This window comes from Pongo pygmaeus, chromosome 23 (genome assembly GCF_028885625.2).
Source record: "Pongo pygmaeus isolate AG05252 chromosome 23, NHGRI_mPonPyg2-v2.0_pri, whole genome shotgun sequence".
NCBI lineage: Eukaryota > Metazoa > Chordata > Mammalia > Primates > Hominidae > Pongo > Pongo pygmaeus.
In genome coordinates, this window is record NC_085931.1 from 31,463,091 (window position 1) to 31,743,520 (window position 280,430).

The following is a 280,430-nucleotide window of genomic DNA, read 5'->3' on the forward strand; positions in this document are numbered from 1 at the left end:
CTCGGCCTCCCAAAGTGCTTGAATTACAGGAGTGAGCCACCGTATCCAGCCCTTATTTCTTTTTAAGACACTGTCATGATTCATTGCCCAGGCTGGAGTGCAGTGGTACGATCACGGCTCATTTCAGTCTCACACTCCTGGGCTCAAGCAATCTTCCTGCCTCAACCTCTTGAGTAGCTGGGACTATAGGAATGCCCCACCACACCTGGCTAATTAAAATTTTTTTTTGGTAGAGGTCTCACTATATTGCCTAGGCTGGTCTTGAACTCTTGGGTTCAAGCAATCCTCCCACCTCAGACTCCCAAAGTGTTGGGATTACAGTTATGTGCAACCATGCCCAACCAGATTTTATTTTTATTTTTATTTTTGAGACAGAGTCTCTATCACCCAGGCTAGAGTACAGTGGTATGATCACGGCTCACTGCAGCCTTGACTTCCTGGGCTGAGTAATCCTCCCACTTTAGCCTCCCTAGTAGCTGGGACTACAGGCACACACCACCATGCCCAGCTTTTTTTTTTATTTTTTATTTTTTGTAGAGATGAAGTTTCCCCATGTTGCTCAGGCTGGTCTGAAACTCCTGGGCTCAAGCGATCTGCCTGCCTCAACCTTCCAAAGTGTGGGGATTTCAGGGGTGAGTCACCACACCTGGCCCAGATTTTATTATTTAAGTTAATATTTTGTTAGTGTTGCTTAAATCCACCTGGTCCTTTTCATCAGCTAGTTTCTTACAGCCAGGCACAGTGGTTCACACCTGTAATCCCAGCACTTTGGGAGGCTGAGACAGGTGAATTGCTTGAGCCCTGGAGTCTGAGACCAGCCTAGGCAACACAGTGAAACCATGTCTCTACTAAAGTTTTGGTCTCGATCTACTGAGCCTGTGATCCTCCCGCCTTGGCCTTCCAAAGTGCTGGGATTACAGGCGTGAGCCACCGTGCTGGCCTAAATATATTTTTTAAATTAGCTGGGTGTGATTGAGGCTGGGCACTGTGGCTCACGCCTGTAATCCTAGCACTTTGGGAGGCAGGTGGATTGCCTGAGCTCAGGAGTTCAAGACCAGCCTGGGCAACATGGTGAAACCTCGTCTCTACTAAAAATAAAAAAAAAATAAAATAAATAAAAAATTGGCCAGGTGCAGTGGCTCACGCCTGTAATCCCAGCACTTTGGGAGGCCAAGGCGGGTGGATTACCTGAGGTCAGGAGTTCAGGACCAGCCTGGCCAACATGGTGAAACCCTATCTCTACTAAAAAATACAAAAATTAGCTGGGTGGTGGCGGGTGCCTGTATTACTGGGTGCTCGGGAGGCTGAGACAGGAGAATTGCTTGAACCCAGGAGGTAGAGGTTGCAGTGAGCCGAGATCACACCATTGCACTCCAGCCTGGGCAACAAGAGCAAAACTCCGTCTCAAAAAAATTAGCTGGGCATGGTGGCATGTGCCTGTAATCCCAGCTGCTTTGGGGGCTGAGGCACGAGAATTGCTTGAACCGGAAGGTGGAGGTTGCAGTGAGCCAAGATCGTGCCACTGCACTCCAGCCTGGGCAACAGAGTAAGATTATCCAAAAAGAAAAAAAAAATGAGCTGGGTGTGGCTACACCTGTAGTCCCAGCTATATGGGAGGCTGAAGTAGGAGGATTGCTTGAGTCCAGGTGGTGGAGGCTGCAGTGAGCTATGATTGTGTGACTGCACTCCAGCCTGGGTGACAGAGCCAGACCCTGTCTCAAAAAGAAAAGGGTCATGATGCCTCCCCAACAGGATATGGTGGGGACGCTCCAAGTCCACGGGAGAAGAGGGTACAAGCCGGAGCCATGGAAGAAACGAACACGTAAGACTCCAGAGGCAAACTGCCCGTCTAGACAGCTCCGGCCTGCAGAGTACACCACTCCCAGGCCAGCGCCATGAGGTCCTGCTGAGCCACCCACCTCACTGTGATCATCCCCAGGTAAACCCTCCGACGTGGGCCCGGTGCCCTCACTGCTGAGGCTGAAGCCACGTGGCCATGACAACCTGAGCACCACAAGCCGCCCTGTGCGTTTGTGGTGTGATCAGGGCCTTCTACCACAAGCCATGTGCCCAGGCTGATCCTCTCTGTAATGTGGAGAGGCGGCTGCGCTGGAAAGGCCTCAATAACAGCAGCTGGGCCCTTGCAGACAGACATCAGGGTGTGACCCTCGGGACTGGCTCCCTGCGGCCACTGCAGCACAGGTGTTCACATCTCACAGTGGAGGCAGTGGAAACCATGTTCGCCTGCAGGCTCTCGGTGAGGCTCCGAGGCTGGCCCCTTGCGTAGCCCCTGGTGACTCCTTGGCTTCTGGAGCGGAACTCCATCCTTCACACGGTGCTCTCCTCGAGGGCCTGTGTGCGTGTCTGTGGCCAAGTTCCCACTTCATAAGGACATCAGTCATATTGGATGGGGTCCCACCCTTCCCCAGTGAGACCCCATCTTTTTTTTTTTTTTTTGAGACGGAGTCTTGCTCTGTCGCCCAGGCTGGAGTGCAGTGGCGCAATCTCGGCTCACTGCAAGCTCCGCCTCCTGGGTTCACACCATTCGCCTGCCTCGACCTCACGAGTAGCTGGGACTGCAGGCGCCCGCCACCGCACCCAGCTAATTTGTTGTATTGTTAGTGGAGACGGAGTTTCACCATGTTAGCCAGGATGGTCTTGATCTCCTGACCTCTTGATCCGCCCGCCTCGGCCTCCCAAAGTGCTGGAATTACAGGCATGAGCCACCGTGCCTGGCCGAGACCCCATCTTAATCACACCTGCAGTGACCCTGTTTCCAAGTAAGGCCACATTCTGAGGGATTGAAAATTAGGACTCCAATATGAATTCAGGGGGACCCAATTTAACCTGTAATATGTATATATACCAAATGCAATTTTCTCCTTTTTTCTTTGAGACAGTCACTCTGTCACCCAGGCTGGAGTGCAGCTCTTGGCTCACTGCCTCTGCTTCCCGGGCTCCCACAGTCCTCCACCTCAGCCTCCTGAGTAGCTGGGACCACAGGCGCACACCACCACACCCAGCTAATTTTTGTATTTTTGATAGAGATGAGGTTTTGCCATGTTCCCCAGACTGGTCTTGAACTCCTGAGCTCAAGAGATGCACTTGCCTCAGCCTCCCAAAGTGCTGGGATTACAGGTGTGAGCCAGCATGCCCGGCCTCCAAATGAAATTTTCAAAAAGGCCTTTTCATAATAGTAACAGGAAACAAGTGACATAGGCATAGCCTTGATAAATGTGCCAAAAGCCCATTTGGAAATAGCACATTTGTAGGAGGCCTGAGGCAAGACTTGTGGGATTGGACAGGAATGCTCTGTTCCTGGGACCAATACCTGATGATGGAGAGTGTCCATTCTTCCCGTTTAAATTTTATTTTAATATTTTATTTTTGAAGATGGGGTCTTGCTGTGTTTGCCCTGGCTGGTCTGGAACTCCTGGGATCAAGTGGTCCTCCCACCTTGGCCTCCCAAAGTGCTGGGATTACAGGTGTGAACCACCGTGCCCAGCCCATTCTTCCCTTTTAATATATACGCTTCACATACAGGCTTTGTTTTTGCAACTCCTATCAAATCCCAACAATGTATTTGGGAGAATTTGACAAGACAGTTCTAAAGTTTATCTGAAAGAGAAGCAGCAGATCCTAAATGGCTTTCCCCAGGCCCAGCACTGGCAGATAGCACCTTTCTAACCTTCGGGTGTGAATCCAAGGGTGGTGATGGAGCTTCAGGACACATGCACCCTCGTGTCCCTCCTCTGTGTAAATGGAAGGCTTCAGTGCCAGCTCCTTTAGGTTGTAAGGACTGAACACGCTCACAGAAGTCATGTGCACAGTGAAGTGGGGGCTGAAATGCAGCAGCTCCTCTCCCCATGTTCTGTCCCCGCCCCACCTCTCCCCCACCTCAACTTTGACCACTAGGGGACCAATTATAACATGAGATGTGAAGAATAGCTCATGTAAAGCCACCCCACCCCAGTCACCTGGTTGCTGCGTAGTGTCACATTCATAGGAGTACAATTTAGTCACTAGTAATCCTTTGCGAGTAATACGAACGTCCAGTAATTCTTTGCTGCGTAACAGGCCTTGTGCTCAAAAGGTTCTGCAGACCTTGCCTGGGTGCTCTGGCCAAGCTGCAGTCATCCCAGGGCTGGCTGGGGGCTGGGGGTTTGCCGGCATGCCTGCTGGTTGGTGCTGCTGCTAGTCCCAGCTACTTGGGAGGCGGAGGTAGGGTGATGGCTTGGTCCCAGGAGGTTAAGGCTGCAGTGAGTCATGATCATGCTACTGCACTCTGGCCTGGGCAGCCAAGCAAGACTCTGTCTCAGAAAAAAAAATAAGTGGGTGAGAGGGGCTATAAAGGCTCTGAGGTCCACGCTCTGGAGGCCCACAAAGTCTTTTCTGCATCATCTTGTTTGTCAGGGCAAGACCCAAGGGTGAACCTAGATTCCTGAGCTGGGGAAACAGGCTCCACCTACTGGTGGTAACTGTAGACAATCTGTGGTCGTTTTGAGTCCACTATAAGTAACCAAAATACCTTCAGTCTTGCTTGCATTTCTCAACATTAGTGAAAGGGGACCCAGTGTTTGGCTGTAGCAGGCATCCTAAACTCTCCTTCTGACCTGCAGAGTTTTCATCTGCAGAACGTCCCCTCCTGGTGCACAGCATTCATGTCCCTTGTCCTCATCCCTGGTGGGTGCTCTCGCCGCCTCCTTTCTGATCCCATCCTCCTCCTTGTCCTACCAACCCCCTGTACTCACCCTGTGTATTTAGTTTATATAAATGTTAATGCCTGGCCAGCCGTGGTGGCTCACGCCTGTAATCCCAGCACTCTGGGAGGCTGAGGCGGGCGGATCACCTGAGGTTAGGAGTTCAAGACCAGCCTGGCCAACATGGTGAAACCCCGTTTCTACTAAAAATACAAAAAATTAGCTGGGCATGGTGGCAAGCGCCTGTAATCCCAACTACTCGGGAGACTGAGGCAGGAGAATTGCTTGAACCCTGGAGGCAGAGGTTGCGGTGAGCTGAGATCATACCATTGCACTCCAGCTTGGGCAACAAGAGTGAAACTCTGTCTCAAAAAAAATAAATAATAAATGTTAACACCTGTAGTCCCAGTGCTTTGGGAGGTCAAGGCAGGAGGATCACTTGAGCACAGGAGGTCGAGGCTGCAGTGAGCTGGGATGGCGCCACTGCTCCCCAGCCTGGGCAACAGAGTGATACTCAATCTCAAAAAAAAAAAAAAAAAAAAAAAAAAGACCAGGTTGGCTGGTTCATGCCTGTAATACCAACTCTTTCAGAGGCCAAAGCAGGTGGATCACCTGAGGTCGGGAGATTGAGACCAGCCTGGCCAACATGGTAAAACCCCGTCTCTGCTAAAATTACAAAATTAGCGGGGTGTGGTGGCGGGCGCTTGTAGTCCCAGGTACTTGGGAGGCTGAGGCAGGAAAATAGCTTGAACCCAGGAGGTGGAGGTTTGCAGTGAGCCAAGATCACGCCATTGCACTCCAGCCTGGGCGACAGAGCGAGACTCCATCTAAAAAAAAAAATTGTTATCATGGAGTAAACCTCATTTTCTATTTCTCACTGTCAACATTATTTTCAGGGCTCGCTGTTGATTTTAGGAGATCCCAGCTGATTTTAAGTGCTCTACGGGACTCCTTTGTTTTCATCTGTCCCATTTCAATTTTTTTTTCACATTTCATTTCTCAGTTCCCCAGGAATGAGTGGAGTGTTTAGGCTTTACTCACGGAGCGTCAACAATCCACTTGGAATGAAAAGAAACCATGGTCAAGTTTAACAAATGGGTGACAGAATGAGAAAAGATCTAGCAATCTTTAGAATTAAATGATTATTAATTAGAATACACAGGTACCAGGTGCGGTGGCACATGCCTGTAATCCCAGCATTTTGGGAGGCCAAGATGGGTGGATCACTTGAGCCCAGGAGTTTGAGACCAGCCTGGTCAACATAGTGAGACTTCATTTCTACAAAAAAATAATCAGCCATGCTGTAGTCCCAGGGGGTGCTGAGGTGGGAGGATTCCTTGAGCCCAGGATTTCAAGACCACAGTGAGCTAAGATCAAGCCACCGAAGTTCAGCCTGGGTGACAGAGCAAGATCCTTTCTCTCTAACAAAAAATTAAAATTAAAAAATATTGGCCAGGTGTGGTGGCTCACGCCTGTAATCCCAGTACTTTGGGAGGCTGAGGCAGGTGGATCATTTGAGGTCAGGAGTTTGAGACCAGCCTGACCAACATAATGAAACCCTATCTCTACTGAAAATACAAGGATTAGCCAGACGTGGTGGTGGGCGTCTGTAGTCCAGCTACTTGAGAGGCTGAGGCAGGAGAATCACTTGAACCACCACGCCCATCCTAATATTTTTTGTTGTTGTTGTTAGTAGAGACAGGGTTTCTCCATGTTGGCCAGGCTGATCTTGAACTCCTGACCTCAAGTGATCCCCCCGCCTCAGCCTCCCAAAGTGCTGGGATTACAGGCGTGAGCCACCGTGCCTGATCTGAAGACATTTTTGATTGGTTGATTGATTGAGTTGGGGTCTCACTGTTGCCCAGGCTGGAGTGTAGTGGCATGGTTATAGCTCACTGCAGCCTTAAACTCCTGAGCCCAAGAGATCCTCCCAGCTCAGCCTTCTGAGTATCCGGGACTACAGGTGCACACCAGCACACCCAACTCATTTTAAATTTTTTCTCTTTTTTTGATATGGATCTTGCTCTGTCACCCAGGCTGGAGTGCAGTGGCGCAAGCTCCGCTCACTGCAAGCTCCACCTCCCGGGTTCATGCCATTATCCAGCCTCAGCCTCCTGAGTAGCTGGGACTACAGGTACCTGCCATCACGCCCGGCTAATTTTTTGTATTTTTAGTAGAGATGGGGTTTCACTGTGTTAGCCAGGATGGCCTCAATCAGGAGATCATCCGCCTTGGCCTTCCAAAGTGCCGGGATTGCAGGCGTGAGCCACCGCGCCCGGCCCGGTAAAGTTTCTTACATGTTCACAAAGAGACAAACTTACAAGAGCAAAGCATTAACAACTTTAAGAGGCCAATGCAGGAGGATCACTTGTAGCTAGAATTTTGAGACCATCCAGGGCAACAAAGTGAGACTCTATCCCTACAAAAAAATAATTTTTTTTTTTTTTTTGAGATGGACTCTCGCTCTGCCACCCAGGCTGGCGTGCAGTGGCGCAATCTCGGCTCACTGCAAGCTCCGCCTCCCGGGTTCACGCCATTCTCCTGCCTCAGCCTCCCAAGTAGCTGGGACTACAGGCGCCCGCCACCACGTCTGGCTAATTTTTTGTGTTTTTAGTAGAGACAGGGTTTCACTGTGTTAGCCAGGATGGTCTCGATCTCCTGACCTCATGATCTGCTCGCCTCTGCCTCCCAAAGTGCTGGGATTACAGGCATGAGCCACCGCGCCCGGCCAATTTAAAAAAAATTTATTATTTTAGAAATGGGGTCTCACTATGTTTCCCAGGCTGGATTTGAACTCTGGACCTCAAGAGATCCTTCTGCTTTAACCTCCTGAGTCGCTAGGACTTCAGGCACGCACCACTGCACTCGGCAACATCTAGTTTTATTTCTCTTACCACGAACCAGTTTTTTCAGCACAAGTTGTCATGTGGTCATGGGGGTGCCTACCTCAAATTCTCCTTGCCCCATAGTTTAGTCTTGGTTCTATTCCCATGTGCCGTTGGCTGCCTTAGGAACAAGCATATGTCCTAGTTCTTGCCCATTAAAGGTGGGGGCTCCCAGCTCCCTAAAGAGACACAGAAGATATAGCAAATTGACTTGCTCTTTTAGGTCCCTCATGGTTACAAGGTGGCTAGAGCAGTTCCAGCCATCACCTACAAGCCCAGTAGGCAACAAAGACAATGTTGCTCCCATGTCTCCTTTTGCAGAAACGCAAACCTCCCAGAAGCCCACAGCCAACTTTCCCTAGTGTTTCAGAGGCAGAATTCTACAAGGGAAGTAAGACATCCATGGTTGGTTTAGACCAGTCCTGCTTTACACCCGGGGAGAGGATGGGCCTGGCTCCCCAGAAGAACAAATTTAGGGGCTTGTATCAGCAAGAAGGAAGAGAGAGAGACAGCAGTTTTAAGAGGTTGCTAGGCGGCCAGGTGCGGTGGCTCACGCCTATAATGGGAGGCCGAGGCGAGTGGATCACCTGAGGTCAGGAGTTCGAGACCAGCCTGATCAAGGTGAAACCCCGTCTCTACTAAAAATACAAAAGTAGGCTGGGCACGGTGGCTCACGCCTGTAATCCCAGCAATTTGGGAGGCCGAGGCAGGTGGATCACGAAGTCAGGAGATCGAGACCATCCTGGCTAACACGGTGAAACCCCGTCTCTACTAAAAATACCAAAAATAAATAAATAAATACAAAAGTTAGCTGGGCATGGTAGCCGGCGCCTGTAGTCCCAGCTACTCGGGAGGCTGAGACAGGAGAATCACTTGAACCTGGGAGGCGGAGGTTGCAGTGAGTCAAGATTGCGCCACTGCACTCCAGTCTGGGCGACAGAGCAAGACTCCATTTAAAAAAATAATAAGGTTGGTAGGCAACCAACTGTGTGTACAGATTCTTCAAGCTTTCCTACTACTATTTTTTTGAGATGGAGTTTCGCTCTGTCACCCAGGCTGGAGTGCAATGGCGCGATCTTGGCTCACTGCAACCTCCACCTCCCAGGTTCAAGTGATTCTCCTGCCTCAGCCTCCCGGGTAGCTGGGATTACAGGCATGTGCCACCATGCCCAGCTAATTTTGTATTTTTAGTAGAGATGGGGTTTCACCATGTTAGCCAGGATGGTCTTGATCTCCTGACCTCATGATCCGCCCTCCTCGGGCTCCCAAAGTGCTGGGATTACAGGCATGAGCCACCGTGGCCAGCCTCTTACTACTTTTTTTTTTTTTTTTTTTTTTTTTTTAAGATGGAGGCTCACACTGTCGCCCAGGCTGGAGTGCAGTGGCACGATCTCGGCTCACTGCAACCTCCGCCTCCTGGTTTTATGCGATTCTCCTGCCTCGGCCTCCTGAGTAGCTGGGATTATAGGCCACCATGCCCAGCTAATTTTTTGTATTTTTAGTAGAGATGGGGTTTCGCCATGTTGGCCAGGCTGGTCTGGAACTCCAGACCTCAGGTGATCCACCCACCTTGGCCTCCCAAAGTGCTGGGATTACAGGTGTGAACCACCGCGCTCGGCCTCTACTAATACTTTTTTTTTTTTTTTTTTTTTTTGAGATGGAGCCTCCCTCTGTCACCAGGCTGGAGTGCAGTGGTGCAATCTTGGCCCACTGCAACCTCTGCCTCCCGGGTTCGATTCCCCTGCCTCAGCCTCCCAAATAGCTGGGACTACAGGCAAGCACAACCATACCCGGCTAACTTTTTTTTTGTATTTTTAGTAGAGACAGGATTTCACCATCTTGGCCAAGCTGGTCTTGAACTCCTGAACTCGTGATCCACCCGCCTTGGCCTCCCAAAGTGCTGGGATTACAGGCGTGAGCCACCGTGCCCGGCCGTCTCCTACTTCTTAAAGGGTGAGAGGCAGGAGGATCGCTTGAGCCCTGAAGTTTGCGGCTGCAGTTAGCTTTGATCGTACCACTGCACTCCAGCCAGGGTGACAGCAGGACCCTGACTCTAAAAAAAAAAAAAGCAAAAAGCATACTCTATTAATACTTCCTCCTTACTATAATGTTTACTGTGGTCTTTATCAGACTAGAGAGTGCTTTTATCTCTCCCTTTTGTAAGAGCTTTTAGAATTATCAATAGATGGTCAGGTGAGGTGGCTCAGGCCTGTAATCCCAGCACTTTGGGAGGCCAAGGTGGGTGGATCACGAGGTCAGGAGTTCAAGACCAGCTTGGCCAAGATGGTGAAACCCTGTCTCTACTAAAAATACAAAAAAATTAGCCGGGTGTGGTGGCAAGTGCCTGTAGTCCCAGCTACTCCGGAGGCTGGGGCAGAGAATTGCTTGAACCCGGTAGGCGGAGGTTGCAGTGAGCCAAGATTGTGCCACTGCACTCCAGCCTGGGCAACAGAGTGAGACTCTGTCTCAGAAAAAAAAAAAGAAAAAAATTATTAATAGATGGTGACCCTCATCTTCATGTTTTCTGCATCTATTGAAGTGCACCATTGAGATCGTGGAGTTCTTCCCTGTTTGTCCATATGGTGAACAACACTGATTTTCTGATGTTGAACAATCCCTGGAATAAACTCTGCTTGGTTTCCATGGATTTGTTTCCCTTTAGATTTTGTTAGTAATTTATTTTGGATTTTTGCATCCAAGTTCATAATTGTAACTGGACAAATAAAGGCAGATTTTAAAAGGACAATTCGGGAGGCTAAGGCGGAAGGATCACTAGAGCCTGGGAGATTGAGGCTGCAGCCAGCCTTGATTGCTCCACTGTACTCCAGCCTGGTGACAGCAGGACCCTGCCTCTAAAATAATAATACATAAAAGCACGAGTTTACCTACAGTCTCACCAAGCAATGAAAGAGCTTATCTTCCTCTTTCCTTTACGGATCTTGCTCATGTATTTTATCTTAGTTACTTTAGCATAAATGCTAAATCAAATTCTTTTTCACTAGACATCATCATAGCTCTAGGCGTATACCACATAATACCCAAGCACATTTTAATCATTAAAATTGTTTCCTTTTTTTGTGGCTACTGTAACCACTTCAGCGAACCATTTAATGCATAGTGGGTTTAAATTATTTTTTCTCCTTCCTGGGATAAATTTCCCAGGAGAGGGATAATTGGGTCAAAAGCTACGAACATATTTATGGGTTCTTTTCCACAAGAGATCGATCAGTTTGCAAGTGCCATCTGCAGTGTGGGGGAACCAATCTTCAACTTGCCTGCATTTGGTATTAGTATTTTATTAACCTTTCATTGATCCAATTATGGCTCTTTGACACAATTTTCATCACTGATGGACTAAGTGTGATCTGGCCTGACCCGCCTCCGGCCGGCGTGAGAAGGGGCATGTGTCGGGCTACGCTCGGGCTTCCCCTGCCGCCCATTGTGATCCAGCCCGCTAGGCGCTCCCTGCCGCCCATTGTGACGCCTGCCAGCCGCAGGCTGGGTCCCCGAGGCAGGCGGCATTTAGGCTCGGTCTCCACAGCCATGGCCGCGACGCAGGAGCTGCTGCTGCAGTTGCAGAAGGATAACCGAGATGGTCGCCAGCGGAAGCAGGAGCTAGAGAAGCTGATGCGCGGGCTTGAGGCCGAGAGCGAGAGTCTCAACCGGCGCCTGCAGGACCTGAGCGAGCGGGAGCGAAGGTGCGCGGGGAACGTCGCTCTACCTGGCGGGCGCGCGAGGGTCGGTCCCGCAGGCAGCGCCGCGAGGTGCTTCGCAGAGTAACAGGCTGATCCGCCCGGGCCCGCATCTCTGCTCTAGGCCCTTGGGAACGGGTGATCCACCCAGCGGACCCAGGTGGCGGACTCGGCCAGGACTTCCCAGTCCTCAATCATGAGCCTGCGGCTGGTCCTTCCTGGCGACTGCGGGATCCTGAGCGACCCAGTCCACCTTGTAGCGCCAATCTCAGTTTCTCTCTGCAGCCTGCTGCGGAGGCAAAGCCAGGCAGCGCAGCCTCTGCAAGAGGAGGCGCGCGAGGCGGCGCGGGAGCGCGCGGAGCGGGTGCGCAGAAGGCTGGAGGAGGCTGAGCACCACAAGGAAGACTTGGTGAGGAAGAGTCCTGGAATGGGGCTGGATCCAGGGTGGGGTGGGGCAGGGAGGGCGGAAGGGGGCGGGATCCGGGGGTGGGGTGAGGTAGGACCGGCGGAGAGGCCGGCACCGCCCCAGGACCCTGTCCGCAGGAGCAGCACAGCAGGCAGCTGCAGGAGCAGTGGGAGGAGCTGTCGAGTCAGGTACGTGCAGGAGACGGGAGGGCCTGTCTCTTGGTTCCCCTCGGAAGTCCTGCCCTTGTCCTTGCCCTTGTTGCTTCCCCGTCCCTGTCTCCCCTGACACCCGTTCCTCCAGAAGGCCGGTAAACCCCGCCCTCACAAGCCCCGCCCCTAGCTCTTCTACTACGGAGGGGAGCCGCAGAGCCAGAAGAGCACGGAGCAGCAACTCGCAGCCCAATTGGTGACGCTGCAGGTGCTTGAGCGGGACCCTGAGGTCTTTAGTAGGGGCGGAGCAGCAGCATGAGCGGGGCCGTGACCCCCCTGGGGGTGTGGCTTAAGGCAGGCCGTGAAGGCGTGGGCGGGGTAGGGATGTGGGCGGAGCATAATCGCCCGGGGGCGGGGCGCGGAGGGGGCGGGGCCATGACCAGCAGGGGCGTTGCTTACGTCTGGTCCTGAGTACGTGGGCGGGGTCATGATCGCCTGGGGGCGGGCACTGAGGGCCGGGGCGGGGCCCGGAGGCGCAGCGGGTTGCTGGCCTGCGGACCTCCTGACATTCTCTGGGTCCTTCTCAAGAATGAACTGGAGCTGGCGGAGACCAAATGCGCCTTGCAGGAGGAGAAGCTGCAGCAGGTGAGGGCAGAACCGGGTTCTATTGGAGGAGGGTAGGCTTTCGAGTGTGGATGGGGAAGGGCCTGTCGCCCCGCCCCCGCCGAGTCTAACCCGGGTGTCCACACCCAGGGCGCGCTGCAGACAGCGGAGGCCTGGGCCATATTCCAGGAGCAGACCGTAGTCCTGCAGGTGCGGCCCCACTCAGACGCCAAGGTGCCTCTCGCCTCTCCTTCCCCAGACCTGGGGCGGTAAGTCTCCCAACCCACCGCCAGGACGCCTCCCCGAGGCCTCAGTCCGCACTCTCACCCGCTCCAGGAGGTGCAGGTGAAGGTGATGGAGGCGGCGGAGGAGCTGGACGCCTGGCAGAGTGGCCGGGAACTGTAAGGGAGTTGGGCCTGCGGGCGCGGCGGGGCACTGTGGGGCCGGGCCGGGCTCCCACCTGCATGCCTGTCCCCGCAGGTGTGACGGGCAGCTTCGCGGAGTGCAGTACAGCACCCAGTCGCTCATGGAGGAGATGGCCAGGGCGGACCGAGTGAGCGCCTGCGCGGGTCCGGGCGGGGTGGGCTGGAGCGGGACACGTCTCCCCATCCCCCCCGCGGTACCGCCTCTCCCTCCTCCTGGAAACCGGGCCGGCGCCGCGGGTGCGGAGGTAGCTGGATGCAGCCCTCTCTCCCCGCAGGAGATGCGGCTGTTCGGCGGCCCTGGCGCGCTGGCCATCAGGTAAGCCAAGCGGTGGGCGCGGCTGCGGTCCCCCAGGTGCCCGCCCGAGCCGCTGCCCACCTGCCCGCCTTTCGCCCAGCAGGCGGTGCGTGCTGGGCTCGCTGCAGGTGCTGCTGACGCTGCCGCTCCTCTTCCTGGGGCTGTCGCTACTCTGGACGGTGCTGTTGGACCCCGGCGCCGTCTCCGCGTGGCTCTGGAGCCTCACCTCGGAGACGACGCTGCGCCGCCTGCGCTACACGCTGTCCCCGCTGCTGGAGCTGCGCGCTAACGGGCTGCTGCCAACTTAAGTGCAGCGCCCCGTGCCTGGCTCCAGGTGGACCGCAGGGCACCTGGCTTTATTTCTGGTGCACTCCTGAGAGTGTAGACCAAGGTCGCCTAATAAACTCCTCAAGGGATGAAGCTCGTGCGTTCGTCGTCTGTCTCCCATGTTATGTAGGAGCTTGACTGGTTTTTCAGCCTCCAAAGATTCCTTCCTTTCCTACAGCTCATGGATTTAGATCCACTCCCCAGTACTGTAAACAGCATTTTTAGTTTTTCAGGATACATAATTTGTCATATTGCCAGAAACTCGTACATAGCATTTGACACTTTTTTCTTTGCCAATTTGACAAGCTGCCTTTTTCAAGTATTGTGATTTGAAATTATTTCTACCATATTTGAATTTATTTCTACCATTTGTAACATGTTGATCCTGATTTTTCAATGCTCCCCTTTCCTTCTGTTTGATTATTTGGGAAGTCACACTCTGTATTCTGGTATTCTTACTACTTGAGCTCAGCTCATCGCTGTCATCTTCCCCTAAACCGCCTTAAAGCATCTTAGGTCTTTTTCCTCTGATCACATGCGCTACTTTTTTTTTTTCTTTTGAGACGGAGTCTTGCTCTGCGCCCAGGCTACAGTGCAGTGGCATGATCTCGGCTCACTGCAAGCTCTTCCTCCCGGGTTCCAGTGATTCTCCTGCCTCAGCCTCCCAAGTAGCTGGGACTTCAGGCGCCCGCCATCACGTCCGTTTAATTTTTTGTATTTTTAGTAGAGACAGAGTTTCACTGTGTTAGCCAGGATGGTCTCGATCTCCTGACCTCGTGATCCTACCCACCTTGGCCTCCCCAAAGTGCTGGGATTACAAGCATGAGCCACCGTGCCTGGCCAACATTTTCTCCAGATATCTTACTGTTATTGAGTCCTAATTTCCACTGTGGCCAGATAATACACTCTGCGTGATTTTAATTCTCATTTACTGAGACTTGTTTTGTGGCCCAGCACAAAGCTTGTAATGAACATTGAGAAGAAAGTGTATTGTTGCTGTTGACAGAGTGATTTTTTTTTTGAGATGATGGAGTCTCGCTCTGTCGCCAGGCTGGAGTACAGTGGTGTGCAATCTTGGCTCACTCCAACCTCCACCTCCTGGGTTCAAGTGATTGTCCTGCCTCAGCCTTGCAAGTAGCTGGGACTACAGATGCACGCCACCATGCCCAGCTAATTTTTGTATTTTTAGCAGAGACGGGGTTTCACCATGTTGGCCAGGATGGTCTTGATCGCTTGACATTGTGATCCGCCTGGCTTGGCCTCCCAAAGTGCTGGGATTACAGGTGTGAGCCACCATGCCAGGACGAGAGTGTTTTCTAAATACCCAGCACATCCAGGTGGATGACAGGCTTGTTGAGGGCTCCTGTGTTTACTTTGTTGTTGGTAGCGCCGTCAATTGCTTATTGTGAAATGCCCCTTCATAAACACCCATACACATTTTGATTGTGGATGGCCAGTCTTTACCATCTGTTATTTTCATCTTAGATCTGTCTTCATATGTAAAGTGCTTTGGTTATAATCAGCACATAACTGGGTCTCACTTCCTCAATTCATGTTTATAATCCCTTACTTTTAAATTGGGCTGGTAAGTCTATTATGTTTCTCCTTTTCTGCCTTCTTTTGGATTAGTATCTTTTAAAACTCCTTTTAACTTTTATATGCTGACTCATTTTTTATTGAGACAGTCTCACTCTGTCATCCAGTGTGGAGTGCAATGGTGTGATCTTGGCTCACTGCAACCTCCACCTCCCGGGCTCAAGCTATCTACCTCAGCTTCCTGAGTAGGTGGGGACTATGGGCTTGTGCCACCATGCCCGGATAATTTTTGTATTTTTTGTAGAGATGGGGTCTTGCCATGTTGCTCAGGCTGTTTTCAAACTGCTAGACTCCAGCAATCCACCCACCTCAGCCTCAGAAAGTGCTGGGATTACACATGTGAGCCACTGTGCGGAGCCTATATTTTTATTTGTACTGCTCAGGACTCAACTGTGCTTCCTAAAGCTGAATATTTGTGTTTTTCAACTCTGGAAATCCCATTAGAAGTTGATTGGGGCCGGGCATGGTGGCTTCCAATCCCAGCACTTTGGGAGGCCGAGGCGGGCAGATCACCTGAAGCCAGAAGTTCAAGATCAGCCTGGCCAACATGATGAAACCCCTTCTCTACTGAAAGTACAAAAATTAGCTGGGTGTGGTGGCGTGCAGCTGAAATCCCAGCTACTTAGGAGGCTGAGGTAGGAGAATTGCTTGAATCTGGGAGACAGGTTGCAGTGAGCAGAGATCGCGCCACTGCACTCCAGCCTGGGCGACAGTGAGACTCCGTCTAAAAAAAAAAAAAAAGAAAAAGTTGACCGGAGCTTTTCATCCAACTCTTCTTTTTTTTTTTTTTGACCCTGTTACCCAGGCTGGAGTGCAGTGGTACCATCACAGCTCACTGGAGTCTTGCTCTTCGGCTCAAGTGATCCTCCTATCTTACCCTCCTGAGTAGCTGGGACTACAGGCATGCACCACCACATGGCTAATATTAAATTTTTTTGTAGACACAGGGTCTTCCCATGTTGCTTATGCTGGTCTTGAACTCCTGGGCTCAAGCAATCCTCTCGCTTTGGCCTGCTGAAGTGCTGGGATTAGGAGCCATCCCGCTTGGCTTTCCTTTCCTTCACACTGCATGTTTGGTCATCTCACTGTTCTGATCACTGATTTTCTCTTCTTACCTGCTGCTGTTTAGCTGATCTTTTGGAGTTTCTCATTTGTTTCAGGTCTTTATTCCTATCTGCTTCAGATGCAGGGCCTCGGTGGGTGGGAGTAGATGCCTGCTGGGTCTAGTCACACAAAGATTTTGGAGTTCTAGAGCACAGCACTTGAAAACGAGCAAGAGGGAAAGACTAGAGCAGTGGGAAGATGCTGTGGAGAGCCACACACAGGCCCCCACGGCAGCCCTGAGGGAGACAGCTTTGGAGCGGGCAGACAGCAGTCAGGACAAACACAATGTGTGTTTTGGTGCACCTATGCCGTGGTGAGATTGTGGGAATTTCATGCTTGTTAAGCCACAACCTGTGCTCCTGGGCCCCAGCCTGTGAGTGCAGGCAACACTGGGCCCCCCTCTCTAGGGGCAAATCCAGGAACTGCCCTTTGGCTGAAGGTGGACTTAGGACTTGACACAAAACCTCACAGATTCCAACACAGCACTATTTTGGGTTTTTATTTTGTTGATGTTGGTTAAATCTTATATCTTTTTTTATACACAAGAAAATACTTCATGTACCTATGAAATAAGACAGGTAGGGAATATGTCCAGTGCAAACAGAGGACTCACACCCGTGCATAGACAGCACCATCCAATGATTGTCGCTGCAGTCCATGGCGTTACCAAGGCTGCGCCACCCACGTGCTGCCCCAGGAGGCGCTACCAGGCTCTTCTGGCCACAGGCCTCTCCATGGCATGTGGCGGCAGGATGGGGAGGTCACAGGGCTCCATGATTGTGGGGCAGCTTCGAGGGCACATGGGGCGGAGGGCCTCGGAGGTCCCCTCCTCAGTAGGGGATGTCATTCTGATAGTACTGGATCATGTCGTAGGTCCGGCTCCTGAAAGGCCAAGGAAGAGTGAAGGGAGATACGAGGGGCCAGTGAGGTCTGGAGTCCCTCCCCTGCAGGGAGCCCTCCCTGTCCAATCAGCCCCTTATGGCTGCCCAGCACCTGAAGGTACAAATGTCCCGGGCGTGCCCTCCCCCACCCAGTGACCACATCTCCTGCTCCAACCCGGGGGCCTCCGAGGCCACCTCATGCTCCTCAGCCAAACCGCTTCCATCCGTGGGAGCCACTGCTCTGCCACGTGGGCCTCGGGCCCCTTGGCTCGTCCTGGCCAGATGCCTCCAAGGGGTCTGTATGCTCTCCTTGCACCTCTGGAGAGCCCCTTCTCGCCCTGCCCCAGCCCCTCTTGAGGTCCTGGCTGCCTGGTTTCTCTGCTTCCTATCAGCAAGAGCTCCTTCTGTGCCCAGCCTCCACAGTGCCCTTGTTAGGGTGCCGGACCCGGGCGCCACCTGGGGGCAGGTCTCAGCTTCCTCTCACGCTCCTCCGGCAGTTCGTCATGCAGATGGCCATGCCTGGGCCCCTCCTCGTAGTCTGGATGTGGTCTGTCCCATGGCACAGCCTTGGGCCCCCACAGGCCCCTCAGGGCCTTACCAACCCCACATGTTTAAGTGCTGCCCCCTTCGGGGATGGCTCACTTGCTGGGATCGCCATCCTCCCTTTGTTCAAGCCAGACCCCTCAAAGCAACCTCTGACTCCCACAGCAGGGAGCCTGTCAGCCCGGTGCTCCGCCTTCGGACCCTGAGCCAGCCCTCCCCAGGGCCCCCTGCACCCATCTCCTCCCACCACAGTAGTGACCAGCAGCCCAGCCTGCACCTCCAGTCACTGCCCACGAAGCAGCCCGAGGCAGGCACAGGGAAGGAGTGGGGTCTGACTCCTCAGCCCTCCTGGGAGGAGGGAGGCCTGACACCAAACTCAGTTCTAATACTCCTGGCCTTGTGCCCCTACTGCTCCTTCGGCCTCACGGGCCCTGCCCAGGTAGGCCCGGCCTCTGCCAAGTGTTCCCCTCAGCACACCACAGCCCCCTAAACCAGCACCCCACTGCTCCTCAAGAGTTCCTGTCAAGGCTTGGGTCTTCACGAGAGGGGCAGCTTGGGGACAGCAGAATCCTCATCGCCTGGTGCAGGCAAGGCCCCGCAGGTGCCCAGTGGCTGCCGAGGCAGTGGGTGAAGGCAGGGGGGCGGGGCACTCACCTGTTGCTGAGGAAGCAGCTCTGGATGACCTTCATGATGAAATTTGCAGCCTCGCGCTCAGTCATGTTGGGGCTAAACCTGTGCCTGGGGGAGAGGCTGTGTCAGGGCTGCCATGGGCAGGGCCGTGCTGGCTCCCTGGCCCAGTGGGAGGAGGGTCTTCCATGGGGACGGACTTCAGCTGAGAGCCACGCCCTGGAAATGTACCTTTGGGGTCCACATGTTGGAAGATGGGGTGCTGTGAAGGCCACGCCTGGCCTATTATGGGCCCTGTCCCCTTCCCAGCATCACCTGAGTGGCCCCATGGCATTAGAGGGACTAAGCACTGGGGAGCTAAGCTACTGCAGCCCCGGACCTTAGGGTCGAGGTGGGGTGGACATAGCATCCTTGACATAAATAGAGGCCCCTGGGTGGGTCTTTGGTGTGGCCAGCACAAGCAGGGGCCCCTCACAGGCATGGTACAGGGGCAGAGCCTCACCAAGGAGGTTCCAAGGAGATGATAACCACAGTGACAATTACACAAAAGGTACCTATCTTGGATGGAGCCTCAGCTAATGGACAACTGTCCCCCAGATGGCCTGCGTGTCCACCAAGGAACCTACTTCAAGAGCTTGATTGTCTGGCCACGAAAACAGGGCAGGCCCGTGTCCAACATGAGAGTGACCAGGGAGACGACCGCGTCCATGTAGGGCCTGGGGAGAGAGAGGAGGGAGCAGTGGGCTGAGGCCAACCTAGGTGGTGGCCCTGCCTGTAGTCCTGTGGCCTGGCTGATGCCAACAGCCTCAGGTGTGGGCTCCTGCCACCCACCTCGCCTGCCACATCTTGCACATCCCCGAGGCAACTTTCGATCTGCTGTACTCGGTAACCTGAACCGCTCAGGTAAGGGCTGCTCACACGCACTCTGGACAGGCTGAGTGTCCTGCCCTATCCCCCACGTAAGGCTGCCAGCCATGGCTTCTGCACCTGGGTGGGATGCAGACACGCTGATCTGCCTTTCTCTGCAGGGCAGTGGGGATGAACCCAGGTTGGACTGTGGCCTTGGCCAAGTGACCTGTATATGAAACTGGGACAAAGCCCATCTTTGGCACGTAGCCTGTGGGGTGGCAGGTGCTCAGGCTTTGGTGACAGGGTGGATGGGATCCCCAGAAAGGGAGAGCCCATGGCTGAAGGCGTGGGCAAGATACTGGGGAAGGTGGTTGGAATTAGATGCCCAGAGCAAGAATTTACTGGCACAGGTGGGCAGACAGAGGTGACCAAAGGATAGGTGTAGGTCAGCAGGCAGCTGCTAGCACCTACCTCACTCTCTGGAACTGGATTCCCTTCATCCTAAAGGGGACCTCAGAACGTTCCACACACCCCCTCCGCCTCCACCCTGGCCCTCACCCAGGCTCACCGCACAGCCAGGTAGCCTCGGACACACATCTCCATGAACCACTTGAAGGGCGTCGCCTCCATCTTGCCCCCCATGATCATCACCATCTCATCCGTCAGCTTGATGTCGGGTTCCCAGCCGAGATTGCCGCCCGGCGAGCTTTCAAACATGAAGCCAAAGTCTGCAAAACCCCAAAGAGCTGCCTGTGACTGGGTAGGAGCCAGGGCGCGCAGGCACAAGTGGTCTGTTTTGAGGAGTGGCAAAGGACTCTGCAACAGGAGCATCCCCTCCACCCCCAACAGGCAGGTTGTGTTTTCTTGGGGACAGTGATGGGGTGGGTGGTGGGGCAGCAGGCAGAGAAAGAGAAGGGAGGAAGTGGAGGAAGGAGCCAAGCTGGGACATTGAACCTGGACGAGCCCCACTCCGCCCAGCTCCAGCTTCTGACTCAGAGCAATGGCGGCTCTCGCCCCAGCTCCCTGGGGCCGGGGCCAGGCACCCTCTACAGCAGAACAGCTTGGTGGCTGACAGTTCAGACCTCAGAGCTGGACCCTGACACTCCTGGCAGGGTGGTCCTGGGCATGCTCCTCTCTGTGGGGTGGGGATCCCTATCCACCCCTGGGTGCCAGGGGTGAAGGGAGAGGAGGGTGGTGCTGTGGCTGGCTGACCGATGTGGATGATATGGCCCTTCTTGTCCAGCATAATGTTGCCATTGTGTCTATCCTTGATCTGCAGCAGGAACAGCAGGAGGCTGTAGGCGGCCATGCTTCGGATGAAGTTGTAGCGGGCCTGTGTAGAGAGCGCCCTGGGCTCACAAAGGCCCTGGGGCCTGTGGGCATTCTCCCTGGTCCCACACCCAGGATCCCTGGGCCTGTGAGCACTCTCCCTGGCTCTGTGCCCCCACTGTGGAGGCAGAGCCCGAATCAGCAAGCCAGTCTTCGGCAGCAGGAGTGACAGGGGCTGTCTGTGGATGTAGGGGTGCAGGCACTTCCTCCCACACCCAGAACTTAACTTTCTTCTAAGGAGTCCAGCCCAGCTCTACATTCTTTTGACTCCCAAAGTGGCTTACAGATGCCCTGGTGTTTTTTTTTAAATGGAGTCTCGCTGTGTCACCAGGCTGGAGTGCAGTGGCACGATCTTGGCTCACTGCAACCTCTGCCTCCTGGGTTCAAGAGATTCTCCTGCCTCAGCCTCCCGAGTAGCTGGGACTACAGGTGCCCACCACCATGCCCAGTTAATTTTTTTATTTTTAGTAGAGATGGGGTTTCACCATGTTGGTCAGGATGTTCTCGATCTCTTGACTTCATGATCTGCCTGCCTTGGCCTCCCCAAGTGCTGGCATTACAGGCGTGAGCACTGCGCCCAGCCAGGTGCCCTGGTTTTTTTTTTTTTTTTTGAGATGGAGTCTCACTCTGCTGCCCAGGCTGGAGTGCAGTGGCGCAATCTCGGCTCACAGCAACCTCTGCCTCCTGGGTTCAAGCGATTCTCCTGCCTCAGCCTCCTGAGTAGCTGGGACTGCAGGCGCGTGCCACTACGCCCAGCTAATTTTTGTATTTTTAGTAGAGACAGGGTTCACCATTTTGGCCAGGATGGTTTCGATCTCTTGACCTCGTGATCCACCCGCCTCGGCCTCCCAAAGTGCTAGGATTACAGGCGTGAGCCATCGTGCCCAGCCCAGGTGCCCTGGTTTTAACCCTTAACAAAGGATGACTGAGGAGAGCAGGGTGTGGGTGGAGGCTGGGTATGGGTGGCTGGGGTGGGGTGGAGTGCACACAACCTTCCCCGGCCTGTGGCCACCTTGGCTACCTGCTGGAAGGCCAGGGTGGACTCATCCCCGTACTGGCGTGTGAAGTAGTCGTACATGCCGAAGTCTGTCTGGCGGCCCAGCTGGTCCCGGGAGGTGCAGTCGGGGATGCACTCGATCACCCCGCACTAGGAGGAAAGGCCAGTTCTGAGGCCCACCGGGTGCGAGGTGCCCAGGGCTGCCCTACTGGCTCCACTCAGGGAACTTACCCCAGGGGCAGTGGCCACCACGCGGTAGGGAAAAACAAAGAGGTCCAGGCCGACCAGCTGGAAGATGTTCTTGAAGAGGTCGATGATCTGCAGGGCCAGCATGTCCTGGGAAGCCGGGAGGCGCAGGATGGGGTCAGCTGGCCTCCTTGCACCCCAGCAGCTCTTCTGGCTCATGCAGGACAAAAGCCAAGCACCCAGAGATGGAGTGAGGTGGGGAGACCACAGTCGAGCAAGAGTCTGGAAGGCCTTGCTTTCTGACCACCGGGGGCTGGACTCAGGCTGCTGGGACCACCAGGCCCTGGGCTGAGCATGAGGCTGAGCTGTCTGGTGGGGTGTGTGAGATAAGGCACCCAACCCCTGGGCAGTTCCCTCAGGTGGGCACTGGCATGGCGGGGACAGTGGGAAAGGGGCTGGAAGGGGAGGCCTCTGGGTTTTGCAGAAGCCCTAATTTACCCCGTGGCACCTGAACCATATAAGAGAAGGAACAGATTCACATTTCTGCATATGAGATTGGACTCTGGCAGGCCTGGAGCCTTGGGGAGCAGCAAGCTCAGTCCCCAGGCCTACCCGAGGCCTGACCCTGCTTACCTGCCGGCAGTCATCTCCCACTTTGAAGATGGCTGCCTGCCAGGAGATCTTCTGGCCGTCAGCCTCCTGCGTGCTGCACTCATCCTCGGAGTCTGAGCAGCACCGCAGACCTGCCCGCAGGGAGAGAGGCCGCTGTTAGCCTGTAGGCAATGAGAAGCCCTCTGAGGGGGCCAGGGATGAGTCCTCTCACATGCCTGAAAGGAACCCCAGCAATCTTGGGGATCACTTCTTCGAAGCTCCAAGGAGGCCAAGAAGGAGCCCAGCAGGGCCCAAGGAAAGCCTTGGAACAGCAGGTGGAATCCAGGGTCGGAGTCTAAGAACATTTAGGCTTACATGGAACTAAAAACAGAGCCCCATTTCATCTGCAGTGAAGACCCAGGTGTGCCTGGGTCAGTGTTGGGTGCTGTGAGCTGGGGGGCAGGAGGAATGTGTCTGTACACTGGGGTCCTGGGAGGGCTCGGGGCCAGTGTGCGGACAGGGCCATGGGAGGCAGGTCCCTGCAAGGGGTGGCAGCTCCCTCTCCACAGCTGGCCACACCGTCTGTACTGGGTTGAAGAGTGTCTCCCTAAAATTCATGTTCACCCCAAACCTTAGAATGTGTCCTTATTTGGAAACAGGGTCTTTGCAGATGTAATTAGGTTAAGACAAGGTCACAGTGGATTAGGACAGTCCCTAATCCAATGACTGATGTCCTTCAAGGGAGATCATCATGGGAAGAGGGAGGCGGAGATGGGAGTGGAGCATCTGCAGGCCAAGGTGTGCCCAGGACTGCTGGCAACACCACCAGAAGCTGAGGAGGCAAGGTGTGACCTGCCCAGAGCCTTCAGAGGGGGCACGGCCCTGATGATGGACTCCAGCCTCCAGAACTGAGATCGTCTGTACAGTAGCCCTGGGAAACTAACACCCCACAACGGCCCCAGGCCCCTCAGCCTCAGGAAGGAGCCTGCTGGAGTATGCCAGCTGACTCACGGCAGACAGACCTCTGGGGTGGCACATCTGTCACTGCACTTGAGCTCCATGTCATCCCCCAATGAGGGGTCTGACTGAGTGAGGGCAGACAGATGGACAGACATCATCTTTTATGGAGAGCTGTACTAAATTAAACACATGCCAAAAGAAACTGGCATTAGCAAGGAAAAGCACTGAGCTCCCAAACAAAATCAGGGTTCTTTACTGACCTTCTTTTTCAAGTTCACTAACTCCACATCGCTTCACCTTGAACTTGGCCAGATATGGGGCTTTTGCAGCACTGAAAACAACAAAAAGAATGTGGCACCCATGATGCAGCCGAGAAAAACTTCATACGCGGACGCTGTCGAAGCGGGGGATGGGCAGGGTGAGGCGCCAACCTCTGCATCGGGGTCCCAGACTTGTAGTCGATGTCCAGCACGATGGCCTCGGGGTTGCTGGGCAGGTAGCAGCCTGTGCAGGAACAGAGGCAGTCACAGGGAGTGCATGTGTCACCATAGGTGAGGCCAAAGTCAGTTTCCAACATGGATGTTACGTGCATGTCCACCCTGCAGGCACACCCCACCCCTGTGGAGGGGCCTCTGGTCCTTGTCCAGGGCACCACTAACTTATTATTCTGTGGCCGCTAAGGGTCCGTCCTCCTTGACTCTTCGACTCTTCCAGCCATCGACCAAATGAGTCTGCACCTTCTGGGAAACGCTCTTCCTGGAGGAACACTGAGCCCCATCCTCACGGATACAGCCCTACTGCCTCTGGGGGTGCGTGTGAGGCCTGTCCTGCCTCCACCTGCCTGAGCAACCCTTTGAACAGCCCTCCATTCTTGGAGTCCCTTTTTTTTTTTTTTTTTTTTTTTTTGGATAGAGTCTCACTCTGTCACCTAGGCTGGAGTGCAGTGGTGTGATCTTGGCTCACTGCAACTTCCGCCTCCCAGGTTCAAGCAATTCTTCTGCCTCAGCCTCCTGAGTAGCTGGGATTATAGGTGCCTGCCACCACGCCTGGCTAATTTTTGTATTTTTGGTAGAGATGGGGTTTCACCATGTTGGCCAGGCTGGTCTCAAACTCCTGACCTCAAGTGATCCACCCGTCTTGGCCTCCCAAGTGCTGGGATTACAGGTGTGAGCCACCGCGCCTGGCTTTCCTTACCCATTTGAATACTACTCTCTCAAAAGCCTTACTTAAATGTCACTATGTCCATGAACTGTCCTTGGTTCTCCCAGCCTTCAGGACTTTCGTCTAACACGTTTCTTTTTTTCTTTTTGAGACGGAGTCTTGCTCTGTTGCCCAGGCTGGAGTGCAGTGGCTCGGTCTCAGCTCACTGCAACCTACGCCTCCCGGGTTCAAGCGATTCTCCTGCCTCAGCCTCCTGAGTAGCTGGGATTACAGGCGCCCACCACCACGCCTGGCTAATTTGTGTACTTTTAGTTGAGACGGGGTTTCACCATGTTGGCCAGGCTGGTCTGGAACTCCTTACCTCAGATGATCCACCTGCCTTGGCCTCCCAAAGTGCTGGGATTAAGGCATGAGCCACTGCGCCCGGCCAACGTTGTTTCTTTATACTTATTTTATATCTCTGTGAGTTCAAGCTTCTTCAGCTCAGGGACCATGTCTTACTCATCTTTTTAACAGCCACAATACCTAATGTCATGCCTTTTCTTTTCTTGTTTTTGCTTTTTTGAGACAGAGTCTCACTCTGTCACCCAGGCTGGAGTGCAGTGGTGCAATCTTGGCTCACTGCAACCTCTGCCTCCTGGGTTCAAGTGATTCTTGTGCCTCAGCCTCCCAAGTAGTTGGGATTACAGGCACGCGCCACCATGCCTGGTTAATTTTTTTTTTTTTTTTTTTTTTGAGACCGAGTCTTGCACTGTCATCCAGGCTGGAGTGCAGTGGCGCAATCTTGGCTCACTGCAAGCTCCGCCTCCCGGGTTCACGCCATTCTCCTGCCTCAGCCTCCCGAGTAGCTGGGACTACAGGCGCCCGCCACCACGCCCGGCTAATTTTTTGTATTTTTGGTAGAGACGGGGTTTCACCGTGTTAGCCAGGATGGTCTTGATCTCCTGACCTCAGGTGATCCACCTGCCTTGGCCTCCCAAAGTGCTGGGATTATAGGCATGAGCCACCACGCCCGGCCCAGGCTCCCCTTTCTCAGTGAGTGCTCAGTAAATGTGTGAAATAAGAGGACAAGGGAAAGCCTGTTTCTGGCCAAGGAACTACCAGTCCCCAAGGGGGATGTGTGCTCCTTGAGCCCTGAGAGGTGGGCTTTGAGGGGAGCCAGCCAAGCTTGGCTTTGCTGTGGGGTACCGGGAGAGCGGGGTATGCCATCTCCTCCTCTTCCTCACCTGCCCTTCTGCCTGCTCCAGGCTGTGGCTCACACTCAGGCCCCTCTGTGCTCTCCTGCTAGAGCCCTGCTGGCTTCCCTGACCTCTGGGGCAAGACTCAGCCAACACAATCTAGAGCCAGGGGCTGGGGACTTCTGTGCATGCCCCTTGCAGTACAATGCTTCCAGCTCTTTTTGCCCCTCCCCAGCAGTTGTGGCCTTCCCGATGCGGGAACAGAGGCCCTGCATACATGTCCTGCCCTCTCTGGGAAGCTGAGCTGTTGTGTGAGCTCAACGCAATGTGTTGGGAAGAAATGGTTAAACCGGGGTCCTGCAGGGCACTCCACAGCTGAGACCAGCCGCTGTGAACATCTGCACAGGACAGACAGAGTTTGGAAGACAAGTTTGTGCCAATAGTTAGAAATGCAGAGAGGCCAGGCGTGGTGGCTCATGCCTATAATCCCAGCACTTTGGGAGGCCGAGGCGGGCGGATCACAAGGTCAGGAGATTGAGGCCATCCTGGCTAACACGGTGAAACCCTGTCTCTACTAAAAATACAAAAAAATTAGCCGGGTGTGGTGGCAGGCGCCTGTAGTCCCAGCTACTCAGGAGGCTGAGGCGACAGAGCAAGACTCCATCTCAAAAAAAAAAAAAAAAAGTGGAGAGAGAGCTGCCCAGTGAAGTCTGGATTTCCATCTTCTCTTGAAAAGCTCAGCTTGAATTCCCATGTGGCCACGGCCACAGGCACCCAGGAGCGACTTCCCATGGAGGCGGTGGGGGGGGCGGTGCTGATGAGTCCCAGCACACCTGAGCCGTCCCACACTGGGCCCACCATCCCCTCATCTGTGTGACCTGCTCCTGTAATGCTGGAGCCCAGGAACCCTCTTCTAGAGTAACAGCTACTGAGGTCAGTGTCAGCCTCCAGAAAAACAGCAGGCAGCAATGAAGATGAAGGGCACCCACTGATGAGCAGCTCCCGCTCACTAGCAGCAGATTCTGGGGAGGGGCTGGGGTCCTGGGGCACCAGGCACCATGGGCCCAAGCAGGTGTGGGGCTGGCCAAGCCACTGTGTCCACACCCTGCAGTGCCTGGAGAGGGCAGCAGCCTTCACGCCCCGCCGCCTGCCTGCAGGAAGAGGTTGGTCTGAGCCTCCAGAAGCCACCTGCTCACCCGGCTGCACCTTCACTTCAGACAGGGCTGACAGACAAGCCTTCTTTCTCTCGTCGCCTTTAGGGTAGGGCCTGAGAAACAGGAAAAGAAATTCTTGCTTTGTCTCCTGGAGGAACTGGCTGCTGGGGGACAGCCCAGGGCCCCTACTGCCTGGATTGCCCTCTCTGTCCCTCTCTTCCCGGCTCTAGCTGCTCCTAGCACAGCCAGGCACCACTGGCAGCGATTCTTGCCCTGCATTCCTCATGAAGAATCCCCGACAGCCCCCGAAGGGCTGTTTTCTGGCAGGCTCTGCCCCTGCTGTGTGTGGGGGGGTGTGGCTGGGGGTGGTGGGGGTAATGCCTGCCACCTGCTGCCACCCAGGAAACGCTAGCTCCCGTCCTTCATCTCATGGGTTAGAAGCTGCCAGCACTGCTATTCTCAGCACCTAGCCCAGAAAAGGGCCTCAAAGTGACCAAGGTCAGAGCAGTGTAAGCACTGGAGACAGCCCAGCCAGCGTGCCCAGCATTGATGACTCCAGGGTTTCATCCCTTATGAATGCACGAAGCCATCAACATCCAAGGATGGTGTCAGGTCCACATGAACGGAAAGTCTAGGAAAACGATGACAGGAGCTGCAAAGGCAGTCTGGTTTTCTTGACACCATGAGGATCGATCCTTCAGAGTGTGGAGAGGGCAGGGTGACCTCAAATTGTGAAGCCATGTGCTAAATTCCACAAACCTCAGGAATGAAACTAAGCTGTGTTTCCTGAAACTGGCGTGGCCGTGCATTCTGCCATACCTTCAAGAGCCTGGACTCACCCCAAGCAGTGCTTCCCCACCCACCCTGGCTGTCCATCAGAACCACCAGCGGCCCCACTGTTAGAGACTCTCATTCATCTGGTTGGGGCCAGGCATGGGTATTTTTAAAGCTTCCCAGGCAATTCTGTTAAGCTGCAGGGACTGGAACGAGATCCCAGAAGGTGGTTTCCGAAGCACTGCACTTACTTGATGATAGCCGACACGTTGGTGATCTTGTTAAAGAAATCAAACTCCCGCTGGTAAAAGTCCTTCGCTGGGCCCGACAAGGAGCCTGTGATCTCCTCTACTAACTGCTCCAGGAGGTCGCCGATGTCAGCTGCCAAGGAAACAAAGAGGCTGAGTCTCTGTGGCTGTGGCAGAGGCCCCTCAGGAATACCAGTGCTGTTTCCCAGGCCCCAGAATGGCGGTGCCCAGAGTGTGCTCTGCAGGCTTGGTGAGACCATAACAGCTGCTGTGTGCCCCTTTTGTTGTGTTGACACAGCCGACACTGCTGGGAAAAGCTGCTGGTGCCTAAGCGGAGCTCAGGCCAGAGCCAAGCGCACAAGTGGATGTGGAATCCTCACTGCTGCACATGCTACACATGCAGGAAGAAAAAAGCCCGTGTCATTTATCAATGTCACAGGGCGTGGAATCCTCACTGCTGCATACGCAGGGAGAAAAAAGCCCGTGTCATTTATGAATGTCACAGGTGAAGCAATGAAAATTAATTCTTATTAAATACTACTCTGAATACATGTCTTTTTTTTTTTTTAATAGAGGCACACAGTGGGCGGGGCTCTATTAAATAGTGCCTCTCACTATTCAAATCCCAGGCTGAATTTAAATTCCTGGGCTCAAGAGATCCTTCTGTCTCAGTCACCTGAGTTGCTGGGACTACAGCTAGTAGGTGGGACTACAGGTGCGCATCATCACATCTGGCTTTTAAAGTATCCTTTGTGATGAAACGGGATTGCATGAAGCACTCTTGCCGCATCTAAGGCAGGCGCTGTCCTGAGAAGCACCTGGAGCTTGTCTGATTTTGGAGCCTGGACTAACCTTTTTCAGACTTTTGTTTTTACTTGAAAAAATGACTGACAGACAAAATATAGTTATTCAGACTTAGGGATGTGGCAGATGTTTTCCTGAAAATGAACAAAAAATAAATCTTCCACTCAAAGGAACTGAAACATTTTTTTTGAAAACTTGGATCTGCTGCTGTGAGCTCAACAGTTTCCCTTAAAAACCCTTTCTGGGCCGGGCGCGGTGGCTGATGCCTGTAATCTCAGCACTTTGGGAGGCCAAGGTGGGTGGATCACAAGGTCAGGAAATCGAGACCATCCTGGCTAACATGGTGAAACCCTGTCTCTACTAAAAATACAAAAAAATTAGCCAGGCGTGGTGGCGGGCGCCTGTAGTCCCAGCTACTCGGGAGGCTGAGGCAGGAGAATGGTGTGAACCCGGGAGGCGGAGCTTGCAGTGAGCCGAGATCGCGCCACCGCACTCCAGCCTGGGTGACTAATCAAGACTCTGTCTCAAAAAAAAAAAAAAAACCCTTTCTGATAAGACTGGCAGCATGTGAACAAATATGATTTTTCCACACTGTACAAAGAAATGCATCAACCTTTGAAAGATGTGCATAACTCACTGGCCTATATTTTATAAATGCCCACCGTTTGATGTTATAAAAGCTTTTGTGGGTCCAGGTGCGATATAGACAGACTTGAACAAAACACAGCATGAGAAGTTTACTGCCAAGTTTAAGATGCCACACTGCAATTAACCTTTTTTTGGTGATCCTCCTGCCTTGGCCTCCCAAAGTGTTGGGATTACAAGCGTGAGCCACGATGCCCGGCCTGCAAGTAATCATTAAGAAGCTAGGCTGAGCTACAAAAAGTTAAAAATTAGCCGGTCATGGTGGCGTGCACCTATAGTCTCAGCTACTTGGGAGGATGAGGCAGGAGGATCGCTTAAGCCCAGGTGGTCAAGGCTGCAGTGAGCCGTGATTGTGCCACTGCACTCCTGCCTGGGAGAGGGACCCTCCCTCTAAAAAAAGAAAACAAAAACTACCACTTCTCAAGTGTGGTGCAGTATCAAAAAGGATCTCCACAATGACCTGAGAGACTACTAACATACAACTTCCTTTTTCAACTACATTCACTTCAACTGAAACACTGCAACAGACCAACTGCAGAAGTGGAACAAGAATGAGAATCCAGCCATCTTCTACAAGGAAATGCCACTCTTTTGGCTCATTTTGTAGTTTTTTGGGGAAAGTTATTTTCCCAAAAAGATGTTATTTATATTAACATGTAATGAATAGGCTTACATTTTCTGAAATTCTGTCTTACTCTCTAATCCTCGTTAACACTGACAGCTAATGCTCACATTAAACAGCGCTCTTTGAGGACCTCAATAAACATTTCTGACAGTGCAGGAGCCCCGAGGGTGTGCTATTTGGGAACCGCTGCCCTGGCTGACGGCCCCTTCCTCACACGCAGTCACAGGTGTGTTGACCGTGGAGAATCTGGAGGAGCAGCCGCTGGGGCAGAAGGGTCTCACTCGCACTTGGGAGTGCACGGTGGCATTGGACAGCAGGTTAGCAAAGGCGTCATGAAGGAGGGGTCCTGCTCCCCTGTGTGCTGAAAGGTGAGAAGTGCCCCAGCAAAGGGTGGGAGTGGAGGGGTCAGTGAGCTGGGGCAGTGCAGGCTCGGGAGAGCCCTGGGGGCTGTAGAAGGTGCTTGGCAGTGCACTGAAGATAGGAAGTGAGGCCTGTGGGAGGACAAAATACTCACGGTCTTTCTGGTGGCCCTCTTCATCTAGATAAATGTTAGTCTTCATGTTCCAGATGAACTGGTGCGCCAGAAGCTGGGATTTAGACGCTGCCCACAGAATATACTCCCGCACATAGCCCATCTGCAGGAGAGCAAGGTCCCTGTCAGCCAGGCTCGGCCCTCTCCACAAGGAGGGCCTTGTCAGCAGCTGCTGACTCCCGGCATTTGGTAGGCCAGGCAAGGGTGAGGCCCAGTGGTTCTAGTGGTGTGGACAAGCTCTCCAGGATTGGTGGTGAGTCCAGCTGGTGGCCAGGCCAAGTTCCAGCTGGCTGGTGGCTGGGACCTGGGGGGCAGGGTTGCAAAGCGGGCTACAGTCAGCCTTTGTCTCCTCTGTGTCTTCCCGTGGATTTAAGAAGCACAACTCTCAAACCAATTTCTGGGGTTGTCAAGTACGAGAAAAAGCAGGCTGGGTACTAAAAACTCACTTGTGAGCTGGTTGTTTAGAACAATGTTCCAAAGTGACAGACAAGTTCCAGAAACATGCAGAGATACCTCCTTCACAAATTGACACACTGATATGATTAGGTTCTGTGTCCCTTCCCAAATCTCATCTTGAATTCTAATCCTCAGGCGTTGAGGAAGAGACCTGGTGGGAGGTGACTAGATCATGGGGACGGTTCCCCCATGTTGATCTCATGACAGCGAATGAGTTCTCAGGAGATCCGAGGGTTTTATAAATGTTTGACAGTTCCTCCTACACACACACTTGCTCTCTTTCGCTTGCTGCCAGGTAAGACGGACCTACTTCCCCTTCCACCATGATTCTGTTTCCTGAGGCCTCCCCAGCCATGTGGAACTGTGAGTCAATTAAGCCTCCTTTATAAATTACCCAGTCTCGGGAAGTTTTTTTGTTTGTTTGTTTGTTTTTGAGACAGAGTCTCGCTCTGTCACCCAGACTGTAGTGCAGTGGTACAATCTCAGCTCACTGCAACCTCCACCTCCCAGGTTCAAGCGATTCTCCTGCCTCAGCCTCCCGAGTAGCAGGGATTACAGGCGCACGCCACCACATCTGGCTAATTTTTGTATTTTTAGTAGAGACAGAGTTTTGCCATGTTGGTCAGGCTGATCTTGAACTCCTCACCTCCGGTAATCCACCCACCTCAACCTCCCAAAGTGCTGGAATTACAGGCATGAGCCACCGCACCTGGCCAGAAAGTTCTTTATAGCAGTGTGAAAATGGACTAATATACACAACTATGGTCACCATCCTAAGGACCTCTCCTCCTCTTCCTTCTTGGTCATTTTCCGCCACTCATAGTTGTAACTCCAGTTTTTCTTTTTAATTAAAAAAAATTTTTTTTGTTCCTAGAGCCGTAAGTTTTGAAACTCCAGTTTTAATTCCATGCCCTAGGTTTAAAAAGGTGAGCTGGCCTTTCTGGGCAGCCTCCTGGAATCTATGGCCACTGATCTGGTGAAGTGTCCCTTGGATGGACATTTTTGACCTGGGTGAGTCGGGGGTGGTCTTACCACACAGGCAGAAGTCCTCGCTTTGGGTTTCCCAATTCTAACCCAGCAAATGGATCTAAAGACAAACTATGAATGTTCAATGTGTAGTGTTTTTAAATATAAGTTTGCTTTTTAATTATGTAAACACTGACAGAGTTCCAAAGTCAAAATTATTAAATATGGTACATATCTGTCACTTCCATCCTGATCTCTCCCTCTTTGGCCACTTTTATTAACTTTTGATTTACTGTTTCTTTTTTTTTTTTTGAGACAGAGTCTCGCTCTGTCACCCAGGCTGGAGTGCAGTGGCGCAATCTCAGCTCACTGCAAGCTCCGCCTCCCGGGGTTCACGCCATTCTCCTGCCTCAGCCTCCCGAGTAGCTGGGACTACAGGTGCCCGCCACCATGCCCAGCTAATCTTTTTTTGTATTTTTAGTAGAGATGGGGTTTCACCGTGTTAGCCAGGATGGTCTCGATCTCCTGACCTCGTGATCCACCCGCCTCAGCTTCCCAAAGTGCTGGGATTACAAGCGTGAGCCACCACGCCCAGCCTACTGTTCCTGTTTTTATAAAAGTATAAACAAATATGTATATACATTTGTATTGCCACAAGTGATATAAATTTTTTTAAACTTAAAAAATATTCCAGGCTGGGCGTGGTGGCGCACGCCTGTAATCCCAGCACTTTGGGAGGCCGAGGCAGGTGGATCACCTGAGGTCAGGAGTTCGAGACCAGTCTGACCAACATGGTGAAACCTCATCTCTATTAAACACAAAAAGTAGGCCGGGTGTGGTGGCTCACGCCCGTAATCCCAGCACTTTGGGAGGTCGAGGCAGGTGGATCACCTGAGGTTAGGAATTCAAGACCAGCCTGGCAAACATGGTGAAACCCTGTCTCTACTAAAAACACAAAAATTAGCCGGGTGTGGTGGTACACGCTTGTAATCCTAGCTACTCGGGAGGCTGGGGCAGGAAAATCACTTGAACCTGGGAGGCGGAGGTTGCAGTGAGCTGTGATTGTGCCACTGCACTCCAGCCTGGGCAACAAAGACTCTGTCTCAATAAATAAATAAATAAATAAATAAATAAATAAATATTTATTTATTATTTTTTTTGAGACGGAGTCTCACTGTGTAGCCCAGGCTGGAGAGCAGTGGCGTGATCTCGGCTCACTGCAAGCTCCGCCTCCCGGGTTCATGCCATTCTCCTGCCTCAGCCTCCCAGGTAGCTGGGACTACGGGCTCCCGCCATCACGCCCGGCTAATTTTTTGTATTTTTAGTAGAGACAGGGTTTCACCCTGTTAGCCAGTATGGTCTTGATCTCCTGACCTCGTGATCCACCCACCTCAGCCTCCCAAAGTGCTGGGCTTACAGGCGTGAGCCACTGTGCCTAGCCATTAATTAATTAATTAAAAAAATTAACCAGGTGTGGTGGCACATGCCTGTAATCCCAGCTGCTTGGGAGGCTGAGGCAGGAGAAGTGCTTGAACCTGGGAGGCGGAGGTTGTAGTGAGCTATGATCACGCCATCGCACTCCAGCCTGGGCAACAAAAGCGAAACTCTGTCTAAAAAAAAAAAAATAAAAATAAAAATAAAAAAATTTTGGCTGAGCGTGGTGGCGCATGCCTGTAATCCTAGCACTATGGGAGGCCAAGGCAGGTGAATAACCTGAGGTCAGGAGTTTGAGACCAGCCTGGCCAACATGGTGAAACCCCGTCTCTACTAAAAATACAAAAAATAAGCCAGGCATGGTGGCATGCACCTTCATTCCCAGCTACTTGGGAGGCTGAGGCAGGAGAACTGCTTGAATCTGGGAGGCAGAGGCTGCAAGGAGCCAAGAATGCCACTGCACTCCAGCCTGGGCAACAGAGCGAGACTCTGTCTAAAACAAAACAAAACAAACAAACAAAAATTCCCTAAAAATGGAAAGCAAGAAAGAAACCAGTGAAACTCACTGAGTCCTGATTTGGTACAACCACACACAGAAGAATCATTTCAGGCGGCCTTTCTCTGGTAGCCACCACCAAGAGTTCACACGGAGGCCCTGGGTACTGGCTCCCCTCCCCACTGCCTCTGGATCTAACCCTTATGCTAGGCCTGTATGCAAGCAGAGAGCCAAGTAGTCAAGGGAAAATAATGTGGGAGGGGAGCCAGGGGGAAGGAAACAGGTCCCTGAAGAGAAGGTGCCTCATGACAATCCTGTAAGTTGCCACCAGTGTGAAGGCTCCAGCTTGGTGAGCGTGGCTCCACACATATCACCACTCAGAGGTGCAGAGAGCGTGGCACTACCTAGTGAGGGCAGTGAGTGACTCCACAGGACTCAGTCTTTCAGCAAAGGCTGGCTGCTGTTTTAGAAGCACTTTGGTCTATAGACTCCAAGGCTAGCCCCTGGGACACCCAGCCATGGCACTCAGCCAGCCCACAGGTGAGCCAGAGTGGTGAGGACTCAGCCAGGACACATGGAGTCTGCTGCCCAATTCAGCCAGGGAAACGAGGTCAGCCCTGGGGTTGGGGAATAGGGCAGACAAGCTGCACTCAGACACAGGGTGCAGGGGGCAGGCTGGCACGAGGGCACAGGAGGCTCGGGCTCCTGGCTGTGGTCATTCCCATGGATATTTTCTGTGCCATGACCTGTGCTGAGCACTTTATGTCCACGGATACTATTATGGGCTGAACTGTGTCCCTTCAAATTCATATGTTACAGGACCTCAGAATGGTACAGTATTTGGAGATAGGGTCTTTATAGAGGTGATTAAGGTAAAATGAGGTCAATAGGGTGGGTCCTAATCTAGTATGACAGGTGTTCTTATAAGGGGAGATTAGGACACAGACACACACAAAAGGATGACCCTGTAAGGACTCAGGGAGAAGATGGCTATCAATAAGCCAGGGAGATGGGCACAGTGGCTCAGGCCTATAATCCCAGCACTTTTGGAGGCGGAAGTGGGCAGATTGCCTGAGCTCAGGAGTTTTGAGACCAGCCTGGGACAACATAGTGAAACCCCATCTCTACAAAAAATACAAAAATTAGCTGGGCGTGGTGGCACACGCCTGTCATCCCAGTTACTTGGGAGGGGTAGCGGGGGAGGGGCCGAGGTGGGAGGATCGCTTGAGCCCGGGAGATTGAGGCTGCACTGAGCTGAGATCATGCCACTGCACTCTAGCCTGAGTGACAAAGCGAGACCCTGTCTCTTAAAAAAAAAAAAAAAAAAAGCCAGGGAGACAGGCCTCAGAAGGAAACAACCCTGTTCAAACACTGACCTTGGACTTCTGGCCTCCAGAATTCATGTTTTTTGTTTGTTTGTTTATTTTGTTTTTTGGCCTCCACAATTCTGAGAATAGACATTTCTGTTGTTTAAGCTGCCCAGTCTGTGGTGCTTCGCTATGCAGCCCTGGCAGACTAATGCATACGTCACCTCGTTAATCTTCCTCACCACTTCCGGCTGAAGAGGGCAGGATTCAGGGATTTGAGGTGACCCCACCGATGAGTGGGAAGCCTGGCCAGGCCGCCTAACCAGGCTGGCAACAGCCCCAGAACTGGCTCGCTCCACAGAGCATGCTTGGGCCTCAGGGTGAGGCAGTGGGTGAACATGGCTTCCCCTGGCACGGCACTGGGTATCAAGGGACAATCACAGGGGCTGGGGTAGGGGGAGCAAGGGGACTGCTGGGCAGCCCTGCCCCTGAGGAGGCTCTGAGGAGCCTGTGAGGGCTGGGGACAGACCGGGCACAGGCTGGGTGTGTAACACACTCTGTGAGTGAAGAGGACGGCCATGCAGGTGCGGGCTTACCTTGTCGTACCTGAGGGCCTGCACAATCTGGGGGATGTAGAAGAGGATGGCGTCCTGTGGAGGAGGAGCAGAGTTGGCCATGACTTCTGAGAGCAGAGCCACCCAACCCTACAGCCCAGGCTCTGCCTCTGCTTCTGCTCTGCCCACAGCAGGGCTGAGAACTGGGGAAAGCCCAGAGGATGGCAGGCAAAATGACTGACGGCTCAGAACACAGGAATGGAGGAAACAGGTAAAAGGAGCAAGTCTCCTGCTCTTCAGTGGGCGGGAAGGCCTCGCGCTCCTCACTGGGGAGCCTGCCTCAGGGAAATGGTCTGCTGTGGGTCAGACTCTAGAATATTCCAGAGGCCCTTCTCCACCATCATCATGGCTGTCTCGTGGGCTCCCTGGGCTCCCACAAGGAGTGAGGGACCCTCCACGGGCGAGGTCACTGTGGGGTTCCAAGGCACGGCTGCACTGCTGTGCGGGGTGTGCACAGCTGCCGTGCCACCTCGTAATCAAACTCAAGTTAACTTTGTCTTTAACTCAAACACCTCACTAGGTTAAAAAACAAATGTAACTAGAGAACACATTTGAATTAGAATTAAATCCATCTTCTACAACTACTTGAGCAAAAAATAGGGAAAGGACCAGTATGTAACGGAGCGACCTCATGGCCAATGGTGGGGCCTGTGCCTCTCACCAGGTAAGACCCCTCCCAACAGTCCTATCAGAGGCCAGCTCAGCAGGGCCCTGGGCTCACCGGAGGGAACGACCGCAGGACTTTCACCCCGTACTGCGCCGTGAGAGGGTGCGGTGGATACATGCTGGAGAAGTAGGAGAGGCCCGTGGGTGGGTCCGTGGGCGCCCAGCACAGCACATGGCTGAGCTCTGGAGCATCGGCGTCGATGGTGTGCCAGGTGACCAGGAACTGCAGAGAAGGCGGGGAGATGCTGTGGCTTGGGCAGTCCCGGGACCTCTGGAGATACCTGGTCCACGGGCCACACAAGGACGGCCATGAGAAGTGATGTTTCTAAGCATCAGTAACCATGTGGAAGATGCTTCCGTTGTGTTATGGAAAACAACGTAACTGCAATTAGGGTGAAGTGCATTACATTTTTTTCTACTATAAACAAAATAAATGCTACAGACAAGGAATAGAAAACACAGGAAATCAGAAAAATCATGAATAGCACTGAAGTTGTCAAGTGGTGGTTGTTGTCTCATTTCTAGTTTCAGGCATTTCTGGGTGCAGTGTGCTATTTTGTGCAGTTTGAACTCAGGCCCTGGTACGTGGGCTACACTACCTTGATCGCTTCAGGCACATCACTAACGGCTCCCGGGTCCAACCGAACAAGACGGGTCACTTCGTTCCCGATGGCTTCTGTGTTCTTAAACCTACAGTGCACAGAGGGTATGGGTGGTGCTGCCTCGCCAGGGAACCTGCACTCTGCCACCACACTGGAGTGAGGGGAGCCAGGGGGAAACGCTGAACTGGAGGGATTCACATCAATACCAAGTGACGGCTTGGGTACAAACAAATAGAAAGAATGAAGACCTGCTATTTGATAGCACAACAGGGGGACTACAGCCAATAATAACGTAATTGTATGTTGAAAAATAACTTTAAAGAGTATAACTGGATTGTTTGTAACTCCAAGGACAAATGCTTGAGGGGATGGATACCCCATTCTCCAAGATGTGCTTATTTCACATTGCATGCCTGTATCAAAACATCTCATGCACCTCATAAATACAGACATCTACTACATATGCACAGAAATTTAAAAAAAAAAGTTTAAATAAAAAAATGTTTAGCCAGGTGACGGCTAAATGTTCTATTATGCCACTAACTAGTGGGTCTGAACATTAGTGTTTTTTAAAAAGAGCATTATAATCCACTGTGATGAAATGCTGGCACTTTCTTAAAGAAAAACGAATTTTTCTACACTTAACTGTTCAAAGGGCTTCCTTTCACCACCCTTGTCTTAAAACCCCTGCCTCTTATTCTTTTTCCTACCATATCCTCTCCTGACTCTCCATAGCTGCTCATCCAGTGAGTCAGTGTCTCAGTCAACAGTCCAGGGGCCACAAGGCACCTGGCCCATGAAGGGGCAGCTACTAGTTTCCAGGTGTTCCCACCTCAGGCTAACGCAAGGCAGACGTCCCATGAACACTGTGCTTTGAGATAATGCAGAGCTGCTCTGCGATCCTATTCCAGAGGATCAAAGTAGGGCTGGAGAGAGGATGCAGTACATTGGCAGGTCTGGGCTCACAATGGAGAATCAACCACCCTGGACACATTCACAAGAGGCTGTGGACCATCTGGTGGGATTCTAAACAGGGACTCTGTAGTCCCTCTCAGCCACCATCGGTCTGAAGTTCTGTCCCCATAAGAGCTGCCACAGAGAGATCACAGGAATGTCGCTGCTGTCTGCAGCGTGTGCCTCCTCCAAATACTCTGCCACTGAAAGGTGACATCCAGGAACAAACTCAAACCCTCCCCAAGGCGGTTCCGGCAGCCGCCTGCCAGGAGTGACAGCCTCCACATGCCTCCTATCCGGCATGAATCAGATCTTGGCTCTGAATTCACCCTGCTGCTATCTCCCTAGGCTCCAGCTGCTGCAGCATCCCACGCAGGCATCTGAAAAGATCACGAGGGTTGCTGGGTTATCTCTGCACAGAAGGGCTGGGGGAGTGTCCTGGGGCTCGAGGACTAGACTACTTCCTGACCATCCTTGAGAGGGGTTGCAGGGCACTCCTGAGCACTCATGACCCAGCTGGCAAGCACCCTGCGCTGGACCTCTGGTGAGGCCTGTGTCAGGCTGTGGTGCCCGGGGGCCCACCTGGCAGGCAGCTGCACGGCCAGGTAGGGAGAGATGCTCCAGGCGAGGTTCACATTGTCCTTCCACTGCTTCTCACTCAGGCTGATGTACTTAGATCTCCAGTTGGCCACGCTGTTCTCTCCGGCCTGGTCTAGCTCCAGTTCCGGGGCTGACAGCGGGTTGTACCATGTGATGAGACGCTCAATCTCGGTGGCCTGGCAAGATAAGATATAAGGCCTGATATGCACACCTTCCGTGAGTGCCCACATGCTGCCCCGGCCACCAGGTGTTGTACAGGCAGGTGGTGGGCAGCAGGCACAGCTGCACCTGTGGGCCTTACCAGCAGGGACAGCAGCAGCGTCCTGCGCTTCATGTAGTATTTGTGCAGCTGGGAGCCCCGGTTGGTTTTCTTAGACATGCCTAGGAGGAAAGACAAAGCACAGTTGTAGTCCTCAGATGCCACCTGTCTGCCCTGAGTTTCTACACCTAGAGGAAGCTTGCAGTGCTCTGTTCTGCTGTCTGAGCAAGTGTCCATCAAGCAGCTTGCAACCAGAATGATAACTTGCATGTGATGGCCCCAGCAGCACACCTCCCACCGACCTGACTTCTTGGAGATGGTGGACATGCCGCTGGACAGGGGGTATGTGTTGATCCAGCCTTGGGTGGCTTGTTGCCGAGAGCCAACAGTTATGTCCAGGTTGCTGCGGGTGTCCTGATTATCTGAGGGCAAACACATTGTTGATTCTAGAGTGAGGTGGCTCAAGAAAAGGTACCACAAAAAATAAACTACTATTCACCAGAGATAAGGCAATTAGTGGTAGAGTGGGCACTTTCTGGAGCCCTGGAATCGACTGCAGGAACAAACCTGTCTGGATGGTGAGTTTTCCAAAAGCGTGAGAAGTTAAGTATTCTAGATGGAATGTTTAAACATTTTTATTATATTTCTTTTAACCTTTTCAAAATTGTTTTATTTATTTACTTATTTATTTTTCAGATGGAGTTTCGCTCCTGTCGCCCAGGGTGGAGTGCAATGACATGATCTCAGCTCACTGCAACCTCCACCTCCTGGGTTCAAGTGATTCTCCTGCCTCAGCCTCCCAAGTAGCTGGGATTACAGGTGCCCGACACCACGCCCAGCTAATTTTTGTATTTTTAGTAGAGACGGGGTTTCGCCATGTTGGCCAGGCTGGTCTCAAACTCCTGACCTCAGGTGATCCACCCACCTCGGCCTCCCAATGTGCTAGGATTACAGGCGTGAGCCACTGTGCCCAGCCTATTTTTTATTTTTGAGAAGGAGTCTTGCTGTGTTGCCCAGGCTGGAGTGCAATGGTGCGATCTCAGCTCACTGCAACCGCCGCCTCCCGGGTTTAAGCGATTCTCCTGTCTCAGCCTCCTGAATAGCGGGACTACAGGCACCCACCACCATGCCTGGCTAATTTTTATATTTTTAGTAGAGATGGGGTTTCACCATATTGGCCAGGCTGGTCTCGAACTCCTTACCTCAAATGATCCACCTGCCTTGGCCTCCCAAAGTGCTGGGATTACAGGCGTGAGTCACCGCACCTGGCCTTCTTCTATTTAAAATAGAATAGGCTGAGCACAGTGGCTCATGCCTGTAATCCCAGCACTTCGGGAGGCTAAGGCAGGTGGACTGCTAGACACCAGGAGTTTGAGGCCAGCCTGGACAACAAGGCAAGATGCCCTGTCTCAACAAGAACAATAAAAATTAGCCAGGGGAGCTGGCATTGTGTCTGTAGTCTTAGCTGCTTGTGAGGCTAGGGTGGGAGAATTGCTTGCACCCAGGAGTTTGAGGCTGCAGTGAGCTATGATTACACTATTGCACTCTAGCCTGGGCGACAGAATGAGACTGCATTTCTAAGAAAAGTAGAAAATAAAATAGAATAAAACAAATATCATAATTTTCTTGATAAAAGATGGCAGTTATCTGATCACCGGCAATGTACAGTCCTTTAGTACGGTGACAACTTGAGGGCCTGTGGGGGCAGACTGTAAGGACTGTTTGCCCTCTTCTAAGTGGAGCCAGAAAGCTGCCTTAGAAAATCACTACATCTGCTTTTTTCTTTCCTTTTCCTGCTAGTTAGGTTGTCAGCTGTGGGTCTGCTAAAGAAAACCCTCTCAGCCAGGCAATGTGGCTCACACCTGTAATCCCAGCACTTTAGGAGGCTGAGGCGGGCGGATCACAAGGTCAGGAGTTTGAGACCAGCCTGGCCAATATGGTGAAACCCCGTCTCTACTAAAAAATAAAAAAATTGGCCGGGCACGGTGGCTCATGCCTGTAATCCCAGCACTTTGGGAGGCCGAGGTGGGCGGATCACGAGGTCAGGAGATCGAGACCATCCTGGCTAACACGGTGAAACCCCGTCTCTACTAAAAATACAAAAAGTAGCCGGGCGTGGTAGCGGGCGCCTGTAGTCCCAGCTACTCAGGAGGCTGAAGTAGGAGAATGGCGTGAACCCGGGAGGCGGAGCTTGCAGTGAGCCGAGACTGCGCCACTGCATTCCAGCCTGGGCGACAGAGTGAGACTCCGTCTCAAAACAAAAAACAAAAAAAGGCCGGGCGCGGTGGCTCACGCCTGTAATCCCAGCACTTTGGGAGGCCGAGGTGGGCGGATCACGAGGTCAGGAGATCGAGACCATCCTGGCTAACACGGTGAAACCCCATCTCTACTAAAAAAATACAAAAAATTAGCAGGGCGTGGTGGCGGGCGCCTGTAGTACCAGCTACTCAGGAGGCTGAGGCAGGAGAATGGCATGTACCTGGGAGGCAGAGCTTGCAGTGAGCCGAGATCGTGCCACTGCACTCCAGCCTGGGCGACAGATCAAGACTCTGTCTCAAAAAAAAAAAATAAATAAAATAAAACAAAATAATTAAAATAAATAAATAAAATAAAAAAATTAGCCAGGCATGGTGGCGAGCACCTGTAGTTTCAGATACTCAGGAGGCTGAAGCAGGAGAATCGCTTGAACCCAAGAGGGAGAGGTTGCAGTGAGCCAACATCGTGCTACTGCACTCCAGCCTGGGGCGACAGAGTGAGACTCTGTCTCTCAGAAAAAAAAAAAAAAAAAAAAAGAAAACCCTCTCTTGTCTCTCAGTCTGTGCTTAGCAATCAGCTAGGTGCTGGGAGAACAGGGCATAGCCTCCTTGCAGAGGTTTGCTGCTTGTTTGCATGGCATGTTTTCATTTGGCATTCCCTTCCCTGGAATGCTTTGCCCTGTCCACCCCACATGCTGGTGCAGCCTTTCAGACTCAGCTCAACTGTCTCTCTTCCGGAAAACCATCTCTGACTCCCCAACTCTGGATGGGCCAAGTGTCTGTCCCCGAGGAGTGCTCCCACAGTTCCCTCATATTGAAATCATCTGTCCATTTGACTGCCTCCTATAAGACAACAACAGACCATACCCCAGTCATGTGGGTGTGCACCAGCCTCAGCCCAATCCTGGGCCGTCAGCTGCTCAGAGGGGAGTGTGAACGCAGCCAGCTGCTCAGAGGGGTGTGTGAACGCAGCTGGTGCCAGCGCAGGGAAAGCGCGGTGAGTGGAGTCTGCTCAGCTGCCTCGGGTGCGTGTTTATGCTTCTCAGCTCAGGCCAGAGGAGAAGCAGAGCCAGACAGGCATGTACTGGCCTCCAATGACCGTGCAACACAGCCAAGGCCAGGGCTCAGAGGGGTCTACCGGCTTTTCCATCTCTACCTCTGGCACCCTCAGGGCTGCCCACGTTGCACCCCTGTCCTGCCTGCCTCCACCATGAGCGGCTGCACTGTTGAGGGTTACCTGGGGGAACAAGCTGGCTGGCGGTCAGGTACTTCTTATCTGAGAACATGGCAGTCCAAAATTTAATCATGATGCTTATGTCTTCACGCAGTCGCTTCTCTCCTTGAGTAGGGAACTTTGGGGGACAGCTTCAAACAACCATAAGAGAACAAGGGCTGAGTGTCTGGAGTCAGGGACTAGAGGCCAGTCACACAAAGCAGTGAGAAGGTGATGTAGACAGTTTCTTAATGACAAAAGGTCAGCCCAAAGCCAGTCATTAGCAAGGATGATCTGGCCCATTCCCATGGGAAGGTGTGGTGGCTCGGGAGCCCTCTTATGCCCTCCTCCCTCACTGCCCACAGCAGCCCCTACAGCTTTCCACTGAAGCTGCACTTGTGGCAGATCAGGGCAAGGAAGCTGCACTCATACAACAGCACAGCCTATGGGTGCAGAGCCCCAGGCAGTGGGTGTTTGCAATTCTTAGTGCAATAAGCCTTCACATTAATAGGGAAATTAAATGGATGCACTTAATCTCCTAAATCAGTTGAACTGAGGGAAAATTTGCCTACATCTCGCTGGGAGGCTAGCTCTAAGTACACGGGACACATGCACAGGGCCGAAGGGTATTTAAATCCAGGGGGCCAGGGATACTGAAGGAGGATGTTGGTAAGCACAACTGGGCAACTGTGTATTCCTGAGTGACCTCCTGGGGGTCTGGGGCGATGGAGCACTTGGTGGGGCTGGGCCGTCCCTGGACGCTGCACAGCACATCTTGGGGGAGTACCTGAAGTAGTCAAAGGCAGTGGAGTAGATCTTCTCGCGAAGCACATTGCGGATGGTTGCATTTGGAACCACGTCGGCATGCAGGAGGGACAGCCCCAGGGTCAGCAGCCTGTGAGGGAGCCCGGGACCTGGTCAGAGCAGGAGCCTGGCCTGGGGCCAAGTTCACCTTCTGGACTCTCTTCCCTGCCCTTCCAGGAGCAGCTCACTGAAATGTGTTCCCCGTCTACAGAAGTACCGTGATACACAGACACCCCATGACATACTGTACACACCAGGGGCCCTGTGCTCCCCAGGAAGAGGGCCCTCACTTGAAGCGGGGCCCGATGGCCGCCACGTGCCGGTTCATGCTTCCCTTGGCCCCGCCGATATTCAGGGACATGGAGCGCTGCAGCAGGCTGGAGAAGATCTCCACTTGGTCAGAGCTGCAGTACTTGGCGATCTCAAACCGCTGCACCAGGAACTGAGCGAAAAGAGGAGGACGCTGTGGTGGTGGGGCTGAGCCGGGCTAACCCTGGGGCCGGCAGAGACAGCTGAGGAGGGGTTCTGGGCTGACTGGCCAGGCTTGCTGGAGAACTTGGGCTCGGCTACCCCCACCCCAGCAACAGTCCTGGCCCCCCAGGTGGAGCACCCCAGAGCCTTGGTGGGGGAACAGGCACGTACGTCGATCCAGATGTAGTGGGGGGTCACTTCAGGGGGACAGGGTTTGGGTTGACTTGCTTCCGAGGCAGCCAGGGGGTCTGCTTCCTTTATCTCAGCAGAAAACAGGCCAAATTTCTGCTCCACCGTCATGTGCCAGGCCCCTGCCATCTCCCGCATGAACTACAGATACAGAAGGAATGTTAGTTCCTCTGTGAAACACAAAAAGGGGCTACTGTCATGTTTTCTCTAATTAAAAAAAAGGAACATGTGCTCACTGAATAAGATTTAGAAACCAAGAAAAGTATGAAGAAAAAAATGAAGATCGCCTATAGTCCCACATCCCAGGGTCATCCGTGTCAGTGCTTGGTGTATTTTCTCCAGCCTCTCAAGGCTGCATTCTGTTCAACCCGGTTCACAGTGTGGACATTGCAGGGTGTGAGGTGGCACCCTGGGATGTGCCTGATGACCTGACAGGCACTGGGTAGGTGACTCTTCTCTGTAACCCTGAGAATCCTCTGTGGCTGTGAGCGGGAAGACCCCTGTGTGGGCTGCTGAGCTGGCAAGGGCAGAAGAGGGTTCTGGATCCAGAGCCTGGCTCCTCCTCTCCACCCCACACAGACCCTACTCGATGCCTTCATCCAGCTAATCAGATCAGGAAAGGCCCATGGAGCCGAGGTGAGCCTGCAGCCACCATGGCCAGGCCTGGGAGCCCAGGGTCAGGCTGCTCCCACAGCCCAGTCATGCACAGCCAGGTCCCCATTCCGTAGGGGCGCATGAGGGGTGCCCAGAGGGAGCAGCATGGTACCCGGGAGACACCTGGGTGCTGGAGAGAGTAAGAGGTGCAGCTCACACGTGGAAAGCCCCCACAATTTCTGGGTATTTTTACAAAGAGACCAAGAAACAGCATTTGGCGTCTGGCCATAGAGGATTCTATCCCTCTGTTGTCCCAGCAGCACCAGCTTCTACAAGGGCTCCAAGTGCCTGTGCAGAGGTGGCAATGAGGCCTAGTGAGTAGAACACACACCGCGGCTCCCTCCCCGTTACCCATCCCCTCCCTTCTTCCTGATGAGGTGGATCAGGGTGGCCACGTGGCCAGTCACAGGGCTCTCAGCCAGGGTCCCTGCTGGCTGAGGCGGCCACTGTTCTCCCCGGCCACTCTAATGAGCCAGGGAGAGTGAACTGGGCAAGGCCCTGGGAACACATGCCAGGGTGAGCTTCATAAGGTCAAGGCAGCTGGCCTCTGCCTTTTGCACTCTGTCCTTGTCTTCCTTCCTGCTGGGAGGCACAGAAGCCATCTGGAGGCTGTGAGGGTGGAGACAAAGGCCACATAAGCCCAGGATGGTCAGGAGCCGAAGGAAGCCTGGGGCGGGGCTCTGTCTGCTGCTTCCCTCTAAGCTGCCATGGGGTGAGGACTCCTGGGGGACGAGGCACTAGAGCCTGCTTTCTGTTTCCTGCAGAACCAATTAGTCTTATGGAAGCAGACAAGGGAGCAAAAAAATGGGGGGGGGACCCCAGAACTGCCACGGACAAGAAGCCATGGCAGAGACACACTCCCACCTATTTGTTAAACAACCACATCCTGGTGGCTGCCTCTGTGCCAGGGCCTTGTGGACTCTGGGCATGGTGCTGTGAATGAAGACAAACATGACCACACAGTCTATGGTGGGGACCACAGACAACAAGAAATAAGCTACACACACTGAGAAACACTAAGAAACAGCAGTGTGAGTGAGCGTGTGACAGACCAGGTGGCCAGGGAGAGCCCTAGAAAGGAGGGGACATCTGAGATGAGCCCTGGAGAAGACACAGGAGTGAGGCGCAAGGCACGGCCGTCTGAGAAGAGGGAATGCATGATGCGGCCTATGGTGGGAGCAGCCCAGGAGGGCAGCTTCAAAAGTGAAACTGATGGGATGTGCTGAGAATCATCTGTGGGAAGTGCAAGCAGGACCCCAGCATGGCCACAGCACAGCAAGCGAGGGGAAGAGGGAGGATGGAAGTCAGGTGGGAAGGGGGCTTGCAGGTCACAGAAACAAGCCCACCTTCGAGTGTGTAGGGGGGCTCTGATTCCCCCCTGGCTTGTGCCAACTGCATGTGGACAAGGGAAAGATGCCTGGGGGTGGGGAGCAGGAGGCCAGGCCAGAGGGCAGCAGCTGGGATGCTGGGACTTGTCAGATCCTGGATAAACCTCAAAGGTGAAGGTGATGGGATGTGCTGAGAGTCATCTGTGGGATGTGCATAAGAGGGAGTCAAAGATGTCTGAGCAGAGAGAAGGACCTCGCTGGCATCTACAGTGAAGGGAAGGGCCATGCTGGCATCTACACTGAAGGGAGGGACCTTGCTGGCATCTACAGTGAAGGGAGGGACCTCGCTGGCATCTACAGTGAATGGAGGGACTTCACTGGCATCTACAGTGAAGGGAAGGGCCACGCTGGCATCTACAGTGAAGGGAGGGACCTCACTGGCATCTACAGTGAAGGGAGGGACCTTGCTGACATCTACAGTGAAGGGAGGGGCCACACTGGCATCTACAGTAAAGGGAGGGGCCCCACTGGCATCTACAGTGAAGGGAAGAACCACCCTGGCATCAACAGTGATGGCAGATGGGCGACCAGTGTAGCGGTGTCTGGAGCTGAGGTTGGACCCATTAGTTGGGGCTGCTAATCAGTTCACCATGTGGGCTGTGGGCCAAGCCACTGAAGGGATGCACCTGGATTAGGAGTGACTGGGCTGGGTAAGCAGTAGAGCTGGCCAGAGTGCCCAGGCAGGGAGGAGGAGCCCTGGGGCATGCCAGTACTGAGAAGGCCCTGAGCTCAAGAAGGTCCCTTTATTCTGGAGGATGAAAGGGCTACAAAAATTACGAAGGCCTTAAGTCCCTGGGAAAAGCAGTTAGGCTCCCACAACAGCTGCTTTCAAGACCCAGAGCTCTGAAGGAGGCTGTGAGCAGCTTTCCCTGAGCTGATCTGTCCTCCTACTATCTGGGACCTGCTAGTGATATCTGTACTCCATCTGCCCTGCCCCCAGAGGTCAACCAATCCACTCCTATCTGAGGACCCACTCCTATCTGAGGACCAGACAGGGAGGCCAGAGGTTCAAGGGCACCTGGACTAAGGAAGTGGAAAGGAGAGAGACGGATCTGGGCTCCAGAGCCCCAGGTACAATGTGAGGGCTGACACGTGGTCAGGAGCACCCCCAGTGCCCTGTGAAATGGGAACGGCTACAGCCCCTACTTTTTCTTTTTTTTTTTTTTGAGATGGAGTTTCGCTCTTGTTGCCCAGGCTGGAGTGCAATGGTGCGATCTTGGCTCACTGCAACCTCTGCCTCCTGTGTTCAAGCGATTCTCCTGCCTCAGCCTCCTAAGTAGCTGGGATTACAGGCACATGCCACCACACCCGGCTAATTTTGTATATTTAGTAGAGACAGGGTTTCTCTGTATTGGTCAGGCTGGTCTCAATCTCCCGACCTCAGGTGATCCACCTGCCTCGGCCTCCCAAAGTGCTGGGATTACAGGCGTGAGCCACTGCGCCTGGCTGAGCAGCCCCTACTCTTAAGGCCCACCGAGGTCTGAGGCTGAAGCAGCATATGGAAAGGAATCCTGACCATAGCAGCACTGTGTCCTGACAGTCACAATCTGTGGTGAAACCAGGGCTTCCAGAAGACTCTGAGAGGAGGGCACACTTGTCCTCTTCTGGGAAGTGGAGAGTCCCACCAAGAGATAGTGTGTAGGCAGGTGTGTGCAGGCAGGTGGGCACCTGGGCCCACACAGGAGTGAGTGTGGCTAAGACTTCCCAGGATCGGGTCCCTCCTGAGCCCAGAGGAGGACAGCCTCAGGGTGTGGGGGAAACTGCAACCATCAGCCTAGACCCCAAGGCCTGGGTTCGATGGACAGGAGAGTAGTATACATATAATGCCCTGCTCAAGTTGGGCACACAGCAGGACCAGAGCAAGTTGTCAGTTACTAGTGCAGCCCACATGCATTTATTTTGGGTCATGAATTTTAAGTACCATACAAGGATCATGAATCTTTCCCCTCTCAGTGAAATGAAGGTCCCAGACCCCTGTAAGGAGGTCAGGCTCCCCACTGTCCCCACGCTGAGATGCGAACAGCAAGTGTGACATCTCTTCATCTCCTGGGCACTATGGGACCTGGACAGGTCAGGTCCTTGTGGAAGCAGAGACAGGGAGTGAGGACCTGAATGACCACGTGCTGCTGGGGCCAGTGCCAGGTGTGAGTGTGAGTGGGTGGAGAAGCCTGACACAGGCCAAGGGACCTGAGGCCAGCTGAGCCACTGGAGATGGCAGGAGCAGGAAGTGAAAGCTGGACTCCAAAAGACCCCAAATGAAACAGTAATTTGGTTTGTATAAAAATCCCTTTAAGACACCTTTCCCAATTTTGCTTAAAATAAAAAAAAAAGGAAGTGGGGTAAAAAGCAGGAAGAACCCATACTTCCTGCCAAGACCAGCTATTGAGTAGGAGGAGGAGCCACCAGACATAAGAAAGACATCTTGGACAGGCGTGGTGGCTCACACCTGTAATCCCAGCACTTTGGGAGGCCGAGGCAGGCAGATCACAAGGTCAGGAGTTCAAGACCAGCCTGGCCAACATGGTGAAACCCCATCTCTACTAAAAATACAAAAATTAGCTGGGTGTGGTGGCGCATGCTTGTAATCCCAGCTATTTGGGAGGCTGAGGCAGAAGAATTGCTTGAACCCAGGAGGTGGAGGTTGCAGTGAGCCGAGATTGCACCATTGCACTCCAGCCTGGCAACAGAGTGAGACTCAGTCACAAAAAAAAAAAAAAAAAAAAAAAAAAAAAAAAAAAAAAGCAATTGGCCGGGCGCAGTGGCTCACGCCTATAATCCCAGCACTTTGGGAGGCCGAGGTGAGCCGAGATCGGGCCACTGCACTCCAGCCTGGGCGACAGAGTGAGACTCCGTCTCAAAAAAAAAAAAAAAAAGGCAACCAAAAAAAAAAGTCCCAGCTACTGGGTCAGGAGACCAAGGCAGGAGGATCACTTGAGCTCAGGAATTTGACGTCAGCCTGGGCAACATAGCAAGACTGTCTTCAGAAAAAAAAAAAATAATAAAGAAAAAAAATAAAGACCTCCTTCTCTCTGGGAAAATATACAGCAGTCCCCCTCAACTGTCAGTTTTATTTAAATGTACAATGTCCAGTATAGAAGCAAAAACTTTCAGTGAAGAAAAAATATAAAAAGAAACTGACCCAAGATGACTCAAATACAAGAACAGACCAGATAAGGAAATAAAAATAATTACAATAAATATGCTCAAAGATTTATAAGAAATAATGGAAAGAATGCATGAAGGTAAGAGAATCTCAGCAGCAGAAAATGCAAACTATAATAAAGAATTAAATGGCTGGGCGTGGTGGCTCATGCCTGTAATCCCAGCACTTTGGGAGGCTGAGGCAGGCACATCACCTGCGGTCAGGAGTCCAAGACCAGCCTGGCCAACATGGTGAAACCCTGTCTGTACAAAAATACAAAAATTAGCCGGGCATGATGGCCGGTGCCTGTGATCCCACTTACTTGGGAGGCTGAGGTGGGAGAATCACTTGAAGCCAGGAGGCGGAGGTTGCAGTGAGCCAAGATTGTGCCACTGCACTCCTGCCTGGGCAACAGAGTGAGACCCCATCTCAAAAAAAAAAAAAAAGAATTAACTAGAAATCCTAGATCTGGAATTGTTTCTTTTTCTTATTTTTAAATTAAATATTTATTTATTTTTTGTTTTGTTTTCTAGATCTGAGAATTGTATCTGAAATAAAAAATATACAAGATGGTTTTACAGCAGAATGAATAAAGCAGAAGAAAAGAACAGTGAACTGGTATACAGGTTAAAAAAAAATTAACCAAATGAAAGAGTGAGAAAAACCCTGAAAAACTGAAAAAGACTACAGAGAATGTCGATGATCTATGGGACAACACCAAGTCACTAATATGTGTACCTGGAATCCCAAAAGGAGAAGAGAGAGAGAATGAAGTAAAAAAAATTTTTAAAAATATTGACCTTGAGAGCCTAGGAAGTAAAAAAAGAAAAAGAAATGACAAAGAAATATTGACCTCAAGATTTCCAAGTTTGATGAAAATCCTAAATCCCTAAAATTAAGAAGCTCAATGAATTCCAACAGGATAAATACAATGAAAATCACACACAGTCAAACAACTAAAAATGAAAAATAAACATCCAACAAGTAGTCAAAAGAAAAACAATAACATATACAGTCATCCTTGGTATCCTCAAGGGAACTGGTTCCAGGATGTGGGCCATGGATAAGGAGGGCCGGCTGTACTGAGAAACAAAAAGACTGTTGACTTCTCTCCAGAAACAATGCAAGCTAATAGACAATAGAAGATAATATCTGAAATGCTAAAAACAATAAAACAAAAAACTATCAACCTAGAATCACAGGCCTAGAAAAAATAATCCATATGCATCAAAGATGAAGGTGAACTAAGATGAGAGAATTTATTTCCAGCAGACCTGCATTACTGGAACTGTTAAAGAAAATTACTTGGCAGAGGAGATCACAGGAAGACTGTAAAAGTGTGAGTGATGAAAAACATTTGGATAAATTATAATGCTGTAACAAAGCCTCGTCTTAATTTCTTTGAGAGACTTTTGACTTTTTTGAACAGAAACAACATTATAAGGTCTAATGCATATAGTAGTAAAATATGATAACAGGACACAAGGAATTAGAGGGAGAAATTGGGTGTCATAATGGCAGTGGGTATCCACAATGGCAATAGTATACAGCTGTCTCTGCAGAATCGTCTCCCTGGCAAGAACTATAACTGCTGTGGCCACTCCAGTTGTCATTTACGGACAGCTCACTAGGATGCAGGTGCTCTTGTTATGATGCTCACCATGCAGGTGAGGAGCCCTGCCCAGGAATCAGAGCCCTGCAGGCTGAAGCGTGACTTCCACAGGCCCTTCTGCATATCTTTGATGGGAGCAGGCTGGTCAGGCTGAGAACCCAGCACTCCCCTGACTTCACAGGTTCACAGGTGTCCCCCTGACTAGATAACCTCCCCCAGGCGCCCACTGGACCAAAATGTTTCCTAAGAGCACTGAATGGTGTGATTGATACAAACCCCACGAGGTTATAAAATATCAAGCAAATGTGAGATATTATCATCACTGCCACCACCACCAGCCTGGAACATTTTAATTCCATTTTTGGAAATATTCCCATTTTCCTGAAGGAACAAGAAAATCAAAATCCCCCTTTCTGACCACTCATTTAAACTGATCCTAAGAAACACAGAAAGAAAACATGTCAAATTCCCTGCTACCCTGACAGTTAACAGGATCTCTGAAAAATAAAATTGTTCTTAAGTGTTTATCTAATCAGCTGAAAGGTGAGTATAAACTTCCTTGTGGGCCCCCCGCAGTAGCAACTCCAGAAATACGGATGCAGGGAAAGGGGGCTGATCCCAAGATTAGGTCAAGAAAAACGTTCCCGTAGACAAACACAACTGCTCCCAATCAGATTCAAAGTTAACAGGTGTTCAAAAAGCTGGATTTCCAATATCAGTAGGGAAATGGCTCCCCCTACCGAGGTTTTGGGAGATAACAGCTTCTAGGCACCAGTGGGATGCTGTTAACATATATTCTATTTTCTGTGACTGTCAGGTATAATCATAGAATCTATAAGGAGACTGAGGCTTGAGAAGGTGAGGGGCTTGCCCAGTGTCTCCATGCTTGGTGGTGGCAGCACCAGGGAAGGCTCCTCCCGTCTCTTATCCCATCCCATCCTCAGTGCCAACCCGAGGTCAGGGTCCTACCGGCACTTCCACTCCATCCTTGCCGGCCAGCAGCCACTCCCAGCAGGCCAGGGCCGTCTCCATGCCATGCTCATTGAACATCCGGAGGGGACCCCAGCACAGATGATGAAGGAGCTGCGGGTCACAATCTGGAACCGAACACGTCAGTCAGAAGCCTCCAACAACGGCTGAACCCCAAAACAGCTTCCCTAGGCCAACAAGAGTTGACCAGCTGGGGCCAGTGATGGCCTTTTATTGACTTTCCACTCATGAGAGATACTCCTCTACTAGGGGAGCTCCTGCTCTTTCTCCGGCCAGTACTCCAGCTGGCTATGGGTCATCAAGGCCAGCAATCATTTAGAAACGAGCCCAGAATTCCACAGTGCTTCAGTGAGTTACCTTTGCTGCTAATGAGCATTGCAGTCAGCTTGAACATGGCCTGCGTGTAGTGCTGAGGATGACTGCGGTCTAAAGCTGAATGTAGATCCTGGACCATCATTTTGTTCAGGTCAGACATCTGGCCTGTGGTGCCTGAGAACCGAATCATTCCATATACCTGCAAAAACATTCTCATCAGCAACTAAGCATATAATCCAGGCAATGTGGGTGAGGTTCTGGAAGCCACCAGACCACACTTGTGGTGGCACTGGTGGGTGCCTCGCTGCCCCGAAGTGGAGCTCATGCATGCAGAGAGACAGGCTCATTTCAATGATGCTACTACTGATCACAGCTTTTTTTTTAAAAAGAACAGCTCCTCTAGAAATGCATGTTGGCAGTGCCACCACTGCAGATGTTCCCCAAGGGTGGGAACCTTGTCCCTCATCATTGTACCCAGCAGTGAGCCTGGGGTCTGACCCACGGTGGGACTGCATGAATGTGAGCTGGATAAATACATTTCCTCAAACTCAATTAATGACTCAAACATAATATCAGCCTCATTATTTTTTTGAGAGAGGGAGTCTCGCTCTGATGCTCAGGTTGGAGTGCAGTAGCATGATCTCAACTCAGTGCAACCTCCACCTCCTGGGTTCAAGTGATCCTCCCACCTCAGCCTCCCAAGTAGCTGGATTACAGGCATGCGCCATCACGCCCAGCTAATTTTTGTATTTTAGTAGAGACAGGGCTTCACCATGTTGGCCAGGCTGGTCTCGAACTCCTGACCTCAAATAATCTGCCCGCCTTGGCCTCCCAAAGTGCTGGGATTACAGGCGTGAGCGGCCACACCCAGCCCTCCTTACTATTATGAATAATTTTTTCTTTGAGACAGAGTCTTGCTCTGTTGCCCAGGCTGGAATGCAGTGGTGTGATCATAGTTCACTGCATCCTCGAACTCCTGGGCTCAGGTGATCCTCCTGTCTCGGCCTCCCAAAGTGCTGGGATTACTGGTGTGAGCCACTGTGCTTGGCCAACCTATCTATTTTTAAAGACAAATATAACTTTTTTTTCCAGAGAAAAGAACATACAAGTGACAGAGTGCTAAGAAGGAGTGAACTCCCACTCAGACCAGGCCACTGATAGACTTTCAGAGTCGCCAGGGAGCTTAGAAATGGCATAGACTAGGCCGGGCGCGGTGGCTCACACCTGTAATCCCAGCAGTTTGGGAGGCCGAGGCGGGTAGATCATGAGGTCAGGAGATCAAGACCATCCTGGCTAACACAGTGAAACCCCGTCTCCACTAAAAATGCAAAAAATTAGCTGGGCGTGGTGGTGGGTGCCTGTAGTCCCAGCTACTTGGGAGGCTGAGGCAGGAGAATGGCGTGAACCCAGGAGGCAGAGCTTGCAGTGAGCCAAGATTGTGCCACTGCACTCCAGCCTGGGCGACAGAGTGAGACTCCATCTCAAAAACAAAAACAAAAACAAACAAACAAAAAGAAATGGTGTAGATTAGCTTCTGAGTTTATGGAGCAGGAAATGGAGGCCCAGAGATGTGATGGCACTGGTCAGGCTGGAATAAACTGTGGTGTGGTGGGTGAAAGCCCATGATGTGGAGTTGGAAGATGTGGTTCCAGACCCCACTCCACTTGTGTGACTTTGGCAAGTTACTTAATCTTGGGAACCTCCGTTTATCTATAAAACTGGAATAATAATACATACATCTTACCAAGTGCCCAAGAGCCTATGGCATGTAAATGTTTGTTACTACTTTAAAAAAAAGCCAAAAAAATTAAAAACCTTCATTCAGTGTAGCCAGAGTGTACACAGAGTTACCCTCTTGTGGAAAAAACAAGTAACTGTCATAAACACTCTGGAATGTGCCAAGAATCCTCCTAAAATATGCCCTTTAAATCCTCCTAAAATATGTTAATTCCATATCACCTGGACCCTTTGTTCATTTTCCACTAGGAAGCAGCCAACAGGCCTCAAAACAAGAGGACACTTTAAAGGACCTAGGGTGCCAGGACAAGAGAAGTACCTCGCCTGCGTAGCGGTTGCGCAAATTCAGGGATGCCATGAAGTTGGAGTAGTCTTTCTTCACACAGGCCGGACGCTCGGTCAGCTGAGTTGCCTACAGACAAATAACCATTATTTTAGACTATGGCAGCACTATCCTTTTCTCGTGTTTACCATGGCTAAGCCTAAACCCAATTAAGAAGTCACACTCGGATCTGGGGGTTACTATTAATAAAAATCTTCACTGCTGGCAAGTTAATAAAGCAAAATATTTTAGAATACCCAGCTGTTTGATATGTTCCATAAGAAACTAAAAAAAAAAGTCTCTGGAAGGCAGTTTCTGCTACTGGTAAATAGGTCTTTGCAAGAGAAAGAATCACTAGATTGTGAGAGTAATTGTCACCTGCGATGGAAACGCCATCACATGGAAAGCATTCACAGCCATCTCCTTGAGAGTTGTGTGTGCAGCTTATAAATGTCACTTACAGACCGTAAATGGGCTGAAGGGGAGAGCCAAGGCCAGCAGGCTCTTAAACATCTGCTGGCTGCTCTTCAGTCTAATGGGAAGAGACAGAAAAGGGTACACCTTGAATACAAAGGCAACCCACAGAATGGGAGAAAAATATTTGAAAACTACCGCCCACCCACTCCACCCCTCCAGCCACTCTCTCTGCTTCAGCCTCAGCCTCCCAGCCCCAGGGCCTCAGTGACCTGGCTTCCTAACCCAGGCTGGCTGCCACACCTTTCAGTTCCTGTTCATCCACGGTCACTGCAGAGTACATGCATTGAAAACGACCTCCTTTCGCATTTCCCTTTAGCATCAGTACTAATGGGGAAAGTGAGCTTCTCAACTGTTTTGAGTTTAGAGGGATTTTTTTTGAGGGGACATGGTGTGGAGAAAGAGGACCAGGAGAAAAAAATACAGATGTTGGGGAATATTAAAATACAAACGAGAACAAAAATACATGATTTTTCTCATGAAATTATTAAACTGGTTTATTTAAAAAAATAGATCATGTAAAACTGCTTTACATTTTCTGGAAACAATGTGGTCTTTGGCACCAAGCAGGACTGAGTTAGAGCTTGGCTCTGATACTAATCAGTTGTGAGACCCTGGGAAGTCAATGTCTCTGAGCCTCAATGTGCTCATCTGTAAAGTGGGCATAGGAGTGGCCCTCTCACAATGTTGTTACACGTTCAACATAATGACACACACAATGTCCTGGCATGGCAAACAGCACCTGGTGGGCAGTGCAGGCCAGCTCCCTCCCTTCCACCATCACTCCTGACTGCCCAATGCGATCTCGGCTCACTGTAGCCTCCGCCTCCCTGGTTCAAGTGATTCTCCTGCCTCAGCCTCCCGAGTAGCTGGGATTACAGGTGCACGTCACCATGCCCGGCTAATTTTTGTATTTTTACTAGAGATGGGGTTTCATCAAAAAAAAAAAAAAAAAGAATTTTTTTTTTTTTTGAGATGGAGTCTCGCTCTGTTGCCCAGGCCGGAGTCAGTGGTGTGATCTCGGCTCACTGCAAGCTCCGCCTCCCGGGTTCACACCATTCTCCTGCCTCAGCCTCCCAAGTAGCTGGGACTACAGGCGCCCGCCACCACGCCTGGCTAATTTTTTGTATTTTCAGTAGAGACAGGGTTTCACCATGTTGGCCAGCATGGTCTCGATCTCCTGACCTCGTGATCTGCCCGCCTTGGCCTCCCAAAGTGCTGGGATTACAGGCATGAGCCACCGTGCCTGGCCCCAGAATTAATTTTTAAAAAAAAAAAATAATAAGTTAGAGAAAACCTAACTCACATCGAATTTTCTGGGGAAAAAGAACCAAATATTTTAGGCAAAACAGATCTTTCACAAGTCAGCTGGCTAGAGTCTAGAAAAGGCTTACAAATGGGAACACATATTCTATTTTACGTAATAAAGCTTTGCTCCTACCACCCCCAAAAAGGAAAAGGCTTATGACTGTCATAAACACTTACAGTCTATGAGTTCCGCCTCTGGCCTCTGTGGCCACCCAGTGGCAGAGACGTCCAGGTCAGGACACTGATACCTGGTGCCCCATCAGACTAGGAGGCCTGGGGCGGGCGGCCCTGCAGGTGCAGGCTGGACCCAGCTCAACCATGTCTGCTAGACTGGTGTCTTTAGAGATAGTGCAGTGAACTCGAGGGAAGTGCCCTGATAGCAAAATGAGGCGAGATGACACCAGCCTTCTCTGGCACAGCCTCAGGCCCCACAAAGGCCAGAGGGCACTCAGGCCTCTCTCTCTTGCCGGTAACCCAAGGGAGGCCTGTCACCCTTCCTCCTGGGTGCTCAGCCTCTGCACCTCCACATATCCCATCCCACACTCCATTTGGAGAGAGTTGGGAAGCACACATGGCCAGGCTCTAGATTCACATTAACCAACAGAATCTCTGTGACCAGCTCCAGTCACATGGCCAGGTGGAACTACCTGTTTTAATCCTATTTAACTCTTAGCTCTAATTTAACTCAGAAAGTATTGCTGTGTGAACCTTCTGTCCTCTAGATTAATCTCTAGCAGAACAAGAAGCTGAAGGCATTGATGTGCGGTTCAGCACCTGCAGAAAACAGAACTGTTCAGGAGTCCAGTATACGCTCCAGATAAGTGCAACTGTGGCATCGCACTGCCCGTGTCCAGTGGAGCTCTGTTTCCAACCTCTCAGATGGGGACATTCAAATCAAAATCTGATCATTGACATATCAAGCACTGATCCCCATAAATCCACAAATTAAAAAAAAAAAGCACAATAAGGAAACACTCATTTCAATGGCCACCTCTTCTTTGGGCCAAGGTGCGGCTTGCACCACTACCATTGTCAACAGACATCCACAGCACCCTGCATGTACTCATGTGCGTCATGAAAAGCAACAGCTGAGCTCTAAGCCTTCCCCTGCACTGTGGCTCCTATGGTCTAAGGGGTCACTGCTCTTCAGAAGGCTCACACATACCCCGAGAGTTGTGTTCTGCTTGTTGTAGCCAGCAAAGTGAAGGATGCTCTCAGTGGCCATGGCCAGCCCCGTGTGCTGGGACAGTCCTGACACCCAGTTCTGATGTTTGTTCAGATATTCCTGAAATAGGAAAAACACATGGGGTTTCAGTTATTTATCTGATTTTTTTAGAGGCAGGGTCTCGCTCTGTCACCCAGGCTGGAGTGTGGTGGCACAATCATGGCTCACTGCAGCCTCGACCTCTTAGACTCAAGCCATCCTCCCGCCTCAGCTTCTCAAGTAGCTGAGACTATAGGGGCACGCCACTATGCCTGGCAAATTTTGTAATTTTTTTTGTAGAGATGGTATCTCACTATATTGCTCAGGTTGGTTGGAATTTCTGGGCTCAAGTGATCCTCCCGCCTCAGCATCCCAAAATGTCAGGATTACAGGCATGAGCCTCAGTGCCTGGCCTTGCTATTTCATTTAAAGAGGAAAATAAAACTATAAATTAAGGTGTGGGTAAATGGACCAAACACTGGGTTTCTGTCCTGGGTCTGCCCCTCCCTAACTAGCTGTGGGACTGTCAGTAAGTCAAAGCCCCTCTCTGATCAGCTACTGCTCATTTGACTGAGGACGAGGCCAATTCCCCAAGCGGCTGTCATGCAGTCACTGCGGTGTTGCACCGTCAATGGTGGAGGGCCATTTATTCTTTCAGCACATCCTTGCTGAGCATCTGCTGTGGTAGCCACAAGGCAAATAAGCTACAAAGCCTTGGCCTTGCGGTCAACAGGCAGGCTGTGTGGTGTGGAGCCTCGGTTCTTTACTGCAGCATACCAGCAGCCTGGTGTGGGTGAACTGGACAGCAGGAATGAAGAACAACAGCTGTGTCCACCTGGCCACCAGTGGGAGAACGGTGCTGGCCAATGGGATACCTGGCAGAGCCCAGAGGTATGAGGGAGGCCTCCTGCTCTGGGGACCACAGGGGGCTCAGCCTGCAGGAATACCAAAGACAAGGGTCTCCAGGGTGAGGGCAAGCCTGGGCCAGATGCAGGTCAGGTGAGAATGGCCTCCAGGGTCACGCAAAGGTGTTTACAGGCGTGAACCAACTAATTCCCCTAAGAAGAATGTACAGGAGTATGTACATGCAGAATTGTCTCAATGGTTTTAGGGGACTCCTGGAGCTCCAGAAACCCATCCTTGGACACCATGGTGATGAAGAGTGACTAATGATCAAGTTTAAAAGGGAAGTACACTGACCAGATATCATATTAAAACCAGACTACTCTGGTGGGTGGAGGAGAGGGCAGATTCGGGGAAGGCTGGGGCTGGGCACGGAGGGTGGGGAATAAGCGCACTGCAGGGGAAATGAAAGGGCAGGCCTGGGGCACGCCAAGGGGACACCTGGTGGAAAAATCAAGACCGCCTTCAAGCCTTTTCATTTTCCATTTCCTTCTTAGGCCAGACCTGCGTGAGGCAGTAAAAAGCTCTATCAACTGCTTTTTTTGTCCACTTAAACTTTCTAGGCATTAGAGGGGGCCTCCCCTCTTCAGGCGACAGACAGCCTCGGGACCTGAGGCCCTTTTGCTGTAAATGAACAAAGGGAAATAGTTTCTTGCCACTGCGTTTCCACACAGCTCTCAGGACTCTTGGAGCTGGCTGCTCTATCCTTCCTGGACTCCACAACCAGAAACACTTTGAACCTGTTTCATCTTTAAAGTGCTGCCAAGGTAAACCTCACAAGAGTTCCTCTCAGCACACCCACTCTCTGCTAACACAGATTCCTTCCAGGGGTATTTTTCTCATCTTTGATTCCTTTTAAGGCAATTCTTTCCTCTCACACCCTGTGGCATTACATGGTTTACCTCGTGGCCATCTGAGTTTCCAAGCCAGTGCTTTTGTCTGAAAGACTCCCATGCACCTACATGTGCAGCTTATGTGGAGCTTTAATGGGACACAAGTCCCCAGCTCTGCCTCTGCTCCAGCAGCCTTGGTCAGGCCCCCGCCTTTGGGCATAGGTGCCAGCAATGCACCTGGCCCTTAGAGATGCTGCCATCTGGCAGCCTCCCACATCCACCATACAAGCCCTTGCTCTCGTGAGCAGCCCCCAAGTCCTGCCACAGACCTGGCACCTCACCTGGTGTGAGCCGTCAGATGCCCTCCTTGTGCCCTGGCCAGCACTCGCCCCACAGGCGCTCCTAACACAGAGCAGCCTCTGAGGCATCTATTATTCTCAGGCCCTAGACTGATGCTTCCAGTCTCCATTCACACTAGTGCTATTTGGATTTTGAGTTCTTCATGTCTCTGTAAGGCTTTTTGGGGAGCTTGAAGGAGCTTATGGAGATTGCCTTTTGATGGTTTCAAGAAAGTACCTGCAGGTGGGACTTGGTGACGGTAGGCGCCCACTTCATGGCCTCCTGCAGGATCATCCCACAGCGTGCAGCGAAGTCCTTCACAATGCTCTGGAAGAGGGTGAAGCTGCTTCTCAACAACCCGAGGTCGGTTCATCTGAGCTGCCGTAGTGACTGCCATGGGCTGAACTGTGTCTCCCCAAATCCCTATGCTGCGCCTTAACTGGTACCAGTACCTCAGAGTGGAACTCATTTGGAGACAGGGCTTTAAAGAGGTGATTCAATTAAAAGGCTGATAGGGTAGGTCCTGATCCAATCTGGCCAGTATCCTTCCTTATGTGTGTGGAGAGGAAATCTGGACACACAGAAATACTGGGGCAGGGAGGAGGGTGTGCACAGAGGGAAGAACACGTAAAGACACAGGGAGAAGGCTGCCATTCACAAGCCAAGGAGAGAGGTCTCCACAGAAACCAGCTCTGCCAACACTTTGATTTTACACTTCGGCCCTCAGACCTGTAAGACAATCAATGTCTGTCCTTTCAAGCTGCCCAGTCTGTTGTCTTTTGCTACAGAAGCCCAAGAGACTAGCACAGCCACTAAGTTTGAACCTCAAGGCCCCTGGGGCCAGGAAGCCCACACACACTATGATCTGTAATTCCTGCACAAGGTTTGTGGCAGAATCTACATGAATAACATGTTACAGGGACACTGTGCAACTTGTGTCCTGGGTCTGGGACTGGACGGAAGGGCAGGCTCTGGGTGGTAAAATCCTCTTCGGTGCCACACCACTCTGTGGGAAACCCCCCATTGACAGCTGGTCTGGCAGGGAGGTCCAGAGGTAGGACATGACTCAGCCCAGGCTGAAGGAGCTGTGAGCTGAGTTTCAGTCTTGCCACAGTGACGGCTCTGAGACCGAGCTGGGGAGAGAAGAGACCCAGTACATCCTCCTCTTTTGGAGTGATTTATGCTGCCAGTTTCCCCATCGGATAGCACAAGTCAAAGGCATGATCCCCTATTACCACAATAACAAAATGTCAGTGCACCTCAGAGAAGTGAAGTCCACCTGAAAATCATGCTTGTGCGATGCAGACTTGAGAGGCTATAAACTGGCTGGTAGCTGAAGACCTCTTTGGCAGCTAAACCGAGAACACAGCTGAATCAACATGGCTGAGGTGGGAGAGCTGGGCTTGGAAGACAGAGCGACCTGGGGGCAGCCAGCTCCCCTTGCACACGGTGGGGCCTGGTAATGGCTTGGTCTCCTCACTGGGGGATGGGGCCAGCACCACCCACACCTCAAATTGCTGGGGACTGGGTGAGCTCATGCAGGTTGACCACCTCGTGGACATACTCAGGGAACTGTGGTAAAGATGGCCCTTAATGCAGGGGATCGTGTCGGGCCTACCTCACGGGCTTCATATGTGTCAGGAACCGTGATCCGGTAGGGGGCGTCGGGGATGTCATAGTAAGGCTGGTCCTTGTGAATATCCTGCAAGCACAGCAAGACTCCCTCTTCCAAACTGCCTTCCCCAAGTTGCCATTAGCAACCACATGGGCCACCCCTTCCCACCACCTGTCTGTCTGTGACAAGCCTCCATACTTGATGCAACTTACTGCAAAACACCAGGTGGATTTGGGGCCCCTCACCCTCAACTCGACACCTGTAGCATTAATTACGTTCAGGCTTATTGTCAGAGAAGCATGCCACAACATAGGGCGGACAGGGCCGGCGGGGTGGTGGTAGAGCTGGTGGTGTTTGGGCCCTAGGTCTCCTGGGGACACTCACAGCACTCAGTGACAATGACAGGGTCTGCAGGATGTCCAGCATGGTCTTCAGCACAGTCCCGCTCCAGAGCAAGTGGGGAAACCTGCACCAAGAGCCGGCTCTCAGGACCAAGAGCCAAACCTCCAAGGAAGGTCTGCTTCTAGGAGACCCCTCAGCTGCCAGCCCGAGCCCATATCTGCTTCAGGCCAGCTGAAGGAGGAGGTCGGGAGGCCTTTGCAGCAGGATGCCTGGCCTCCTCAGGCTCACTGCAGTAAGGTGAGCAGTGCCTGGTCAGAAAGGCTCTCCAGGCCCCTGCCAGCCCCACTTCTTAGGGCCAGACATGTCCCAAGTGACCTGCTATAAACCTGACACCAACTGCCTTGGTTATGCACTGGCCAGGACACCCCTCACTTCCCAAAGCAATCCTCTTAGTTTCTGACCAGGGTTCTCCATTATTTCTCACATAATGGAGAAAACAACAGTATCTACCTGACACCCTGGAGTAAGACAGGCCATGGGCTCCGATGGCCCCCGGGGTGAAGGAGAGGTGTCTCTGCACAGCTTTGACCCACCAGAGGCCCAGCTCAGACACACGCCACGTGTGTGCTGGACTCATTCTCGTGACCCCTGGCTGGCTCCTGACCACCTTTGATGGCCCTGCTGCCTGGACCAGGCACACAGCATCTGCGACAGGCTCCAGAACTGCTGGATACCTCTGGGGAGCTGCAGGCAGCCTCTGTGTAGGTGTTTTGCTGCCTCTGGCCTTCTCACCTTGGAGAAGCTGGTCCAGCCCACCTGTGAGAGTTCTCATCAGTGTGGGGACATGTCCCAACAGGGTCTGTTTTGGCTCCCAGAACAAAGAGTGTACAGCACAGAAGGGTCTGTGTGGGCTTTTGTTCCTGAGAAGCCCAAAGATACTGATTCTACCAGGGGACCTCTGGCTGGGCCCTGGGCTAGAAGATGGTGCACCAGGTCATGCCAGAGTGGGTGGGATTGAGAAACACAGGGATGTGGCACCCAGCAAACGTGCTGTAAGTAACATCGACAGCTCAGAATGAACAGAAGTTTCTGGACCAAAATTCAGACTCTGCAGGAAACTCACGGACATGGGAGGGAGGCTGCATCACCCTTAAGAGTTTTCATTCTGACTCTATTTTTTCCTAGGCTAATAATATAAGGATGATTTTTCCAAGCATTTGAAATCACAGAAGTTTATACACATATACACAAAACATTAGCAGGAAAATGAGCTTACTTATCCACCAGACCAGATAGATACTTGTCTGCCACCCTCCTTATCCTCTTGTGGATGTGGTTGAAGTTCACCAACAGGAACTGAGCGTGCCGCTCCAGCTCCTCCTCGTTCTCCTTGGTCTTGGCCTAGAGATGCAAAAGAAACAGGTACCGCAGTGCCCCAGATGCCTCCAGCAGACAGACACGCATTCATGCTGGAGAGGCTTACTTTATCCGCCATCATGTTCAGGAAGGCATCGAATACTTTGTCCGCGACTGCAATCACACACTGCATCATCCCTGAAACGAGAAGGTTTCCACGGATAAGGTGCAGCAACAGAGAGAGAATCCTAGCAACTTTCAATCATTTTCTTTTGAAATGATTTTAGACTTACAGAGAGTGGCAAAGACAGCACAGAGCTCCCATATACCCTTCACCTAGCTTCCCTAGATTTTAACATCTGCAGTAACCAGGCTGATGTGTCAAAACTGAGTCAGATATTGATATAATCCTATTACCTAAACTTCAGACTTCGTCTGGATTTCCCAGGTCTCCCACACATGCCCTGCTTCTGTTCCAGCATCCAACCCAGGACACCAGGTGGCATTTAATCTCTGTGTCTCCTACTCCCCTCCAATATGTGGTGACTCCTCAGTCTGTCAATGTCTTTTGTGACTTTGACACTTTTGAAGAACAGTTGCTTTGCTGAATGTCTCCTAATTTAGGTTTGTCTGATGCTTGCCCACGATTAGACTAGGGTTACAGGATTTGAGGGAGAACTCCATAGAGTGGATGTGCCCTTTCTTTTTATCTTTCTCTTTTTTTTGAGATCGAATCTCGCTCTGTTGCCCAGGCTGGAGTGCGGTGGCGTGATCTTGGCTCACTGCAACCTCCGCCTCCTGGGTTCACGCCATTCTCCTGCCTCAGCCTCCCAAGCAGCTGAGACTACAGGCACCCGCCACCACGCCCAGCTAATTTTTTGCATTTTTAGTAGAGACAGGGTTTCACCACGTTGGCCAGGATGGTCTTGATCTCCTGACATCGTGATCCGCTCGCCTCGGCCTCCCAAAGTGCTGGGATTACAGGCATGAGCCACCGTGTCCGGCCTGGATGTGCTCTTTCTGCATCACATAAGGGGTATGTGATAACAGTATCTCTTATTACTGGCGAAGCTAACCTTGACCACTTGGTTTGAGTTACCGTTTTTCCCTTTTTCTATTTTTTTTTAAACAGGGTCTCACTTTGTTGCCCAGTCTGGAGTGCAATGGTGAGATCATAGCTCAGCTGCAACCTTGAACTCTCAGGCTCAAGGGATCCTCCCACCTCAGCCTCCCTGGTGGCTGGGATTAGATGTACAACACCATGCTCAGCTAATTGATTATTTTTTGTAGAGACTGGGAGTCTCACTATGTAGCCCAGGCTGGTCTTGAACTCCTGGGTCAAGCAATCCTTCTGCCTCGGCCTCCTAAAGTGCTAGGATTACAGGTGTGAGCCACTATGCCCAGTCCCCTTTCTCTATTCTTTAGAAGCAAGTCACTAAGGACAGCCCACACTCAGAGCCAAGGAATTAAATGCTACCTCCTGAAGGAAATTTGTGGATGAGAATTACAGCCACCACAGCGATTGATATTTTGGGGAAGATACTTTGAAGTTATGCAGAGATCATGTCTCTCTTTTAAGATTTTGCCCCTTCATTTTGGCATCCATGAGTGAATTCTGCCTGCAGTAGTTACTGTGGTTGTCACAGGAATTTTCTATTTCCCTCATTCTTTCCACTTTTTAAAAAATGTTGGCCAGGCATGGTGGCTCACGCCCATAATCCCAGCACTTTGAGAGGTCCAGGTGGGTGGATCACGAGGTGAGGAGTTCGAGACCAGCCTGGCCAACATGGTGAAACCCCGTCTTTACTAAAAATACAAAAATTAGCCAGGCATGGTAGCGCACCACTGTAATCCCAGCTACTCGGGAGGCTGAGGCAGGAGAATCACTTGACCCCGGGAGGCAGAGGTTGCAGTGAGCTGAGATCATGCCACTGCACTCCAGCCTGGGTGACAGAGTGAGACTCCATCTCAAAACAAAACAAAACAAAAATTTATTTTTTAGGGACAGGGTATCGCTTTGTTGCCTAGGCTGGTCTTGATCTCCTGGGCTCAAGCAGTCCTCCTGCCTTGGCCTCCCAAAATGCTAGGATTACAGGCATGAGCCACCGTGCCCAGCCTCTTCTATTTTTATTAATAGTAACTGGAATTCTGTAAGGAAGGTTCAGCCTTTTTCCCCATTTTTTATTTATTCAGTAGTCTAAGCATTACAGAACAGTGGATGTTTATTCGTTGGGTTATAATCCAATACTATTAATTCTATTCAAATCATTCCAGCTTTGGCCACTCAGAGCTCTTTCAGGTTGGCTCCTGTGTCATTCGGACAGGCCCCATGTCTTGTCTTGTCTTCTTCTTTCTTGGCGTATCCTTACTTTCTGGTGCAACAAGGTGCCCCAGGCTCATCCTGTACAGGCCTCCCTAGAATCAACCATTTCTCCATGGAGCCCTGGTTCCTTTCATCGGAGAATACTATTTAGAAACCAAGATCTGAGCACCTGATATGCTCATTGTTACAGAGGTGCCAAGTAGGCTGTAAAAGGCAACAGAATGGGCTGGGCACAGTGGCTCATGCCTGTAATCCCAGCACTTTGGGAGGCTGAGGCGGGTGGATCACTTGAGGTCAGGAGTTTGAGACCAGCCTAGCCAACATGAAACCCCGTCTCTACTAAAAATACAAAAATTAGCTGGGTATGGTGGTGCACACCTGTTAATTCCAGCTACTTAGGAGGCTGGGGCACGAGAATCACTTGAGCCTGGGAGGTGGAGGCTGCAGGGAGCTGAGATTGTGCCACTGCACTCTAGGATGGGTGACAGAGCGACACACTGTCACAAAAAAAAAAAAAAAAAGAAAAGAAAAAGAAAAAAAGCAACAGAACACAGTGATCATCACAGTGCAGATGAAGAAACTGTAATAAAATGCCAATTCACACTCCATAATGCTGTTTCTCTATCCAGTGTTTTTAATTTGCATGACTACATGCCGGGTCTGCCTTCTGCCTCCAGGCAGAGAGACAAGGCAGGTGCTATTAGCTTTGCACCTCACGCCCAGCATGGAGCCTGAGACATAAAGAGGCCTTTCATAGTTATCTGTTATGAGGGTAAGCGGGACCTCAGCAATTTGAAAAGTTATCAGTGTGACCTGGACAGATGCTCAAGGGTAGTGAGAGGCTGCTTTCTTAAGAGGCTGGGTTGGGTGGGTGAAATCTTATTTTGGGCCATGTGTTTAGTATAATAGTTTTTTTTTTTTTTAATTTTTTGAGACGGAGTTTCACTCATCGCCCAGGCTGGAGCGCAGTGGCGCGATCTCAGCTCACTGCAACCTCCGACGGGTTGCATTCTCAGATTCAAGCAATTCTCCTGTCTCAGCCTCCCAAGTAGGTGGGATTACAGGCATGCGCCACTACGCAGGGCTAATTTTGTATTTTTAGTAGAGATGGGGTTTCTCCGTGTTGGTCAGGCTGGTCTCAAACTCCTGACCTCAAGTGATCCACCCGCCTTGGCCTCCCAAAGTGCTGGGATTACAGGCGTGAGCCACCGCGCCCGGAGTAGTATAATAGTTTTTTCATATAGTTCTTTGGAAACTGAAACTGTAAATTCCTGATAATCAGATAGTCACCAGATGCCAATCAATATCATGTAGTAGCATCTAAGGAGATTAAAAAAAAATTTTTTTTTGAGACGTAGTCTTGCTGTTGCCCGGGCTGGAGCGCAGTGGTGTGATCTCGGCTCACTCCAACCTCTGCCTCCCAGGTTCAAGTGATTCTCCTGCCTCAGCTTCCCAAGTAGCTGGGATTACAGTCACCTGCCACCACACCCAGCTAATTTTTGTATTTTTAGTAGAGATGGGGTTTCATCATGTTGGCCAGGCTGGTCTCAAACTCCTGACCTCAAGGGATCCACCTGCCTCGGCTCCCAAAGTGCTGAGATTACAGGTGTGAGCTACCACACCCGGCCCTAAGGTAAGTAAGATTTTTACTTTAAAAAGGCCATTCTCCTCTAAACCCCTTAGTTTAGCTCTGGATTACTGGTGAACTGACTCACAGGATGGTGGGCAGGTGAGCAGCAGGTTCCTGCCCTCACGTTCCTGTGCAGCCGAGAACATACAGAGGCTGCAGAGAGCAGGCAGAAGTCCCCACTTTAGTGAGGCTGCTAGATATTTCATATACCCTCTCCTCCTGGTAGGTTCTGAAAATTCAAGAATAATATATGTCTCCAAAGACATTTCCTTCTTATCTTTCATGTTTTAGAGGGAAAATATAAGAGGGATGTAAACTCAATAGCTGTACATTTACTGGCTAAGTGCCACGCTCAGAACAAAAATAATCAGCTTGAAACCATGTGGAAGAGTACAATGTACTGCAAAAATGAAAATCGCTTTATTTTGAATTAAGGTGAGGAGGAACAATCAGTCCACCGGAACAATTTAATGTCCTCTGATGTCACAGGAACAGAAAAACAGAGCTCACAAAGAAGGGCGAATGAGACATCTCACTTCAGAAAGGGATCTGATTCGGTTTATGAATATTCTCTAGAAGGCTGGCAAAATCTGCTAGGTTCTCCTTCTTCCTTTTTTTTTTTGAGATGGAGTCTCACTCTGTCTCCCAGGCTGGAGTGTGTGGTGTGATCTCAGCTCACTGCAACCTCTGCCTCCCAGGTTCAAGTGATTCTCCTGCCTCAGCCTCCCAAGTAGCTACGATTACAGGCAGGCGCCACCAAGCTCAGCTAATTTTTTTTGTATTTTTAGTAGAGATGGGGTTTCACCATGTTGGCCAGGCTGGTCTCGAACTCCTGACATCAAGTGATCCACCCACTTCAGCCTCCCAGAGTGCTGGGATTACAGGCGTGAGCTACCGCACCCAGCCTTTTTCTTCCTTTTTTTGTCTTCTCAGGTCTTGTCTGAATAATGTGCTAGGTGCTTAATTCTCCTAGAGGTTGGCAGTTTCAATTTTGTTGTTGCTTAGTCTCTCTCCTAGAACCAAAGAATCGCAGGGTGGGCCAATTGTCTACCACAAGCTTTTCCAATCCACAGTCCACATGCAGCCCAGGATGGCTTTGAATGTGGCCCAATACAAATTCATAAACTTAAACATTATGAGATTCTGGGCTGGGCGCGGTGGCTCACGCCTGTAATCCCTGCACTTTGGGAGGCCAAGGTGGGTGGATCACGAGGTCAGGAGGTCGAGACCATTCTGGCTAACACAGTGAAACCCCGTCTCTACTAAAAATACAAAAAATTAGCTGGGCGTGGTGGTGGGCGCCTGTAGTCCCAGCTACTTGGGAGGCTGAGGCAGGAGAATGGCATGAACCTGGGAGGCGGAGCTTGCAGTGAGCTGAGATCGCTCCACTGCACTCCAGCTTGGGCAACAGAGCCAGACTCCATCTCAAAAAAAAAAAAAAAAAAAAAAAAAAAAAACCCATGAGATTCTGTGTCTTAAATGTCTTAAAACATTATAAGATTTTTTTGTGTGTGATTTTTCTTTTCTTTTCTTTTTTTTTTTTTTTTTTTGCTCATTAGCTATCGATTAGTGTGTTTTATGTGTGGCTCAGGACAATTCTTTTTCTTCCAATGTGGCTCAGGGAAGCCAAAAAATTGGACACCCCTGGTCTAGCACAAAATCTGCTGCTACATGGACAAATGCAAGGTGGACGGATGAGGGGAACAGATCAATGAACAGTTCAGCCAGAGCTTGACAGCATCTCTCTTATATGGTCCTGGGGCATGTGTGTGAGACTCTCACATGGGAGTGTGGCCCCCACCCCGCCCTGTGTCTGACATCCCCTCTGGAAGAGGCTTCTCTGTAGAAACTGCCTGCCTGTACCTTCCATCCCTGGCGTCAAATGGGTTCCTTGCTCACTCCAGTCCTCCCCTTACTGCCAGAAGGGGGAGCTTCCAGAACCCTCAGTCTTTCCTTGCCAACTCCACTGGCTCCCAGCTGCAAAAATAAATTCATGCACCTGACTTACTGACTGTTGTACAGCAGTGTGAAGTGCTCCGCAAAGGACTTACTAGAAGAGTCTCACTTGAAGCAGTATCTCAGAGCCCCTGGGGCATTTTGTTTGTTTGTTTTTTAAGAGACAGGGTCTTGCTCCGTCACCTAGGCTGGAGTGCAATGATGCGATCCTGGCTCACTTCAACCTTGAACTGGGCTCAAGGGATCCCCCTGCCTCAGCCCCCAGACTAGCTAGGACGACAGGCATGTTCCACCATGCCCAGCTAATTATATTTTTTGTACAGATGGGGTATTGCTATATAGCCCAGGCTGGTCTTAAACTCCTGGCCTCAAGTAATCCACTTGGGTTGGCCTCCCAAAGTATTGGGATTACAGGTGTAAGCCACTGCGCCTGGCTTGGGGTGATTTTTAAAAAACATTTCTTGAAGCACTGATTTTTCTTTTTCTTTTTTTTTTTTTTGAGACAGAGTCTCTCTGTCACCCAGGCTAGAGTGCTGAGGCACGATCTCGGCTCACCTCAACCTCTGCCTCCCAGGTTCAAGCAATTCTCCTGCTTCAGCCTCCCAAGCAGCTGGGACTACAGGCGTGCACCACCACGCTCGGCTTATTTATTTATTTACTTATTTATTTTTGAGACAGAGTCTCACTCTGTCACCCAGGCTGGAGTACAGCTGCGCGATCTCCACTCACTGCAAGCTCCACCTCCCAGGTTCATGCCATTCTCCTGCCTCAGCCTCCCGAGTAGCTGGGACTACAGGCGCCTGCCACCACGCCCGGCTAATTTTTTGTATTTTTAGTAGAAACGGGGTTTCAACGTGTTAGCCAGGATGGTCTTGATCTCCTGACCTTGTGATCTGCCCGCCTCAGCCTCTCAAAAAGTGCTGGGATTACAGGCGTGAGCCACTGCACCCAGCCAATTTTTTTATTTTTAGTAGAGATGGGGTTTCACTATGTTGGCCAGGCGGTCTCAAACTCCTGACCTCAGGTGATCCACCTGCCTCAGCCTCCCAAAGTGCTGGGATTTCAGCTGTGAGCCACTGTGCCCAGCCCGATTTTTCAACAAAAGAAAAAATGGTACAAGAAGTATCGGAAATAATTTCTCCATAAGCAAGAACAAGTTGATAGATTCATCAACCTATCAACGGCTTCTGGTGCGGAAAGGACTACACACTGCTAGTTGTACTTCATTAATACTAAATTTGTCAATCTCAAGAATTTATCAATAAGCATGCCTCAAATAATTTATTCATATAGTTAATCAAAATTTGTGGATTCTCCCCAATTCCCTTGCATATTTAAACATGATTTCATCATAATTACAAAAATAATCAAATTATTCTAAGCATTTAATTAAAACTTAGGTCTAACATTTCAGCATATTTTAAATTTTTGATTTTAAACACCTTATAAATCAGACTTCTTAGTGCCCTTACACTAAAACTGGCCAAAAAGTGCTTATATGCAGCATTTAACTTTTTCCTTTGTTGTCTCTATTTTAATATCTCTTTTTATTGGCTAAATACATTTTTGTAAAACTAATATTAGCCTTTTGCAATTTAAAAAAATTGAGGTATAATTTGCATATAATAAAATCCACAGCTCTATGTGCTCAATTCCATGACTTAACAACTGTATACACTCACGGGACCACTACCCAAACAATCTAGAGGACACTTCCATCAATCCAGAGGGTCTCCTGGTACCCTTCCCAGTTTCCATCTCTCCTTTTTATTCTTATCTTAGCTTTGTCTTCATAGGGTTTTGATAATTTTAACATTTTTATGCCTTCCTACAGTTTCCACCATTTCTCTGTCTTCCTAGGAGCTGGTCTTCTGGGCTAGGGCTGGTAACAGCTGAGGCCCTCTGTGCACTCAGGGTCTGATGACAAGTTGCATCTGGAATGCAAGTGACATGATCATAGCTCACTGTAACCTTGAACTCCTGGGCTCAAGCGATCCTCCCACTCAGACTCCCGAGTAACTTGGGACTACAGGCACGAGCTACTGTGTTTCCTGCTCCTGACGTTTAAAAACCATGACTGCTCTCTGGCAACAGCAAGATGCTGCAGGTCCATCAGTGACCATCCGAGGAGCCCTGGTCCCTCTAGATGAGTGCTGGAGCACACTTGAGCATAGATAGTGGGCTAGAATGACCATCCTTCTGTTCGGGGCCCTTGCACCAGTGGCAGAACCATTAAGGCGTATATTTGAAGGCTATATGTTTTATACTGATCTTTCTGATGCAGTATTTAACTTCATAAAACATTTTCTACATGTAGACAGAAAAGAGGAAGTAGTACTCCTTTTTATCGTATTAAAGCTCAATTCATCATGAAAGCACCATAATAATGAGCTTACCAGATTTGTCTTTCTGAATAGCTTTATCCTCAAAGTAGCAGAACATTACCTGGAAGCGATCAGGATCTGTTGAACGCAGTACCCTAAGAAGAAAACAGCTTTAAATAAATTTTGAAAAATCTGGGCCCTCCCTATCACAGATTTGACACTGCCCATAAGTGGTAAGGATGTGAAGAACATTTGCCCTCTGCCATGCATAAGGGCGCACATTGACGTGGACTTTTTGGAGGGTGATGTGCACCATCTATTATACATTCCCATATTTTTCACTCCAGCAGCCCCACCATTAGGATATATCTTAAGGGTTACATGCGCAAGGATTCTCCTAACAGCACTGACTGCATTATCCAAAACGGAAAGACTCTGAATGCCCATCAATAGAAGACTGGGCAGATAAGCCAAAGTATACCCATTTGATGACACATCATGCAGCCACCAAACGAGAGGTAGCTCTCTATGTGTGCTGTTACAAAAAAAGTCCGAGACATACTATTAACAGAAAAAAGCAAGGTGCAGGGAACACATGTCCAGCATGATCCCACTGACAGGTTTCCTAAAGGCCTGTCTTTGCATGTGTATGTGTAGGCTATGCATGCTTGCCTATGCACAGAAAATTTCTAGACAAAAATTAAGAGGCCATTAACAGTAGGATAGTAGAAATGAGGTATTCACGTCTACAAAAGTGACACCTGTATTTTTTCATCTTTAGTATCTTCTGTACTATTCCAGTGTTTTCTCTTCTCTTTTTTGTTTTATGCACCCTGTACATTTTTCTTTTATGGTAAAAAATATCTTTAACCTCAGGGGGAAAGGGAGAAAAAGGAAAAAGCACATGCACTTGTCCCATGGGTGCTGTGAAGGGCTGTTCAGAGTTCCAGGGGCTCCACTAAGGCAGCAGCGGCTCGGCAGGCCATATCTTTTGGCCTCTGCACCAGCCTGTCAAGAGTTAAGCCTCAGGAGGGCAGGCCAGGTGGCTTTTAGCACACGCATTCGAGTGTGCACGTGCACACACCTTTAACTTGGTTTTAAAGTTCTCTCAATACCCAGTGGCTGGGAACCTGAGCCAGGTTCCTGAATAAAGGCTTTGAGGTTGCCTCTCTATGCTAACAGAGTGCTCTCAAGGGCCTGATAGGCAGCCCGAGGTGGAAGGTGGGCTCACAGGAGCTGCTATGGGCTGCGTCTTAGAGTCTTCCTCTGCCAGTTAAGAGCCCGTCGTGAGAACCTGAGAAAACTACTCAGGGGCATACTCGTGGGAAAGGCAGAGGTAGCTCTGCCTTCAAACCACATGAGGTTGAGAGGGTCTGGAGATACCTCTTCTAGCCATACATGCTGGGATGAAAGCCATATTTTTGCTCTGTTTGGGTCTGGCTTGTTTTGTTTTGGCTGTTTTTTCTTTGAAAATACATTGTTTACAAAAAAGACTACAAACAGCTATACTAACAGACTATAGGGGATGATGGTGAGGTCAGTGTTTTTTCTCTCTCTACTTATTTTGCAAGATTTTGTATAAATGTTCTGTTTTTCTGAGACAGGGTCTTTTGCCCAGGCTGGAGTGCAGTGCTTTGATCATAGCTTACTGCAGCCTCAACTTCCTAGGCTTAAGCAACCCTCTTGCCTCAGTCTCCTGAGTAGCTGAGACTACAGGCATGTGCCACCACAACTGGCTAGGTTTTTTTTTTTTTTTTTTTTGGCGGGGGGTAGAGACAAGTTCTTGCTCTGTTGCACAAGCTCAAAACTTCCGTGCTCAAGTGATCCTCCCACGTCTCAAAATGCTGGGATTATAGGCATGAGCCACTGCTTAGCCATTTGTTTTTTTGAGACGGGGTCTCACTCTGTCGCCCAGGCTGCAGTGCAGTGGCACCATCTTGGCTCACTGCAACCTCCACCTCCTGGGTCAAGCAATTCTCCTGCCTCAGCCTCCTCAGTAGCTGGGACTACAGGCATGCACCACCACGCCCAGCTAATTTTTATATTTTTAGTAGAGATGGGGTTTCACCATGTTTGTCAGACTGGTCTCGAACTCCTGACCTCATGATCTGCCTGCCTCGGCCTCCCAAAGTGTTGGGATAACAGGCGTGAGACACTGCAACCGGCCGTGCCTAGCCATTTTTGTGTACTGTTCTTTTTTTTTTTTTTTTTTTTTGAGACGGAGTCTCACTCTGTCGCCCAGGCTGGAGTGCAGTGGTGCGATCTCGGCTCACTGCAAGCTCCACCTCCTGGGTTCATGCCATTCTCCTGCCTCAGCCTCCCGAGGAGCTGGGACTATAGGCACCCGCCACCACGTCTGGCTAATTTTTGTATTTTTAGTAGAGACGGGGTTTCACCACGTTGGCAAGGCTGGTCTCGAACTACTGACCTCAGGTGATCCACTTGCCTTGGCCTCCTAAAGTGCTGGGGTTACAGGTGTGAGCCACCACATCCGGCCAAAATAAAAGACACTTACAATGAAAAAAGAACAAAGTCAACACTCCCTTGGCTCTGTGGGACTTGGGGAGAATGGGTCACTGATTTCCACATTTGGCTCTATGTGGAGCCCTGGGCTGAGGGCAGGGAGGAAGAGACTGAGCAGGAGGGTGGGGTGCATTCCCATGCAACCAAAACACCCTGCCTTTCTTTTATGTATTGAGCTTTCAAGGACTATTTTACTAGAGGGTTGGTGGCAACAAAGAAAGGCTAAAACAGTGTTTTCCAAATAGCCTTTCTTTTAGGAACACTATCTTTTTCAAATCATTTGGGAAAGAAATTATACTACGACTTATTTGCATCCCTCTCATGACTTAAGCTAAGTCTAATTTGACCTTTTCTTGATGACAGGAATCATCATTTTGTAGCCAATGTACTCAGCTGCTGTCCCAGGGCGCCTGAGGCCTCAGCACAGTGGGTCTGTATAACACTACCTACCTCACAAGCATGTTGGGGAGTGCGTAAACATGTGTAATGCAGCACAGTACCTGGTACAGCACAGGCACTCAGTCCACGCTTACTTCTGAGGTCAACATGATAACAGCTGTAGATCCTAAGTGTCACTACCACTGTTAGGACTGCTGTGGCCACAGGTGTGTCCTGAGCATCGGGCCACATGCAGGATTGTTTTGGAGCTGGCCCCACCCCATGTCGCATTTGCTGTTTGTACTCAATCATGGTCCTGCGAAACAGCTCAGTGAGTGTCCTAGACACACACTCAGTGAGGCTGGGTCCTCAGAAGGACCTTGCTCAGTCCGTGGGCTGAGTTCACAACACTGACTGAAACTGCTCAGAATCCTGTTTCCTATGAGAGAGAGGATGATGCGGAGCTTAGATACTGGGAGGTGTTACTAGACGTGGCGTCTGGTGGTCATGAAGGAGGGGCATACGAGAAAAGTAGAGGGTGTTTTTGCTTGATTTTACAGAAAGTTTGCATGTCTTGGGAGAAGTTGAAAAAGTCTCATGCTTACCAGGGCACAAAAATGAAAACCCTGCTCAAATGTGGATGTGCATGTGTGTGGTGGTGAAGGCACGTGTACCTCATGTACTCCAGCCGGTACACAGAGAGGAGGTAGGTGGACATGGCGAAGTCCAGCTTGTTGATGAGTGCGGACACCTCGGGAGGGGGGTCCAGCAGGTTGATGATGGTGCTGCGGAGCTCACTCAGCTCAGCCTGGAGGGAGAGAAACATCTGAGGGCTCATGGGGCACCTCCCAGGACAAACAGGTCCCAGTGGCTGGCAACATGTGCTAATAATGGCAATGAAAGGATCTGCCCTAATTGGCATAGAGGGCATGGTAAAAATGACATGTGAATCCTTACGGGGGTGACCGTGTCATTCTTCATGGCTGAGTTATACTGGAGGACGGACCTCAGTGGCTCCTTGCTGGGAAAGGTGAGCAAGGGGGACTTAGTGGCTATTTCACAGACCCCCTCGTACCATTCTTCTGGCCAGAGTCCTGCAACAAAGTGAACATAAATGAGGAAATCACCTTGGTCAGAAAGCACTGCAGTGAGGTTGACTGACAATTTCTATAGTCATAGGTCCTTTGAGACAATTATCCCAAAAACTAGGCACAGAAACGAGTCTGTTACCTAACTTGGACAGACTTTTCCTAAGGTGTGTGGCATTCTCAGCACCCTAAACTACATCTGGGGACAGTAACACTTGCTAATACTTGCAGAAAGAAGCAGCTGCATGTGGACTCATTTAAACATGCTCACATTCATAATTACGTGGACTCTGACCTCACCTTTACCTTCATTCTGCACTCCATCTTCCCCGGGAGAGAGATGATCCCCCTACCTGAGCCCTCCACAGCGAATCCCATCAGAACAGAATACAGCCAGAAGTCTCGGAAGAGCTTCTGTAACCGAGGCTTAGCTTCTTTGATGGGCGGCAGTCGTCGGGTGAGCTGATGTGCCAAGAAGAGAGGGAGAAAGGAGGTTACTTGCTCAGGAAACCCTAAGCCCTGTAGGTGTAAAATCAACCACAGATTCATTCTCTAAGAGCATTCTCAGAAACTCAGACTGGGTAGGAAAAGGCACACTGAGCAGTGATAATTTTGCCAATAAGCATTGTCCATCCATTCATTTACTGAGTCCCTAGTGTGCACCAGGTGTTGTGCCAGGGAGGAAAAAGCCCTGTTCCTGCACTTGAAGGACTTCCTGTCTAGTTTGGAGGCAGATGAGCAACAGTTACAGTGGGGTGGAGTTCTCAGAGAAGGTGTCATGGGTCTCCTTCTAACATTTGAGGAAAGCTTAGCCAGGAGAGAAGAGAAGGCAGCCTGTCCAGCCACAAGAGCATTGGGTCCTAAGCCTGGCGCTGTGGAGGGCAACAAATACTCAGGAAACAAATTCTGAGTGCAAACAATGGATGCAAGCCAGAGCTTGAGGAAGGGATGCCACTGGGGAGGCAGGGAGAATGCAAGAACTCTCATGGGCCAGGCAGCACAAATTTTCCAAACAGTAATCTTCAGCAGAATCCCCATATATGTAACAGGTAAAGCAGAGTTGCTTGGGTGCAGGTGAGGGGCTGTTGTCCCTGTGTTCCTGCTCCAGATGCTGGTGGGAAGCAGGGAGAGACTCATCAGTGGTATAAATGGTTGAACTTGGCCAGGCATGGTGGCTCACGCCTGTAATCCCAACACTTTGGGAGGTCGAGGTGGGCAGATCACCTGAGGTCAGGAGTTCAAGACCAGCCTGGCCAACATGGTGAAACCCCATCTCTACTAAAAATACAAAAAATCAGCTGGGCATGGTGGCAGGCACCTGTAATCCCAGCTACTCGGGAGACTGAGGCAGGAGAACTGCTTGAACCCAGGAGGCAGAGGTTGCCGTGAGCCAAGATCACACCATTGCACTCCAGCCTGGGCAACAAGGCAAATCAATAAATGTAATCCAGCATATAAACAGAACCAAAGACAAAAACCACATGATTATCTCAATAGATGCAGAAAAGGCCTTTGACAAAATTCAACAACCCTTCATGCTAAAAACTCTCAATAAATTAGGAATTGATGGGACGTATCTCAAAATAATAAGAGCTATTTATGACAAACCCACAGCCAATATCATACTGAATGGGCAAAAACTGAAAGCATTCCCTTTGAAAACTGGCACAAGACAGGGATGCCCTCTCTCGCCACTTCTATTCAACATAGTGTTGGAAGTTCTGGCCAGGGCAATTAGGCAGGAGAAGGAAATCAAGGGTATTCAATTAGGAAAAGAGGAAGTCAAATTGTCCCTGTTTGCAGATGACATGATAGTATATCTAGAAAACCCCATTGTCTCAGCCCAAAATCTCCTTAAGCTGATAAGCAACTTCAGCAAAGTCTCAGGATACAAAATCAATGTGCAAAAATCACAAGCATTCTTATACATCAATAACAGACAAACAGAGAGCCAAATCATGAGTGAACTCCCATTCACAATTGCTTCAAAGAGAATAAAATACCTAGGAATCCAACTTACAAGGGATGTGAAAGACCTCTTCAAGGAGAACTACAAACCACTGCTCAAGGAAATAAAAGAGGATACAAACAAATGGAAGAACATTCCATGCTCATGGGTAGGAAGAATCAATATCATGAAAATGGCCATCCTTCCCAAGGTAATTTACAGATTCAATGCCATCCCCATCAAGCTACCAATGACTTTCTTCACAGAATTGGAAAAAACTACTTTAAAGTTCATATGGAACCAAAAAAGAGCCCGCATCGCCAAGTCAATCCTAAGCCAAAAGAACAAAGCTGGAGGCATCACACTACCTGACTTCAAACTATACTACAAGGCTACAGTAACCAAAACAGCATGGTACTGGTACCAAAACAGAGATATAGATCAATGGAACAGAACAGAGCCGTCAGAAATAATGCCACATATCTACAACCATCTGATCTTTGACAAACCTGAGAAAAACAAGAAATGGGGAAAGGATTCCCTATTTAATAAATGGTGCTGGGAAAACTGGCTAGCCATATGTAGAAAGCTGAAACTGGATCCCTTCCTTACACCTTATACAAAAATCAATTCAAGATGGATTAAAGACTTAAATGTTAGACCTAAAACCATAAAAACCCTAGAAGAAAACCTAGGCAATACCATTCAGGACATAGGCATGGGCAAGGACTTCATGTCTAAAACACCAAAAGCAATGGCAACAAAAGCCAAAATTGACAAATGGGATCTAATTAAACTAAAGAGCTTCTGCACAGCAAAGGAAACTACCATCAGAGTGAACAGGCAACCTACAAAATGGGAGAAAATTTTCGCAACCTACTCATCTGACAAAGGGCTAATATCCAGAATCTACAATGAACTCCAACAAATTTACAAGAAAAAAACAAACAACCCCATCAAAAAGTGGGCGAAGGACATGAACAGACACTTCTCAAAAGAAGACATCTATGCAGCCAAAAGACACGTGAAAAAATGCTCACCATCACTGGCCATCAGAGAAATGCAAATCAAAACCACAATGAGATACCATCTCACACCAGTTAGAATGGCGATCATTAAAAAGTCAGGAAACAAGAGGTGCTGGAGAGGATGTGGAGAAATAGGAACACTTTTACACTGTTGGTGGGACTGTAAACTAGTTCAACCCTTGTGGAAGTCAGTGTGGCGATTCCTCAGGGATCTAGAACTAGAAATTCCATTCGACCCAGCCATCCCATTACTGGGTATATACCCAAAGGACTATAAATCATGCTGCTATAAAGACACATGCACACGTATGTTTATTGCCGCATTATTCACAATAGCAAAGACTTGGAACCAACCCAAATGTCCAACAATGATAGACTGGATTAAGAAAATGTGGCACATCTACACCATGGAATACTATGCAGCCATAAGAAATGATGAGTTCATGTCCTTTGTAGGGACATGGATGAAATTGGAAATCATCATTCTCAGTAAACTATCGCAAGAACAAAAAACCAAACACCGCATATTCTCACTCATAGGTGGGAATTGAACAATGAGAACACATGAACACAGGAAGGGGAACATCACACTTCAGGGACTGTTGTGGGTTGGGGGGAGGGGGGAGGGATAACATTGGGAGATATACCTAATGCTAGATGACGAGTTGGTGGGTGCGGTGCACCAGCATGGCACATGTATACATATGTAACTTACTGCACATTGGGCACATGTACCATAAAACCTAAAGTATAATAATAATAATAATAATAATAATTACAATAAAAGAAAAAAAAAAAAAAAAAAGAAACTCCATCTCAAAAAACCGAAAGGTTTAACTTGTGCACGATGCCCAGCTGGACAGGCTGATCCTTACAGACCCCCCAGTGGATGTCGAGCTCCCATCAGTGATGTTGAGCCTGTGGTAAGCGGGGGCTTTGCTACCCCCAAACACTTATGAGCACCCAGTATGGGCCAGGCACTGGGCCACGGACAGAGAGGTGGGAGAGATGAAGACACCATCTCTTGAGGCAAGGGGGGCACAATGGGATGGGCTGTGACACATCATGCACAGCAGGCAGGACTGTAAACTGTCACAACACTTCTTTGAAAGCAATTTGGTAATATGCATCAGAAATTCTAAATATCCCCACATATTTCACCCAAAATCCCACCCCTGAGAAATCTATCCAAAAAATTTTAAAAAGCTGATTTAGGCACAAAAATGTTATAACGGCAAAATAAATAGAAACACACTAAATGTCCACCTGAAAGGGGCATTTAAGTAATGGTATATTAAAAGTATAATAAATTGGCCGGGCACGGTGGTTCATGCCTGTAATCGCAGCACTTTGGGAGGCCAAGGGGGGAGGATCACGAGGTCAGGAGATCGAGACCACTCTGGCTAACAGGGTGAAACCCCGTCTCTACTAAAAAATACAAAAAAATTAGCTGGGCGTGGTGGCGGGCGCCTATAGTCCCAGCTACTCGGGAGGCTGAGGCAGGAGAATGGCGTGAACCTGGGAGGCGGAGCTTGCAGTGAGCCAAGATGGCGCCACTGCACTCTAGCCTGGGCGACAGAGCGAGACTCTGTCTCAAAAAAAAAAAAAAAAAGTATAATAAATTAATTATTTTTGAGATAGGGTCTCACTCTGTTACCCAGGCTGGAGTGCAGTGGCACAATCATAGATCACTGCAGCACTGACCTCGATCTCCCAGGCTCAAGTGATCCTCCCACCTCAGCCTTCCCAGTAGCAGGGAGGACAGGTGTGCTCCACCATGTCCGGCTAATTATTTTTTTATTTATACTTTTTGAAATGGAGTCTTGCTCTGTCGCCCAGGCTGGAGTGCCGAGGCACAACCTCGGCTCACTGCAACCTTTGCCTCCCAGGTTAAAGCAATTCTCCTGCCTCAGCCTCCTGAGTAGCTGGGACTATGGGCATGCACCACTATGCTCAGCTAATTTTTGTATTTTTAGTAGAGACGGGGTTTCACCATGTTGGCCAGGCTGGTCTCAAACTCCTGACCTCAAGTGATCTGCCCACCTCGGCCTTCTAAAGTCCTGGGATTACAGGTGTGAGCCACCACGCCTGGCCTAATTATTATTATTATTATTGTTATTTTTTTCCAATTCAAAATTTTTAATTTAAAAGTAAACTTTAATGTCAAAAATGCAAACTTGGGGAGGGGAGAAAGATCACACGCAAGGCTGCCACTTCACACTTGCAGGGCTGCACAGCAGCTGGGCAAAGGCGCTCCTCACTTCCCAGATGGTACGGCGGCCAGGCAGAGGTGCTACTTACTCACTTCCCAGACAGGGTGGTGGCCAATGCCCGGCTTAATAATAATAATAATAATAATTATTATTTTTCTTTTTTTCATACAAACAGACACCTTACTTTTTACATTTTTTTGTAGAGAAAGGCTCTCACTATGTTGCCCAGGGTGGTATTAAACTCCTAGGTTCAAGAGATCCTCCCGTGTTGGCCTCCCCAAGTGTTGGAATTACAGGCGTGAGCCACCACGCTCAGCCAAGAATCATATTTTCTAAGACTATTTGGTGACACATGTAGAACTCACAATATGTCAAGTGAAAAAAATGCAAAATGTATAAATAATATGATATAGATTTTAAAAAATCTAAATATATATGTATAGAACAAAGATGGGAAAAAGCAGCCACATATTAAGATTATTTCTGGGTTGCTAGGGATTTCACTCCTCTTCTTTAATGTCTGTATTTCCTGGAGCTCTTCCATGAACATGTTCCTTTTACAATCAAAGGGAGGGTGCAGGTGCCGGTCCAGGGCTTGGCAACCTGTGTGGAAGAAGGCTCCACACCTCTGCTTGACAGTCACCAGGGCACTGTGTCCTTGGGAAGAGTGGGCCAAGACCTGGGGGTGCAGGGCGGGCTCTGGGTAGGTGCTGAGGAGGTGGGGCGCTTTGGAGAGGGCTGTGTGGAGGACAGCAGCAGACGGAAGCGACACAGGGCAGGAAATCTAGAGCCACACAGGATGTAGCCACAAAAGGACAGTTGACAAGGGGCTTCCAGTTCAGCTAGTGGCCAAGGACAGTGACAGTAAGAATACACAACTGTGGGACTGACTGTCTCTGAAGTGATCGGCCTCCCAGGATAAGGTCCCAAGTGATGGTGGAGATACGAAGGGGTTTCCAGACTACAGAATTCAAGGCCTATGTGGCTAAGAGCTTCTGGTACCTTCTAAAGAGAACTAGACTTTGGTGGTTATGGAAAGGGTTGAGCTTCTAGAATGCTTCCCTCTCAATGAGAACAGTAGCTCCACATGGCTGGGAAGCTCAAAGTGGTTTTGACACAGAAAAGAGGAAGTAAGTGGACTCTATCTTTGATTTGGGATCCTACTCCTGACCCTGTGAACTTCTTGGCTCCCTCTTGAGGACATGCGCTTGAAAGTGGCTCTGTGGGTTCTCCCTGCTCTCTGACTTCTCCGAGCCTGCTGGCCACTGTCTTGGCTGAGACTGCTCTAGTCTCCAGAAAGGAGACCTGCTCACTCCTAAAAAGTATCAAGGTCAGGCCAGGTGTGGTGGCTCACGCCTGTAATCCCAGCACTTTGGGAGGCTGAGACAGGTAGATCAGGAGGTCAGGAGATCGAGATCAGCCTGGCTAACACGGTAAAACCCCATCTCTACTAAAAATAAAAAAAATTAGCTGGGCGTGGTGGCACGCACCTGTAGTCCCAGGTACTCGGGAGGCTGAAGCAGGAGAATCACTTGAAACCGGGAGGCCGAGGTTGCAGTGAGCCGAGATTGCGCCACTGCACTGCAGCCTGGGCGACAGAGCGAGACTCCATTTCAAAAAAAAAAAAAAAAAAAAAAAAAAAAATCAAGGTCGGGGGGAAGTGGGAAGACTGAAATAGATAAAGGATTCTAAAGAGATATAACAGCCAAATGCAACACATGAAACCCTGACCAGATAAAAATTAAAAAGCCATAAAATACATGTTTGAAGTCATAGAGTAATCTGACTTGGACTAGACATGTGATATATGTGAGGCTTGTGATCTTCCCAGGAGTGACGGTAGCATAGCACAGGGCAGAGACCCTTCCATGGAAGAAACACTGGTGCTAGTGCCCAGGGCAGAAGTGAGTGATGTCTTAAAGTGGATATGGAAAAATATTAACTATTCTACCTAGGTTGTGGGTGTATGGATATTTAGTATTCAATTATTCCAATTTCTCTGTTTATGTATACGTTTTTTTTTTAGAGACAGGGTCTCAGTCTGTCGACCAGGCTGGAGTAGAGGGGTACAATCATAGCTCACTGTACATGCTCAAGTGATCCTTCTGCCTCAGCCTCCTGAGCAGCTGGGACTACAGGTGTGCAGCAACATGGCCCAGTTAATTTCTTTTTTTTTTTGTAGAGATGGGTTTTGCTAGCTGGGCGCAGTGGCTCATGCCTGTAATCCTAGCATTTTGGGAGGCTGAGGCGGGCAGATCATCTGAGGTCAGGAGTTCAAGACCAGCCTGGGCAACATGGTAAAACTCTGTCTCTACTAAAAATACAAAAATTAGCCAGGCATGATGGCAGGCGCCTGTAATCCCAGCTAGTTGGGAGGCTGAGGCAGGAGAATCACTTGAACCCGGGAGGCAGAGGCTGCAGCAAGCTAAGATCAAGCCACTGCACTTCAGCCTGGGAAACAGAGCAAAAACTCTGTCTCAAAAAAAAAAAAAAAAAAAAAAAAAGAGAGAGAGAGATGGGTTTTGCTATGTTGCCCAAGCTGGTCACGCACGCACGCACGCACGCACGCACGCGCACACACACACACACAATGACAGGGCAAAGGTTCCAAAATTTTAAACCTGGTTAATCTCGGTACGGGTATACAGGAGTTGTTCTACTACACTATTCTTTCAACTTTTTTGAAAGTTTGAAGTTATTTCAAAATAAAAAGTTTTCCAAACTTTAGTGATCCTCCTGCCTCAGCCTCCCAAAGTGCTGGGATGATAGGCATGAGCCACTGTGCCTGACCCCTCTGTATATTTTTAAAATTTCATGTTAAAAGATGGAAAAGTCTGGATGAGGTAGTTCACGCCTGTCTTCCCAGCTCTTTGGGAGACCAAGGTGGGAAGACTGCTTGAGGCCAGATGTTCAAGAACAACTGTGCTGGGGCCAGGCTTGGCATGTGTGAGAACAAGACAGAGAATGAGGGAGGTGGCCCCAGGAGGAGTGTGGGCACAGACAACAGCCTCTGCCTGTGGTGCCATGCTGAAGACTCAGTATTGTGTGTGACAGATGAAGGCTCTGAGAAGACAGCTCTGACAAAAGCTAGAGTGCAAAATCAGACTCAAACACAACCACCGGTATGTGTCCTGAACACAGTGGACCTTTACACTCCGGAATTTCTCAAACGGAGCAATGCACAGACATCCCCATGGGCCCCTTGCACACCCGCAGATTCTCCTAGGAGTCACATTCTCTCTTCAGATAGACTCTGGGTGCCAACACTCCCAAACACGCTCTCAAGGAGCAGTCTCTGTGATAAGCTGATCTTCCAGACAATCCAGAATATTCTTAAAACTTTTTAGATCATAAAATTTAAAACACAAATTAAAAAATTATCATAAGGCTGGGCACAGTGGCTCATGCCTGTAATCCCAGCACTTTGCAAGGCTGAGGCGGGAGGATCACTTGAGCCCAAGAGTTCAAGACCAGCCTGGGCAACATAGTGAGACCCTGTCTCTACTAAAAAGTCAAAAGTTAGCCAGACATGGTGGTGTACACCTGTATTCCCAGCTACTTGCGGGGCTGAGGTGAGGAGGATTGCTTTAGCTCGGGAGGTTGAGGCTGCAGTGAGCCAAGATCACGCCACTGCACTCCAGCCTGGGTGACAGAGTGAGACCCTGTCTCAAAAAACACATAGGGCCAGGCATGGTGGCTCACGCATGTAATCCCAGCACTTTGGGAGGCCAAGGCGGGAGGATCACTTCAGTCCAGGAGTTCAACACCAGCCTGGCCAACATGGTGAAACCCTGTCTCTACTAAAAATACAAAAAATTAGTTGGGCATGGTGGTGCGTGCCTGTAGTCTCAGCTACTCGGGAGGCTGAGGAAGGAGAATCGCTTGAACTTGGGAGACAGAGGTTGCAGTGAGCTGAGATCGCACCACTGCACTCCAGCATGGGCAGCAGCATGAAACTCTGTCTCAAAAAAACAAACAAACAAAAACCCACAAACACAAAATGTATCATAGCCTCAGAAATCCCCATGAATGCCTAAGTGGCCCTGAATTTGGGAGGCACTGCTCAGTAATAGTCCAATCTCTCCCACAACAGACAGGAGTGCTGGGCCGCACCTACTGGCAACAAACACAGCAACCCTTGACTGGAGAAAGGTCCATGCCACGATCTCCTTATTCTGTAAGCGACTAATTTTGTCCTCTCTCCTCCACCTTTCACTGAGGAACAAGCTCTTGGAAGGACAGGGACACCTGCCTAGTAGCTGAGCCAGCCACATCAGTCCTGGAGAGCAGGTGGAGGGCAGATACTGTGATCATCCCAGAAGAGAAGACACAGTTGGAGGCAGATGCATGGTCTCCACTTTCAGCTACTCTCAATGCAGCCTGGTCCCCAGAGGCCTGAAGAGTGCCTTGTTTATGTGGTGACCTCAGGAGGGGCTGCTCTTGCACCAAAGCTATGTGTGCATGCTAACACAGTAACCATCATATACTCAAAATATCAGCTCTAAGAACTGGAGATGAGGAGCTGCAAGCCACTCTGCAGTTATCAAAGGCACAGCTGAGGGGGTTTGTGCTGACCAAGCTAGTTGCCTGGTGTTTGGATTGGGACATATTTACTTTGGAAAATATGCAGCAACAGCCCAGCACCAAAGTTCACATCAAAACCCCACTGATGACCTTGGCTGCTTTCATCTCTGAAGCGCCACTTCTCAGAAACACAGAGGTAAGTTGGGTTTCTAATATTTCTGCTGATTATAAATTATTTGTGGTGTTTACAGATAGGCAACTGGTTCATTTTTCTAGAAAACTAAGAATTCAGACGCTTTCTACACTGTTTTAGAAGTGGGAAATGGTTTCATTTTTCAATGTGCCTATTATAAAATTGTGTCAGTTCCGTTGTTGGGAGAGTTGACAAAATTAGAATAGGAACTGTGGAATAGATGAAAATATTGTACTTATATTAAATTAATCAAATTGGATAACTGTCCTGTGATTATGTATAAGAATATCCTTGCTCTTAGGTATTTTCCCTGAAGTATTAGTATTAAAGGTTAGAGGGGTCGGGTGCAGTGGCTCACACCTGTAATCCCAGCACTTTGGGAGGCCGAGGCGGGTGGATCACGAGGTCAGGAGTTCAAGACCAACCTGACCAAGATGGTGAAGCCAAGTCTCTACTAAAAATACAAAAATTAGCTGGGCGTGGTGGCGCACGCCTGTAATCCCAGCTACTCATGAGGCTGAGGCAGGAGAATCGCTTGAACCCAGGAGGTGGAGGTTGCAGTGAGCCGAGATCGTGCCACTGCACTCCAGCCTGGACGACAGAGTTAGACTCCGTCAAAAAAAAAAAAAAAGTTAGAGGAACAAGATATAGAAGACCTACTCTCAAATGGTCCAGAAGAAAAAATGTGTATGTGCATGCCTGTGAGTACACACACGTACGTACACACACACACACACACACACATACACACACACACACAGAGACAATGACAGGGCAAAGGTTCCAAAATTTTAAACCTGGTAAATCTCGGTACGGGTATACAGGAGTTGTTCTACACTATTCTTTCAACTTTTTTGGAAGTTTGAAGTTACTTCAAAATAAAAAGTTTTCCAAACTTTAGGCAGTTACTTCTCTCCCATTCTGCCTGCTCTGTTGGGCCTGGAGACCATACACCAGGAGGGACGACGGTTTATCGAGTGTTATGCTCTGATGCGTGACTGAAAAGGCCAACCCAGCTCTGGCAATTAGCAAGGAAGCACAATATGAAGTTCCCAGGAAAAAAAAAGCAAAACAAACTTTTGAATGATTTATATTTAAAATATATTGTTTCTCTTCAAATAGTAATCTGGATTTAATCACAACCTAGTAATAGTTTTCAAACGTCTTCTACAATGTTTGTTATACTAAATAGCAAAACAATAGGAAGATTTACCTTCAGATCTTTAATTTCAATCCATAAAAGATATCGGAGATATTTTCTCCTTCCTCTGGTAAGGGAATGATGAAAACTATTTTTGGCTTTTCATCAGATAACGTGGGAACAGGGTATAAGGAGTTTCCAAATATAACTTCTGAATACCGGGATAAAACATGAATGTCTTTACTCTGCCACTCTATCTGGCCTCAGATACGTTTTCCTGAATGCTTATTTATTCAAGTTGGTTTTTGTTTTGTTCTTTAACCTTATTTTTATCTGAGAAGAAAACTTTTTCCCCCTTTGTTCCTTCTTCTTTTGGCTTTCTTTTTTAAAACAGAGATGAGGTCTTGCTATGTTGCTCTAGCTGGTCTTGAACTCCTGGGCTCAAGCGATCCTCCCGCCTTGGCCTCCGAAGATGCTAAGATTACAGGCGTGAGCCCCTATGCCTGGTCTTCTTCTTCTTGATCTTAGCCAAAAGGCCAAGAAGTGATAAGAGGAGGACACTTGAAGTGTAGTTGGGCAAGGAGCCTTCTACCAGCTGCTTACTTTCTTTGTTCCTGACTTTTAAAAGTGTGTTGCTGTTGACACACAGTCTCCTGATATGTAAAATGCTGGGAGGATGAAGCTAAGTTACACAAAGTGCCATTCAGAAACTGGGCCCAGTTCTATTTGCAGCTACATACATTAGAAATCATTTCTAGAGGCCGAGCATGGTAACTCATACCTGTAATTCCAGCACTTTGGGAGGCCAAGGCAGGCGAATTGCCTGAGCTCAGGAGTTTGAGACCGGTCTGGGCAACATGGTAAAACCCCATCTCTACCAAAAACACAAAAAATTAACTGGGTGTGGTGGCACACACCTGTGGTCCCAGTTACTTCAAAAGGCTGAGGTGGGAGGGTCTCTTGAGCCTGAGAGGAACAGGCGGCAGTGAACCAATATTGTGCCACTGTGCTCTAGCCTGGGTGACAGAGTGAGACCCCATCGTCTCAAAATAAAAATAAAAAGAAATAGTTTCTAGAAACTGTTTTCCCATGTGTAAACTAGTGGCACTGCAGCCTCAGGCAGGTGCTGAGATGGGGACCTGGAAAAGGCAACAGGCATTTTCAGTCAGAAACAATGTGACTTTCCTGCTCCAAAATGTGCAATTCAAAAGTCTTTCTTAGTTGTGACTAAAACAAACTTTGAATTTACTATTTCAACAGTATTATAAGGGGAAGACCCAAGGAATGGGACTGGCACTGGGAAAACAGCTAGGAAGCTGCTCTGCACGGCCAGGGAGTCTGGAAGCATCCAGAGTGAACAAGGCTGAGCGCTTGATGTGGGGCTAGAGGCTCAACCAACTTGGTTCGAATCTAGCCACTGCCACTTATTAGTGACAGTGACGAAAGGCTCAGTCTCCTGATATGTAAAATGTTGGGAGGATGAAACTAAGTTACACAAAGTGCCTTATACAGTGTGTCAGGCATCCAACAGAGGCCATTATCAACATTAACCACACTGACAGCATTTCAAGCAGAGTATCTGAACAGTTACCCCATCTTCAGGCCTAATGAGTTCAAATATTTGCTTAACAAGAGCAGCCAGTAACTCTTACCTGGCCTCAACTGGCAGCAGATATTCTGGGCCTCAAATATCTATCTAATAGGAAATGGTCACAGACACAAAATAAGCTTAACAAAAGGCAGTGGTTTTTTTTTTTTTTTTTTTGAGATAAGGACTCACTCTATCCCCCAGGTTGGAGTGCAGTGGTGTGATCATGGCTCACTGCAGGCTCAAGTGATCCTCCTACCTCAGCCTCCCAAGTAGATGGCACCACAGGTGTGTGCCATCACACCAGGCTAATTATTTTTCTTTTCTTTTTTTTTTGAGACGGAGTTTCGCTCTTTTTGCCCAAGCTGAAGTGCAATGGTGCGATCTTGGCTTGCCACAACCTCCGCCTCCCAAGTTCAAACGATTCTCCTGCCTCAGCCTCCTGAGTAGCTGGGATTACAGGCATGCGCCACCACGCCGGCTAATTTTTTTGTATTTTTTGTAGAGACAGGGTTTCTCCATGTTGGCCAGGCTGGTCTCCAACTCCCGACCTCAGGTGATCCGCCCACCTCGGCCTCCCAAAGTGCTGGGATTACTGACCCGAGCCACCGTGCCCAGCCTATTTATTTAATTTTTCACAGAGATGAGGTCTTACTATGTTGCCCACGCTGGTCTTGAGCTCCTGGGCTCAAGTGATCTTCCTGTCTTGGCCTCCCACAGTGTTGGGATTATAGGCGTAAGCCACAGCGCCTGGCCGGCAGTTCTTTCTGGGGTGATTAGAAGTTGGGACCATGTACTACCTGTCTGAGTCAGCATTATAAACACTTATGGTCACTGTCCTGGCAAAACATGGAAGCATCAAAGCTCATCTACCCAGAGTGCAGTTAATAACCAGGAAGTAAGCAAGAGAAAGACAAAGGATTTGGCAGCCAAAACAGATTTGACAGGCCAAGTCAGATCCTCCTCCGAACGAGTCAGAGAGGAACAGATAAAGACAGGATTGCCATAATGCCTCTGTGCTAAAAGCTTATCTTGTTTACTTAAATAAAGGGAGTGCCCCTCAGGTCTTGAGTAAGAGCTTGCTGACATCACCCTCACACAGACTTTATCTCGTTTCTAACCCTGTGTTAGAAGCAGTAACATAGAAGATTTAGTTGCTCCTGACAGCAGTGGGAGCCATTGTCTAAGAGATACAAAGGAGAAAAAAAGTATACCTGCAGCAAGTGATATCACCTCTGGGGCTGCCACCACATCATCTCACTATGCCCTGAGGGGGTCCCAGCACTAGACAAGTTCCAAATCTTTTGCAAATTAAACAACCCCAGGTCAGGCGTGGTGGCTTATGCCTGTAATCCCAGCACTCTGGGAGGCTGAGGTGGGTGGATCACCTGAGGTCAGGAGTTTGAGACCAGCCTGGCCAACATAGCGAAACCCCATCTCTACTAAACAAAATACAAAAATTAACCAGGTGTGGTGGTGTGCGGCTGTAGTCCCAGCTACTCGGGAGGCTGAGGCAAGAGAATTGCTTGAGTCCAGGAAGCCCAAGTTGCAGTAAGCCGAGATCGCGCCACTGCACTCCAGCCTGGGTGACAGAGCAAGACTCCATTTCAAAAAATAACAACAACAAAAGCCAAATATAACAACAACAACAAAAAAAAACAACAAATTAAACAACCTCAAAGATTACACAAATTTCAAGTATCTTTAGAATATGTTTTCAGAAAGCCTGGCCCATGGACATTTCTCAACAGCATCTCCATTGCAAAGGTGGAGTGGTGTGAGTCACACAGGCATGGCTGAGTCCCTCTAATGCACATCCCTTCTGGGTGCTCTCCAGTCACCAGCCCCAGGCGCCCACTCAAGCCCAGCTCTTAGTGAAGTTTCCCTGACTCTCTGGGCATTTCCACTCCTACCACACAGGGTAGAGCCACACCCCCTTCCGTACCCCCATGTGCTCTGGCAGCACTATTTTGAGAGCCTTTGCTTTACTGCACGTCTGTCCCATCTGTCCCCTGACTGGTCCATGAGCCCCTGGTGGGAACTTTGTCTCTGGTACCTAAACACTGTCTGGAGGTGGTGGACAAGGTGTCTGGAGAAAAAGAAACTCCTCCCTGGGATGCCTGAGCTCCCAGGATTCTAGAAGGTTAGTTTTGCAAACCTTTAAAGAAGGGATTTTCATCAAGGGGCCCACGGACCCTTCAGTGAGGTTTATGAGTCCCATCTCAAAGGTTGGGTGTCTGCTTATCTACATCAGATTCTCTTAAAGTCCGTGATCCTAAAACAGTTAAGAACTAATGCTGTGAGGGCCTCTTCCTGGGTCAAAGCCACAGGGAACCTGCCATGTGGATGCTGCAGCGGGGTGCGGATCAGCCAGGTCGCCTTTCACTGTGTTCTGTTTTCCCTCCCAGCTTTAGCTCTGCCAAAATGAAACACTCGTTCTACCCACTTCTCATTTTCCTCATGATAACATCTGCGTGGGGTGGGAGCAAAGGCCCGCTGGATCAGCTAGAGAAAGGAGGGGAAACTGCTCAGTCTGCAGATCCCCAGTGGGAGCAGTTAAATAACAAAAACCTGAGCATGCCTCTTCTCCCTGCCGACTTCCACAAGGAAAACACCGTCACCAACGACTGGATTCCAGAGGGGGAGGAGGAAGACGACTATCTGGACCTGGAGAAGATATTCAGTGAAGACGACGACTACATCGACATCGTCGACAGTCTGTCAGTTTCCCCGACAGACTCTGATGCGAGTGCTGGCAACATCCTCCAGCTTTTTCATGGCAAGAGCCGGATCCAGCGTCTTAACATCCTCAACGCCAAGTTCGCTTTCAACCTCTACCGAGTGCTGAAAGACCAGGTCAACACTTTCGATAACATCTTCATAGCACCCGTTGGCATTTCTACTGCGATGGGTATGATTTCCTTAGGTCTGAAGGGAGAGACCCATGAACAAGTGCACTCGATTTTGCATTTTAAAGACTTTGTTAATACCAGCAGCAAATATGAAATCATGACCATTCATAATCTCTTCCGTAAGCTGACTCATCGCCTCTTCAGAAGGAATTTTGGGTACACACTGCGGTCAGTCAATGACCTTTATATCCAGAAGCAGTTTCCAATCCTGCTTGACTTCAAAACTAAAGTAAGAGAGTATTACTTTGCTGAGGCCCAGATAGCTGACTTCTCAGACCCTGTCTTCATATCAAAAACCAACAACCACATCATGAAGCTCACCAAGGGCCTCATAAAAGATGCTCTGGAGAATATAGACCCTGCTACCCAGATGATGATTCTGAACTGCATCTACTTCAAAGGTAAGAAGCACCTTTACAGTTCTCACAGCAAACCCACAACATACTCTTTTTGTATGTGGGTAGACTGAATGCCAAGAACTGTACTGTAGCTATAATTTATCCAGGAAAACTAGACACAAGATTGACTCTGGAACAGGGACAGGGAAGGCCAAGCTGAAGTGACAGTAGCATCTGACACTTAGTGAGCCCTAACTCTGTGCTTTAACACAGCCTTGTGAGGTCATCACTGTTATTAGCATCCCCATTTTACAGAGGAAGCCACCAAGGCATGAAGTAAAAGGATGGGCTGGGCGCGGTGGCTCACGCCTGTAATCCCAGCACTTTTGGAGGCCGAGGCAGGCAGATCACTTGAGGTCAGGAGTTCGAGATCAGCCTGACCAACAGACCAACATGGTGAAACCCTGGCTCTACTAAAAATACAAAAGTTAGCTGGGCCTGGTGGTGGATGCCTGTACTCCCAGCTACTTGGGAGGCTGAGGCAGGAGAATCACTTGAACCTGGAAGGCAGAGATTGCAGTGAGCCGAGACTGTGCCACTGCACTCTAGCCTGGACGACAGAGTGAGACTCCATCTCAAAAAAAAAAAAGAAGTAAAACGATGCTCCAAGGGCACCCAGTTATTAAGGAGCAGAGCCAAAGCTGAACCCAGGCAGGCCATCCCTAGCAATCTGTTAAATTGGAAGAAATAATACAAAAACTGTTTTAGCATCTGGCCAGCCTGGATTTGAGTTTTCTCTTTTCCTTTCCCAATTATCAATAAGCAGGAATATAGACAAAAGGCTAAAGAAATGCACCTGTGAACTATTCAGCTTGAGCAGCTGACACTGACACCTACAAGTGCTTTTCAGGATACTTCTGAACTACTGGGCAGGTGGGATGGAGAAATAAATTACTATTTCCCCAGCAACTGTTCTGGGCTGAGCACAAGGGCATTTTTTAAGGAGGTCACCCCACACCCATCACACACACATAGGACCCCTGGAATCCTAGGAATAAATGAGCATGGATTTGTAAAATCCAAACCTCTCTTTTCAAACATCCTCACCCGGACCAGACCAGAAGAAACCTCTACTTTACTCTCTAAGCTGAGAGTGCGGAAGGGGAGACACGAGGAATGGTTTGGCTTCAGGACTAATTGCGGTGACACACAACCACTTCTCTTTGCCACCAAGGACTACCAGGTACCTGCAAAGGGCAGTACTTGGAGGCCAGTGCTTTCTGCTAGTTAGCCCCTGTGGTTTTATAGCAGCCCAGGCGAAGGAAGGAGACCCCGCCCGGCTCCTGGCTTCTGTTCAGGGAAAGGGGGCCAGAGCCCCTCCTGATCTGTCCACACACCTGCTCCGTGCCTTGGCTGAGGCCCCTGCAGCTCTACAAGGCAGGCATTCTGCTGGATAGGCCAAGCAGGGTCACTCTGACACCCAGGTTTCCACCCCAAGGCAAGGCACAATGCTGGCCTCCTGTGGGTGGAATCAAAGGCTGAGTTCTAACAGGCTTGTGGCAGACACAAACACAGAGACCACATGTACGTGATGAACACACATATCCTTTTCATTACAGGTTATTAGTACAAGTTTTGGAATTGAGCAAACAAGAGTCTAAGCCCTGGTTTCACCACTTCTCGTTTGTTTGACCTCAGACAAGTCATTCAACATCTCTATGACTCAGTTTCCTTATCTTTATCACAGAGATAACACCCACTCTGACAGGGCCGAGGGAAGAACCATAAGCGATGGCGATGCAACAGAGTGGCACATGGCAAGAGCTCAGCGAATTCGAGGGAATGAAACTGTAGATTACAATACTAGTACAATATGATAAACATATATGATATTGTTAGTGACATTTATTTTACTTTTACTAGCAAATAACCTATGTTTAGGACTGACTTTAGAACAGACTGGCAGAAGCATTTTTGGCAGCATCAAAGTCCTCCAACCTACTGGTCTGTTGGAGCCCAAGTACACCAAAGAGCCTCTGCATTAGCCCTGGCTGAGGGTTCAGGGACAGGCAGAGAAGTACAGCAGTGAGCCATCCCTGCCTGCATGGAGGTGGAGAAATGATCAGGCATGGTCAGTTGACAATCTCCTAAATACAGTAACCCGTGTCATACCACAGTGTAAACACACATGCAAATGCTTCTGCTTCCTTTCCCCATCATATGAGAATAGTCACTCAATGCTGGGAATCACAAGGGATCAAATGCTAAGAGTACCCAATCATTCATGGATGCTTCTCAAAGGGGAGGAGTGTCTAGAAGTGTAATTTTAATTTCACTTAATTTCATATGGAATCATCTCCATTACTAATTTTGTTCTAATTTTAATGTGATAATCACTTTGTAAAGCACAATAAACAGAGGCAGGCTCTCATGAGGAAGTCAGAAGGAAAGAATCCCAAGAGACACGGGACAGCTCCATCCAAACTGAAAGGGCCGTGATTCCCGAAAGAGCAATTTTGTCCCCAAGGTCTGAAGACACATGTGGTTGTCACAACCTGGGGGGTTGGGGTAAGCATTACTGGTACCTAGAAGGGGGAGGATGGGGATGTTGCTAAACACCCTACCATGCACAGGGCAGCCCGCATTGCCACAGACTATTATCTGGCCCAAATGTCAAAAATGCTGAGGTTGAGAAACCCTGGGTGAGGCAGACTCAGGGAGAAGGGAATCGAGCTTCACTCACAGGCAGGCAGGAGCTGTCTGGTACTTCAACCTCCAAGACACCTCCTGCTCATCTCATCCTGGCTGCTCTACCCACCAGCTAGAAACCTTGAACAAGTTACTTCACTTCTTTGTGCCTCTGTTTCCTCATATGTAAAACAAGGATAACAAAAAGCACACAACTTGCATGTTGCTAGGAGCAGAAATGAGATAATACAGGAAAGGTGCTGAGAAGAATGCCCGGCACATGGCCAGTTCTCAACTACTAGTCACTCATTACTATTAGTTACTCACATCTTAGAGCTAACATAGACATGGGCTTATTCCTGGATACACAGCACTGTCCCCATATCTATAGTGGTGATCCTAAGGGCAACATGGCATCACCCAAATGTCTTGTTAGTCATTACAGAATCACAGTGTGAGGGATGAAGGCCATCAAGACAGAGCTGAGGCTGGCAGGTGGCTCATGCCTATAATCCCAGTGCTTTGGGAGGCTGAGGCAGGAGGATTGCTTGAGGCCAAGGGTTTGAGACCAGCCTAGGTAACATAGGAAGACCCCATTTACAATCAAAAAAAAAAAAAAAAAAAAGACAGAAAGAAAAAATAGCCAGGCATGGCATGTGCTTGTAATCCAAGCTACTGGGGAGGGAGGCTGAGGCAGGAGGATCCCTTGAGCCTAGCAGTGTGAGGCTGCAGTGAGCTATGATGGCATCGCTGCACTCCAGGCTGCATGACACAGCGAGACCTGGTCTCAAAAACAAAATAATAATAACACTAATAAAAGCTGGAAAGAGCTCAAAGTTACTCATTTGACAGATCTGACAGATGAAAAATAGAAGCAAGTTAGGTGTTTTACCATGGTCAAACAACTAGTTCGTATCAGACCCTAATCCAGAAACTACTCCAGTCCGGGTAACCTCTTGTTAGAAATGCAAATTTCTGCCCAAACCAGGCCTCAGGAATCAAGAGACTGTGGGGTCGGCTCTGCAGGCTATCTGAATGAGGCCTCCAGGGAAATCAGATTCACTCTCAAGGGTGAGACGATTTCCCTAAAGGAAACTTCTCATAACAGCCTCTTCCTGTGGCCTTTACAGGATCCTGGGTGAATAAATTCCCAGTGGAAATGACACACAACCACAATTTCCGGCTGAATGAGAGAGAGGTAGTCAAGGTTTCCATGATGCAGACCAAGGGGAACTTCCTTGCAGCAAATGACCAGGAGCTGGACTGCGACGTCCTCCAGCTGGAATACGTGGGGGGCATCAGCATGCTAATTGTGGTCCCACACAAGATGTCTGGGATGAAGACCCTCGAAGCACAACTGACACCCCAGGTGGTGGAGAGATGGCAAAAAAGCATGACAAACAGGTATTTCACACTGTGTGTTTGTTCTTTTGATCTCCCAGATGCTGGGGGTGTCTGGGAATACTGGAAAATGGATCATTTTTTTAAAAAGGGAGAATTATGTACAAGTACCCAAGAACTTCCATACAGGGCCACTCTGTTAATTCAGCCCCGATTTGTTGCTTGAGATGAGAGATGATTAGAGGGCATTCATAATGGACACATCTGCCCTCCAGGGGCCAGTTTCAGAAGTTAGGGGCAGGTGACTTAGAGACAGCTTGGAAACAATCCCAACTCTGCTATGTACTTGCTTTGTGGCTTTGAGTCCCAGCTTCATCATCCCTAAAATGGGGATAATTCCATTACTTCCCTGGGTCACTGTGAGAAAATAACAGAATCAGCAATGCTGAGCGCCCCTCCCAGTACTTGGAACCTAGGAGGCACTCAAAAAAAGACTGGCTCAACTCTTCCCTGCCCAGGAAATTCCAAGGTCCTGTTAGCCTACGGAGGACACATCATTCATGATTTCCTCTATTATTAGTCATTGCTCTGTAGTTAAAACTGCAGGTGTTAAGTACTTATTGAGATTATTATTGGGTCATGGCAGAAAGAATGCAGAGGTCTTATTTCTGTTTTACTGGATACTGGCTAGGCCCATATGAAGAAGTGATTCTGGTTTGAACCTCCTTATAGGACAAGAATACAAACATAGGCAACCAAACTGAGAAAAGTAGGCTCTTAGAGGAAGGTATTTGCCCGGGTAGCCAGTCATGCTCTGTGAATTTTTCCTTAACAACGTCCCTTCTGTAGCTGCCTCCTTCCATTCCTCCCCGCAGCCCGGCAGCTCTTGAGAAAGGGACTGCATCTTTTTTTTTTTTTTTTTTTTTTTGAGACAGGGTCTTGTTCTGTCACCCAGGCTGGAGTGCAGTGGCATCATCATGGCTCACTGCAGCCTCAACCTCCTGAACTTAAGTGATCCTCTCACCTCAGCCTTCTGAATAGCTGAGACCACAGGCGTGCACCTTCATGCCCAGCTAATTAATTATTATTATTATTTTTTTTTTTTTGGGGTAGAGATGAGGTCTCACTGTGTTGCCCAAGCTGGTCTTGAACTCCTGGCCTCAAGCAGTCCTCCTGCCTTGGCCTTCCAAAGTGCTGGGATTAACAGGCGTGAGCCGCTGTGCCTGGCCCATTTGACATTTAATTGAGATCCTACTTGGTGCCAGGTATGAGCTAGGTACAAGAGTGAAGAAGGTCAAGCCTTCCTGCCCATCCAGCTGGGATTGCACCTTAAATCTCTTTATCCCCTGCAAAGTGCCAGACTGACTCCACAGGCACTACTGTTGCTATCCACCCCCTTAGGGATTGAGTAAGTTGAGGCAAAGATTGAGAATGTTCAGCATTGTCTAGTATATACAGGAAAGGTTCTTTTTAAAAGTACACTACCAAATGTACACGACTCCTTAATTAAAAGTACACGACTCCTTAATTACAAAAAAAACCCAAATGCCTAAAATTGGGAAACCAAATCAGATAATTATTTTAGATGGCTTTTTAAACCACAAACCAGGAAAAGTTCTGCTGCTAACCTTGAAGATAGGAAACAAACCACACAGTCTCAAGGAAATAATCATGCAACAGAAAACACACCTCAGTTTTCAGTAGCGGAATTACAATGGAGTGGGCTTCCTAAAATCCTTAACTGACAGTCTCGGAATATAAATTTTAATAAGTGCTATATCAATTCTGTGATAAATGTAACCCGTGGCCCTTTAAAGGGAAAATCATGATTCTTTTGTAACTTGTGGTTCAATAAAACTGGGCCCCCCTTTCCTTTTCTGTCTAGAACTCGAGAAGTGCTTCTGCCGAAATTCAAGCTGGAGAAGAACTACAATCTAGTGGAGTCCCTGAAGTTGATGGGGATCACGACGCTGTTTGACAAAAATGGCAACATGGCAGGCATCTCAGACCAAAGGATCGCCATCGACCTGGTAACCACTCCCTTGTCCACCCCCGACCCGTCCCCAGGGTCTGCCTCAGCACAGCCACCTCCACTTGCCCTTCCTACCCACCCCCCAATCTGAGATCCCAGCTTGGGGTGCTGAGTCTGCTCTTCGGCCTGGGTGGGGTACACAGAATGTCTAGTTTCGTGGATGCCAGCTGGAGAGCACGGCACCTGGCAGACACTGGGCAGGGAGGTCCCAAGAGCGGCCATGGGGTGAGCCCCACTCCTGCTGACACCAGAGACAGGGGAGACATGTGCTGCGGTCTGGGAAATAGCTACCCCCAGCCAAATCATGAAAGAGCCATTAAACACATACACATACTTAACTTAAACCAATCAGGCGCTCAGCAAAAGAGAGAGAACACCAGTCCAAACAGTGCAGCAGACCCAGTTCCCCATCCTGAGGAAGTGCACAGCAGTGTGGGGAGCTGCAGCTGGGGTGGCTGTCCTGCACCAGCCCCCGCGACCCTCAGACCACAGGCACTGCCAAGAGGGAACATGAACCTAGCCGGCCCCTAAGTGCAACGGCTGCCCCTGATAGGTGGTGACAGATATTTTCAAGGGTGACCCTGACCAGCTGTGATTTCCACCTTACATGTTGTCTTTGGATCCTTTCCCTGAATGATATGAGATTGTGCTGGGCACTCTAGCCCTGTGTGTGCTGACCTCCAGAATCTGACAACTTTCCTTTCCAAACAGTTCAAGCACCAAGGCACGATCACAGTGAACGAGGAAGGCACCCAAGCCACCGCTGTGACCACGGTGGGGTTCATGCCGCTGTCCACCCAAGTCCGCTTCACTGTTGACCGCCCCTTTCTTTTCCTCATCTACGAGCACCGCACCAGCTGCCTGCTCTTCATGGGAAGAGTGGCCAACCCCAGCAGGTCCTAGAGATGGAGGTCTGGGTGTCTGAAGTGTCTTGGGGGCACCCTCATTTTGTTTCCATTTCAACAATGAGAACAGAAATGTTCTGGCATCACTTATGTAGTTTATGCTACCAATCTGAATTCGAGGCCCATATGAGAGGGGCTTAGAAACGACCAAGAAGAGAGGCTTGTTGGAATCAATTCTGCACAATAGCCCATGCTGTAAGCTCATAGAAGTCACTGTAACTGTAGTGTGTCTGCTGTTACCTAGAGGGTCTCACCTGCCCGCTCTTCACAGCAAACCTGAGCAGTGCGTCCTAAGCACCTCCTGCTCTGGTGACCCCATCCTTGCACACCTGGCTCTGTCACTCAAGCCTTTCTCCACCAGACCCCTCATCTGAATACCAAGCACAGAAACGAGTGGTGTGACTAACTCCTTACCTCTCCCAAGGAGGGTACACAACTAGCACCATTCTTGATGTCCAGGGAAGAAGCCACCTCAAGACATATGAGGGGTGCCCTGGGCTAATGTTAGGGCTTAATTTTCTCAAAGCCTGACCTTTCAAATCCATGATGAATGCCATCAGTGCCTCCTGCTGTTGCGTCCCTGTGACCTGGAGGACAGTGTGTGCCATGTCTCCCATACTAGAGATAAATAAATGTAGCCACATTTACTGTGTATCTGTTATAATTCTCTATTTTTTGAAGCTCAAATATCAAAAGCCAAATCCAAATTCCTGGACAACTCCAGGTATGATAAAGGCTGACAGGAAGTCACTTGAGCACCACAATGTGCCACAGCAGGGCATGTTCTCAGGACAGGACAGGTGTGCGCTGAATCCTGGGAAGGGTCTGTGCGGTACCCCAGAACTGTGCGGTGCTAAGCGGCACACAAGCCCCAGGGCTCCCACAGTCTATGCCAGGCTGCTGCAGCTTTCATCCCTAACACCTGGTCCTGCAGTGGGTCTGGTTTGACAGAGCAGATGACACCTGAGGAATATGTTTCTGGATCCTTCAATCCCTGGGTAAGACAAGTGAAATCCACAGAGGCTGCTCAGCACGCAAGAGTGCCAGTGCTCTTTCAGTGAGGGGACAACTGATGGTCACAGGTGCTGTGTGTGCAGGTGTCTAACTGTAACCCCCACAGCCTGGCAGATGAGGAAGACAAGGGTTGGAAGAGTTCTGAAACCTGTCCAAGATGCTGAAGTAGTGGGGCTGGGTTCAAGTGCAGGTTAGCTGGACTCCAGGGACCACACAAGGAGTCCTGTCACAGGCTTCTGACCCCATGAGACCAATACCAGTAAGAAGAGCGATAAAAGGGAGTAGGGACGGAAGGGGAACATCACTGCTCTGTGTAGGCATGTCTGTGGGTTATCTCACAGAGTCTCCTTACCCTCAATCCCTAGGGGGCTGGCACTGTTACCCCTCCTTTTCATAGATGCAGAAGCAATTTCAGCTCACAGAAGGGAAGGCATGTGCCTGAGGCCTGAATCCACACTGAGGCAGGGGGACCCTGCAGCCCTGCTTTCCCCTGCTCCCTTCCTGACTTCCCACACCAGGCTCTGCCTCCTTACTCTGCTGAGAGCAGATGGTGCAGGGGCTGGGTGAATTGCCCCAAGCCATCCTCTCGGCTTCCTGGTGAGCCCTGATGCTGCGGATGGCCCATTCCTTCAATTCATTCTCCAATCTGCTTCACCACTCTTCTTTTCTGTCATTCTCCAACCTGCTTCACCACTCTTCTTTTCTGGTGCCTGTCCTATATTTCTCATCTTGCTGCAGCTTCCTTTTAGCTCCTCTCATTTCTAAACGTAATAATCTCAAAAAACCCTTTTAGTCCTTTGCCATGTCTGTCCCATACCCAGAAAGGCAGTGGTCACTTCTGCTCACCCAGCACCCTCTCTGCTACAGCCGGTGTGGAGTCCTCCACACTCTTGAGCAACCAGAAACCCTCGTTTCAATGCCTTTTGTTCATGTATACCCACTCAGAATCTCTCAGATCCCCTCTTACAGAAACTAGCCCATCTGTTACTCAAAGCAGGAGAGTATTCATTCAGAACATAGGCTCTGAGCCAGGCTGCCTGGTTTGAATCCTGGCTCTGACATCTAGTAGCTATGAAACTCTAGTAGCAGGTTCTGTGCCTCAGTATCCTCATCTGTAAAATGGGGAGACTAGCAGCACTTACCTTGAGGGATTGCTGTGAGGATTAATCAAATTAATGTCTAGAAAGCATTTATTTATTTATTTATTCATTTATTTTATTTTTTTGAGACGGAGTCTCGCTCTGTTGCCCAGGCTGGAGTGCAATGGCACAATCCTGGCTCACTGCAACCTCCGCCTCCTGGGTTCAAGCAATTCTCCTGCCTAAGCCTCCTGAGTAGCTGGGATTACAGGCACGTGCCACCACGCCCAGCTAATTTTCGTATTTTTAGCAGAGACGGGGTTTCACCATGTTGGACAGGCTGGTCTCGAACTCCTGACCTCAGGTGATCTGCCCACCTTGGCCTCCCAAAGTGCTGGGATTACAGGTGTAAGCCACCGTGCCTGGTCTGGAAAGCATTTAGATCACTGCTTGGTTTTAGCAAGAACTAGGAAAGGGTGTCACGTTATTCTCAATCTAAGAGAGTACGTAAGCCAGACCTTCCTAACTGGGGAGCCTTGGGTAGATTGCTTCCATTTAACTTCCTGAAGTTACATGCAAAATCTTGAGAATGATAAGGATTTCCATGGACAGAGAGTGCACAGTTTTCAAAAAGGTTCTCTGTGACCTAAAACATGTTAATCTACACACACCTGGTTTTGCAGGCACTGAGAAAATAAGTAACCCTTCCAAGGCCACAGAAGTGACCGGTGACACAAGTAAACTTGCTCTCAGTGAAATACATGAATGTTTTTCCAGAAGGAGGTGCATCTTATTAAATCACTATTATATGACAGTGGAACAACTAAGTCTCTAAGCATTAGATACCATTCAAAACGTTTAACTAACAAGCTAAATAACAACTGAAGTAATTTAATCAATGACATCTCTGAAGAAAAATTACTCACAAAGTTGCAGTACAAAGATCACCAAACCTAGCCAGGAAGGAGCCTCAGAGATTGTACAACCCAGCTTCCTAGCAACTCCCTCAAAGTCACTGAGAAGAGCTGCATTAGGGCCAAAACCCAGGCTTCCTGCCCCAAATCCACTGGTACTTCCATTCAACAGAGTTATCTGAGACACTGTGTCATCAAAGGTCACAGAATATACTCTATATACAAAATAGAGTGTATCTTTCTTTTAAAAAATAAAATAAGTAGGCCAGGAGTGGTGGCTCGCACCTGTAATCCCAGCACTTTGGGAGGCTGAGGCGGGTGGATCACTTGAAACCAGGAGTTTGAGACCAGCCTGGTGAACATGGCAAAAACTGATTTCTACTAAAAATACAAAAATTAGCCTTGCATGGTGATGCACACCTGTAATTCCAGCTGCTTGGAAGGCTGAGGCAGGAGAATAGCTTGAACCCAGGAGACGGAGGTTGCAGTGAGCCAAAATCGTGCCACTGCACTCCAGCCTGGGTGACAGAGTGAGACTCTGTCTCAAAAATAAAAATAAAAAATAAAAAAAAAACCAAACACACACACACACACACACAACAACAACAACAACAACAACAACAAAAACCCACCTCTGGAAGGTCCAAGGGGTAACCATAAAGTAAATGCAAGAATCCACGATCTCTGTGCTCTTTGTTGAGCAATAAAATCAAATATTTGTTTCCTCCCCTCTAATATAACCATTAACTTTCACTAAAAATACACTTATTCTACTCATGTAAAAGGTCAAATCAGGGGAGTATTTAAATGAGCATGTGCTAAGCTGTCACGGATAACAGTTCTGTCTGTACCACCCACCCCAGCAGCCTGGAGAGGCGCAGGCTCACACACGATCCCACATGCAGGACCAGGAGTCCGACCTGGAACCCTGTGACCCTCAAATTTGTGTAATTTCAACCAACCTCACCACTCACTGCTTCCCTAAAGTGCAAAGTGCCCGACAGATTTCCACTATGCATATATTAAGCTCTAAATGACAACTGCTCAACATATTTGAAAGTTCACAAGAATACAGGTCATCAAATTCTGATGGTCAAAGATCCTGGAACTCACTGATTTTAGTGTTGCCCTAAGCATCCTCCCTGTCTGCCTAAAACTTGCTCTCCTGCAGAGCCTGCTGCCAAGAGAGTGCCTTGGGCTTCATGCCCCTTACTTTTCCCTCCAGGCCACACAAAAGGCCCACATACAATAGCACTTTAAACACACAAGCATACACTACTCAATATTAACTACACAGTGGGAAAATTTCTGTTTTGAAAAATCAACCAATGGGGCCAGGCATGGTGGTTCACGCCTGTAATCCCAGCACTAAGGGAGGCTGAAGTGGGCAGATCACTTGAGCTCAGAAGTTCGAGACCAGCCTGGGTGACATGGCAAAACCCCATCTCTACAAAAAAATAGAAAAAGTAGCTGAGAATGGTGATGTGCACCTGTAGTCCCAGCTACTTGGAAGGCTGAGGTGCGAAGACTGCTTTAGCTCCAGAGGTCCAGGCTGCAGTTGAGATGATATTGTGCCACTGCACTCCAATCTAGGTGCCAGAGTGAGACCCTGTCTCAAAAAAAAAAAAAAAAAAAAAAAAAAAAATCAACCAATGGGGGTGTCCATGAAAAATACCATGGCAGGCCAGGTGCGGCAGCTCATACCTGTAATCCCAGCACTTTGGGAGGCCAAGGCGGGTGGACCACTTGAGGCCAGGAGTTAGAGACCAGCCTGGCCAACATGGTGAAACCCCATCTCTACTAAAAATACAAAAATTAGCCATGCGTGGTGGGGCGTGCCTGTAATCCCAGGTACTCGGGAGACTGAGGCATGACAATTGCTTGAACCCAGGAGGTGGAGACTGCAGTTAGCTGAGATCGCACCACTGCATTCCAGCCTGGGTGACAGAGTGAGAATCTGTCTCAAAAATAAAAAATAAAATACAATATAATAAAAAATAAAAATAAATAACGTGACATATGACATTTTACTACTTAAGATAAAGAATGGCAGACCAGTCAGTTACTATTTTTCATCTACCTCAGCCAGCCAAAACTGGACACCCTAGAAGTCCCCAGGTTGGGAATAATGATTAACACTCAGATGGTGTGAGCAGGGGAACCACTTCAATGAGACCAGGAGAGGTGCCCCTCTGTGCCTGCAATGCCACCTGTCTGCCTGACCTCCACGTCTCTAGGCTGCCCTAGCAGTTCTGCCACCAGGCCCACTCCTCTGGTGTACAAGGTGAAGGGGACACATGTAAGTGCTCAAGACTCGAACTACTATGGGGTGAGGAGGAGGGAAGGCACTGTAAGGCAGACACAAGGGATGGCCTAGAAGGTCGGTTAAATGGAAGGGAGAGAATATGGAATGAAAATAAATACTGGAATATAGGTGTTGGGCTTAGGACTTGCAGCTAGGAGTGACGAAGAAAGGGAAAAACAACTTCTACAAGTCATTTGGGAAGAAGCGGACCCAGGCTGGGACAGGACAGGATGGAAACAGGCTCTCCAACACGATGGTGCCACACAGGAGGCAGGGACTGTGCCCGCCATGCCAACAACGCCCCCTGAAGGAGACTGGGGCCATAGCTCCGAGGCCTGAGCACCGACAAGAGGCTTCCAGGCCTGCACTTGCAGGAAGGAGCCAAGGAAGGGATGGAAGCAGGGAGCTGGCCCAGCATCAGTCACAAGGGCATGAGACACAGGATGAAACTGGAGTCAGATTTAGGACCTGGGAGCCACCCAGCAGGGAACCAAAGCAAGTGCCCTTGTCAATTGGTTGAGGGGGTTCGGGCAGGGCATGGAGAAAGGGAGTGAAGGGTGTGCCATGGTGGACACACCTATGGGGCTGTCATGGAAGAGCTGGTGATGGCTGAAGCAGTCACATCTAGAGGCATAGGGGCCTCAACACTGCACCTTTCTAAGGAATTTACTGTGCGTCACCAGGCAACACTTAAAGCATGAACATGGTATCTGCAGTTTTTATCATTCAATTAATGAATACTCACCACAGCTATTACAGGAATGAGTACTCCCAAGTTCCCTGCGCTGCTAGAAGCCTAGAAAAGAACAGAATTGTTGTCATTAACGAGTATGTGTTTCTTTTATTTAAAAAAAAAAACACAAGATACAACATAGTGTTATGTAAACCTGGAATGTCTTCATCTAAGAGAAATGATGAGAGATATGCAGAGAGAGGCAGAGAGATGCTCATCCAGCATAATTTTAACAGCAAAAAATGAAAACAAATGTGAAAAATAAACCATGGTTACATAAATGATTACATAAATCATGGTACTGCTGCATAATTAGATATGACACAGCTATTTAAAATACAACTTTCTGAAAAGCATTTAGTCACCATGTAAAGAGCCCATAGCACATGTCAAATGAAAAAAAAATCAAGATTTAAGATTATGCTATGATTCAATCCTAATTATGTAATAAATACATACGCATAAAAAAGCTAGGAAGAAATCTGTCAAAGTGTTAGTAATGATTATATATCTGAGTCAAGGGATAAGTGCTTTTTACTTTACTATTTATAGACTTCTGTATCTTTTCTAAAATAAACATATATTCTTCCCAAGTTAGGGAAATTTGGGGGGTTACTTAATAAAAGATAGACTCTCTGGCTAGACATACAAATGTAGCTATTCTTCAGTACACACTGATTAGTAAAAATTCTGGAAGCACTGGCCTAAGCCAACTTGATTTATGCTCTTAATCTATAATAACGACAGCAGCTGAAGACCTTGAGTATCCACTGCGGCCAGGCACTGTGCTGAGTGCTTCACATGCACTAACTTCTGGGAAGATTCATGGGAGGTCTCAGTAGCTTGCCAAGGCCACACAGCACCTCAGTGGCGGGGACAGAATGCCAAGCTGTAAACATATACACCTACTATGTACTCACAGAAATTTTTTTGAAAATTTAAAAAGAATGCCAAGCTGGTTTCCCTGGGCTGGGGGCCACAAGGGTGGCCCTGCCTGGTCCCCTCTGGGAAACCGATAGCCTAAGGGATGCGTGATGATGGAGAACAACCCACAGATCTTAGTTACTTTATAATTATAGCTCCTTGTCCTCCACAAGGTGGGGCACTGAGGTCCAATTTCCAGGGGACAGCAGGCTCCTGAAATGCCCCTCAGACAGGTTACAGCCTCTGCTTTCTCAGGTGCTCAGCACCACCTTGTATCATCAGTACCCCGCTCTTATCCTGATGCCTAAGGTCCTGCTAGACAAGCGGGACGCACTTCTGTCCTGTGCACTGAGGTGGACCCTGCTGGGAGACTTGGGAAGTTAGTCAGCCACATGACTGTCGGAGGGCCCGGCATAGCAAGGCTGAATTACAGACAAGAGTCTTAGGATTCCTGCTTGCATCAGCCACTCTCTCTTGGCTGAGACTTTCACAGGGGGACTCCTTCATGCAGTTGTCATCTCAAATGCCACTCTTCAGAGAGGCCTTCTCAACCAGCCCAATCTAAAGTGCCCCTCACCACACTGCCTTGTTTCACTCTCCCACTCAGCGCCACAGGCAGAGAGGACCCTGTCTGTCTCGTTCACTTCTGTAACACCCTCATCTAGAGCAAGGGCTGGTAAACTATGGCCCATGAACCAAATCCAACCCAACACCTGTTCTTGCAAATACAATTTTATAGGAGCACAGTCACGCCTGTTCGTTCATAGACAGGTGACCATAGAAAAGTTGAGTTGAGCAGTTACAAAAGAAGCTGTATGGCCTGCAAAGCATAAAATATTTACACTCTGGCCCTTTACAGACAAAGTGGGCTGACCCCTGACCTAGGACAGTAGCTGGCACAGAGTAGGTGAATAATAACTGTCTGGGGGAAGGGGAAGGAAGGAATGGAAGAGAGAGGAAATGACAAAACAGGGTAGAAGTAGAGATACGGTTGTGGGATACAATGGGGTTTTTCTTTAAATAATCTGATCAATCTTTTATTTTTTAATTCATAGTACCCCCCACTTTTTCTTCTTTTTTTCCTTTTTGCCTTTATTAAATGCCTAAACACGCCTCAGTACCAAGCGTTATCAATACCAACTCATATTCCTTTCCTTATTAAAAAAATAAACTAACTTTCTAGCTCATTACAAACACCCCCTTCCCCTTTTTCTCCACTTTCTTTTACATACCCAGCCTATCTAAAAAAATCAAATGTTTAGCCAACGAAAATTAGTTTAAATTATATGACCCAACCCCAGCCAATAAAAAAAACACAAAAACAAAACTTGCGTCAAAAATAAAAATTCTCGTGCCCTTTATTCAAATATGCTCTTATAACAACTAGCCCAAAAGACACCCCTCTACACAAAAATAAAATTGCTTTACTAAAAATCTTTTGTTCAAATATTCAATTTCCTTAAAATTTTAAGGGTTATTCCTAACATGGTAGAGCGACTAGTGCCCATGTGACATGCTACTGGGGAGTTACAGAGGAAGAGGCCTCATCTGCCTCGGCCCCACCACGAATGTATTTGGGGACTCAAGACATGACGTTTATCTCGGTAGACCTGTATTCCTTGGGAGGCCTGAGATTAGGTGAAATCTGGCCCTTCTCATGTTGCCACTGTGTTCTGATGATGGGCCCTTAAAGTCCTCCTAGGCCCAGCTACCACCCCTGGGCTTCATGATAAAGGCAAGAAGAGACAGAGGGGCCCGTGGGGAGCTGAGGCTAGACTGTCATCATGTCACCACCCTAGGATGGGTCAGGCAGCTACTATGAGCTGGATATAACCCAGTGAGAAAACTGCCCTCTCCCCTGATTCCTGCCAGCATCCTTGAGAAAGAACCCTACCCCTTCTTACTTGCATTCTACCAGGCACATTTAAATCACTCACAAAGAAAGTGCCATATTCCAACCAAGATGGTGCCTGAAGACTAAGCCTTAGCCAGCAGGGATAGGACACTGATGGGGAAGGCATAGCCATCCTCCTTCCTACCTTCAGGGCAGGGCCCTTCTCGCTTGCCCTCTCGCTGGCTCGCTTCCCCTCCAGCCCCAGCTGCACAAACAACTCCAGCAGGTTCATGAGCAGCTCATCCACCAGGTGCTCATCTTGGATGTTGGCCGCGATGTTGGCCAGGGCGTTAATCACTGCCAGGGAGCAATGCCTGAAGAAGAAGGGGTGAAATAACAGCCACTGCCAGGCCCTCAACTGTCCCCAAGGGACGGCACTGCAGGGTGAGGCGAGCTGAGCGGGCCAGGCCCAGCCTGCCTTACCACACTCCTCCCAGTGTCTGTAAACAAAAGGACTCTCAAATGGAGAAGAACATGTCATCTTCGTGAAAAACAACCTGTAGAAGAAAGCCAACTGATGCAGAAATGACTGCAATCCTCTCTCCTGAAATGTAGTAAGGACCTCCAGGAGACTAAGTTCCAGGCATCTGCAACACTGGGTACTTGTGAGGGTCTCAGGACACTTCCCTCAGGGCTGAAAATGAAAGGTCCCAAGCCCAGGCATTCCAGGTTGGATCTTGCTTCCCCCCCCCAAATCACAAAGAGCCTTAATGCATCATTTACCACCCACAGAACCTTCACCTCATGATCAGCTTCTCCCTAACGCTGCCTCCACCTTGGAGCTAATGTCAGTATTTTTTCACATCCAATGCTCAGGAAGTGTTCCAGGGTCCTGCCTCAGGATCTTGGCTGGCCCCATGTAAACCCCGGATGTGAAGCTGACATTGCCCCTTTGGCCAGAAACCTGAAACCACTGAGGCCAACCAGGCTTCTGTGGCCCTGGAGACTGCCAGACTCTGTCATGTCCAAGCGGCAAGACTCTGGGTAAGTCTCTTTAAGTCTTTGAGCCTCAGTTTCTTCCTAAGTAAAACAAGGATGATAATTTCTCTTTGTAGGATCATGGGAAGAGTGAAATACCACGTGAAGCACTAAGCATGTCGTCTGCCCCACTAAGAAATCCCAGAGCAACGGCAGCCACGGCAAAAGGCACTGCAGTTAGGTGACCTTGACCTACCTGGTAGGTCAAGGGCAAACAAAGGGCAGTAAATGCTTCCGTTGGTGAGGAAGAGGACAAATCATTTTTGGTGGCAATATGAGAAAAGGCTTTATGGCAAGAGAGGCAAGCTGAGCCAGAACTGAAGAACTGGAAGAATGAAGACTGGCAGGTGCTACAGACCCAGGGTAAGGCATGGCAGAACACCTATGAGGGGTGGGAGCAAAGGAAACCGGGGAGGCAGCTGGCGAGGCAGCTGGGGAGGCGCCTGGAGAAAGGGCCCAGCAGTCACATAGGCACAAGGAAGCAATGTGTTGGCCTGTGTGCAGGTTCCACAGCAGAGAATGGGACAGAGGAAGGAAGGAAAGGAGAGCCTGACCCCATCCCCAATCCAGTCTTCAGGCTGTTCTAGTAGTCTGGGCTCATGACAGTGGCAGCAAGAAGGCAATGAAGTAATATCAATGCGAGAGACAGCTCTATTGATTGGAAGCTTTCACATATGCAATCTCATTCCCAACTGCAGGCAGGTTCTCATTTGGCAGATGAGGAAACTGAGGCACAGAGAGGTTCAGAATTTTCTGAGGTCATGCAGCCACATGGCATGGCTCCACAGCTGCACTCCCACCCACTAAACTGACGTGGAGAGAATCTTAGAGGAAGGCCTGGACTTCACAGTCAGAAAGGAGGAGCCTGGAGGTCAAGAAGAGTAACGCCTGCAAAGGGGCTCTCTTCTTCCCTCCCCACCCTCCTGTCCTCATCTGACTTCACCTCTCCCCTTCCCTCTCTTCCAAACACGGATGAACATGTCCCTGTCCTCAAGGCATTCCTAGAGGAGGGTAAGAATAGCTAAGAAGCATCTCTCAATCTGTCAGGGAAAACTGGTCAGACTTTATACAAGTATCAAATGTTCAAGGACATTTAACGCCTACTTCCTTGGACCCAAAATCCTACTTCTCTGAATCTAACCCACAGAAAGCATCAAAGATGCTCAGAGATATGTAGCTGTTAGGCTGTCAATGCTGCATTTATTAGTGGGAAAACTGGAAAATAACCTAACATCCAAGCTAGAGACTGGCTGGTTAAATCTTGGTTCTCCTATAGGATGGGATGCTCCACAACCTCTAAAGGCAACCTGCGCAGGATCATTCATGGTGTGGCTGATGTGCTGCCCATAAAAAAGCAGGTCAGCTGCATGTGCAGCATGGGCCCGATCAGAAGGAGAGGAAGGAGCTGAGACCTCGTGAGCTGAGATGCTTGGTGGTCACCTCCAGGTGGGGGCCACATTGGGTTTTCACTTCCCCCCTTATATGTGCACTGATCTGTAGCATATAGTTTTCTTGCAAGAAGAGTTTATTTAAGAGACAAATTCACAAACCTCACATTTTCAAAGTAAGTTAAATACTGTCATGATAAAAAAGTGACAATGAGGTCCAGTTACCTGTAGCCGTGGTCCTTGTAATCTTTGGTGGCTGAGTATACAACGGAGCTGGCCTTCACACTGATCTGCTGGAAGAGGTTCCACACTTCCTGATAGATGTATTGCTGGGAGAGAGCAAGATGCACTATCACCATGCAGGATGCCCTCATGAGGCCCCTCCTGTCATCACCTAGAGGGAAAGCTCTGGAATCATGGGGCACAACAGCCCAAAAACTATCAGCCCAAAGATCATCCATTTCTAAAGCTTTAATCAAACCTCAAATTAAAAGCTAAAAGGGACATGGCTTAGATTCAAATCTTCTGTTATAATACACTGATAAGAAATTAAACCTCTTTTTCCCCAGCACTCACAGCACCTTACACTATTCTTACTACTCCGTGTTAAAACAGTTGTCAGCCTTTAGCTCATCTGCAAGGTATATTTAATCTGTATTTGTACATCCCTTATAGTCAAGAGTTTAACGTAGCTTGCACAGGGTTAGTGGTGTTCTGGCTCTGGCCTCCCTTACGTTTCCGGTGATAACCAGGCAGCCCAGCTGGTCAATAATCAGCACATCGAGGGGGGAGGGTGGCTGGCAGAATTTCTGCTGCAGGATCTGCAGAATGGGCTCCATGACCTTCGGGGTGTCCCTCAAGGCCACCGCAATGTGTCCCAAGGCTCGGATTGTGTGGTCGGGAATCAAGTGAGCGTCCCTACAGAAGGAAGAACAGAAGCGCCCTAGCAACAGTCCTCCAGCATGCAGTAGTGAAACAGTACCCAGAGACGATGATCTAGACCTTAATTTCGTAACAGTCTTGATGCAGTGTTCATCTGAAACTGACAGCCCAGGATTTTAACCACGGGCAGAAACATAAGCCCCAGGCACTAGTCTGGATGGCAAAGACCTTTCTCGACTTCCACACAATGGTCCAGGAAGTACAATCCAAGGTAGACTTCACCTTAAATCTTGTGACAACCCTGATACATGCCTATGCTCTGAGACAAGGACATAAGGACAGAGGCATGCATACGCACAATGCCAGGTGCCCCAACAAGCCCGCTGAGAACAATGGGCTGCCTCTGAGAGACAGGAATGGGGCGTACTTGTCGCTCTCCTGAGAGATGTAGAGCCGGTTGGACAGGCTGGCCAAGAATGCCTCCACAATCACTGGGTCCACCGTCAATCCAGCCTTCAGGCACCTGAAGAGCAAGAAAACCCATGTGGCACTGAGGCATCGAAACAAGATAGGTTTTTTGTTTTTTAATTTTTCCTTCCTTAGGCCTACAAAGTTTAAAGAACTGCTCTGAATTTTCTTCCCCCCAAATTGGAGGTCATAACACAGAATGAATTCAAAGAATTACTCCAGATTTTGCCCACTTGATAAATGTCTCAGTCGGAAACAATAATTTCATTATTTTGCCCGGAACAGTTTCCTTTGGAATATCATGCTCACCCTAATTCCAATTTCAATCTCTTGTACTGTTCCTTAAGGTCACAGTGACTGATTCCAAAGACAAATGGTCCCAAGATAGCAGAGGAAACATCACAATTATATACCAAGGTTTTCATGGTAAGGAGAAACATTTACGTTACAGAGAAAAGGGGAAAAATTTAAAGCCCCTAAAAACATAAAATCTTGTAAGATGTCCTAGCTCTCTACATCTGTTTGGCTCCTGGGCCAGAGTTTGGAGAACAGTTTGAGTCTAACAGACAAGCTGCCATCTTGATTTAGCTTCTAAGGGCGAGGAACCAGAATCCAGGGAAAGAGCTATGTGCATGGAAATCAGACTGTATTTAGCTCTCAAGCTGGAAGAACAAGAGTCCACAGTGCAGGAGTCTGGGCAGCAAGGGGTACCTGATCATATTTAAAAACCTCACATTTATATTAAATATTCCACAGAAAACAAGCAAAAGAAAATATGATGATATGTTACTCTGGATGTTGAGCTAATGGATAATCCTTCTCTTTTTACTTTTCTATACATTACAATTTTTCTCTAGTAAGAATTTCTTGGCTGGGCGCAGTGGCTCACGCCTGTAATCCCAGCACTTTGGGAGGCAGAGGTGGGCGGATCACGAGGTCAGGAGATCAAGATCATCCTGGCTAACATGATGAAACCCCATCTCTACTAAAAAAAAACAAAAAAACAAAAAAATTAGCCGGGCGTGTTGGTGGGCACCTGTAGTCCCAGCTACTCCAGAGGCTGAGGCAGGAGAATGGCATGAACCCAGGAGGCGGAGCTTGCAGTGAGCCGAGATCGCGCCACTGCACTCCAGCCTGGGCGACAAAGCAAGACTCCATCTCAAAAGGAAGAATTTCTTTTTTTTTTGAGATGGAGTTTCGCTCTTGTTGCCCAGGCTGGAGTGCAATGGTACGATCTCGGCTCATTGCAAACTCTGCCTCCCGGGTTCAAGTGATTCTCCTGCCTCAGCCTCCCGAGTAGCTGGGATTACAGGCATGTGCCACCACGCCTGGCTAATTTTTTGTATTTTTAGTAGAGACAGGGTTTCACCATATTGGCCAGGCTAGTCTCAAACTCCTGACCTCATGATCCACCTGCCTTGGCCTCCCGAGTAGCTGGGATTACAGGCATGTGCCACCACGCCTGGCTAATTTTTTGTATTTTTAGTAGAGACAGGGTTTCACCATATTGGCCAAGCTGGTCTCGAACTCCCGACCTCATGATCCACCTGCCTCGGCCTCCCAAGTAGCTGGGATTACAGGCTTGAGCCACCACGCCAGGCCTCTTATTATGTTTATGATCAGGAAAAGAAAAGAAGTAACAAGAAATAATTCCTCTTTATAGATCAAGTGTAGGTTTAAAATAATCAGATCAAGTGTAGGTTTAAAAAATCAGAAACAAGCTTTAAAAAAGTATAAATGCAGCCAGGCATGGTGGCTCATGCCTGTAATCCCAGCACTTTGGGAGGCTGAGGCAGGCAGATCACGAGGTCACAAGTTCGAGACCAGTCTGGCCAACATAGTGAAATCCCATCTCTACTAAAAATATAAAAAATTAGCCAAGAATAGTGGTTTGTGCCTGTAATCCCAGCTACCTGGGAGGCTGAGGCAGGAGAACTGCATGAACCCAGGAGGCAGAGGTTGCAGTGAGCTGAGATTGCGCCATTGCACTCCCGCCCCAGGCAACAGTGCGAGACTCTGTAAAAAAAAAAATGTATAAATGGGGTGGGTGCAGTGGCTCACACCTGTAATCCCAGCTTGGGAGACCAAGGCAGGTGGATCACCTGAGGTCAGGAGTTCAAGACCAGCCTGGCCAACGTGGTGAAACCCCATCTCTACTAAAAATACAAAAATTAGCTTGGTGTGGTGGTGGGCGCCTGTAATCCCAGCTACTTGGGGGAGGCTGAGGCAGGAAAATAGCTTGAACCCAGGAGGCAGAGGTAGCAGTGAGCCGAGATTGTGCCACTGCATTCCAGCCTGGGCAACAGAGCAAGACTCAATCTCAAAAAAAAAGTATAAATGTCTCTTATTTTGTAATAACCCGCTGTCTGGAGCACTGCTGTCTACTCGCCACTTGCCCAGCTTCCCACCTGCAGATGTTGTCAATAGCGATGTCTCGGAGCTGCTCGTACATGGAGGGCTGGCTCTTCTTACCCGACATGACGTTCAGGGTTGACTCAGAATGCTCATTGGTCACACTGATTTTTATATCATTGCCAGCAACTGAAAGTAAAAAACTCATATATATACCTAGTTAAGCCTATCATTTTCCATCACCTTCTTTGTAATTCAAAAACCAAGATAATATGCTGATCATTTATAAAAGCAAAATGATCACTCTAAAAACATCTGACCAAATATTTCAGAAAGAGAACAGTCTAAGACCAACAGGAAATAATATGTTTAAATCAAAAGGAAGAATATTCAGGTTAGAAAGTGATAAATACAGAAAACTACCAATTTCTCAATCAACTATTCAAAAGTACTGATGACCAACCACCAAAGGCAGCTCTGAGGGCGACTGAGGCATGGCCCTGTGCTTGGAGTTATCTCACTAATATGTACAAAGCCTGGTGAGGGTTAGGGATGCTTGGGGGAGCAGGGGCCTTAGAGCCTGAGAGAACCCTCCCCACTACGGGGTCCAGGGAAGTCTTGTTTTTTGTTTGTTTGTTTTTGAGATAGGGTCTTGCTCTGTCACCCAGGCTGGAGTGCAGTAGCGCTATCACAGCTCGCTGCATCCTCAACCTCCTGGGCTCAAGCCATCCTACAACTTCAGCCTTCTGAGTAGCTAGGACTACAGGTAAGCGCCATCACGCCTGGATAAATCTTTAAAGTGCTCTGAGTTTAAGTCTTCATCTGAAGGGGAAGATAAAAACAGCCACCTTCATGAGACTGTGGGTAAGAGGGTGATACTACATCAGAGCCACTAGCACACAGCAGGTGTTTAATAATTAACATTAATTATTGTTTCATCATATGTGGAAACATCATAATCCATTCTTGCAGGGGTAGCAGGGACTGGGCCCCTGGCTAAGTGTCTGGGGCACACAGGATTTGCATTTCAGACTTCCACAGTGAGAGGTGTCAAAAAGAAAACAGGACTTGAAGGGGCCTTTGGTGTAACAGGAATACAGGATGAGAGAAGGCCGGGGAGGAAAGGCCTAGAGCTTGGAGGGCACGCAGAGGGAAAGACAGAAGGAAAGGTGTGGTGAAGGAATGCGCCCAGGTACAGTCATGAAACCTGTGTGGGGCTCACACACAGTCACAGAGCCCCTTTCTCAGGGCCTGACAGGCACACAGTGTGTTATTACCTGTGTGGTACTGACTGTGGTACTTGTAGAGCTTCACCAGAACTGGGGACGGGATGACCAGGAAGTCTCGCAAGGACGGTGTCACAGAGTGCACCACCACCGGGAACCTCTCGCACAGGCGGCCCAAACCCTGCAACACACCGTCAACCTGTCACATGGCCTCTGGTGTGGGACCATCTGAGTAGGCCCTGAGCAGGGAGACGCTCAACCCTTCAGTACCCAAGTCTGACCCAAAACTTCCAAGGTCAAAGCTCCCACAGGCCACCTGCCCAGGACATAAAAAGACGGAAGCGATGGTGCTGACTCTCCTCCACCTATAGGGGCCATCAACTACTATTTTTTTGTTTTGTTTTTGAGACAGGGTCTCGCCGTCACCCAGGCTGGAGTGCAGTGGCACAATCATGGCTCATTGCAGCCTTGACTTACTGGGCTTAAGCAATCCTCCCACCTCAGCCTCCTGAGTAGCTGGGACTGTAGGCACACACCACCATCCCTAACTAATTCTAATTTTTTAAATTTTTTGTACAGACGGAGTCTCACTATGTTGCCCAGGTTGGGCTCAAGCGATCCTCCCACCTCTGCCTCCCAAAGTATCGGGATTACAGGAGTGAGTGACCGTACCTGGCCAGGGGATATAGATTGTTAAAGTGTGCTCATCTCTTTTGGAAGCATACTACAGAAGAAAGGGACAAAATACAATTTTTAAACAGTGGCAGGTGTGGAGTCAGTGGGATTGTGACAAGGTAAGAGTCTCGGCAGAGCAGAGCTAGCACTGTGGGTATCAGGAGACATCCCCTTGCGTGGCCCCTTGGCACATGTCCACAGTCCTTCCCCCACAGGCCTTGGGAATGGCCCCACAGCCTCACAACAACAGAGAACTGAAGCCAGCTGCACCCAGATGCCACTTACAGAAAGCCCTGGCATCCTGTAGGGGGCAGCCCACACTCAGTGATGAACTGTGCACAGCACGCACTGGTTAAAGCTCCTAAAGACAGAACCGGCAGGGTCTCTGCTGCTGGTGTGCCCACCACAGCCTGAACAGCAACAGCGTGACAAGAGGGAGGCCCTACAGGTGGGATTTGAGCCTCTCTGGGTTCAGGGAGACTGACCTGCAGACAGCAGATCAGCAGGGGCAAGTGAGCAATAATGACTTTGCTGGACGTCTTGGACTGCAGCTTCTCAGATAGCTTGATGCAAAGGTTTTCTGCACCTTAATTCAAACCCAGAAGAGGAGATGAGTGATCAGCACAGGCCAGTCTTTCTAACACACTTATCCACCAAGTAAGCACAGAATTTAATAAAACCCCAGAGACATACTTTAGGCAGGGCTTATTCATACTGAGAGGTCACACAGTGTGTGACTCTCTCTCTTTTCTCCGCTGGCCCTAAGCCCCCTTGTCCCCGCAGTGTTCATTCCACAGAAAACTTTCCATTCTACTCCTCCCCTAGAAAAACACTTCACCTGAAGGCACTGAGCTTCCATGTCACCACAGAAAAGCCTAAAGAACCAGCAAGATGCAGCAGAGAGCATACATAGGCCCTGAGGCCACAGGCATCCCCATCCTCCCAGGTCCAGTGCCCTCCATGCAGGACAGGACACCAGACGTGCAGAGCACAGCAGGGGCTGATGCTCCACTCTGCATGTGCCCAGGAGGCCTACTGCAACTGCCTGTGCTGGTAACAGAGCCAAGTGTTCTAGAAGTAGTTTGGGGAAACTTGTGGGAAGAAAGCCTCTGGGTCATGCCTGGAGCTCACATGAGAGGCAAGGCAGTCTGTCTCACCCTGCTCGTCCTTCACAGCCCACACCATGAGGTCTACACAGGCGGCATTCGCCTGACAGCGCAGTTTGAGGGGGCTCAGCTCATTGTGGATCCGGTCTGCGTCATGTAGAATCTTCTGGAGCTCCCCCTGGCTCGTGTTGAACTGCTCCAGCACAAAATCATGGATCTCCTTCACAAAAGAGGTCGGGAGGTCTGTAGGAAAGAGTGTGGCATCACAGCTGGGAACAAAACTACAGTAGAACACAGGCAGTGCTAGCAGTGGCTACAGTCTTCCCCTTCTAACAAAAACCCCAGAAAAGTAGCATTTGCTACTGGCCACTGTGGGTCCTAGAATGCCCACTGGAAAGAAGTTGGATAGGAAGTGCACAGCTGTCCTCCACATGCACACAACCTGGCAATCAGAGGAAATGATCATTTCCCAGGGACATTACAGCCATGCTTTGTTTTAAGCAGTCAATGTACTAAAACCTGAATACAAGAAACATATAAATTGGGAAGTATCGTCACTGGAACTACTTCCACTGACAATATGAGATACTGCTGTGATTTTTTTTTTCTTTTAAGAAAGACGTTGTCAGGTCCGGGCGCGGTGGCTCACGCCTGTAATCCCAGCAACTTGGGAGGCCAAGGCGGGCAGATCACGAGGTCAGGAGATCGAGACCATCCTGGCTAACACAGTGAAACCCCATCTCTACTAAAAATACAAAAAATTAGCCGGGCGTGGTGGTGGGCGCCTGTAGTCCCAGCTACTTGGGAGGCTGAGGCAGGAGAATGGCGTCAACCAGGGAGGTGGAGCTTGCAGTGAGCTGAGATCGTGCCACTGCACTCCAGCCTGGGCAACAGAGCGACACTCCCATCTCAAAAAAAAAAAAAAAAAAAAAAAAAAAAAAAGAAAAAGGTTGTCAGATAAGGGCAAAAACTGGTTGCAGCCTTGAGAAGAGAATTATCTGGATCTTCAGAGCACTCACCCTGAGTTTGAGAGACTTTTCAAACTCTCATCCCCAGGGCCTGAAAAATTCAGAAGAACCACCATGATGCACGCACAAGTCAGCCCAGCCAAGGCAGCCAGCGACACACAGCATGGGTGGTGGGGAGGGCAGGGGCAATCCCTGATGCCCCTTCTTAGGGAGTCTCAACCCTTGCCGTGGCCCAGATGACTCAGCTTCTGAGGAATGTTCAGAATCAGATTAGGAAAGTGGTTACTAAATTTTGGTATACCTTCCTGACAAAATATTATGTGCTCATCAAAACTTAAGCTTATGAAGAACACTCAACAGTGTGAGGGGAGAGCATAGGAAAAACATTTTGTAAAATGCATAAAAGATTGTTTCCTTACTTCTAGGAAAAAAAAAATTCATGAAAGAGGGACTAGAAGAAAATGCTAAATTGTTGTGTGTGCATGTTAACTATTAAGCTATTGTCTCAGGTTGGGTGCAGTGGCTAACACCTGTAATCCCAGCACTTTGGGAGGCAAAGGAGGGTGGATCATTTGAGGCCAGGAGTTCAAGACCAGCCTGGCCAACATGGTGAAACCCCATCTCTACTAAAAATACAAAAATCAGGCAGACATGGTAGCACATGCCTGTAATCCCAGCTACTTGGGAGGCTGAGGCACAAGAGAATTGCTTGAGCCTGAGAGGCAGAAGTTGCAGTGACCCCAGATCATGCCAATGCACTCCAGCCTGGGTGACAGGGCAAGACTGTCTGAAAAAAAAAGCTAGTACCTTTACATTAACAGATTACAAGTATTACAAGTACTTCATTTTCTTTTTTTTAATGTTTTTGAGATGGAGTCTCACTCTGTCACATAGGCTGGAGTGCAGTGGCACGATCTGGACTCACTGCAACCTCCGCCTCCCGAGTTCAAGCGATTCTCCTGCCTCAGCCTCCTGCGTAGCTGGGATTACAGGTGCATGCCACTGCGCCTGGCCAATTTCTTTTGTATTTTTAGTAGAGACAGGGTTTCACCCTGTTTGGCAAGGCTGGTCTCAAACTCCTAACCTTAAGTGATCCACCCACCTTGTCCTCTCAAAGTGCTGGGATTACAGGTGTAAGCCACTGTGCCTGGCCTCTTTTTTAATTTTCTAAACTATCTAAATGGATATGTAAAACTGTATCTGTTCTTAGGACAATATAACATGCACATTTTAGAAAAACATCTTAGGAAATAAACTCAGCAAAGGAGCCATCATTGATGGTACCGGGGTTGCAGGATCATGGACAGATTTTTAAAATTTACTTTTTTCCCAAAATTTCAGTAACATGACCACTTTGCTCATATGTGTTTTTCAGTGGCCCCAGCAGAAAGTGAGTACCAGTCTGCAACCACTAGCATGTGACAGTGGCCTGGGAGCCAGTCTTGCTGTACTCACAAACACATGGGCAAACTGTCCTCACCCTTCATGTAGTACAGAGTGTCGCGCAGCATCTTGAACATGATCAGGTAGAGGGGGTCACTGAAGGAAGTGTAGTAGAGATCAGCACTGGGGTTGGCCTGCAGGGAAGGCAGACACACATGACTATAGAACAGAAATTCCCTTCTGCCCACCCTTTGCCTTCACAGCAAGGCCCAGCGGAATGGTGATTCGTGACTTAGCATTCTAAATGAAGCAACTGTTTATCATGACTCATCACTTGGACACTCTACTGTCTTCATCCTCTTAAGCATCAGACCAAGGAAAACAGGAGGCTCATGCAGTCCAGAGATGCCTGCGGGGGAGCAGCCATCTGCACCCTAGTAGGAAGAACCTCCTTGCTGTGGCTGAAGCTCACCATCTTTGGCCATCATTGGCCCAGACAGGGACATGGGAAGTGATGAAGGAGGAAGACTGACAAAGGCCACCAGAGTAAGGGATCCACACTGTCCATCATCCCAAGGATACAAATTACAGCCAGGACACCTTCAGACACAACTTATGTTTTGTAATTAAAACGCATTTTAAATTATTCTTTAGGAATCTATTTTAAATGTAGCACTATTCTTCTTCTGAAAAAAAAAATTCACACAAGGTCTAATGAGTTAAGAAAGATAATAGTCCAGCCCAGGCGTGGTGGCTCACGCCTGTAATCCCAGCATTTGGGGAGGCCAAGGAGGGTGGATCACCTGAGGTCGGGAGTTTGAGACCAGCCTGACCAACATGGAGAAACCCTGTCTCTACTAAAAATACAAAATTAGCTGGGCGTGGTGGTGCATGCCTGCAATCCCAGCTACTTGGGAGGCTGAGGCAGGAGAATTGCTTGAACCTGAAAGGCAGAAGTTGCGGTGAGCCGAGATCGCGCCGTTGCACTCCAGCCTGGGCAACAAGAACAAAACTCTGTCTCAAAAAAAAAAAAAGGCCGGGTGCAGTGGCTCTCGCCTGTAATCCCAGCACTTTGGGAGGCCAAGGTGGGTGGATCACAAGATCAGGAGTTCGAGACCAGCCTGTCCAACATGGTTACACCCTGTCTCTACTAAAAATACAAAAAAGTAGCCGGGCGTGGTGGTATGCACCTGTAATCCCAGCTACTAAGGAGGTTGAGGCAGAAGAATTGCTTTGACCCGGGAGGTGGAGCTTGCAGTGAGCCAAGATCACGCCACTGCACTCCAGCCTGGGTGACAGAGCGAGACTCCGTCTCAAAAAAAAAAAAAAAAAAAAGATAACAGTCTTTAACTTCTATATACTCCTAGTTGAGTAGGATGGAAAATTATGGTTTATTATAACTCATTTTTTTCTTTTTTTTTTTTTAGAGATAGGGTCTCACTCTGTACGCCAGGCTAGAATGCAGTGGTGTGAGCACAGCTCACTGCAGCCTTGAACTCCTGGGCTCAAGTGATCCTCCTGCCTCAGCCTCCTGAGTAGCAGGGACTACAGGCATGTACCACCATGCCCAGCTAATATAATTCTTGACATGTATAAAAGTGCTCTGCAAATATAGCAAATCTTTAAGGGGCCAGAAGTTGGCCAGAGTGGGATGGGGCATGCAGTATGAGGTTGACAGAGGGTGAGCGAGCAGGTGGAGAAAGAAGAATCATGTGGAGAGTATGAGAGTCATGCCAGTTCCCAGGAGGACACTGACAGGAAGAGCTGTGGTTGACAGCACTGCAATGATGGCTTTACAGACAACGTCTGGTGGTCCTCACAGGGCAGAAATGGAGAAATGAGACTGGGAGAGGTTAAAGCAGTTCAGGGCTTCGACTCTGGGAGTCCAGACAACACGAGTGTTAAGCTTTGGAGCCTTGGAGACCAACCATCTTCAAAGCCCACAGCCCAGCTCCATCACTCACGAGCTATGTAAATAAAGTTCCTTAGCTAAGCCTCAGTTTCCCCATGTGTAAACTGGGGATTGTTGTGAGATTCAAGGAGTGAGTGAGTAAAGTTCTGGCACATAATAAGCATGTAATAATTGGTAGTGGTTATTATACTGATTATGGATACTGATTAATATATTGCAGACTCTAGGTCAAGATTACAAGAAACTTTCTTTTTTTAGCTATGAAACTGTTTCTTCAAATGGATGTTTATGCTAAAGAACAAATTACAAAACAAAAAATACCAGAAACTGTCCTGGTTCAATGAGAAGGAGGGTCCCAGAGGTGGAGTGCAGGCCCACTAAGTCTCCAGTTGTCTAACTGCCCAGCCCAGCTCTAGCCCTGGTCCTCCTCGTCTGCCCTCAGTCACAAATGATCACACACTGATGATGGAAAACCAAAGGCCTCTGAGACCACAAGCTCAGTCTACAGTGAGTGAGAGAACTAAAGCTCAAGCCAATGGGCAGAACGACAACCTGCAAAAGGGTTGGAGACAAGGTAGGAACTGCCCAGATGCAACTTGAGGAGTTATAAGAACTTTGTTACTTAACCAAGAACCAACCCAACCAAACCACGGCCAGCACATCCATCTCACATCTGCAACAGCTTGCTGGCAGGGGTACGAAGCAGGAAGAGACATGGTCTACAGCACATGAAGGGCCCTGGTAGTTCCTTCCCTGCTTCATACCTGAGCCCCAGGTACAGTGGTATCAGGCACTGTGTGTCTTAAAATCAGGTGAGAGAAGGAACACCACGCTTAAATAAGGAATCTGGGTCTGGGACATACCCATGGTAATAATTAGCCTGGCAAATTACAACCTGTCTGCATCCTAACCTTCAAGAGGGGCCTGACCCAAATGTTCCCCGAGATTTTGAGACCTCCCAGCACCAACGTAATGATTTCATAAATAATGCTGTAGGCCTTGGTTCCAAATACATTAAAAACAAGAGTTCTGGCCGGGCATGGTGGCTCATGCCTGTAATCCCAGCACTTTGGGAGGCAGAGGCAGGCAGATCACGATGTCAGGAGATCAAGACCATCCTGGCTAACACAGTAAAACCCAGTCTCTACTAAAAAATACAAAAAAAGTTAGCCGGGCGTGGTGGCGGGTGCCTATAGTCCCAGCTACTTAGGAGGCTGAGGCAGGAGAATGGCGTGAACCTGGGAGGCAGAGCTTGTAGTGAGCCGAGATCACGTCACTGAACTCTAGCCTGGGCGACACAGCGATACTCCGTCTCAAAAAAAAAAAAAAAGTTCCCTAGTTACACACCCCTTACACTTAAAAACTAGGACTTGCATACGCCTAGAAAGTGCAGCTCTGAGCCCAGAGGAGCAGCTTTGGAAGCACCAAAGGAGCAAGGAAGATAAAAGAGTAGGAGAGACCCAGGCCAGACTCCCAGCTCCCACAGTAACTATGTGATGTGGGCACGTTAGTGAGTTCTCACTGAAACTCTATCTTCTGTCTGTGAAATGCCACCAGTCAGAGGCACCCTGAGGTGATGTATTTAAAAGAGCATGCAACAGTACCCACCACAGACCAAGCCCTCAGCGGCAGGTGGATTGTTATCACATGAACAAGGAAAGTGAAAACACTGCAAAACCCCTTCCACTCCAGCCCCCGCTCAAACTCTTCCTGCTTTCTCTACACACGTTTAAGTCAGGCTGATCTCACGGTAATGCCCTCAGAAGCGACATACCTCCATCACACTGGCTACAATGGCATCCAAAGATTTGAGAACAGGCTCCTCAACGATCTTCTTCACCTACCAAGGAAACAGAACCTCATGAAGCAACTGACATACACAGAGACAGGAATGCTAGCTCCTTCTACCAAAAACCCATGACAAACTCACATGGTGAAAAATGTGATGCAGATAAAGGCCAATAAATACAAATTATGGCTATATATCAAACTATATGCACAAAATGCCTTTAATTCTGAAGTCACTTGGGACTGCTTTTTTATCTTAGATAGCAATGACATAAAAACAAAGGAAAAAAGCCAAACTCCCTCAGATTTGTTGACCTGAGATTTCCGTTTCCAGGATGTGCAGACCTCAGGCCTTGCTGCCATTTCACCCACTCATGGTTAACAAGCACAGTTGTGTGACATCCTCCTGCAATCCCCTCCCACACATCAAGGACACCCTCACAGCCAGTCCTTGGAGCTCATGGCACCTCCCTCCTCTCCGGGCCAGGTGCACTGGCTCTTCTATAACTGCTTAGGTACTCAAACTAGAGCTCACATTTTAAATTTTCAATAGAAGCAATTATTTTCACCTGTTATCTGTACAGTATTTAGTGTAGGAATGAATCGTTCTGTCAACTGCAGAACCACAAAAAAAAAAACAAAAACTGCCCACATCCACAATTGTAGTATTTGATGAAAGTCATTTCCAAAATGTATAGATAATGATAAACATGTTAGGAAAAGAAATGAAAAACTGCCTAAAAGAAAACCTAGGCCAGCCGTGGTGGCTCACACCTGTAATCCCAGCACTTCAGGAGGCCGAGGCGGGCGGATAATGAGGTCAGGAGATTGAGACCATCCTGGCTAACAAGGTGAAACCCCGTCTCTACTAAAAATACAAAAACTTAGCCGGGCGTGGTGGTGGTCACCTGGAGTCCCAGCTATTCGGGAGGCTGAGGGAGAAGAATGGCGTGAACCCAGGAGGTGGAGCTTGCAGTGAGCCGAGATCGTGCCACTGCACTCCAGCTTGGGCAACAGGGCGAGACTCCGTCTCAAAAAAAAAAAAAAAAAAGAAAACCTAAACTTGAAGAAAGTTAAAATATACTGCAAAAAATAATACCCCAAGAAAGGATGTGAAACAGTCAGTCTTCAGTTAGATTTTCTGACACGGTACTGGGAACAGCCATCTGTGAAGGTCATAGCTCTACCAGGCCACCATTCTGTCTGGGGCACTGACACTGAGAAGCAGTTTAGGTAGTTTTCCTTCTTGACAGCAACTTCAAAAACATCCTAGCTTATTTAGTAATTCATTATGGTTCTATCCTCATTAATTATTACCTATGTTGTAATGTCTTCTTACATCTTCAGCCTAAAGTCATTCTCTGAGGGATTTCTATTCACACTCCACACAGCAGGGAGGTGGCCACTCCTCAGCACATGCTCCATGCTATCCAAATTGTTCTCATTTCCAAGACAGCAAGCCTAATCTTGAGAGCCTGGCCTTGATGACATCATCACCCGTACCTATTCAAATCTGTCTTGAACCATCCTAGCTTGATTGTAACAACTTCAGGGCCCCTGAATCTTTATTGTGTAATTTTTTTCGAGATGGAGTCTCACTCTGTTGCCCAGGCTGGAGTGCAGTGGTGCGATGTTGGCTCACTGCAACCTCCACCTCCAAGGTTCAAGCGATCCTCCTAACTCTGCCTCCTGAGTAGCTGGGACTACAGGGATCCGCCACCATGTACAGCTAAAGTTTTGTGTTTTTTAGTAGAGATGGGATTTCACCATGTTGGCCAGGCTAGTCTCGAACTCCTGACCTCAAGTGATCCACCCACTTTGGCCTCCCAAAGTTGGGATTACAGGCATGAGCCACGGCGTCCAACCAGGGTCCCTGAATCTGACCAAAGCTCTGGCCATTTAAGGAATCGAACAATGGCACTGGTGTTTTCTCTGGTATCACCCTAAATGTCATCCAAAGGTACTCAAATATGAAAAAGTCAGGTTTTGTATTAACCCAAATAGAGCCGCCCCTTAGAGGGAGTCAAGCCCAGGAAAAGCACTGGACTTGGAGTCAGAATCCCTGGACTGGATGCAGCCCAGCTGCTGGCCTACATATCCATGATGTGTTTGACACTGATTTCCTGACCTCCAAATGGGGATGCATGGGTGCCTCTCCAACATGGTTGCTCAAGGATGAAATGAGAAACTAGTATACAATGATTCCATGAATGTTACTCTACTTCCTTCATTAATCTGCAAGTTTATGACTATTAAATTGTACTTTGAAATACGGGTACTCTGAGTTTTTCTTTTAAAAATACAAGCTTTCACCACTAGCAATTTTACTGACATATCCATGGTCTGTTCATCCATCAGTTCTTTGCTTACCAAGTTTAAGAGTTCCCGAAGCATTTCCAATGGAATGTTAAACTCCTTATACGTGACGCCGTTGAAAAGGAGAGAGACTGAGAAGCTGGAGCTGATGGTTGAAAAGTAGTACTCAGGCTCTAAGGCAGTCCCGTCGGGCAAGCAGGAGGCTGGTGGGAGATAAAGCTGGAAACTCAGCCATGGTCACAGGCAACTAGGGTACTTCCTCAAGCTGACTCCCCCAATAACCAACAAAGGTGCAGATTTTGCCTTTGTTTATATCCCAATTCTCTGCATGTTTTTAAATTAACAACTACAGGGTAGATTGCAAATCCTTGGGGACTGATGCCCCTCACCTGTGTCTTTCAGGTCAAAGACTCAGATATGATGGTCCTAATATTTCCATCTTAGACAATATAACTTAGTATGTGGGAAGTGAAAAAATAATTCTATCTTTTTTATTTTTATTTTTTTGAGACAGAGTCTTGCTCTGTTGCCCAGGCTGGAGTGCAGCAGTGTGATCTCAGCTCACTGCAACCTCTGCTTCCCAGGTTCAAGCAATTCTCCTGCCTCAGCCTTCCGAGTAGCTGGAATAACAGATGCCAGTCACCACACCCAGGTAATTTTTGTATTTTCAGTAGAGACGGCGTTTCGCCATGTTGGCCAGGCTGGTCTCGAACTCCTGACCTCAAGTGATCCACCTGTCTCGGCCTCCCAAAGTGCTGGGATTACAGGCGTGAGCCACCATGCCCAGCCGAAATATACCTTTTTAAAGGCGAAGAGACATGAAAGCTTGGGGTCCACAGGGCCTCAGAGATATTTTCCCACCAAAATTAGAAAAAAAAATGCATACTAGAAGTTTCAAAGTCAGAGCAACTAAGTGAAATACACCTGTCACTAAAAGACAAATACTGTACGATCCCACTTATTAGAGGAACTTAAATCATACACAGAGGTAGAATGGTAGCTGTCAGGGACTGGGGGAAGGGGAAATGGGGAATAATTGTTTAATGTATAGTTTCAGTTTCACAAGATGAAACGAGTTTTTGAGATGAATTGTGATGATAGTTGCACAATATTATAAATGTATTCAATACTACTAAACTATACACTTTAAAATAATTAAGGCCAAGCATGGTGGCTCATGCCTATAATCCCAGAACTTTTGAAGGCTGAGGTGGGAGGATTGCTTGAGTCCAGGAATTCAAGACCAGCTTGGGCAATATAGGGAGATCCTGTCTCTACAAAAAATAAAAATTAGCTGGATACGGCAGCATGGGCCTATAGTCCCAGCTACTCAGGAAGGTGGGGCAGGAGGGTTGCTTGAGCCTGGGAGGTTGAGGCTACAGTGGAGCTATGAATTTGTCACTGCACTCCAGTCTGGGTAACAGAGTAAAATCCTGTATTTAAAAAAAAAAATGACATAGCAAATTTTATGTTATGTGTATTTTGCCACAATAAAAAAAAGAAGGAAAAAAATCAACAAAAATAAAGTCATTCAGTCATTTGACATTTAATAAATATGAACCCAGGCCCAATGCGGTGGCTCCCACATGTAGTAATCCCAGCACTTTGGGAGGCTGAGGTGGGAAGATCGCCTCAGCCCAGGAGTTTGAGACCAGCCTGGGCAACACGACGAGACCCTGTCTCTACATAAATAAAATTTTTTTAAATTAAAATAGAAATATAGTAAATAGGAACCCAAAAGCATATAATTGTTTGAAAATCCATTATTTAGAAACTATAATAGAAAACTATGAGGCCAGGCACGGTGGCTCACGCCTGTAATCTCAGCACTTTGGGACGCCGAGGCAGGCGGATCACAAGGTCAAGAGATTGAGACCATCCTGGCCAACATGGTGAAACGCTGTCCCTACTAAAAATACAAAAATTAGCTGGGCGTGGTGGCACGTGCCTGTAATCTCAGCTACTCGGGAGGCTGAGGCAGGAAAACCGCTTAAGCCCAGGAGGCTGAGGTTGCAGCGAGCCAAGATTGCGCCACTGCACTCCAGTCTGGTGACAGTGGGAGACTCCACCTCAAAAACAAAACAAAACAAAACAAAACAAACAAACCAAAAAAAAACCCAAAAAAACAAAAAAAAAAAACTATGATTGAAAAATAGATGAATTTGTAATATTTTCATAAGACAGTATCAATTCATAAAGTGAATACTAAATTTTATGACTTTTTCAAGCACTAGAGAACAGACTCAAAGAGTTTAGTTTAGCTCCAGTTGTGTCAAAGCTGGTATCTCATAGCTGGTGGCGCACTGCCAATCTATCTAAAGATGGACGCAAACCAGCAACTTACAGCAGAAAGGATGGGCAACAATACCACTGGGAGCTGAGACACCAAGAGGCCAACATAAGAAATGGCCACTGAAAGAGGGAACAAATGAGGAAAGAAGGGAGGGAGAAACAGCCGGATTAAAAAGGGTAGATGAGGAAGAAGGGAAGGTTGTGATTATCGGGCACTTCTCAGAAAGACACCATGAAATAAGGGCTAAGTCCTGTGTGGCTGAACCCCACAGAGGGCACAGATGATGGCAAACGACAGGGGCTCTAGGAACTAGGGACCTAACATTTGGGATTTACGCAGGGGGTGTCATTGAAACTTCTTTTTTTTTTTTTCCTATGAGACAAGAGTCTCATTCTGTTGCCCAGGCTGGAGTGCAGTGTCACAATGTTGGCTCACTGCAACCTGCGTCTCCCAGGTTCAAGTGATTCTCACGTCTCAGTCTCCCGAGTAGCTGGGATTATAGGTGTGCGCCACTGCACCCAGCTAATTTTTGTATTTTTAGTAGAGATGGGGTTTTGCCATGTTGGCCAGGCTGGTCTCGAACTCCTAGCCTCAAGTGATCCGCCTGTCCCAAAGTGCTGGGATTACAGGTGTTAGCCACTGTGCCGAAACTGAAAGTTTTTAAGCAGGAAAATAAGTGATCAAATTTGTGCTATTAAAAATAATTCTTATTTATTTTTTATTTTATTTAGCTTTTAAGGGTTTCACTATGTTGCCCAGGCTGGTCTCAAACTCCTAGGCTCAAGCAATCCTCCTACATGGGCCTCCCAAAGTGCTGGGATTACAGGCGTGAGCCACCTCTCCTGGCCTAAAAACAATTCTTAAAAACTAAATTCTCACAGCAGTTTGGAAGAGGGCCTGGGAAGGGAGACAGAAGGACCGGCTGTAAGAAAAGTCTTAGTATGTGGTGTTGCATACCTGAAGTCCCAGCTACTTGAAAGGCCAAGGCCAGAGGATTGTTATGACTGCACCCCTGCACTCCAGCGTGGGTGACAGTGCAGGACCCCAACTCAAAAAAAAAGAAAAAGTCCAAGTAAAACAGGAAGTCTGAGAGGAAACTCAGAAGGCACAGGGTCTGCTGCTGTCTGTCCTACAGTGAGGCATTTCAGAGAGTAGGGCTCGCTTGTCTGGTCACCACAACAGGCAAAGTGGGCAGCAGCCAGGTCTGATGGAGCGATGTGTGGGGATCTCACAGTCAGTCACATTAGCGTGCTTCTATCCGCCACTTACTGGATGTGCTCAAAGTGGGGCAGCGGTCATGGAGAGGAGGCCTCATCACAGAGGGTGGACAATGAGCTGTTTACCAGGAAAAGGGAAGCCTCCAAGGGCACATCATGGCCATCCTAAAATGCCCCAAAGGCAGGCAGGTGGCAGTGAGATTACCAGAGCCTGGAGGAATACATTCTACACTTAAACAAGGAGTTGTCTCTAAGAGGTGCGATTCTGAGTGACTGAAATTAGCCCTTATATTCTAACATATATATAGAATGTAACCTGTTACATTCTCACAGATCTAAGAGATGGAAAGCTTCCTACATTTATCTAAGCCCAGATATTCCCTTTTTCCTTCAAAATTCCCCTCACTTCTCTCAAAATTGTCTTGAGACATGCTCTTTTAACAAATAGCATTATTCAAAAATGGAGAGACTATATTGAAGCATGGAATTCTGCCTTCCCCATTTCCTATCCCTTAATCTGGGTCTTACTTCCATCAAGTATAAGGTAGAAGTAATTTTAACATGTGTCTGACATGGCACAGGGTAGTCACATGAATCCAATTCAGTAAATTATGTAAAAGTACTTTGTGAACAGCAGAGCTCTATAAAAAGTAGTAATAGGCTGGGTATGGTGGTTCACGGCTGTAATCCTAGCACTTTCAGAGACCAAGGCAGGCGTTCCCTTGAGCCCAGGAGTTCCGGACCAGCCTGGGCAACATGGCAAAACCCCATCTCTACAAAAAATACACAAGTTAGTGGGCATTGTAGAGGGTGCCTATAGTCCTAGCTACTTGGGAGGCTGAGGTGGGAGGATCACTTGAGCCAAGGAGGTTGAAACTGCGGTGAGCCATGATCATGCCGCTGCACTCCAGCCTGGGTGGCAGAGTGAGACTCTCTCTCCAAAAAAAAAAAAAAAAAAAAAAAAAGTAGTAATAGTAGTATTACTACATTCTTTAATATTATCTACATACTTAATGTCATTAAAAAAAAAATGTCCAGCCAGGTGTGGTGGCTCACGCATGTAATCCTAGCACTCTGGAAGGAGGAAATGGGTGGATCACTTGAGGTCAGGAGTTCAAGACAAGCCTGGCCAACATGGTGAAACCCTGTCTCTACTAAAAATACAAAAATTAGCTGAGCATGTTGGTGTGTGCCTGTAGTCCTAGTTACTTGGGAGGCTGAGGCAAGAGAATTGCTCGAACCCAGGAGGCAGGGCCTGCAGTGAGCCGAGATTACGCCACTGTACTCCAACCTGGGCAACAGAGCCAGACTCTTATCTCAGAAAAATAAAAGAAATATCCACCATTAGCACTTCCACCTGAAAAGGAACTTTTACAAGTTAAAGCGCAAAAATTCTGAAGGCAGGCATATAGGGGTCTGTAAGTTATTTTCTGTACTTTTCTCTCTATATAAAATATTTGAAAATTAAATTTTAAGAAACTTAAATGAAAACAGAAAATAAATGCTTCCTAAAAGCTTGGCACTCTAGGTCCATCCATGACAACAGAGTTAGTATCAGCATCCTTAATATCACAAGAAGTCACTGTGAATCTGTTCTCCAAGTACTAGGTCAAAATATTCTTGGGAGAGGTGAAGCCCACCTTCAAAGTAGTGAAAGGCGGATCCTCCAGGGGAACTGGGAGGGGGCATGCCGCGTTCAGGGCTGACCTGAAACACACAACCACAGTTACATATCAGAAAAGACCAGTGAGACCTCCGTCAGATTTGTCTTAGACAAGGTCCTCTCTGCCAGCCCAATGTTTATATTTCAAGTCCTGGCTGAAGCCTCATTTCCTTCCTAAAGCCCATCACAACTACAGCATTCTCTGCTACATGCTATATCACTAAATTCTTCGTGTTTAGCCGTATATTTGACACTTGATTACTGAGCTGAATTGTCCTCAGTGTTTTGTGTTTTTGTCTTTTCTCCATGAGTCAATTATATACTTCTCAAGGGCACCAACTGTCTTCCAGGCAAAATAGCATTTGGCACCCAACTGCTATGAAACATATACTTTATGACTATGAAATCACTTATAAATCTTATGTTGGGGACTAGCCTCAACACCACCCGTAGGGTATTTGAAGTTTGGTGGTGACAAAGGAATGAGAAGAGACAGGTTAAGAGTTTATAAAGATGGGAGCCAGGGGACCAGAGCAAATCAGAGGCTGCAAAGGCCTAGAGTTTTGGTTTTTACACTATTTATTGAGTATAATCACTTAGATTTAAGAAGCAGATGTTTAGGGCAAAACGGTGAAAGGGAGGCAGTGTCTCATATGTGTAATCTATAGTAGTGGTGGTTTAAATGAATTTTTTTTGTGTTTAAACAGTGTATTTTCAACTTACTGGAGAGTAGTTAGTGGGAGCGGGCTTAACTAGGAGTCTGTATGTTTGGCCATATTTTAATGTTTTAAAGGAGTGGGTTTTTTTTTTTAACACAGTGTTTATGGATAAGAGAGTAAGTCTTGCTCAGAGTACAGGAACATAATGGCGATAAGAAGGCTTTTTTTTTTAGAGACCTTTTGTGGCTGTTTACACCTCATTGTTTTATATTTTTATGGCCAGTTTATATATGCACTCTATAAGCCTTTCCCCCAACATCTTAAGAGGGACAAGTCTTTGTATTAAAGAGAATTCTAGTGAAACATTTCACGTTACTTAAGTTTACTCAAACTACAAAGAAGAGGGATTTTCTTTGCAGGGGAGCTTAACAGGGTCTTTCTTCTCTGCTCTTTCCCCAGTAGCCCAGGCCCACCTGAGAGATGCTGGACACACTGCTGGTTTTCCTCTTCAGGGTACCCTCCTGACAGACAGTCAGCAGATTGCTGGGGAGGATGGAGCGGAAGTCATTAAAGGAACGCCTTCGAACACCTTCAAGCTCTTCCGGGACACGGAGGGAATGAGGAGGGATTTTGGGAAAGAGCTTTGAGAGGAGAGACTCTTCCATGTTGCTGTAACGCCCAAATGCTCGCGAGATTCCTATCAGGCATGGGATAGCATACTTGCAAAGGTATTCTAGAGGATCAAGTGAAAATGTTACAATATAAGTAAGTATCCTGATAGAGTCATATAGTAAGTACTAACTTGTAACATTGACTAAGATTTCACAACCCACCCACTAATAACTGTGAAGGTTCAAAATAAGCCACAATAATGGGGTCAACCCCAAGGGCTGACAAGTGATATCTTCAATCTGTCATTAATAACTTCAGACTATGTCTTCAACACACCCAGCTGCCCTCTTTGGGAGGTCTTCGTCTATTCATGGCACATCCAAATCAATAATATAGCTAGGTAATATTATCAAGTACCTTATACATTTATTCCTCTTAGGAGCATACCGGTAGCCTCACAACACAGAAAAAATGACCTTTGGAAGTCAACTAATCTACCTACAGATGTTACAGGTGGAGAAACTGGGGCCCAGAAGGGTGAAGTTACTTGTCCAAGGTGACCCAGCATCTATGTAGCAGAGCAATGCGCACGACCCCATGTGGCCTCTGAGGATACTAACACACAACAAATCAAACTAAAATAGGAAGGTTTTCTCCCATCATATACATTAGGTACCCAACAACAGAAAAGACTGGAGAAAAGCAAGGGAAAGAGTAACCACAAAACCATTTTAAGAAAAACCTTAAGGATACTCGTACCTTTGTCTTGAATCTCCAAGGCCTGGCACATCCCCAGGAGGACATGCAAAACCTGCAAAAGCGCCTCTAAAATCTGTAACAGTCAAGGAAACAAGAAAACAAACAAACATAAACAAAATTAGGTAAATATCACAAAACTAAGTCAGAATTAGAAGGCACTTCAGACATTATCTTAATCAAACCCATGTCTGATACATCCCTCCACAACGACTGTGCCAAGTGGCCAACCAGCTGACTTTCCAGGGACAAAACCCTCACTCTCTGGGCTGGTTCAGAGTTCCTCCCAACACTGGGCCAATGCTGTCCTCCTGGGGCTTGTACCTACCAGGCCTTGGGGCTACTTTTTCCTCTATTAACATATTCTGTAAACAGGTGATGGGTCCCCAAATCTTCTCTTTTCATGGGTAAACGCCCTAGCGCTTTTCAACCGTATTCTTCATGATCACAAATCCTTTATAATGCTAATTGCCAGCTTCTGATTTTACAGTAGTCCAGTTTTCTGTCTGGAAGTGTAGTGCTCAGAATAAAATACATTAACATCTGGGATGCTGGAACTCACCCAGCATACTCACCAAACTCATCACAGATTCTACACTTCTATGTACGTGACATTAGCTTTTCTGCAGCCACTTCACACTGCTACCTCAATGAATTTTTAAATTTTTTTTATTTGTTTGAGACTAAGTTTCGCTCTTGTTGCCCAGGGTGGAGTGCAGTGGCATGATCTTGGCTTACTGCAACCTCCACCTCCCGGGTTCAGGTGATTCTCCTGGCTCAGTCTCCTGAGTAGCTGGGATTACAGGTGCATGCCACCATGTCTGGCTAATTTTTTGTATTTTTAGTACAGACAGGGTTTCACCATGTTAGCCGGGCTGGTCTTGAACTCCTGACCTCAGGTGATCCACCTGCCTTGGCCTCGCAAAGTGCTGAGATTACAGGCATGAGCCACTGCGCCCAGCCCATAATTTTTTAAGTTAAGAAATTTTTTTTTGTCCTGGCAGGGTGGCTCATACCTATAATCCCAGCACTTTTGTTTGTTTGTTTGTTTTGAGGCGCAGTTTCACTCTTGTTGCCCAGGCTGGAGTGCAATGGCATGTCTCGGCTCACCATAACCTCCGCCTCCTGGGTTCAAGCGATTCTCCTGCCGCAGCCTCCTTAGTAGCTGGGATCGCAGGCATGCACCACCACGCCTGGCTAATTTTTTATTTTTAGTAGAGACGGGGTTTCTCCATGTTGGTTAGTCTGGTCTCAAACTCCCAACCTCAGGTGATCCACCCACCTCAGCCTCCCAAAGTACTGGGATTACAGGTGTGAGCCACCGCGCCCAGCCAATCCCAGCACTTTGGGAGGCTGAAGCGGGTGGATCAGTTGAGCTCAGGAGTTCAGACCTGCCTGGGCAAAGTATCAAAACCCTGTCTCTACAAAACATACGAAAATTAGCCAGGTGTGGTGGTGCATGCCTGTGGTCAGGAGACTGAGGTGTGAGGGTCACTTGAGCCCGGGAGGCTGAGGATGTAGTGAGCCAAGATCAGTGCAGGGGTTCAATCATAGCTCACTGTAGCCTCAAACTCCTGGACTCAAGCAATCCTCCTGCCTCAGCCTCCTGAGTAGCTGGGATTACAGGCATGTGTCACTATGCCCAGCTAATTTTTATTTTTATTTTTGTAGGGATAGGTTTCGCTATGTTGCCCAAGCTGGTCTCAAATTCCTGGGCTCAAGTGATCCTCCTGCCTCAGCCTCCCAGAATGTTGGGATTACAGGCGTGAGCCACCATGCATGACAATGAGCTCATAGATGAGGAAGATACCTAAGTCTTCTTTCACACCTGCTTCTCCTCAACTATGTAATCTCTACTAACGTAGTTCGTATTTTTTATCTTTCATCTACCCCTACAAAAACTCATGGTATTAGCTTTAGCTCATTGTATAAATCTGTGATTCCCAGCTTTGTGCCTTCTACAGATGAAATCAACTTGCTTTCCAGATCTTCATTCACAGCACTAGCTTGTTTTGCTCCAATGACAGGAGGGTCCTGCTGGGCCGATATCTCACTGGTCACCCTTTGGGACAGTCCTTCAGGCAGTTCTGCAAACCCGCCAAACCATTTGGCCCTCAGCCCATATAATTGGTCCAGGATGTCAGGAAAGGTGCTTGTCCAAAGCATTTATGAAGATCCACTAGAATGCAGCAACTTCATTTCTCTCAACCATTCTTCTTAGAAAACCCAGGCAAAGAAAAAATGAAGTTGGTGTGACATGACTTGTTCGTAACCAAGTCAAATCTCTTACCTTTTCCTAATATTAAGTAATGCTGGATAATCTACGAAAGCTTGAAAAGCAATAGTTTTTCAATTTTATTTATTTATTTAATTTAATTTATTTATTTATTTTGAGACCGAGTCTCATTCTGTTGTCCAGGCTGGAGTGCAGTGACATGATCTCAGCTCACTGCAACCTCTGCCTCACAGGTTCAAGTGATTCTCATGCCTCAGCCTCCCGAGTAGCTGGGATTACAGGCTCCTGCCACCACGCCCGGCTAATTTTTATATTTTTAGTAGAGATGGGGTTTCTTCATGTTGGCCAGGCTGGTCTCAAACTCCTGACCTCAGGTGATCCACCTGCCTCAGCATCTCAAAGTGCTAAGATTACACGCCTGAGCCACCGCACCCAGCCACTTTTTCCATTTTATATGTTAAAGTCATGTTATCACCTTTGGTGTTGACCTCTTTATTCTGATAAATTTTATTCATAGAAAAGCCCTTAATGTCCAACTTTTTAATAAAAACACATTATTCTAACATATTTAAGTATTTCTTTAGCCATCCTACAAATAAATGAAGAATCTAAATTAGTCAAAATACATCACTAACTGGGAACATTTAGAATGCAGACAAGCAACTAGGCACTGTTTGGAAGAATCTAGGAATAGCAGCATATAAAAACTAACTTTCTAAGCGATAAATTTAAGAAAAAGTTGTATGATTATATTCTTTGTTTAAAGAAGAGGAAAGTATGAAATACATGTTCGTAACATTTCTATCAAAATTAACAAAATCTAAAGAAAGTCTGTGCCCTTAAAGATAAAAGCTTCAGCTACCTAGAAGATTCTTGCCTAGCTGGGCACAGTGGCTCACACCTATAATCCCAGCACTCTGGGAGGTCAAGGCAGGAGGATCACTTAAGGCCCGGAGTTCAAGACCAGCCTGGGCTACATGGCGAAACCTCCTATCTACAAAAAATACAAAACAAATTAGCCGGTGTGATGGTGCACGCCTATAGTCTCAGCTACCTGGGAGTCTTAGGAGGGAGGCTGGCTTGAGGTGGAAGGCGGAGGTTGCAGTGAGCCAAGATTGCGCCACTGCACTCCAGCCTGGATGACAGAGCAAGACCCTGTCTCAAAAAAAGAAAAGAAAATGATCTTCTATGAATGACTTCAATCCCCAACAAAGAGCAAGAAAAATGAGCTGCCTCTGCCTTTTTCTGCCGCCTACCTTACAGGACTTTCTGAAAAGCTGAAAGGGACAGTGCTGCTCATGTCTCTGCAGCGCCTGCCCTTCATTAGAAAAAAGAAAAAGAAAAAAAAGAAAAGTTGAATAAGATAAGACTCATGAGATCCTAAAGAGTACTGAAAGACCTAAACATGTCTTAGGTCTGCTATGAACAGGATGAAATAGATAAATATCAACAAACAATCCAATCACATTTCACATTTTTAAAATCTTTTCATCACTTTGGGACTCTATTCAATCTAATAGAAATGCATACCAAATCAACCAACACATGCTTACCTCATCCCTAAGTGAAGGATCCCTATAGGCAACATCAGACAGCAGAGTTACCAAGCAGAAGCTGAAGGTCTCTGCAACTGGGAGGGCACCTGGAAGATGTAAAAACATAAATCAGATAACTAGGAACCAGATACGGGGTCACACCTCTGGCCATCCAATTCAGTATGTTCCCTCTCACCATGACCTGCCAAGGGACCAGTTTATAGCAGCTGCCCTCCTTAAGACGAGTCTCAAAAGAACAGCTATGGGCCCAAGGAGTTTGCTGAGAAACACCCCTACCTTTCCTTTAAGTAAATGTTTTGGTTTAATAAACTTAAATGTTTCCTGAGCCAATAGCTAGTGTGAGATAACAGAGCCTCTCAACATGACAGATTCAATTTTTTATTCCCTAAGTAAATGTGCTAAATCACACACACACACACACACACGCACACACACAAAACACTTGGCTGGGCGAAGTGGCTCACGTCTGTAATCCCAGCACTTTTGGGGGGCCAAGGCAGAGAGATCACCTGAGGTCAGGAGTTCGGGACCAGCCTGGCCAACATGGTGAAACCCCGTCTCTACTAAAAATACAAAAATTAGTTGGGTGTGGTGGCGCACACCTGTAATCCCAGCCACTTGGGAGGCTGAGACAGGAGAATAGCTTGAAGCCAGGAAGTGGAGGTTCCAGTGAGCCGAGATCGCACCACTGTACTCCAGCCTGGGTGACAGAATGAGATGCCATCTTAAAAAAAAAAAAAAAAAATCAATTTTGAATATTGAATGTTGAATCAAGGACAAAAGAGTATCCACTATTTAATGGATATATTCATAGTACAAGACAGAAGACTCACATTTCTACTCCAGCACTTAAAATTTTAAAGTGCAGCTCTAGGCTGTTCTCAAACTTGAATGTGCCTATGCCCAGCCTAAAATTTGACTTTTTAGTAATGATGCTCTATTTAATTTGTAGTCCATCAAATTGCAGGACAGACTGGGTGCAGTGGCTCACGCCTATAGTCCTAGCACTTTAGGAGGCCGAGGCAGGCAGATCACTTGAGGCCAGGAGTTCAAGACCAGCCCAGCCAACATGGCAAAATTCTGTCTCTACCAAAAATACAAAAATTAGCCAGGCATGGTGATGCATGCCTGTAATCCCAGGTACTTGGGAGGCTGAGGCACGAGAATTGCTTGAACCCAGGAGGCGGAGGTTGCAGTGAACCGAGGTCAGGCCACTGCACTCTAGCTTGGAGTGCAGACAGAGTGAGACTGTCTCAAAAAACAAAAAACAAACAAAATCCTAACCAATTGCAGGACACATGCACAATTTGGGATCTGTCAGTTTTAGGCATGTTACCAGAAATGTTGAAAACCCAAAGGTTAAGGGGAATATTGGCACAAACAGAATGTTTTTTAATTTTTATTTCAGGTTCGGGGTACATATGCAGTTTTGTTATACAGGTAAATTGCATGTTACAGGGGTTTGGTGTACAGATTATTTCATCATCCCCGTAATAAGCATAGTAACCAATAAGTAGTTTTCCCATCCTCACCCTCCTCCTACTCTCCACTCTTAAGTAGGCCCCAGTGTCTGCTGTTCCCTTCTGTGTTCATATGTACTCGATGTTTAGCTCCCACTTGTAAGTGAGAACATGCAGCGTTTGGTTTCCTGTTCCTGTGCTAATTCTCCCATAATGGTCTCCAGCTCCATCCATGTTGCTACAAAAGACGTGATCTTGGCCGGGCACGGTGGCCTCACACTTGTAATCCCAGCACTTTGGGAGGCTGAGGCAGGCAAATAACTTGAGGCCAGGAGTTTGAGACCAGCCTAGCCAACACGGCAAAACTCCATCTCCACCATAAATATAAAAATTAGCCAGGTGTAGTGGCACATGCCTATAATCCCAGCTACTTGGGAGGCTGAGACAGGAGAATCGCTTGAACCTGGGAGGCGGGGGCTGCAGTGAGCAGAGATCGCACCACTGCACTCCAAGCTGGGTGACAGAGTGAGACTGTCTCAAAAAAAGATAAAATAAAATAAAAAATAAAAGGACATGATCTTTTTCTTTTTTTATGGCTACACAGTACTCCATGGTACACATACGACATTTTCTTTATCCAGTCTTCCATTGATGGGCATTTAGGTTGATTCCTTATCTTTGTTATTGTGAATACTGCTGTAATAAACATACTTACGCATGTATCTTTACAGTAGAATGATTTACATTCCTTTGAGTATGTACCCAATAATGGGATTGCTGGGTCAAATAGTAATTCTGTTTTAAGTTCTTTCAGAAATTGCCAAACTGCATTCCACAATGGCTGAACTAATTTATATTCACACTAGCAGTGTATAAGTGTTCCCTTTTCTCCACAACCTCACCAGCATCTGTTATTTCTTGACTTTTTAATAATAGCCATTCTGACTGGTGTGAGATGGTATCTCATTGCAATTTTGATTTGCATTTCTCTGATTATTAGCATCAGATGATGAGCATATTTTTCATATATTTTTGGCCACTTGTATGTCTTCTTTTGAAAAGTATCTATTCGTCCTTGGCTCACCTTTTAATGGGGTTTTTTGTTTGTAAATTTAAGTTCGTCATAGATTCTGGACTTTAGAGCTTTGCATAGTTTGCAAATATTTTCTTTCATTCAGTAGGGTGGCTGTTTACTCTGTTGACAGTTTATTTTACTGTGCAGAAGCTCTTTAGTTTAATTAGGTCCCATTTGTCAATTTTTGTTTTTGCTGCAATTGCTTTTGGCATCTTTGTCATTAAATTTTTGCCATTAAATCTTTGCCAGGGTCTATGTCCAGAGTGGTATTTCCTAGTTTATCTTCCAGGGTGTTTATAGTTTAAGGTTTTACATCTAGATCTTTAATCTATCTTCAGCTGATTTTTGTATAAGGCGTAAGTAAGGGGTCTAGTTTCAATTTTCCGAATATACCTAGCCAGTTATCCTAGCACCACTTATTGAGCAGGGAGTCCTTTCCTCATTACTTGTTTTATTGACTCTGTTGAAGATCAGATTGTTGCAGCAGTGCAGCACTATTTCTGGGCTCTCTATTCTGTTCTATTTGTCTATGTGCTATTTTTTTTACCAGTACCATGCTGTTTTGGTTACTGTAGCCCTGTAGTAGAGTTGAAGTTTGAAGTTGGGTAATGTGATGTCTCCAGCTTTGCTCTTTTTCAGACTACTTTGGCTATTCAGGCTCTTTTTTGGTTCCATAAAAATTTTAAAATAGTTTTTTTCTAATTCTGTGAAGAATGTCATTGGTAGTTTGATACGAATAGCACTGAATCCATAAATTGCTCTGGGTAGTATGGCCATGTTAACAATATTGATTCTTCCTATCTATGAGCACGGGATGTTTTTGCATTTGTTTGTGTAAGCTCTGATTTCTTTCAGCAGTATTTTGTAATTCTTGCTATAGATTTTTCACCTCCCTGGTTAGCTGTATTCCAAGGTATTTTATCTTTTCTTTTTTTTTGAGATGGAGTCTCACTCTGTCGCCCAGGCTGGAGGGCAGTGGTGCAATCGCGGCTCACTGCAACCTCTGCCTCCCAGGTTCAAGCGATTCTCCTGCCTCAGCCTCCCAAGTAGCTGGGATTACAGGCATGCGCTATCTTGCCCAGCTAATTTTGTGTTTTTAGCAGAGATGGGTTTCACCATGTTGGCCAGGCTGGGGTCGAACTCCTGACCTCAAGTGATCCACCTGCCTTGGCCTCCCAAAGTGCTGGGATTACAGTCGTGAGCCACTATGCCCGGCTGGTATTTTATTATTTTTGTGAATATTGTGAATGGGACTGTGTTCTTGATTTGGCTCTCAGCTTGGATGTTGTTGGTGTATAGGAATGCTACTGATTTTTGTACATTGATTTTGTATCCTGAAACTTTGCTGAAGTTGTTTATCAGATCAATGGGCTTTGGGCAGAGACTATAGGGTTTTCTAGGTATAGAATCATATAATCTGTGAAAAGAGATCGTTTGACTTCCTCTCTTCCTATCTGGATGCCTTTTATTTCTTTCTCTTGCCTGACTGCTCTGGCCAGGACTTCCAGAACTATGCTGGATAGGAGAGGTGAGAGAGGGCATCTTTGTCTTGTTCTGGTTTTCAAGGGGAATGATTCGAGCTTTTAATCATACAGTATAATGATGGCTATGGGTTTGTCATAGATGGCTATTATTACTTTGAAGTATGTTCCTTCAATGGCTAGAGTTTGTTGTGGATTTTTTTTTTTTTTTTGAGACAGAGTGTTGCTCTGTTGCCAGGTTGGAGTGCGGTGGTGTGATCTCGGCTCACTGCAACCTCCGCCTCCCGGGTTCAAGCGATTCTCCTGCCTCAGCCTCCTGAGTAGCTGGGACTACAGGTGCCCGCCACCACGCCTGGCTAATTTTTTGTATTTCAGGAGAGACAGGATTTCACCATGTTGGCCAGGATGGTCTTAATCTCCTGACCTCGTAATCCGCCCACCTTGGCCTCCCAAAGTGCTGGGATTACAGGCGTGAGCCACCACGCCTGGCCTGTTGAGGATTTTTAACATGAAGGGATATTGAATTTTATGAAAAGCCTCTTCTGTATCTATTAAGATAATCACATGGTTTTTGTTTTTAGTTCTGTTTCTGCGATGAATGACATTAATTGATTTGCATACATTGTATCGATCCTGTAACCCAGGGATAAAGCCTACTTGACCTGGTGGATTAGCATTTTGATGTGCTGCTAGATTCAGTTACCATTTTGTTGAGGATTTTTGCATCTATATTCATCTATTGGCCTGAAGTTTTCTTTTTTTGTTGTGTCTCTGCCAGGTTTTGGTATCAGGATGATGCTACCCTCATAGAATTAGGGAGGAGTCCCTCCTCCTTAATTTTTTGTAATAGTTTCAGTAGGAGTGGTACCAGCTCTTCTTTATACATCTGGTAGAATTCAGCTGTGAATCCATCTGGTCCTAGGCTTTCTTCAGCTGGCAGACTTTTTATTACTGACTCAATTTCGGAACTTGTTATTTGTCTGTTCAGGGATTCAATTTCTTCTGGGTTTAGTCTTGGTAGGTTGTATATGTCCAGGAATTTATCCATTTCTTCTAGGTTTTCTGGCTTGTATGCATAGAGGTGTTCATCTCTCAGGGTTGGGTTTGTTTATTATTATTATTTCTGTGGAGTCACTGGTAATGTCCCCTTTATCAATTTCTGGTTGTGTCTATTTGGACCTTTTTTCTTTTTTTCTTTATAAGTCTAGCTAGGGATCTATCTTTTTTTTTTTTATTCAAAAAACCAACTCCTGGATTTGCTGATCTTCTGTATGGTTTTCATAACTCAATTTCCTTCAGTTCAGCTTTGGTTTTAGTTATTTCTTATCTTCTGCTAGCTTTGGGGTTAGTTTGTTCTTGTTTCTTTAGTTCCTCTAGTTGTGATGTTAGGTTGTTAATTTGAGATCTAACTTTTCGACGTCAGCATTCATGCTATAAGCTTCCCTCTTAATTCTGCCTTAGCTGTGTCCCAGAGATTCTGGTATGTTGCATCTTCGTTCTCATTAATTTCAAACATTTCTTGATTTCTGCCTTAATTTCATTATTTACCCAAAAGTCATTCAGGAGCAGGTTATTTAATTTTCATGTAATTATATGCTTTCAGTGATTTTCTTAGTATTTAATTCTATTTTTATTGTGCTGTGGCCCAAGAGCATGGTTAGTATGAGTTCAGTTTTTCTGAATTTGCTGAGGCTTGTTTTACGTCTGATAGTGTGGTTGATTTTAGAGTATGTTGTGTGTGCAGATGAGAAGAATGTATACTCTGCTGCTTTCGAGTGGAGTGTTCCGTAGATATCTATTAGGTCCATTTGGTCAAGTGTTGAGTTTAAATCCTGAATATCTTTATCAGTTTTCTGCCCTGATGATCTGTCTAACACTGTCAGTGGGATGTTGAAGTGTCCCAGTTATTATGTGGTTATCTAAGCCTCTTCATAGGTCTCTAAGAACTTGCTTTATGAATGTGGTTGCTCCCTGTTGGATATGTATAGTCAAATCTTGCTGAATCAAGCCTTTTACCATTATGTAATGCCTTTGTCTTTTGTGATCTTCGTTGGTTGAAAGTCTATTTTGTCTGAAATCAGAATAGCAATCCCTGCTCTTTTTTCTGTTTTCCATTTGCTTGGTAGATTTTTTTTCATCCTTTTACTTTGAATGTATGGGTGTCACTGTATGTGGGATTGGTCTCTTGAAGACAGCATACGACTGAGTCTTGCTTCTTTATCCAATTTGCCACAATGTGTCTTTTAAATGGGACATTTAGTCCATTTACATTCATAATATTGATATGTGTGGCTCTGTTCCTGTCACCATATTGTTAGCTGGTTATTATGTAGACTTGTTTGTGTGGTTGCTTTATAGTCTTGCTTCTTTATCCAATTTGCCACAATGTGTCTTTTAAATGGGACATTTAGTCCGCTTACATTCATAATATTGATATGTGTGGCTCTGTTCCTGTCACCATATTGTTAGCTGGTTATTATGTAGACTTGTTTGTGTGGCTGCTTTATAGTGTCACTAGTCTAGGTACTTAGGTGTGTTTTGTTGTTGTTGTTGTTTGTTTTTTTTGAGACAGAGTTTCATTCCTGTTGCCCAGGCTGGAGTGCAGTGGTGCGATTGTGGCTCACTGTAACCTCCACCTCCCGGGTTCAAGCGATTCTCCTGCCTCGGCCTCCTGAGTAGCTGGGATTACAGGCAACTGCCACCATGCTCAGCTAATTTTTCGTCTTTTTAGTGGAGACGGGGTTTCACCATGTTGGCCAGCCTGGTCTCGAACTCCTGACCTCAGGTGTTCCATCCGCCTTGGACTCCCAAAGTGCTGGGATTACAGGTGTAAGCTACTGCGCCCAGCCCTTAGGTGTGTTTCTGTAGTGGTTGGTAATAATCTTTCCCTTCCATGTTTAGCATTCCCTTCAAGACCCTGTAAGGCAGGTGGTGGTAAAGAAATCCCTCAGCATGCGCTTGTCTCAAAAAGATCTTATTTCTCCTTCACTCATACAGCTTAGTTTGACTGGATATGAAATTCTTGGTTGGAAATTCTTTTCTTTAACAATGTTGAATATGAGCCAGGCCCAGTGGCTCATGCCTGCAATCCTAGCACTTTGTGAGGCTGAGGAGGTGGGGGTCACTTGAGGCCAGGAGTTCAAGACCAGCCTAGTCAACATGGCAAAACCCTGTCTCTACTCAAAATACAAAAATTAGCTGGGCATGGTGGTGTGCGCCTGTAGTCCCCAGCTACTCAGGAGGCTGAGGCATGAGAACTGCTTGACCCTGGGAGGCAGAGGTTGTAGTGACCCAAGATCACACCACTGTACTCCAGCCTGAGTGATGGAGTGAGACTCTTTCTCAAAAAGAAAAACAAAACAAAACAAAAAGGCTGAATATAGGCCTCCATTCTCTTCTGGCTTGCAGAGTTTCTACTAAAAGGTCTGCTGTTAGCCTGGTGGGACTCCCTTTGAAGGTGACCTGCCCCTTCTCTCTAGCTGCCTTTAACATTTTTCTTTCATTGAGACCTTGGAGAATCTGATGACTATGTGCCTTGGGGATGGTCTTCTTGTGTAGTATTTCATAGGGGTTCTCTGCATTTCCTGAATTTGAATTTTGGCCTCTCTAGTGAGATTGGGAAAATACTCATGGATAATATCCTGAAATATGTTTTCCAAGTTGCTTACTTTCTCTCTCCCTATCTTTCAGGGACACCAATGAGTTGTATATTTGGTCTCTACATAATCCCATATTTCTCAGAGGTGTTCATTCTTTATTTTCTTTATTTTTGTCTGAGTTATTTTGGAGAGCTGGTCTTTGAGCTCTGGGATTCTTTCCTCAGTTTGGTCAATTCTGTTGTTTATTTTGAAATTCTTTTTTTTTTTTTTTTTTGAGATGGAGTCTTGCTCTGTTGCCCAGGCTGGAGTGCAGTGGCATGATCTCAGCTCACTGCTGCCTCTGCCTCCCGGGTTCAAGTGATTCTCCTGTCTCAGCCTCCCAAGTAGCTGGGATTACAGGCGTGTGCCACCACACCCAGCCAATTTTTGTATTTTTGGTAAAGACGGGGTTTCATCATCTTGGCAAGGCTGGTCTTGAACTCCTGACCTTGTGATCCACCTGCCTTGGCCTCCCAAAGTGTTGGGATAACAGGTGTGAGCCACTGCGCCCAGCTGAAATTCTTGAAGTGAGTTTTTCAGCTCCATCAGCTCAGTCTGGTTGTTTTCTTTTTGAGACGGAGTCTCACTCTGTCACCCAGGCTGGAGTGCAGTGGCATGATCTCAGCTCACTGCAACCTCTACCTCCCAGGTTCAAGCGATTCTCCTGCCTCAGCCACCCAAGTAGCTGGGATTATAGGAATCTGCCACTACACCTGGATAATTTTTTGTATTTTTAGTAGAGATGGGGTTTCACTATGTTGGCCAAGCTGGTCTCAAACTCCTGACCTCAAGTGATCTACCCACCTCGGCCTCCCAAAGTGCAGAGATTACAGGTGTAAGCCACTGTGCCCAGCCAGTTTTTTCTTAAAATGGCCATTTCATCTTTCATCTCCTATATCGTTTTATTGTATCCTTTACAGTCTTTGGATTGGGTTTCAACTTTCTCCTGAATGTTGATGATCTTCGTTCCTATCCATATTCTGAATTCTATTTCTGTCATTTTGGCTTGGTTAAGAACCACTGCTGGGGAACTAGTGCAGTCAACTTAGCAGGAAGAAGACACTGGCTTTTGGAGATGCCAGAGTTTCTGTGCTGGCTCTTTCTTATCTTCGTGGGCTGATGCTCCTTCAATCTTTGAAGCTGCTGTCCTTTGGATGGATTTTTTTGGGGGTGGTGCTTTTATCTTCTTTGATGTCTTTGGGGGTTTGATTGGGTTCAGTCGACTGGCTTCATTTCTGGCAGATTTTTGGGGGACTAAGGCTCAGCTCAGCATGGGGGACTAAGGCTCAGCTCAGCACTCCTGGGCTGTGTCCTCCAACACTGGGGGGCTGGTATTGGGCACTCAGCTTTGTTTTCTGGCTCTCTGAGTTTGAGAACATGCAGCACTGGAGGGGTTGAGGTGTTCTTGGGCCATAGCCACAACACTCTAAAGGGTAGTGCCAGCCAAAGCACTCTGTCGGATAGTGGCAGCCTATTTGCTTGTGCCAGCAGCACCAGCAGTGCAATGGGGTGCACGCTCATTGGCTGAGGCGGGGTGCTGGGAGGCCTGGGGCTGCCTGCCTCTGTGTGGGCATTGGCAGCAGCAGTGGTGCACGGCCGTTGGGGTCTGTGTGCACATTTGCACCAATGGCAGTGGTAGCACAGAGTTGGAGCTGGTGACCTCTGTGCATGTGTTCATGCCAGTGGCGGTGCTGTTGCAGGGCCCAGAATGTTAATGAGAACAGCAAAACCCATCTTTAGCAGACTGGGCCATGTTGCCCAGACTAGTTTTGGTTTCTGTTTTTTTTTTTTTTTTTGAGACGGAGTCTCGCGCTGTCGCCCAGGCTGGAGTGCAGTAGCATATCTCGGCTCACTGCAACCTCTGCCTCCCGGGTTCAAGCAATTCTTCTGCCTCAGCCTCCCGAGTAGCTGGGACTACAGGCACACACCACTGTGCCCGGCTAATTTTTGTACTTTTAGTAGAGATGGAGTTTCACCATATTGGCCAGGCTGGTCTTGAACTCCTGACCTCGTGATCCACCCGCCTCGGCCTCCCAAAGTGCTGGGATTACAGGCGTCAGCCACCATGCCCGGCCAACCCAGACTAGTCTTAAACTCCTGAGCTCAAACGATCTGCCCACCTCGGCCTCCCAGAGTGCTACAATTACAGGAGTGAGCCACCATACCAGCCAATTCATTCCGTTTCTAAAGGTGCAAAGTTTAACTGGAACTTAGAAACAAAGTGATGAAACTATTTACAGTGAACATTGCTGTTGGTTCCCCAACCTCCATCTCACCCTTTTTGAGCAGCAGCAATATAATCTGGAAAACTGACGTCACTCCAGGAGTGAGCCTATAAATTCTAAGGGTAACAGTGACTGATTTGGGGACAGGCAGATGACCCAATTCTGGCCAATGAGACATGAGAAAAGGTTCTTGAAGGTCTCAACGTTCTTGCTCACTCTCAGAACAATGCAATGGAAAGCTGGCCTACCCAGGCCTACCTTCTCCCCAACTCATCCATGGGCTGTGGCCAACACATGGATGTAAGCTCAGCCCACAATGCTGCAGGCAGTTGTTTCACAGCCAGGAGTGAGACAAGATGCATCTAATGTGTCAGTATGAATAAACACTTGATCCTACAGACACTGAACATGTATATTTTCTCTTATATTCAGGGAAAACATTATATACAATTACCTCTGCCTTTCCGAGCTGTGCTTTCTTCTACCCAATACACTTTTGGAAGACCTTTGAGAAGTCGAAGAAGGTAAGGAACCACACAATCTTTGTGCTAAAAAATAATAATAAGAAGAAATTAGATTTAATAAAATAAGTGATTGGCAGCTTTTTAGCCCAGATTAAGCCCAAAGCAAAGCACATCCACATCCTAATCATCTCAGAGATTCTCCAGGGATAATGTAAAGTGCATGTAAATTCACATGGCATCACTCCATTCCCGTTTTCACATTGCAGAGTCCAGAGGCTGTCCCATCAACCTGTACCACAGGAGCCTAAGGTAGGGTTCACACCTGCCTTCTGGAGCTGAGGGTCCAGCCTGCTCAGGACTCTTCTGGGGGCTGGGCCTCTCCAGGAGGTACATGTGTGTACGCACTCAAAGCTGTCTTCAGTGAGAATGGTTTAGAGCCCCAAAACCCATCCATGAGCCCCAGAATAAGATCCTAGGGATGGAGAGAAGCTCCTAATGTGGGCATCTCAACTGGGTGATACTTTTTTCTGTTCATGTCCCTTGTCCATTTTCCTTGTTTTTGTTTTTTTTTTTAATTTTCTACTTCATGTTTCCTCTTGCTCTTCTCAAGTTGAGCATCAGACTTTATAGCCAACTTTAGCCCAGTGAAAAATTTTACTTTCCTCTAATTTCTGAACTAGCCAATCAACACCAACATATAGCTTCATAATCTTCCATCATTGGCTTTTGGAGCTATTTCCTTATTTACAGCTGTTCCAGTTAAGGATTAGATGTGCTCCAGAGAAGAAGTGTGCTCTAGAGAAGAGGAGTACTATTTGATGTTTTGAAATGCTGACAAACCACATAGTAGTTTCAAAAATATGGCTGCAGCCAGGCATAGTGGCTCATAGTGGCTCACACCCACAATCCCAGCACTTTGGGAGACCCAGGCAGGTGGATCACTTGAGCTCAGGAATTCGAGACCCAGGTGACCAACATGGCAAAACCCTGTCTCTACTAAAAATACAAGTATTAACTGGGTGCAGTGGCACGTGCCTGTAGTCCCAGCTACTCGGGAGACTGGGGTGGGAGGATCGCTTTAGCATGGGAGGTGAAGGCTGCGGTAAGTCAAGATTGTGCCACTGAACTCCAACCCGGGCAAGAGAGTGAAATCCTGTCTCGAAAAAAATTAAAACATAAAAGCATGGCAGAAGGTGGCTGGGTGCGGTGGCTCACACCTGTAATCCCAGCACTTTGGGAGGCCAAGGCAGGCAGATCACGAGGTCAGGAGATCGAGACCATCCTGGCTAACATGGTGAAACCCCTTCTCTACTAAAAATACAAAAAATTAGCCGGGCATGGTGGTGGGCGCCTGTAGTCCCAGCTACTTGGGAGGCTGAGGCATGATAATGGCGTAAGTAAACCCAGGAGGCAGAGCTTGCAGTGAGCCTAGATGGCACCACTGCACTCCAGCCTGGGCGACAGAGAGAGACTCCGTTTCAAAAAAACAAAACAAAACAAAACAAAAAAACAACAAAAAAAAACATGGCAGAAGGCATGCAGCTTCCACCTGGCTCTTTTTCAGGACATTTGCCCTGGAACCTAGACGCTATGCTGTGATAAGACCCATGAATGAGACTTCAGGTGATTCCAGCCCCCAGCTTTTGAGCCACCCCAACCGACGCTAAATGGAGTTAGTTGAGCCCTGTCTAAATTGCAGATTCATGAATCAAACAAAAAGATGTATTAAGCACTAAGTTTGGGGGGAGTTTGTTATACATAATAGATAACCAAAAACAAAGAACTTTATCAAAAACAAAAGTTTTTTCTCTAAACTATAAAAAGGAACTGGCTAAGACATCTGTCGAGGATCCTAGTGTACTGACAGGAACAAAACTCCATAAGGGCTGAACCACATGGCCTCCTGCAGAGGAAGTGGCTCCAGATGGCTCTTTCCTATATAAACTGTGATGACATTAGCAGCACAGGGTGAGTAAAACCACCTCAGCTCCTCTGGCCACAGCTGCTACCATGGTAGCCCACTGCTGGGACCGGAAGGAGGTCAATGCACAGCCCATCCTGGAGGGAAGCAAGGAATATAAGCACCAGGTAAACCAAGGTGGTCCCTAGGGCTTTCTCAGGGGGCTGGCAAAGCATGCTAGGCTTCTCTCCTAGTATATACGAGGCCGGTGGGCTGCCCTGCATATAGGCAAACTCTATGGTCCAAGGGACAACATCACATGCCACCTGGAACCCTGCTAGTCCTTACCCAGAACCTGAATGACACCAAAAGTAACTTGTGCTCATCTATTTGTTGTCATCTTAAGAAGTCTAATACAAGTACAACACTTTCAGGACTTACAGGTAAATCTATCAAGAAACGTGTTTGCCAAAGATATTATCAAGTAATCCACATTCGAACAACGACAGTTTCTTATAAATTTTTTTAAAATTATGTTTTGCCCTTTATAATTCATTTTATATTTATGTAGGATATGGTAAACAGAAAAAAAATGGTTTTCTTTCTTTTCACATTTATAAATAAACAGGCAGGCTGTGTATGGTGGCACATGCCTGTAATCCCAGCACTTTGGGAGGCCTAGGCACGAGGATCACTTGAGACCAGGGTTGGAGATCAACCTGGGCAACATAGCAAGACCCTCATTTCTACAGAAAATTAAAAAATCATGCCAATGCCTATAATCCCAGCTGCTCAGGAGGCTGAGATGGGAGAATCCCTTGAGGCCAGGAGTTCCAGGCTGCATTAAATAATGACTGTGCCACTGCACTCCAGCCTAGGCGATAGAGTGACACTCTGTTTCTAAGACTAAATAAATAGATAGCAAAAGAAAAGCCAAAATGCAGCTTATGTATCTAATTTTGGTTTTTTATGTAACCTTGATCAGGTAACCTATTTAATTATTAAAATACTGCTCTATAATTAAAATTCTTATTTGTTTCAAATGTACAAATACTGTCAAAATATTAATGCTTATTACAGCAAAATTTCCAGGAGATGGAAGCAACCTTTTCTAGATAAATATTCAAATATCTAACATCTTTATCTACCTAACACAGCATAATTAACTTGGAATTTAGAAACAGTATCTAGTAATGATAAAAATAAATAAATAAAAGATTCAATATCCAATGATCAATCATTTGTTTAAATTGCTTTGGTAAATATAAAAATACACATACACAACAGTCACACTATTTTTTTGTTGGAGCTACAGGGCTAGCTTTTAAGTCCCTATTAAAAGGTACACTGAGACCAGGCATGATGGCTCACACGTGGCTCACACCTATAATCCTAACACTTTGGGAGGCAGAGGCAGGTGGATTACCTGAGGTCACGAGTTTGAGACCAGCCTGCCCAACATGGAGAAACCCTGTCTCTACTAAAAATACACAAAAATTAGCCAGGAGTGGTGGCTGGTGCCTGTAATCCCAGCTACTCAGGAGGCTGAGGCAGGAGAATCACTTGAACCCTGGAGGTGGAGGTTGCAGTGAGCCGAGATTGCACCACTGCACTCCAGCCTGGGCAACAAAGCAAGACTCCATCTCCAAAAAAAAAAGATACACTGATATATACTCTAAAAGTTTATATACATCATCGCCAATTTTGAAAAAGATGATATTATATCAAAATTACCTAAAATGATTTTGTCCTTTTGGAAGGAGAAATACAATACCCCTGAGTCTGACTGATGAGCATTTTACCTGAGCTTGAAAACCAAACCTACCCTGGAAGGCATACAATTACTTCTCAAAGCATTTTAACTTACTCTGTGGCACATAATAACAAACAAACAAAAAAACACTTTTTTTACAACATAATATATGCACACAATTCTAAAAAACTCAAATTTTCTAAGAAGTTTTACATTAGGAAGTCTCATTCCCACCTTGTCCTACTCTCTCCACTAACCACTTTGATTAGGTCCAAATGTATTCTTCTAGTAATGCTTTAGGTAAATATAAGCAGATACAAACTTAAACACTCACTACACCCCCTTTTATAATGAAGAAACTTTTAATTTCATGAAGACTTACCTGAAGATCAGATTCAATCAGAAAAATGCCCAATGCAATCACTGCATCTCTCCGTCTTTCATCTAACTGGAAGATCCCATGGAAATCCACTGGACACATGCAAAGAAGCTTTTGGACCTACAAAATGAGACCCCCCAAAAACAGCTCTACAAAATAGAAAACCACATTCAAAATAAAGCAAGCTGAGTGCAGTGTCCAATGCCTATAGTACCAGCTATTCAGGAGGCTGAGGTGGGAGGATAACTTGAGTTGGGAGTTTAAGACTAGCCTGGCCAACATAGTGAGATCCTATCTCTTAAATAAATAAAAATAAAAAATAGGCCAGGTGCAGTGGCTCACACCTGTAATCTCAACCCTTTGGGAGGCCAAGACAGGTGGATCACCTGAGGTCAGGAGTTCAAGACCAGCCTGGCCAACATGGTGAAACCCCGTCTCTACTAAAAATACAAAAATTAGCCAGGCGTGGTGACGCGCGCCTATCATCCCAGCTACTTGGGAGGCTGAGGCAGAAGAATCACTTGAACCCAGGAGATAGAGGTTGCAGTAAGCCAAGATCGTGCCACTGCACTCCAGCCTGGGTGACACAGCAAGACTGTGTCTCAAAAACAAACAAACAAACAAACAAAAACACTGCCATAAACCCCAAAGAGTCCATGTAACCAATAAGTCATAATTTTTTTTCAGTTAAAAGATCACAGGACATCTCCAGCTGCTGAAACGATTGTACACATGCCCCTCAAAACACATAAACTCTGAGTAATATGAGCTGAAGGTTAAAACTGTGTATACTCAGAGGGGGTAAGACACAATGGCTAAAGTTTGCATTTTGGTGTTAGGACAGTCTAAGTGGGTGTTCCCACCCCTTGACCAAGAACAGGTTACCCAAACCAACCTGCAGTAACAATGCCTCACTGACTCTTTTAAAAAATCAAATGCATGGCCAGGAGCGGTGGCTCACGCCTGTAATCCCAGCACTTTGGTAGGCCGAGGCAGGCGGATCACGAGGTCAGAAGTTTGAGACCAGCTTGGCCAATATGGTGAAACCCCATCTCTACTAAAAATACAAAATGTAGCCAGGCATGGTGGCGAGCGCCTGTAATCCCAGCTACTCAGGAGGCTGAGGCGGGAGAATTGCTTGAACCCAGAAGGCGGAGGTTGCAGAGAGCCGAGATGGCGCCACTGCACTCTCCAGCCTGGGCGACAGAGCAAGACTCCGTCTCAAAAAAAAAATTAAATGTGTGAAGCAGTTGGGACTGAGCACAGCACATAGTAAGTGCTCAATAAACATTATCTATTGTTACTGGATATGCTAGTGGAAGGCAAAAGCAGGCAATGAGATTTAAAGAATGCTGATTAACGAGTCAACACTGAAGCACAGGGAAGAAGTGGCCCTATCAAAGCCTATGTACTTTGCTCTGTCCTGTGCAATACTTTATCAATACCCTGCACTAAAACACAGAAGATACATTCACTACAAACCTGGCAGATGAAACTAACGTGCTAGAAGACAGCACCGAGACTTGAAAACTCGTCAAAATTGGCATAACATCATTATTTCTCCAACAATAGTGCCTGAAACACAACTTTTGATGTGATCAGGGAGGGCCTCTCTAAGATGGTTCCTTAAATTGGGATCTGATCAAGAAGGAAGCCAGGACAAATCAGGAAAGGCTGCTGCTGCAGCAGCACAGTGGAAAAGAGGAAGCAAGGAGGCCCAGGAGTTCAGGCCCAGGCAGAGAAGGTCCCCAGAGGGCCCCACAGGCCAGGTCAGAAGCCTGAATTGTATCCTAATAACAAACACATGAAGGCCTTAGGGCATCAAGTTTAGAACTGAAGTCTAGAAGAATCCCTCTGGCTGATGCACAGAAAATGGATTTTGGAGGACAAGAGTGAAAACAGAGACAGGTGAGGAGACCCCTGCAGCAGCTGAGGCGAAGATGTTAGCATGGCAGCAATCGACGAGTAGAGACAGAAACAGACCAGTTCAGGATATGTTTTGGAGGAAGAGTTAACAGGACTTGATGATGGACAGGATATGGAAGCAAGGGAGAGATTACTTTAGTTGCCTCTTTACCACAACTAGAAAGTATCCAGGCCAGGTGCAAGGCTCATGCCTGTAATCCCAGCACTTTGGAAGGCCGAGGCAGGAGGATCACTTGAGCCCAGGAGTTTGAGACCAGCCTGGGCAACATAGTAAGACCCTGTCTCTACAAAAAAATAACAAAATTAATCAGCTATTGTCAGAGGCGTGTGAACCAGACCAACTCCATCCTGAATAGGGGCTGGGTAAAATGAGGCTGAGACCTACTGGGCTACAATCCCAGACAGTTCAGGTATTCTAAGTCACAGGGTGAGACAGGAAGTCAACACAAGATACAAGTCATAAAGACCTTGCCGATAAAACAGGCTGCAGTAAAGAAGCCAGCTAAAACCCACCAAAACCAAGATGTCTGGTCTCAAACTCCTTATCTCAGGTGATCCGCACACCTCGGCCTCCCAGAGTGCTGAGATTACATGCATGAGCCACCACACCTGGCCACCAAGGCTTTCTTTTTTACATAAAGCATAAGCATGGATTTCCTCTCTCAGGCCAGGTGCCCTGGGTTGGGCTCTAACAATATCCCAGGATCAGAATTCAGCATCATCAACACAGTTTAGCCATACTGCCAGTGCAGCTGTCACTCCACCCAGTAAAAAGAACTGAAGGCAGCATTTTTTACCATCCTCAATTCCTCTGGACTGCCAGGGCCTCCTCTCCTTCAAATGCCCAGAGGGGCTCTGGGGTACTCTGACTTCAGACCTTCCTCCCCTATCCCCACTCAACTAAAAACATTTAAATAGAAATAATCTGTGACCATTCAGAAATTACTTCAGAAGCTAGGCATAGCTTTAAATGTGAAGCGAAGATACCAAAAAGAACAACTAACTCAGAGATCCATGTAATGATTCCATGATTTATGCACTACACTTGCATGGTAGGCAGAATAATGGCACCTCAAAGATGTCCACACCCTCAATCCCCTGGAACTTGTGAATATGTTACTTTACATGGCAAAAGAGACCTTCCAGATCTAATTAAATTAAGAACCTTGAAATAGAAGGATTATCCTGGATTATTTAGATAGGCCCAGGGCAATCACAAAGGTCATTAAAAGGAGAAGAGAGAGGCAGAAGAGGGAGTCAGAGTGATGTGAGATGGGGGCTTGGCCAACCATTGCTCCCTTTGAAGATGAAGGAAGGGGCCAGGAATCAAGGAATGTGGGCAGCTCTAGGAGCTGTAAAAGGCTTGGAAATGATGGCTGGGTGCGATGGCTCATACCTGTAATCCCAGCACTTTGGGAGGCCGAAGTGGGTGGATCACCTGAGGTTAGGAGTTCAAGACCAGCCTAGCCAACATTGTGAAACCCCATCTCTACTAAAAATACAAAAATTAGCCGGGCATGGTGGCAGGCCCCATGGCAGGTGCCTGTAGTCCCAGCTACTTGGGATGCTGAGGCAGGAGAATTGCTTGAACCCAGGAGGCAGAGGTTGCAGTGAGCTGAGATTGTGCCACTGCACTCCAGCCTGGGCAGCAGAGCAAGACCCCATCTCAATATATACATATTAAAAAAAAAAATGAAAAAGACTTGGAAATGAGTTCTCCCCTAGGGTCTCTAAAAAGATACATAGCCCTGCCATCACCTTGATTTCAGTCCAGTGAAACATAGGTTGGGTTTCTAATCTACAGAACTGTAAAATTATAAACGTGTTATTCTAACAAGTCTGTGGCAATTTATTTACAGTAGTAATAGAAAACTACTGTAATTGGTCACAGGTAATTAAACAAAACTCAGAGCCTACTGGACTGCCTATCAAGAAAAGTACCAAACTGAGTAATCAGATTACAGGCAATAGGCCGGGCACCGTGGTTAACACCTGTAATCCCAGCACTTTGGGAGGTTGAGGTGGGCGGATCACATGAGGCCAGGAGTTCGAGACTATCCTGGCCAACATGGCAAAACTCCATCTCTACTAAAAATACAAAAATCAGCCGGGTGTGGTGGCCTGGGCCTATAATCCCAGCTACTCGGGAGGCTGAGGCAAAAGAATTGCTTGAACCCAGGAGCTGGAGATAGCAGTGAGCCGAGATTGTGCCACTGCACTCTCCAGCCTGGGCCACAGAGCAAGACTCTGTCTCAAAAAAAAAAAAAAAAAAAAGGAGGCCGGGCGCAGTGGCTCACGCCTGTAATCCCAGCACTTTGGGAGGCCGAGGCGGGCGGATCACGAGGTCAGGAGATTGAGACCACAGTGAAACCTCATCTCTACTAAAAATACAAAAAATTAGCCAGGCGTGGTGGCATGCGCCTATAGTCCCAGCTACTTGGGAGGCTGAGGCAGGAGAATGGCATGAACCCAGGAGGTGGAGCTTGTAGTGAGCCGAGACTGCGCCACTGCACTCCAGCCTGGGCGACAGAGTGAGACTCCATCTCAAAAAAAAAAAAAAAAAAAAAATTACAGACAATATTTATTTCCTTCTTTATTCTTTTCTGTATTTCCCATATTTTCTATAAAAAATATTGATAACTTCAGAATCAGAAAAAAACACGGCCAGGCATGGTGGCTTACGCCTGTAATCCCAGCAATTTGGGAGGCTGAGGCAGGAGGGCTGCTTGAGCCCAGGAGTTCAAGACCAGACTGGGCAACATGGCAAGACCCTGTCTCTACAAAAAATTTTAAAATTAGCCAGGCACGGTGGCATGCCCCTGTAGTCCTAGATGCTCGGGAGGCCGAGGAGGGAAGATTGCTAGAGGATCACTTGAGCCCAGCAGGTTGAGGCTGCAGTGAGCTGTGATCACACTACTACACTCCAGCTTTGGTGGCAAAGCAAGACCCTATCTCCAAACAAAAAAAAGAAGAAAAAGAAAAAGCAGCCCTCTCCCTCTCCCTCTCCGGTCTCCCTCTCCCTCTCCGGTCTCCCTCTCCCTCTCCGGTCTCCCTCTCCCTCTCCCTCTCCCTCTCCGGTCTCCCTCTCCGGTCTCCCTCTCCCTCTCCCTCTCCCTCTCCGGTCTCCCTCTCCTTCTCCCTCTCCGGTCTCCCTCTCCCTCTCCCTCTCCGGTCTCCCTCTCCCTCTCCGGTCTCCCTCTCCGGTCTCCCTCTCCCTTCTCCCTCTCCGGTCTCCCTCTCCCTCTCCCTCTCCGGTCTCCCTCTCCCTCTCCGGTCTCCCTCTCCCTCTCCCTCTCCGGTCTCCCTCTCCCTCTCTCTCTCCGGTCTCCCTCTCCCTCTCCGTCTCCCTCTCCCCTTTCTTTGGTCTCCCTCTCCTTCTTTTTTCAGTCTCCCTCTGTTGCCGAAGCTGGACTGTACTGCCGTGATTTCGGCTCGCTGCAACCTCCCTGCCTCAGGCTCCTGTGACTCTCCTGCCTCGGCCTGCCGAGTGCCTCGGATTGCAGGCGCACGCCGCCACGCCTGAATGGTTTTTGTATTTTTGGTGGAGACGGGGTTTCGCCGTGTTGACCGGGCTGGTCTCCAGCTCCTGGCCTCGAGTGATCTGCCTGCCTCGGCCTCCCGAGGTGCTGGGATTGCAGATGGAGTCTCGCTCACTCAATGCTCAATGGTGCTCAGGCTGGAGTGCAGTGGCGTGATCTCGGCTCGCTACAACCTCCACCTACCAGCCTCCTGCCTTGGCCTCTTAAAGTGCTAAGATTACAGCCTCTGCCCCGCCGCCACCCCGTCTAGGAAGTGAGGAGCGTCTCTGCCTGGCCGCCCATCGTCTGGGATGTGAGGAGCCTCTCTGCCCGGCCGCCCCATCTGGGAAGTGAGGAGCGCCTCTGCCCGGCCACCATCCCGTATAGGAAGTGAGGAACGTCTCTGCCCGGCCGCCCATCGTCTGGGATGTGTGGAGCGCCTCTGCCCGGCTGCCCCGTCTGGGAGGTGAGGAGTGCCTCTGCCCGGCCGCCACCCCGTCTGGGAGGAAGTGAGGAGCACCTCTGCCCGGCTGCCCCGTCTGGGAGATGAGGAGCACCTCTGCCCGGCTGCCCCGTCTGGGAGGTGAGGAGCGCCTCTGCCTGGCCGCCACCCCGTCTGGGAGGACGTGAGGAGCGCCTCTGCCCGGCTGCCCCATCTGGGAAGTGAGGCGCGCCTCTGCCTGGCCACCCCGTCTGGGAGGTGAGGAGCGCCTCTGCCCGGCCGCCACCCCATCTGGGAGGAAATGAGGAGCACCTCTGCCCGGCCGCCTCGTCTGGGAGATGAGGAGCACCTCTGCCCGGCCGCACTGTCTGGGAGGTGAGGAGCGCCTCTGCCCGGCCGCCCCGTCTGGGAGGTGAGGAGCGCCTCTGCCCGGCCGCCACCCCGTATGGGAGGTGAGGAGCGCCTCTGCCTGGCCATCCCGTCTGGGAGGTGAGGAGCGCCTCTGCCTGGCCGCCACCCCGTCTGGGAGGACGTGAGGAGCGCCTCTGCCCGGCTGCCCCATCTGGGAAGTGAGGCGCGCCTCTGCCTGGCCACCCCGTCTGGGAGGTGAGGAGCGCCTCTGCCCGGCCGCCACCCCATCTGGGAGGAAATGAGGAGCACCTCTGCCCGGCCGCCTCGTCTGGGAGATGAGGAGCACCTCTGCCCGGCCGCACTGTCTGGGAGGTGAGGAGCGCCTCTGCCCGGCCGCCCCGTCTGGGAGGTGAGGAGCGCCTCTGCCCGGCCGCCACCCCGTATGGGAGGTGAGGAGCGCCTCTGCCTGGCCATCCCGTCTGGGAGGTGAGGAGCGCCTCTGCCCGGCCGCCACCCCGTCTGGGAGGAAGTGAGGAGCACCTCTGCCCGGCCGCCCCGTCTGGGAAGTGAGGAGCGCCTCTGCCCGGCCACCCCGTCTGGGAAGTGAGGAGTGCCTCTGCCTGGCCGCCACCCCATCTGGGAGGAAGTGAGGAGCGCCTCTGCCTGGCTGCCCCATCTGGGAAGTGAGGAGCGCCTCTGCCCAGCCGCCACCCCGTATGGGAAGTGAGGAGCGCCTCTGCCTGGCCACCCCGTCTGGGAGGTGAGGAGCGCCTCTGCCCGGCCGCCACCCCATCTGGGAGGAAGTGAGGAGCGCCTCTGCCCGGCTGCCCCATCTGGGAAGTGAGGAGAGCCTCTGCCCAGCCGCCACCCCGTCTGGGAAGTGAGGAGTGCCTCTGCCTGGCCACCCCGTCTGGGAGGTAAGGAGCGCCTCTGCCCGGCCGCCCAGTCTGGGAAGTGAGGAGCGCCTCTGCCTGGCTGCCACCCCGTCTGGGAGGAAGTGAGGAGCGTCTCTGCCCGGCCGCCCCATCTGGGAAGTGAGGAACACCTCTGCCCGGCGGCCCCGTCTGGGAAGTGAGGAGCGCCTCTGCCCGGCCGCCCTGTCTGGGAGGTGAGGAGCGCCTCTGCCCGGCCGCCCTGTCTGGGAGGTGAGGAGCGCCTCTGCCAGGCCGCCCTGTCTGGGAGGTGAGGAGCGCCTCTGCCCGGCCGCCCCATCTGGGAGGTGTACCCAACAACTCTGAAGAGACAGCGACCATCGGGAGCGGGCCATGAGGACGATGGCGGTTTTGTTGAAAAGAAGGGGGGGAAGTGTGGGGAAAGGAAGGAGAGATCAGATTGTTGCTGTGTCTGTGTAGAAAGAGGTGGGCATAGGAGACTCCATTTTTGTTCTGACTAGGAGAAATTCTTCTGCCTTGGGATGCTGTTGATCTATGGCCTTTCCCCCAGCCCTGTGCTCTCTGAAACATGTGCTGTGTCAACTCAGGGTTAAATGGATTCAGGGCGGTGCAAGATGTGCTTTGTTAAACAGATGCTTGAAGGCAGCATGCTCTTTAAGAGTCATCACCACTCCCTAATCTCAAGTACCCAGGGGCACAAACACTGCAGAAGGCCGCAGGGACCTCTGCCTAGGAAAACCAGAGACCTTTGTTCATGTGTTTATCTCCTGACCTTCTCTCCACTATTATCCTATGACCCTGCCATATCCCCCTCTCCGAGAAACACCCAAGAATGATCAATAAATACTTCATAAATAAAAAAAAAAAAAAGAAAAAGAAAAGAAATACAGAATATACCCAAGTTCATGTGCTCCACTGATATGCTTACCTGAACTGCAGGCCTAAGGATCACTGACAACTCCCAAACATAAGAAGAAGTGTAGGTATAAGGCCAGGAGAGGTTGCACAGATGCAACCAGCAAACGTTCACTTTCAGGCAGGCCATGTGTTATCCTATTCCTGTTTTACAGGTTAGGCAGCTAGGTCCAGATAAGTGCACCTGAGGCAATAGGCTCCTAACTAGACCTTCCTTCTCATTTTGTCTCTTCCTACTGCAATATTTCCACTTCTGGTTCATATGCCTTCAATGGTTCCCCATTGCCCAATGAACACTCAGCGCACACTCCCAGCCCCAAAACTTCTCTCATAAACCCAGGCCGCTATGTATCAACTCTCATTTCTCCCTGCCTTGCCTTTTCCATGGTTTTGACCCATCTGAAACATTTTGTCCAACCTGCCCTATCTCCCCGATAGAAATTCAACCCATCATTCCAAGATCCATCTCAACTGTCTCAAGCCTCTCAAACATTTTCCAGACCCCAGCAACTTGACATAATATCTCCCATCATACCTCTCAATAGCTCACACAGAACTCTGTATTTCTCAAGATAATTACCTTCCTGATATCTTACAGTTACTTGTATACTTGTCCTCTCACTGCAGAGAAGCCTGTGACCTCCTCATCACTCCACTGCACCCTACACATTTCAGAACTTTAACAACTACTTAGTGGAACTAAAGCGGCCAAGGTCACAGACATTTGGTAAGGTGAGGAGGAAAGAAAAGAGGTACAGGGCTACTAGAAAGTAGGGTTTAACTACACTGTGATACTTGTCATATAGTCAGTACCAGGCACAGTGCTGCCATGCAGTTGACACTGAACAAGTATCTGCTGCCTCACTCAATGAATGGAGGGACGGATGGAAGAACTCTCAAATGAAGTAATATATAATGTACAGTCACTCCCTCACGAGCGTTACAATCCAGCAGGAGTTACAAAACTAATAAAAATAATACAACTAGCAAATAACACAAGTCAGAAACTAAATGACAGAGGGCCCTGAAAGCCTGGAGCAAAATGCTCTTGGAAACTGGGACTCTTATCAGAAAGACATCTGAAGAGTTGAACCTGGGTCCTATAGAAATCGTCACACCCAGTTCTGGTGGGTGCCATTCTCCAAATAATGACAGCTAACCCATATTGAACATTTATCATGTGTTCATCTATATTATCTTATTTAATCCTCACAACAGCTCATTAGGTAGCTATTATTAATCATCCCCCTTTTACATATGATGAAACAGACACAGAGAGGTCAAAGTCCTAATGCAGGATAAAGCATTAACCCTATAGTCTTTGAAAAAATGAAAAGAAAAATAACATCAAATGGCTTTTCAGAATCAGAATTTTACAATAAACTAGCAAGCTGTTTGTTTTTAGGGGTCTTAGGGGGAGTGGGTCATTATAAAAAGTCATTAAGCCCAAAATCTGACCACGATGGCCAGGGTTATTCCCATTTACAAAAAGGATCCAGAGGGGTTCTACCCACCACTTTCAAAAGGTTGTTAAGTCAATGGACCACAGGGAGGCAATAGATATGACTGACTTAGACTTTGATAAGAACTCTTGGCAATACTTTAACCCAAGGATATTAAAAGACAGGTATCTCAAAGATGTGAATTTTGACTGCCAAGGTAAGGAAATGCTAAACCAAGGAGAAAATAAGATTCAAGGAGAAAATAAGTCTGGATGACTGGGCAGAAAATTGCAGATGAGAATCAACCATAACAGAGGGTATTTGTAAGGTATTTAGGTCAAAATAAAGCTACAATAATAGCATTATAAAAGTTGGATAATTAAATGATTTTTTTAAAAGAGTACTACTTGTTATTTAAAACCTCTGGGAACTGTCTTTCTGGAGAAACAAAATTCCCAGAGAACAAAAGACTAAGATTCAAGTATTAATGGTATATTTTTCTGTTAAAACCATTTGTAATTGTCTTTCTCAAATGTCCCTCAGACAAAAAATATTGAACATAAGCTGATATTTTCAAAGTGACTCAGAGCTATCATGATAAACAAAGGTGACTGTGACATGATATACACGGACCTACAAATGTAAATGGAACAGCACCTGCTCCTACAAACACCCTGGATCAAAATTTCATTAGAGATGTGCTTTTGAGCTGAGTGCGGTGGGAAATGCCTGTAATCCCAGCTGCTTGGGAAGCTGAGGTGGGAGTACTGCTTGAGCCTAGGAGTCAGAGGCTGCAGTAAGCTATGATCGTGCCACTGCACTCCAGCCTGGGCAACAGAGCAGAATCCTGTCTCCAAAAATGCAAAATAAAAAAGATGCTCTTTGGTCATCTGTAGACAGATTCATGACCTTCTAACAAACAAATTCAGCAAGGTTACAGGACACAAGATTAAGATATGAAAATCAGCCGGGCGCCGTGGCTCATGCCTGTAATCCCAACACTTTGGGAGGCCGAGGCAGGCGGATCACGAGGTCAGGAGATCGAGACCATCCTGGCCAACATGGTGAAACCCTGCCTCTACTAAAAAAAAAATACAAAAAAATTAGCCAGGCTTGGTGGCGGGTGCCTGTAGTCCCAGCTACTCGGGAGGCTGAGGCAGAATGGCATGAACCCGGAGGCGGAGCTTGCAGTGAGCCGAGATCGCGCCACTGCACTCCAGCCTGGGCAACAGAACAAGACTCTATCTCAAAAAAAAAAAAAAGAAAAAAAGAAAATCAATTGTATTTCTACAAAGCAGCAATGAGCATATTAAGAAAACTATTCCATGGTTAATTTTATGTTATATGAACTTTATCTCAATTATTAAAAAAAAATAAAGAAAAACACTAATGCAGGAACAGAAAACCAAATACTGCACGTTCTCAATTATAAATGGGAGCTGAATGATGAGAACACATGAACACACAGTTGGGGGGAACAATGCACGCTGGGGCCTGTGAGGTGAGGGGGGAGAATATCAGGAAGAATAGCTGTCAGGCACAGTGGCCCACGCCTGTAATCCCAGCACTTTGGGAGGCCAAGGCGGGTGGATCACTTGAGATCAGGAGTTCAAGATGGGCCTGGTCAATATGGTGAAACCCCATCTCTACTAAAAATACAAAAATTAGCCAGGCGTGGTGGCGAGCGTCTGTAGTCCCAGCTAATCAGGAGGCTGAGGCAAGAGAATCTCTAGAACCTGGGAGGCAGAGGTTGCAGTGAACTGAGATCACCCCAGTGCATTCCAGCCTGGGCAATAGTGCAGGCTCAAAAAAAAAAGGGTAGGGGGCCAGGCGCGATGGCTCATGCCTGTAATCCCAGCACTTTGGGAAGCCGAGGTGGGTGGATCATAAGATCAGGAGTTCGAGACCAGCCTGACCAACATGATGAAACCCCGTCTCTACTAAAAATACAAAAAAATTAGCTGGGTGTGGTGCAATGCACCTGTAATCCCAGCTACTCAGGAGGCTGAGGCAGGAGAATCACTTGAACCGAGGAGGTGGAGGTTGCAGTGAGCCGACATAATGCCACTGCACTCCAGACTGGGCAACAGAGCGAGACTCCATCTCAAAAAAAAAAAAACAAAAGTTATAGCTAATGGATGCTGGGCTTAATACACAGGTGATGAGAAGATCTGTGCAGCAAACCACCATGGCACACATTTAACAAACCTGCACATCCTGCACATGATCCTAAAATAAAAGTTGAAGAAAAATGAATAAATAAAAATTTAAAAAGAAAAACAACTGTAATAATCCCAGCACTTTGGGAGGCCGAGGCAGGAGGATCGCTTGAACCCAGGAGTTTGAGACCAGTCTGGGCAACATAGTGAGTCTCTACGAAAAATTTTAGAAATTAGCCAGGAGGCTGGGTGCAGTGGCTCACACCTGTAATCTCAACACTCTGGGAGACTGAGGCCGGTGGATCTCTTGAGTCCAGGAATTCAAGACCAGCCTGGGGTACATGGTGAAACCCGAGACCAACCTGGAGTACATGGTGAAACCCAGTTTCTACAAAAACTAGCCAGGCCATGGTGGCTTGTGCCTGTAAGTCCCAGCTACTTCGGAGACTGAGGTGGGAGGACTGCTTAAGCCTGGGAGGTCCAGGCTATAATAAGCTGTGATAATACCACTGCATACCACTGCTCTCCAGCCTGAGTGATAGGGAGACCCTGTTTCAAAAAAAAAAAAAAACAGTACAACAATTTCATTTAAAATAGCATCAAAAAGAAAAAGTACTTATGAATAAAAACAAAAGAAGTGCAAAACTAAGAAACATTACAATATTGCTAAAAGTAAAGAAAACCTAAATAAATGGAAAGACATCCCATGTTCATAGATCAAAACAGTTACTATTGTTTAGATGGCAATACAGGCCGAGCACAGTGGCTCATGCCTATAATCCCAGAACTTTGAGGGGCCAGGGTGGGTGGATCACCTGAGGTCAAGAGCTCGAGACCAGCCTGGCCAACATGGCAAAACCCTGTCTCTACTAAAAATACAAAAATTAGCCGGGCATGGTTGTGCACACCTGTAGTCCCAGCTACCTGGGAGGCAGAGGCAGGAGAATTGCTTGAACCAGGGAGGCGGAGGTTGCAGTGAGCTGAGATTGTGCCACTGCACTCCAGCCTGGGTGACAGAGCGAGACTCCATCTCAAAAAAGAAAAAAAAAAAGGACAATACAGCAATACAGTCCAAACTAACCTACAAATTCAACACCATCCCTATGAAAACCCTAGGTGAGTTCTTTGCAGAAACTAACAAGCTAACCCTAAAATTCCCATGGTAATTCAAGGGACACAGAATAACAAAAACAATCTTGAAAAGGAAGGACAAAGTTGGAGGACTCATTCTTCCCAATTTCAAAACTTGCTACAAAGCTAAAGTAATCAAGACAGTATACTAGCCAGCATCAGGAAAGACACACAGAACAAATAAACCCTCACACATACAGTCAACTGATTTTTGACAAGGGTTCCAGGACCCCTCAATGGAAAAAAGAATAGTCTTTCCAAGAAATCGTGCTGAGACAACTGGATATTCACATGCAAAAGAATGAAACTGGACCCCCATCTCATATCACATAAAAACTTAACTCAAAATGGATCAAAAACTCAAATGTAAGAGTTAAACTATAAAACTGCTAACAAAAAACACAGGTGTAAGTCTTTGTGACCTTGAAATTAGACAATGGTTTCTTAGATACAACACCAAAAGCACAAGGGACAAAAGAAAAAAAAATGACAAAATGGACATCATCAAAATTTAAAACTTTTGTGCTTCAAAGAACACCATGAAGAAAGTGAAAAAGCCCAGAGAATGGGAGAAAATATTTGCAAATCATATATCTTATTAAGAAACTTGTATCTAAAATAAAGAACTATTACAACTTAATTAAAAAAATACTACAATTTAAAATTAGGCAAAGGATCTGAATAGATCTATCTCCAAAGGAGATCTACAAATACCCAAAAAGAGTGGCTGTTCTAGGATAGAATAGGCTGGCTCAACATCATTAACCATCAGGCAAATGCATATCAACAACAGAATAAGAAGATCCTACTTCACATCCACTAGGATGGCTATAATTGGAAAGACAGACAATACAGAGTGTTGGTGACAATGTAAAGAAAACAAGCTCTCTGTACACCGTTGGTGGGAATGTAAATGATGTAGTAACTTTGGAAAACAGTCTGGAGTTCCTCTAAATGTTAAACCTAGAGTTACTGTATGGCCCAGCAATTCCACATCTAGTTAAAGACCCAAGAGAAATGAAAATATGTCTACAGAAACACTTGTACATGAATTTCCATAGCAGCGTTATTTATAATAGTCAAAATGTAGAAACAATCCAAACATCCACCTACTAATGAATGGATAAAATATGGTATATGCATACAAATATTATTCAGTAATAAAAATGAAGTAATGAGATGCTACAACATGGGTGAACCCTGAAAATATGCCAAGTAAAAGAAACCATCACGGCAGGCGCAGTGGCTCATGCCTGTAATCCCAGCACTTTGGGAGGCCGAGGCAGGTGGATCACAAGGTCAGGAGATCGAGACCATCCTGGCTAACACAGTGAAACCCTGCCTCTACTAAAAATACAAAATATTAGCAAGGGCGCCTGTAGTCCCAGCTACTCAGGAGGCTGAGGCAGGAGAATGGTGTAAACCTGGGAGGCAGAGCTTGCAGTGAGCCGAGATCGCGCCACTGCACTCTAGCCTGGGCGCCAGAGCGAAACTGTCTCAAAAAAAAAAAAAAAAAAAAAAAAAAAAGAAAAAGAAACCATCACAAAAAACCACATCTTATGTAATTCTATTTCTATAAAATGTTCAGAATAAATCTACAGAGACAGAAAGTAAACTAGTGGTTGTCTAGGGATGGGGCTGGTAGGGCTGCAGGGTAACAGCAAGGTTTCTTTTGAGGGCAATGAAAATGACCTAAAATTGATCATGGTGATGGATGGACAACTCTGTGAATACACTAAATATGATGAATTGTACATTTTAAATGGGTAAATTTTGTGGTATGTGAATTATATCTCAAGAAAGCACTATTGAAAAACCTAGCCTCTGAAGGATCAAATTAAACCACAAGCAACTGCCTACCAGAACAAAGCCCAACATTCCCTAAAGTAAGACAACAAAAATCTAAACACTCAGGCCAGGTACGGTGGCTCGCTTGTTAATATCAGCACTTTGGGAGGCCGAGGTGGGTGGATCACTTGAGGCCAGGAGTTCAAGACTAGCCTGGAACCCCGTCTCTACTAAAATACAAAAAATTAGCTGACTGTGGTGGCACATGCTGAAGGAGTCCCCATAGGTCCCTGGGACTATAAATACTCATTAAAAAAAATTTTTTTTTTTTGAGACGGTGTCTTGCTCTGTCACCCAGGCTGGAGTGCAGCGGCACGATCTCGGCTCACTGCAAGCTCCGCCTCCCAGGTTCATGCCATTCTCCTGCCTCAGCCTCCCCAGTAGCTGGGACTACAGGCCACCACGCCAGGCTAATTTTTTGTAGAGATGGGGTTTCACCACGTTAGCCAGGATGGTCTGGATTTCCTGACCTTGTGATCTGCCTGCCTCGGCCTCCCAAAGTGCTAGGATTACAGGTGTGAGCCACCGTGCCCAGCCTACTAAAATTTTTTAAAATTTTGGCTGGGTACAGTGACTCATGCCTATAATCTCAGCGCTTTGAGAGGCTGAGGTGAGTGGATCAGTTGAGCCCACGGTTTGAGATAAGCCTGGGCAAGATAGTAAGACCCCATCTCTAAAAAAATTTTTGTTTTTTTACTTAGCCAGGTACGATGTGCGCGCCTGTAGTCCCAACTACTTGGGAGGCTGAGGCAGGAGGATCCCTCAAACCCAGGAATTCAAGGTGGTAGTAAGTTATGATCATGCCACTGCACTCCAGTCTGAGTGAAAAAGCAGAACTGTCTCCAGAAAAATGTAATTTCTATTTTTAAAAATGTCTAGGCCAGGCACAGTGGCTCATGCCTATAATCCCAGCACTTTGCAAGGCCGAAGTAGGCAGACGGCTTGAGCCCTGGAATTTGAGACCAGCTTGGGCAACACAGTGAGACCCTATCTCTATTTTTTTTTTTTAATGTCTATTTATCCACCCCTCTAATACCAGGGCCTAGCACAGTGCCTGCAACACAGCAAACTCCCAAAGATTATCATATGAACGGATGGTGCCATCTTTTGCTTTCATAATAGTATAGCCTTGGTTATCCTTTTTTTTTTTTTTTTTTTTTGACGGAGTCTTGCTCTGTCACCCAGGCTGGAGTGCCGTGGTGCAATCTCAGCTCACCACACCACCTCCTGGGTTCAAGCAATTCTCCTGTCTTAGCCTCCCAAGTAGCTGGGCTTACAGGTGCACACCACCACGCCCTGCTAATTTTTGTATTTTTAGTACAGACAGGGCTGCGCCATGTTGGCCAGGCTGGTCTCTAACTCCTGACCTCAGGTGATCTGCCTGCCTCAGCCTCCCAAACTGATGGGATTACAGGCGTGAGCCACTGTGCCCGGCCGCATTGGTTATCCTGAATCCAGGCTTCCAGACCAGCTTTAAACACAGAAAAACATTCAGGAAAAGAGAATGGCTTCTGCAGCAGAGACAGAACCTCTCAGGACTCAATAAACAAATGCAAGTGAGACCTGAGGATTTCTGCCTCAACTCTGTATTTATTTGTCAGTTTACCACACAAATGAAAGTAGTGTTCTGGCCAACTTGGCAATGTTCATGAAAGGCCAAGCTTTTCTCCAGCATGCCAACATATACAACAGAAGCAAATACAAAAATAAAAATATAAATAAGCCATTCTGGCTAACACAGTGAAACCCTGTCTCTACTAAAAATACAAAAAATTAGCTGAGCATGGTGGCGGGCGCCTGTAGTCCCAGCTACTCAGGAGGCTGAGGCAGGAGAATGGCATGAACGCAGGAGGCGGAGCTTGCAGTGAGCAGAGATCACGCCACTGCACTCCAGCCTGGGTGACAGAGCAAGATTTCATCTCAAAAAGTAAATAAATAAATAAACAAATAAGCAATCAGGAAGATAAAATGCATAAATTTCAGCAACTGACATCAGTGATGGACATAGCTGCTGGTGGGAAAGATTAGAGGCAACCACATCTCCAATGAGTGCAAACTGCAAACACAGACAGCAGAAAAGAGAATCTGCAGTAAGGAGTGAGAAATAGAACATTTCTGCCCCCTGGGGAGGCAAACAGCTGGTGACACAGGAGGGCACTGAGGGAAGGCTACGTGAAGACAGAGCGAGAAAGTGGTCTTGGAAGAAATCAACACTGCTGACACCTTCATCTTGAACTTCTAGCTTCCAGAATGAGGAGGAAATATATCTGTGTTGTTTAAGCCAGTCTGTGGTACTTTGTTATGGCAGCCTAGCAAACTAATAGTTAATATGGCATGGTTACAGGTAAAGATTTTTTCTTCTTCCAATTTCTTCTTAAAATATTTTAGAGTTGATTTAATAATAATGATTCTGGCAACACGTACACCCTCTGCCGATCCTCATTCTCTCTCTCCTCTCACTCTATGGATGGCTCTTCTTAACATAGCCTTACAAAGTAAAGGGAAAGAGGATGGGAAATTCTCGGCTTCATGATATTGAAAAAACGCCAACACTATGATTTTTACTCCATGGCAGACCACTCTAAAGTACAGACTGAATAAACATGAACTCCAGAAAGCTCACTACCCTAAGCACCAAGCCACATATTCTCCCAACTACAGATTAGAATTAACTCATCTTATGGAGCACATATGTCCACTAAGGAGGGTTCAGTCTGTCCCTAATGCCACAGTGCCATTTAAACATCAGATCAGGCTGGGTGCAGCAGCTCACACCTGTAATCCCAGCGCTTTGCGTGGCCAAGGCAAGAGAATCACTTGAGCCCAGAAATTTGAGACCAGCCTGGGCAAAATGGTGAGACCCCGTCTCTATTTTCTTTCAAAAATCAGATCAATCATTAGCTACAACACCTCAGGATTCTGGCATTCTAACTGAAGAAAACAAAGAGAACATTTTAGGACATGGAAAAAGGGCTCTGATCAAAGCCTCCTGAGGGTGGGGAGAGAAATAGAAGGACAAGGAATGCTGTCTACTTTGCAGCTCTGCCCATGACTCTCGGTATCCCAGGATCGAGGGTCCACTGGTTTAATACAGGCCTACAGAGGAGAGACACAAACAGGCCACTGAACTTCCCTGACAAAGGAAGATTAACCAGGCAGGGCCAGGAGGAAGCTTGGTAGAGGCAGCTCAGCAACATTCTGAAGACAGGTGAGAACCAGGAAAGCAGAACAAGACTAGCGGGCAGATAGAAATCAGGAAGGAGGAGTCTGGAAGCCAGCTGTATATGGAGATCCCAATGTTGAAAAGCCTCACTTTCTTTCTTGTCTATTTTTTTCTTCTTATCTTTCTCCCAGAGGGAGAGGGCTGAGGACTGGGTAGGACTTGGTTCAAAGGGCTTCACAGACAGAGTGTCCTCTGAGATGGGTTCCAATCCTGGGGGTGGGACCCCAGTCTAAAGCACAGCCTAGCAGGAAAAGCTCAAAGCTCAGCCATGGATCAGAACAGATGCTTAAGGGTCTTGGCTTTGGCTATGGGAACATGGCAGGAGTCTAGTCACCAGACCTGAAATATGAGAGTAGATGGGATCTTGGTCAGATTAGGGTAGCTCACACCTGTAATACCAGCACTTTGGGAGGCGAAGGCAGGAGGATCCCTTAAGCCCTGGAATTTGAGACCAGCTTGGGCAAGATGGTAAGACCCCCATCTCTATTTAAAAAAAAAAAAAAAAAAAAAAAAGTAGATGGGATTTATGGGATTTCATTGGTTCATTAAAGGAAAGAGAAAAAAAAAGAGTAGATGGGAGACTTGTAGCAAGGCTGACTTGCTGCTGTTCACCTGAGCAATCAAATTAACACTGCTTCTGATTTACCTGGCCTAGCACATACCAAGGAACAGCAGGAGCTCAATAAATGTTTTCCGAAAGTAATTTTTTTTTTGAGACGGAGTCTCCCTTTGTCGCCCAAGCCAGAATGCAGTGGTGAGATCTCAGCTCACTGCAACCTCCCGCCTCCTGGGTTTGAGTGATTCTCTGGCCTCAGCCTCCCAAGTAGCTGGGATTACAGGTGTCCGCCACCATGCCCAGCTAATTTTTGTATTTTTAGTAGAGACAGGGTTTCACCATGTTGGCCAGGCTGGTCTCGAACTCCTGACCTCAAGCGATCAGCCTGCCTCAGCCTCCCAAAGTGCTGGGATTACAGGCGTGAGTCACTGTGCCCAGCCTGAGGTAATTTTTTTTTTTTTAAGTAAAGTCCACAGAGCAATAATAGGCTTGGTTTCACAGACTGGGATTAGAGTGAGTGACTAGAGTAAGTAAACACAACTGTGGGCATGTAGAGAGACAAAGGTAGGGAAGGTTATGTCATTAATGTACCTCAAGTGTCACTAAAACCATGTCAGGGCTGCCTGAGTTACCAATGTCTGAGCTGAGATGTGAGGTCTGGTTCTGCAAACTTAGCCTTTGCCAGGTCAACCCTATCTAGGTCAAGCCCCAAGTAGTCCTCCAATCTCTCAGGAAGAAAAAAGAGAAAAAAATAGAAGCAAAGAGAAGGGGAAGAGGGAAGAGAAAAGGGGAGGGATTGGGTTTTAAACACTCATCTCCCCCATAAGTCTCCATCTTTATTATCTCAGGTGCGTACTCCAAAATTCCTTTACTCTTAAGAACAAGAAACTTGGCCGGGCGTGGTGGCTCATGCCTGCAATCCCAGCACTTCGGGAGGCCGAGGTGGGCAGATCACCTGAGGTCAGGAGTTTGAGACCAGCCTGGCCAACATGGCGAAACCCCGTCTCTACTAAAAATACAAAAATTAGCCAGGTGTGGTGGCAGGTGCCACCTCAGGAGGCTGAGGCAGGAGAATCGCTTGAACCCGGGAGGTGGAGGTTGCAGTGAACCGAGATCATGCCATTGGACTCCAGCCTGGGCAACAAGAGTGAAACTGTCTCAAAAAAAAAAAAAAAGAACAAGAAACTTTTCCTTGAGAATGCTAAGGGCTTTTTGTCAATTGCTTTAAAATGAGGAATGTAGTAAAACACATAGGACTACATATTTTATATATATACATTTTTATTATACTTTAAGGGTACATGTGCACAACGTGCAGGTTTGTTACATATGTATACATGTGCCAGGGACTACATATTAACAATGATCCCTAGCATAATCAAGTCGCAAGATCTTAGATGAGGATAAGAGGAATTCACATATATTTAATGGGGTCAGCCACTTACAGAAGCCTCCTCTATGAAATAAGTTGCTTCAGGGGTCCCCAGACTGCCCACATGTATATAGTTGTACTCATGGCTAAATTTTTTACAGTGAATGGATATCAGCAATAGGAAAGGACCTCAAGTGTCACTAAAAGCATGTCAGGGCTGTCTGTAGAAACCCATGCACAGGCTTCCTTATGTTCTCTCCCTCCTGTGAGGATATACATCAAGCTTGCTCCTTGCTACAGCAGCAAAAATTCAATACATGTGTGCAGTTTGTGCCCAGGAAAGTCCATTAGAGAATCAGCACCCTAAGTTTTTAATTTATGCACCACCAGCCTAGCCATCAGATTCCCAGAAGGAAAGCATGTATTTAACATAAATCATAGTTTGTAAAAAGGATCTAGACATAGTGAACCACCTTTATTACTAATAGTTACAGGATTGAGGAAAGCATTCAAGTGCCTATTTCCCAGATGCCAGCCAAAGGCCAACCTCGTAAGCAGGCTCTTGTAAAAACAGCAGCCCCAGAGCTGCTCTATTCACTCTTCACAGAAGTGATTAGTAATGGCCAGGCACAGTGGCTCATGTCTGTAATCCCAGCACTTTGGGAGACCGAGGCGGGTGGGATCGCTTGAGGTCAGGAGTTCAAGACCAGCCTGGCCAACGGGTGAAACCCCGTCTCTACTAAATACTAAATACTAAACCCCGTCTCTACTAAATACTAAAAAATTTGCCCGGTGTGGTGGCACGTGCCTGTAGTCCCAGCTACTCAGGAGGCTAAGGTGGAAAAATAGCTTGAAACTGAGAGGCAGAGGTTGCAGTGAGCCGAGACCTCACCACTGCACTCCAGCCTGGGCAACAGAGCAAGACTCCCTCTCAAAAAAAACAAAAAAGTGATTGGTAAATGTTGCCAATGAGACTGAAGTACTTCCTAAAGTAAGTGGCATTAGGGAGCTGCCAATCTGTGGCTATGGCTGTGTTCCTTGTAAAATATAATCTTTTTTTTTTTTTTTTTTTTGAGACAGTTTCGCTCTTGTCACCCAGGATGAAGTGCAATGGTGCAATCTTGGCTCACTGCAACCTCCGCCTCTCAGGTTCAAGCGATTCTCCTGCCTCAGCCTCTCAAGTAGCTGGGATTAGAAGCACGTGCCACCACACCTGGCTAATTTTGTATTTTTAGTAGAGACAGGGTTTCATCATGTTGGCCAGGCTGGTCTCGAACTCCGACCTCAAGTGATCCGCCTGTCTCAGCCTCCCAAAGTGCTGGGATTACAGGCATGAGCCACCACGCCCCGCCATAAAATATAATCTTGACAACTGAAGCAGTTATTACTACAAAGCTAAGAATGTTGCAATTACAGAATGTTCTCGTGACTAGTGAACATGGCTGAAGAAGCAAATTGAGCTCAAGGTGCCCTTTTCTGAGTTACTGAGTGGAAAGGGTGCTACCACTGCTGGAGCTGCAGGACCAGCTTCTTAAAGATCATCCAATTCCCTGCGTTCTTTTCTCTCTCCTCCCAGAATCCAGCAATCAGACATAAGATATACTTGTTGGCTCTCCTGCTAAGAAGCGAATGTGCTGACTAGCTAGCATGAGTTTGATTCAATAAAACAGCACTATACTCCATTAGTCAGACTATCTAATGATAACAGTGATCATACATTAGGTACCCACGTGCCTTTTTGTTGATCTTCACAATACTCCCATGAAGTCCTATCTTGTATTTGACAGATGATAGCAAAGTATCAGAGAAGGGAACTGACCTGTCTAGAGTCACACTAGTGAAAGCAAGTGATACAGGATTTAAATTCAGAGGTCCCATTTTCCAAACTCATGTCCTTTCCATTGCATTGTACTCCCTCTTTAGCTAGAAGTCAGGTTAGCACCAATCTGCCAGGACCTCCTCACCCCAAAGGTGCATGATAAAATCAAATATGAGAACCGACAAGGCCAAGGACCAGGTCACTCTGCCAAAAGTGCCTAAAACAGCCTTTCAGCTTCATCCATCAGCAGACAGCCACAAAACCACTCCCAACTGCAACAGGCTGGTCTCCGGTCACCACTGTCTTATCTTGTCGGAAAACATCCTCTTTCTATCTGCCAAAAAGTTGAGTGGGAAAATAATTCCATCCTTTCAGGGCTAAACACTGTGCTGAGTCTCATCGCACACTGGTGGGCAAAGAAAATTGACATTTACTGCTCACCCACTCTGTGCCTAGCCCCGTGCAAGATGCTTTATGCTAGAACTCATTTAATTCTCAAGAACAACCTCATTTTACAGGTAAGGATACAGAGGCTCTAAGAGTTAAATTTACCCAAGAGGACACGGTAAGTGCCAGTGCAGGGAACAAATTTAGGTCTGACTCTAAAATCTGTCTCTTTCCAGATCTCAAGGCACACCACTGAGTTGCCTTTCACCTTTCTCCCAAGACGAGGATTGCTCTGGCATGACTTCACCTTTCTCTTCCGAAGCAATTCCGAGTTGACTTCTCTGCCCACTGACAGTTCACGCTCCCTTCCCTGCCACTGTCCCTTCTGCAAACGCACAATCTTTTACCCAATCTAACGCCCCCAGCCTCGTAGAATAACACTGCGCAGTTGGTTTACAGTCAGAAAGCACTTTCAACACAGAAAGCACTTTCTCCTGGTCACCACAGTCCGATGAAGCCGGCAAAGCAGATAAAAGCATCCCCATTTTACAAGAAAGGCATCTTCCCAAGGTCACGGAATAAAAAGCAGGTGAAATCCGGGGCAGAGCTCCAGGTCTTGACCCCTGGTCCTCGGCTCATCCCACTGCTCCTCACTGACGCCCACGATCCAGCCTCCACCCCCGCGATGTCACAAGATGCTCCCTGGGCCAGCAGCTCACATCCCCCACCCCCATCCCACAACCACCCACCTGCAGCGGCCCTGCAGGCCCCGCCGACCCCTCCCCCACGGTCCCTCTCTCTTCACCAGCCCCTCCCTCTAGGGCCTCCTTCCCCCGCTAGATTCCCTCCGCTCAGGCGCCCCCTCCCGCACAGGCTGCCGGCGAGCCCAGCCTCGGCCTCCCAGACCCTCGTCCCGCCTCCACGCTTCGTCACCCCAGCCCCTCCTCCTGTCAGCCCGCGGCCCAGCCCGCCGACGCTACCTTCTCCAAGGATGCTGGTCTCTGCACCGCCAGGGAGCGGGCCAGTGACAGGACCGTGTTGAAATAGAAACCCCGCGAGGCGCTGCAGCCGGAGCCGGAGCCGGAGCAGCCGCTGCCGCCTCCGCCTCCCCGGGCCGGGGCCGCCGCCATCACCTCACGCGCCGCGGCGCTGCCCGCCGGCTCCCCGCTCCCGGCCCGCGAGCGCCCGACCTCAGGGCGCAGGCGTAGGTGCATCCGGCTTTCCCGCCACGTGACCTCTCAGTTGCCGACACTAGATAGGGCGTGGCTGCGGGGCGGGCCCACCGCTGCCAGGGAGAGAGGGGATGGACAGTAGGTTGCGGTTGCGCGCGCCGGACGTGGGCCCCCCCAGCCGACCTGCGCGATGGTCGGCTCCGAGGGCGGGGCCACGTGCGCGCGACGCGCGGAAGGAGTTCGCGCGACGCCCGCGGGGTCGGTGGGCGGGGCGAGGCCCTGGACGGCGGCGGCAGCGGCGCTCGTCTTTCTCCCTCCCAGACCGAGAGCCGCGCCGGCACCATGTCAGCTTATCCTAAAAGCTACAACCCGTTCGACGATGACGGGGAGGACGAAGGCGCCCGGCCGGCCCCTTGGAGGGACGCCCGAGACCTCCCCGACGGGCCCGACGCGCCTGCAGACAGGCAGCAGTACTTGCGGCAGGAGGTCCTCCGCAGGGCTGAGGCCACGGCCGCCAGCACCAGCAGGTCCCTGGCCCTCATGTACGAGTCCGAGAAGGTTGGGGTCGCCTCTTCCGAGGTGAGCCTGGGGCAGGGCTGGTGTGGACCCGCCGGTGTCTGCGTTGTCAAACGGAAACGAGAAATGTTTTGCTCACAGTCTTTTGAGAATTCTGAAGTCGCCTAGCATAGATTCTTGAACCTTGGTGACTCGATGGTGGTAACAATCTGTTAACTATGTAAAGGTATGTGCCTCTGGAGTACTTGAAGAGGGCAGTTTACCCCAGAAATCTTCCTTAGCTATTAGTCTGCTTCGTTGATTTTTTTTTTCTTACGCCTAGCTCACGAGGAAACGCCAGATTATTTTCTGTTCAGGTGAGTAAAAATTCTGAACAGCAGGTCCTAGGTTTGGGAAATGGAGAGTCCGTTTCTTCGACATTATTTCCTGTGCAAAAGTCTGGCACAGGGTTTCGGCCATTCCTTCCGGAGTGAGCCAGAAAGAGAGGACTATGTGCCTGCGAGTGTCAGGTGATACCCTGAAGCATCAGAGCAAGTGGTCCACGAGTTCTTCCCGCATCATTGACCACGTCTCCACCTAACCAACCAATAGAGGTATTGAAGTCTCTTCAGCCCAGACAGCTGCCGAGTTGACCAAAGCCTGGGTTTGGTTGAGTCCAGGGTGTTACCGTTACTTCCCAAATCCTAGACACATAGTGTGCGGGTTAAGAGTCTATTGCTCCAACTCATCTTCATCAGTTCTTCCCATCCTTAGATTTCAGAGCGTAGTACCTTCAATAACAATTATTCTGGCCGAGCGCAGTGACTCACGCCTGTAATCCCAGCACTTTAGGAGGCCTAGGCGGTCGGATCGCCTGAGCTCAGGAGTTCGAGGCCCGCCTGGGCAACATGGTGAAACCCTGTCTCCACTAAAATAAAAAAAAAAAAAAATTAGCCGGCTGTGGCGGTGCGCCTGTAGTCGCAGCGACTCAGGAGGCTGAGGTAGGAGAATTGCTTGTACCCGGGAGGCGGAGGTTGCAGTGAGCTGAGATCGTGCTGCTGCACTCCAGCATGGGCAACAGACCGAGATCCTGGAGGGTCTTTTTCTTTTTCTTTTTTTTTTTTTTTTGAGATGAAATCTCACTCTGTCGCCCATGCTGGAGTGCAGTGGCACGATCTGGGCTCACTGCAGCTTCCGCCTCCGGGATTCAGACGATTCTCCTGCCTCAGCCTCCCGAGTAGCTGGGACTACAGTCGCGCACCGCCACACCCGGCTAATTTTTTTTGTATTTTTAGTGGAGACGGGGTTTTGTCACGTTGGCCACGCTGGTCTGGAACTCCTGACCTCAGGCAATCCACCCGCTTTGGCCTCCCAAAGGGCTGGGATTACAGGCGTGAGCCACCATACCGGTCGAGAATTATTCTTTATTGTACACCACAGTCTTTTCAGCCTACTAATGAAACAGTTTTGTTTGGACAGAGGAAAAAAAAAGGTTTAAAAAAATGTATAAGTCAGGCGCGGTTGCACTTCTATAATCCCAACAATTTGTGAGGCCGAGGTAGGCAGATCACTTGAGCCCAGGAGTTCGAAACCAGCACGCGAAACTGCGTCTCTACAAAATTTTAAAAATTAGCCGGGGGTGGTGGCACATGCATGTGAGTGCAGCTACTCAGGAGGCTGAGGCAGGAGGATCGCTTGAGCCCAGGATGTCAAGGTTGCAGTGAGCCATGTTCATACCACTGCACTCCAGCTTGGGCGACAGAGCAACACCCTATCATTTCCCCTTGCTGTTTTCTTGGGTTACTTCCCTTCCCCACCTCTCTCTGTTCATGTATCCCTCATTGATCCACTTCCCTGTGGTTTTTTTTGTTTTTTTTTTGAGATGGATTCTCGCTCTGTCACCAGACTGGAGTGCAGTGGCACCAACTTGGCTCACTACAGCCTCCGCCTCCTGGGTTCAAGTGATTCTCCTGCCTCAGCCTCCTGAGTAGCTGGGACTACAGGCGTGCGCTACCACACCCAGCTAATTTTGGTATTAATAGAGATGGGGTTTTGCCATGTTGGCCAGGATGGTCTCGATCTCTTGACCTGGTGATCCACCGCCTTGGCCTCCCAAAGTCCTGGGATTATAGGCGTGAGCCACTGCGCCTGGCCCACTCCCTGTGTTTAACTGTTGGTTTTTTATTTTTGTTTTGTTTTGTTTGAGACGAAGTCTCACTCTGTCACCCAGGCTGGAGTACAATGGCGTGATCTCGGTTCACTGCAACCTCCACCTCCCCAGTTCAAGTGATTCTCCTGCCTCAACCTCCCGAGTAGCTGGGATTACAGGCACCTGCTACCACACCTGGCTAATTTTTGTTTTTGTTTTTTTTTTTTTTTTTGGTGTTTTTTGTTTTTGAGACGGAGTCTTGCTCTGTCTCTCAGGCTAGAGTGCAGTGGCGCGATCTCAGCTCACTGCTACCTCCGCCTCCCACGTCAAGCGATTCTCCTGCCTCAACCTCCTGAGTAGCTGGGCTTACAGGCACCCGCCACCATGCCCAGCTAGTTTTTGTATTTTTAGTAGAGACGGGGTTTCACTGTGTTGGTCAGGCTGGTCTTGAACTCCTGACCTCATGATCCACCTGCCTTGGCCTCCCAAAGTGTTGGGATTACAGGCGTGAGCCGCCACACCTCATCTCTGATTTTTGTATTTTTAGTAGAGACAGGTTTCGCCATGTTGGCCAGGCTGGTCTCAAACTCCTGACCTTAGGTGATCTGCCTGCCTCAGCCTCCCAAAGTGCTGGATTACAGATGTGAGCCACTGCGCCCGGTCCTAACCTTGTTGAGGAGGTTTTGCTTGTAGTTCTTACATCTCATACCTACTGGATTCCTGTGTTCCATTCTAAATGGGAAGTCTTGACTTAGATTTGAGAGGGTTGCCTGAGGTTTTAGGGCCCTGGTGAATGGGTCACATGATTGAGGATCTCAAGCCCAAGGAAGTCAACTAACAACTATTTAAGGAGACATCTTTGTAAACTGAGAACAACTGAAGTAGGGAATCAGAATGATTCAAAGTAGGGCATTGTGGCAGAGGATAAACTTGAACCTAGCTTTTAAGGCTGAGGTTTACACAAGAGGAGTGAGAATGAGGGATGTTCTTAGGGAAGACAGACGAATATGCAAATGCACTGGCCCAGCAACAGAACTCCTTGGTCCAGAGGCGGGACATGATAGACTGGGTGTGTTAGAGGACAGGGGATGGAGGAGGTAGCTTAGGAGCCCTTGGAGGTCATAGGGAAAGTTCTGGTCTCATAACTCAGGAGAGGCAAAAACATAATAGGTGTGAGTTTGATATAGATTGTGATGACATGCCCCGTGCTGCCCCCAAAGGTCTTTCTATGCAGTTGGGACTGTGAGAGCAGAGGCAGAGTGGCACTTCAGGCATGTCAGGCTTGGCCAGGCCAGGCATTGCTGTGAGAAGTACAGTGTGGTCATGACTGGGCAGGTGACAGGTGCTCTTGTCAGTGAGACAACACGTTGGAATTTTCCAGGATTGGGTCAGTTCTCAATTATGAGAAGCCCTGGGAGTCAGGGATGACCTACATCCCCACCCCACCCAGTGTTCTCCAAGCTGTCTTTGTTTTTGTCTTTTGTTTTGAGGGAGGTTTTTTGAGATGGGGGTCTTACTCTGTCAACCAGGCTAGAGTGCCGTGGTGCAATCTTGGCTCACTCCAGCCTCTGCCTCCAGGTTCAAGTGATCCTCATGCCTCAGCCTCCCAAGTAGCTGAGACCACAGGTGCACGCCACCATACTCGACTAATTTTGGGTATTTTTGGTGTAGAGGGGGTTTTGCCATGTTGCCCAGGCTAGTCTCAAATTCCTGAGCTCAAATGATCTGCACACCTCGGCCTCCCAGTGCTGGATTACAGGCCTCCAAGCTGTCTTTGAATAACTCTAATCACTCTTTCATTCCCTTTGGTGTTGGGATGGGAACAGGGGAGTATGAGCTCTTCCAACCCTCAGTGCACAGTGTGGCTTCCAGCAAATTCCAGTGTACCCTGCTAACCATCCAACTTAGGTGCCTCCTGGTTACCCAGCACTGTGAAACATGCCAACACATGACAGATTTATGTCAAAGATGAGGACTTTACAAATTATATTAGGTTGGGAAGATCATAATTCAGTCCCAGCTTGGAAGGAAAATGGCTTAGTTAAGTCACCTCTAGCAAAGAGAGCTGCCCTTCTCCTACTGTGAAACCTGGCAAGGTTTGTTTCTCACAAAGGCTCAGGCCACAGGCTATGACCACAAAACAACAGAGGAAAAGTAGTGGGAGCAGGGCAGGTTTCCCCAGGCCCCAGGTTTCCTGGTAGGCGCTTTGTAGAACTACAGGGAGACTTGTAAGCCACTCATCTCTTTCCCTGTTTAGTAAGCATGATTTCTTCTTTTTTTTCTTAAGGTTTAATTTTTATGAAGAGATATTCCAATCACATGGTTCAAAATTTCGAAACGTACAAAAGGATGTTGTCTTCTCCCACTTCCCTCCCTATCCTCCCTCTGCCCCTAAGGCAGCCAGTCACTTTCCCTCCTTCAGTGTTTTGGGGAGATAATGCTGTGGATAAAGATGGGTTTGTTTGTTTTTTTAAGTGAAGTATTCTATACATTCTGGTCTGCATGTGCTTAATAGAATGGAGGTTGTTCCACACTAATATGTAATGAGCTGGGCTTTCTTTTTGGCTGTGTTGTATTCCATTGAACAAATGACTTCTATTTATGCAGCCTGTCCCCTAATGATGAGCATTGAGGTAATTTACACCTTTTGGTGAGTCTATTTGCACCCTACTTGGACATGGTTTTTGTACACCCTTTCATCACTCCAATGGAGGAGACTCACCTGCCCAGGACACTCTGCTTCCCCTCTTGTAGCTGAACTTACTCCACTGAGGTTTTCTGGGGCCCGAGATCTCGGTTCAGAGGAGTCCAGCAACAAACATTAGACCAGGGTTGGAACAGCTGGCACAGTAACATCAATGGAAAGGGACAGAGTTTGAGAGTTCAAACGTGATGCACTCAGCAGCCACCCCCAGCACATCCTCCACACCGTCTCGTGCAGGGGCCCACCCATCTCTGTGTCTTTCCAGCACACAACAGTCACCCACACTGGGCATTCAGTTCAGAGGTGGGAGAGAGGAGGACACCCCTCCTAGCCCAGGAGCAGAGGCCATCAAGGTGTCCCCGGAACTTAGAGTAGATACATTGCCAAAAGGTGATATCCTCATTCTCAGGGATTCTGGTCTTGGAGCAGCCCACTCCAAATGAGGGGCTGTACAGACCAGAGTCACCCCTCTGAGGCAGCCTGTGGTGATGCTGATGCAGCCAGAGTTCTTAGCAAAAGTTGATGGATGGGGACAAGCAGCTGCTAGATTAAGTAATTCCTCAAATTTGTAAATGTCAGCAGTGGAAGAGGAGCAGTCTCTTACCCATCTCTTGCTCAACTTTCTGCCCCCACGTTTCTTAGCACAATGTCCTTAAGCGTCATTGGCGCTCCTGAAATAGTTGCCAAATGAATAAGTGACCTGGGGAAGGAAAGGAAGGAGGGAGGGAACAGAAGATTGCCTGAAAAAGGAGGAGAGAGTTGGGTGGAAAGAATGCATTGAGCTGTGTGCCTTGGTTGCAATGCCTGTCCTGTGACCAGAAAATGCATCCCAACGCATGTCAGGCTGTGTCTAGCAGGTGGGAGGGAGTCTGGTGGAGAAATGGCATTGGACCACATACTCACCGCTAGGTCTGTTCGGGATTTATTTTTAATTAATTTTTGGTAAACTATCAATGATTGAATTTGACCATTGATGGCCAGGTGTGGTGGCTCACACCTGTAATCCTAGCACTTGGGGAGGCTAAGGCAGGTGGATCCCTTGAACCCAGGAGTTCAAGATCAGCCTGGGGAAATGTGGTAAAACCCTGGCTCTACAAAAAATACAAAAATTAGCTGGGCATGGTGGTGCACGCCTGTAGTTCCAGCTACTCAGAAGGCTGAGGTAGGAGGATCTCTTGAACCAGGGAGGTCAAGGCTGCAGTGAGCTGAGGTCATGCCACTGTATTCCAGCCTGGGTGACAAAGTGAGACCCTGTCTCAAAAAAAAAAAAAAAAGAATTAGACCATTGATCCCAGGCCAACTTGCTGGCTTGTTGGCTGTAACAGGATGCCTTCTGAGGATGGGCTGGTTGTTTGAGCTTCTGGCTTCTCCTTCCTGGGCACATCCACTCCCAAGGAACCTTGCTTTGCTGACCAGGAAACATGCTGTGACAAGCCGAGCGGCCATCTGCTATACAGCTTTCTGCCTCTGAGGTGTTCTCAGAGTGGGAAGTGTTGTAGGGAGGTGTTTGGGGGTTCCCAAGACCACCCTCAACTTCAGTGATTCACTGAAAGGATGCACAGAACTGTTATACTTATGGTGATGGTTTCTTACAATGAAAGGATGCCGATTAAAACCATCAAATGAAAAAAGTTCATAGGGCAGCATCCAGGGCAAACCAGGCAGAAGCTTCCAGTTGTCCTCTCCCCATGGAGTCATGTGGACAACACTTCTCCAAGCAGTGTGTGACAACACACACAGAGTATTGTCAACCAAGGACCCTCACTTAAGCCTAGGTGTCCAGAGTTTTTTGGGGGGTCTGTCACATAGGCATGGCTGAGTATAGTCTCCAACCCCACCAGAGGTCAAGCTGATAACGTGTAGCCCAAGGCCACCATCATATATCACATTGTTAGCATAGTCTGTCTGACCTGGTCTAAGCTTAGGCTCACTTAAGCAAGGACACTCTTATCAGGCAGGATATTCCAAAAACAAGGAACCAGGCTAGGGCCACACCTCTCTTTGGAATGTGGAGTGTATGGACAACCCAGAGCTGCTGAGCTAGCCTTTTGCTCAGCCCCAGGTTGGCCTGCATACAGATGGTGAGGGGCACCAGCACTACCGCCTTTGCCCTTGGTGGTTTTTCCTGCACCCTAAGACCCGATTTGTCTCTGAATCCACCCCATACTCCAGATGCCATAGTCAGAGCCCCGGGTTTGAGCATCTGCCATGGGTGCTCACGTATCCCTGCCAAGGCTTGTGCCTGTGCACACTCCCTTGGAAAGGGAGAGATGGAACAAAGATAAATTTCAGATTTCTAGATTCAGCTCACTGACTCCAGATTGGCCTCCGTCTACTTATGATGAACCTCACTTATGAGAACCTGAGTTTACGAGCTCAGTATGAGAAACACAGTATTGATGCCCTTCCGTCAGGAACCTGGGGAGGACTCGGTCACGGAAGCCCACTTGATGTTATAAGATGTGTTGGCTGCGAGTTGCAGTTGAGATCTGTTGGTCACTGCTGCCCTTTGAAGGCCTTAGCGACATCCTGTGGGTGTTCCCTGCCGAGTCCTGTGGGTAGCCCTGCTCACTCCCCACATGGTTCCTCTGCCCCTGCACGAGCTGCACCCTCTGCCTGGTGCCCTTGCCCCACCCCAACTCTTTGTTGTGATTTGTTTTTAGGAAAACTAAGTCCAAATGGACAGGACCCCCAACTTTCTGACTGCCTAACTTCTCAGTCTCTCCTCTAGCCTCAACAGGGAGCCTCTCTGACCCCCACCTTAAGCTAAACAAAGAGTCTGCAGGGAGAGGTGACTCTGTGTGTGTATGTGTTTGTGTGCATGCGTGCAGTAGCTTTAGTTTCTGCCTCCCCCACAAGACTGTAAGCTCAGTGAAGCAAGGACTCATCTGCCTTCTTTGGATTCCCAGCATTGCAATGTTGTCAACAAATGAAAAACTGAGATTGAACCTCACTCATCTTGCTCTCTGTCAGACTGTAAACACCATCGGGACAGAGACTTAGGATTGTTTCGTGGACAAAGAGAGAACTCTTGTTGGGGTTCAAGGGAGTAAGAAGGGCATCACCTGTAATGCTTAGTAATCACTGAAACAAGGAAGCACTTTGCACGTGCGTCCTTTACGCTGAGGGCACCTGCGGAGCTCACTCCCCTCGCAGCCACTGAAGTCCCTTCAGGGACCTCATTCTCCCAGGGGAAGTTGGAGAAGATGGGCTGTGGCTCTGTGGAGCGGGGTGTGGACCTGCCTCGGTACCTGGAGCGGTTGAGGCCTGTCTTGGTGATGGCTGGGGCACAGGTGTCTGCCCGGCCTGTCCTTACAGACTGTCAGTGTTCTCTTTCCTGGTATTTTGGTGTTTGGTCTGTCAAACCCTTCTTCCTCGTTGGTTGGAACTAGGTCACAAGCACATTAAGTCTGGTCATTTCCTCTGCCTTCTGGGGGTGGATTTTAGCAGAAGAAACAACTCCTCCCTTGCTGGCCTCATGACCTCTGGTGAACACTAGCTTCCAGCAAACAGAAACTTCCAGAGGCCAGAGCAGCACTCACTCGCCTGGCCTTCCAGCCTCACATGCAAGATAAGCCACCCTCACAGATTTCTCTGTGCTCCCATCTAAACATCTAAATCAGCCATCTGGTTTCCTTAGCAGTAGCATAGACTCTGGGGGTTTGAGAGAATGTGTCACTTGTGAATAGGAGAACATAAGTCCATACTGGGGAAGGCAGCTCTCCAAATTGAGATGAGGAGGTCAGGGTGGGAGGGTGAGTGGTTGTGGGCTGGCCCTGATGGAAGGAGCTCACCATCAGGGAAGCTGAGGACCCCCCTCCTAATGTGACAGCAGAGTCTTGGCCACCTCTTCATTCCCCAGTCCCCATTCTGGCTGCTCTGAGTGTCTTTCCAGCTACTGGAAAGCTGCTTCTGCAGCCTGCAAAGCTAGCTGGAACTGGACTGTAAGAAAAACATGTAGATGCTGGAGAAAATCTCTTAATCCTAATGTATAGCTCTGCCTTATTCCAGAAAAGACTGCAGTGTGGACATGAAGATGATAAACTTGAGGTGATGGAAGAAGCAGAAACGCCAGATACATTAGCAGCTCTTTTTTATTTTGAAAACTAGCCCTTGCAAGATTTGCTTGACATACTGAGTGACACTATCCAGAAAACGTTTTTCTTTTTACTTAAAAAAGGCTGATGGTTTGTTCAGACATGTTTTGTGAACTAGTGAAAAACATAAACGTTGAAAGCTGTAAAATTCAGCAGTTCTAAGTTTATTTCCAGCAAGAGTTAAACAAAGTTTAATAGTAAATTCAACCAAGCAGTGTTTTAGCTTTTTGCCTATACATTATGTTTTTAAATTTCACCCATTAAACAAGGACTCAGGTTACACATTGATTCCTTAAGGACTTTAAGGAAGCCACAACCATTTATTTATAGTTGCATTTTGCTCTTCAGATTTCCAGGATGTTTAAAATTTTTTTTGACTTTGTTTTTAGGTATCAAGAGAGAATATATCTAAAAAGCATTTGCATAGTTAGTGTAATTGCTAAGCCACAGGGTGATGGGTGAATAGCAGATTCAGAGGAAGGCAGCTGAGGGCAGAGGCTGCCTAACAGAGCAGGAAAAATGAAGCTCCAGAGCCTTCTGGCTGGAAAGGCGGCTCACAGATGGGCCGCAGCTGTAGATCAGTTCTGAACTAGGGACTGAAGCAAGTTTGTCGTAAATAAAGGAAAGTGGTAGTGTTGATGTTGTGAATGTATATCCACAACCAGAACCATCAGCTCTGGAGGGACCATCAGGCTGCCACTGTGGCCACAGAGCATCACTCACGTCTCCATTGGGCAGATTTGCAGAGACTCAGCAGTGAACAGAGCAAGTCCCTGCCTCGTGGAGCTCATATGCTGTGAGCGGTGGCTCATGCCTATAATCCCAGCACTTTGGGAGGCCGAGGCGGGTGGTTCGAGACCAGCCGGGCCAACATGGTGAAACCCCGTCTCTACCAAAAATACAAAAAACTAGCCAGGCATGGTGGCAGGCGCCTGGAATCCCAGCTACTCAGGAGACTGAAGCAGGAGAATCGCTTGAACACAGGAGGCAGAGGTTGCAATGAGCTAATATTGCGCCACTGCACTCCAGCCTGGGCGACAGAGCGAGACTCCATCTCAAAACAGAAAAGGAGGTGGAGAAGAGGGGTAGTGGTTGGAAGGAGGAATTCTCCTTTAGGGAAGATGTCTGAGAAGGCCTCTCTGAGAGAGTGGCCTTTGAAAGGAGACCCTAATTGGATGAGGGATGAGAGGCTGAGCCATGTAAGTATCTGGATGGAAAACATTACAGGCGGAGATAGTGGTGTGTGCAAAGGCCCTGGGACAGGGTCACCCGTGTTAACAGGTTTTAAAGCTGGAATTGTGGATGGGCTAGAGTCAGACACTAATAGGGTCCAGAGGGGACACTGGTCCCTGAAATAGAATGTGAGGATTTGACCATGGCCAGGAGGCTCAGGTGGCCCAGTGGGAACTCCTTAAGTGGGAACTTCCTAAAGGAAGAATAGAAGAACCAAAGTCCAGGGGGCAGTGCCAGGCCCAAGCCTGTGAGGGTTCCCAGAGTTGGAGGACTAGAGAGAATCTGCTTCCAGTTCAGGCCCTGGACTCTGAACGTCACAGGCACATTGCCATCCATCTCCCCCCAACCCCAACCGAGACGGAGTCTTGCTCTGTCTCCCAGGCTGGAGTACATTGGCACGATCTTGGCTCACTGCAACCTCCGCCTCCCAGGTTGAAGCAATTCTCCTGCCTCAGCCTCCCGAGTAGCTGGGATTACAGGCGCCCGCCACAACACCTGGCTACTTTTTGTATTTTTAGTAGAGAGGGGGTTTCACCATGTTGGCCAGGCTGGTCTTGAACTACTGACCTCATGATCCGCCCACCTCAGCCTCCCAAAATGCTGGGATTACAGGCGTGAGCCACTGCGCCAGGCCTCTGCCATCCATCTTAACATGGTGCCATGAGCCAGCCTCTCAGGAAAAGGGTCTCATGAACAAATGAGGAAGGCAAGCAGAGTTAGGGCAGGGAAGGAGAGGCAAAGGAATGTGTTGTTGGAAAGGGTAGTGTGCCCCTCACAGATGACAGTACGTGTCTCCAGATGTGCCCACTGAGAGTTTATGAAGGGGCTGCTCCATGTGGTCCTTGACTGCTCTGGGGGAGAGTCACAGAAAGCTATAATGCCACCGCCTCTCGGTTTCCCCAGGAGCTTGCCCGTCAGCGAGGAGTCCTGGAGCGCACAGAGAAGATGGTGGACAAGATGGACCAAGATTTGAAGATCAGCCAGAAACACATCAATAGCATTAAGAGTGTGTTTGGGGGGCTCGTCAATTACTTCAAATCCAAACCAGTAGAGACCCCACCTGAACAGAATGGCACCCTCGCATCCCAGCCCAACAGCAGGTGAGTGTGTCTTCTACCATCTGGGTGTAAAGGAGCAGAAGTGGGGATTAGTTCAAATGACCAAGACTTTCAGTCCACGTCAGTACCATGAAGGGATCCAACAACCCTTTAAGTTACTCATCAGGGGATATTTGTCCTCAAACATTGTGAAACCAAGAACCGTTCTTCCCTGATCCCATGTTCACTTGATTAACATCTAGTCTGTCAATTGCTTCTCCAATAATTGTGACCCCACTACTTTGAAAGAGAGGGTGTTCACCTCAGCGTAATCTGTACAAGTGTGACTCACTTCACATAATTTTTGCTTTAAAAAATCTTTAGGGCTGGGTGCAGTGGCTCACACCTGTAATCCCGAAACTTTGGGATGCCAAGGTGGGTAGATAGCTTAAGCCCAGGAGTTCGAGACCAGCCTGGGCAACATAGTGGGACCCTAGTCTTTACAAAAATTACCCAAGCATTGTGGTGCACACCTGTAGTCCTAGCTCTTCAGGAGGCTGAGGTAAGAGGATCTCATGAGGCCTGGAGGTCAAGGCTGCAGTGAGCTGTAATGGTGCACTCCAACTTGGGCTACAGAGGGAGGCCCTGTCTCAAGAAAAAAAAAAGTCTTTATGTCTAAATTTGTCATATCTAATCCAATTCGCCCGTTGATTTTCATTTGAAAATTACAAGGCTGGGCTCAGTGGCTTATCTGTAAAATCCCATGCTTTCAGAGGCTAAGGTAGGAGGATTGTTTGAGACCAGCCTAGACAACATAGCAAAGACCCGTCTCTATAAAAACTAAAAAAAAAAAAAAATTAGCCAGACATGATGGCACGTGCCTATACTCCTAGCTACAGGGGAGACTGAGGTGGAAGGATTGCTTTAGCCCAGGTGTTAGAGACTAGAGTTAAGTTATGATGGTGCCATTGCACTACAGCATCAGTGACAGAGTCTCCCTGTCTCTAAAAAAAAAACAAAAAATTAAAGCTAAATAATTAAAATCAAAAAAATAAAGTTAGAAGTTGCTTTCCTCAGGTTTTGGCTCGAAATATAAAATCATACATGAGACTGGGGGCCAGGCACAGTGGCTCACACCTATAATCCTAGCACTTTGGGAGGCCGAGGCAGGCGGATCACCAAGCCAGGAAATCGAGACCATCCTGGCTAACACGGTGAAACCCCGTCTCTATTAAAAATACAAAAAATTAGCTGCGCGTGATGGTGGGCGCCTGTAGTCCCAGCTACTCGGGAGGCTGAGGCAGGAGAATGGTGTGAACCCGGGAGGTGGAGCTTGCAGTGAGCTGAGATCGCGCCACTGCTCTCCAGCCTGGGCGACAGAGCAAGACTCCGTCTCAAAAAAAAAAAAAAATTCATGAGATTTTGGTAGACTTCAGTGTTACATGTTCAAGGATAAAGGAATGGAGTTTCTGCTAAAGTAGATTACTATTGTTTGTATTTAAGATCACTATGTGTGTTTTTATTACAAAAACAACATGGCCATATTACAGACAATCTATACTTTACCTACTACAACACGAAAACAGAAAATTTCATTTTTCCCCTTATTCAGTATTTTCATAGTTGTAACCATAGTATTCTTTTGGCTTGATAGCCTTTTTTCTTCCATTTAGCCCAGAAAAAATGCTTGATATTGTGTGATAACTCAGGTTCCATAATCATCTCTCTCTCTCTTATTTATTTATTTTTTATTTTACTTATTTATTTTTTTTGAGATGGAGTTTCGCCCTTGTTGCCCAGGCTGGAGTGCAAAGGCACGATCTTGGCTCACTGCAACCTCTGCCTCCCAGGTTAAAGCGATTCTTCTGCCTCAGCCTCCCAAGTAGCTGGGATTACAGGTGCCCACACCATGTCTGGCTAATTCTTTTTTTTGAGACGGAGTCTCACTCTGTCACCCAGGCTGAAGTACAGTGGCGCAATCTCGGCTCACTGCAAGCTCCATCTCCCGGGTTCATGCCATTCTCCTGCCTCAGCTTCCCGAGTAGCTGGGACTACAGGCGCCCGCCACCACGCCTGGCTAATTTTTTGTATTTTTAGGAGAGACGGGGTTTCACAGTGTTAGCCAGGATGGTCTCGATCTTCTGAGTTCGTGATCCATCCACCTCCGCCTCCCAAAGTGCTGGGATTACAGGCATGAGCCACCAAGCCCGGCCTAATTTTTGTATTTTTAGTTGAGATGGGGTTTCACCATATTGGCCAGTCTGGTCTCAAACTCCTGACCTCAGGTGATCCACCTGCCTCGGCCTCCTAGAGTGTCGAGCCACCGCGCCAAGCTTTTTTTTTTTTTTTTTGAGACAGAGTCTCACTCTGTTGCCCAGGCTGGAGTGCAGTGGCACCATCTCAGCTCACTGAAACCTCTGTCTCCCGGGTTCAAGCAATTCTCTTGCCTCAGCCTCCTGAGTAGCTGGGATTACAGGCATGTGCCACCATGCCTGGCTAATTTTTGTATTTTTAGGAGAGATAGGGTTTCTCCATGTTGGCCAGGCTAGTCTCGAACTCTTGATCTCAGATGATCCGCCCGCCTCAGCCTTCCAAAGTGCTAGGGTTATGGGCGTGAGCAACCACACCTGGCCTCTCCCTTTGTTTTAATTCTGTAATGTGGAGCTTTTCTTTTTCATTTTATTTATTTATTTTTTAAGAGATGAGGTCTTGCTGTGTTGGCCAGGTTGGTCTTGAACTCCTGGCCTCAAGCAGTCCTCCCACCTCGGCCTCCCAAAGTGCTAGGATTACAGGCATGAGCCACGACACCTAACTGCAGAGCAATTTTTTTTAATGCATCACTAAGGTACAGTAAAATGCGTGCATCTTAAGTGGAGAGCCAGTGACTGTGAACCTGTGTACACTAGTGTGGCCACCACCCAGATCAAGATGTAGGGTGTGGCAGGGAGGAAATTAGATGACTACTTCAAACTCAGAGTGGGGCTGGGGAGAAACCAGTGTAGGTAACAAAGCTGGTGGTGATGGCAGAAAGAACAGGCAGGTGAAGCCATCAAGAGTTATGGAGAGGTTCAGGCATGGTGGCTCATGCCTGTAATCCCAGCAATTTGGGAGACTGAGGCAGGAGGATCACTTGATCCCAGCCTGAGCAACATGACGAAACCCCGTCTCTACAGAAAAACACAAAAATAAAGTTGGGCATGGTGGTTCAGGCCTGTAATCCCAGCACTTTGGGAGGCCGAGGCAGGTGGATCATTTGAGGTCAGGAGAGTGAGACCAGCCCGGCCAACATGGTGAAACCCAGTGTCTCCTAAAAATAAAAAAATCAGCCAGGCATGGTGGTGCCTGCCTGTAGCCCCAGCTACTTGGGAGGCTGAGGCAGGAGAATCCTTTTAAGCCTGGGAGGCAGAGGTTGTAGTGAGCGGAGATTGCACCACTGCACCTCAGCCTGGGTAACAGTGAGACTCTGTCTCAAAAAAAAAAAAAAAAAAAAAAAGACCAGGCATGGTGAGTCACGCCTGTAATCCCAGCACTTTGGTAGGCCAAGGCCAGCGGAGCATGAGGTCAGGAGATTGAGACCATCCTGGCTAACACGGTGAAACCCCATCTCTACTAAAAATACAAAAAATTAGCCGGGCGTGGTGGCGGGCGCCTGGGGTCCCAGCTACTGGGGAGGCTGAGGCAGGAGAATGGCGTGAACCCAGGAGGCGGAGCTTGCAGTGAGCTGAGATCGCGCCACTGCACTCCAGCCTGGGCGACAGATCGAGACTCCGTCTCAAAAACACACACACACACACACACACACACACACACTCCGTCTCAAACACACACACACACACACACACACACACACACACACACACGAAAATTAGCCAGACATGGTGGTACGTGCCTGTGGTCCCAGCTACTGAGGCGGCTGAGGTGGACCCGACCTTTTGGCATAGGTGGGAGGATCACCTGAACCCAGGGAGGTTGAGCCTGCAATGAGCCATGATTGTACCAGTCTACTCCAGCCTGGGTGACAGAGTGAGACCCTGTCTCAAAAAAAAAAAAAAAAAAAATTACTGCAGGAAGGACCTGCAGAGTTGGCCCTGGGAACCTGCAGGCCTCAGTGAGTGCCCTGGGGAGGCACTAGCTAAGGTTATGAGGGTTGGTTGGTTTTTTGGCTCAGCCATAATCACCATTCTGGGTTCTTCAGCTCAACCCTAATTTTAAATATCTGCCATTTCCTTCCAATTCTAGTCGTTGCTTGTTTTTTGTTGTTTTTTTTTTCAATATGCATATCAGAAAGATGTTTTATATCCTAATCTTTGGCCACATTTAATTGCCATAGGCGAAGGTAGGATGTTCATTTGTTTTGGTCTAAGACATCCTCCATGTACAAACTCAGGAGCAGAGTGAGCCCTTGGAGGAATGGGAAGCTGGCAGGTTTGTGACTAGCACCCTTTCACACCCTTCCACATCCTACATATCTCTTCACAAAGGCTGCTTCTGGGGCTCTTGGAGGCCCCTGTATCCCTGAACATAGCTATGAAAGCCATGGAAGTCCTGTGGTTCCAGGGGCAGTTTTCTTTTTTTGGAGCATCTTGAAAACTCAGGGGCTTCCCAGCAAAGGCTTCCATCAGTGAGGCAGCCATAGTTATTTCAGTGAGGTGGGCTTTGTCTCTTGGGAAGTCCTGTTTGTCCTTGCTGACAGCTTTCCAAGCTGCTTGTTCTCATTTCCACTTAAAGCTGATGCATTCCCGTCAAGGTCCCCAAAGTCATGTACCCTGCCTGGCCTGCCCCTAGATTAGCCCCAATCAGTTGTAGCATTCTTGCCATCTCTTAGTAAATTCAAGAAAGCAAAACTTTCACCCACGCTCTGCAGTTCTGTGGGAGCAGAAGCTGCAGGAATGCAGTCTGTCTGTTGGAAGATATGGGGGAGGCACACAGTCCACAGGAATGCAGTGGGGACCCAGAGGAGAGGGAGGTTGTCCCTGGGAACAGAGGAAGGCTGCACAAAGGACCTGACTTTTTGCAGAAGGTGAAGGTTTTGAGGGAACCCACCAGTTGAAGGAGGGGGTTGGTGCAGGCACACGGCAGTAAAAGCACAGGGGAAGCCGAGATGAAGGAAGTTGTTGGCCATTTCAAGGGCCCAGCAGGGCCAGGCACAGTGGCTCACGCCTGTTATCCCAACATTTTATAAGGCCAAGGCGGGACAATCACTTGGGGCCAGGAGTTCAAGACCAGCCTGGGCAACATAGCAAGATTCTGTCTCTACAAACATAAACAATTTTTAAAGCTGGTCATGGTGATACAGGCCTGTAGTCGTATCTACATGGACGACAAAAAAAAAAAAAAAAAAATGGGGGGGTGGTGCTGGGTGCAGTGGCTCACGCCTGTAATCCCAGCACTTTGGGAGGCTAAGGTGGGCGGATCACGAGGTCAGGAGATTGAGACCATCCTGGCTAACACAGTGAAACCCCATCTCTACTAAAAATACAAAAAATTAGCTGGGGGTGATGGCGGGCACCTGTAGTCCCAGCTACTCGGGAGGCTGAGGCAGGAGAATGGCGTGAACCCGGGAGGTGGAGGTTGCAGTGAGCGAAGATCAAGCCACTGCACTCCAGCCTGGGCAATGGAGACTCCATCTCAAAAAAAAAAAAAAAATGCAGTAAATTGTGAGTAAATTTTTTGTGATCCTGTCAAAACCTTTAATCCATAAATGCAGGAATACTATCACTTAAAAGCTTTGCGGTTTTTTTTTGTTTTTTTTTTTTTTTTAGACAGGGTCTCGCTCTGTCGCCCAGGCTAGAGTGCAGTGGTGCAATCTCTGCTCACTGTATCCTCCACCTCCCAGGATCCAGCAACCCTCCCACCTCTGCCTCCCAAGTAGCTGGGACTACATGCGTGGGCCACCATGCACTGCTAATTTTCATATTTTTTGTAGAAACAAGGTCTCACTATGTCTCCCAGGCTGATCTCAACCGCCTGGGCTCAACTGATCCTCCCTCCTCAGCCTCCCAAAGTGCTGGGATTGCAGGCATGAGCCACAGTGCCTGGCCCACTTAAAAGCTTTTTTTTTTTTGAAATGGAATCTCGCTCTGTCACCCAGGCTGGAGTGCAGTGGCGTGATCTCGGCTCACTGCAAGCTCCGCCTCCCAGTTTCACGCCATTCTTCTGCCTCAGCCTCCTGAGTAGCTGGGATTACAGGCGCCCGCCACCACGCCCGGCTAAATTTTTTTTGTATTTTTAGTAGAGATGGGGTTTCACCATGTTAGCCAGGATGGTCTCGATCTCCTGACCTAGTGATCTGCCCACCTTGGCCTCAAAAGCTTTTAAAATAAGTTTCTCCTATCAAACTTCTATTCAGCCATGCATTTCTTGTGTACATCATTATCACACAAACCCTTCGGCCTTCTCTGAAGTTTTGTCTCTTGGGAAGTCCTGTTTGTCCTTGCTGACAGCTTTCCAAGCTGCTTGTTCTCATTTCCACTTACAGCCCATGCGTTCCTGTCCAGATGTACCCTTAATTTGAAATTCTCTAACTTATTTAAGACTTGGTTTCTGACCAGGAACCACCCTCTCTTAAACCTCTACTGTCTTATCACTTTTCTCAGTCTCCCTAGAAATTGGCTTTCTTGGCTGATCACGGTGGCTCACGCCTATAATCCCAGCACTTTGGAGGTTGAGGTGGGCAGATCACAAAGTCAGGTGTTCAACATCAGCCTGGCCAACATGAGGAAACCCTGTCTCTACTAAAAATACAAAAATCAGGCCTGGCGCAGTGGCTCACACCTGTAATTCCAGCACTTTGGGAGGCCAAGGAGGGTGGATCACCTGAGGTCAGAAGACCAGCCTGACCAACATGGAGAAACCCTGTCTCTACTAAAAATACAAAATGAGCCAAGCAAGGTGGCACACATCTGTAATCTCAGCTACTTGGGAGGCTGAGGCAGGAGAATCGCTTGAACCGGGGAGGCAGAGGTTGCAGTGAGCCGAGATCGCACCATTGTACCCCAGCCTGGGCAACAAGAGCGAAACTCCATCTAAAAAAAAAATTAGCCGGGCGTAGTGGCGCTCACCTATAATCCCAGCTACTCAGGAGGCTGAGGCAGGAGAATTGCTTGAACCAGGGAGGTGGAGGTTGCAGTGAGCCAAGATCACGCCACTGCACTCCAGCCTGGGAGACAGCGAGACTCCATCTCAAAAAAAGAAAAAAAGAAAAAGAAAAAAAGAAGTTGGCTTTCTTTGTAGGGGAGCCATTTTTCACAAAGAAACCATTGTTTTCCTCATTTATGTATTACCAGTACGTGTGTGATGGCACATAGAAAGAATAAAGCCAGCGTTGAGATGTGCAGGCTGAGAGGTGGCCAGGCCGACTCAGAAGCCAAGTGTCTCCTCCTACTCCCAGCATGGCAATGCACGGCCCACAGTGGTGCTTAGAGGAACCAGTTCTGTGTTCTAGACTTTCAGTCACAGCTTCCGTGGGGTGAAATCCTGGAGTGTTAAATCCTTCCATTCACGAGGCTCTACTGCATTCTACCCAGAGCTGGAGCCCTGGGCTTGCAAAATCCTTAGCTTGCAGGAGTCTGGACTTGCTCTTGCAAGTTGGGAGTCATTAAAGACTTTAACTGAAGAGGTGCTTGCCAGTATTGCTTTAGAAAGATGCCCAGCACCCATGGGGAGTAAGGATTGGAAGGGAGGGGATTGAATTGAGAGGCATTGCCATAATCCTTGTTAAAGGTGAAGAAAAGCAAGGCAGGCCAGGCACGGTGGCTGAAGCCTGTAATCCCAGCACTTTGGGATGCCAAGGCGGGCGGATCATGAGGTCAGGAGATAGAGACCATCCTGGCTAACACAGTGAAACCCCGTCTCTACTAAAAATACAAAAAATCAGCCAGGCGTGGTGGTGTGTGACTGTAGTCCTAGCTACTTGGGAGCCTGAGGCAGGAGAATGGCGTGAACCCAGGAGGCGGAGCTTGCAGTGAGCGGAGATCATGCCACTGCACTCCAGCCTGGGTGACAGAGCGAGACTATGTCTCAAAAAAAAAAAAGGCAAGGCAGAAGGAGAGGCTGGGTTTCTGGGCTACCTAGGGGGTGGGAGATCAAGAGGGCGTTTGTTTTGCCTGGATTACTGGGAGTAGCACTGTGCAGGGGGAGGGCAAAAATTGGGAGTAACCCTGATTCCCAGATTGGCTGGCGAAGTGGTCAGGCTGCTGTTGAGATAGAGGAGAGCAGGCTGTTGGGGAGACACAGCTCCCAGCTGGAGGCACCTGCCACACCTTAGGGGGCTCAGCAGGATGGCAGGGGGATCACTAGGGCATCAGGCACAGTCTAAATGACTTTGAGTTGCAAGAGCTATTCCTGTCTACAGCCAGAGTCAGCAAACTAGGCCACGGAGCAAAATCAAAGATATTTTATAGGAACTTAGGTGGTGAGAAAAAAACATATTTTCACAACTTTTTAGTGACAAAATTTAAAATATAAAAACAGTGGCCAGGCGCGGTGGCTCACGCCTGTAATCCCAGCACTTTGGGAGGCTGAGGCAGGCAGATCACGAGGTCAGGAGATCGAGACCATCCTGGCTAACACGGTGAAACCCCGTCTCCACTAAAAATACAAAAAATTAGCTGGGCCTGGTGGTGGGCGCCTGTAGTCCCAGCTACTCGGGAGGCTGAGACAGGAGAATGGTGTGAACCTGGTCAGCGGAGGTTGCAGTGAGCCAAGATCGCGCCACTGCACTCCAGCCTGGGCAACAGAGCGAGACTCCATCTCAAAAGAAAAAAAAAAGTAATAGGGTGGACACAGTGGCTCATGCCTGCATGGCTGTAATCCTGGCACTTTTGGAGGCTGAGGCAGGAGGATCACTTGAGTAGGCACCTGTGATCCCAGCTACTCAGGAGGCTGAGGCAGAAGAATAGCTTGAACCCGGGAGGTGGAGGTTGCAGTAAATCGAGATCGCGCCACTGCACTCCAGCCTGGGCAACAGAGCAAGACTGCCTCAAAAAGAAAAACAAAAAATTAAAAAATTGGCCAAGCGTAGTGGCTTATGCCTGTAATCCCAGAACTTTGGGAGGCTAAGGCAGGCGGATCAGCTGAGGTCAGGAGTTCGTGACGAGCCTGCCCAACATGGTGAAACTGTGTCTCTACTAAAAATACAAAAAATAGCCAGGTGTGGTGGTGGGGGCCTGTAATCCCAGCTACTCAGGAGCCTGAGGCAGGAGAATCACTTGAACCCGGGAGGCAGAGGCTGCAGTGAGCCGAGATTGCACCACTGCACTCCAGCCTAAGTGACAGAGCGGGACTCTGTCTCAAAAAATTAAAAAAAAAAAAGAAAAAAAGCCAGGCAAGGTGGTGAGTTCCTGTGGTCTCAGCTACCCAGGAGGCTGAGGTAGGAGGATCACGAGCCTAGGAGTTAGAGACTTCAGTGTTTGCACCACTGTACTCCAAACTTGGTGACAGAGAGAGACCCTATCTCAAACAACAACAACAACAAAAACAGTAATAGTTGAGTACAGTATTCTGGTAATATAAGTGCACTAATGAGAAGAATGAAACTCTTGAGGTTCTAAGTTTGTCATCTGAGGTGCAGATGGTCATCTCTAAGGCCATTCTTTGCTTATGGTCATATAAAAACAGGTGAAATTTTGTTATGTGTATTTTACCATAATAAAAATAACTTCGGGCCAGGCGCAGTGGCTCATGTCTGTAATCTCAACACTTTGGGAGGCCGAGGTGGGTGGATCACTTGGGATCAGGAGTTCGAGACCAGCCTGGCCAACATGGTGAAACCCTGTCTCTACTGAAAATACAGAAATTAGCTGGGCATGGTGGCGCGTGCCTATAACTGTATTTTTTTTTTTTATACTTTAAGTTTTAGGGTACATGTGCACAATGTGCAGGTTAGTTACATATGTATACATGTGCCATGCTGGTGGGCTGCACCCATTAACTCGTCATTTAGCATTAGGTGTATCTCCTTATGCTATCCCTTCCCCCTCCCCCACCTGCACATGCCTATAACTGTAATATCCCAGCTACTTGGGAGACTAAGGCGGGAGAATCACTTGAACCCGAGAGGCAGAGGTTGCAGTGAGCCAAGATCACGCCACTGCACTCCAGCCTGGGTGACAAAGCAAGACTCCATCTCAAAAAAAAAAAAAAAAAGAACGGGGAAACAATACAAAAACAGGAGGCGAGCCAGATGTGATCAGCAGGTCATTGTTTGCTGACTGTAGTCTAAAGTACCCGTTTGGTTGTTCCACGTGCTTTTCCTCTGCCTGGTCCTAGGAATCCAGGTTTCCCTGAGAGAGGGCCACCTAACTCGATGCTACACTGCTTTTTTTTTTTTTTTTTTCTCAGTAAAGACAAGGTCTCATTATGTTGCCCAGATCTCACACTTGTGGGCTCAGGCAGTTCTCCCACCTCAGTTTCCCAAAATGCTGGGATTACAGGCATGAGTCACCACACCTGGCTTAGCTGCCACACTTCAGAGGCAGGGGTCTTCATAAGCTTATTGCTTGGCCAACTGTGCTCCTGGGAGAAGCTGTTGACATCCCTACTTCGGTCAGAAAGAGTTTGGCACAGAGGAGGCATTTGATTTTTAGCACACAGGCATTATGTGAAAAGACTGATAACATTGTCATAGGGGTTTTTCCTTTTTAAACATTTTCTTTTTTGTGAACTTTTATCCAAAGATTGAAAGAAGCCATAAGTTCAAGTAAAGAACAGGAAGCAAAGTACCAGGCCAGCCACCCAAACCTTAGAAGGCTGGATGATACAGGTAAGTGGATACCTGTGTACACAGCCACATTTGAATTCTGGGGGGAGACCTCTAGGTTTGGCGTTGGTCCTTGGGGGGCAGTGGCAACCTCTCTGGGGAGGTGGGCAGGGGCCCCAGCTGCTGGCATCACCCATGCTAGCCGAAGGGCCTTAGGGACCCAGCACTCTCTTTCGGAGCTGGGGGTGTGCATTATGGTGAGGATCCTCCTTCTCTCCCTCCCTCCCTCCATGGAGAGGAGAATAAGGAAGTGAGGGCCTGCATTCCATTGAAAATGAGCCTGCCCGGCCGGCCTGGTACAGTAACACATGCCTGTAATCCCAGCACTTTGGGAGGCCAAGCTGGGTGAATCACCTGAGGTCAGGAGTTTGTGACCAGCCTGACTAATAACGTGGTGAAACCGTGTCTCTACTAAATACAAAAAAATTAGCCAAATGTGGTGGCACATGCCTCTAATCCAAGCTACTTGGGAGGCTCAGACAGGAGAATCACTTGTACCTGGGAGGCGGAGGTTGCAGTGAGCTGAGATCACGCCACTGCACTATAGCCTGGGCAACAAGAGTGAAACTCTGTCTCAAAAAAGAAAATGATCGTGCCCATCATTGGTTCCTGCCTGTGTCATTCTCAGTTGTTCCAGCAGTAAAAAGCGAACTGCAGAAAAACCCTTTGGTAAATAGAATAATGGCCCGCCAAAGCTGTCCATGTCCTAATCCCCAGACCCCATGAGTGTGTTAGGTTATATGGCAAAGGTGGAATTACAGTTGCAGATGGAGTTACAATTGCTAATCAGCAAGATGGGGAGATTATCCTGGGTTGTCCAGTTGGGTCCAGTGTCATCACAAAGGTCTCTTTTAAGTGGAAAGAGAAGCAAGAGAGAGAGCGGCAGAGTCAGAGATCTGAAGATGCTGCTGGCCTTGAAGATAGAGAAAGGGGCCCACCTGCCAAGGTACACAGGTGAACTCTAGAAACTGCAAAAGGTGAGGAATTAGATTCTTCCCAAGAGCTCCAGAAGGAGTGCAACCCTGAGGACACCCCGACTCGCCCAGTGAGACCCATGTTGGACTTCCGACCTCCAGAACCATAAGACAAGTTTGTGGTCATTTGTCACAGCATCAGTGAGGGACTAATACAGCCTCCAGCCCAAGCAGGAGGAGCAGCAGCCACATGAACAAGGTGTGCAAGACAGTGTTGACGAATCATTCCACTTCTATCAAGTGATAGGCCCAGAAACATCCCTTATCTGGAAAGGAATTTAGGGCTCCTGGAGCCTCCTCCATAGGCCCCCCAATAGCCAGGTACATTGAAATTGGTGCTAGAAACCAAAGGCTTACTGTGCTGCCTTCAAGAAAACGATACACCGTGGAAGCTCTGGAACCCACCATGGTTGTGGTTGATGCAGCTGAGGAGAGACCAGCTGGAGGAAGAGTGGGGAGCAGGAGAGACTAACATCATCAGCACAGTTCAGTCTGGAAAGGCAAGTGGAGGAAGTGAGTGTAAATTGAAAGGCAAGGGCTGGGAAAACTGGCCTCATCACACCCTGGAAAAGTGGCACAGGACACTGCACCCAAGACACAATTTTAAGGAATTAAAGAGAGTTTTCATTTGTGCAGTATATATTAACTTAAAAGACTGAAGAAAAAATCGACACAGTTTGCAGAATGGTTTCAGTTGGTTGGTGCTGGAGGAAATATGCTAAGTCTAGAAAGTGATGTTTCCCTAAAAGAGATAAACTGAGATGACAGGGCTTTTCCGTGTGCATTTAGAAACTGAAGTTCATTCAAGCCGAGAAAGATAATTTTAAAAAGGAAGAAACTAAAGTTCAAGGAAGATTTCTTGTGGCAAATGTGCATTATTTAACATTTCTTTTTTTTTTTTTTTTTTTGCTTATTTGTTTCAAGTGAAAAGATAGTGTAGAAATAAATTTCAGAAAGAAACAAAATTACCCATAATTCCATTTATGTAAGGTAACAATTTGTATTTTTATACTTTGTCCACAGACTGTGTAGTTTTGCATTATTGCAGTTCCACTGGTGTATTGTCACTTGTGTGACTCTGTCTTTCCTGAGCTTGTGCACCAGGAGTAGGTGATGCTTAGTTTGAGGGTGTTTGATCTCCCAAGTACTGAAGGAAAGTGAGAACCCTCTCCTACCCTGTGGAAGTGTCTCTCCTTCTGGCCCATGAGTCTGCACTGTGCTCCTCCCTCATCCCTCTAGATAGCCTCAGAACCAACCCCTTCATTCCTTCCACCCATTTCCAGATGAAATTGTTTTGGGTATGTGAAGCAGCATTTGAAGGAATGTCAATTAACCGCTCTCCTGGTGTTTCCTTCTAAACTTAGACCCTGTCCCCAGAGGGGCTGGTTCTGCCGTGAGTACCGATGCTTACCCAAAGAACCCACACCTTCAAGCCTATCACCAGAAGATCGACAGCAACCTAGGTAAGACTGAGCACCACACCAGCTTCTGTAAGCCACTGTCCTTCAGGCAGCTCACGCCAAGCATAGCCCCTAAATGAGCATCCCCCAGCTTCAGTTCCCTCACCACACATCACATCCCACGCCAAGCTGGGTCCGTCTTGCCACCTCACTGTCTCTGGAATCTCTCCACTTCTCACCATTTCCTACTTCCAGCGCAGTCAAGCCTCCCCACCTCTCACTTTCATGAACAGCACCAGGGACCCAGGAGTCCCTGAGAGGCCATAAAGTGTAGCCTGGACATGACCGCTCACTCCATCCTTCCCACCTGGCCACTCAGAGCCCTGTTTTCCTCCTTGTGAAATGGGCTACCTCTGAGAACAGTGGGAAGGTTACCTGAGCCAGAAAATGCCTGGGATGGTAAGAGTTAGCGCTCATGTTGCAATTGGCACTTTGGCCACACAGCCTCCAGCATGATGTTTCAAAACAGAAGGGTGTGCAGGGGGCCGGGTGCAGTGGCTCACGCCTGTAATCCCAGCACTTCGGGAGGCCAAGGCGGGTGGATCACCTGAGGTCAGGAGTTCAAGACCAGCCTGACCAACATGGTGAAACCCTGCCTCTACTAAAAATACAAAAATTAGCCGGGCGTGGTGTCAGGCGCCTGTAATCCCAGCTATCAGGAGGCTGAGGCAGGAGAATCACTTGAACCCAGGAGGCAGAGGTTGCAGTGAGCCAAGATCGCACCATTGCACTCCAACCTGGGCAACGAGCGAAATTCCATCTAAAAAAAAAAAAAAAGAAGAAGTGAGGGGTATATTCTTCCAGAACTCTCTCATGGAACCCCACACACTCACAGTGTAGTCCAGGCTCTCTTTGCCTGCCCTAGTCCCTTCTGCCCTCATTACCTGCAGGCTCGTGTGGGATTTCTGATGTGAGTTCTTTCTGCCTCGTGGCCCCTATCTGCCTGGATGGGCTCCCCCGACTCTCTGCAGGCTGGCTCCTTCTCTTTCTGTCAGTCTTGCATTAGTGTGGCCTCCTCTCCCTGTCTCAGGACCCTTGTGTTTCCAGGGGGCTGCCCTGGCCGTTTGTGATTGTGTATCTGCTGGTTTGCCTGCTGTCTTCCCAATCAGACTGTAGATTCCAGGACAGCATGGGAGTGTTTCCATTTTGTCACTACTTTGTATCTGGGGCCCAGCAGGCAAGCACTTAGTGATTATTTTTTGTTATGTTTTGTTTTGTTTTGAGAGGGAGTTTTGCTTTTGTTGCCCAGGCTGCAATGCAATGGCGCAATCTCAGCTCACCGCAACCTCCGCCTCCTGGGTTCAAGTGATTCTCCTGCCTCAGCCTCCTGAGTAGCTGGAATTACAGGCATGCACCACCATGCTCAGCTAATTTTGTATTTTTAGTAGAGATGAGGTTTCTCCTTGTTGGTCAGGCTGGTCTCGAACTCCTAACCTCAGGTGACCCGCCTGCCTCGGCCTCCCAAAGTGCTGGGATTATAGGCGTGAGCCACTGCACCCTAGCCAGTGATTATTTTTTGAATGGAAAAGTCAGTTACTTGAAGTTCAAGTAGGTGTTGGCCTGTGGGCAGTTCTGTGAGTTTATTCTAAGTCGTGTCCCAGACTTGCTGCCTCCTCCTACCGCTACTCCCTGAACAGAAATCTCCCCCGTGGTGACCTGGGTCACCCTGTCAGTCTCCCAGCCCCTGTTAGGAGTTGGCAAAGTGGAGGGGACAAATAATAAAATCCTCCCCTGCTGTAAAGGTATCTAGTGGAAGGCAAAACTGAAACTCATGAAGATGCACATGGAGTGTCTGTGCACAGGTTTGCTCCTGCTTGCTGTCTGGGAAGCCCCAGACAGCTGCCACCTCCTTCTATGCCCTGGACTCTGTCCTCCAGAGCCAAAGACTTCTCTGAGGCAGAAGGTGTGTCTGCCCAGATCTAACCACTCCAGAGAAACCCAGAGAGGCGTGAAAGCCCTTTGTCCTTCACTAGGAGAAAGGGAGTGGTTAGGGCTAGTGGTATGGTTGGTGCCTGCTGGCAGGAAGTGTGAGAAGGGACTTTGAGGAAGGATACTGCATTCAGAGAGGCAAGAAGAAGTGCTGAGTACTGCCTGCCACTAGGAGGTGCTGAGGGTGCACAGTTGGCACTGTGGACTGGCAGCTAGGCAGGTCCCGGCAGGACGCAGTCTAGAGTAGGAGGTGGGCCTGGACAGAAGGGCGAGTGGCTAGTTCAGAGCTCAGCCCTCTGGCCCTGCTGACACAGGCTAGGCCAGGCCACTCTGGTGGGGCAGGGAGTGTTGCCTTTGTTCACACTCTTCCCGTCTTAACACTATCTCCCTGCTATTTCAGGATCTCAGGCAAGCTTTCTGGACTCCAGTGCCCTGGCCTGGTGGTTTTACATTATCACACATTTTATCTCAGCCTCTCTGTTTGCTTATCCTTTGCTGCCCTGGCTGCCAGTGAGCTTCCTCCTGAGGCCTGAGGCAACCACAGGCTCTGCTCTCCATGGAGCATGAGGCCATGAATTTTAGTAAGCTTAAGAAGCAAAGAGCTGAAGACTTATCTTTTTTTTTTTTTAATTTTAATTATACTGTTTTTCTCTTTCTTTTCTTTTCTTTTTTAGAGATGAAGTCTCGTTTTGTTGCCCAGGCTGGTCTCCAACTCCTGGGCTCAAGTGATCCTCCCACCTCAGCCTCCCAGAGTGCTGAGATTACAAGCATGAGCCACTGTGCCTGACCTGAAGACAATCTTTTTATTTTTTTTAATTTCTTTCTGAGAGTTTTACTCTATTGCCCAGGCTGGAGTGCAGTGGCGCAATCTCAGTTCGCTGCAGCCTCTGCCTTCTGGGTTCAAGCGATTCTCATGCCTCAGCCTCCTGAGTAGCTGGGATTACAAGGTGTGCACCACCATGCCCAGATAATTTTTGTATTTTTAGTAGAGACGGGGTTTCACCATGTTAGCCAGGATGGTCTTGATCGCCTGACCTCAAGTCATCCACCCACCTCGGCCTCCCAAAGTGCTGGGATTACAGGCATGAGTCACCACACTCAGCCTATCTTTTTATTTTATTTTTTGAGACGGAGTCTTGCTCTGTCGCCCAGGTTGGAGTGCAGTGCATTGATCTCAGCTTACTGCAACCTCCTCCTCTCAGGTTCAAGTGATTCTCCTGCCTCAGCCTCCCGAGTAGCAGGGAATACAGGCATGCACCACCACATCCGGCTAATTTTTATATTTTTTAGTAGAGATGGGGTTTCACCATGTTGGCCAAGCTGGCCTCAAACTCCCGACCTCATACGATCCACCCGCCTCAGCCTCTCAAAGTGCTGGGATTACAGGCACGAGCCATTGTGCCTGGCCAAGACTACCTTTTTAAAAAAACTGATTTTGGCTGGGCACGGTGGCTCACGCCTGTAATCCTAGCACTTTGGGAGGCCGAGGCGGGCGGATCACAAGGTAAGGAGTTCGAGACCAGCCTGGCCAATACGGTGAAACCCTGTGTCTACTAAAAATACAAAAAAAATTAGTCAGGCGTGGTGGCGTGTGCCTGTAGTCCCAGCTACTCGGGAGGCTGAGGCAGAAGAATTGCTTTAACCTGGGAGGCAGAGGTTGCAGTGAGCTGAGATCATGGCACTGCACTCCGGCCTGGGCGATAGAGCAAAATGCTGTCTCAAAAAAAAAAAACAAACTGATTTTGATTAGATTTGTAGTACCAGTGCTAAGCATTTGTGTATCCTGATCCTTTTTCTCTTAGTGTTTTATATTTAATCTTGCAACTAAGAAGGCTTACAAAGCACCACCTCTTCTCTCTGGCTCTTTCCTGGCTGCTGTTCCTAGTAAAAAGGCAGAAAGCAGCCCTGGGCATATCTCCCTACCCCCAGCGTGCGTACACACACACACGCACGCACGCACGCACGCACGCACGCACGCACGCACGCACGCACGCACGCACGCACGCACACACACACACACACACACCCCCCAGCCCTGGGCATATCTCCCTACCCCCAGCGTGCGTACACACACACACACACACACACACACACACAGCAGCCCTGGGCATATCTCCCTACCCCCAGCGTGCGTACACACACACACACACACACACACACACAGAAAGCAGCCCTGGGCATATCTCCCTACCCCCAGCGTGCGTACACACACACACACACACACACACACACACACACACACAGCCCTGGGCATATCTCCCTACCCCCAGCGTACACACACACACACACACACGTACACACACACACACACACACACTCTCACAAACCTGGGAAAGAGGCTTTACTCTTGACCCTGACAGAATCAATTAAGTCAAGACTCATCTCTGCAGTGGGTGCAGCCCCACCAGGCAACACAGATCCCTGTCTCTCCCCCTTACCCACGCCATCAGGAAGCATTTGCAGGTGCCGTGACTGTTTGCTCATGCCTGCGTGTCATTTCCTCCTCCCACAGATGAGCTGTCCGTGGGACTGGGCCGTCTGAAGGACATAGCCCTGGGGATGCAGACAGAAATTGAGGAGCAAGATGACATTCTTGACCGGCTGACAACCAAAGTGGACAAGTTAGATGTCAACATAAAAAGCACAGAAAGAAAAGTTCGACAACTCTGAAGACAGATGGGTTTCCACTCTATTGTGATGAAAAGATTTGAAAGATCTTTTTTTGAACTTCCAAGAAATTTCATTTACTATTTTAGTATGTAAATTAATGTGTGTTTGCAAATGTTATAATAGAGTAGGTCTTAAGACATTTTTGCTATTATAAGGAAGTATTTGTCCCACATTTTCCTAGGGTTAACACCTCACCAAGTTCTTCCAGCAAAATGCTTATTAGAGTTTTCATCTGAGCACAGTAGCCTGGCCCTGCATATCTTGGGCGTTTGATTACCATGCTGGAATAAGAAGAGTTGCATTTCTCATTTTAATGAGCATATGGAAAGATGGGGACAGGATTTCAGTCTTGCAGTCATGAGCTTCTATTTCTCATTCCTAAGCCTTACCATGAGTCAGCATGTTAAGGGGGCCTGTGAGCCAGTCATTTGGTGGAGGAGGGTCCTTCCCACACCTTTGTTTAGGAGTCATCATTCACACACACACGCACACACACACACACACATACTGAGCACATTATCTGTGATTCTTTCATCCTCCTGGAAAGGATCAGTGTTAGAATGGGAAATAGAGTGTGCCGTGTTGCTGTTTTGTTGGCAGATATCCCCACTTCCCTCCAGCCCCCCATCCTTGGCATGTATATTAGTAGGAGAGCTTCACACCAGCACTGCTCACTGCGACTCCTGGAAATGTGTGGGGAATTGGATGAGCCCCTTTTCCCCACGTGCTCTCATCTGGAACTCTCCATCTGTGATTTGCAACAGGTCTTCCACTGGCTCGAGGCTGCCAGGCTGACTGACAGGGGCGCCCAATAGAGTTTGTGGGAATGGAGTATCGCACAGATGTGGCTGCACAATGGTCTTCCTCCACCCCTCTGGGAATCACCATTAGGCAGGCCTCAGTAGGGCAAAATGTTTATTTGGTACCTGGGGTCTCCTGACCTGTCTAGCATTCCCACTCACTCTTCTGCACTTCTTGCAAGGTAACTTGAATCATCACTTATTTCTCTGCCACCTGGTTTTAGGACTGGAACTCTATAAATGATACTGACTTTGTATAGAAGGATTTAGCTAAGGGGGAAAAAAAGCCCAGATACCATTTTAACTGGCCCAGCTCATTTTCTCCTTTCATTTTACAAAAGAAATCATATAGAAGCATCAATTAAAACTGATTTATGTTGGTACATCCAACAAAATAGTTGGAACCACAAGGCCCTTATCTTTTTAAAAAACAAAATATTTTGAAGATGGTGAAAGTGACTGATTTTAATAATGAGATAGGTCACTTAAAATAACAGTGCCTTTGACCTTAAAACATGGCACTGGCCCATGTGACCTTTGCCATTTCCCAGTACTTCCCTTTACAGTCTGCAGCCTATAAACAGTGGTGTCTCAAAGCAAAGGAAACCTCCACAAGTGCTGCAACAGTGCATTAGTTTTTATGTAGCAATTTGTTTATAAAAATTCCCATCCCATAATGCATGACCTTCCTAAAAATATCCACAGCCTCCATAGGCAAGCCGAGCTTTCTGTGCTACCCACTGGTTAGATTCCACCCACCTCAGGGATTCCGATCCATGTCATTAACGACCATCCCAGGGTGTGAGGGCCTGATTAAAGCTTATCAAACTAGACATTTGTTTATTAGATGAGCTCGGCATTATTATTTTCTCAATAACGTAGAAGGGAAATTTTAACACTCATCCCAAACAAAACTACTTCCTGAGGCTTTCAGCAAAAAGGCTGCTTAAAAGCATGAACCCGGGATGCAGAGCAGCTTTTGTGCACAGTTCCACTTACTGTAATTGTTTCCAGTTCTTTCCTCTAACACCTTCCATGTATGTCATAACTTTTTATCACCGTCAGGCATAGACTCGTGGAGATTAGTCATTATACCTCAGACCTAAGCTAATTATATAAAATAAATACATGTAAAGGCCACTGCCACATTCTCAGCAGCCTTCCACTTGCATAATGAGATTAGTGATTCAACTGACTTGAAGCACAGTAACATCTTATTTTATGCACCTTCCCTGCCTTTTTGCTGGACTGATGAAGCCAGTCACCCGCCCTTCTGTTTTTTGTTTTTTTTTTTTCTTAACCCCAGGTATATGGAAGGAGAGTTGCCTTCACTTTTCTGGAAATTTGTCTTCATCTGACAGAGGGCCTCGTTTTGTCCTGTTCTTGTTCAGACCCTCTCGTTCTACGTCCTGTGCTGAGGGGACTGTCCTTAAGCAACAGGACAGCGAGCTGGTCCTTTCTGCCACTTCTTCCCCACTCCCATGCCCAGGAAGGCCTGGTTGCTGATGCTACTTTATAAATGAGTTGCTTGCATTTTCACAGAGAATAAAGGAAGACCTAACATGGCTCCAGAAACTTTTCACATGATGATTAGGATGGACAAAAAAATGCTACCCTCTAGACTAGACACATTTCATGGAGACAAGCAAAAAGATGGCTGGGCTGACTGTGGGATGGGATTTGGTACTGCAGACAGATTTTGATTTCCACAGTTAGGGTGGAAACAAACTGTGCCTTCAAAAAATGACTTTTCTAACTTAAGGTTGGTTATATGTTAAGTGTGCTACTAACTTAAAAAATAGTGGCTGGGCGCGGTGGCTCACGCCTGTAATCCCAGCGCTTTGGGAGGCTGAGATGGGTGGATCACGAGGTCAGGAGATCGAGACCATCCTAGCTAACATGGTGAAACCCCATCTCTACTAAAAACACAAAAAAAATTAGCTGGGCGTGGTGGCGGGCGCCTGTAGTCCCAGCTACTCGGGAGGCTGAGGCAGGAGAATGGCGTGAACCCGGGAGGCGGAGCTTGCAGTGAGCGGAGATAGCGCCATTGCACTCCAGCCTGGACGACAGAGCGAGACTCTGCCTCAAAAAAAATTAAAAAAAAAAAAAAAAAAATAGTGCACTCTTTGGCCGGGCACAGTGGATCACGCCTGTAATCTCAGCACTTTGGAAGGCCGAAGCGGGCGGATCACGAGGTCAGAAGATTGAGATCATCCTAGCTAACACAGTGAAACCTCGTGTCTACTAAAAATATAAAAAATTAGTCGGGCGTGGTGACGGGCGCATGTAGTCCCAGCTACCCGGGAGGCTGAGGCAGGAGAATGGCGTGAACTCAGGAGGCGGAGTTTGCAGTGAGCCAAGGCGACAGAGCAAGACTCTGTCTCAAAAAGTAAAAAATAGTGCACTGTCGTTCGAGAAGTTTTCTAACATCTAGTAATTTGTAACTTAGAAGTGGAGTTGCCTTGTGGATGTCTTTTTTGCATTCTGTAGGAAAGGAAACGTGAATTTAACTCGGGTTGCAAGAAATAAAAATATCAGTGCATTTAAATTCTCCTTAACCTCTTTTTGTGAATATGTAATTTTAAGTGTACACTATACCAATTTAGTAATAATCTTATACTTTGCCCATATGGGCCTTTTCTGCAGTTGTTTTTTTTTTTTTTTTTTTTTTTTTGAGATAGAGCCTCACTCTGTCACCTAGCCTGGAGTGCAATGGCACAATCTCGGCTCACTGCAACCTCCGCCTCCCAGGTTCAAGCAATTCTCCTGCCTCAGCCTCTCGAGTAGCTGGGGTTACAGGTGTGTACCACCATACCCGCCTAATTTTTTTCTTTTTTTAATACAGACAGGGTTTCACTGTGCTGGCCAGGCTGGTCTCCAACTCCTGACCTTGTGATCTGCCCACCTCGGCCTCCCAAAGTGCTGGGATTATAGGTGACCTGTAGAATTTTAAAGTTACAAATGTTGTTCAGCATCTTTAGCTCTGATGAATGCGGTGTCAGTACAAAATGATGAGCTAGAGCCAGGGCATGGTGGCTTATGCCAATAATCCCAGTGCTTTGGGAGGCTGAGGCAGGAGAATCTCCTGAGGCCAGGAGTTTGAGACCAGTCTGGACAACATAGTGAGACCCCATCTCTACAAAAAATTTTCAAAAATAGCTGGGCCTCTAGTCCCAGCTACTTTGGAGGCTAAGGTGGGAGAATTGCTTGAGCTCAGGAATTCGAGGCTGCAGTGAGTTATGATCATGCCACTGCACTCCAGTCTGGGCAACAGAGGGAGACCCTGTCTCTAAAAAATAATAAACAAAATGATGAGCTAAGTTCGAGACCAGCCTGGCCAACACAGTGAGACGCTGTCTCTATTAAAAATACAAAAACTAGCCAGGCATGGTGGCATATGCCTATAGTCCCAGCTACTCAGGAGACTGAGGCACGACAATCACTTGAACCTGGGAGGCAGAGGTTGCAGTGAGCCGAGACCGCACCACTGCACTCCAGCCTGGGCGACAGAGTGAAATTCCATATTAAAAAAAAAAAATTGATGAGCTAGTCATTAAAAGTGCTTACTATGGCCAGGCATGGTGACTCGCCTGTAATCCCAGCACTTTGGGAGGCCGAGGCAGGCGGATCATGAGGTCAGGGGATCAAGACCATCCTGGCTAACACGGTGAAACCCTGTCTCTACTAAAAATACAAAAAATTAGCTGGGCGCAGTGGTAGGCGCCTGTAGTCCCAGCTACTCGGGAGGCTGAGGCAGGAGAATGGCGTGAACCAGGGAGGCAGAGCTTGCAGTGAGCTGAGATTGCGCCATTGCACTCCAGCCTGGGCAACAGAGTGAGACTCCGTCTCAAAAAAAAAAAAAAAGAAAAAAAAAAAGTGCTCATTATGTGGGGATGGGATGGGCTCTTTAGTTCGAACTCTGTTTCAGAACAGCACTTTTCCTCCATGCCTTCAACTCAACAAATGACCATATTCCATCAAAATGTGAAGTTGTTTTTTAAACAAATTTTGTCTCCTGTGTAGTTATTTCTTAGTGAGTTGGTGGAGGGGATCTTCCTCATTGAGTCTTCATGTATTTGGTATTCGAAGCCACATTTAGCCCTATGAACTACCTTCTATCCTGAAACCCTCTCATCAGTTTTCCGGTCTGTCTCCTTGCTCCCTACTTGCTCTGCAGCACTATCTAGACCAGGGTTCAGCAAATTTCTGTAAAGGGCCGGAGAGTCAGTGTTTCAGGCTTACAGGCCAAACCATCTCCATCTCTATTGCAGCTGCTCAGCTCTGCCATTGTTGCATAAAAGCAGCCAAAGATCCGGGCGCAGTGGCTCACGCCTGTAATCCCAGCACTTTGGAAGGCTGAGGCGGGTGGATCACTTGAGGTCAGGAGTTTGAGAACAGCCTGGCCAACATGGTGAAACCCTGTCTCTACTAAAAATGCAGAAATTAGCCAATCGTGATGGGGTGCACCTGTAATACCAGCTACTTGGGAGGCTGAGGCAGGAGAATCACTTGAACCCAGGAGGCAGAGGTTGCAGTGAGCCGAGATTGTATCACTGCACTCCAGCCTGGGCGACAGAGTGAGTTTCAAAAAATAAAGAATAAAAGCAGCCAAAGACAATATGTAAATAAGTGAGAGTGCGTGAGAGTGGCTGTGTTCCAAAGCTTTATTTATGGAGACTCAAATTTCACATAATTCACATGTGATAAAATGCTATGAATTTTTTTTGTTTTTGAGATAGCATCTTATTGTAGAATCAAAAGGTCTGAGAAAGCATCTGTAGGTTAGGCTAGGCCATTTTGGAATTTATTTTTTTTTAATTAATTAATTTTTTTTTTTTTTTTTTTTTTGAGATGGAGTCTCACTCTGTCTTCCAGGCTGGAGTGCACTGGCACAATCTCAGCTCACTGCAACCTCTGCCTCCCACGTTCAAGTGATTCTCCTGCCTCAGCCTCCCGAGTAGCTGAGATTACAGGCGCCCACCACCACGCCCAGATAATTTTTTGTAACTTTAGTAGAGACGGGGTTTCACCATGTTGGCCAGGCTGGTCTCAAACTCCTGGCCTCTTGATCCGCCCACCTTAGCCTCCCAAAGTGCTGGGATTACAGGTGTGAGCCACGGAGCCTGGCCCATCTTGGAAAAATTAGCCAGGCATGGTAGTGGGTGCCTATTAATTCTAGCTACTTGGGAGGCTGAAGCAGGAGAATCGCTTGAACCCGGGAGGCAGAGGTTGAAGTGAGCCGGGATGGTGCCATTGCACTCCAGCATGGGTGACAAGAGCAAAACTCCCTCTCAAAAAAAAAAAAAAAAAAGAGAAAAGAAAATTAATAGAATATTAAATGTGACCATGGTGAAGTATTTGCATATGACCTATGTACATTCTCCTGTATACTTTTTGTTGTTGTTTTGTTTTGTTTTTGAGACAGTCTCACTCTGTCACCCAGGCTGGAATGCAGTGGCTTGATCACAAGCAATTCTTGTGTCTTAGCCTCCCGAGTAGCTGGGATTACAGGCATGCCACGCCTGGCTTTTTTTTTTTTTTTTTTTTTTTTTTTTTTTGGTGACAGAGTCTTGCTCTGTCACCCAGGCTGGGGTGCAATAGCACAATCTCACCTCACTGCAACCTCCGCCTCGCAGGTTTAAGCGATTCACCTGCCTCAGCATCCCAAATAGCTGGGATTACAGGCACCTGCCACCACGCCTGGCTAATTTTTTGTATTTTTAGTAGAGACGGGGTCTCACCATGTTGGCCAGGCTGGTCTCGAACTCCTGACCTCAGGTGATCTGCCCGCCTTAGCCTCCCAAAGTACTGGGATTATAGACATGAGCCACTGCACCCGGCCATATATATATTTTGAGACAGTGTCTCACTCCGCTACCCAGGCTGGAGTTCAGTGGTGGGATCACGGCTCACTGCAGCCTCAAACTTTCAGGCATAAGTGATCCTCCCACCGCAGCCTCCTAAATAGCTGGGATTATAGACATGTGCCAGCACACCCAACTGGTTTTTGTATTTTTTGTAGAGATGGGGTTGGCCAGGCTGCTCTGAAATTCCTGAGCTCAAGTGATCAGCCCAACTTGACTTCCCAAAGTACTGGGATTATAGGTATGAACCACTGCGCCCAGTCTAGAAATTTATTTTCTCACAGTTGTAGAGGAACCAAAGTGTTGGTTCCTTCTGAGAGTGGTGAGAGAAAGATCTGTTCTGGGTCTCTCCCTGGCTTGTACAGGGCAGTCTTCTCCCTGTATCTTTACATCATTTTAAGGACACCAGTTGTACTGGATTAGGGCCCACCCCAAAGACCTTACTTTCAGTGATTACCTTTGTTAAGACCCTATCTCCAAATAAGGTCACATTCTGAGGTACTGGGGATTAGAACATCCACATATTAATTTGGCAGGGGAGTCAGGGGAGCACAATTCAACCCAGAACCTATACAAATAAGTTTCAGCTGGAAGGAGCTGACATCTGATGGCCTTTCTTTTCTTTCTTTTTTTTTGAGACGGAGTCTCGCTGTATCGCCCAGGCGGGAATGCAGTGGCGCGGTCTCGGCTCACTGCAAGCTCCACCTCCTGGGTTCATGCCATTCTCCTGCCTCAGCCTCCTGAGTAGCTGGGACAACCGGTGCCCGCCACCACGCCCGGCTAATTTTTTGTATTTTTAGTAGAGATGGGGTTTCGCCGTGTTAGCCAGGATGGTGTCAATCTCCTGACCTTGTGATCCACCCGCCTCGGCCTCCCAAAGTGCTGGGATTACAGGTGTGAACCACTGCGCCCGGCCTGGCCTTTATTTTCTTTGTGTGGCTAAAATTGATTTAGCCACACATCTAATCTAAGATGATTAGAGAGTTAGATCACCAAGGACAGGGCTGTTGTAGACCCAGCTAAGACAGGGCACTCAGAAGGACCCCGGTCTTTAACGCATTTCATGGATTTAAAGAAATAGAGTAGCAGAGTTTCTAGCCCTAGAGTCACCAGTTAGCTTTGCAGCTGCTTAGCAGCAGGTAGTAGAGGACCCTACCAATAAGGCTGAAGTTCAAGAGCAGGACTCCTGAACCAGGCCCTCTTTCTTGCACCTATAATCCCAGGTACTCGGGAGGCTAAAGCGAGATCACTTGAGGCCAGGAGTCTGGGACCAGCGTGGGTAACATAGCAAGACCTACACCCCTACACTTCTTAGAAAATTAAATTTTTTTTTGGAGATGCAGTTTTATTCTTGTGACCCAGCCTGGAGTGCAATGGCGCAATCTTGGCTCACTGCAACCTCCACCTCCCAAGTTCAAGCAATTCTCCTGCCTCAGTCTCCCGAGTAGCTGGGATTACAGGTGCACGCCACCACACCTGGCTAATTTTTGTATTATTAGTAGAGAAAGGGTTTCACCATGTTGGCCAAGCTGCTCTTGAACTCCTGACCTCAGGTGATCCACCCACCTTGGTCTCCCAAAGTGCTGGGATTATAGGTGTGAACTATTGTGCCCAGCTAAAAATTAAATTTTAAAAAGATCAAGCCTCCTGTCCCTGGGCTGACCAGACAGCCAAGAAAGTCAAGTTAGAAATCAGAGCTCTGGCTTAAGGCTTAGGGCAAAGGTCTGGTTCCCTGATTATGGTCACAAGGCAGAAGTCTAGGTGCCAGACCCAGGGCTCAAATCAGAGAAAAAGTAAAGCTGACTTGACATTGATCTTTGCATTTAAGTGCTTTAAATATTCCCAAAAAAAGGTCCCAAAATCTGGATAGGACTTGACTGACACTTGCTTAGTTGCCCATGCTGGATTGCAGTGATGTCATCATGGCTCACTGCAGCCTTGACCTCCCAGGCATAAGCGATCCTCCCACCTCAGCTTCCTGAGTAGCTGGGGCCACAAGCACATGCCACCACGCCCTGCTAACTTTTTTTTTTTTTTAGACCGGGTCTCGCTGTGTTGTGCAAGCTGATCTTGAACTCCTGGGCTCAAACCATCCTCCCACCTCTGCCTTTCAGAGTGCTGGGATTCCAGGTGTGAGCCACTGCACCCAGCCAGGACTTGACCATAGACTAAAAGCAAGAGAGTGAGGCAAGCCATTTATAAATAGGAAAGAAACTGCTCACCCGACCCCTGCCAATGCTGAAGGAAGCACAGCAACACCCTAAAGAAGATACAAACCTTGGAGACCAAGAGCACCACTAGGTCATTTAGAAATTAAACCAAGCCAGGCGCGGTGGCTCACACCTGTAATCCCAGCACTTTGGGAGGCCAAGGCAGGTGGATCATGAGGTCAAGAAATTGAGACCATCCTGGCCAACATGGTGAAACTCCGTCTCTACTAAAAATACAAAAATTAGCCGGGTGTGGTGGTGGTCACCTGTAGTCCCAGCTACTCGGGAGGCAGAGGAAAGAGAATGGCGGGAACCTGGGAGGCGGAGCCTGCAGTGAGCCGAGATCGTGCCACTGCACTCCAGCTTAGGCAACAGCGAGACTCTGTCTCAAAAAAAAAAAAAAAAAAAAAATTAGTTGGGTGTGGTAGCACATGCCTGTAGTCCCAGCTACACAGGAGAATCAATTGAACCTGGGAGGTGGAGGTTGCAGTGAAGTGAGATCACGCCACTGCACTCCAGCCTGGCAACAGAGCGAGACTCCGTCTCAAAAAAAAAAAAAAAAAGAAATTAAATCAAGGCCAGGCGCAGCGGCTGGGAGGCTGAGGTGGGCAGATCACCTGAATTCAAGACCAGCCTGACCAACATGGAGAAACCCTATCTCTACTAAAACTACAAAATTAGCCAGGCGTGGTGGTGTATGCCTGTAATCCCAGCTACTCAGGAGGCTGAGGTGAGAGAATCGTTTGAACCTGGGAGGCAGAGATTGCAGTGAGCCAAGATCACATCACTGCACTCCAGCCTGGATGACAGAGCAAGACTCCGTCTCAAAAAAAAAAAAAAATTAAATGAAAACAGATGGGTGCAGTGCCTCATGTCTATAAATCCCAGCACCTTGGGAGGCCAAGGCAGGAGGATTACTTGAGCCCAGGAGTTTTGTTTTGTTTTTGTTTTTTTTTTTTTTTTGAGATGAAGTTTCACTCTTGTTGCCCAGGCTGGAGTGCAATGGCGCGATCTCGGCTCACTGAAACCTCCACCTCCCAGGTTCAAGCTATTCTCCCGCCTCAGCCTCCTGAGCAGCTGGGATTATAGGCATGCACCACCACACCCGACTAATTATGTATTTTTAGTAGAGACAGGGTTTCTCCATGTTGGTCAAGCTGGTCTCGAACTCCTGACCTCAGGTGATCTGCCCTCCTCGGCCTCCCAAAGTGTTGGGATTACAGGCATGAGCCACCATCCGAAACTAGCCTGAGCAACACAGCGAGACCCTGTCTCCACACACACACACACACACACACACAAAATAAGAATAAAAATAATTAGCTGGGCGTGATGGTCTGCACCTGCAGTCTCAGCTACCTGGGAGGCTAAGACAGGAGGACTGCTTGAGCCCAGGAGGTTGAGGCTGCAGTGAGCTATAATCCTGCCACTGCACTCCTGGTCGACAGAGTGAGATCTCATCTCAAAAAAAAAAAAAAAAAAAAAAAAAAAAAGGCCTGTGTGGCGGCTCATGGCTGTAATTCAAGCACTTTAGGAGGGCAAGGCAGAAGGATCGATTGAGTCCAGGAGTTCAAGACCAGCCTGGGCAACATTGAGAGACCAAGTTCTGTTGTGGGTTGATTTGGCTTTTTTTTTTTCTTTTTTAAAATGTTGTTTGTTTCAAGTTTTCCTTCTCCAAGATAGGCTAATACTGATCATGTCATTCCACCACTTAAAACTTCTGTTGGGGCCAGGTGCGGTGGCTCACGCCTGTAGTCCCAGCACTTTGGGAGGCCGAGGCGGGTGGATCACAAAGTCAGGAGATTGAGACCATCCTGGCTAACACGGTGAAACTCCGTCTCTACTAAAAATACAAAAAATTAGCCGGGCGTCATGGCGGGCGCCTGTAGTCCCAGCTACTCGGGAGGCTGAGGCAGGAGAATGGCATGAACCCGGGAGGTGGAGCTTGCAGTGAGCCGAGATCACGCCACTGCACTCCAGCCTGGGTGACAGAGTGAGACTCCATCTCAAAAAAAAAAAAAAACTTCTGTTGGGTTCTGTTGGGGGCCAGGTGCCTTGGCTCACACCTATAATCCCAGGACTTTGGAAGGCTGAGGTGGGTGAATCACTTCTTGAGGTCAGGAGTTTGAGACCAGCCTGGCCAACATTGTGAGAGACCCTTTCTGTACTAAAAACACAAAAATTAGCCGGGCATGGTGGCAGGCGCCTGTAATCCCAGCTACTCGGGAGGCTGAGGCAGGAGGATTGCTTGAGCCTGGGAGGTGGAGGTTGCAGTGAGCCAAGATCACGCCACTGCACTCCAGCCTGGGTGACAGAGTAAGACCCTGTCTCAAAAACAAACAAACAAAATCCCACTTCTGTTGGCTCCTATTAGCGTGTCATTTAGGGAAGCCAATTGGCCAGCTTAGGCAGCACATGACACAGTCTCCATTGATGGCCCTGAGTGTGGCCCTGGGTTCATAGGACGAGAGGTGGCTAGTGTCTTACAGGTACTAACCAAAATCACGATAAATCTTATAATCAGAAGACCATTATTACTCATTTACAATAAGAAAGATAACTGACCAGAATGTAAGTTTTCTGATGGGAGCGCAGAGCACTGTGCCTGGCACAGAGTAGGCATTTAAGAAGTTTTTGTAGGATGGATAGTAAGAAAAGGAAGGGAGACAAGAGGGGGTGGGGAAGGAGCAAGTGAAAGGGGGAAAAAGCTCGTTCTCTTTCTGTAGGAAGGCTATTTGAGGAGCCAAGTTAAAATCAGATTGAATAGTGCTTATTCCTCCACTACACTAAGTACCACCAAGCAGGACCATATCACATTCACCTTTGCATCCCCAAGTCTAGCTCCTGGGAGATGCTTAATACAGGTGTGCTGAACTTATTTGTCACTTAAATGTTCATTATCTTAGGATCTTACGAAGGGCTTCTTTTCCTGAAATCCAGCAAGGAGGAGTTTTAGTCCGCATGCGTCTGATTACCCAAAGAAATGTTTCCTTCTGCTTGAAGGCAAAGCCACAGTCTTTCTTTTTTTCTTTTTTTTTTTTTTTTTTTGAGATGGAGTCTCAGGATCTCAGCTCACTGCAAGCTCCACCTCCCGGGTTCATGCCATTCTCCTGTCTCAACCTCCCAAGTAGCTGGGACTACAAGCGCCGACCACCGCGCCCAGCTAATTTTTTGTATTTTTAGTAGAGACGGGGTTTCACCGTGTTAGCCGGGATGGTCTCGAACTCCTGACCTCGTGATCTGCCCGCCTCGGCCTCCCAAAGTGCTGGGATTACAGGCGTGAGCCACCGTGCCTGGCAATTTTTGTATTTTTAGTAGAGAAGGGGTTTCACCATATTGGTCAGGCTGGTCTCAAACTCCTGACCTGAGGTGATCCACCTGTCTCGGCCTCCCAAAGTGCTGGGATTACAGGCATGAGCCACCATGCCTAGCAGAAAACCAGAGTCTTGTATGCTTTCAGTCAAGCACAGGTGGTCCCATTCTTGCTGGTCCTTGCCTTAGGAATGGGCATGTGCCCTGATGGGATGGGATGTAAAGGGAGAGCTCTCAGGTTTCTGGAGGAAGTGCTCTTTGCCCTTAAAAAGGGACACAAGGGCTGGCCTTGGTAGCTCATACTTGTAATCCCAGCATATTGGAAGGCCAAGATAGGAGGATCATTTGAGGCCAGGAGTTTGAGACCAGCCTGAGCAACATAGTGAGAGACCTCGTCTCTGCAAAAAAGAAAAAAATAAAAGAGGACACAAGGCCAGGCATGGTGGCACATAACTGTGGTTCCAGCTACTTGGGAGGTTGAGGCAGGAGGATTACTGGAGCCCAGGAGGTTGACGCTGAAGTGAATGATGATCGTGCCACTGCACTCCAGTCTGGGCAACATAGTGAGACCCTGTCTCTAAAAAAAGGACACAAGGAAATGACTGTCCTTCTCCCACTGGGCATTGGCATAACTGGATGTGAGGCCTGGGATAACCAGCCAGAGGATGAAGCCAAAACCTGAAAGAAATTAGAACCAAAAAAAGTCACACAGAAGCAGACCCACGGCCTGGACATCCTGCATCTTGAGCTGCCTGCTACAGAGTTCATGTTATGAAAAATAATAAATGCCCTTGCATCTGGCTCAAACTATTTTGAATAGGGATTTCTGATATTGCAGCCAAAGCATGCTAATACAGCTTGTTAGTTAAGATGATTACATCATGAATCCATGGTGAGTAAACTTTTGTAAGACCATTGAGTCACTCTGGTGTTGCAAGTATAGACGGATCTGATTGCCTAATTCCAGGAGGGTTAGGCCCTGACCTCAGTCATGACTACTTTCTGAATAGGCTTGGCACCAGGAATTGAGTGGGAGGAACCTAGGTGATTTAGGAGTTTAAACAAAAATAAAATATTCAATTTTAGAAGAAAAGATGTCCCAAGAAACTGCTCCATGATGGGTAGGAGATAAAAAAGTGGAAACAGGTACCTGAGCAGGAAAAACTATGTTCATGTTTTTATACTGGCTCTTGAGGTTTTAGTCTTGTGTTAGGAAAAGTGGATTTAGGATTAAAGTCTTCTGTCCATACACAATCTACAGCATTAAAAGATTTTACCCTATCAGATTGGCACACGCCTGTGGTCACAGCTACTCGGGAGGCTGGGGTGGGAGGATCACTTGAGCCTGGAAGTTGGAGGTTGCAGTGAGCCAAGATCAAGCCACTGCACTCCAGCCTGAGTGACAGAGTGAGACGCCTATCTCAATAAAAAAAAAAAAAAGATCTTACCCTATCAAAGATTCGAGTTCAGTGAAGATCCATTATAAAATACTTCCTCCTTCAAATACAGATGATGATAACAGGCATTGATGCAATACTCTTAGTAAGCATTGACTCTTGGTTGTTTTTAGTCAAAGATTTCTAATTCTGGCTCTATTGCTGAAAGACCATCTGGCCACCCATTATGGTACACAGGTTATATAACATGAATGCTATGGTTATTGACTGAAAGCCATTTTATAATGAGACACCCTATTGCTATTACATAAAAGTCAGTCTCAGCTATAGAACGAATTCTCGCTTGGTCAGTCACTGCAGTCCTACTAATCATGGAGGGAAAAGATGTTTCTCTCAGAAAATCTAAACCGAGTAGGAGAGCCCCAGGAGGTGCAAGCCTGGTTGCACATTAGAATTGGCTAGAAGTTTTAATAAATACTCATGATAGCCCTTGAACATATGAAAAGATGCTTGACCTCACTCCTAATAAGAGCAATGCAAAATAAAACTACTCGGAACATTTTTTTTCACCTATTAGATTGGCAAGAATCTAAAAGTTGGACATAAAATTTTATTAATATCCAGTTCTCGTCTACTTCTGAGAATATGGACTATACAATTTCCTGCACCCCCTGAATTTAGGCTTAGCGTGTGACTCATTCTGGCCCATAAAATATGAGCAGAATTAACATATTTTCCTCTGGGCTGAAGGATTTAATAGCTGGTGCTATTAAACAAACTATGGGGATTCTCCAGTTCTGTTCCCCAATTCAGCTACTAAGGGAGAAGGTGAAGTGTTCCATTTGGTGCAGCCTCAGGATGAGGGACTTCCACCAGCCTGGATCTGAGCCGCTGCACAGAGGAACATTGTCCTGTGTCAGAAATAGTTAAGCCACTGCTGCATAATCCCAGCCCATTGTGACACACGCTGTTGATGAAGCTGTGAGTAAACAGGTATTCTCCTATATTGCTGCAATAGTACAAAATGCTACAAGCGTCATGGAGGGCAATTTGACCATAGCTATAGATGCACATTTACCATTTAATCTATCATTTAATTCCACTTCTGGGAATTCATCCTACAGAAATGCCTGCATACATATGAAATGATGTATGTACAAAGTTATACATTATGGCATTGTTTGTAACAAGAGTTTGGAAATAAATAAGTATGGAGACTGGTTAAATAAACTATGGTCTATCTTCACAATGGAATAGTATGCAAATATAAAAAGAAACAAACAATAAGGAAACTCTCGAAATGCTGATGTGGAAATTGTTCCAGGATATATTGTTAGATTTTTAAAAAGCAAGATGGAGAAGAGTGGATATGTTTCCTTTAGTGTAAGAAAGGGGGAAAATAAAAATATTTTTGCTTACATAAACATTTGTGTGATACACAAGAGATGAATAGAAGTGGTTAACTATAGGGTCCTCCAAGTTGGATGGGATGGGAGCAGGACTTCTCAATAAATACCATTTGTATCACTTTATATTTGAACCATATTAATACATTACTTTTTTTTTTTAATATAGTACTCAGGTCTCCCTGCAGGCCAAATAAATAAATGAGTCTTCTGGGATCAGGACTGGGCTTTTTGTTGTTGTTGTTGTTTATGCTATGTAGGTGATCAAATGTTCAGTCAGCACTGAGAATCGGTGTTTTAAGCTTCAGTCTCAGACAAAACAGGATATCAGAGAGGCAGTTTTTGTGTTGTGGGTATGGGTAGTATTTGGCCTTTGCTCTGTGGTTCTAGAACCTAACTCTGATGGCTCAAGTAACCCTTCTGGTTGGAATACTATAACTAGATGAGGAAGCTCCATCTGGCACGGATGTTGACAGTGCTGTGGGATATGCCCGGATCATGTGCCAGGCTATCTGGAACTGAATACTCTGAACTAGAGAATTAGGCCAGACACAGAGATGAAGTAAGATGCAAACCAATACTGAATTTATCAGGGCTGTGTGGTTATAATCAGGGATCTTTTTTAGGGGAAGACATCTATTAGAAGTTGTGGTAGTAGGCTGGGCACGGTGGCTCACGCCTGTAATCCTATCACTTTGGGAGGCTGAGGCGGGCAGATCACAAGGTCAGGAGCTTGAGACCAGCTTGACCAACATGGTGAAACTCTGTCTCTACTAAAAATACAAATATTAGCCAGGCGTGGTGGCACATGCCTGTAATCCCAGCTACTCAGGAGGCTGAGGCAGGAGAATCGCTTGAGCATGGGAGGCGGAGGTTGCAGTGAGCCAAGATTGCGCCACTGCACTCCAGCCTGGGCAACAGGGCAAGACTCCGTCTCAAAAAAACAAAAAAAGAATTTGTGGTAGTGACCTTAAAAAAGTTCTGGGTCACACTGGGAGCAACACAAAAGGCACACATTCAATACAGAAGATTTTTGACCTAAAGTTGGCAAACAACGGCCCATGGGCCAAATCTTGCCCATCAACTCTACCTTTATGGCTTGTGGGCAAAGAGTGTTTTTTTGTTTGTTTGTTTGTTTTTTGAGATGGAGTTTCGCTCTTGTTGCCCAGGCTGGAGTGCAATGGCACGATCTTGGCTCACTGCAACCTCTGCCTCCTGGGTTCAAGCAATTCTCCTGCCTCAGCCTCCCAAGTAGCTGGGATTACAGGCATGTGCCACCACGCCTGGCTACTTTTGTATTTTTGGTAGAGACAGGGTTTCTCCATGTTGGTCAAGCTGGTCTCAAACTCCTGAACTCAGGTGATCCACTCGCCTCAGCCTCCCAAAGTATTAGGCGTGAGCCACCGCACCCAGACAAGAGTGGTTTTTACATCTTTAAACGGTTGGGGGAAAAATCAAAAGAATATCTCATGATACATGAAGATTATGTGAAATTCAAATTTCAGGGCCCATAAATAAAGTTTTCCTGGAATAAAGCTATACCTAAACCTATTGGGACAAAGTCACATATAGTGTGGCTGCTTTCCCACTACAATGGCAGAGTTGAGTAGTTGTGGCAGACACGTACCTGGCACACTCATCCCTTTGTGCTGCTGCTCAGTGCACTACAAGTTGGGAGTGCTGCAATTATAACTCAGCAGTATTTTGGCCAGGCATGGTGGCACACGCCTGTAATCCCAGCACTTTGGGAGGCTGAGGTGAGCAGATCACGAGGTCAGGAGTTCGAGACCAGCCTGATCAACATAGTGAAACCCCGTCTCTACTAAAAATACAAAAAATTAGCCAGGTGTGGTGGCGGGCGCCTATAGCCCCAGCTACTCAGGAGGCTGAGGTAGGGGAATCGTTTGAACCTGGGAGGCGGAGGTTGCCGTGAGCCGAGATCATGCCACTGCACTCCAGCCTGGCGACAGAGCAAGACTCCTTCTCAAAAAAAAAAAAAAAATTGCCAATGCATATTCTTGTATCAAAAGAAGAAAAGTGTAATTTTCTTTTTTTGAGACAGGGTCTCGCTGTCTCAATGCCCAGGCTGGAGTGCCGTGGTGTTAATCACAGCTAACTGCAGCCTTGACCTCCTGGGCTCAAGCAATTCTCCTACCTCAGCCTCCTGAGTAGCTGGGGCCACTATGCACAGCTAATTTTTAAAAATTTTTTGTAGAGATGGGGTCTTGCTATGTTGCCCAGGCTGGTCTCAAACTCCTGACCTCAAGTGATCCTCCTGCCCCAGCCTCCCAAAGTGCTGGGATTACAGGCATGAGCCACTGCACCAGGCCAGAAAAGTAGACTTTGAATGTCACACTTTCAAGGCAAAGTGTAGATTATTTTGTTACTGTATACAATTGCAAGGTCGGGGGCGCAGTGGCTCATACCTGTAATCCCAGCTACTTGGGAGGCTGAGGCAGAAGAATCACTTGAACCCGGGAGACGGAGGTTGCAGTAAGCCGAGATTGCACCACTGCACTCCAGCCTGGGTGACAGAGTAAAACTGTCTCAAAAAAAAAAAAAAAAAAAGCATACAATTGCAAAGTATTGTGTTTATTATGCAGTGACACTGTATCTGTGCTAAAAGAATAAAATGTGTGTTAACTTAGACTAAGCAGTCATCACAGTACTACCAATTTATAGGAAAGCAACAGTCAGAAAAATTGGAAAATTTTGGCTAGGTGCCGTGGCTCATGCCTGTAATCCCAACACTTTGGGAGGCTGAGGCAGGATAATTGCTTGAGCCCAGGAATTTGAGACCAGACTGGGCAACATAGCAAGACCCTGCCTGTACAAAAAAAATTTTTTTAATTAGGCAGGTGTGGTGACACATGCCTATAGTACCAGCTACTTGGGAGGCTGAGGTGGGAGAATCACTTGAGCCCTGGAGGTAGAGGCTGCAGTGAGCTGTGATCATGGCACTGCACTCCAACTTGGGTGCCAGAGTGAAACCCTGTCTCAAAAAAAAAAAAAAAAAAAAGAAAAGAAAAGAAAAAATGAAAATGAAACTGCAAAATTAAGTTTCCAAGGGACTTATGTGTTAGCCAAAGAAAGCTGCTTACTGGCGGTGAGTTCTTTAAATTGTGTTTGTCGTAGCAGAAGAAAAGTGTCCAGAGAAAAATGATTTTGAATGATTTTCCTTGATTATCAACGACTTGATAGATGTTATCATTAGTGCTCAATTGTTGTTGTTTATTTGAGGCATCAATGCTGAATATAAAATCACTGACGAATACATCTCTCTTGAATAGTGTGCATGGAATAACTACAGGCAATATTCTGAAAAGTTGATCGGGCATGGTGGCTCATGCTTGTAATCCTAACACTTTGGGAGGCCAAGGACAGCGGACTGCTTGAGCCCAGGAGTTCAAGACCAGCCTGGGCAACACAGTGGGCCCTCATCTCTAATAGACTTAACCTCTGCCAGGCACGGTGGCTCATGCCTGTAATCCAGCACTTTTGGAGGCTGACGCAGGCAGATCACCTGAGGTCGGGAGTTCGAGACCAGCCTGGCCAACAGGGTGAAACGCTGTCTCTACTACAAATACAAAAATTAGTCGGACGTGTTGGCACACACTTGTCATTCCAGCTGCTTGGGAGGCTGAGGCATGAGAGTCGCTTAAGCCTGGGAGGCAGAGGTTGCACTGAGCCAAGATCATGCCACTGCACTCCAGCCTGGGTGACAGAGTGAGACTCTGTCTCAAAAATAAATAAATAGGCTGGGCGCGGTGGCTCACACCTGTAATCCCAGCACTTTGGGAGGCCGAGGCAGGCGGATCACCTGAGGTCAGGAGTTCAAGACCAGCCTGCCCAACATAGTGAAACCCCGTGTCTACAAAAATACAAAAATTAGCCATGCATGTTGGCGCACGCCTGTAATCCCAGCTACTCAGGAGGCTGAGGCAGGAAAATCACTTGAACCCAGGAGGCAGATGTTGCAGTGAGCCGAGATCATGCCATTGCACTCTAGCCTGGGCGACAGAGCGAGACTCCATCTCAAAAAAACAAACAACAACAAAATAAATAAATAAAAGACTTGACCTCAGACCAGACGTGATGACCGGCTGAATTTAAGCATATTAGTCAGCAGAGGAAAAGAAACTAACCAGGATTCCCTCAGTAATGGCAAGTGAACAGGTAAGAGCCCAGCACCAAATCCCTGCCTTGCAGAGTTTTTACATACATATATGTGTGTGTGTGTGCATTATATATATACGTATTCTTTTTAAGTTGAGAAAACAATAATTCAGTATAACCCAAAGTGGATGCTAAGATGTGTAACAAGTGATGGTGGTAATCAAGTATGAAGCAGAAAAAGGCTTAGTTGAGCAAATTTATAAAGCCCTGGAAAATATAAGGTGTTTAGAGCCTATGGTTATTTATTACATTATTCATCTGAAACTAATCCATGATAAAAATATATATATATTTTTGAGACAGAGTCTCTCTCAGTCGCCCAGGCTGGCGTGCAGTGGCGCAATCTCAGTTCACTGCAACCTCTGCCTCCCAGGTTTAAGTGATTCTCCTGCCTCCGCCCCCCGAGTAGTTGGGACTACAGGCACACGCCACCATGCCTCGCTAATTTTTCTATTTTTAGTAGAGATGGGGTTTCACCACGCTGGTCTCAAACTCCTGACCTCAGGTGATCTGCCCGCCTTGGCCTCCCAAAGTGCTGGGATTACAGGTTTAAGCCACTGAGCCTGGCCCCCAAAAATATTTCAATCCACCACGTGTTATTGAACTAGAAGTGTTAACAGGGAATTTCATTTGCTCTCTTGTTTAACCATCACAAAACATGAATTTTTGTCAGAAATAGAAGCTAAATATTCTGACTTGTCCTACCATACGTCATTTCAATGATTTAGCAATGATTAGGTTTTATTACTTTTTTTTAAGCTCAGGGCCAAGATTGAAATTATTCAAAACAGATAAAAATCATTCTAAACCATTATTACTGAATAATTAATAGCTTTGGAGATTAGCTTTTGCTACAGACTTGATAATGTTTCCTTTTTTTTTTTTGAGACAGAGTCTTGCTCTGTTGCTTATATATATATATATATAAATATATATATATTTTTATCATGGATTAGTTTCAGATGAATAATGTAATAAATAACCATAGGCTGGAGTACAGTGGCGCGATCTCGGCTCACTGCAACCTCCGCCTCCCGGGTTCAAGCGATTCTCCTGCCTCAGCTTCCTGAGTAGCTGGGACTACAGGCATGCGCCACCATGTCTGGCCAATTTTTTGTATTTTTAGTAGAGACGGGGTTTCACCATGTTAGCCAGGATGGTCTCGATCTCCTGACCTCGTGATCTGCCCACCTCGGCCTCCCAAAGTGCTGCGATTACAGGAGTGAGCCACCATGCTGGGCCTGATGTTTCTTAATGAATTAAACCAAAAATTACAGGGCAAAAAAGTGCTTATACGCAAAATACATACTGTAGCAAAGTCAATGATAACTAACATTGTTTTAAATCACAAGTAATGTTAAGGCCAGGCATGGTGGCTCACACCTGTATTCCCAGCACTTTGGGAGGCCGAGGCAGGTGCATCACTTGAGGCCAAGAGTTCAAGACCAGTCTGGACAACATGGCGAAACTCTGTCTCTACTAAAAAATACAAAAATTAGCCAGGTGCAGTGGCATGCGCCTGTAATCCCAGCTACTTGGAAGGCTGAGACACAAGAATTGCATGAGTCTGGGAGGTAAAGGTTGCAGTGAGCTGAGATTGTGCCACTGCACTCTAGTCTGGGCAATAGGGCAAGACTTTGTCTCAAAAAAAAAAAAAAAGAAAAAAGAAAAAAGAAAACAAGTAATGTTAAGCTACTTTGTTTTGTTTTGTTTTGTTTTGAGACAGGGTCTTACTCTGTCGCCCAGGCCAGAGCGCAGTGGCATAATCGTAGTTCACTGCAGCCTTGAACTCCTGGGCTCAAGCAATCCTCCCATCTCATCCTTCCAAGTAGCTATGATCACAGGCACACACAACCATGCTAGGCTAATTAAAAAAAATTTTTTTTTTTTTTTGAGACTGAGTCTCACTCTGTCACCCAGGCTGGAGTGAAGTGGCGTGATCTCAGCTCACCACAACCTCCACCTCCCAGGTTCAAGCAATTCTTGTGCCTCAGCCTCTCGAGTAGCTGGGATTATAGGCAGACGTCACCTCACCTGGATAATTTTTGTATTTTTAGTAGAGACGGGGTTTTACCATGTTGGTCAGGCTGGTATCGAACTCCTGGCCTCAAGTGATCTACCTGCCTCAGCCTCCCAAAGTGCTGGGATTACAGGCGTGAGCTATCATGCCTGGCCAATTTTTAAATTTTTTTTGTAGAGACAGGGTTTCGCTATGTTGCCCAAGCTGGTCTTGAACTCCTGGCTCAAATGATCCTCTTGCCTTGGCCTCTCCAAGTACTGGGATTATAAGCATAAGCCACTGTGCCCAGCCTTAAGTGCTTTAAGTACTTCTTGTGCTGTCAAAAGGTAAAGCAGGAAGCACAATCTCCATTCCTACACAAATTTGCAGCAGAGACATCTCAGCCCAAACTGCAGTTGCAGAGGCAATTTTTAGATCTTGATGCCAAGTGTAATGGAATTTCACATATTTCAAAACCCATTTAATTGTGTGATTGAGTAGCTTCTACCTAACCTTCAATTGAAAGTGGTTACTCTGCAATAACAGGCAAATACCAAGAGAAGAATCTAATAGAATGCTGTAAGTGCCTTCCAACAATGAATATACTCAATTAAAATCATAGGCTCATGGACTGGCATCAGTATTGCCAGTGCTATCTGGTGAAAGACATTTTCTTTTTTTTTTTTTTTTTTGAGACGGAGTCTCACTCTGTCGCCCAGGCTGGAGTGCAGTGGCGCGATCTCGGCTCACTGCAAGCTCTGCCTCCCGGGTTCACGCCATTCTCCTGCCTCAGCCTCCCGAGTAGCTGGGACTACAGGCGCCCGCCACCATGCCTGGCTAATTTTTTGTGTTTTTAGTAAAGGGGTTTCACCATGTTAGCCAGGATGGTCTCGATCTCCTAATCTCATGATCCGCCCACCTTGGCCTCCCAAAGTGCTGGGATTACAGGCGTAAGCCACCACTCCCAGCTGCAAAAGACATTTTCTTTTTTTTTAAGTTGCTTTTTTTTTTTTTTGACTCATCACTATATAAATGAGGAAAAGACATTTTCAAAGATGAAGTATGTAAAATTTCATTATAGATCAGCATTAACAGCTCAGCATTTAGGGCCAGACACGTTGACTCATGCCTGTAATCCCAGCACTCTGGGAGGCCGAGGCGGGCGGACTGCTTGAGTCCAGGAGTTTGAGACAGCCTGGACAACATAGCAAGACCCTGTCTCTACAAAAAATTTAAAAATTAGCCTGGCATGGTGGCGCACGTCTATGGTCCCAATTACTTGGGAGGCTAAGGAGGGAGGATCGCTTGAGCCCAGGAGATTGAGGCTGCAGTAAGCCAACATTGCACCATTACGATTTCATACTAGCCTGGGTGACAGAGCCAGATCCTGACTCAAAAAACAAACAAACAAACGTTTTTCCTATGCTCTCTCCTCACACTGTTGAATGAGAAACACCTGAGCCCAGAAGGGCGGTCTACAGTGAGCCCAGATCTCACCACTGCACTCCAGCCTGGGCAACCAGGGTGAGACTCTGTCTCAAAAAAATTCAAAAAGCTCAGCATTAAATAGTGCACACTAGCTTTGAACCCTAATTAAGCAGAATGTTATTCCAAACAAATGAATCCCATTCTTCTCATTACTATACACAGATGACAAGAAAAATTTATACTCAATTGCTCTTATACTTTAATTGATAAAAAATTTGCAGCAAAATATTTTTCTTATTATACATGGACTTACATAAATTTCCTTGATTTGCCTCTTGGTCCACAAAGCTTAACATATTTACTATCTGTCTCTCTACAGTAAAAGTTTGCTGACCCCTGGTGCAAAGAGTTGCACAGAATTGGTTTATTTGAGATAAGGGTGAGAGGGAATCAGTGTCCCCTAGTGGAAGGATCATCCTGCTCAGATCTTTACAAATGACACGCCAAAGGGTTCTGAAATCCAGGGACAATAAGAGAATTTGCCTTTCAGTTCAGAAGAAGCTAAGTGACAAGAAAGTAGCCATACCACTTTTAGGGACAGAACAAAAGTACATGAGAAAATGGCAAAGGGAATATGACCGCACTTTAAAACACTTGGACAAAGAAGTAGGCCAGTGCTTTCTATGGCAGTCAACAGAGTTTCCAGGTATGGCAGCTTAGCTTAGATCAGGAATATCACCCCATGAAGCAAGTGATTATTAAGTTGATATTATGATAAGGATATGAACATTATTATTTTTGTTTGTTTTGGGGGTTTTCTTTGAGATAGAGTTTCACTCTATCTTGTTGCCTAGGCTGGAGTGCAATGGCACAATCTTGGGTCCCTGCAACCTCTGCCTCACGGGTTGAAGCCATTCTCCTGTCTCAGCCTCCTGAGTAGCTGGGATTACAGGTGCATGCCACCAGGTCCGGCTTTTTTTTTTGTATTTTTAGTGGAGATCATGTTTCACTATGTTGGCCAGGCTGGTCTCGAACTCCTGACCTCAGGTGATTCCCCCGCCTCAGCCTCCCAAAGTGCTGAGATTATAGGTGTGAGCCACCGTGCCCAGCCGAACATTATTATTCTTATTATCTGAGACAGGGTCTGGCTCTGTCACCCAGGCTGGAGTGCAGTGGCACGATCTTGGCTCACAGCGACCTCTGCCTCCCAGGCTCAAGCCATCCTCCCACCTCAGCCTCCTGAGTAGCTGGTGCTACAGGTGCATGTCACCACACCCAGCTAATTTTTGTATTTTTGGTGGACACAGGGTTTCACCATGTTGCCCAGACTGGTCTTGAACTCCTGAGCTCAAGCAATCCACCCTCCTTGGCCACCCAAAGTGCTTGGGTTATAGGAGTGAGCCACCGCACCTGGCCATGTCTTGCTCTGTCGCCCAGGCTGGAGTGCAGGGGCGCAATCTCGGTTTACTGAAACCTCTGCTTCCCAGGTTCAAGCAATTCTCCTGCTTCAGCCTCCCAAGTAGCTAGGACCACAGGCACCCACCACCACTCCTGGCTAATTTTTTTTTTTTTTGAGATGGAGTCTTGCTCTGTCGCCCAGGCTGGACTGCAGTGGCACAATCTCGGCTCACTGCAAGCTCTGCCTCCCAGGTTCATGCCATTCTCCTGCCTCAGCCTCCCGAGTAGCTGGGACTACAGGCGCCCGCAACCATGCCTGGATAATTTTTTTTTTTTTTTGTATTTTTAGTAGAGATGGGGTTTCACCATGTTAGCCAGGATGGTCTTGATTTCCTGACCTCGCGATCCGCCTGCCTCGACCTCCCAAAGTGCTGGGATTACATATGTGAGCCACCACGCCCGGCCTTTTTTTTTTTTTTTGAGACAGTCTTGCTCTGTCACCCAGGATGGAGTGCAGTGGCACGATCTGGGCTCACTGCAACCTCTGCCTCCTGTGCTCAAGCGATTCTCCTGCCTCAGCCTCCTGAGTAGCTGGGATTACAGGTGCCCGCCACCACATCTGGCTAATTTTTCTATTTTTAGTAGAGACGGAGTTTCAGCAGCTTGGGCAGGCTGGTCTTGAACCCCTGACCTCGTGATCCACCCACCTCGGCCTCCCAAAGTGCTGGGATTACAGGTGTGAGCCACCACGCCCAGCCTAGCTTCTTCTTTTTTTTTTTTTTTTTTTTTTTGAGACAGAGTCTCGCTCTGTCACCCAAGATGGAGTGCAGTGGTGGGATCTCGGCTCACTGCAACCTCCGCCTCCCAGGTTCAAGAGATTCTCCAGCCTCAGTCTCCCTAGTAGCTGGGATTACAGGCGTGCGCTACCACACCCGGCTAATTTTTGTTATTTTCAGTAGAGATTGGGTTTTGCCATGTTGGCCAGGCTGGTGTTGAACTCCTGACCTCAGGTGATCCACCCTCCTTGGCCTCCCAAAGTGCTGGGATTACAGGTGTGAGCCACTGCGCCCGGCCATGAACATTATTTTCTAGGTATTATGGTAGCAAAGTAGTAGAAGAGAAAAAAGAAAATCATCAATGAGGTTTTTTCTTTTAGGGAAATAAACTTAGAAATATATGTAAAACATGGGAATAGTGGCTGAGAACTAATGACAGAACATTTCTTGCATAGGAGGCAAAGAATTCAATGAATTAGGTTAGTAAATGCAGTACAAATGGAAGAGATTAATCAATCCTTGTGCAGAGAGCATCCGAGGACTGCTGAGATGCTCTGAGTCACTGCAGTAAATACATCATGTAATTGTGTATCTACATTTTCACACCTCTTCTACCCTTAGCATCATTGCTGGAAAAGAGAAGGGCAGGAAGACGGGACAAAAGGTTGTTCTGGTGCCTTCAGTAAGGCAGCAATCTAGGGAGACTGCCAGGCCCTGACTATCACCCAAAGGGTTGAGCCTGCCCAGACAGGAAGAACAAAGAGCTAATAGTGGCTCCCAAAGTTGTGGCCTCTCTGCAGTGTCAGGGCTAGGAAGTAAAGAATCCAGACAAGTTGCTCAAAAATATTTGTCATTTTGAATCTAGATTGTAATTACCTTTTTTTTTTTTGAGAAAGAGTCTCGCTCTGTCGCCCAGGCTGGAGTGCAGTGGCGCGATCTCGGCTCACTTTGCAAGCTCCACCTCCCGGGTTCATGCCATTCTCCTGCCTCAGCCTCCCAAGTAGCTGGGACTACAAGCGCCTGCCACCACGCCTGGCTAACTTTTTTGTATTTTTAGTAGAGATGGGGTTTCACTGCGTTAGCCAGGATGGTCTCGATCTCCTGACCTAGTGATCTGCCCGCCTTGGCCTCCCAAAGTGCTGGGATTACAGGCGTGAGCCACCACACCCAGCTTTTATTTTTATTTATTTATTTTTTTTGAGACACAGTCTCACTGTGTCACCCAGGCTGGAATACAGTGGCATGATCTGGGGCTCACTGCAGCTTCAGCCTCCTAGGCTCAAGCACTCCTCCTGACTCAGACTTCCAAAGTGTTGTGTTTACAGGCATGAACCACCACACGTGGCAACTGTAGTTATTATTTTTTGATACGGAGTCTCACTCTGTCACCAAGGCTGGAGTGCAGTGGTGCGATCTTGGCTCACTGCAACCTCCGCCTCCTGGGCTCAAGCGATTCTCCTGCCTCAGCCTTCCCAGTAGCTGGGACTAAAGGCATGTGCCACCATGCCCGGTCTTTAGTAGAGATGGGGTTTCACTATGTTGGCCAGGCTGGCCTTGAACTCCTGACCTCAGCTGATCTGCCCGTCTCGGCCTCCCAAAGTGTTGGGATTACAGGCATGAGCCACTGCAGCTGGCTTGGCAATTGTAATTATTTTAGAAGACAAGAGTTTAAGTATAATACCATCTAGAAACCCTGGGAATATGCAAGCTAAGGAAGAATCACAAATCTATATGTTACAGCTTTTTTTTTTTTTTTTTTTGAGACGGAGTCTGGCTCTATCGCCCAGGCTGGAGTGCAGTGGCGCGATCTCGGCTCACTGCAAGCTCCGCCTCCTGGGTTCACGCCATCCTCCTGCCTCAGCCTCCCGAGTAGCTGGGACTACAGAAGCCTGCCACCACGCCAGGCTAATTTTTTGTATTTTTAGTAGAGATGGGGTTTCACCGTGTTAGCCAGGATAGTTTTGATCTGCTTACCTCGTGATCCACCCGCCTCGGCCTCCCAAAGTGCTGGGATTACAGGCATGAGCCACTGCGCCTGGCCTGTTACAGCTTTTTTAATGGTTTCTGTTTCTCTACTCATTGCTGTTTTGCTATCTCAGCATTTAGTAACTTTTTTTGGAATGTTTTTGACAGGGTCTCGCTCTGTTGCCTAGGCTGAGGTGCAGTGGCACAATCAAGGCTTACTGCAGCCTCGACCTCCTGGACTCAGATGATCCCCCAACCTCAGCCTCCTGAGTAGCTGGGACTTGAACACCTGGGCTCAAGTGATCTACCGGCCTTGGCCTCCCAAAGTGCTGGGATTACAGGCATGAGCCAACATGCCCAGCCTGGAAAGTTTATTTTATGCTTGTCTCAACTGTGCTAAGGAAAAATAAAGGAAAGTATCTTTTGCAAAAATTTTATTATGACAAATTCCAAACATACATAAAAGTATTACAGAATATAATTAACCCTACCCTCACATCATGTTACCTGGTTTCAATAATTATCAATCACACATGGCCATTCTTGTTTCACTTTTATCTAACCCACACCTTATTCCCCTCTGGAGTATTTAGAAGCAAAGTCAGAGATATTTAGTTCTTTTTTTTTTTTTTTTTTTTTCTGAGATGGTGTCTCACTCTGTCTCCCAGGCTGGAGGGTAGTGGCATAATCTCGGCTCACTGCAACCTCTGCCTCCCAGGTTCAAGCTATTCTCCTGTCTCAGCCTCCTGAGTAGCTGGGACTACAGGCGAGTGCCACCATGCTCGGCTAACTTTGGTATTTTTAGTAGAGACAGGGTTTAACTATGTTGGCCAGGCTGGTCTTGAACTCCTCACCTCAAGTGATCTGCCCGCCTCGGCCTTGCAAAGTGCTGGGATTACAGGTGTGAGCCACCGTGCCCGGACTTCTTTTACTTTTTTCTAAAAAGAGGGTTTATTTAAGGAAAATAGAGAGCAGAGAGTTTTATTTTTAAAATGTTTTTACATTGGCTGGGTACGGTGGCTCATGCCTGTAATCCCAGCACTTTGGGAGGCCAAGGTGGGCGGGTTGCGAGGTCAGGCGTTCAAGACCAGCCTGGCCAATATGATGAAACCCGGTCTCTACTAAAAAATACAAAAATTAGCCAGGCGTGGTGGCATGTGCCTGTAGTCCCAGCTACTCAGGAGGCTGAGGCAGGAAGAATCGCTTGAACCAGGGAGGCGGAGGTTGCAGTGAGCCGAGATCACGCCACTGCACGCCAGCCTGAGCAACAGAGTGAGACTCTGTCTCGAAAAAAAGAATGTTTTTACTTTTTTTTTTTTTTAAATAGAGATGGGGTTTTGCAATGTTGGCCAGGCTGGTCTCTAACTCCTGGCCTCAAAGGATCCACCTGCTTCACCTTCCCAAAATGCTGGGATTACAGGTGTGAGCCACTGCACCTGGCCAAGAGCAGGTAGTTTATATAGACAGATAGTACACCCTGAAAAGATGAGGCAAAGAGGGCTGCTGAAAAGGGCGTGAGCTAGCAGCTAATGTTCAATTTTCATTTTTCTCTGGCTTCCTCCCATCTTTATCCATCTACATTCAAAAACCATACATTAAGTATGTATTGGCTGGGCGTGGTGGCTCATGCCTGTAATCCCAGCACTTTGGGAGGCCAAGGCGGGCAGATCATGAGGTCAGGAGTTCGAGACCAGCCTGACCAACATGGCGACGCCCTATCTCTACTAAAAATACAAACATTAGTCAGGCATGGTGGCGCGTGCCTGTAATCCCAACTACTCAGGAGGCTGAAGCAGGAGAATCACTTGAACCCAGAAGGCAGAGGTTGCAGTGAGCCGAGATTGCACTACACTCCAGCCTGGGCAGCAGAATGAGACCCCATCTCAAAAAAAAAAAAAAAAGTAAGTATTATGTGCTAGGTACTGGGAATAGAAAAAGTAATATATAGCAGCTTGCCCTCAAGATGCTCAGATTGGGATGAGAAAAATATTTATAAACAATTACAATAGAATGTGATAAAAATTAATTCAGGCTGTGACCACAGTGTATACATAGTAATCAGAGAGTATGGTCAGTTTTGGTTCTGCTTTTAGAATATGTGTTTGCAGTCACCAGAGATGTGACCCCTAAATGCTTCATGATGATTATTAGCCTACTAAAGGAAAAACTATGGAGAGGTGAAGGAGGCTCTGCATTTAGAGGGCAGAGAGCGGGTTGCTGTGGCTCACATCTGTAATCCTAGCTACTTTGGAGGCTGAGGCAGAAGGACTACTTGAGCCTAGGAATTTGAGACCAGAGTCAGCAACAGAGAGACCTGTCTTTAAAAACAAAACAAAACCCAAAAAGCCTAATTCAGTCAAAGCATGGGTAGAAACCAGATTAAGAAAGTTGAGCAGCTAGGTGGGTGGCTCATGTCTGTAATCCCAACACTTTGGGAGGCCAAGCTGGGAGGATTACGTGAGCCCAGCAGTTCCAGATCAGCTTGGGCAATACAGTGAGACCTCATCTCTACAAAATATTAAAAAATTAAAAAATCACCGCTAGGATTACAGGCGGTGGCTCAAGCCTGTAATCCCAGCACTTTGGGAGGTTGAAGTGGGATGATCATGAGGTCAGGAGTTCAAGACCAGCCTGGTGAACATGGTGAAACCCTGTCTCTACTAAAAATACAAAAATTAGCTGGGCATGGTGGTGCATGCCTGTAATCAATCCCACCTACTTGGCAGGCTGAGGCAGGAGAATTGCTTGAACCTGGACCTGGGAGGCAGAGGTTGCAGTGAGCTGAGATCGCGCCACTGCACTCCTCCAGGCTGGGCTACAGAGCTAGAGTCCGTATCAGAAAAAAAAAAAAAAAAAGGGCTGGGCAAGGAGCAGGTGATTATGAAGTGGTAAATCTGACAGTGAAAAGTAGTTAGAAAACGAAGTGGAGATTTTTCTCTCCACCCTCACCCACCCACTGAGAGTATGCTCAGGGTTTTAGGGTATAGAGGTAGAGGCCCAGGGAACGAGTGAATAATAATAATAGAAGACTCATGTGATGCTTATTATGTGCCAGGTACTATTCTAAGCACTTTGCATATATTAGCTTGTTTCATACATAGCTGGGCGGGATGGCTCACATCTTGGCTGAGGGGGAGGATTGTTTGAGCTCAGGAGTCTGAGACGAGCCTGGGCAACATGGTGAGATTTCGTCTCTATTAAAAATCAAAAAAATTAGCTGGGCATGGCAGCGCGAGCCTGTAGTCCCAGCTACTGGGAAGGCTGAGGTGGGAGGATCCCTTGCGATGGGGAAATCAAGGCCGCAGTGAGCCATGATAGTTCCACTGCACTCCAGCCTGGGTGACAGAAGAAGAACCTGTCTCAAAAACAAAACAAAACAAACTGGCCGGGCACGGTGGTTCACGCCTGTAATCCTAGCACTTTGGGAAGCTGAGGCAGGCAGATCACCTGAGGTCAGGAGTTTGAGACCAGCCTGGCCAACATGGTGAAACCCCGTTTCTACTAAAAATACAAAAATTAGCAGGGCATGGCGGCAGACAGCTGTAATCCCAGCTACTCAGGAGGCTGAGGCAGGAGAATCGCTTGAACCTGGGAGGCGGAGGTTGCAGTGAGCCGAGATCGCGCCCCTGCACTCCAACCTGGCGACAGAGCGAGACTCCGTCTCAAAAAAGAAATAAAGAAAGAAACAAAAACAAATAGGGATTAATAAATAGGCAGAAGCAGGCATAATCCAGGGCAGGCGAAGCCTCGGGGCCACGCCCGAGAGGCATTTGTATTTTACTTTCAGCAGTTCAGAGCCCATGATGGCCAGGTTACCCACTTGTGGACTTCCTTGCCCACTTAATTGAGTCAACCTAACCCTCACCTTCTCTCTCTTCTCACTCCATTTAGCGGGTCACGTAGCCACTAGGGCTTCCTTAGCCTATCAGGCCACCTGGGGACTGAGTCATTCAGTCAGTCACCTATCTGGTGGTCACATCTGCCCCTGGGGTCATCTCTTTACTGGGCCGCCTCGGCCCATCGGGACCTGTCAGTCCTTGAGCTCCCTCAGGCCCCTAGGCTGGCCAGGTCGCCTCAGTGCCACGCCTCCCTGGCCCGCGATTCGGCCTGCACGTTACGCTTTGTTCCCACAAGCAGGTTTTCGAAACGCCGCTCCCTCTCGGCTCCAGCTGTTTTCCTGCCAGCGCTGGGAGACCCGGCAGCCGCAGCGCCCCCAGCGGCGCGCAGCAGCCCAGGAAGGGAGTGCCTACGGCCGGCGCCTCTTCAGCCTCCTCCTGGAACGCGGGAGCTGGCGCCACCAGCGCCCACCCTGATCGTCGCGACGGTGCTCCTAATTGGCTGCGCTGTGTGACGTAACGGGAGGGCCCCGGCGGCCGCCGGGAGCCAGGGCCCCGCGCGTGCGCAGACGGAGCGCGCTGAGCGGAGGGGGGAGGTGGCTGCCGCTTCTCCCGCGTCCGCCATTTTGTTGCTGTGGCTATTGGGAACAAGCTGGGCAAAAGCACCCCGGAGGCGCGACGCTCCTTCGAGTTCCGTGCCTCGTGTGACGGCGGGGGTCGGTGAAGACCCGTAGAGCTGCGGCGCCGGCGCGTTCCAGGCCGGGAGTCACTGGAGGCACCCCTGGGACGCCGAGCAGCCCAAGAACCCCGGGGTGGCCTCCGCTGCGGCTCGGGTTTGCCTGCCCCGACCCCCCCGGCTCTGCCCTGCATTCCCGGGCGGCTCTCTCCGTGTGGCGGCCCCGGAGCAGGCGGGCGGCGTCGGAGGATGCTGCGGGCTCGGAGCCGAGAGGAAAGTGCTGGCCCAGCTCTCTGAGCGCTCCTCCAGGTGTGCGAGAGGCCCTTCCTCGGTCCCAAAGCCGTCTGCCGGGCTAAGGCGTGCAGAGCAGGCGAGGACAGCCGCCGCCCCTACCGCCGCAGAGTCCCGGGTCCGACACCATGTCCTCCGCCAGGTTCGACTCCTCGGACCGCTCCGCCTGGTACATGGGGCCGGTGTCTCGCCAGGAGGCGCAGACCCGGCTCCAGGGCCAGCGCCACGGTATGTTCCTCGTCCGCGATTCTTCCACCTGCCCTGGGGACTATGTGCTGTCGGTGTCCGAGAACTCGCGGGTCTCCCACTACATCATCAACTCGCTGCCCAACCGCCGTTTTAAGATCGGGGACCAGGAATTTGACCATTTGCCGGCCCTGCTGGAGTTTTACAAGATCCACTACCTGGACACCACCACCCTCATCGAGCCCGCGCCCAGGTACGCGAGAGCCCTCCCCGACCGCGGAGGAAGGTCGAGAACCGGTCGGTCGAAGAGTGTTTGTATAGGGGGGTGGGGCGCGCTTGAACCCATGTTCCCCCCATTCTGAACCAAATTATTTTCCAGAAGGCCTCCCTAACGGAAAGGTAGTGTCAGGATCTGGGTCACTGGATAAGAGGATGCGTTTTTTTTTTTTTTTTTCCCTCACGAGGCTGTTTCTCAATGTGAAGAGGATGCGTTTTGAATGTTTAACGGTGGTTGCATAGTTAAAATGCACGCTTTTTGCCTTTCGTGACTTTCTCTGGGTGTAATACTGATGCAGGGATTTGTTGGTTTTTCTAAAAACCTTTTTTTCTTTTTTGCGACGGAGTCTCGCTGTGTCGCCAGGCTGGAGTGCAGTGGTGCGATCTCGGCTCACTGCAACCTCCGCCTCCCGGAGTCAAGCGATTCTTCAGCCTCAGCCTCCCGAGTAGCTGGGACTACAGGCGCACGCCACCACACCCAGCTAATTTTTGTATTTTCAGTAGAGACGGTTTTTCACCATGTTGGCCAGGATGGTCTCGATCTCTTGACCTCGTGATCCGCCTGCCTCGGTCTCCCAAAATGCTGGGATTACAGGCGTGAGCCACCGCACCCGGCCAAAAACCGTTTTTAAGCCATAGACTTCTTTGAGAATCTGAAGATAGCCGAGCACCACCACCCCACCCCCACCCCTCCCCGCCAAAGGCACGTACACACAAGTTTGCACACCATCCCGGGTTCTTGTACTCCCTCCATATCTCTGAACTCCAGGTTAAGAACTCCAGGATTGCAGCCTTTGGAACAGTCGACAAAATGAAAATGCTTTAGCGTTTAGAAACAAAAAAACCTTTAACCAAAATATCAGAACTATATATTGATACTGTGGTGCCAAGTTTGAAGCAGGCCAGACACCACCACTTTTATAGTATGTTAATTACAAAGATAAGAGAAGGTGCGTTGCCTTCAGCGAGGATATTTTTTGGAAAATTTATTGCATATTTTCTCCCCAAGGACCATTAGTAGGCCAGAAATCAGTCTGGTTAATTTCCAAGGTGGAATTAGGCTAGAATATTATTAAGGAAAATTTTTGAATGACACTTAGTTGTGTCCTAGTTCAATTTCAGACATGCTTTTTGTGTTAAGTCTAATGACTTAGTATTTCTTATTTTAAAATTAACGCAAAGTGACCAAGCATTCTCTTTTCCAAGTGAAATACGTTATTTTAATTGATTAGTTGCTTTAATTTGCCTTAAGCGTTTTAGCAGAGATTTGCTTTTATTGTTGTGTTTGCCCTGTAACACTTTGATTTTATCAGAGGTTTCTTTTATTTAAATTATCCCAAAGTTGAGTTGAAAAGTTGCCTAGAATTTTTAAAGTAACAAACTGGCCAGTTCATTTCTTAAACATCTATTTTAAAAGGACTGGGTGTTGATAACAGTTTTTCCAGGGTTAGATGTTTATGACTTTATGGATTTGTCGACCGGGTATTACTCTAAACTTTAAAGATTAAAAGCTATTATAATTGAGGACACCAACTGTTTGCATAGTGGGATAGAGATAGAAAAAAAAAAGCCATGACAGTATAATGACTATAAGATTAACTACTGAACTAAATGGACTTTAAAAGTGGGGAGAAAGTGATTATAAATCAAATACTATATAACAAAGACCAGGACACCAAGAATCTGATTGGTGAAACCTGCAGTTCCTGGCAGATGCTGGTAGTTGCAGTCAACTTTGAGCACAATATAATTCCAATTTAAGGAGTTGAGAATCTTAGAACCCACTGTAGTGAGATTTGTAATATGACTGAATAAATTATTCCTCTCGTTTGTGAGAGTGAATTATATAATTAATACCAGGCATTCACTCAGCCATGCATATGCTTACGTTGAGGTGATGCGTATTAATAATACAGCTGTTTCAAAAAGTGAGTTAATGGGCGGGTGTGGTAGCTCACGCCAGTAATCCCAGCACTTTGGGAAGCCGAGCCGGGCGAATCACGAGGTCAGGAGTTCAAGACCATCCTGGCCAACATGGTGAAACCCCGTTTCTACTAAAAATACAAAAAATTAGCTGGGCGTAGTGGTGGGCGCCTGTAATCCCAGCTACTCGGGAGGCTGAGGCAGGAGAATCGCTTGAACCCGGGAGGCGGAGGTTGCAGTGAGCTGAGATCGCGCCACTGCACAGCCGGGGCGACAGAGTGAGACTCCGTCTCAAAAAAAAAAAAAAAAGGAAAAAGTTAATGGCTTGAATCTCCTTCTAGAGGAAGGAAAAGAAATATGCCGCTTCTCTCTATCCACAGAATCGCCTCCAAATTTTCCGTTCATGCATGTATCTTCTTAGAGAACAAGCATGTAATTCTGTCTTTGCACCCTTTCGTCCTTCCTTTACTGCAGCTGTACTAAGCTGCTAACTTATTCCCTGGTAGCCATCCTTCCTTACTCATACCTTTGCACCTTTCCTCCAGCTGTTGGCTCTTCATTGACTGCCTTAACTACATCTCACTCTCCATCTGTTGAAATCCTACCTGTTGTTCCAGTCCCCTCACAGATTATAGGGCCCTTCTCTGACGCTCCCCCTCACATTCAGCTTTGTTTCTCCTTTTCTGTGCCCTCTGCCTCAGGTCTGTTGCTTTAATTTAGTTTTTCATTTTCCTTGGTATCTCTGAAGGAGATCACCATGCTGGTTGAATTAGATCCTGACTGAGTTTACTTTGTTATACTGAATCTTCGAATTGCCACTCCCAAGCCTGGTTTTCATGGCTTAGGTTTAACATGTTATTAGCCTTTTATAGAAAGCTAGTGACTACTAGAGCCTGGGCCAAGCGGAAAACTCAGTGTAATGCTTCTTCGCATCCCAAATAGGATACATTTAGTGGCTTAACTTTGCAGGCATCAAAACTGAGCTTTTAAAGCCAGAGTTTCATGCCTCTTGGCTAATATTTTGGTTTATCTTGCATAGCTAAAATTTGTAACAATAATGTCCTACTCGAAATTTAAGGACTGGTGGCTTGCATTGTTATAGTTTTATCCTTTTTATTGGAATGCCTCATAATTTTTAATTTTATATTTTTATTCAAATGTTTATAAGAGAATTATAACCCATTGTAACCCAGTGTAGGTACTGGGAAAGATGTGTGACAGACATACTTTATCTCTGTGGAACTCCTACTGTAGTGGAGAGGACAGACTGAAAAGTAGAAAAATAAAGTACTAGTAAGATCAATAAATGCTATGAAGGAAATAAACCAAGGCTGAAGGAATATAACAGGAGGGACCTAACTGGGGTGGCGTGGTCAGAGAAAGTATGAAGCTAAGACCTAAGGGTAAAGAAGAACCCAGCCTAGGCAAGGCTTGGCCTGAGAGGAGGAGAAGAGCCTTCCAGGTTTAGGGAAAAGCTTATGTAGATGTCCTGAGGTGAGAAAGTCCATTGTGTTGGGAGTGTGTTTCTTTTCTTTTTTTTTTTGAGACGAGACACTCCGTCTCGCTCTCGCTCTGTCGCCCAGGCTGGAGTGCAGTAGCGCGATCTGGGCTCACTGCAAGCTCCGCCTCCCATGTTCACGCCATTCTCCTGCCTCAGCCTCCCGAGTAGCTGGGACTACAGGCGCCCGCAACCAGGCCACGCAAATTTTTTGTATTTTTAGTGGAGACGGGGTTTCACCGTGTTAGCCAGGATGGTCTCGATCTCCTAACCTTGTAATCCGCCCGCCTTGGCCTCCCAGCCTCCCAAAGTGCTGGGATTACAAGCGTGAACCACTGCGCCCAGCTTTTTTTTTTTTTTTTTTTTTTTTTTTTGGGAGATGACGTCTCACTCTGTGGCCAGGCTAGAGTGCAGTGGCCCAATCTCGGCTCGCTGCAACCTCCGCCTCCCGGGTTCAAGTGATTCTCCTACCTCAGCCTCCTGAGTAGCTGAGACTACATGGGACTACAGGCACCCACCACCACATCCGGCTAATTTTTGTATTTTTAGTAGAGACAGGGTTTCACCATGTTGGCCAGGATGGTCCCGATATCTTGACCTCATGATCCACCTGCCTCAGCCTCCCAAAGTGCTGGGATTACAGATGTGAGCCACCCTGTCTGGCCTGGGAGTGTGTTTCTTAAAGGAGAAAGGGGGTCATATAAAATGAGTTTGGATATAAAGATCAAGGTCAGGAATTGGGTTTTTATTTAAAGTGCTGTGGGCTCCAAGGAAGGAATTTGAGGCAGAGGAGTGACCTGGGGCTGTTATTGTAATCCAGCTACAAAATGATGGTGACTAATAGTGACAGTGGAGCTGTGACTTGGAGATGCCTATTTTGGAGATAAAATTGATTTGCTGGTGGGTGGGGATGAAGGGAAAGGGAAGAAGGGATGATTTGGTCTATTTGTAACTTTGTATCTTCTGTGTTTTTATCTTTAACTGCTTTTTGTATTTGTGGTATTCCTATGGTGGATTTTATTTTATTTTTTATTTTATTTTATTTTTTTGAGACCAAGTCTCCCTCTGTCCCCCAGGCTGTAATGAAGTGGCGTAATCTGGGCTCACTGCCACCTCCGCCTCTGGGGTTTAAGATTCTCCTGCCTCAGCCTCTCTAGTAGCTGGGATTACAGGCACGCACTGCCACACCTGGCTAATTTTTGTACTTTTAGTAGAGACAGGGTTTCACCATGTTGGCCAGGCTGGTCTTGAACTCTTGACCTCAAGTGATCCACCTGCCTGGGCCTCCCAAAGTGCTGGGATTACAGGTGTGAGCCACTGCGCCTGGCCTAGCTCTAGTGTTTTTTTATTTAATAAGGGCTGTTTCCAGTTTAACAACAGAATGCTTCAGAAAGTAGCTTGCTTTGTTTGACATTTTCCATTTCTAGCTTGTGTCGATAGATAAATTCAGGCTGTGAAGAAAAATTAGAAGAAATAAAATTTTACCATTAAAAACTAAAGGAAGTTGGCCCTTCAAGAAAATAATGTATTGTATTCAGCAGACTTTGAGCATTGCATGTACCTGGTAATATGGAACCAACATTGAATCAGACAGCCCTATCATGCTTCTGAGGAGCTTACTAGTTACTAAAAAAAAAAATTTTTTTTTTTTTTTTTTTTTTTTTTGATGGAGTCTTGCTCTGTCGCCTAGGCTGGAGTGCAGTGGCGGGATCTTGGCTCACTGCAAGCTCCGCCTCCTGGGTTCACGCCATTCTCGTGCCTCAGCCTCCTGAGTTAGCTGGGACTACAGGTGCCCGCCACCATGCCCGGGTAACTTTTTGTATTTTTAGTAGGGACAGGGTTTCACTGTGTTAGCCAGGATGGTCTCGATCTCCTTACCTCGTGAACCGCCCTCCTGGGCCTCCCAAAGTGCTGCGATTACAGGTGTGAGCCACCGCGCCCCGCTTTTTTTTTTTTTTTTTGAGACAGAGTCTTGCTCTGTTGCCAGGCTGGAGTGTGGTGGTGCGATCTTGGCTCACTGCAACCTCCGCCTCCCGGGTTCAAGTGATTCTCCTGCCTCAGCCTCCCAAGTAGCTGGGACTATAGGCGCACGCGCTACCACACCTGGCTAATTTTTGTATTTTTAGTAGAGATGGGGTTTCACCATGTTGAGCAGGATGGTTTCTATCTCTTGACCTCAGGGGATCGGCTCGCCTCGGCCTCCGAAAGTGCTGGGATTACAGGCGTGAGTCACCGCGCCCGGCTACTAAAAAAAAAAAAAAAAATTTAAAGGTTGGCTGTGCTCGGTGGCTCATGCCTGTAATCCCAGCACTTCAGGAGGTTAAGGCGGGAGGATCGCTAGAGCCCAGGAGTTTGAGACCAGCCCTGGCAAGATAGTGAGACCCCATTCCTACAAAAAATTAAAAAATTAGCTGAGCATGTTGTCATGCGCCTTTAAGTCCCAGCTACTTGGGAGGCTGAAGTGGAAAGATTGCTTGAACATGGGAGGTGGAGGCTACAGTGAGCTATGATCGTGCCACTGCACTTCAGCCTGGGCAACAGAGCCAGACCTTGTCTCAAAAAATGAACGAATGAATGAATGTTAAGTTGTATATATTTAATATATTTAATTTCCATGCATGGTAAAACAGCTGTGGGAGAACTGAGAAAGGGTGCTTAGTCTAACCTGAGAGCCCAGAAGAGGAGCCTCACACACTTGTGAAGTAGAAGCCAATCCCTGAAGGGACAGGAGGAAACAAGAAGCATGGTTGTGCCTCTTCCTTACATCCCCTGTTCTAAATATTTAAGAACTCAAATCTAGACTTCCATAATTTGGAATGGGGAAAGGATTGCCAGTAATTTTAATCAGCATAGAATTCAACACTGTGAATAACCCGCTTTGCATTTCTCCTGACCAGTAGTTAAAATCATGTGAATTTGATTCAGATAAAATACAAGAGCATGGCCGGGTGCAGTGGCTCACGCCTGTAATCCCAGCACTTTGGGAGGCCAAGGCGAGTGGATTGCCTGAGTGCAGGAGTTTGAGACCAGCCTGGGCAACACGGTGAAACCCCGTCTCTACTAAAATACGAAAAATTAGCTGGGCATGGCGGTGTGCGCCTGTAGTCCCAACTACTCGGGAGGCTAAGGCAGGAGAATCACTTGAACCTGGGGGGTGGAAGTTGCAGTGAGCCAAGGTCGTGCAGCTGGACTCCATCCTGGGCGACAGAGTGAGACTCTCTCCAAAAAAACAAAAAACAAGAACACTGTCATTATGCTGAGAATGGAATCTTGTCCAATTAAGAGTTGTGTTCCCAGCTGGATGTGGTGGCTCACGCCTGTAATCCCAGCACTTGTGGGAGGCTTAGGCGGGTGGATCACGAGGTCAGGAGATCAAGACCATCCTGGCCAACACAGTGAATCCCCGTCTCTACTAAAAATACAAAAACTAGCTGCGCGTGGTGGCATGCACCTGTAGTCCCAGCTACTCTGGAGGGTGAGACAGGAGAATCGCTTGAACCTGGGAGGCGGAGGTTGCAGTGAGCCAAGATCGCACCACTGCACTCCAGCCTGCCAACAGAGCGAGACTCTGTCTCAAAAAAAAAAAAGAGTTGTGTTCCCATGGAAAGTACTAGTAGCCATTCGATTTGTGACTTTTAAGACTCGAATCCACAGAATTGTGACCTAAATTTTTCCTTTTGATCTGAATGATTAGACTAGATTTCTGAGGGTCTTTAAGATTAAAATATTTTAGTTCTGGGCCTGGCGTGGTGGCTCACGACTGTAATCCCAGCACTTTGGCAGGTCTGGCAGGTCAGGAGTTCGAGACTGAACCTGGGAGGCAGAGATGGCAGTGAGTCGAGATTGTGCCAGCGCCACTGCACTCCAGTCTGGTCAACAGTGTGAGACTTCGTCTCGGAAAACAAAAAACAAACAAAAACATTATTTTAATTAGGGGGCACAGCCTATTAGTTGGGAGTTCAGATTGACTTGAGTTGAATCTGAGCTAAAATCATAACAAGTTGGGTGGGGCCACCAGGCACATAGCAACTCACCTGGAATGAACGTGACAAGAGCAGTGGAAGAGGGTGAGAAGAGGCTTCGAAGGCGCACACTCAACGGTATTCGAATTCTGTCACACCAATTTTGTGACAGAATTAAACCAGAGTTAGGTAATTCGAATATCTGAGCTTTTGTGCTTTCAGAAACAAAAAAGGAGGGAAATAGGAAAGGGAAGTTCTTTGATATATAGAGGCCTACTATATACCAAAGCTCACTGCTAGACTGTTGGCATCTAATGGAAGTAAACCATGTTTTTGTTTTTGTTTTTTGTCTTTGAGAAGCTTTGGTCTATTGAAAAAATTAAAATAGAATGCCATGACAGCTTAAAAGCAAAGGTGATCAACTGTACCTAAGAGGTGGGAAAAGGCTTGAAAGAGGAGGTGCTCTTCAACTGATTCTTTAAGGATGAGAACAAGCACACGAGGTAGAAGAGGTGGTGGCAGTGCTTGCTGGTAAAGACACAGTTATAATTAATGTAGATGATGGGCAGGAAGCTAGGAAGGAAAGATAAAGCCAACTTGTAAAGGGCTTCCTCAGCCTTGTAAATGAGCTTAACAATGGGAGCCATCTAAAGTTTTTAAAAAGAACTGTCAGATTTTAAAAGGAGAACTGATGAGTTTTACTTTTGAGAAACTGCTCTGGGTGGGGAAAGATCTGAAGGACTATTTCTCTGTTACTGGAGAGGGACCCTGAGAAGCTGAGTCAAGATCAAATGCCATAGGAATGTGAAGTGGCACATAGAAGGTGAGGGGAGAGGTATGATGACTTCAGAGAGGATTGAGTGGTGCCTTTGAGAGAAGAGAAAGGGATTAGGGTGGGGGCGTGATTCTTTTCAACAGGAAGAATCTTTCTTTGAGGTACCTGCTGGAAGCCAGGTGGTATTTAGCAATCTGATGGGTTTGTTATTGAGAAGAGAGGTAAGGGCTGAATACATATAGATTTGGGAATCTCAGCTTAGATGGGATCACCCAGAATGAGCAGGCAGAACAGGAATAAGTAGAGGAAGAGAAGCTGTGGAAGGAGAGGCAGCCACAAGTGTAGGAGGAGGAGCCATTAGTGATGGCCTGAAAGCCCAGGACAGAAGGGAGGGGACCTGGGCATTAAATGTTGGTCAGTGATAAAGAATGGTGGTTACTGGCTGGGCATGGTGGCTCACGCCTGTAATCCTAGCACCTTGGGAGGCGGAGGCAGGTGGATTGCCTGAGCTCAGGCTTTTGAGACCAGCCTGGCCAACACAGTGAAACCCTGTCTCTACTAAAATATAAAAAATTAGCTGGGCATGGTGGCGTGTGCCTGTAGTCCCAGCTACTCGGGAGGCTGAGGCAGGAGAATCGCTTGAACCCGGGAGGCAGAGGTTGCAGTGAGCCAAGATCGCACTACTGCACTCCAGCTTGGATGACAGAGCAAGACTCCATCTCAAAAAAAAAAAAGAATGGTGGTTAAAGCATTTTCACTAGAGAAGTACTTAGCTAATCTTGGAATTGAATTTTTTTTTTTTTTTTTTGAGACATTGTCGCTCTGTCGCCCAGGCTGAAGTGCAGTGGCACGATCTCGGGTCACTGCAACCTCCACCTCCCGGGTTCAAGTGATTCTCCTGCCTCAGCCTCCTGAGTAGCTGCGATTACAGGTGCCCACCACCACGCCCGGCTAATTTTTGTATTTTTAGTAGAGATGGGGTTTCACCGTATTGGACCAGGCTGGTCTCGAACTTCTGACCTCAGGTGATCCAACTGCCTCGGCCCCCTAATGTGCTGGGATTACAGGCATGAGGCAGCCACCACGCCCAGCTGGAATTAAGTTTTCTACCTTTTTTTTTTTTTTTTAAACTGTGAAATATTTCATACATAGAAAAGAGTAAGGGTGCCGTGGCTCACGCCTGTAATCTCAGCACATTGGGAAGCCAAGACGGGTGGATCACTTGAGGTCAGGAGTTCGAGACCAGCCTGGCCAACGTGGTGAAACCCTGTCTCTACTAAAAAAACAAAAATTAGCCGGGCGTGGTGGTAGACGCCTGTAATCCCAGCTACTTGAGAGGCTGAGGCAGGATAATTGTTTGAACCCGGGAGGTGGAGGTTGCAATGAGTTGAGATCACACCACTGCACTCCAGTCTGGATAACAGAGCGAGACTCTGTCTCAAAAAAAAAAAAAAAAAAAAAGAAAGAAAGAAAAAGAGTAAGGCTGGGCACGTTGGCTCATGCCTGTAATCCCAGCACTTTGGGAGGCTGAGAGAGGCAGATGGCTTGAGGTCAGGAGTTTAAGACCAGCCTGACCGACATGTGAAACCCATCTCTGTTAAAAATACAAAATTAGCCCGGCAGTAGTAGGGCCCTGTAATCCCAGCTACTGGGGAGGCTTAGGCACGAGAATAGCTTGAACCCAGGAGGCAGAGGTTGTGGTGAGCCGAGATCACACCACTACACTCCAGCCTGGGCAATAGAGTGAGACTCTGTCTTGAAAAAAAGTATATGTAAGCTGGGTGTGGTGGCATGCACCTGTAGTCCCAACTCTACTGGGGAGGCTGAGGTAGGAGGATTGCTTGAGCCCAGGAGTTCAAGACCAGCCTGGGCAACATAAACCCCCATCTCTGCAAAAAATTAAACAAGGATTAGCTGGGCATGGTGGCTCATGCCTGTAGTCCCAGCTACATGGGAGGCTGGTGTGGGAGGATCACTTGAGCCTGGGAGGTCAAGGCTGTAGTGAGCCATGATCATACTGCTGCACTCCAGCCTGGGCAATAGAGCAAGATGCTGTCTCCAAAAATTAAAAAAAACAAGCAAAAAAAAACTATCATCTGTGTGCTCCCTTTAAAAAATAAATAAATAAAACATTGGCCAGTCACGGTGGCCCAGACTGTAATCCCAGGATTTTGGGAGGCTGAGGTGGGAAGATCGCTTGAGCTCAGGAGTTCAAGACCAGCTTGGACAACATGGCAAGACCCTGTTTCTACTAAAAATACAAAAATGAATTGGATGTGGTGGCATGCACCTGTAGTCCCAGCTATACAGAAGGCTGAGGTGGGAGGATCGCTTGAGCCTTGGAGATTGAGGCTGCAGTGAGCCATGATTGTGCCTCTGCACTCTAGCCCAGGCAACAGAACGAGATCCCATCTCAAAAAAAAAAAAAAGAATATTACCAGCACCTTTGAAACTTCCTTTTTCTAGAAGTTGATTGTATTGGTTCTTAGCATGCATAAGGAGATTTTAAGCTTAGAACATATTAACACTTGGTTTAAAGATGTTTTGTCTATGGTTTATACATGTAGAAACTGAGAACGCTTTTAACCAAAAGAGCTGAGAGATTCATTATCAGAAAAGAAAAGTCAGTTACGAATTAGTTGTTAGGGGCTTTGCTGCTCAAAGTGTGCAGTGGACAATAGGCAAAAAGTGAGAAGCATGGTCAAGGGTGTTTGGATGGGCTTGGAAAACCCTGTACATTTTATTTTATTTTATTTTATTTTTATTTTTATTTTTTTGAGGTGGAGTCTCACTCTGTTGCCCAGACTGGAGTGCAGTGGTGCGACCTCGGCTCACTGCAAGCTCCACCTCCCAGGTTCACGCCATTTTGGTGCCTTAGCCTCCCGAGTAGCTGGGACTACAGGCGCCCGCCACCACGCTCGGCTAATTTTTTTGTATTTTTAGTAGAGACGGAGTTTCACCGTGTTAGCTAGGATGGTCTCGATCTCCTGACCTCTTGATCCACCCATCTCGACCTCCCAAAGTGCTGGGATTACAGGCGTGAGCCACCGCACCTGCCTTATTTATTTATTTTTTGGGACGGAATCTCTGTCTGTTGCCCAGGCTGGAGTGCAGTGGCATGATCTTGGCTCACTGCAACCTCCGCCTCCCGGGTTCAAGCAATTCTCTTGCCGCAGCCTCCCAAGTAGCTGGGACTACAGGCACAAGCCACCACACCTGGCTAATTTTTGTATTTTAATAGTGACAGGGTTTTGTCATGTTGGCCAGGTTGGTCTCAAACTCCTGACCTCATGATCCACCTGCCTCAGCCTTCCAAAGTGCTAGGATTGCAGGCCTGAGCCACTGCGCCTGGGCAACCCTTTATATTTTAAAGGGAAGTTGGGGGAGGGTGCTGTTTTCAACCTTACTCAAAGAACAAATAATTGAGAAGCAATAAATTTTCTATTGAATATGCTTCATATTTCCTTAGACAGTGGGGTCTAATGGAAAGGCTAAGATATCTGACATGGAGCAACATGTATTTATCTCTTCAGTGGAACTAATGTGTAATTTTCAGGGGAGTTTGATGAATAAATGAGTTTGAGAATATAGGGCAGAGGACTTGGAATTTATATCAGGGTTATGGCTGGTGAGATTGATTTGGTGTCATATTTATGAATATCTCTGCAGATACTAACATAGAAAATGAGCCCCAAGGTCACTATAGTAGTTTAGTAGTGGAGGGAAATAGAAACTATCTTTATCAAATTTGTACACAGACATACCCCTCACCAGGGAAGCAAGGAAGTTGAAAAGTACACTTTGCCTCCCTAACCCAGGAATTTAGACGGGGGATCAGCAAACTGTTGAGTAAAAGGTCAGATTTTAAATATTTTCAGCTTTTCCATAGGGTCTCTGTCCAGCTACTCAACTATGCCTTTGTAGTGAAAAACAGTCATAGACAATACGTAAATGAATGGGCTTGGCTATCTTCTTCTTTTTTTTTTTATTTTTTTATTTTTATTTTTTAGACAGAGTCTTGCTCTGTCGCCCAGGCTGGAGTGCAGTGATGTGATCTCGGCTCATTGCAACCTCTGCCTCCCAGGTTCAAGCAATTCTCTTGCCTCAGCCTCCCAAGTAGCTGGGCCTACAGGCTCACGCCACCACACCTGGCTAACTTTTGTATTTTTAGTAGTGACAGGGTTTTGTCATGTTGGCCAGGTTGGTCTCGAACTCCTGACCTCAAGTGATCCTCCCGCCTCAGTCTCCCATTGTTGGGATTACAGGTGTGAGCCACCACACGCCTGGCTTTTTTTTTTTTTTTTTTTTTTTTTTTTTTTGAGGTAGAGTCTAACTGTTTCAGGCTGGAAGTGCAGTGACGTGATCTTGGCTCACTGCAAGCTCTGCCTCCCGGGTTCACACCATTCTCCTGCCTCAGCCTCCCGAGTAGCTGGGACTACAGGTGCGTGCCACCACGGCTGGCTAATTTTTTGTATATTTAGTAGAGAGACAGGGTTTCACCATGTTAGCCAGGATGGTCTCAATCTCCTGACCTCGTGATCCGTCCGCCTCGGCCTCCCAAAGTGCTGGGATTACAGGTGTGAGCCACCACGCACTGGCTAACTGCTTTTAACTATACAAATAATAAAATACTCTTGGATGGAGTCTAGGGTGGAACTGACTGTGCTCTTAATAGTGTCTGAAATTTATATGGTACTTACTAGACTCTTCATAGGATCTCTGTGGCTCTTGAAATAGCAGGGGCTGGGTGTGATGGCTCACACCTGTAATCCCAGCACTTTGGGAGGCCAAGGCGGGAGAATTGCTTGAGGCTAGAAGTTCAAGACAAGCCCTGAAAACATAGTGAGACCCCCATCTCTACAGAAAATTTAAAAATTGGCTGTGTGTGATGGCAACTGCCTGTAGTCCCAGCTACTTAGGAGGCTGAAGTGGGAGGATCACTTGAGCCTGGGAGGTGGAGGCTACAGTGAGCGGTGGTTGTGCCACTCTGCAGTCCAGCCAGGATGACAGCAAGACCCTGTCTCAAAAAAAAGAGAAAGAAATAGAAGCAGGGATGTACTTGAAGGGGTATGTGTGTGTTCATGTGGGCACATTGGATGCTTGGTGCTGTTCGGTAATTTTGAATGCTTCACATGCATTATGCCATTAATTCTCATACACCTGACAGATGCAGCGTTCGTCCCTAAGGCTGATTAGCTCATTATGAGTGAAGAGACTAGAACCAGACTCCCTGAGTGCAAGTCTAACCTCTTCTTTGGCTCCTCATTTGTAAAATGGGGATAATAACAGCGTCTACCTCACAGACTATTAAATAATCTAATCTCTTCAAAGACCGTAAACCATGCCTAGCATAGATAATAAGTATGAGCTCTTTATTATTACTCTTGCTCCTACTACTCTTGCTAGCTATTTATTTATTTTTATTTTATTTTATTTATTTTATTTTATTTTATTTTTTTGAGACAGAGTCTCACTCTGTCACCCAGGCTGGAGTGCAGTGGTGCAGGCTTGGCTCACTGCAAGCTTCGCCTCCTGGGCTCTCGCCATTCTCCTGCCTCAGCCTCCCGAGTAACTGGGATTACAGGCACCCGCCACCACACCCGGCTAATTTTTTGTATTTTTAGTAGAGACAGGGTTTCACCGTGTTAGCCCGGATGGTCTCAATCTCCTGACCTCGTGATCCGCCTGCCTCGGCCTCCCAAAGTGCTGGGATTACAGGCGTGAGCCACTGCGCCCGGCCTCTTATTTATTTGTTTTGAGACAGTCTTGTTCTGTTGCCCAGGCTAGAGTGTAATGGTGCAGTCATAGCTCACTGCAGCTTCTAACTCCTGGGCTCAAGGAATGCTCCTGCCTCAGCCTCTTGAGTATCTGGGACCGCAGGTGTGTGCCACCATGCCCGGCTAATTTTTTGTCTGTTTAGTAGAGACAGGGTTTTGATATGTTGGACAGGCAGGTCTCCAAGTGATCTGCCTGCCTTGGCCTTCCAAAGTGCTGGGATTACAGGTCTGAGCCACCAGGTGGTGGATTATTTTTAATTTGGCAAGTCTGTAAGCCCTTTTTTGTTCCTTTTTTTTCAAGGGGCCAGAGGCAGAGGCCTTTGTCATTTTCTATGTGTCCAGGGAAGTGTGCAGGATGTAAGCCATAGATTAGGACTGGGAGGAAGAGTGTGTGGTGGTTGTGACAAGGGTCCAAAGGAAGGCAGCTTCCGAACTTACTTGAGATTATAAAAATAAATTTAAACCAGGTATCTGTGTAATCAAAAGGTTTCTGTAAAACAGATGGAGTGTATGTGTGTGTGTATACTTGTAATTTGAAAAGACACTCAGAATATTAACTTGTGGGACAGTACAGACTACAAAAATTACAACATGATAGAACCTTCTTAACTACTAAGAATACAGAAAGGAAAATAAGGCCAGGCGTGGTGGCTCACACCTGTAATCACAGCACTTTGGGAGGTTGAGGCGGGTGGATCACATGAGGCCAGGAGTTTGAGACCAGCCTGGCCAACATGCCAAAATCCTGTCTCTACTAAAAATACAAAATTTAGCTGGGTATGGTGTTGCACATCTGTAATCTCAGCTACTTGGGAGGCTGAGGCAGAAAAATCACTTGAACACAGGAGGTAGAGGTTGCAGTGAACTGAGATTGCGCTACTGCACTCCAGCCTGGGTGACAGAGCAAGATTCTGTCTCCAAAAAAAAGGCTGGGCTCAGTGGCTCACACCTGTAATCCCAGCACTTTGGGAGGCCGAGGCAGGCAGATCACGAGGTCAGGAGATCGAGACCATCCTGGCTAACAAGGTGAAATTCCGTCTCTACTAAAAATAGAAAAAATTAGCGGGGCGTGGTTGCATGTGCCTGTAGTCCCAGCTACTCAGGAGGCTGAGGCAGGAGAATTGCTTGAACTTGAGAGGCAGAGGTTGCAGTGAGCTGAGATCCTGCCACTGCACTCCAGCCTGGGCAACAGAGCAAGACTCCATCTCCAAAAAAAAATGTAGGGGCCGGGCATGGTGGCTCATGCTTGTAATCCCAGCACTTTGGGAGGCCGAGGTGCGTGGATCACCCGAGGTCAGGAGTTCAAGACCAGCCTGGCCAACACGGTGAAACCCCTTCTCTACTAAAAAAAAAAAAAAATTACCTGGGCGTGGTAGTGGGCACCTGTAATCCCAGCTACTCGGGAGGCTGAGGCAGGAGAATCACTTGAACCCGGGAGGCAGAGGTTGCAGTGAGCTAAGATCGCGCTATTGCACTCCAGCCTGGGTGACAAGAGCAAAACTTGTCTCATAAAAAAGGAAAATAATTTATTATAGAGGAGAGTGGTTTATTAAGAAGTTTGACAGGCACTGGCTTAGAGTAAGATTTTTGTCTTAGAGTAATTTTCTTTCTCTCTTAAGGTATCCAAGCCCACCAATGGGATCTGTCTCAGCACCCAACCTGCCTACAGCAGAAGATAACCTGGAATATGTACGGACTCTGTATGATTTTCCTGGGAATGATGCCGAAGACCTGCCCTTTAAAAAGGGTGAGATCCTAGTGATAATAGAGAAGCCTGAAGAACAGTGGTGGAGTGCCCGGAACAAGGATGGCCGGGTTGGGATGATTCCTGTCCCTTATGTCGAAAAGCTTGTGAGATCCTCACCACACGGAAAGCATGGAAATAGGAATTCCAACAGTTATGGGATCCCAGAACCTGCTCATGCATACGCTCAACCTCAGACCACAACTCCTCTACCTGCAGTTTCCGGTTCTCCTGGGGCAGCAATCACCCCTTTGCCATCCACACAGAATGGACCTGTCTTTGCGAAAGCAATCCAGAAAAGAGTACCCTGTGCTTATGACAAGACTGCCTTGGCATTAGAGGTAAAATCTGTTCAGATTAGCTTTTTGGGTCCTTTGACGTTTGGTTTTAATTTTTAGTTTTAGTTTAGTTTCTGCTCATTTAAGCTCATGGAATTAGAGCACTGGATGATTTTGGAAGAAATGCACTGTTAGCGTTTCATTTTTAAATTTTTTTATAGAGATGAGGTCTCTGTAATTTTAAAAGAGTTGTTTGCCCAGGCTGATCTCGAGGTCCTGGCCTCAAGCAATCCTCCTACCTCGACCTCCCAAAGTACTGGGATTACAGATGTGAGCCACCATGCCTGGCCCATTATTAGTGTTTCACAGCTTGTTTTGTTCTGTCCTATTCCTTGTTTGCCCCAAATTCTCAGCCTCCTTGCTCTTTTTTGTTCCCAAAGCCTAACAGATTTAGTTTTGCAGTCGTTGGTTTTTCTTCTGGTAAGGAAAGATAATAATTAAGGAAGACCCATGACCTAGAGGCAAAATCAACATACAAATACATAGCTACTTGTATGGTTGTGTATTTCTAACATTGGAAGCAGTTGAGAAATATGAAAATGTCTTAGAATTTCTCTTGAGCTTGGTAGAGGAATGAATTTTTTTTTTTTTTTTTTTTTTTTGAGACGGAGTCTCGCTCTGTCGCCCAGGCTGGAGAGCAATGGCGCGTAATCTCCGCTCACGGCAAGCTCCGCCTCCTGGGTTCACACCATTCTCCTACCTCAGCCTCCCAAGTAGCTGAAACTACAGGCACCCGCCACCACGCCCGGCTAATTTTTTTGTATTTTCGGTAGAGACGGGGTTTCACCGTATTAGCCAGGATGGTCTCGATCTCCTGACCTCGTGAGCCGCCTGTCTTGGCCTCCCAAAGTGCTGGGATTACAGGTGTGAGCCACCGCTCCCGGCCCAGGAATGATTTTTTTTGAGATGGAGTCTTGCTTTGCCACCCAGGCTCCAGCACAGTGGCATGATCTTGGCTCATTGCAACCTCTGCCTCCTGGGTTCAAATGATTATCCTGCCTCAGCCTCCTCAGTAGCTGGGATTACAGGTGCCTGCCACCATGCCCGTCAAATTTTTGTATTTTTAGTAGAGATGGGGTTTCATCATGTTGGCCAGGCTGGTTTTGAACTCCTGACCTCAGGCGATCTGCCTGCCTTGGCCTCCCAAAGTGCTGAGATTATAGACATGTGCGACCACGCCCAGCCATAGAGGAATGATTTTAAAATACATCAGCCCTTGCTTGTTATGGATTTTGTAAATTAGAATAGCATGAAATAGAACTTGAACATTTTAATTACCAAGTTATTTTCTTTTCTTTTTTTTTTTTGAGACAGAGTCTCGCTCTATTGCCTTGTTGCCTAAGCTGGAGTGCAGTGGCGTGATCTTGGCTCACTGCAACCTCCGCCTCCTGAGTTCAAGTGATTCTCCTGCCTCAGCCTCCCGAGTAGCGGGGACTACAGGCATGCACCACCCTGCCCACCTAATTTTTGTATTTTTAGTAGAGACAGGGTTTCACCATGTTGGCCAGGCTGGTCTCGAACTCCTGACCTCAGGTGACCCGCCTGCCTCAGCCCCCAAGTGCTGGGATTACAGGCATGAGCCACTGCACTTGGCCAAGTCATTTTCTTCTAACTAAATATTACTTTTTAAAAAGACTCTTTCTCAGCTGGGCACGGTGGCTCATGCCTGTAATCCCAGCACTTTGGGAGGGCGAGGCTGGTGGATAACTTGAGGTCTGGAGTTTGAGACCGGCCTGGCCAACATGGTGAAACCCCATCTCTACCAAAAAATACAAAAATTAGCCAGACGTGGTGGGCATGCACCTGTAGCCTCGGCTACTCAGGAGACTGAGGTGGAACAATCGCTTGAACCAGGGAATTGGAGGTTGTAGTGAGCCAAGATCATGCTACTGCATTTAAGCCTGGGCAATAGGGTGAGACCCTATCTCAAAAAAAGTGGGGAGAATGTTGAGAGAGACCCTAAGCGCATTTCAGAAGGATGAAGTAAGGGACCCTGTTGCTTCAAAAAAACCAAATCCTGACTCACCAAGCAGCCTGCCCACAGATAAAAGTTAGCTAGAGTTGGTTTCATGGGTATTTTTCCATAGCTTGTCCTCAGTGTTTTTTTGTTTTTGTTTTGTTTTGTTTTGTTTTGAGATGGAGTTTCGCTCTTGTTGCCCAGGCTGGAGTGCAATGGCACTATCTCGGTTCACCGCAACCTCTGCCTCCTGGATTCAAGCCATTCTCCTGCCTCAGCCTCTGGAGTAGCCGGGATTACAGGCATGCGCCACCATGCCCAGCTAATTTTTTTGTATTTTTAGTAGAGACGGGATTTCTCCATGTTGGTCAGGCTGGTCTTGAACTCCTGACCTCAGGTGATCTGCCTGCCTTGGCCTCCCAAGTGCTGCGATTACAGGCGTGAGCCACCATGCCTGGCCCTCAAGTTTATCTTTGGACCAGTAGTAGTATCTGAATGAACTGCACCTGAAGGTTTGTTTCAGTGTTTGATTTTTACCTCCCTTTCAAGTTGGCTATAAGGAAAAGGAGCATTTGAGGCTGTGGTGGGGGTCAGGGACTGAGAGGCTCCAGGTCTGAGGAGGCTGCCTCCACAGATAGGAGTGCTGGCTGAGCAGGCCTTCCAGCTTTCTTTCCTTTTTTTTTTTTTTTTGAGATGAAGTCTCATTTGTTGCCCAAGCTAGAGTGCAGTTGATATAATTTCAGCTCACTGCAACCTCTGCCTCCTGGGCTCAAGCGATTCTTTTGCCTCAGCCTCTCAAGTAGCTGGGATTACAGGTGCCCGCCATCATACCCGACTGTTTTTAGTAGAGACAGGGTTTCACTATGTTGGCCAGGCTGGTCTTGAACTCCTGGCCTCTGATCATCTGCCCGCCTTGGCCTCCCAAAGTGCTCGGATTACAGGCGGTGAGCCGCTGCGCCTGGCCAGGCCTTCCAGCTTTCTCACCCACACACAGACCTGCCTAGGCACAGGTGCATGCCTCTGGCCTGGTCTACGCCTCAGCACCTTAGAATAACACGAGGTGCTCTGGGCTGTTAATACCCTGTAGCATGCATTGTGTTTTCAGCCTTTTGAGGCATTTTCACGTCCGTCATAGCATAGGATTGGGGAGCTAGGAGTCAGAGTGGGTGTGACTCGTGTGTGTTTGGCAGCTGCTCGTTGATAACCTTGAAGATCGAGGCTGCCAGTCAGAATTTTAGGTACCTGCCTGTTGACCTCTGGCTCTAGGATGTGTGTTTTAGAAACCTGTATCTAGTGTGCGTGCATGTGTGCTCACTGGAGCGAGTACTAGGAGGTTGTAGGGAGGAACACCAGGTATCACAGAAGGGATCACTTAGAGCTTGGTGAGTGGGTGGATAAGTAGGTGCCTGAGAGAGGTCAGGAGTAGGAGGAAGGAAGCCTGGTTAATGATTGTGTATTTTAAGATAACCTACATACTTGGCCATTACATAGCCCCTAGTCTCTCTGGCCCCAGAGAGAGGTTCTCCACACCTGAGCCTCGTGACACTAACCCAGCCAGCTGAGCTTCAGCCAAGGGTTTGTTTGGTGCTTGACTGAGAAAGAATGTAAATGGGACCTGAGAAATAGACCTTTACCAAATTCCATTTAGTGGTATTTCGCTTTCTGTATATTTAAATGAAACTTTAGGTTATAGCATAAGTACATTTTTTTTTTATTTTCGAGACTGAGTCTCTGTCACTCAGGCTGGAGTGCAGTGGCGCGATCTCCGCTTGCTGCAACCTCCACCTTACGGGTTTAAGCGATTCTCGTGCCTCAGCCTCCTGAGTAGCTGGGGTAAATGTTTTTATGATCGTTATCTTCTAAAACTATTATTAGGATAGTGGTGCCTGTCTGATCTTGTTAAAAACAACTCTTGGGACTTTTGCAATTAGGTTACTAGGAAAAGTATTAAAATTAAAATGAGAAACAGACAAGTAGGACAAAATGTGCCAATAATTGAAGCTTCGTTATTCCCCTAGATAGTATTACAGAGAATGATGATGGCTTAGGTGACTTTATTCCTTAAATTATTTTACAATTTTTTTTAATCTTGATTTTCAAAAGAGGATTCCTATAAGTAAAGAGATATTTTAAAACCAGTCTGTGTTTAGCTATTTTCTTTTCTTGCTGACTTTTCTGCAAGAAGAGAGTTGATCCTGAGATTTGATTTGAAGGGGAGTACTTGGTATCTGTAAGGTGAGTAGAGCTTGTGTGATGAGACTAACGTCACTGAATAGCTGTAGATAGGTGAGCATGCTGGGCAAAGGGCAAAAGTGGCAAAAGACAGCCAGGGCAGTGGGCTTTTGCCATATCACAAAGGGCTGAGCCGAGGAGATTAACAATTTTCTTGCATTGCCTTCATTTGAGTCATGAAACAGCCAGTTTCTCACAACTGACAAGGTCAGGTTTACAGGCAATTTCTTTTTGTTTATTAATTTTTAAATTTAGAGTAAATGCTTGACTGTCATGTAATAATATAATTCTCATTCATTTGCATTCCAGTATGCTTTTCTGACTAAAAGGGAAGAAATATCTTAGCAACTTTAGAATTGTACTTAACCCTGGGTACACACACCCATGACTATTTGTATGAAAATTTGTATTTAAGTGTCTAAATGCAGCCTCACCTGTGCTTTTCCTCCATGGTGTGGCATAAGAAAACAGTTGGTGACACAAGCTGGGGATCTGTGGGAATTGAAGTCAGTGAAACAGATCGTGTGGAGGAAAAATAGTTTCCCAGGCTTACAAGTGAGACTTAAAGTGATTTGGGATGAAATTGATATAAATCAAGCAGAAAGGTTGTATTGATACCTTAGGTCATTTAGTTCAATCATTTTCCCAGTGCTTTTAGCCCTCTTCAGAGTCTTAACTCCATGGCCCTCCAGTCTCAACTTGGACACCTCCAAAAAAACATTCACTTCAACAAAAGTTTATTGAGTGCCTATTATGTGACAGGCTAGGAACTTGGGATACAGTAGTGAACAAAACAAAGATGTCTTTCCTGTGGCACATCTGGAACATAAGTTTCTTTTTTTTTTTTTTTTTTTTTTTTGAGACGGAGTCTCGCTCTGTCTCCCAGGCTGGAGTGCAGTGGCGCCATCTCGGCTCACTGCAAGCTCCGCCTCCTGGGTTCACGCCATTCTTCTGACTCAGCCTCCCAAGTAGCTGGTACTACAGGCGCCTGCCACCGCGCCCGGCTAATTTTTTTTTGTATTTTTTAGTAGAGACGGGGTTTCACCGTGTTAGCCAGGATGGTCTCCGCGCCCGGCTAATTTTTTTTTGTATTTTTTAGTAGAGACGGGGTTTCACTGTGTTAGCCAGGATGGTCTCCATCTCCTGACCTCGTGATCTGCCCTCCTCGGCCTCCCAAAATGCTGGGATTACAGGCTTGAGCCACCACGCCTGGCCCATAACAGTTTCATGAGGTGGTCTGTCTCATGTTATATGGCTCTGGTAGCTGACAAGTCTTGTGTTCTGGCTCTCCACCAGGGAGAAAGAAGCCACAGCCAGTCCCCTTCTTGTGTTTGCCTTTCCCAGTGTGTGGACTTAAGTGCATGGCCCCATAGTTGTCCCTCTTGAGTTTTGTTGTTGTTGTTGGTTTGGTTTTTCTTGGTCTTGTCATACCATCTGCGTACATCTCTGAATCCTTTTTTTTGTTTTGTTTTGAGATGAAGTCTCACTCTTGTCGCCCAGGCTGGAGTGCGATGGCGTGATCTCGGCTCACTGCACCCTCTACCTCCCAGGTTCAAGTGATTCTCCTGCCTCAGCCTCCCGAGTAGCTGGGATTACAGGTGCCTGCCAACCACGCCTGGCTAATTTTTGTATTTTTAGTAGAGAAAGGGTTTCACCATGTTGGCCAGGCTGGTCTCAAACTCCTAACCTCAGGTAATCCGCCTGCCTCAGCCTCCCAGTGCTGGGATTATAGGCATGAGCCACCACGCCCAGCATCTGAATCTTTTAAAATCCTGGTTATGTCATCTAGCATATTCATTACCCTCCAGTTTCCTAACTGCAGGTTTTGTAAAAGCACCAACAGATCTTTGTACTAAAGTCCTTCTATGCAGCCTCTCCGGATCTGCCTTTTAATATCTATAAAAAGACAGTGAGGTTGATCTGGCATGACTTGTTCTTGGTGGGCTCATGCTGCTTCCAGATGCTCCACTTCCCATTCTACATCCTCACAAACCATCTGTTAGCTAATCGCATCCAGAATTTTGTCTGGGTTTCATTTCAAGCTCACTTTTACATTTTATGGAATTTGCCATCTTTTGACAAAAAACGAGAGACTTGACCCTTCCTAAGTCTTCCAGTGTCCTATGATGTAATTTCTCTATGACAGGAGACTAGTCTTGGACTCTTACTCCTGCTTGCCAGTGTGTTTGGTCAGCTCTTAAGAACACCCTTTCCTCATCTTTGGTGCTCTTTTTTTTGGCATTTTTTTCTTAGTGATACTCATTGTTCTTTGAGCTCACCAGCATCCTCAACATTCTTGCTCTTCATTCCCATAATTGCTCTGTGTCATCTGTGATTGCGTTTTTATAATTTCTTCTTGGATTGTCTTTGCCCCATTTCAAAACCTGTAGTAATTTGGATTACATCTGGTCTCTGTGTCTTTTGAATTGGCCTTCCCAAGGGCCCATGGTACAACTTCCTTTACTGACTGACCTGGAATTATCAGATTCCCACTTTACCAATTGGTTTTGCTTCATTGCTTAGAATTAAATTTGTATTAGCATTTTCTTCATTGCTGCTTCTGCTTGCTGAGGTGAAGTAATCTGCAAAGTAAGTTTAGGTTTCAGTAATACTGATTGGACTTTGTAATCTCTTAGGGATCATCATGAGTTCCTCCTACTGGGTGGCCTGCAGTGCTGTTGGGCCTGTATGTGTTCATCATGAAGCATCTGACTCAGCCCTGGGGGTCCATGCGGCAAGCTTACAGCCTCCCAGTGTAATGGAGCTTCTGTCCCTCACCTCACGTCACATTCTAGCAACGTGAAGCCTTCTTACCAAGGCTTCTCAGAAAGGCCCACAAGTTAGCATTCACCTTAAGCAAGAATCTCAGGTGTGTCCTACCCATCCCGTGGTGGTGTGTGGATGTCTGGTGCCCGAGGAATCATTTCCACTCGCCTCCTTGGACCTTTCATCAGGACCGACCAGGATCCTCCTCCACCCTTCTGTCTTTGACATTGTGTCAGTTGTCCTTCACAGCATCTCAGCTTTATTTCTTCAGTACCAAAAGTGCTTTTTTTCCTTGATTATAATACCATGCAAACGTAGGAATCTTTAGAAAGTCCTTTAGAATTTTAGAAGATTCTCATATTTAAAAATATATACATATATGTTTGTGTATGTATATATAATATATAACATATATTATAATATATATTATACATAATATATTATATATCATATATTATGTATAATATATTATATATAATATATATTATATATATTTAATATTATATATTATATATATATATATATTTTTTTTTTGAGATGGAGTCTTGCTCTGTCGCCCAGGCTGGAGTGCAGTGGCATGATATCAGCTCACTGCAACCTTTGCCTCCTGGGTTCAAGCAGTTCTCTGCCTTAGCCTCCCGAGTAGCTGGGATTACAGGTGCCTGCCACCAGGCCGGGCTAGTTTTTGTATTTCCTGGTAGAGATGGGGTTTCACCACCTTGGCCAGGCTGGTCTTGAACTCCTGACCACGTGAGCCACTGCGCCCGGCCCAGAAAAAAATATTTTTAAAAGGTTTTTGTTCCTCTTTCCTAATGTGTAAATTAAGTCAGAATGCCATGGAATTGGGGCCCTGGTGTGGTTCAGGCAGGGCCTGTCCCATCCTGGTCATTAGGCTGACCTCTGTTTTCTGCGATAGCTGTTTTCTGGTGATAGCTGTTGAGTGAGAAGAACCATCAGCTAGGGGTTCACAGAGAGAAGTTTATTCTCATGACTGCTCCCACACTAAGAGCTTGAGGTTTATATAATTTGCCAACAATCTACCTTCTGTCTATGAATTTACCTATTCTAGGTACCTGATATAAGTAAAATGATACGGTATTTGTCCTTTGGGTCTGAATTATTTCATTGGGTACAATGTTTTCAGAGTTCATCCAGATTGTAGCATATATCAAAACTTCATTCCTTGTCCCATCATGGGGTGGCTCACACCTGTAATCTCAGTGCTTTGAAAGGCCAAGGTGGGAAGATCGCTTGAGGCAAGGAGTTTGAGACCAGCCTGGGCAACATAGTGAGACTCCATCTGTACAGGAAAATAAGATAAAGACTTCATTCCTTTAGGGCTGAATAATATTCCATTGTTATGTATATATCACATTTTGTTAATCCATTTATCTCTTGATGGATACTTGAGTTGTTTTCGTTATTTTGGCTATAGTGAATAATGCTGCAGTGGACATTGACACACAAATGTTTGAGTCCTTGCTTTCAGTTATTTTGGTTATATATCTCGGAGTGGATTTCTGGGTCAAATGGGTAATTCTGTGTTTAGCTTTTTTTTTTTTGAGACGGAGTTTTGCTCTGTTGCCCAGGCTGGAGTGCAGTGGCACAATCTCGGCTCACTGCAACCTCCATCTCCTGGGTTCAAGCGATTTCTCCTGCCTCAGCCTCCCAAGTAGCTGGGATTACAGGCACGCACCACCACACCTGGCTAATTTTTGTATTTTTTAGTAGAGACAGAGTTTTGCCATGTTAGCCAGGCTTCGAACTCCTGACCTCAACTGATTGCTCACCTCAGCCTCCCAAAGTGCTGGGATTATAGGCATGAGCCTCCCATGTTTAGCTTTTTGAGGAACTGTCAAAAAGCTGCCATAGCAGCTGTACCATATTCCATTCCAACCAGCAGTATATAAGGGCTCCCTTCTTCACCGCCAAAAAAAAATTATTCCACATCCTCATCAACACTTGTTATTTTCCATATTTTTTATTATAGCCATCCTAGTAGGTGTGAAGTGGTATGTCGTTGTGGTTTTGATTTGCATGTTCCTAGTGACTGATGTTGAGCATCTTTTCATATTGGCTGTTGGCAAATCTTTGGATAAATATTTTCAAGTTCTTTGCCCATTTTTAAATTGGGTTATTAGGGCGTTTTTGTTTGTTTTTTATTTTATTTTATATTTTTTGAGACAGAGTCTCACTCTCTCCCCCTGGCTGGAGTACAGTGGCACACACGATCTCGACTCACTGCCAACTTCTGCCTCCCAGATTCAAGCGATTCTCCTGCCTCAGCCTCCCAAGTAGCCAGGATTATAGGCACTCACCACTATACTCCGCTAATTTTTTGTATTTTTAGTAGAGATGGGGTTTTACCATGTTGGCCAGGCTCTTCTGGACTCCTAAACTGAGGTGATCTACCTGCCTTGGCCTCCCAAAATGTCGGGATTACAGGCGTGAGCCACCATGCCTGACCTTAGTTATTGTATTTAGGCTGTTGATCCATTTTAAATAACTTTTTATGTATAGTGTGAGGTAAGGTTTCCGAGTCTTTCTTTTGCATGTGGAAATTGGTGCAGTTGTCCCAGCAAGGTTATTCTTTCCCTGTCGAATGGACTTGGCACCCTAGTCAAAAATCAGTTGGCCAAAATGGGTGTGGTGGTGCACATCTGTAATCCCAGGTACCCTGGAGACTGAGGTGGGAAGATTGCTTGAGCCTAGGAGTTGAAGATCAGCCTGGGCTACATAGTGAGACTCCCACGTGTTAAAAAAAAAAAATCACTTGATCATAAATGTGTGGGTTTATTTTTGAACTCTCAGTTCTATTCCATTGTTCTGTATGTCTCTCCATATGTCAGCACCACACTGTTGATTACTATAGCTTTTTATAGTAATTTTGAAGTCAAGGAAGTATAAGTCCTCTAACTTTGATGCTTTTCAAGATTGTTTTGGCTATTCAGGTTCCTTGCAATTCTATATGAATTTGAGGATTGGTTTTCACATTGCTGCAAAAAAAAAGGCTATTAGAATTTTGATAGGGATTGTGTTGTATTTGTAGATAACTTTGGATAGTATTAGCTTTTTTTTTTTTTTTTTTTTTTTAATTTCTTTTATGAGACAGGGTCTCACTATGTTGCCCAGACTGGTCTCAAACTCCTGGGCTCAAGTGATCCTCCTGTCTCAGCCTCCGAAAGTGCTGGAATTACAGGTGTGAGCCACTGCATCTAGCCAGTATTAATATCTTAATCATAAGTCTTTCCATCCATTAACACAAATGTTTTTGCGTTTATTTAGGTCTTTAATAATTTTTGGTATGCAAGTCTTTCACCATGGTTAAATTATTCTCGTTTTTTTTTGTTTTGTTTGTTTTTTTTTTTTTTTTTTTTTTAAGACAGAGTTTTGGCCTTGTCACCAGGCTGGAGTGCAGTGGCGCAATCTCGGCTCACTTCAACCTCCGCCTCCCTGGTTCAAGTGATTCTCCTGCCTCAGCCTCCCAAGTAGCTGGGACTACAGACATGCGCCACCACGCCGAGCTAATTTTTGTATTTTTGGTAGAGACGGGGTTTCACTATGTTGGCCAGGATGGTCTCGATCTCTTGACCTCGTGATCCACCTGTCTCGGCCTCCCAAAGTGCTGGGATTACAGGCATGAGCCACCGCACAGCCTATTCTTGGATATTTTTATTTTAGATGCTATTGTAAATGGAATCGTTTTTTTTTTTCTTGGAGACAGAGCCTCACTCCCACTCCATTGCCCAGGCTGGAGTGCAGTGGCAGAATTCTTGTGCCTCAACCTCCTGAGTACCTGGGACTACAGGTGCCTGCCACCATGCCCAGCTAACTTTTTTTTGTATTTTAGTAGAATTGGGGTTTTACCATGTTGCCCAGGATGATCTCAGCCTCCCAAAGTGCTAGGATTCAGGCATGAGCTACTGTGCCCTGCCTGGAATTACTTCCTTTCTTTTTTTTTTTTTTTTTTTTTGAGACGGAGTTTCGCTCTGTCACCTGGGCTGGAGTGGAGTGGTGTGATCTTGGCTCACTGCAAGCGCCGCCTCTCGGGTGCACGGCATCCTCCTGACTCAGCCTGCCAAGTAGCTGGGACTACAGGCGCCTGCTACCACACCCGGCTAATTTTTTGTATTTTTAGTAGAGACAGGGTTTCACTGTGTTAGCCAGGATGGTCTCGATCTCCTGACCTCGTGATCCGCCCGCCTCGGCCTCCCAAAGTGCTGGGATTACAGGCGTGAGCCACCATGCCCGCTTGGAATTACTTTCTTAATTATTCATTACCAATATATAAGACACAACTGATATCTATGTGGTGATCTCGTACCCTGCAACTTTGCTGAATTTGTATCTTTCCTTATGGAATCTGTGAAGTTTTCTATATATATGATCATGTCTTGACTTCTTCCTTTCCAAAAGCCCACATACTCTTGTACCACAGCATACTGGCCTGTGATACCTTTAGCCCTGCCCCCTGCCTTTCCCAAATAAAATCTCTATGTTAACCAGTAAACAGCCCTCTTGAATCAAGTTACTACTCTGAAGGATAGTGGTAATTTTAAGAAAGAGACCAAGTCTTCAGTATTAAAACCCTATTAGATAGCATTCAGTTTTGGGTTTGAGCACATGAGATTACTTGACTGCTACCCAGGGCACACAGACAGGGAGCCTAGCCCTCTTAAAGCCTCTATCTCTCCGGCTACTCTGATTCAGGTGCAGGTGCACAGAGAACACAGGGGCAGGCAGTGGACCCATGCAGCTCCGTGAGGGCCAGGGGTGTTTGTCTCCTTTGTGTCCTCTGTTGTATCTCTCCACGGCCTACACATAGATGTTCAATATTTGTTGAATGACTAGAGGAATAAAAGCCACAGAGAGCAGGATGATACCTGTCTGGTGATTATAGTACATGGGCTTTGTTTTGTTTTAGATATTTTGGGGGCTATAAGCCCCTTTGAGAATCCAGTGAAAGTTGTGCAGTCTTCAGAAAAACAGCATACATTCATGCATGTGCATACAACTTCGCAGGATGTTCTTTGATCACTGAGACCCATTCACGTCAGTCAAGTTAGAACTTATGATTCCAGTGTCACCAGTGTACTCCTGATCTTACTTTTATGTAACCTGAAAGCATACAATCTCAGCATATCAGTACAGGTAGCGGAGGCTGATTATGGAACCAAAAAACTGCTGTGACGACCAGTGCTTGGGCCATCCAGTGCCTTGACTGCTCTTTGAATCAAGTGCCAGATGCCAGTCAGTAGAGTCATTTCCTGGACCACACTCTGGACAAGTAGGGCTGTAGGAAACTATTGCCAGCAGCAAGAGGTACCCTCTTGCCATTTAACTCTTGGTGGACATAAAAGGGCTGACTAGTGTCCCTGGCATATGTGTTTTAGAGTTAATGTGCCCACTCCCCAAGTGCTAAGTGCGGCCAGCCACAAAGATAGTATTTTGACAGTTCTAATAATGATTAGGATTGTCCTGTTCCATAGGGTGAAAATTAATAAAGATGATGCGTTAGGTATGTGTTTCCTCTTAATCTGTTGATAAGGTCAGCCACATCTTCCAGGTGTAGTTTGCCCCTTGAACTGAGTTGGTATCTACCCACATCAAGATTGATCTGCCCTCTAAGACTATACTTTCAGGGATCATTTCTATAGTTCATTACTAGAGAAGTTTCTCTGAAGGTGTAGATCACCACCCCCCCCCAAAAAAAAAACCAGATTGATCTGCCCTCCAAAGTGAGTGCTTCTTTGAGTTGGATCCGTGTACCATGAACCCAGAGGAAGAGCACCACACCAGAATAGGGAGTGATGAGGGAAACAGCAAGATGGCTGCCAAGCTACCAACCATTTTAGGATCTGAGCACAAGCACTGTTCGGTAGAGCCATGGAAGAAGCTGCTCCATAGCCAGGCTGCATAACAGCCAGGATATCTTTTCTGTGTTGAGATAGAAAGCAGCATGAAGAATGATGATGGTGTTTTAGCATGTGGAAACTCCTGCAAGGCCACAATGAGGCACTAATGGTCAAGGGGCCACCAGAAGTCTCTCAGCCATTCTCTTCCTAGGCTGCTCTTTGACCTACTTCTGCTGGTCCAGGTTCCCTCTGTCTAAGCAGTAGCTCCTTGATCCTGTGCTCTGCAGCAGTGATTTAGTAGTGTTTTTCTGCCACTTGCTGCTTTTATGTGTTTTTTCTCTCTCTCTCTTTTTTTTTTTCCAATAGAAGCTAGGTCTCACTATGTCACCCAGGCTGGTCTTGAACATGTGGCCTCAAGTGATCCTCCCATCTTGGCTTCCCAAAGTGCTGGGATTACAGGTGTGAGCCACTGCGTCCAGCTACACCAAGTGCAGTGACACGATTTTGGCTCACTGCAACCTCCACCTCCCAGGTTCGAGTGATTCTCTTGCCTCAGCCTCCCGAGTAGTTGGGATTTGGGATTACAGGCATCTGCCACCATGCCTGGTGATTTTTGTATTTTTTAGTAGAGACGAGGTTTTGCCATGTTGGCCATGCTGGTCTCGAACTCCTGACCTCAGGTGATCCATCTGCCTTGGCCTCCCAGAGTGTTGGGATTACTGATGTGAGCCACTGCGCCTAGCCTTTTTTTTTTTTTTCTTTTCTTTTCTTTTCTTTTTCTTTTTCTTTTTTTTTGAGACCAGGTCTCGCTCTGTCACCCAGGCTGGAGTGCAGTGGTGTGATCACAGCTTACTGCACCCCTGCAACCTCTGCCTCCTGCGCTTAAACGATCTTCCCACCTCATTCTCCCAAGTAGCTGGGACTGCAGGTGCATGCCACCACGCCTGGCTCATTTTTGTATTTTAGAGACAGGGTTTCACTGTGTTGCCCAGGCTGGTCTTGAACTCCTGGGCTCAAGTGATCCACCCACTTCAGCCTCCCAAAGTGCTGGGATTACAGGTGTGAGCCACTGCGCCCGGCCACTTCGTGCTTTTTACACTATGTTATTATCTGACAAAGATTCATTGTGTATCCCACTCAAAAGACAGAAGTTTTTTAAGGATACGAACTGACCTGCCCATTTTCCATGGAGTAGATGTTCAGTCAATTTATTTAATTGATTAGGTAGGATCATGTAGAAAGTATCCTGTTGAAGACCGCCAGACTCACAAGTTAATTGGAAGGCGTGAGGTGTGAGTGTTCTTGGCAGCTTTCAATCCTTAGCCTCATCTTTAATCTTCCCGTAGTCTTCCTTGGCTGCTTAGTATCCATCACAGTAATTTATTAGACCCCGTTTTCAGCCTGTTTCTCATTGGATTTGAGAGGACCCTTGTTGGTGACAAGGTTGGAAATCCTCTGATATATACAGTGCTGTGCTTCTCAGTGCTAATTCCAGCTCTTCCCTTCGTGCATCCAAAGGGTGTGATCATTAGAGGGGGCGTGGGGTTGGGGGCTGGGTTCTATTCAGGAATCTCTACTCAAGTAACAAGCATTTAATTACTGCAAGAACCTTTCAAAGTTGGAAGGAAACTGAGACTTGGAGAACTTAAGCAGTTTGCTACAGTCATGTAGTTTCTAAAAGTGGCAGATCCAGCACATTTGTTTGGTGTCCTGCATGCTCCAAAGTTCATGGCATGGACCACTGGACTGTGCCATAAAAACCTTGTGCCTGTTTTTATTTTGAGATGTAGTCTTGCTGCGTTGAGCCGGCTGGTCTCAAACTCCTGGGCTCAAGCAGTCCTCCCACCTCAGCCTGCCAAGTACATGGAACTACAGGCACGTACCACTATGCCTGGTTCTATATGTGTTTAAGCAGACAAAAGCTTATTTCTTATTGTCTTAGATCTTAGGTGGGTCTTATATTCAAGTAGCGTTTTTATGGACCTAAGTACACAATACAGAACCTTAGATTAGTGCTCTGCTGAACAGAGTAACACCCTGTCTACAATGGCTACCACCTGAAGGTCTTTTTTTAAAATACACCTTTTTGTGTAATTTGACTTTAACCATTCTCAGAATCACGTGTTCATTTCTATCCTGTTGGGGTTAGTGGCCAAAATAGAGGGTTGGTGTTGGGTGGGGAGCTGCTTTGTGCTCAAAAGCTGTTTCTGTGTGTGTGTGTTTTGGTTTTTGTTTTTTTGAGACAGGGTCTCACTCGGTTGCCCAGTCTGGAGTGCCATGGCACAATGACAGCTCACTGCAGCCTCAGCCTCATGGGCTCAAGCCATCCTCTCACTTCAGCCTCCTGAGTAGCTGGGACTGCAGTCATGTACCACCACACCCGGCTAATTTTTCTATTTTTTAGAAGAGATGAGGTTTCACCATGTTGCCCAGGCTGGTTTCGAACTCCTGACCTCAAGTAATCCCAGGAGTTCAAGGTTACAGTGAGCTGTGATCGTGTCACTGCATTCCAGCCTGGGTGACAGACCCCGTCTATAAAAAATAAAAAATTAATATGCCTGCTGGTGCACGCCTGTAGTCACAGCTATTCAAGAGGTGGAGGTGGAAGGATCACTTGAGCCCAGGCGTTAGAGGTTACATTGAGCAGGGATCTCACCACTACACTCCAGCATGGCTAACAGAGTGAGACCCTGTGTCTAAATAATAATGTATGGGCCCTTTGGATAAGGTAGTGTTTGTGATTTAATGTAAACTGTCTTTTTCTTGTTGCAGAGAAATGCTAACTTTGTCTTCTTCATCCGTACAGGTTGGTGACATCGTGAAAGTCACAAGGATGAATATAAATGGCCAGTGGGAAGGCGAGGTGAATGGGCGCAAAGGGCTTTTCCCCTTTACGCACGTCAAAATCTTTGACCCTCAAAACCCAGATGAAAACGAGTGATTGCTGTTGCCCTGTTTCCTGCTGCTTTGTTGTTCTGCCTGTCCTAGTCTCCTTTGAAGTGGGAAAGCATTTTCTCTCATAGGCAAGTCACACTGCATTGCCGAAGTCCAGCTTTCTGCAGACTGGCAGTCGCACACACATTTGGAATGCACACAGCGGCTGCCTCCTGACGTTTGTATCATAGTCGTATTGTCAAAGAGTAGCCGATTTTAGAGTTCTTTTGGATTATAAACTGGAAATACTGATGGAAGCACACAAGTGGAGAGAAGTTGACGAGGAAAGGGTCTTCCTTCTCATTGCTGCCTGTTTGTACGTGGGACTGATTGTGTCATGTTCACCAGAAAAAGCTTGAGGCCATGGCGAGATACTGCATGTTTGCTGTTCCACAAAGCAGTGACTCAGCTGCCATCTTGCTGTTCGTTGGACAACAGGAAGTGAACCTTAAGGAAGAGAGAATTCTGTCCTAAAACTCCAAAATCTGGCTTTTTTTTTCTTTTGTTTCGGTTTGGTTTTGGAAAACTAATTAATTAGACTTGTGTGGGGTTTTTTTTGTTTGTTTTTTGTTTGTTTGTTTGTTTTGTTTTGTTTTTTTGAGATGGAGTCTCGCTCCGTCACCCCGGCTGGAGTACAGTGGCGCAATCTCGCCTCCCTGCAGTCTCCACCTCCTGAGTTCAAGCGATTCTCCTGCCTCAGCCTCCCGAGTAGCTGGGACTACAGGCGCGCACACCACGCCCGGCTAATTTTTGTATTTTTAGTAGAGATGGGGCTTCATCATGTTGACCAGGCTGGTCTCGAACTCCTGACTTCAGGTGATCCACCCGCCTCAGCCTCCCAACATGCTGGGATTACAGCCGTGAGCCGCCGCGCCTGGCCTAGACTTGTGTGTTCTAAACAGGTTAAGTAGCAGGTTGGGTTTTTATGATAGTGCAAGGAATGACTCATGCCTCTGAGCTTCTAAACTGAAGCTGCTGTAACTAAAGAAATCTGAAAAGAACAACCCTGAAGCAGAGGCCTTTATTGTCTTGGTTGCCAGTAGTACCTTGTTTTGCCATGTAGCAGACAACACACAAAATAATGCAGTTGTGATGTGCCATGCTATGTGCACAGCCCCTTGGATTACTTTGTTTTAAAAAGCATCAGAGTTGGGGGGTACTTTAGGGAAACCTTTGCTTACCTTGTTTTGCCAGTGATAAGAGCAGTGGGTTGGAGGGCGGTTGGCCAGTTTTCTGTTCAGCTTTTCAGTGAATGTACCCCTTTAAGGTTAAGACTTTAAACTTCCTTAAAAAGTGGGGTTGTTCATAGAATCATTGGACTCATTAATGAATCGTTAAACTCCACTCACTGAAGCCCAGACCTCCATGCCCAGGCCCAATCTCGCCAGGCTGCCAGAGAAAGTTGGTGCTGCTCATACTGGTCTCACGGTCTAAGTAAGTGTCTGTGATGCTCCCAAGCAAAGGAAATGCAAGCTCTGGAAATTCATTAATGTATTTGATGTCTTAGTGTTTTAGTGACTAGGGAGACCATTAACCAGTTTATCATTAACCACTTATCAGTGTATTGATGTTAAAGCATTTCCCTGTTAGCTAAAAGAGGCCTGTTCATACTAGCCAGCTGGTATATACATGTGGTTCATCCATCATCTGCTGCACATAGCAGACTAAAATTCTGGGAACCCTGTGCAATTTAGTCTGCTCTCCCTTGTGGACCCTGGTAAAGACAAGCCCCAGCTCATAGTGAACACAGCAGACCTAGAAATGTAGCAACAGCCTAATGAGTAGCTTTCATTTACTGAGCATCTGCTGTGACTGTGGCCCTGTCTGGAGGTTCCTAGGTTTTGAGATTTAGAGCAATGCATTCTGGAGACAGAACCAGCAAAACAACCATTTTTCGATTTTTCTTTAAATCAGTATTCCATCAGGCAGATAACTGCTGTATTCATGAATCTTGAGAGTGTTCCTGAGACAGAATTAATGGTCAGTTGGGAAAACTATCACCATGGCTTCCCATCTGTGGTTTTCCTCTAAAAGCCTTGGAGATTAGCCCTTCCTTGCCAGTGAGAACGGTGGCCGCCTCCTGCTCTGCACGGTCTGCGGCAGTTGCCGCTTCTGGTTAGGTGTGTCAGGTTGGCTTATTTTGGATTCAGGCCTGGCATAGCACCCACAAGTGGCAGACATGTCACAGAGTCCCCAAACTCTGCCTAGAAACAGTGTTTGCCCTTTGGCCAGTGACATGGTTCATCCCTGCCCATGTTGAGCTGTGAGTGGAGTTTCCAGCAGAGGGAGGAATGTGTGCCTTGTTCAAGGAGGGCACAGACTCTTAGGCCTTTTTCAACCAGGTTTAGCTGAAGGGCTTGACACCTTTGAATTACAGCAGTTGACTCACAGCGCAAGAAGTCTGTGGCCATTTTGGAAAGCAAGGTTTCCTTTCAGCCGTGTCTACTGACCAATATCCCGACTCACCTTTTGTGGCGCACTTCAGAATCAGATATACCTAGAGTATACCTGTGGTTTGGTTTCATAATTAATCAGCTCATTACTTCAGCCCATGAAAATGGCATCCAGGGCTGCCAGGAGATTCAGAGCTCAAAACAAGGCGAGCTTGAGTTCTGCACTCCAGATATGTGCCAAAACTAGTCAAACTTACTGACTTACAACCTTGTCAGTTTTTTTTAATCAGGCAGGGATACTCTCTTTTTCACACTAAACATATGAACGCAGCACTGCTGCCTCAGCTCAGCTTCGTGCCTGGGTTCCCCACTAGTCTGGGAAGACTGTTGTGCTCCATAGAGCAGTGCACATCTGACCCAGAGGGTGGATGTTCATAACTGCTACTTGCTCTGCTCTACCATGTTTAAAGAAATACTTGGATGTTAAATTAACTCACTATGGTTTTTCACCTGGGAAGGAAACAAATTACGTACTAGAGGGCATTGACTGGTTAAAAACTTGTGTATCCTGGGAAGGACCTGCGGTACAGGAGTCAGCCGTGTCTGTGCTGTGTGGAACCACCTGACGACATGGTTAACGAGGAAGACGATGTGTTGACCGGCTGCCGTTTGAGGACTTTGGTCACCCAGACTAGACACCTTCTGTGCTCATGTTTGGAAAGCTGAAAGGGAAGGACAGCTGTGCCCTCCTGGGAGCTCATGTGTCCTTGGCGCTGTGCTAGCTTTCCTTTACAGCTGTTTACAGACAAGGCAGGCCTGAGGCAGATGGCCACTGCTCTTGTGATGTTTGCTCAGAGGAATATGAACATTTTATTTTTGAAAAGGGATGATGTGGTTTTGTGCCAGGTGTTTATAATTTAATCCTTTAATATTATGGTTATTAACTTCTTAAACATGAATGAATTCTTGATGGTTTTAACACAGTACCTAAGACTAATGCTTTCTGTGGACACCACTGAGCTCTGCCTCAACTCCACCCTCTGGGACCGGAGGACTATGCCCCTGGTAACTGCTGTCGGTGTGGACACTGTGCTGGTTCTATTTTCTAAAGGAGCAGAAGGACAAGTCTCTGAGACAGGATCGTTGTCCCTACAGGAGGAACAGTGGCCTTGCTTCTTAGACGGTCTTCACTGTGTGTTTTAAAACAAAAACAACAACAACGTAAAACTCTTTTGACCTGTAACTTAAAGATCATAAACTTCAGGCAATAATATTTTCTGTGTAAGCTTTTAAAATTATTTTTGGGGATCATAGCTTGTTTTATTTTGTGCTATAAAATTAACAGTATTAAATGACTTATATTCTTAGAATACATTGAGTGTCTTTTCTTAACAGATTAGTGCCTTTTTATTTTTGTATTCCGTTTTACGTTACTGGTCCCAGCATCAAAACCCTTGTTTCCATGGCCTGTTTGTATATTGTCTCAATAAAACTTGCATCAGCCGGTGGTGGCAGCAGCTTCGGTGTTTCAGTGTCTCCTCAGTCCACCCCCACTAGCCTCCTGGCAGTTGAGCAGTGGTGAAATCTCTGATGCTCCTCAGAGACCCCTTAGTGCTGCTGCTGACCAAGAGCTAGAATGAAGTCTTGGCATCTGCCCATTCCAACACTCGGGCACCCAGAGGAGAGCACTTGGGGTCTCCCTCCAAAAGAGAAAAAATCTGGCTCCCAGAGTGTCTGCCTTGTAGGTACTGTATGGGAGCCTAGTGTTTGGCCTTCTGAGCATGAGGCAATAGTTCCCACAGGTTGCACCACCACAGAGAACTTGGATCTTTTTCCTTCTAGGCAGCTATATCTGAGGCTTCTAGTAAATACTTCTTCAGCATGAGCTAACCAGGGTTGAATGGTATCAAGCAGAAGTCATGGGAAGTGAGCAGCCTCATTGCAGATCAGGGCATGATACCTGTGCGGCTTTCTTGAATCCTTTTCTGTTCTTGGCTGTACGTGGTTCTCCTGATGAACTTTGGGAGACTTCCAAGTGGATTGGCTTGAGGTATTGGGAGGCCCACTGACACCCCCTCAGCCAGGGCCTTGTTTCTCCTACTCCCAGCTCTCAGTACATTTTATCTTTCACTTCACCTGTACCCTATTCCCATGCCTATTTGTGTATTTTGAGGTGCATATTTTCTTGTAAAACCTCAGGAAGCCATTTTTTAAAATTATGGCTGGGTGTGGTGGCTCATGCCTGTAATCCCAGCACTTTGGGAGGCCAAGATGGGCAGATCTGGAGTTCAGGACCAGCCTGGCCAACATGGTGAAATCTCATCTCGGCAAAAAATATAAAAATTAGCCAGGCGTGGTGATGCATGCCTGTAGTCCCAACTACTGTGCAGGGAGGGCCAAGGTGGGAAGATCTTTTGATCTTGGGAGGCGGAGGTTGCAGTGAGCAGACATACCACTGCACTTCAGCCTGGGTGACAGAGGAAGATCCTTCCCCCCACCCCCCACCGCCGAGACAGTCTTGCTCTGTCGCCCAGAGCTGGAATGCAATGATGTGACCTCAGCTCACTGCAACCTCCCCGTCCCGGGTTCAAGCAATTCTCCTGCCTCAGCCTCCCCTGAGTAGCTGGGATTACAGGCGCGTGCCACCACGTCCAGCTAACTTTTGTATTTTTTAGTAGAGATGGGGTTTCACCATGTTGGCCAGGCTGGTCTCAAACTCCTGACCTCAGGTGATCCACCCGCCGCAGCCTTCCAAAGTGCTGAGATTACAGGCGTGAGCCACTGCGCCCAGCCGAGACCCTGTCTTAAAAATAAATTTACCAGCAATTTGCACCATTGCACTCCAGCTCCATGGGGACAGAGTGAGACTCCATCTCAAAAAAAAAAAAAAAGTTAAAAATTTATTTAAGACAGTGTCTTGCTCAGGCTGGAGTGCAGTGGTAAGATGATAGCTCACTGCAGCCTCCAACTCCTGGGCCCAGGCAATCCTCCCACCCTTGGCCTCCTCAGAAGCTGGGATTACAGGCATGACCCTCTGTGCCTGGCCCAGGATGTATATTTATATAGAACTATGAGGCTAAAATGTCCCTGGTTCTTACTTTCAGGTTTCTGCTGAATTTGAGAGAAGTCTGTCTTGAAATATCAAAACCGTCACATCATTCTGGAAGAAACAATACTCCAGAGACATCTTTGAAAACTACCTTTAGAGCCTGGTGTGGTGGTGCATTCCTATAGTCCCAGCTACTCTGGAGGCTGAGGCTGGAGGATTGCTTGAACCTAGGAGTTCCAGACTGCAGTGAGTTATGACTGTGCCTGTGAATAGCCACTGCACTCCAGCCTGGTCGACATAGTGACCCCTATTGAGACATAGTAGCATCTAAAACAATTTTTTTTTTTTTTTGAGACAGTCTCCTCTGCAGTGGCATATTCTTGGCTCACTGCAACCTCTGCCTCCCAGGTTTAAGCGATTCTCCAGCCTCAGCCTCTCCAGTAGCTGGGACTACAGGCGTGCGCCACCATGCCTAGCTACTTTTTATATTTTTAGTAGAGAGTGGGTTTCACCATGTTGACCAGGCTGCTCTTGAACTTCTGACCTCAGGGGATCCGCCCACCTCGGCCTCCCAAAGTGCTGGAATTACAGCATGAGCCACCGTGCCCGGCAAGCATCTCAATTTTTAATAAATAAGTAAAAAAATAGCTTGTTCGAACAGGTATATCTTGGCCAGCAATGCTGGACTGGGTTCCTTTGAGGCGAGGGAAACTCTTGGACATGGGACCTAGTGGGGGCTACCCCTCTGCTTGCCTCCCTGCTAGGTTAACAGTACAGCTGGCCCAGCCAGTCTTGAAACCTTACCCTGCAACAAAAACTTGACACCTCCAGGCTGGTCATTCTGGAGGTGTCTTCTCTGGCCAAGTCAGTGACTCCCCAACCCACTATTATGGCTGGACTCTGCTCTTGCAGTCTTAGTGTACACCCTGGTTCTTCAAGGGCAGCAAGCAGGACTATTCCGGTAGCAACCAGAGCTGGAGCTCAGGGCCCTGCGCTGGAAAGCTGGGGCAGCATAAGTGGTGACCAGTGCGCTGAGGATGAGGGGCGCTGTGGAGCCCAGGCGGGTTGAGGAAGCATTCCTGGCTTCCTGGAGGAGGGGAAATACTGGTAATCCAGGCTGAAGGAGCTGGATGGAGCCAGGGGCAATGATTCACGCCTGTAATCCCAGCACTTTGGAAGGCCTGAGACGGGAGGGTCGCTTGAGCCCAGAAGTTCGAGACCAGCCTGGGAAACATGGCAAGACCTCCTCTCAAAAAAGCCACGCGTAGTGGCATGCGCCTGTGCTCCCAGCTGCTTGGGAGGCTGAGGCTGGAGGATCACTTGAGCCCTGGAGGTCAAGACTGCTGTGAGCCGTGATCGCACCACTGGACTCCAGCCTGGGTGGCAGTGAGACCCTGTCCCCAAAGAACTGGGTGATCTCGACCCTCCACATCGCTGGCTCTCCACGGGCGCTGCACAGTGGAGACCCAGGATCTGATTGCATAGGACTGGGCACTGGAGTTTAAGTTCTCCGGGGGGGTTTAATATGCAACGAAGTTGGGAACCACTACCAGTGAACCCCTTCATTCTGTGCGGCTCCAGCTCCCGGAAGCCCTCGGACAAGGAACTGTAGCCCATGTACCGCGTGATGTGAGAGCGGAGCCCAGGTCTGCCCGGGCGCGGGCCCGCGGCCACGGCGTTTGGATCCCAGATCCCAGCCGCCGCGCTCAGCCCGAGCTTCCCGACCGGCGCTCTCCCCGTCCCTTCTCGCGCGCCCTTACCTGGGGTGGGGGAGGTGGGGACAGAGCCGGGCGCAGTCGGGGGCACAGCCCTGAGGCGGGGCTGTAGGCCACTGTGCTGAGGGCCAGGCCGCCACGCCCCTGGACCCTGAAAACGGGCTCGGACCCCCGCTGCAGCGTGGACTCCGGCGTGGCCGCGTGGCCTGCAACCCCGACCCTGTTCAGCTCCGTGTCCTCTAGAGCTTTACTCATGGCCCCGCATCGCCAGGCCGAGCTGCACCTTCGGTCCCCGCCCGCGGCAGCCGGCGTGGGGCATCTCCAGCGCCGACTCCGGGGAAGGCGGACATCGCACGGAAGGGGGAGAAGGGCAGGGAGGATCCCAGCTTGGGATGGGGGTAGAGGGTGGCGGACCCTGCGCGGGGTTGGTGTGGAGGGCGGCCCAACTCTTGTGGCCCCTGGTGCTTCCGGGAGCTCCATCCTCGCCCTCGGATCCCAAGGAAAAACTTGACCTTTCCCTGACATTCTCCAGTGCCCATGGCTTCTGGCGTCCACGGATGGCGGGGGCGCATTCAGCGACTGCAGAGATTGGGGGCTGTGGGCCGGGGCAGCTGCGGGGCGGAGGGTGGCGTGTGGTGGGGTTGGGTGGCGTGGGGTTGCGGAAGGCGGGGCATGGGGCCCAATGGCCGGCTGCGCCGCCCTTCTCCGTATGGCTCTTCGGAGCCGTTGCATTTGCCCTCTCAGGGCTTCCGGGGCTCTCGGCCCTAAGTAACCTGTGTCCCTGAGTCCGTGAGGGAGGCGCAGGATCACCGAGCTCTGCCCTCCCTAAGATGGAAGCAGGACCATGTGGACGAGGGACGGCCGCATGGGATGGCCAGGGTGGGGGCCCCAAGAGGACAGCCTCCGCCTGCCCGCCTGCGCGCCCGCCCGCCCGCCAAGGAAAGCCCTGGGGAACACACTTTCAGGCTAAGGGGTCTGAGGAAGAGAAGACTAACAAGGGGGAAGCCCTCGAGATGCCCAACAGTCAAGTCCGGGAAGGACGGAGTAGGTAACCAGTAACTGCCTAGAGGGTGGGAGCCAAGAAGAGGAGGGGCCTGGACAGGGCTGCAAGGAGGAGAACACAGGCCCCCATGCCAGCCCTCTGGAAATAGCGGTTTGCAGACCACCTGAGCTCACCAAGACAGCTCTGAAGAATTTAGGGAATTATGCTTTGGCTTCTGGGTTGAAGGAAAAAAATATCTATAGGATGCAGCATTCAAAAGACCTGTAGGCAGGGCGCGGTGGCTCACACCTCTAATCCCAGCAATTTGGGAAGCTGAGGCGGAGAGGATCACGTGAGCCCGAGGGTTCAAGACCAGCCTGGGCAATATAGTGAGTCTCTACAAAAAAATAAAAATAAAAAAATTAGCTGGGTGTGGTGTCATACCTATAGTCCCAGCTACTCCACAGGCTGAGGTGGGAGGATGGCTTGAACCTGGGACTTGGCCCAGGTGTGGTGGCTCATGCCTGTAACCCCAGCACTTTGGGAGGCTGAGGTAGGCTAATTACTTGAGGTTAGGAGTTCGAGACCAGCCTGGCTAATCATGGTGAAACCCCATCTCTACTAAAAATACAAAAATTAGCCAGGCCTGGTGGCCCACGCCTGTAATCCCAGCTACTCAGGAGGCTGAGGCAGGAGAATCGCTTGAACCTGGGAGGCGGAGGTTGCAGTGAGCCGAGATCGCACCATTGCACTCCAGCCTGGGCAACAAAGCAAGACTCAGTCTCACAAAAAAAAAAAAAAAAGAAGAAGAAACAAAGAAAGAAAGAGCCGGGCGCGGTGGCTCACGCCTGTAATCCCAGCCCTTTGGGAGGCCGAGGTGGGCGGATCACGAGGTCAGGAGATCGAGACCATCCTGGTCTTGGTGAAACCCCGTCTCTACTAAAAATACAAAAAATTAGCCGGGCGCGGTGGCGGGCGCCTGTAGTCTCAGCTACTAGGGAGGCTGAGGCAGGAGAATGGCGTGAACCCCGGGAGGCAGAGCCTGCAGTGAGCCGAGATCGCGCCACTGCACTCCAGCCTGGGCGACAGTGAGACTCCGTCTCGAAAAAAAAAAAAAAAAAAAAGAAAGGCCAGGTGCGGTGGCTCATGCCTGTATTCCCAGCACTTTGGGAGGCCGAGGTGAGCAAATTGCTTGAGTCCAGGAGTTCAAGACCAGCCTGGGCAACATGGTGAAAACCCGCCTCTATGAAAAAATTTTTAAAATTAGCCAGCCATGGTGGCACACTCCTGTAGTCCCCGCTACTCAGGACAATGAGGTGAGAGGATCACCTGAGCCCGGGAAGTGAAGGTTGCAGTGAGCCGTAATCGCACCACTGCACTCCAGACTGGGCAACAGAGGGAGACCCTGTCTCAAAAGAAAAAAAAAAGAAAATATTTAAAATATTTAGGCCCAGCACGGTGGCTCATGCTTGTAATCCCAGCACTTTGGGAGGCTGAGGCAGGCGGATTGCTTGAGCTTAAGAGTTCGAGACCAGCCTGGGCAACATGGTGAAACCCTGTCTCTACCAAGAAAATACAAAAATTAGCTAGGCATGGTGGCGAATGCCTGTAGTCCCAGCTACTCGGTAGGCTGAGGGGGGAGGATCACCTGAGCCTGGGAGGTGGAGGCTGCAGTGAGCTGTCATCACGCAACTGCACTCCAGTCTGGGCCACAGAGCAGGACCCTGTATCAAAAAGAATATGTATTTTTAACACAATTACAAAACACTGTTTATAATTAAAAATAATAAAATGTTTGTAATTAAAAAACTTTTTCATGGCAGAATAATATTCCACTGTGTGGACTGAGACAGCTGGTTTTGTTTGTTTTTGTTTTTGTTTTGTTTTTTTAGACAGAGTCCCGCTCCGTTGCCCAGGCTGGAATGCAGTGGCATGATCTCGGCCCACTGCAACCTCCACCTCCTGGGTTCAAGCAATTCTCCTGCCTCAGCCTCCCAAATAGGTGGGATTACAGGTGCCCGCCACCATGCCCAGCTAATTTTTTTTTTTTTTTTTTTTTGTATTTTTAGTAGAGACGGGGTTTCGCCATGTTGGCCAGCCTGGTCTCGAACTCCTAACCTCAGGCGATCCACCTGCCTCGGCCTACCAAAGTGCTGGGATTACAGGCATGAACCATCGCGCCTGGCCTGAGACAGCTTATACTAGCCCATCGGTCACTGGAAGTGTGGAGATTGTTGTCAATCGTGTGTGTGTGTGTGTGTGCGCATGCACGTGCGCGCGTGTTTAGAGAAGGGGTTTTGTCATGTTGCCCAGGCTGGTCTTGAACTCCAGGGCTCCAATGATCCTCCTGCCTTGGCCTCCCAAAGAACTGGGATTACAGGTGTTGAGCCAATCTCCTGGCCTGTTGCCAAATTGATGATAGAAATTCCTCATGGGGTCTAATTAAGGATCGCAGAGACAGGGCTACCCTGCAGCCCTGTGGGCTAGCTCTTGCCCAACCCTCACTGTAGGAGTCCTCTGACCTCTTCTCCCTACCTCTTGCCTCCTTCCAGTCCAACACCAGTCTTAGATTTCTTTCCTGAAGACACATGTAACCGGGCACAGTGGCATATGCCTGTAGTCCCATCTACATGGGAGAATGAGGCAGGAGAATCCCTTGAGCCTAGGAGTTCAAGGCTGCAGAGAGCTATGATCGTACTCCTGAACTCCAGCCTGGGTGACAGAGAGAAACCCCATTTCAAAAACAAAACACAAGTGATGAAGACTCCTTACCCAGCTCTCCCTGTTCCTCCAGACCAGCCAACCTCCATGCCAGGCCCCTGCCCAGAACTTCATGGCAAGCTGGACTGGAATGGCATATTCTGAGTTCTCCGGAATTTACCATCTTACCTCCTTGTCCACACTGTTTCTTCTGTGTGAATGCCCTATGAACACCTATGGGCATCTGCCCTCAGCTCCTGCCACCTCCCTCCATGAGAACAGGGATTAAGACTGGCTATCCCTCACCAGGCATGGTGGCTCATGCCTGTAATCCCAGCACTTTGGGAGGCCAAGGCAGGTAGATCACCTGGGGTGGGGAGTTCAAGACCAGCCTGACCAACATGGAGAAACCCTATCTCCACTAAAAATACAAAATTAGCCGGGCATGGTGGCACGCCTGTAATCCCAGCTACTTGGGAGGCTGAGGCAGGAGAATTGCTTGAACCTGGGAGGCGGAGGTTACGGTGACCCCAGATCATACCATTGCACTCCAGCCTGGGCAAAAAGAGTGAAACTCCACCTCAAAAAAAAAAAAAAAAAAAAAGAGGCCGGGCACGGTGGCTCACATCTGTAATCCCAGCACTTTAGGAGGCCAAGGTGGGTGGATCACAAGGTCAGGAGATCGAGACCATCCTGGCTCACATGGTGAAACCCTGTCTTTACTAAAAATACAAAAAAAAAACTTAGCCGGGCATGGTGGCGGGTGCCCGTAGTCCCAGCTACTCGGAAGGCTGAGGCAGGAGAATGGCGTGAACCTGGGAGGCAGAGCTTGCAGTGAGCCGAGATTGCGCCACTGCACTCCAGCCTGGGAGACAGAGCAAGACTCCGTCTCAAAATAAATAAATAAATAAATAAATAAATAAATAAAGATTGGCTATCCCAGAGCCCGGGGACAGGACAGTGCACGCTGCAAAGCCAGCCATTTGAGGAGGGCCTAGTCTGAACTGAATAGGTCAATGGGCTGGAGCTGACTTTGGACAGAGTTGAACAACCCCAGAGAATCCAGTGGGTGCTGGGCATACAGTGGTCAGGCCTGTGTAGACAGACCTGGGCTGAGAAGAGGCTGGGCTGCAGTAGCCAGGGCAAGGCAGAGGGGCAGGAACAGGCATGGGCAATGGGGTTGGGCCCCAGTTCTTTGACCTGGGGAATCCCCCAACCTATGCTTCCATATGAATGAATCACTGTGCATCTGTGGGCACCACTGCATCAACTTGCCCCTCCACACAGCTGCCCTTGGCTCATGTTGGCTGTGCTATATCAGTCCTTCAACGTTTCCTGGGGATCAGTTAATTAAGTTGAGGTCTCTGCGTCTGGAAATCCGCCTCAGCCTGCAGGGAAAAGGCCCCTAGTCTTGGTCTCTGCCTTCAGAACCCTGAGACTCAAGGAGAATCCTGCTGATTCTCAGATTTCTCTGCCTTCAGAACCCTGAGACTCAAGGAGAATCCTGCTGATTCTCAGATTGGGCTCCAGGGGGCGACAGTGTCAATCACAATGTTAGATACTGAAGTTGGCTCAGTTCTTTTTTTTTTCCTTCCCCTTCTCCCCTCCCCTCCCTTCCTCTCCCCTCCCTTCCCCTCCCCTCCCCTCCCCTTCCTCTCTCTTCTTTTCTTTCTCTTTCTCTTTTGTTTTTTTTTGACAGAGTCTCACTCTGCCATCTCACTCTGCAGTGGCACAACCTCGGCTCACTGCAACCTCTGCCTCCTGGGTTCAAGCGATTCTCCTGCCTCACCTCCTGAGTAGCTGGGATTACAGGTGCACGCCACCACACCCAGCTAATTTTTGTATTTTTAGTAGAGATGGGGTTTCACCTTGTTGGCCAGGCTGGTCTCGAACCCCTGACCTCAAGTAATCCTCCTACCTTGGTCTCCCAAGATACTGGGATTACAGGTGTGAGCCACTGCACGCGGCCTTTTTTTTTTTTCTTTTTTTGAGACAGGGTCTCACTTTGTCACCCAGGCTGGATGTAGTGGCAGAATCATGGCTCACTGCAGCCTTGACTGCCCAGGCCCAAGCCATCCTCCCACCTCAGCCTCCCAAGTGTCTGGGACTACAGGCTTGCACCACCACACCAAGCTAAAGTGTTGTTTTGTTTGTTTTTTGTAGAGACAGTTTTGCCATGTTGTCCAGGCAGCGATTCTCCTGCTTCAGCCCCACAAAGTGTTGCGATTACAGGTGTGAGCCTCTACGCCCGGCCACTTTCTTACCTAAAATACCTGCACACCCTGCTTGGAGACCCTAGAGTGAGGGGAGTGGGGAACAGGAGAACCTGACAGTAGACAGTAGATGTAAGGAGAGCGACAAGCTTGCTGCATGGTGGGGTGCTCCAGGGCTGGGGGTGCCTAGGGATCCACCTCTCTCCCAGACTGTGGAATTATCCTCCCCGCACTCACTGCTTCTCTAACCTTGGCTATCCCCTGCTGCCTTTGGGGTGTCTGATGGGCCTGAGGGACCTCCCAGCTGCTCTAGGTCATCTCACTGCAGCCGTGTGCCCCATTTGGTACTGTCAAAGCTGCTGGAATATTATCGCCTTTCCAGAACCATCCTTGGGGCAAGATCAGGACCTCAGGCTGCCCGGGGCTCGGAGCCCTCCTGGGTCTTCCTGGGGCCCCTGGTCCACATGCATCTCCCCTAAGCCTGAGGGCCCTTCGGGAGAGGCAGCACTTCTAGCCTGCCCTTGGTTTTAGCTTTTGCTCTACAAAGATCTTGTGATTTCAGCCCCAGCATGGGGCAGCAGGAACCTCAAGCATAGTGCCTGGGGCCAAGGGAGCCACAATGGACTTGCCCCAGGTCAGGCCTGCACTTGCCTTGTGTCAGGGTATCTTCCCAAGTTGCTGGCCTCAGCCCCCACACTGACCTGTTTCCCCAGCTTTATCTCTGGCACCCCAAACTCAGCAGCCCCGACCCCACTTCCCGAGCACCCCCTGTGCCTGGCTCTGCGCCTGTCATGGTGTCCTGGCAGCAGTCTGGGAGAGTATTTCAGTTACCCCTGGTGTCCTGGGGAGGCTGGAGCAGAGGGGTCCACTCACTGATTACCACGGCCACAGAATAGGACTTGAATTGTGCACTGGAGGCCCTGTGGCCTTGCATGAGCCTGGTAGGCCTCTCCCCTCCTGCTTCCAGCCCTCCACCTGGGAGGCCAGCCTGCCCAGGGCTGCTCTGCCACTTAGCAGCTGTGTGGCCCTGGAGAGTCCCTAACCTCACTGAACCTCAGTTTCTCCATTTGTGAAATGGAGATAATATAAAGAGAACCTTCCTTCTCAGGCTGTTGTGATGGGTAAGGAAATAAATGCATGCAAAATCACAGCCGTAGTTATTATGAGGCGCACTGTCTTCCTGGCTAGAGGAGATTCTGAAGGTGGGTGGGGCAGCAAGATCACCACGTGTATGAAATGGGGGCAGGCTGGTTGGAGACCAGGGCACCAGGCCCAAGCACTGCCATCTGCCCTGTGATGGGACTCTCCTGTGGCAGTGGCAACGGTCCCACTGTGGAAGCAACACATGAGCTGAGAGGACTTGCCTGAACTGAGCCACATGTGCCCTCCGGGCCTGGTCACCCCACCACCTGCCCCCAGTGTGATCCATGCAGGGCCTGTTCCTGACCCTGAACAAGACCAGGACTCCCTGGGCTGCATTTCCTATCTGTAAAATTGTAGGAGGGTGGTGGTGGTGGGGGCTCGAACTTGCCCCCTGGGTGGGGTGGGGCATAAATAGTCCCAGAGGATGGCCTGGGAAGGCTGGCTGGGCCTGGCACAGGGAACTTTACTGCTGTCATTATTGTCCTCCTTACAGGAGAGGAGAGCAAGGCCCAGACAGGGGAGGAACCCACACAGCCTCTGTGCTCCAGCCTGCTTGAAAGACAAGGTCTACCTACAACGCAGAGATCCACACATTAAGGACAATGAAACACCCAAGTGTTAGGAACCAGAATAATCAGCCCTAATAGAGGGGAGGCTGATCAAGGAGGGCCTCCTGGAGGAGGAGGCACAACATCAGGGTGCACTGTGATTTCTGGAGACCCAAGGAGTTCTGGTAAATGACAGGTGAGAAAAAGAAAATGTAATAAAATATAATTGAAAACAGACCCTGGTATGTGTGGAGAGAGGGCCGGGAGGAACCTAGGACACCAGCGAACCTGAACTCCCCCAACCAGTGAAGGGAGCTGTGGGCAGCAAGGTTTGATTGGGGTTTACTTTCTTGCGGAGGTTTCTCAGAGTGATTCAAGTTCCCCCACCCCGCCCACAGATGGTTCTGAGACTTTGGAAAGAAAGAAAAGAAAAAAGAA

At 48.0% G+C, this 280,430-nt stretch overlaps 5 protein-coding genes, 1 long non-coding RNA gene and 2 pseudogenes across 19 annotated transcripts; 7 read left to right on the forward strand and 1 right to left on the reverse strand.

Annotated features, from left to right (window-relative positions):
- The first annotated feature begins 1,251 nt into the window (after nucleotides 1-1,251).
- Nucleotides 1,252-13,575, forward strand: TMEM191C (transmembrane protein 191C). 13 transcript variants are annotated; one of them, XM_054469086.2, is made up of 10 exons: nucleotides 10,848-11,283; nucleotides 11,563-11,686; nucleotides 11,821-11,871; nucleotides 12,023-12,100; nucleotides 12,421-12,477; nucleotides 12,586-12,645; nucleotides 12,772-12,836; nucleotides 12,916-12,988; nucleotides 13,136-13,176; nucleotides 13,256-13,575. In XM_054469086.2, exons 1-10 carry the CDS (start codon nucleotides 10,988-10,990, stop codon nucleotides 13,461-13,463), a joined length of 1,053 nt encoding a protein of 350 aa, XP_054325061.1. In that variant the 5' UTR covers nucleotides 10,848-10,987; the 3' UTR covers nucleotides 13,464-13,575. The 13 variants fall into 13 exon arrangements, with proteins under 13 accessions (XP_063518868.1, XP_054325064.1, XP_054325061.1 ...); XM_054469087.2 differs by having other exon boundaries at nucleotides 13,259-13,575; XM_063662798.1 differs by lacking the exon at nucleotides 12,772-12,836 and adding an exon at nucleotides 1,252-1,939 and having other exon boundaries at nucleotides 11,127-11,283; nucleotides 12,586-12,704; nucleotides 12,916-13,176.
- On the forward strand, nucleotides 10,053-10,646 carry LOC129022848 (transmembrane protein 191A-like; annotated as a pseudogene).
- Nucleotides 13,576-16,654: 3,079 nt separating the features above from the next.
- Nucleotides 16,655-172,031, reverse strand: PI4KA (phosphatidylinositol 4-kinase alpha). 2 transcript variants are annotated; one of them, XM_054469096.1, is made up of 55 exons: nucleotides 171,794-172,030; nucleotides 148,835-148,951; nucleotides 144,790-144,883; nucleotides 134,454-134,542; nucleotides 130,668-130,740; nucleotides 129,770-130,029; nucleotides 128,615-128,681; nucleotides 123,519-123,667; nucleotides 121,135-121,200; nucleotides 117,546-117,642; nucleotides 115,149-115,340; nucleotides 114,477-114,577; nucleotides 113,368-113,497; nucleotides 112,147-112,279; nucleotides 109,698-109,793; nucleotides 109,123-109,306; nucleotides 108,614-108,717; nucleotides 106,168-106,336; nucleotides 103,217-103,267; nucleotides 74,662-74,770; nucleotides 74,178-74,314; nucleotides 73,895-74,028; nucleotides 70,392-70,474; nucleotides 62,214-62,284; nucleotides 62,007-62,131; nucleotides 60,773-60,854; nucleotides 60,392-60,475; nucleotides 59,011-59,100; nucleotides 56,660-56,779; nucleotides 53,710-53,802; nucleotides 51,696-51,852; nucleotides 51,318-51,445; nucleotides 43,535-43,693; nucleotides 43,183-43,334; nucleotides 42,876-42,983; nucleotides 42,113-42,240; nucleotides 38,923-39,042; nucleotides 38,663-38,742; nucleotides 38,344-38,537; nucleotides 36,805-36,895; nucleotides 36,261-36,428; nucleotides 35,522-35,575; nucleotides 30,249-30,369; nucleotides 27,664-27,793; nucleotides 26,681-26,751; nucleotides 23,577-23,649; nucleotides 23,406-23,476; nucleotides 22,228-22,337; nucleotides 21,640-21,744; nucleotides 21,433-21,558; nucleotides 20,295-20,415; nucleotides 19,651-19,810; nucleotides 18,860-18,949; nucleotides 18,261-18,344; nucleotides 16,655-17,064 (listed from the first exon to the last, which is right to left on the reverse strand). In XM_054469096.1, the coding sequence occupies exons 1-55, from the start codon at nucleotides 172,025-172,027 to the stop codon at nucleotides 17,013-17,015; spliced, it is 6,387 nt and encodes a 2,128-aa protein (XP_054325071.1). In that variant the 5' UTR covers nucleotides 172,028-172,030; the 3' UTR covers nucleotides 16,655-17,012. The 2 variants fall into 2 exon arrangements, with proteins under 2 accessions (XP_054325071.1, XP_054325070.2); XM_054469095.2 differs by lacking the exons at nucleotides 16,655-17,064; nucleotides 18,261-18,344; nucleotides 18,860-18,949 and having other exon boundaries at nucleotides 19,657-20,415; nucleotides 171,794-172,031.
- LOC129022851 (uncharacterized) lies at nucleotides 46,037-53,964 on the forward strand. The gene is made up of 3 exons (XR_008496579.1): nucleotides 46,037-46,244; nucleotides 49,270-50,891; nucleotides 53,640-53,964. It is a non-coding gene; the product is annotated as an uncharacterized LOC129022851 (long non-coding RNA).
- On the forward strand, nucleotides 84,164-97,811 carry SERPIND1 (serpin family D member 1). The gene is made up of 5 exons (XM_054469097.2): nucleotides 84,164-84,217; nucleotides 89,352-90,256; nucleotides 94,012-94,285; nucleotides 96,108-96,252; nucleotides 96,966-97,811. Exons 2-5 carry the CDS (start codon nucleotides 89,368-89,370, stop codon nucleotides 97,155-97,157), a joined length of 1,500 nt encoding a protein of 499 aa, XP_054325072.2. The 5' UTR covers nucleotides 84,164-84,217; nucleotides 89,352-89,367; the 3' UTR covers nucleotides 97,158-97,811.
- Nucleotides 171,979-204,840, forward strand: SNAP29 (synaptosome associated protein 29). Its single transcript, XM_054469098.2, has 5 exons — nucleotides 171,979-172,564; nucleotides 183,567-183,763; nucleotides 194,377-194,462; nucleotides 196,798-196,896; nucleotides 201,335-204,840. Exons 1-5 carry the CDS (start codon nucleotides 172,328-172,330, stop codon nucleotides 201,490-201,492), a joined length of 777 nt encoding a protein of 258 aa, XP_054325073.1. The 5' UTR covers nucleotides 171,979-172,327; the 3' UTR covers nucleotides 201,493-204,840.
- A 27,119-nt stretch (nucleotides 204,841-231,959) lies between these two features.
- Nucleotides 231,960-269,159, forward strand: CRKL (CRK like proto-oncogene, adaptor protein). Its single transcript, XM_054469099.2, has 3 exons — nucleotides 231,960-233,465; nucleotides 249,043-249,508; nucleotides 265,122-269,159. The coding sequence occupies exons 1-3, from the start codon at nucleotides 233,155-233,157 to the stop codon at nucleotides 265,254-265,256; spliced, it is 912 nt and encodes a 303-aa protein (XP_054325074.1). The 5' UTR covers nucleotides 231,960-233,154; the 3' UTR covers nucleotides 265,257-269,159.
- LOC129023732 (small nucleolar RNA U3) lies at nucleotides 262,087-262,160 on the forward strand (annotated as a pseudogene).
- Nucleotides 269,160-280,430: the final 11,271 nt, after the last annotated feature.

Excerpts from the sequence above, each read along its gene's own strand:
- PI4KA (XM_054469095.2), bottom strand. The coding sequence starts at position 172,027 with ATGCACCTACGCCTGCGCCCTGAGGTCGGGCGCTCGCGGGCCGGGAGC. Across the intron at positions 112,280-113,367 it reads CCACAGTCAGTACCACACAG|TTGCTGGCAATGATATAAAA; the intron begins GTAATAACACAC and ends TTTTACTTTCAG. Across the intron at positions 60,855-62,006 it reads CTATCTGGTCTGGTGGATAA|GTTTCCCCACTTGCTCTGGA; the intron begins GTAAGCTCATTT and ends CTCTTGGTGCAG.
- SNAP29 (XM_054469098.2), top strand. The coding sequence starts at position 172,328 with ATGTCAGCTTATCCTAAAAGCTACAACCCGTTCGACGATGACGGGGAG. Across the intron at positions 172,565-183,566 it reads TTGGGGTCGCCTCTTCCGAG|GAGCTTGCCCGTCAGCGAGG; the intron begins GTGAGCCTGGGG and ends CGGTTTCCCCAG. Across the intron at positions 194,463-196,797 it reads TAGAAGGCTGGATGATACAG|ACCCTGTCCCCAGAGGGGCT; the intron begins GTAAGTGGATAC and ends TTCTAAACTTAG.
- SERPIND1 (XM_054469097.2), top strand. The coding sequence starts at position 89,368 with ATGAAACACTCGTTCTACCCACTTCTCATTTTCCTCATGATAACATCT. Across the intron at positions 90,257-94,011 it reads GAACTGCATCTACTTCAAAG|GATCCTGGGTGAATAAATTC; the intron begins GTAAGAAGCACC and ends TGGCCTTTACAG. Across the intron at positions 94,286-96,107 it reads CAAAAAAGCATGACAAACAG|AACTCGAGAAGTGCTTCTGC; the intron begins GTATTTCACACT and ends TTTTCTGTCTAG.
- CRKL (XM_054469099.2), top strand. The coding sequence starts at position 233,155 with ATGTCCTCCGCCAGGTTCGACTCCTCGGACCGCTCCGCCTGGTACATG. Across the intron at positions 233,466-249,042 it reads CTCATCGAGCCCGCGCCCAG|GTATCCAAGCCCACCAATGG; the intron begins GTACGCGAGAGC and ends TTCTCTCTTAAG. Across the intron at positions 249,509-265,121 it reads AGACTGCCTTGGCATTAGAG|GTTGGTGACATCGTGAAAGT; the intron begins GTAAAATCTGTT and ends TCATCCGTACAG.
- TMEM191C (XM_054469083.2), top strand. The coding sequence starts at position 10,988 with ATGTGTCGGGCTACGCTCGGGCTTCCCCTGCCGCCCATTGTGATCCAG. Across the intron at positions 11,284-11,562 it reads CTGAGCGAGCGGGAGCGAAG|CCTGCTGCGGAGGCAAAGCC; the intron begins GTGCGCGGGGAA and ends TTCTCTCTGCAG. Across the intron at positions 12,478-12,585 it reads AGGAGGAGAAGCTGCAGCAG|GGCGCGCTGCAGACAGCGGA; the intron begins GTGAGGGCAGAA and ends GTCCACACCCAG.